Below are 263,977 nucleotides of genomic sequence, written 5' to 3' on the forward strand. Positions count from 1 at the left end.
CTCTATATGAATTGTTGAACAAATTAAAGTTGGATAAACGATCATTTAGTTTTAGAATTAGTTTTCTAAGCTTAAACTACCAGTTTCAAATATTTTTAAACTTACCCTGAAAAACCCGAGCCTCCCCTAAGCCTGTCATTTTTGTTTTAAAAAAATTATAATGTAATAAAAAGTATCGTACGTACATACAGAGACACCAAACTGTCTCTTATAATAAAATACCTTTAATCATTTTCTTGTTTAGGTAATGACGTTCCAGTAATGTGGGCGATGACAATTGACCGTTGACGTGCGAATTTATTGTTGCGTCGTATCATTAAATGTCTGTTTGCATTGCAGTATAACGTTCATATGCTGAAGTTTGACTAACAGTTTCTAGTCAAGCTGTTATAACAAGTTTCGGATAAATTCAGTAAAAATAATTGTGTGTAAAGCTAGTGAGCCGATTGAGCTGAGGCCGAGTTACTTCTGGACAGTGGCTAATGTCGGTGGCAACGAGTCACAAACTGCAAATTCCAGTAAAGTCAGTAATAAGGTGGCGGAGGAATTCGTTAAGCAAAACACGGAGGTTAATGAGGAGGAAGAAGAAGAGGAGGACTGTCTGAGCGAGCTACATTAATTCTGTAAGTTAGGATCCTGAGCTACTTCTGTCTTGTTCTGTGTGCCTCGTGCTAACGCTAGCTACAGCTCGAGGCCAATGCTAGCTAGCAGTAACTTGTTGCTGTTACCATTGTAATGTTAAATGATCTTACGTTCCATCACCAACTCGAGACAGTGCTACAGTGTTTTTGTAAAATGATACCTCACCTACTAAACGTTATTGTGTCACTTTTGAATTGTTCATACCCAATAGCATGCAAATGTACTATGACGAGCCTCCTATTTACAAAGTACCTCCAGCAATTATAAGCAGTTAACATAGATACATACTTGGCTTAATTTGATCAACTTATATATTTCCAACTATAATTGTGGCTGAACTTTAACCTAACTTGAGCTTGACTGAGGAATGACAGCCTTGCATTGGCATCAATGAGCTCATGTTAAACCCGGGACACATTCTCAGGCTTTAATTTTGTAGGCAAATTGTCTGTCTTCCGGTACGGTTCCATCTTTTCGTGGTGAAGTCGATGCAGATCGCAGCATCCAGGCCGTGCGACGGTGTGAATCTCCAATCAGTAGCGCTGAGAGAAGGCTTGGCCGCCTAAACAACCAATTACTGTGGACTTGGGGCGTGTCCAATCAGAGGAGGCTGTACCACTATCAGAGGGAGAGGGTGACATAAAGATAACGGCACAGTGAGGTTAATTAAGATTACTATAATATATTTTGATCGTTATGATAATTTATTTAATGGTCTAGTTTAATAGAATCTTTCAAATGCCCTATTTTGCATGACCCGGCCTTGTTCATTAACAATGATTGTAAAAAGAAATATACAACTCATAAATAATATGAGAATATGGGATAATGGGGAAATGTTAAGTACCAGCCCATAAACTCTGTCTGATAGATGGCTTAATGAAAGCTTTCTCATGGCAGCATGTTAAAATCTTCTCACAGACGAGCTGCAGGGAAACACCCTTATTTTAAGTCTCTAGGTGGTACCAGGTGTCAAGACGTTGAGCCACAAATCCCCTGCTGGAGGGCATGATGGCATGGAGACTGGAGCTGAATATCAATATCCACATCTCATCTATCAGCCCCCTGACAATTAGAAATTCAAACGTAGTCAAGTAAATATTAATCATGATTAGACGTAGGCTATCCAATATTCTAATTATAAGACCATGTGTCAGTGGAAAGCATGCTTTTCCAGAGTGTTCTTATTGTGTATGGGTTTTACTCCCTAAAATACCTTCTTCATTGTGTCATAACTACACGATTTGTCATAAATGTGAGACAGTGATAATTAATTCAGAATTAGTTTCTCATAAAAATGAAAATTATTCTGTGTAATTATCTCTGAATAACTTTAATAGAGCAGAGCCATCCTTAATGTTTTTGTTGTTGTTATAATTTGATTTTTTTAATCAAAAAATTACTATAAAATACACAATTTTGAGAAAGTATCAGATAACATATTTACAAAAAACTTTAATTGTACTACATTTCATATTGCATATTTAATATTATGAGAGAAATTACTGTGATTAGGAGCCAGATTCCCAGGGGCTTTTTTGTAAAAGGTTGTGTAAATTGTGTTTTATATGTATAAAAAAGGAGGAGATGGCAGATTTTTTTTGCACAAAAACAATACATTTATTCAAGTGTTCTCCAGCACAAGTACATACGGAGCCTTTATCTTCTCTCTGGACACTAAACATAAGTATGGGGGCGGGGGAGTTGGGTGGGGGGGGGGGGGGGGGTCAAAGTGGAAAATGACTGCTACATTTGCTGTACGAACTGGTCTTGAGGAAAAGCGTATAGGCCATAAACAGTTATGACAGAAAGAAAGTCACACAGAGTGCCAACAGTATCACCCAATATAGAATCATTGACCTGCCTTGAACAGTAAAAAAAAATCAAATGTTGTTTCTGATAAAAACAATTCAAATTCATCAATTTAAAACAACATTTTGAAAACAGACATGGAGAATAGTACGGCATGGAATGTAGGATTAAGAAGCAATGCGCATTAAGCATACATTATGCTACAGTAAAAGTTATTACCGTTTTTTTTTTTCTCACACGATTTTCCCACAGATAAGCACCAACTACAGCAATCTCTAGTCTAAAACAATATAGGAAACCTTTCATTATTTGTTATTCTTATTTTTTCAAGTACAAAGTTAAAATGCCTTTGTTAATATATTTATATGAGTGAAATAATAGTTCTTTTCCATTACTACGAGGAACTTAAAAACAGTCATTGTCGAGACATGTTTATTTCTCTTCCAATCAAATATATTTTTCTTGATTAGATAAAATGTTTAGCACCATTGGAAACACCTACAATCCCTCTTTTTAAAGTCTTACAAAAGGAAACGGAAGCAAAAAAAACCAAACACCACCGTGTAGGGCTGTGCAGTGAAGTGGAGACCGTTCATCTTAAAGCTGTCCATAGGCCACTATTAAGATCACATGACATTAAATCTGGATTCACTTGACACAAAACAAATCAGTACGATAAAGTCGACTTGGAGTCTCCCTATAGCTAATGCTCAAAGCAAGTTTTGAATCAAATTTGTCACTTGATTTTTTTTCATTTTTTAACCTAAGATTTGTCCTAATTTGATGATATATATTAGCAAAGAATTATATTTGTACATCTCATACGTAATAAAAAATAAAAAAGATGAAAACAGCAACCAGAAACTTTATGTACACAATGTACAAAGGTGAGGGGATGTTACGTATTATAGGAGGAGGGTGGGGGAATAACATCTGGTTAAAATATCACAGAGCACAGGAGCTCATATTGAGCCGTGTGCGCATGGACAAAAAGGATGGCAATAAGGTCACTTAAGAAATTAATTACATTAAGAAATTAAATTTCAAATTTTAATCTTAAATATGATATAGATAAGTAATAACATCTATTTTATTACCCTCTGTAATCTTTGAGTGCTGACGTCTTAGTCGAACACTGTGTCAGTTTTACGTTTTGACAAACCGAAGCCTAAATCCTCCATATTTCGCTCAGAGGTTACAATCAAGAGAATTTAGTTTGTGAATTTAATCCAAATTTGGATCAGCACTTAATTTAGTCAACATGACGACTACTATTTTCAGGGAAATGTCCTTCACAAGGGACAAAATATTATACATGACATAGTTCCCTAACTCTTTACAATCTCAATAGAAATAGACATTCTTTGAATCTGGGAAGCAACATACTGACTCGCTGCTTTAAAACAGAGAACAATATGGATGATGCAGGAAAGGAAAGGGGTTACAAATGTCAATCCATCTACTGTACACTGAAATAACATGGGTTTCACATATCAAAATCCATTCTTTCACTTCTATTGGCACAGCCCTACTGTATACAAAAAGTATTACACGAGGGTAGATCATTTCACATCATAAAACAAAACCGAAAAAATAACAATTCACAAGAAACAATATCTTTTTTTAAAAAATATCAAGAAAAAAAGAAAGTATACATATAAAAGTGCTTTATAATGTTGATAAAACAGCACAAAATTGCTATAAAAAGGTAGAAGAACTTTGTGAAGCCGCACCATATTGTTGAAGATTTGCACCTGACAGTTTTTTTTTTACAGTTTGCAGAGGTGGACGTTTGAGGAGCAGAGTTACCCGGCCTGGTCAACCTCCCTCCCTCCTGCGACCACACTCGCTATAACAGTTGTACAGTAATGTCATTGGTCAGGATGAAACTAGAAAAAAATCAGTTTCACAGAAGTTGATCTATTTTTTTTTTTCTAAACAAATGACAGAAAACATCATTTCCCATGTGGCTAGCTTCACTTCCTGTTTGTGCAGGTCCAGGCTATTAACCTGAACGTAGCAAGGCTGAGCTAGTAAATGAGCACCAGGAGAAAGTGTAAAAAAGCTGTAAAATGCAGAGGATTTTGCAGTCAGTTCCTTTTAAAGTGAACAAAACAGCACAAAACAGATTTTTTTTTCTATCAAGTGTAAAAACATCAAACACAAGTTTATCCAGCAACAGTTTATAGAGTTCCGTATTGTCTAAAGTTGCAGTGCCACATGGGCGATGATGTTTCTAATCATCTAGGAGCACCATGGTATTGTAACCATATTACAGTAGTACCATTATTACCTTCAGTTGTGTATAGAAACTGTAAACAAAGAGGTATATGTGATCTGGTGTTTTGGATTCTTAGAGACACAGCTCTCCTGACACTGAAGAAAAATCGCCCTTCCTCTTCACACCTGTGAGGCTCAGTAGCTGGAAGCTCACACAGCAGAAACATTTCACAGAATTCCAAACTGTTTCCTATCTTTCTGGTCTTTCCCAGCGGGTTTAAATAAACCACAAGTTTAGCACTTTTCCGTTTCAGTGTCTTGAGAAGAAAGCATAGTCTCAAGTATAGCTTGCACAAACAAATCAACAATACTTGATAACACTGCTAAAAGGTAAAATGACATATCAAAATTAAATAGAATAAGAATTACAATTCAAATACAAGAAATAATGTGAAATCTACGTCAATGTTCGCTTGCAAATTATACGAGGTGTATAATTTGAGGATCAAGGCTCTTATTTCTAGTCACAACGTACAGTTGTAGTTCCTAAATGGTTCCGAGTGAGTTTCCTCGCTGCTCAAACACAGGCAAAGTAATCTTTGAGTGGTGCAAACAGGTGGCGGATAACCGGGACGCTCCATGATCGGCCCAGGAGCCTCTGCCTCGCCAGTCGGCTCATATTGGACACATCTGTATAGTGGACTGGGAAGCCAAAGACCCTGACAGGGAAACCAACCAGACCAGCAGGTTCAAAAGGAGGACAGGAAAAAAGACAGGAAGGGAGCAGAACAGGGGAAGAGACAGGAAGATGACTTTGAGATTTTGATGACTGGAAGGGGTCTGATAGTTAGTTATATGTAGGTTTACTTACCTCTCCATCTCAGTGCACCAGAGGATGTCCTCCTTCTCGTTCATGAAGACGGGGAAGTGCTGGTCCTTACCCTGCTTGATGGAATTAGACCTGGTAGTGATGGTCCTCACCTTGTCAAACTGACAGAGAAAAGAAAAATATTATTCCCAGAATATCAGTAGCTTTTTTTTTTCATCCTTTCAGACAAGGTTGTTTTTAAAATTGGCCCTGTTTCATTACAGGTCAGATGGGTCGTTAAACTAAAGGATTCTCTGTGTAAATTGTCAGTGCAAGCTGAGGGACTGTTCCCTCTTTCAGCCACTAGGAGTCGCCTGTGTGCAAAGCTGCTTACTCCTGCTTGGAGCAATCAAATTAAATTTGTTTTTTTTCTTATTTCTTTTATGTTTTTGGCTGTTGTGTTTTTGATTGACTGGTACAATCTACTTTTCCTTTGTCCTGAAGGCATTAGATGACAGAAAACCATCATTTACTTTAGACAAAATGCCTCTATCGAATCAATGAAATGTAAAGTCCACAGTTGCATACTGAATATAAAAAAAATCAGACATATTGTTGACATATAATTTTGTTGATGCATGCATTTCTGTCCTAAAGTAATATATTTGTTCCCTCTAAGTACCTTCGCTGTTCTGCCGTGTTCTAAACAGTCCTGGAGGTCCAGCCTGTCATTGCACATAGCACTCAAAGGCCTGAAAGGAGAAAGAAGAGCAGACACAATTTATATTAAGACTAACTGTATGACTTTGGACACTTTCTTTTTAACAGGGCAAAGAGGGTCTATAAATAGCTGCCAATGGTGCAGTGGTTAGCGCTGTTGCCTCACAGCTAGAAGGTTCCTAGTCAGAACCCCGGTTCAGACGTAGGGGGCCTTTCTGTGTGGAGTTTGCATGTTCTCCACGTACATGTGTGGGTTCCCTCCAGGTACCCCGGCTTCCTCCCACAGTCCAAAAACACGCTCGTTTGGTTCATTGGTGACTCTGAAATTGCCCGTAGGTGTGACTGTGAGCGTGAAAGGTTGTCTGTCTCTGTGTCCGCCCTGTGATTGACTGGCGATCAGTCCAGGGTGTACCCCGCCTCTCGCTTAATGACAGCTGGGATAGGCTCCAGCCCCCCGCGACCCAGGATAAGCGGTATAGATAATGGTTTGATAGAAATATCGTGTTTGTTGATGACGTCATTGTTACATTACGTGTGTTGTTTAGATAATCCAGTCTAAAATTTCTAATTTACAACCCATTATAAAATGTATATTACCTGAAGCGTATACAGATTTTAGGGGTATGAAAAATCTGCAGATACTTTGAAGAAATGACATCACAATAAGCAAACACACCAATGTAGGACATGTATCTCTCAAATCCGAAAGCCTTGCACTTTTGTCATAAAAATAAACCTATCTCTATAACTTACAAAATTAATTTTTGAAGATACTCTTAAAATAGTACCATTGCAGAAACTAAACTGGGGCGATGTCAAACAGCAATTTCCCTTGTTTTTGTCACAGGCTGCTGCTTCCCTCACCATTCACACACCAACCTGTTCATGCCAGGAAGGTTACCCCAGAAGTAGCGGGCACGGTGGGCTGCAGACACCTCCTTGGCATCGATCATCACTGGGTTGCACTGAAATCCAAGTAAAGCAGAGGAGAAAAAGACACCAGTCAGAGAGGAACCAAGGTAAGATGCTGTTGTACACATTCTGGGATTGTATCAAGTCCTTGCATAGCTTTTCTAAAATCACTTCAGGGTCATGTGGAAACATCCAAACTGTACGCTTATATTGAGAAAGGGAGCACAGTAAAGATGTTGCATCAAGATAAAGAGAGGCAGCATTTCCTTCTAATGATCAGTGTCTCAAGATAACAAATTATTGCCACAAGGGGGCATAAATAAACCATCTTGATTTCTTATGTCACTGGCATCTCATCATACTGTATCTACACTACACCCTTACATTTAACAAGTTTAACATTTAACAAGCAGAGGTCATGATTAGCTATGACCTCTAGGATTAGATAAACTACTTATCTAGCATCAATTCCAGCCGACAGAGAGATGCTGACCTCTAAAAAGCGAGATATGTCCCTCTTATCGCTGACACCCATAGCCACCACGTTTTCAAAGAGCCAGAAGAAAGGCCGGTCGTCCCCCTCCTTCGGTCGAGCCTCGTGGAGCAGCCGGTAAAACTCAAAGAACAGGCGACCGGTGCCTTCTGTGGGACAGAAACAGGCATTAAACAGTGCTACAGTACAGCGAGGGACACATACTTAGATTTGTCTATTCAAATAATCAATAGTTTTGCATTTTAATCCAAAACAACACGACAAAGAGAGCCACTTGAGTGAACCTACCAAAGAGACCTTTCCTAGCAGGGTTGACTATAGAGAGGTCATTGCATGGACTTCCACCAATAACTAGGTCAAAGGGACCCCACTCGTGTATCTATACAGAGATAAGATACATAGTTAGAAACGCACACAAAGACAGAGACAATATGTTAAATGATAAAGTGAGCTAGGATTACAGTCCAACTTTCAGCTGTATTGTGCAACACAGAGTCCATTGAAAAATAACAGATTTAGTTCTACATGTGGACTCAGGTGGGCGTTTAAAAATGTCTTTATCGAGTTGTAGTCTCAAGTCTACCTTTTCATGAGCTCTTGCACTTTGTAGTCATGGTAGCAATACTGTTGTTTTCTCTCAACTAGAGGCATGGATTAACGTTATACAATATCAGGAAACTGTACATCTGGCCTACAGAGTTTATGTTGCTCTCTTTGGTTCACCACAGACGAGGATAGATACAATGCTGTTGCAAGAACATGTTTGTATTCTAAGCAGTACATGATGGCATGTAGTTGTAATAGGAGACATGGTCGGGTGATCTGATTGGTCCTGAGCTGGAATAGGGATGATCAGAAGTGTATGGAGATGTTTGAAAGTGCAGCCTACAGTACAGACCTTGTATGTGATAAGCAGTTCTCCGACACGTTCTTTGCTCTTAAGACTGCACTGGCTGTCGCAAATTGCTTGTTTCAGCTTGGTGACCAGCTCACGAGCAGGCATGGGTTGTTAGCATTATCTCCATGCCTAAAACTGCCGTATAAGGCGAGTTAATTCTGTTACTACCTCAAGTTTGATTCACAAAGATGTTGAAATAAGAGGAAAGGGGACTTTACACAGTGTAGCTTTGAGTCGGGTGTCAGACATCAGCAAATAGTGTCAACCCACTCAACAGTTAATCCAAAAATATTAATACTCCAGCTGTCAACAACATGACATCAGACTGATATAAAGAGGGTACTGTTATAAATAAGGTCACAAGCTAAATACCATTTCTCAAAAGCATAGCAGTCCGTGACTAATATGAGAGGCAGTGGCGTGACAGTCACACTGATATCAGATGCCATCGTATTACAGCCCACAGTGGCGATGTTTAACAACACAATGTGTTGTCGTTGTGTTTGCTCATTTACCACGTGCAAGACTAAAACTATTTTTATGTGTGATTTGTAAGTTTTAGCTACTCTGAAGGTCAGCTGGGCACAGAGCCAACTCCTTTTATGAATGTCAAGCATGCTGCAGCAGGAAAAAAAAAACACTCCCACTACCGTCAGCAAAACAAATCAAACTCACATGTTTGCGCGTGACGTTCCTCACATCGCCAACGTACATGATGCGACCCTGATGCCGGACGATGCCCACAGTTATGGAGTCTTCACACACTTCAGAAGCTATATAGCGATCCACTTGTATGCCAAGTTCTCTTAGCACCAGCAACCCTGCAAAGGACAGGGTCAAAGGTCAGACAGAACATGGAAGATGTAAGATTTGTAGCTCTTTAGCTAACCCTTAATAAAAAGAAAATCCTACGCTTGAGGAGAGCTAAACTGACTATTCAATGCATCTGTTTGATACTCATACAGTATCTGAAACATGCTCACATTCAACACTCTACCCCCATCAATATAATGCTTTGATATCAGTCCCATATTGACTGATACACTCTAACAATGACTATGATGGTGATATTAGATTAAGCGTCTGTGTGATTATTGATAGACAGCAATGTAACCACTATATGTGTAAAAAGAATTTTAATTATTCTCATGCTTATTGTCTAATCAGAGTAAACATAATGACATGGAAGTTAAATAATAACCTGTTGCTATTCCGTCAAATAGCGACAGGACACGAATGGGCTTCCTCTTCTCCACCATGACAGGGGGGTAAAGCTTTGGTGTGTCCTGAAACACAACAGAGAGAAGGTAACAACATGAGACACACAGGAAAAAAGGCACCTCAGTGAGACAGTCAGCGGGATTTGTGCCTGAAGGCGTATCAACTCACAAAATCTTGGTCGTGATTATTTGCAAAGAAGTGCTGCAGACGGCAGGGCCAGTCGATGCGACGCAACAAGAGACCGAACGCACTCTTCTGACCGCACATGAAGCAGTTCCACGGGTCCTCTTTGATGGCTGCGTGGGCCGCGCCTTGACCGACGAGGAGGTCGACGCACTCCACGCAGAAGCACCTGTACACGGGCCAAAGAGCTTAATGAGTACAGGTTTGATTTGTTTGAAACACATACTACATGAAATTGCACATTATCCTTACTTTCAAACAATTCCATTAAGAGACCAAAACAGCAAGTTACTGTGTAGCCAAAGCTTAATATCTTGTTTCTCTGTACCCTCGACCTCCACTGTTATAGTAGTAAAAACAAATCAATGTGCCACACTTTTGCGCTGAGTCACATGATCCTTTCATGAAAACAAGCATGGTTACTGTAGTTTGTTTTGAGTCAATCCCATGTTAACAATCCTGCTGCTGTAAATACTCGCTAGTACGCCAAATTAAGTAGCAGCTGATAATATTCCCTAACAAATTTAGCATTTTCTCCTGCCTCTGTTACATTTCCTAGAAATTACAGTGCCCTGCTGTTTCTGGAAATTATCAAATGAAACTGTTTGTGACCCACTTTTAAACATTGTAGTCTTTAGCAGAGTTTGGGGGCTGGGGGGTTCGGGCACATTGCTGGGTTCTGTCTTTTAATGTTTCTGAGCCAATCGGAGGCCAGAAACAGGTCAAATGATTTGCAGTACCAGCCTTTGTTTTCATCTACAAAGCCCCGATTTAACAGTTTTTGGAGTTTTGGTAGTTTTGAAAGGCAGTGAGTTGTCATCAAAATGTCATCCAAATGTCAAACACCATCATCTAAACAGACAGCAGGCTATTGTTCGCTGATTGGTCCTACATGTGACTGACAAGGCTTTATTCTGTTCTCTGGTATTTTTCTACACTTTAATCTCGTATCCTGACTGTGCGAGGATACCGACAATTTCTTTATCGTTGACAGGTCTATTCAACCAACATACAACCACACGTTATGTAATATTTATGATCAGCAGCTCCTCCACTGGACCTCCATGATAGCGCCTGACATCACAGCTGTAAATCAGTGACACTATTACAAAGCCTCTTTTATGTATTCAGTATGTGCAGTGATGAAACAGGCCTGCTGTCTGTGTTGGAAAACAAACTGGGGGCATTCAAACAACCGACTCTTTGGCTTAAGGGTAAAAACATAGCTGGAAATATGACAGAAGTTGAAACAGTCTCTCAGACAATTTATGTGGATTACTAAATGACTTTTGCTAATTTACCAGAAGTTGAGTTCAAATTTAGTACAGTGAACATTTTTTAGGTACCATGACACTGCCATTGCATACATACAGTAGGCTTTATTACTTCTTTGTAGAAACAGTGCTGTCATAATAGCGTTTCAAATGTTAGCGAAGATATTGAGACTACTTTGGTTTCAATTTCATTTGCACGGTCAAACCCAGAAGAAGCCTCACCGACAACAGTTGTTGTTTCCGCACATGAGCACCTCTCGTCCTCCGCAGCAGATAGTGCAGTATGACTGGTAACCATCGTCGTCGTATTGATATGCACATTCTAGGAAGCAGTTCTGTGAAACAGAGGCAAAGCAGAATAAATCAGAAGAGAAATGTTTGAACAAATATGTCAACAGGGTCACAGCGGGTGCTGCTTGAAATATGTTGGTTTATTATTAGCTTTGAAAGCAGCCATGATTTTTTACGACACAGTAGTTGGAGTTGAGTCCCCTGCTTTTAATGACCTCTATCGCAGCTTACCTTACAGCTCTGGCACATTCCTCCGGCAAACAGTGGGTGCTCAAGGCTGACATTCAGACTTCCACAGGAGATACAGATGTCTGCAGAAGGAAGTGCAGTGTGTCAGTATTTAACAGGCGGGGGTCAGAGAGGTGTGAACGCTCTGCAACGCTCTGAACTTCACACTTCAGTGAAATTATTTGAACAGCTGTGATGCAGGTGAAGATCTAATGAGCTTAGCTGGTATGTTTGGAGAGAACTGACAAGGGAGCAAGAAAAGCACCAAGAATTATGGGAATGTTATGCCTTCATCTTTACTCGTATCATTTTATTAACAAAGACGCATATATATTTCTGCTGCTTTGCATGTCAAGATCAAGGGCAAGTGCAGGGCGTGTAGGTGTTCCTCCCCTGAGAGGCCCCCCGGTGCTGCTACAAGCTAGAGCTCACAGAGGACACGTCACTTACCCTCTATGCTGCGGCACTTTTGTCTCACTTCAAGAACAAGTCGCTCTGAAAACACAACACATGATACAACTGATGAGAAATGTAGGTTAACAAAATCGCAACTCGAAAAACACATTTTTGAAGTTCAGATAAATTGTTCTCCTTTTAACCCTCTCTTCCCCTCTACTAGTTTAAGTTTATTAATTCACACAAAACACTATATATACGCATCCAAAACTTCAGCACCTCTATAAATGGTTTGTTATTTGTATTTGCATATTATTATACACATTTTTTATGCTCTCAGAATAGGTTTTATAACTGAATTTGAAATAGAAGTACCTCTGTAAGAACTCAAAACTACCTGTTTACGTGCTTGACGAAAAAAAAGCAACTGATCACTATATGTGTGTTTTGGTGGTTGGAAAAGGTTCAAGGTGTGTTAAATTACCTCAAACACACAGCAGGTTTATTTTAAGGTTTTAAAATAACCGTGTATACACTGCATATTTGCAGAGAAAACATTGTAAAGTTTTGAGAATGTCAGAGCTCATAAAAACTCTATGTTCCCTCTGTGCTCTAAACAAATAGGGAATGTCCTCTTTGAATTGCAACAACCTTAGATTTAGGTTTTTTATGAGACGGAAAGATACTAAAGTCATCAGCAAAAAAAATATTAGATGTAGGTTTAAAATTTTAGGCAGGTAATCTATGCAAACTAGAAACAACAAAGGCTCCAAAATTGATCCCTGTGGCACACCAAATTCTAGGAGCGGTTATTATTTAGGACGTTATGGTCCTGTTTGACCTACTGTTAAAAACAACAGATTTTAACACTAGTTTTACCAACATTAGATACTAGTGTCAACACATGCTTACAGTAATATAAGTTTGTTTGGAAATAAACTCAAAGATAAATCTTTGTATTGTCTCTGGAACAGCCAAACGCTTCCTGCCTCGACACATCACTCACTTTCATCTTAAAGCTGCCACTCTAATGGACCTCTTGACCACACAGTACCTCGTTGACCACTTTACTATGATGTACAACTCTACTGAGTCCCCCCTAAGGGAATGAATATAGAGTTCATGACTCCTATTTAACAAATAAACGAGGCACCTTACCTCTTGTCCTCTCATCAATGACGTCCTTGACCTTGGGTTTCTCTGCTGTGCTTTTGCGAGGTTTTTTGGCTGGAGGAGGCGTATAGGCTGCTGCTTCAGGCTCCACCCACATCTCAGGGTAAACCTGTTTGTATGGGTTACGCTCCTCTGGGGCACAGAGCATATCAGACAATTAATAATACAGGAAACATGATGAATTATTCAATAATATTAACTTAGAGAGGTTCATTAACATCTTTTATCTGTGATAATCAAATGATTAGATACACATGAGAAGTTTCTTTGAAATTTAAAAAAGTCAACACTCCCATGTATGGGCAACAAACTTAGACAAAAGTCCAACAAGTCAAGCTTCAAAGAGTCGACTTCCTCTTACCCTCTGGTGGCTCTAATGCCTTGGGTCCAGTGGGCAGAAATCCTGTCATAGCCCAGTCAATCATCTGCTTGTTCAGCATGTCCACTGATTTGGAGGTTTCTCTCTCATCACTGTCTTTGCAGGCCATGAAGGCTTTGCCTGCCCGGCTGCTAGCCGCCTATAAACATGTAAAAAGCATGAATGTGTTGCGCTTCTTTCACCTCTAAGCTAGTACCTGGCCCAACAATGAGTTAACAAGTCTTAATGATGGTGTAGAGTTAGCCATTTCCTTGAAAACATACAAAAACTGTTTATTACCCATAAGGCACTTGAGGCCAAATTCAAATTTTTAATCGAATAAAATGCTTTCTCAGTTTTTTCTGTATTTGCATGTGCTTATTTCACTGAATTCTTTGTACCACTTTTATGGTTTTATAGATAGGGCACTAACAGCTTCTGGCTATAGATACTAAGGAAAGACTGAGGAATAGTTGGACATGTTGGGATACCCTCTGTATGACTTCTTCTTTCTCTCTTGAAACCACAAGTTTAACAACATGTAAATATTGAGCCTTGGAGGGGCTGGTAGGTGTTGTTTTATAACTTTGGATAGAGCAGGGCTAGCTCATTCCATTAGCTTCTTTATGCTAAGCTAATCATCTATTGATGTGTAGCGCCCAGATATATCAGACTAAGGTATCAATCTTCTCATCTAACTCTTGGCAGGAGGGTTAAAGTGATAATCTCGAAGATTTTCATTTAAATAAATGTTTGTTAAGTCACTATCTGTCGCCGAATGAGGTAGCACAATGGTGATTGAGCCTATGGCCCACTGATGAAAGCCTTTGCATTTGCAGTATATAGTATTAAAAAATCCCAAGCAGCGCCCAGTTAGTGACGCGTTTTCCGTCACCCAGCAGTGGTTGGTCTGCCAGAGCGGGTAGGCGGAGCTAAGAGGCTGCTTTTCTGCTCTCTGCAAGTGTTGCGAGTAAACAGTAATCTACTATGGCTGAACAAACAAAGAAAAGATCGATGATTACAGATACAACTTCAAAAATAAGTGAAAATCCAAAGAAAATGAAACAAATTCAATGCTCAGATGAAGGCAAACAGTCTAAAAAGGAAAGCGGAAGTGAGCAAAGAGCTACAACCACAGCAAAGGGCGCCGACCGTAGACGTCTGGTTAAATCGGAAGTGTCATCCCACAATTACCGTTTATCGCTCAAGGTGCCGCCAAAGAGAACGCAACTGAAATCTTCGAGATTAGACCTTTAATTACACAAAATATTTTACTATTCTTTATAATATCTACAAACTTCTGTTTACTTCTGTCGACCATACAGCCTGTGTGAGTGCGTGTGTGTATAAAAACGTTATCATGAAGAAACAACACATTAGTTCAATGTTTAAGCCCATAAGCTCCGTTTAATATCAGGTTCTCCTCACCTGTAGCACTTCATAGATGGCTTTCTTGTACGTAGGCTGCTTGTTGTAAGTCGGTTGGTGAAAGGCATTATTGAAGGAACTTAAAGGCATGAGTTTCTCTACACAGATCTGTAAAGAATACACAAACAATGACACATTTGGGAATGAGGTAAAAAGTGCCTGGAGACATATTATTTTAATATTTATACTTGAAAAGAGCGATTCGTTAAAAGGTTTAAAAAAATTTAAAGTGTGACAATGAACAGGAGGCTGTTTTGCCTAATATCTGGTGTAAAGAAAAACACCTGACAGCAATATTTATGTTGGCTCTCTGCACTCACCACTGAGAATTTATCTTCTCCAAACCACATGACCCATCTGGTTCCCTCAGCAGCTCTGCTCCGTCCAGTAATCCACCAGGATACGATGCGGCCTGGCCACCACGAGTACCCTCGCAGTTTTCCCCAAACCAGCTCACCGATGCCAAAACCACGACCGTCCTGCAGCCAAAATAGAAGACAAATCATCCGCTCTGTATTAAAGTCTGGGCATAATCGTGAAACCTTTTTATACACTGTCTGTCTCGGTTTGTTTTTCTTTGGAAAAGAAGAAATCCTTAAACAGGAAGAAAAAAATAGAAGAACCCTCGGGGAGAGCAACCGAGAAAGCATCCCTTTCCCGGGACACACATGCTGTAGATGTAGGGACTCGACCAACATAGGAAGATTACCATATAGGTAATGAGGGTTACAATTATTCTTAGGGACTTCCACAAGTTGTTAAACACCTTGTGAACGAATTCCTCAAAGCATCAATGCCAGGTTAATCTGTTACTCGACACTCTAACCCTGATCTCTTTTTCCCACTCTCTCAATCTCTGTTGTAAATTCCTGTCTGTCGAACAGTTACACATTAATCAGGAAGCATCCAGCTCACTATTACCATACCTCATACTCGGGCTCAGTGTCTGCAGACTTGGGGGACGTCTTGTCTCCTCCTCCGAGGGCGACGGGCTCAGGGGTTGTGGCCACAGTGGGGGAGGCGGGGTCAGTAGGCTGCTGCTGCTGCAGCTGAGGAGGCTGCTGATGCAGTTGTTGTTTTTGCTGTTGCTGTTGTTGCAGTGGCAGCGACGGCTGTGATTGCTGTTGATACTGAGGCTGTAATTGAGGCTGTGACTGAGTGTGCATCTGAGGCTGCTGCGGAGGCTGCTGCGGCCTTGAAGGCGATGGGTGCTTGATTATTGAGACTTCTTCTCGCTGAGTTTCTATTTCATTCTCCTCGTGATCCTTCATCGCGTTCATCGCTGACATCAGTTTGGCCTTTTTCTCTGCCTGAAACAAACCCAACACAGGAAGTGATGAGGACTTCTTAGAGGATGTGTCCCGTGTTTAAGTTTTTAGCTGGACACTTTTTATTTATTAATCTTGAAAGAAATACTTTTTAATTTAACAAAAAAACATATTAGCAATTGTTAATACAAATAGCTGTATAAGGACTACACAACTAAAAGTATGGCAGCTTGTGGGAAGAAGACTAAAAGACATAGACAGAAAAGGGCCAAAATGAAAGGCAGACATAACCTACTTAAAAGCAAAGCAACTGTAAAAAGAAAAAGAGAGGTTGACTTTAAGACCATTGGTTGAAATAAAACAAGAAACAAGTCAAAGAATACGGAAAAAACAAGCTTACAATTAGATCTGCTCAAGTCTTTGAGAATTTGACAATGTTCAGGTGCTTTGCTTACAGCTTTTCTAAGTATTGAGGTTGAAGAAAGTCTAGACACATCCTGAAATGTATCTGCATGAGTCTCACGGAGATGAAAGTGACACCAGTTTCTCATCTGACTTGTGGTAAGACGAGACCCTTACCCCCACAACTGCGAGAAGTCTCACTATTAATACACTTGGAGGCAGAAGAACAGGCTGTAAACTCAACATTTACATGTTATCACCTTGTAAGCTGTTCGGCAAAGTGTTGCCTATTTAAACATCTCGCAGACACAGAGCAACTCACATTTGGAGGTGTGTTTCAGGCCGCAAAATGAATGTCCAAGTCGACTTTGGCGGGCTCTTTAGCGGCTAAATGCTCCACTTTGCACACCAGCTAGTCGATAGCTTTGTCTTACTATACAGACTGTGTACAAGAAGTCGATGTAGGCTTGTGCTTTTTGTTTTTGTTTTCACATTTCCTGTTTAACGCCTATTTTCTTGGTAGCCAAAATTAACATACCAAACAATATTACAGTTACTTAGAATTACAAATGCACCCCGCTTACCAAGCTAGGGCTAGCGTTATCTGATAAATTAGCGCTTGCTAACCTCCCCGGCTTCACTTTCTACTCCAAATGCAAACAGCCAAAATTCAAAATTTGAGGCTTAAAGCATGAGAGCACAAACCAAAGGGTGACATCACTGTGGCTGTGTCCTCTTCTTACATACAGTGACATACATGTGTGGGTGGAGTTTTCTCTTTTTTTCCGGCTGCCTTCTCTGGCTGGATAAAAAACGCTGGTGAGAGTGAACCAAAACCATCATGTTGCGGCTTTAAAATCAAAACACAGCTGATGGTTGCTGCAAACAGAGAGACAAGCGCTAATTCTCTATGGCTTTGTAACTATGACCTTTCACACTATAAATAGACGCATTGTTAATTGAAAGATATTGATTAATGCAGCTTTATAAAGAAAAGCATGTAGGAACATACTTGTCTATTACACTAGTGACTGAACTGTAGTCAAATGCATGAAATCATATATTCTGCCTGAAGCCATGCAGCATGCAATATATAATCTTATTACAGTATGCATGGCGACTGAGACATATATAGCCATTAAGCTAAATTGTGCACAATGTCACGGCTGTGTCAGTGCAGAAACTTGATTGTGGGATCCTGACCGCCCTTGTAAACATAGCTTTATCTCTGACTGTGAGGCCCATTCATCAACAGCACGGTATACAGTAACTCTCTCGTGTCCGGCGCTGCTGCTGAGAGTTCACTGGGTTTATGGTACCTGACACTGAACCGCTAGGTCGATCAGAGAGGACGAGACGCAGCCGGGACTAAAGCCTCTCTCAGTAAATCCCCAACAGCTGCGCTCATTCTGATGTCTCTCTCTCTCAAACGCACCAACGGTAGGACTCACATGCACACACATGTTCACTTTCTTCTCCTCCTCTTCAAAACACGCACACACTCACAGAAAACATATCTGCAGTCCCATATGTAAACACGTGTGAGTCATACTATAGGCTCCATGTGAGAGCACTGCTGCACAGCTGTGCTTACTTTCCTCGAGCCTTTCTCAAGTTCTCAGGTCTCTCACACACGCTGTAAATGTCCAGAGGTGGACGGGGTGTGTGGGAAGAGGAGGGAAAAAAGGGCAAGAAGGAGAGAGACTGGGAGAGAGTATAGCACAACCCTCCGTCCTCTCTCCCAGTGTGACTCGTAAACAATAGCGCCTTTAAGGGGAGGTGGTGCCTAGACGGCATGGGGAGGGGTTTCAGCGCTGAAGAGTAGAAACATGTGCTCTTCAATCAAGAGGCTCTGCTGTGGTTTATAAATATCTGCACTGTAGTGCTGGATGGATGGTTCAAAGCCCTCGGCCATATGTGTTAGGCCTCTTGGCTCCGGCGCCGGCACATTGGAGTTAGTGTTCGACAGCCTGCTTGGAAGTGTGGTTCCAGATGGTAAACTGCAAAAACTAACAAATGTCAATTAGACTGCTAAATGAGAACCAATCTATAATCATATAGGAAAATGAGGAGAGCACTTGGGGAGAAAAAGGCTGACTGAGCATAGCTGCAAAGCAAGATTTCAAGTTTGCTCCAGAGTGAGTGGCTTAATCTCTGGTGACCAGTAATCACAGGTATACTGGGAGAGCTGTAAATGGCAATTAAATGGCTGAGCTGCTGTTAGTCTGCTCGTTTGGCTGTGTTTAGGGTCGGTCTGTCGCTGGGTTCCTTCTCCTCTGAGCCAATGAGAAAGTGACGCCGAGAATGCCAGTGGGGGAAGGCGAGAAAGTACAGTGGCTATAAGAACCAGATATTTGTCTCTGGACTTCTTCCCAGTTGTAAATGCCCCCCTTTTGGGGGCCTCACAGTGTGTGTGCAGCTCCGCCAGCAAGACAGGCCCTCTGAGTCTAAAGGGGAAAATAGCAAAAGGAGGTAGCAGAGACACAATGCGGTCTTTATCATTTACGCACGCCTGCCCGTCACTGACAGCTCAGAAATACCACCACTTATATCCGCTGTCACGCCACGCTGAAGACAAATACCAAAAATGACAGCAGACATACTGTAGATGTATAAACACAGGGCAGCAAATGTGTTTAAACAACCTCACAGTGAAAACACTTTCTCTCCATCTTATATATAACATAACATGAGTTGCAGCGCAAACAGTAATCGTATATATTTTACAAGGGTAGAGTGAAAACAGAAGCCCTATCTGGCAGAGCGCAGAGACACTTTGGGTGCACAATAAGGGATAATCTGACTAAGAGGTCCGTGCAGCATGATACCCTGAGGGCTCCAGGGGTGACGGAGTGCATCGCGTAGCAGAAAAAAGAGAAGAGATATTGGTCTCTGGGGTGTGCAGATGATACTTTAGTATCTAATCTGGGCTGCGGTTGTTAACAAAAAGGTCACGTTTACTGCGTAAGCTCCATTTATTTACAAGACAACAACAGCCTATTATAAGGCTGTTAACTTTATGAGGAAAATTTCTCACTCTCCAAGAGTCAAACGTGCAGCCGTAGAGATGTAAAGCGCTGTGCATCCACCCTGAAATCTCACACGGAAAACGGGGACGCAGAGTATCACAAACATGTAAGAAAAAGAGACGCTCAAGCATAATTCAGGGTGCAAACGCATCAAAACAAACAAGCATCCTGCAGAACGTGATTAAAAGTTAGATGAAATAAACTGTCACTGAACATTACTTCTTCACACAACGTGACAGCGAGCCTTTGAAGCAACACAAAAGAGTTTGACCTTTGAATGCAGTAGTCTCTCATGCGCGACAGGCAGGAGAGCCACAGCAGGGACTGTTTTGTATTTGATTGTTTGATGGTTAATACAGTGAGATGTGTCTTCAGTGCACAGATGTAAGCTAATCTTCTTAGCAGGATGCTAAGAAATAGAAATAAAAACTTAAGTCACAACAGGTGTGTTTAAGTTAAGATGCAGAGGCTGCGCTTAAAGGGGTATTAATGTCTGAAAATGCACAGTTCTGTTGTGCATCAATGTGGCTACTGCATTCATTAGCCTGATTTTTCATGAGTGGCCTTGGGCGGGTCACAACAAAATAGGCCATCTGGTTCTCATTGTATTGCGCCCTTTTAGGAGATAATTAGGAATATTACAGAGTCAGCCATGAATACATAAACAGAATTCCTCATGAATCCACAAGTGGAGTTGTTAAAAAAGCTCCCTGAGGAGCCGCTCGTCTGACTCCAAAGCCCTTTAAAATCTTTCAAAGTAATCAAATTACTCTTCTCATAGTAAATCTACGTCCTGAGGAAAACAGATCAAAGTGCACAATGATAGGAAGGAAAGGGATTTGAGGCCTACACAACAACTTCACCTTTTTCCCAGTTGAATGTTATGTAAGGTGATATCATGGTGGCTCCCAAAACACAGCAACATTTTCAAGGTAAATATATCTGACCTAAAAAACATTCTGCTACTGTGACATTTCTAGGCGCTGCCATGAAGCAGGAAATAGTTTCAGCACATATTCACCCCACGGGAGAAACTTTTTTCATGCAAGCAACTTTTTTTCCCCCCAAACACGGCTAAAGCCTGCTCGCTCTTCCTTTTTTTTTAAAGAGACGGTTTCCCTTTAAGCCGTGCAGAGCAGATGGTTTACGACAACTCTCGTGGAAATACCTGAAGTCAGCATATTCCCCTCGCTGTAAGCAGGCTAATCAAACATGCACACAATCCCCCCGTGTTATCAAACAAACAATGCAGTGCACATACCCATACACACCAGCGCGCAACCCTCATAATCCAGTGTGGGGCTTGAGTTTTTTTCACCCCCACTCTCAGGGTAGAAGAGATCGCTTAAAAAAAGAAAGCATGAACATTTCTTTGTCTGGGAATTCAGGGTCAGGTGATTGCCGACAGGAATTCTGGTTGGCTAGAGAGGACTTGCAAAATGTTGGCAGCGAGCCAAGAGGCTGTCTTGCAAGCAGGACTGGAAATTTGCTGCAAACCTCATCTTCACCCTCATATCCATAGCACAGAGTTCATTTCCATAGCTGGGGGGAGGGGTCAGGAGAAAGAATGGGGGAGGGAAACAGAGAGGGAGAGACGGAGAAGTCCACTGTAACACAAGGCACGTGAAAAAAAAAAAAAAGAGATCCAGCAGAAAGTGCAAGACGGCAGTAACCCTTTCAGCCACCATGTCCTCCCTGCTGCAGAAACATGCAACAGCAAGAGGCTCCGTGTCAAGAGCAGGACCATAACTAAAGGCTGTGCATCATATTACTCCTCAGAAAAAGGGCTTTGTTGCCAGAACAAATTACTCTTTGTGCAAATTAGATCAAAGCTTTCAATAAGCCAGATGAGAAAAGAGGGGGAAAACAGGCACGCTCAAAATTTGCATCTCGCAAATCCCCTTAAACCTCAGCCTTGTAGAGCTACTTGTTCAAGAAAATCCACCTCTGTTTTTGAAAACGTGAGCTGCCTACTTGCCATGTATTTTACGACATTTCACTTGCGGGACCCCGGCATGTCCTGCTAATTTGGCAATATTTCCTCCCTGGAGACATTTTTATGGCCGCTCTCCGAGGCTTCTCCAGAGGCGAGCAGAGGAGGGAGGGGGAGGGCGGGGAGGCAGAAGAAATGGAAGACCCCATGTTGATACTACGGAGACTCCTCATTATGTAACAGATGTGGTTGCACTACATCACATTACTACCCTGAGTCATATTTAACATGGCTAAGTAATGAGCAATGTGGGGAACTTCATATTAAGAAGATTGAACATCTTGGTGCATTAGGAGCTTCTGTTAATTCTCAGATGTTGGATCAGTTACCGCGGCGGCTGTTTGACCAATTTAAATCCAGAAAATAATACCAGTTTGTTGACAAAGCGCCGTTCTTAAGCAGCGGTTTTAAGGCTTTTCATTGAATCACATTATCCTCACGGGCAGATGGAGTTTGCTCAGCTGTCGTAGAATTTGAAATGTTTAAATTTTCTCAACAATTTGAGGATTTCTCGTCCATGTTGGCTTTAAAGAAGAAACGAGAAGTTTGTTCTTCACCTTGGAAACAAAACAATCTCAACAATAGGTTCATTTGTGAGATCACATCGAAAGCTCACAACAGTTACCTAATGGAACCTGTGGTGAGAACATGGAAAGTTTTATTTTCTTATTTCCAGCGAAGAAATAGTCCCAATGAATGTATTTCTCCTTAACAGAGCTCAATTGTTACGCACAATGAAATTACTTTCACTATGGTAATTTTTCCGAGGGGCAAAATCCCCGCTCATCCAATTTGAAACCGCTGTGCAATGTTTTGGCATCTGATAAGCCATCAAAGCCATGAAGCACATCAAGCTTCCTGGATTTCATCGTCTCACCAATACCCGAAGCAACACAGGCCTTTGAGTTTTATTCCTTAATACGGGACTGTTCTCAATCTGAATGCCAACAAAAATCTGTGGAATTTGTAAATTAACAGGAACATTTTTTTCCGTAGAGAGACTTCCTTGTTAAGTTTTTCAAATTAAAAGTCTCAAGTTTCTTACACCACTATTTTCATCCAGGAAGCATGAATCATGTAAAGGCATCAAACAGATGTGATCATCGCAGCTGCTTGTGATTTCCGCTCTGCTAATACAATAGACAAGAACAAAGTCAGGAAATGCTGGAGCTGCCCGAGCCAACAGCCCCCGGAAATCCACTGAAATAAATGGTACCGTCATGAGATATCAAATGACCCATCAAATACACTTGGATGTGAACACACCACAAGCCCTATCTTTGACCCTGGCAGCTTTTTGGTCCACGCCTGTCGCTCACCCTGTCATCTACGGAGGCTGGGACAGAGCTGGGGTACTCACCTCCATCTTCCACTTGGTCAGCCACTCCTCTCTGGTCCGCTTGTTAATGTAATAAGGGTCACCAGCCTGGAAGGTTATTCTGGGCACGGGCCTCTGACGAAGGCTGATCTCCCAACCAACTCCCCCTCGCATCCTGCCTCGACCTCCCTGTTTAAGACGTTAAAAAACAAAAAAAAGTTAGCTACTGGTTTCTTTCTTTTAGAGTCTCTGCAGTAAATCTGTGCATCCGATCTGCCACCAGGGCCTGTGAGACAGACTCAAGATAACAAGCGTGTAATTGGCAGTTAACGCGATGGGGTTGTCTACATCTCCAAAGACTCATGTTCGTGTTCTGAATGGTGCTATCAGCTTGTGATTGGTCAGGCAGCAACAAGTAAAAGGCACATCACAACTCCCCCGCAACAGTCTCAAGGTCACCAGAACCAACTGATACAAGGAGCTCCCAAGTGTATTTGATACTTCAAATCTATACACCATTAGGTACCATTTCTTTCACAAGTCTGAAGTCAAGAGAACTTTGATAACTATGCAAACCTTCTAGTGAAGTAAAAGTGCAGGCAGTTAACTTTCAGTGCAAGCTGTGGTCAAAGAGTTGTAGGAGAATAGTTGGAAAAAGAATATTTCTGTCTTGGTGAAAGTTAGAGGAGAAGATCTATAGTAATTTAAAATCTATTTGTTTAATAAGAAGCTGGAGCCAGCAGCTGATTAGCCTAGCTTAGCCTAAAGACTGGAAACAGGGGGAAACAGCTAGCCTGGGCAATGCAAAGATACCAAAATCAGTCCACAAGTAACTCACAAATTATCATGTCATAAACTGTTTGTTTTTTCCATACAAAAACCCCAAAACAGCTACTTACTAAGTTACTGGTCCCAGCCAAGAAACAGTCTAGCATATACTATCACCTCATATGCTAATTTCTCTGTATAAATTGTGGACATATTAAACAAGAGAAATAAAACATTTAATTTTATCATTTGGGTATCGTTTGACAGAGCCAGGCCAGCCGTTTCTTTACATTTCCAGTCTTTATTTTAAGCTAAGCTAACAGGAAGCAGCTACACATACAAGATGCACATATCAAAGATAGAACATAGGAAAGAAAATTCTCTTCATAAAACAAGGAAGTGTATTTTCCCAGAATGTCAAACTACTATTTTTAAGCAGCTCACCGACCTATCTTTGGACTAAACCAAGCTGAGGTTTTCCATGCTTCCAGTCTCTATGCTAAGCTAAGCTAATGGCTGCTGGCTGTAGCTTCACATATACCTATAAATCATTTCATCTGACTCTTAGCAAGAAAACAGCATTGCTTCCTAAAATGTTAAACAATTCTTACCCTGCTACAGTCATGAAAAGCAACAACAACAAATCTCCCAATGTCAAGCACACAACTGTCAAACTGTCCTGTAATCAGGAGTAAGAAATAAAGAAAAAATAGCTGGTTGGAATGATGTTTTCAAAACATACCAGTGTAGGGGTCAGGTGCAGAATCCAGTTCTATTCAGTATTTCTACTAAATCTGCCCTTTTTCAAGTTAAGAAAATAAGCTTCTGTTCGAGCTGCACCACAATCTTCTAAAACGCTGGCAAGCAGAGGAACCAGGGTTTGTGACAGGAAAGGTAATTCACCCCAAAAAAAGGAAGCTAAAGCCCGGGCAAGAGTGAAAGACACCTCAAGAGTTACGTCAGCCTGAGAACAAAGACTCAATGAAGGGGAAATCTTACCTCGGTCTTGACTGCATCAACCCCGTCCTCCTCCTTGTGCTCCACATCTAGAGAGAAGACAGCGACACAATGGATGGCCTGAATCATTAATATGTGACTGGAAATTGACCGCATAGGTTATCTTCATATCTGTGTTAAAATAAGGTGGCCTCGCATTAATCAATAAAACACATGACGCTATTATTAACCTAAAATAAGCTTACCCTTCACATCATCCAATTAACAATGTGTTTGAGCAAATTAATAAAATCATGGAGAGATATTGGATTGAGGAAACTTCCGACGCGTGCTGGTGTTTAAATTCATAGGGGTTCGAAGCAGCGTGTGCGCTCAGGTGCCATATGAGGGACTGATGCTTCCCAGAGAGTTTGGAGCGGCTGCCCAGGTTATGATGAGAGTGGATAGAGGCCAGGTTTACTTTGGCAAATGTCACACTTCTGACCTTATATCCCCCCTTCATGAGACGCACAGCTGGTTGCTATTACCATTGCCCCTCCCACGCCGCTGACACTGAGCCGTGAAGGCAACAACACACCGCCTCACTCGACTGTGGTTCTGAGGTCGTGTATAATCTTCCTGCCAAACTCCAAAACCTCAACTAGATCTAAACATGAGTGTTTTCTCGCTGTTGGTTTTTGTCCGTTGAAAATTGTTAATAAGGGTAAGCAAATTACTCAATGCAAATGTACTCATGTTCTCTATGTAACACAGACCAATAACAAAGGATGTTATGAAGTAGTATGGCATCATTAGGGCCTGTGCCCACCGATGCCGCTTTTTGCACTGGCAGCGGTTACGACCTCAATTTCAGAGCGCTTCCCGCCGGCGCTTACTGTTGCTAGGTTACGAAAGTTTTCTAGCGGCCTTTCCGCTTCCCTTGGTGGTGACCGTTAAGTCCGTTTTTAATTGATCTGTATGCTTAATATTTGCTTTAATTCAATGAAGTTTGACATAGAAACATGAAAACAGTGGAAAGGAATCGTCCTGGTGTTAGCATCAGCTCCTGACCTGCAAATTGTACCCTCGATAAAAAGAAAGGATTAGTTGACAAAGTTGATATCTGAAGTCCCTTCTTCTTCATTTTAATTGGTCGGTGAGGGAGAATTGACAAGATGAGTGCAGCGGGGAACTATTTTTAATTGCGCTGTGAGTGCAGCGACAAAAAAACGTGACAAGGGCGTTTTTTGCGCCAAGGGCCCTGAACTGCAGTGGTTTTGTAAAGAAAATGGAAAAATGCCGTTAGTGGACACAGGCCCTTACAGTTGTTGTATTTAAAATAAAGTGACCATTTCCTGCTGCATTTATACTTTTAGGACATGCAGCATATTTGACAGCTGCTGTTTTATAGTCAGCTCTGTATTTAATTAGCAGATTTGGATTTTATGTGAAAAATTATGATCAGATTGTAAAATATGATGTGATGTTATGGGTGTTTCACCGTGACCTTTTACAGCATTAATATGCTCCACACATGTTAATTTTTTACGTGTTTCTGTATCTTGACATTGCACTATTGCTGCTTTGTAGTACGTATTCCAACACTGATGTATGAATTCAAACCTCTGGATTACCATCAGCAGTTTCTTAGAAAGACAAATACCTTTCAGAGAAAAGAAAAGCTGGTACTTAATATGCAGAGGAAGTTGCAAAACCAGAAGTGAGAGATGCAGCAGCAGGGTAAAGTTGGTCAAGAAAATAGCAGAGAAAATATGTTGTTGAAACAGGCGCTGAAACCGCAGTCTAATAAAAATAACTTAAACACAATAAAAGCTCCAGTTGGGATTTCCCCTTAGCTTGGCCATGATTTAAGATCTGGAGGTCCACAACAACAAGGGCATGTTATTCATTCTTCAACAACATTGTTTTCCTGTGTTCAGCAGAGCAGCGAGGGGTTAGCCAGGGAGCATGGACACCACCCAACTGAAACACTAGGACGGCAGTCAGGATCCGTGATTCCTGAAAGGTTTTTTCTTCACCAGCAGCGGCAGAAAAATAGATAAAGAAGCCAAAATCAGCTTCATCACAGAAGCTTGAACCGGCTCCTCTTGTATTACTATCACAATGATTTCAGTGTGTTTCCAAAAGGGTCCAGGCTTTGCGATGTGACACCAGCGGAGTAAATACATCATTCAGGCAGCTGCTCCCTAAATTAGCACGATGGCACGGCCTGAGTAAACATGGCTATCTGCTGAGTCGCAGCCCAAACACTATCATAACACTTGAGCCCTGAGAGGCTAAGGACAACTTTTGACGGCATGTTTTCTGCACAGCCAACGCTAGCTTGTCAGTGAAGTACCCTAAAGACCTGTCCAAACAATAGTCCGCTCTCTTAGCAGCCTCTTCAAGTTGGTTCCATGTGTAGCAGAGCCCCCTGTCCCTCCCTCCCCCTTTGCTCTTTTTTTTCCATCCGTGTCTCCTGGTGAGGTCTCCTCGTCCTCATCGAGAATAAGTGACTATATAACAAATCGGCGAGGCGCTGCGGACCGCCAAGGTCACTGAGTTTGTGAGGGGAGCTGGCTAATGTTGCCCTCAGAGAGTATATGTTGCCAGTTTGAGCGGGATCCAGCTCTCGTATTGCTAGAGCTCAGTTCCCCTCCAGCCGGAGCTCAAATCCTTCCTGTGCCCTCCAGATGGATAACAGAAACCCTGTTTGGCTGGCTATCGATCCACCACGCTGCCCCACACCAAGGACTCTCCTCTCTGACATGAATATAACAACACTTTCCTAACCAGAGTGCTACATTTATAGTTAAGTCACAGTTAGATTTGCTATTTAAGGTAAATCAGGACACCCTGCAGGGGCAACATTGCACATACCCATTCTTTCTCCTTATCAGTTGCCTTCTCCCACAATCCTTTGCAACAAGCCTGCTCACTAACTTGCATCTGCCTTTTACTTTCTTAATCCTCCTTAAAATATAAGTTTGATTTACTTGTTTCAGTGTGTTTAAGCATCAGATATTACTAACAAACTGACACTAGACGAGTGTGCAGCTTTCACACAACAAACTCTCCGTCCTGCTCCGAGTTCACACATTAAAACGTGACTGCAGTAACCCGCCCGCAGCCTTGAAAGGAGAACAAAGTGTGTCACTAACATCTGCTACAGGTCTTGAGGGGCCTGCGGACCCCGCACAGACCTCTTATCAGAATTTCCGTACGCCTCTTTTCAGTTTGTGGCTAACACTGCTTGTGCTGACTACTTGGTTCCTCTTTCAGTCGAGGCATTCTGCCGTTTGTTGCTTCAATTGAAACTATGAGAACAGTACTTCCTGTTGAGAGGACCTTCTGCACAAAAGGTTTAACCGACACTTTAAAACATCCTTTTTTTAAAAACTAGGTGACAAGTTAAGAGTTATATGTTCTGACTGCCCCTGTGGTTTCTGCTTTAGAGCTGGGAAGGTTAGATTAGCTTGGATGCTGTGAAGCCTGTCAGTCACTCCGTCTGCTTGTGACAGTGATTTGTGTGGGATAGTGGGAGACTGCCAGAGTTAAAGTGCATGTTTCGAAATGTTTTCTCCTAGTTTGTTGAGCTTGTGTTATATATGTGGGAGTCTCAGCAAGAGGCTAGTCGAGGGCCAACTGCACTGCTTATGTCCCACTGTAGACTGTGTGTACTGTTCGCTAACAAATTAGCAGTGAAGCTACGACTCTATCCTCTTACTAAAGGCCCCTTCAATATGTGAACGTGGTCCTGGTCTAACTATTGTGTTCCAGAAATTTTATGAACCTATCTCACCATATGTTTCACTATACACTCATATGACCTCACACGTCTGCAGCTCACATCTTTTTCTACTGCACAGCGTTTATTAAACGAGTTTCAACATACTGCAGAGCAGATGATAAAGTGTCATTTGTGTAATGTCTTCTCTTTATATGGTCATGTTTAAAGGCTAAGTACCCTTTTTAAAATTGGGCCATATTTGTATATATTGATTAGCTATATTGGGGTGTAACTAGGGGTGGGAATCCCTGGGTAACTCATGATACGATGCAAGACGACACACGATGCGTGGCCCGTGATAAAGATAATATCACGATACTGCGATTCTGTGATAATGATATATTGCAAGCAATCATATATACACTATATCTGATTAACTTCTTCAGCTAATTCCTTTCTGTTCACGTGCTCCTTCATGTCCTAAGTGCCACCACAGTTCATGAAGTAGTGACGCGTTGAGTCAAAATCGCACCACTAGGTACAGGAGTGGACAGTTAGAACAGTTACAAACTCTTTTCAGCACATTAGGCCACGTCTAATGTATTTTTCAAAACGGAGTTCATCCTTCCTTTGTTTCCAAAAAAAAACCCCGTCCACACAAGCACGGTTATAAAAACAATCCCTGTCCGTGAAAACGAAAATCGTGGCCAATCAAAAGTCTGAAAAAATCTATTACCGGAAGACAGCGACCTCCGTAGTGCATGCCTGTGTGTACCCCAGTATAGTTGACGAGTAACTTTACATGTATGTGTACACATGATAAGGACGTCACAAGCCAAAAATGCCATTTACCCCGTGTACACGTCTCCGTGGAAACAGAGTTTCTAAAAGTTTTCACCCTGGTCAAAGTTTTACAAAAGATCTGTTTTCAGTGACCTAAAACATTTGTGTGCGGATGAAAGGCCGAAACGCTTTGTATTGTATTATTATTGTGTATTGTAACTATTTTTATTTGCATTGTACCATTTAATTAAAAATAAATACATAAAATTACATATGTTTTGCTTTGGCCCGTAGAAACTTAAATATCATGTAGTCACATTCTCGTGCCTCATCTTGCTTTTATTCTACATCCTGAAATTTAAACAATCTTTCGAACATTTTTTAAAAACCATCACAGACTCTATCATCATCAAGTGAGCACATGATGATCTCTGTGCTCACTGCTGTGTAATACTTCAGCTGAGCAGTCCTGGATGTAATACCAGATAAGGGAGCAGAGCTGCAGACCTGCTTCAAAAAAAATCTGTGTTTTGCTATTAACTCCCAAATCAAACAGTGTGATCCCAGATTCCTGCTTCAAAGTGAGGTAACAGATCCTCGAAGCACGGATCAGGTGAAAGCCGAGTGCAGACTCAGTTTGTAAAGAGTTCTGGGCACGTCGCCATCCACCTGGCACGGCCCCCGACAGGGAGGCGGCCACAACAGAGACCTGCCAGCTCCCAACAGAGGCTGGTTGCCAGGAGACGAGTGGCTCCTCCTCCTGGCTTTATTTACTGCACTCCTCATCAAGGTCATAGCCGGTGTCTCTGTGGCCGAGAGAGGATCGAGACACGTGGCCGGGAGAGAGAGGGAGAGGGAGAGATTGGACTGGAGAGTGTGTGGGGAGGCCGGTGGGGGAGGCTAAGTGATATTGTTAATCTCCATCTTGGCCTAAAAAACTACCTGTCAGCACCACTCTCTCCAAACAAAGCCCTCCTGATTTATATCATCTTTATAGGCTAATGTTATCTGCTGCTGCTCTGTGGCTGCTGCAGGTTCACTTCTGCGGGACCGAAACTCAATTTAAAATAATTTATTAGAATACGATTGTGCACAAATTGTTTTAAAGTGGTTATTTTAAGAAACAAGTAATGTGTTTTTTAATTATACTGCATATATTCTAAAATATTGTGCCCCTATTAACCATATTCACATAATTAATGCCACTAACAAATGTTATATCCGACCCTAACCCTGATGTTTATTTATGTTATTATACTTCTTTTTCAAATCGCTTGTTCTTCCTAACGAAAATCAAAAAATGGTGTACTTCCTGTGTCTTATTTAAACTTGAATTTTTTTATTTATTACTATTTACTTATTATTATTTCACTGCAGCTTCCTTTTTCTTTAAAAATATACATTTTGGTCACATGATGCTTCAATGCTGCAGATTCAAATATCTACTGGTTGTGAATATTTAAAGCATTTGGTAAGCCACACTGCAACATTCAAATCATGTGGATATAGTTCAATACATACAAGAGGAACATTAACACTATAAACATTACTATGAGGTCTTATTATCCCTGCAGCCCTGATATCTATTGTGTGCCTATCCTTCACAGCACTGTGCAGCAGCACTTCAGCCCACTCTCAGTCTGACATCCATTTACACTTCATTACTCAACATCTTGTACTCGTCACATGCACATGACTTTTCCCTGCCGGATCCACAGAAAGCAGATCAAAAGATATCCGAGCAGCGCCGAGTGTGAAGCCAAAAAAAAAACTCACATTTCGTCGGGCGCTCCAGTTTCCGCCTCCCTCGCTTCTTGCGCGGCGGCGTCAGACTCCCGTCCTTGTCTTTCTCCGAGTCCGGCTCGCCGCGGCCTGGCAGGAATCCGTTCTCCTGGGGCAAACTGAGGCTCTGACCGTGTGAGCTGTCCTCAGCCCGGCAGGAGGAAGGGTCTCTGGGGATCCCGTTCTCCACTTCCCTCCTCTCCTGTTTGGGGAAGCAGGCTTCGGACGTCCTGTCTCTGTGCCCGCCCACGTCTCCATTGTGGACCTGTGCCATGGACGGCCTACCCAGCCCTGTGTAGCTGTTGCCCACACTCACACTGCCTTTGAGAGAGCCGCAGCTCCCGACCTGCAGGGGAAAAAGAATGATGTTAACATCCTGGCAATGTATCATCTTTGGAGATTATTATTGCTGCGGCATTATGTTACAGTTTGATGTTCTGAAGGTGTAAAACAGCGTCTTCCCTGTCAGCAGTTATGACATATCTCTGGATATACTGTAGCTGCATGTACGATAAAGAAAACCATTCAACAATTCATCCAGCACGCTTGAAAAAAGGTCATCTCAGTGAGCAACAATAAAACAGCTGGCACTATCAGAGTGAGGATAAGCACTCTTCTGCCTCTGTTGGCTTAATGGGTTATTTAAAAGTACACGTGAATTAAAGCAATCATCCATTTCATGTAAGATAAGCTTAATTTCAGCCCTCAGCTCCATCTGGACCCAATCAAACACGTAGCTCCACTTCTACACTTATTAGTCAGTGAATTATTGCATTTCCCATTCAGCTCTGTAAAACTAGAGTTGTAAACTTCAAAGCCGTGCCAGTAAACCTGCTGTACAGCCATTAACTCGCGAGCGAGGAAAGGATTACACTCGGGTTCATCAGGTACACGGCGGAGCTTCCTGTAGCCGTGCAATCATCATTACAGCAGCACGGAAATATGACAAGAATGTTGGCTGTTTGACAGTGAAGACGTTTTCACTCCGTCCAGCTTGGAACGCCCAGTTAAACTATTTCATTCTTTGCAGAGGAGTGAATTCAAAGAGAGCTGACCCCTTCTAAAGCTACAGCTGCAGACTTTCAGCTCTTAAGGTTTAAGAGCTAAAAAAGCAGCGATCGCTCGGGAAGAACTACAAAAGGAATGTTTCAACTCAAACATTTAAAGAGACGTGATCTATGCGTCTCTGCTTCTGCCTAAAAATAGCCACCAAAAAAAAGACATTTTCTCAGACAATCTCATTACTGGGTCACTGGGAGCAGAAAGTGGAGCATGTCTTGTGAGATCAGACTGTCAACACTGATGAGAGCAGCTTTCATCCCCTGTAGGTATAGGCGCTGCAGTGTGCATTTAAGGCAAGAGACAGCAATGCCTCGGGAGACAGCTGCAGATGATATTTAGCAAACTCAAGATCCTGTGCTAGAAGCTAAAAGGTCAAATGTGATCTTATTCTAGCAGATTGCATCGGAAAGCACAAAGTAAAACTGGCTCCAGTGTGACCCAGAGACCTATAAAACGTCTGAGTAATGAATGCAATGCAAATTATTTGCAACCAAAATGCAAAATAAACTTGCGTAAAAGTGGTACTGTATCGTAAAACAGAGCTGCATCAAGCCAAAGTTGGTTTTAAGCATTCCTCGCAGCCCGCAGAGCTCTGAATGACTTCATGGTTGTAGTAACAGAGAACAAATTAACTGTAAATTCTCAACAGTTGCTCTCACACAAAGAGCTGTGCGCTTGTAAATCTGTTTGACACGATGAATGAACACAACAAGCTCCGGCGTTATTAATATTCTCACTCATTTATAACCAGAAAAAGAGGCTGCAGTGTGAAAGTCAAACACATGCACATACACTCGGCTAATAGGCTCACACACACACATGCACACACACAGAAACAGTAAACACAACTGTCGCTGAAAGAATTACGCAACAGATTAGTGGCCCAGTGAACTACATGTGGCCCCAGCCAGAGGTCAAAGGTCGCGGTGGGTAAACGAGGCAGCTCAGACAGGCAGGCAGAGGTCAAAATAAAACACTGGCGACATCATGCAGCTCTCTGCTGCAGCATTCAGATACACATACATGTAATCCTCCCGTCTGCAGAGCATTTTCTGTCCTGTGTCTGTCGTTCTGGTCTCATCTGCATTATTTCCAACCACATCAGGCAGATATTTTCCAATACATGAGCTCTGCGACAGCTACTGTACTCTACCAGCTTAGACAATGGATATTGTGTGATGTTTTGAGTACAAAGTAGTATATGTGGTGTTTCAGAAGGCTTAAACAACTCTTTCATTTTTATTCAAAGGCATGGGACGCTACGTAATTTCAGTTTCATTGCAACTAAACAGATATTTGCAGAAATTTGGCACTTTTTAACTCCTGTATTTCAAGCGTCTGAATGAGCATTTAGGTCATCATTTGAGACTTAAAGACGGTCTTCGGTTATTCCAAAAGGCCACACTTGATGGTGGACCGAAACGCCTGATGTTATACAGAGGGTGGAGATGTGATTAGGGCTTGTCACCATAGCCACATCGGGCTGATGTTCTCCACAAAATAAGCACTGTGAAAGCCACTGTCCTCGACAAGCTTAGCACCAAACAGCTGGCGACCATTGAGGAGCTTTAAGCAACTAATAAGCTGAAACAAAAGCTGAAATTTGGATTAGTGCTGCTTTCATTTTAGATTTGTAATGAATGAATTCTGTATTTTTAAAATGACAAATTAATATGAATATTTTTAAGCCCCATTAAAGGTGATTTTAGGCAGTGCTTCTCAACTGGTCTAGCCTCAGGACCCACCAGCTCCTCCTTAACGACTAATCGCGACCCAGAATTCTGAAAACTTTCAATCGCTCAAATGTATTTAATGAAAAATGGTGCAGTTTAATACAGTAGTATTAACAGTACAGTAGTATAAACAGTAGTACAAACAAATTAGCAGCCTTTTTTCAACAGACTTAACTCAGAGTGCATAATGAATTCAGCCACTGTAGGGCTCATCAAGCTTCAAGAATGTAAATGTAACTGTAGCTGGGATTACCTAATCAGTGGATACATGGAGTGTGAATAAACTAAACTACTACTGCACGCACGTCATAGGAAGCCCATGTCTTTCAAAATAAAAGCGCAGCATAGACCTTTTCTTTTTTCAAGCACACATCCGCGACTCACTGAAAACAGCTCCGCGACCCACTTTTGGGTCCTGACCCACCAGTTGAGAAACACTGATTTAAGGGATGTCTCAAAAAAGACAAGAGATGCACTTAAAAGAAAATGCTTCAAGCATTTCCTGTTTTATTGACATATATTTTTACTTGTTGTTCAGTAAGTTTCTCAATCAACTCATCAATTACCTCATAGTCTTGAAACAACATATACCCACCAGCATGCAGCCAGTCTGTCTTAGATTAAACAACAGGTTTCACTCGAACGGTCTTTAACGCAACACTTTATTGATCTCAATTAGGTGCAAATGTAATATTATAAATTTAGGACCGATTCAAACAAGCGGAGGATATCTTAACCTCCTTCAGACTATCTGAAAACGCTGAATGTTTCACCCTGGCCCCAAAGCGTAGCAAGGTCAGTTAATAAGTAAAATATAAAACGCTTAGCAGTCTTCAGGACCTTATTTGACCTGCTCCATGGTTACCGTCTGTTTCTACCTGACATTTAATTATTAGCACAAAAACAAAAACCTCTAATCCATGTCAGAATATCTTCATAACTCAACTAAAAACCCAAATAACGCCTCATAGAGAGCATATTAAGATGGCAAGAACATGTGTGTTAGTGTCTCATACACAGAATAATAACAGTGAAACACCTATACGACTGGAGCGTCTGGCACATGTGGTCAGCCCCCCACAGCTGTGAAAACACTCCCCAAGGCACCCTGATCCTGACTATACCTCCTCTTCATCTGTTATTGGTAGTTCCCCTCAGCTGCTTTAAATACACGCCGACACAAACCCCGAGGCATATTGCTCCCTAACATACCTGTCTGTAAATGTTTTTGTAATCCCTGTTTTGGTTTGTTGAATCACACAGTGAGAATTAATTAACACGATTTAAAGCAGAGGCTTATGCAAATGATAACATCTCAGGGAACAAAACACTCAGATACACGAAGGCCCCAGAGTCATTATTAAATCAGCGCTTTAAACTACAAAAACACATCACAAACAGATTGTAAATGGCGCTAGTGCAAGGTCGGTGAGGCGGCTGAGACACATGGTGGAGACTGTGTGATGTTTATGAGTACAAAGAAGCGTATGTGCAGTTTCAGAAGGCTTCAGCAACTCTTTAATTTCTATACAAAGGCATGGGACGCTACGTACTTTCAATTTCATTGCAACTATACATAGATTGCAGAAATTTGACACATATTTCAAGCATCTGAATGAGCATTTAGGTCATAATGTAAGACATAAAGCCGGGTAGTTCAGTTATTCCAAAAGGCCACCCTTGATGGTGGGACGAAAAGCCAGATGTTCCACAGAGGGTGGAGATGTGATTAGAGCTTGGTACCAATACCAATACCAGTACCCTTTATGTGATACGTTTACCAATATAATACCTCAAATTAGCGCCCATTTTCTCAACTTCATTTAATAACCATCATGAAAATAGAAGCATCCAGTGGCCTCAAATTGGCTGCGAGCAAAACCGTACAAGTTTCGTAGATCTAGGTGCAAAAATAATCTAGTTCCGGCAGGTTTTTTCCTGCATTTAAAACTTACGAAGCGGCCGCCTTTGTCAAATTTAGCACCGTCCCCAGCCCAGTCAAAGCCTGATGTGTGTTTTCATGAAAAACGCAGGTTTCCAACAAGGACAGCGCTCAGTGAATTTGTCATTTTTAACTGCAGTTACGGCATTACGTTGATGTGGTGGCAGCACTGTATCCTAATCTATTGATTTTATGTTTTAATTGATTTCATTTTGGGAAGGTACCACCTCCGCCTCATTATGAGCCAGGAACAACCCTGTCAGGTATCATTTGACTACCACAGCTGGGTTATTGCGGTCAATGGTTTCAAAGACCAAGCCCACGTCTACAATGGTTCCAATTGGCACCATGTCATACAGCTTCGGACAGTCTCTCCTCAAAGGCATTATTTGATTAGTTTGAAGATGAGAGCTTCAGACAGAAGTTCAAACCCTACATACTTAATGACCTCCACTCATCTATCAGCCTATCGCTGCATGAAGTTAGGCTGATAGTCTGAAAAGTAAAAGAAATGTTCGACCCAGCCCCCACATTCCTGACATCTAAAAGGTGTGGGGGGAGGCAGCCTGATTCTAAGCCTGTGGATCATTAAACGTATTTCCCGTTTGTTCAGTATATGATTTTCAGGGTAGGGGAGAGGGGTCAAATGCTGCGTGACCAACCGACAAGCTCCAGTGCTTTTTTTGAGGAGGCAGAGCATCTGAAACACCCTCATGTGGTTGATGGCATTGCAATGTCCTATAATATCTGCAATCCGACATTCACTTCATGCAGTGATTGACCAGCAGCCGTGGGAGGTGTGAAGGGAGGTCGCTCTCTTTTTTTTTCATCCTTTGAACAACTACTTCTGTCACTTCTCACATGTACAGCAGGATGGATTTCATCCAAGAGAGACCGTCTGAGATCTTTGACCATTGATCACGTCTTGTTCTCCTCGGTGACAGCAGCATTTTCACCCAAGATTGGACAAGTTTTTTATTTAGCATTCCCCAACCAAAACCAATTTGGACCAGCGTGGGACACAAGGTTAGACTAAACACATTCTTGAAGGGTTTGCAGTCCTTTATGGGCCCACTCTTTCTATCAAAAGCAGAAACTTTGGAACTTAAAAAATGTGACATAAATGCTGCTCTTCTCCTGGACTAGCTAATATCTAATCTCGACTGTGCGCAATATTTAGCGAACATATTGAAAATCTTATAGTTAAAATTTCTGACATGTCCCGTCAACACTTACCGGAAACTGCTTGCGCTTCCTTCCAGGCTTGCCAACTTTAAATGAGGCACTACTTTTAGCTGGCTTCTCCTCCGTCCTCAGGTCCATGTCCAATATTGTGCTTTCACCCTGTTAACATAAAAAACAAACCATAAACAACATGATTTGAACTCAGTAAGGTGTAGTAATCAAAGTAGCACTGCTCAGTTTCTCAGGGAATGCCACATTTACACTTCAGGCCTGCTAAGTGTTTCAGCACAGCCAAAGATGCAGCGGGAGATCTGCAGGACACACTAAACTGCGCCATACTGAAACACTTGAACATTTTGGGGTGGGTGGGGGTACAGCGGCGGGTCCTTGAGTGTCTCTGGCTGAGTGGACAATGAGACAGATAGAAAGTGAATGGCACGTTCCTTTGAACTTCGCGAAGGAAAAAAGCTCCACGGACGCAGCGCTGACCTTCCACAGACAATCCCCTCTTGACACCGTTACAAAGACGTTGACCGGCCCCCGCCTTCCCCTCGCTGCAATTTCCCTTTGATTAATAAAACTGTCTACCCCCATGAACAAAGCCGCATGTCCGCCACCACCAAGTACCCCTGTGGTTGATGGGAGAAAAGATGATCCTAATGTAGATGCTTTGAGTTCCAATATTGACTGAATAGGACCACCAGCACCAGGTCTGAATGTAAATGAGACTGCAAGGCCGTCGCTGACAGCTGCGGTGGGGGGGGGTTGGAGGGCTGGGTCCTTATTAAATTCCTTCAGTATTGAATGTGAGATTCCCCTACAAGATAAATGAGCTCTCCACACTGTAAGGCATTCTGCAGGAGTCACTCTGCTGACTTGTTGTTAAGTACTTGTGTTTTTATCTCGGGCACTGAGGCGCAGGAGGACCTGACAGAAGGTTACTGTAACATGACTTTGTCTTTGTAAAACGGATGGTGTTAAATACAGCGAGAGGATTCAGTGACTTAATTACAGGGGGAAAGTAGGGGAGACCAGGGCCAGGTGCACCACCTTCAATTCCTCAATAAGAAGCAAACTAGAGTGGCAGCATTGCAGACTACACGTGCGGTTGCATCTTAAACATGCTTAAAAACATTACTGATTTTTGGATGTTAGGAACCTTTTCATATTTCAAAGAGCAGTTATGGGACTCCGCCCCCTTTTTATTGTATGTGTGCTGCAAGAATTGGGAATAACTGTAGCTCTTAGGCCCTGTGTCCACTGAGCGCCAGCATCTATTTTCAGTTGTTCCCAATGAGGACATAGCGTATGCGCTCTGAGCGCTTCGAGTTGAAAATCTCGGAACTTTTGAGAAAGACTTTTTTCAGGCAACCAATCAGATGGGGCGCCACTCGTCACCCTGGTTACAACCAAACACAGTATCACAATAGAGACCGAAAAGCCCATTTGTGGGAGCAGATCGGCAGGACACTAAATGTTGCAGATAAGTGTTGTGCTTTTATCACCCTATGCATTGTAAGCTTGTTGTTAGCTGTGTAGTAAGTTAAACTTATTGTTGTCATAGAATCAAAACCTGCGTGCAGCGTTATTTCTCTAACTGCACAAGCACTCCTTAGCGCCCTGCCAGCACTTTTCTGCTAGAACAAGAAGCAATGCGGACACGGGGCCTTAGGCTCTGGAATCTCTTCATCTCCAATTTGCAGACATCTTTGCTATCGTCGTCTTTTAAATGATCATTCTTCAACTTTGGATGTTTTTACTTATCCTGCTGTGTGTCGCTCTTACGGTTTCGCACTGGTTGCATGATATAAACATCAATACCCCGGCTCAGCTCAGCCCGACTTCTTGCGGACATTTTATTGTGAGGCTGATAGGAAAAAGTCTGCATAAAGTCGGGGTGAAAAATCTTCCAGGAGTGCATAAAAGAAGTGAGCATGGCATTACAATGTGTTTTATAAGCTTCCTTTGAATTCCCTTGAATTCAGCATATTGGTAATCACCATCTTGTTTATTGTTACAACAGAGATTACCTTATTTGGATGAGGGGGTTGAGACGCATTGCTTGTCGCAAACACAATGTTAGATGCGAGAAGTTCCATATTTGCACTTGAGTGTGCATGACTCAGTACATCACATAGCTGACTAACTAGAGGGAGATAAACCATTTTTGGTAACAGCCATGAAACACAGCTTTTGACAAGGCAAAAACCTTTGGAATGGTAATAGACACAATCTGACTGATCACAGTATGAGTTCTTATACCGGCCAGGAGCCTCATCGCCCTCTCTCTCTGCTCTCTTTTCCATCAGCTGTCCATTAAGGGCAAATATGCCATAAAAACATTCTCAAGAAAAACTGGACCCGTGCCCGCGCCGAGCCCTTCAGACTCTTCTTGTTAAATAATTTAAAAGATGGAGGATGTTAATAAACACAGGCAGGAATTTCAAAGGTCAGGCCATGTTTCATCCTGAGAGTGTTTGCTGCTGAAATGGAATAAATCCATCAACCATTAGTGTCCCGGGGTGAAAAACTGATTTGCATAAAGAGATGGATGTGATCAGAGGAACTGATGCTGTGATTAATGGGCTCAGGGTTATAATTGATAAAATCTGCTAAAATCATCACAGAATATTCAACAATGAATTCCTGATTAAGACTGCAGAGGTTATAGACGGGGCTTATTTTAAATGTAGATGCTTTAGTGACAGAATGTGTTTTGCAGATGGTGCCCGTTCATTGTGTGATTACTAATAGAAAGCCTGGTGCTTAGTTTTTCCTTACAGGGCGGCACAATTTGCATAGATAATAGCACGTTTTGAGTGCAGCCTGGTGTGCGGGCTCATTTGGGAACCACTTACATGGATGACACAATTCAGTGGTGCCTGCAGAAACAGCGAACGCAACACCATCCAATTCCCAACCCGAGAGCTCAGACACACTGAAGGAGAACAAGACGCCATTTTCACACACAGCTTCACCCTAATATTTTCTGGAAAAAAAAGCACACAGAAAAACCTGAAATATGATTTGTTGTTGCCTGGGGTGAACCCTACTACACTGTCAATATCTCTCCACTATTTCCGTCTGGATAGCCGGTTATTTAAGGCAATGTCTGTTGCCTGGCAACAGGACTAAGGGCAGTACTGTGTAATGGGAACGTAGAGGAAGAGGACAGATATCCCCCCCCCTCCTCCCCTCCCCAGTATAAAAGCTGTAGAGCCATTCCAGCTCCAGCTAAACCTCCACCAGCCAACGCCCACGTCACCAACCACCATCACACCAGCAAATGTCACATAATACGGCTGCATCCCCAGTGATGCTGCTGTGGCATCAGTGATGCTGCAGTTACACGCACACACACACACACGGTGATGATGAGGCTGTCTGCATCATGAAAGGTGACACGGCACTCCACACGCGGTCGGATTCTTCTTTAAAAATCGGACTCTTTCTTCGATAAACTGAAGCAATCAATGCAGGCAGAGTGAATTCCAGGAAGTCTTTGGATTGCAGAGATCAATGAGGCTTACTCTTGACTGATGGATTGACTCCATTCATAAAATTGGGAGAGGTTTTAAGCGGCATTGAGCTGTAGTGACTGTACAAACCACATCCTCTTATTTCAAGACTCCATTAATGTAATATCAAAGTATTTACACCTACAAAGGCCCACACACGCATGCACACGTCCTCTTTATAGATATTTTTCTATAAATACTTAAAAGGGCTCACTGTGCTACCTCACTGCTAGATGAGTGATAAATCTCCTTTTAAATCAGCTGTGGTGGATTTCAGGCCTTTAAACATTTTTAATTTTATAGCACTGCTAGCTTATCAAAGGCAATAAATAACAAAACAAAACATGACTGAATGAACTCTTTGAACCCACTGGCTATAAAATAGAGATAACCAGCGTCATTCACAAACATGCCAATTGTCAGAGGAGGCTCGTGAAAATCTAAAGCGAGCTCCCTGAGGCACCTTTTTTTATATTCTACATTTTACGTGTTTCCTTACCATTCTGCTTCCAGGTGAGTCGGTGTAGTCTGAGCCTTTGTATGTAGCGCTGTTGGTGTTGGTGACAGTGTTGGACGGCATCGTTGCGGGTCTTGTGGGTGATGTGTGATGCTGGGCGATGAAGATGAGGTTAAAATAAACTCAAAGAAACACAAAAAAATGGAATGAGAGATGATCCCTCTTCTCTCTGCTCTCCTGGAAGATAAGACAATCAACATGTTTATTAATCGCACATTATTAGATATCAGTTTTATAGAGTTTTGATGCTTTTTTCTAGAAGTGAGCTCAGTATCATTTGGTTAAATTGCATTTTGTGTCATAAAGAGGCTTTTTCTAAGCATCAGCTTTCCTTTTGTTGAGTGTACGTCATGTATAGGAAGGCTGCTATAGGATACTGTATGGCTTCTATCGCCTATAGGGCCTAGGCCACTTTTTTTTCTTTTTTACACCACATGGATGTATGGCTGTACAGTAGTCGACATTAAACGGCTGCTGGTTCTCGCCAAATAACCAGAAAACGCTGCTAAATAATTCCAACAAGATGATATTGTTTGATACATTACGTACAGTATTAATTTTTAATTTCACCTGACGTGTCTGGGTTAAAGTTACTCCAGCAGTCAGCCACGCGCACACAGCAGAGAAGCAGTTACAGTAATACTCTCGTGGAAATGTGCAAAAAAAATCATACGCCTTTATGTCTTTTATCATATGGGATGTGTTAGATATCCTCCAAGGGTTAAGTCCAGACTGATGACAGCCTGTTCTAATTTATTTTAAAGGTCTCTTCGCTCCTAAAAGATAATTGCAAGCATCAACCAGAACGTGTTATCTTAGAAAATCATTTATTATAAGGCGACACATGCGTCTAATGTCACCGCATATCCACGCACATCAAGCCATAAGCAGGCCACGCGCTTCCCTTTCTGCCATCAGCTCTCATGCATTAATTATTCAATGTGCTATGCGTTAAAATGGTAAAGTTTCAGACGTCTTTCTAGCAAGGGAAGTCTGCAGTGTGACCCAGGGGGATGTGGCTCTTTTACAGGCCACGGACACTGAAGCAGGATAAAGCCCTTTTTTTATATCACTAATATTATGTTTAATGAGGCCGGTGATTTCTGGATCCTGGTTCTGTGCTGTAAATTCGCTCAAGTTCATGTGCACATCGCGATATCCAATCAGCACATCTGCAAAAAAAAGCAAATCGCTATTTCCCCATTTGCCATCGAGCGCCTTCCGCTCTCAGGGCTTTCACGTTTTTTTTTTTGTTCACATAAAGGTTCCCCTTCCTGCTTCAGCTACCAGTGCCGGGTTAAACCGAGTGAAATGCGTGAATCGCTGTGTGTTCGTTACCCGATTTTCCCAAGTCCCAGGCCTGACCCTTTTTGTCTCGCTTGCTCCCGGAGCCTCCTTCCTCTTCTCTCCCCGTCCTCCACCTCCCCAGCCGGCCAGCTCGCTTCCAGATGCACCGCTCTCACTGCAGGAGCCCGCAGACCGTCTGCCGGCTGCCGCGTGGTCCTAAAGACCGCCAGAGTGTGTGGAGGTGTAGAGGGGGGCGGTGTGAGACTTGTGGGTTATTACCATCGACCCCCCTTATTCACAGACGTGTAGAGTTAGCATATAAGGTAACACTTTATATTAGTGAAAGTAGTTGCATATTGACATGTATATTAGTTGCATATTGGCCATAATATATCACTTATTAATGACTTATTTTGCATGACTATATTGTAACTAATTAATGACAATAGCCAAGCGTTTTGCCTCTATAACCCCCGTATTACTGATTATAATAAGTATGGAAGTTGTACTGTATATAAAGACTAATAAAGAGCAAATATGCTGATAATGTGCATACTAATAGGCAATTGCTTAATGATAAACATGTGTTCCTTATTATAAAGACCCTGTATGACATATAAAATTCCCCCTTGGGAGTGGTACTAAGTGGTAAAACAACTGAAAAAAGAACTTTATTTATTTAGGCATTTTGAATTATTTTAACATCTATTTGGTATATGACAGATATAGACAGTAAGGTGATAAACCAAGCTGTGTCACATGCAACAAAGCGGGCACATGTGAATCATACTAGACGCACCTCAGATCACTAGGCCCCATACACGTCTCAACATTTCAATGTAAAATTTTAAACAACATGTGAAGCACTCCCATGCTAAAATTTTTGAGTAATGTTACACATAAGAGGCATTTGAGTGGCCTCGAGACCCCGTAGGTACCACTCTGGTCGTCCTAATTGCCCCTCTGATGGGAGCAAAGAAAACTACCCGGCTCTTATTTTCGGCACTTACCTTTACAGAGGTTTGGTTTATGTGGATTTAATTGCTGAGGTGACACTGTGCAGGCCAAACAGCAACAGTCCAGACCTGTTTGAGGTGATATCTCCCTCCACATACATGTGTATTTCATGGTCGCACAACAGGTCAACACAATATGTGGCATTTAAAATGCACATTGTAACTCAACAGATTTTATGTTTAAGAATGATCTTTATCTTAAGAAATTATTTACCTAAATTTAGTATTTATTAACAGCGTCAACCCTATGTAAAGAACATAAATTATACAACAAACTCATTTTATCGAAATGCTGACTTAATGAACACAGGAACCCAAGGAGACTTTACATTTCTAATTTGCTGAGTTTATTGGCCCCATGGTGGCTGTGGGGCCCTTAGCAGCCATGTGATTAGCTGATGCCTCAGGCCAGCTTTGAGGCCTAGTAAAGTGAAGCATGCTTCCTATACTGCCTGTTCTGATAATACTAAGTTTACGCTACAGTATGAGCTTATTGCCTACATACAATGTTTGAATGCACAGCTGTGTTTGCAATTATGTCTGTGGTTTTTATTTTATCTTCTTTATCTTCAAATGTTTTTATAGTTAATTGTTATCTCGAGATAAAGATTATTTTCTTGTCATAAGTAGTTTATTACCAGTTGTTAGGTATGATTTGTCATTTGTAGATCCGAACATGCATGCAGGAGTATGTAGCTCCTCTCATACAGTCGCTTTTATCCACTGAGGAAATGCTTCATCAAACACCGCATCTTCATTCCATTTCCTAGAGTGCAGCTTGAACAAGATATCAAATCTCTTATCATACTCTTTCCATTAACCCTACAACAGCCAGCCACTGCACCCAGCATTTATCCCGCACACGCCCACTAGACGGAGACACAGCGAGTTCACATACTGCCACATGCAGGAGGGCGAAAGGCTCGCTGAACAGCTCCCTGTGAGGCAGATTGAGAGCCTTTGAGGGGCAACGAGTGAGACAGGAAACAAGTGTGCAGAGGGCGAATGTGCTTCACTGATCTGGAAGCGGCCGCGTCTCCTCTTACTCATGGAGTCAATGGATCTGAGTGGTTCATCTGAGGGCAGCAGCCGCAGACAGGAGCAGCGTGATACCGGGTTGCCTCCCTCTAGAAACCCACAGAGGAGGATGCTGATAGGTCAAAGTGTCTCGACACCATCTCGCTCTTACAGTTATTGTGTCTTAAGAAGTAGGAAAAAGGCCAGGGTATGTTTTTGATTTTGGTCTGTAGGAGAAGCAGGAAGGGGTATTGTGTTGAAGAGAAACAAGGGGCGAGTCCAGCACAAGAAACATAGATTTATTTAAAGGTTTTATTTACCTCAATGCCCATGGGACAAACCACTGAAACCGATACCATGTGCTGCATGAGTAGGTGTACAGGGCCGTTCTGTGGAGTAAGACATAGTGTCAAGGAAAAGGACCATCTGGCGTCAGTGTGAAGCGGTGACAAAAAAATAAAATACAGTGTACACTTAAACTGAAATGTTTGTTTATATGTTGGAAATCATTTAAGTGGCTGTCTGCAGCTGTGCTTCAGCTTCTGTGTAGGAACTCCAGCCAGCTTCTCCTAACAGGGACCGTGCCGACTGTTATCTACTGTACATAGTACACTTACTATTGATAAGTACCTCATACAACCCCACTTCAATCAAACCAAACTATCCCTTTAAGTCTTCTATTTTTGTGGTCATTTTGTGAGGTGCCGTTGACTTACCAACAAAATATAGTTACGTTATGGATCAGCTTTAGCCTAGTCGCCCCCTGACCCCTGTAGGCACGTTCAGTAATGCATGTAATAAAGTAAAAAGTACAATATTTAACACTGGAAAACAGTGAAGAAGTAGTTAAAGAGGGGGTATTATGCTGTTTCACATTTTAAGATATATACATAATGTTACAATGTTGGATGTCCAGACTAAACGTGGGTGAAGTTTCAAAATGTTCAGGTAAAAGTATGTTGGAGTAATTCCCAGGCTTCTCAGTCTGCATGCTGCTGTGAACACCAGGTTTCGCACAGTTTTTTCTACACAGCATGCTTCGGAGAGCTGGCCAATCAGAAGAAAGTGGGCTTGTAGGGGAGGGGTTTCTTAAAGGGACGGAGCTGACTGAGTCATTTCAGGCAGAGGCTGAATGAGGGCCTGCACAGAGCACCAGTGTGAAAAATGAGGTTTGTTTTTTTTACTGTAAATTATGCTAAGCTACTAGAGTGAAGTATGAAGCTTGGAGTTAGCATAATACCCCCCCCTTAAAGAAAATGAAAGATGGACCATCCATCCATCCATTATCTTCCGCTTATCCGGGCCCGGTTCGCGGTGGCAGCCTACTCAGCAAGGTGACCCAAGCGTCCCTTTCCCCAGCAACATTTTCCAGTTCCTCCTGGGGGATTCCGAGGCGTTCCCAGGCCAGACAGGATATATAATCCCTCCAGCGAGCTCTGGGTCTGCCCCGGGGTCTCCTCCCAGTTGGACGTGCCCGGAAAACCTCCAAAGGGAGGCGCCCAGGAGGCATCCTAACCAGATGCCCGAACCACCTCAACTGGCTCCTTTCGACGCGAAGGAGAAGCTGCTCTACTCCGAGCTCCCCCCGGATATCCGAGCTCCTGACCCTCTCTCTAAGGCTGAGCCCAGACACCCTCCAAAGGAAACTCATTTCGGCCGCTTGTATCCGCAATCGCATTCTTTCGGTCACTACCCAAAGCTCGTGACCATAGGTGAGGGTTGGAACGTAGATCGACTGGTAAATCGATTGCTTTGCCTTCAGGCTCAGCTCCCTCTTCACCACCACAGTCTGGTACAACGCCTGCATTACTGCTGATGCTGCACCGATCCGCCTGTCCATCTCACGATCCATTTTACCCTCACTCGTGAACAAGACCCCGAGATACTTCGCTTGAGGCAAAGACTCACTCCCCACCCAGAGGGGGCAATCCACCGGTTTGACAAGATGGACATCAGTCATAATAAGTTTATAAATAAAGCAACTTTCCAACACTAATAATGATGTATGTGTTGAGAGGTCCTTTAGTTTAATGATGATTAATAAAAATAAAACACACACACAAACAATCATGACGTGAGTGCTAAAAGCCATATTTTAAATCTTTTTAATATATCTCACATTTGATTTATTTACAAAAGACAGTGACTTTGTGACATAAAACTATGTTTTGTAAAATCAACATGAGAAACAAATGTGTACCAGAAGCGTAACCGTACAGAACACAGACAGATAAATAACATCAGGGGAGCAGTGTTGTCCAGGTTGTATTCTTTGCACATTGTCTCTCTGCAAACAAAAGAAGGATCACAATGTGTGCACCTCTGTACGACCGACTGTGTTTTATTAGCAAACCCCGAGTTTGGTCTGACAGGGTTTACGGTATTGCCTACACGTTGGCGAGAATGACATCAGTGCCTGTTTATCTGTAGATTTGGAATGTGTTTATAAACTATTAAAAGCAAGTTTTTCCCAGCAGTGAAACATTAACTGTGAACATCTCCAGGCATTCTGTGAATAAACTATGAGCAACGACGACACACTAATGCAGATATACTGTGATATATACCTGTACTGATAATAATGACACACAATGTCTGCAAACAGTTTGGCACAAATGTAAAGGCTGAGCATCAGTTTCCCCTCAGAACACGTTTAATAATAAATAAATAAAATCTCTACAGAGTCACGGACATAAAGGCTGATAGATCGTCTTATTTGCTGAATGGTTACTTTGTACAGCACTTTACAGAACAGCTACAGGCACGAACCGAAAGAACAGAAAGAAAGCTAACTTTTCAAATGCGTGGCCAGGATGACGGGGAAGACGCTTTGAATTTTTGCCTCGGCATTTTAATCATTTCTGGAGCTTTTACTCTGAAACTCTTGGTCAAAATACGTAACTTTTCCTGTATTTGGACGCAAGTGTGAGCGCGCATGTGAATTGACAAATCATTACACAGACTATACTCCACTAATACTATAAACCAGAATAATAACAATAGTGACAACATAGAGCAAAACCCAGAACTGAATGAAAACATCACATTAAGAACGTCGATAACAGAGGAGCCTCTTTTTCTTCTTTTTCTTGACACAGTGTAACAGGCTGTTGAACCTTATAGGATAGACTTACTGTACAACTCTCAAGAAATTCAGGCTTTCAATTTCAAATCTGTTGGATTTTACCCACATGTTCCATTTGACTCCAAAACTGCACCTAGGTTTTTATCACCTTAAGCAAACTGATTCATCTTCATTTTAGAGGGATGGCTACCCCCGAAGGACAAAAAACACTGAACCATAAGACAAAAATGTGAAGGTAACTTAGATCTCTGTTTCAAACCCTCTCTGGCTGGCAGCTTTTTCCCGTGAAAGACACAAATTCACACACAATATCCAACAACATGCTTCACCAAATAGCACTTCAGAAAAACTCCTTCTAGCGATCCACATACTTTACCCAACATTTAATCACTTGCTGTTGTCTTCCTCTCTGTATTTAAAGAGTTTCATCCCAAATGAGACAAAATGACAGCGAAACGAGAGAAAAACGATCTGCTTTGGGAACTCAATTCTTCAACAGAAATCCCAAAAAAAGTTTAAGGACTACTTTGTGAATAAAATTGGATGTATATTTCGGAATGAAAACCTCAATTTTTCAATCATCATTGACCTCTGACCTCTCAGTCTGTGTCCAACAGCATAACAGTTTCAGGACCATATTCCTCCTACAGTAGCTCTGCATTCCCTGAGCACCTTCATTGCACATAAACATTTTCAGTAAACCTTTATTAACTAAATAAAGCTATCAAAGCATTTCCTACTTGCTTACTACGACCTCACATCCTCACATACTGTATAAGTGGTCATTTTGTTACTCACAACTAAAACTCAGTGCCTAATTCTTTATTATTTCAACATCCTGAGGCGCTTCCCTACACTTAAATAATAAATACTGAGGCTACCAGCTAGTCAGGTGTGTTCGGATAATTTTTATACGGGGGAGGATATAACAAGCGCAGCTCATTATTGTGTTTGTAGTAGCCCCATGGTTTCTCTTAATAGCACAGCCCTGTTATTGTTAAGGGTGGCTCACTGAGAGCACAGTAGCAGCAGTAGAGTATGTGACTCAGTGAGTGTGTTTACATGCACCAAGTATTCTGGATAGCTGTTGTTTCTAGTGAAGGTCCGAATGGGGATTTGTTTTTCTGTGTAACAATAGATATCCCTGAATATGTTAATAAAAATAACATTATCATGGAAGGAAAACCGACTTTTTGCCATAAGCAGGACTTGTTTGGTCTCCTGGTGAGAGTTGTAACTAATAATTTCATAATAAAATATTCTGTTGGTCCAAAACTAGTTGATTTCAGCCGTCATGCCAAGGGTTAGATGTAAAGATCAATACGACTTCCATGTCTGTAGGTAAATATGAAGTTTCAGCCAGCTGTTAGCTTAGCTTAGCATAAGATTGGAAACAAGGGATAAAAGCGAGTCTGCTTTTCCTTAATCTGTATTTAAAACAAACGTAAAAGAGAACAATTGTGGTTTCGCAGGGATAGATTTGAAACCTAACTTCGAAAACAAAACTCCACGAGGTCACTGAATAAGGCCAAAACATCGCCCAGCACATTAATCCCGCTAAAACTAATTGTTTTTACGCTAAAGTTTTAATTAGAATCATAAGCCCTTTTTACACTCCAGTTCCGCCTCGCACCGTAAAGCAGCTCCGCCCTCATGCAGCCTTTTGCCATTGTACATTGGACCTAGCGACATGTGTGTTTTTAAATAGCGTTCCAGTGTTGCAGAAGCAAAACAAATACACACACACGGCGCTGAACTGCCCTGCCGGCTCCGCAGTTTGCACGGACGCCGCCTCGTCTCTGTTACGCCTCTGTTACTACCTCCAACGCCGGCTCAGAATGATTTCGCCCCACCATTCTTTTCTGTGTGTTCTACATAGTGTGAAAAAGGCTATACAAACGAGCAATATGGTCGTTTTTAGTGAGCTTTGGTTGGTAGATTTTGTCACCACTGCACTGGGCAAAGCCAACTGTTTCTTCTGTTTCCAATCGTTATGCTAAGCTAAGCTAAATGGCTGCTGGCTTGGCCTTAAATTTAGAGTACGGATATCATTTATCATTTGATAACTTGCAGCTAAGCTAACTCCTGTACGATACATAGATTTGTGAAATGTATGTTTAATATTGAACATGAAAAAATAAAAGGTTTTGCTAACACTGGCATATACCAGGCCAAAAGTATCAGAAAATCTATCAACTACAAGGAGCTCTAAAGCTCATTATTGGATGCATTTTATCTTGTTTGTTCAGTTTGTACAAAACAAACTGGTTTTTACCTGGGTATATGTGCTGCACTATTTCTTGGCCGGATGCAGTGACTTCCTGGACTCTCTGCTGGCTATTTGTCACGTCTGCTTTGACATCGTTTTTTTTCAAAAACTTCAGAACACGTATGTGCAAGTAAACACACTCAGAGGGAATTCTGAGGCAGGACACTTGACACCTCAGCTGTCGTCATAAACCCACAAAGAGCTGGCATAGCATGGTACAGTACCTAAATCCAGACATGAGTGCAACTTCATGCAAAAACAATAACAAAGAAAAAAATATACTAGCGCTAATCATACAAAAGCAATGACGGGGAACATGTTGTGACAGGAGGTCACCTTCATGTGGGGACGTTCCCGTGGTCACGTGTTTACAGTATTTTATATACAGAATGATCTGCTGCAATGGGAGAAAGCACAGCAAGCCATTCCTTAGCAGTCATGAGGGAATCGTCGGGTAATTACAGCAGTTTTTGTTTACAGGACAACATACACACTCGCTAATTAGACACATCTTGCTACCTGCAAGGTGTGAAGAAACGTTTTTTCACATAGTGAAATCCTGTTAGATTACAGCATGCATTACTCTACGTGCTAATGCCAGGGGTTGTTGTTGTTGTTGTTGTTGCTGAGTCTTCCCAGTTGATGACTGTTTGTCCTTACAGGGTGGAATGGTGTTTGCTTTTTCCTCAGTGCTTCGGTACTCTCACTGTGCCTGGAAACACACAGAAGACCAAATAAAGTGCTGCTGACAGCTTGCAGAGCCTAAAAACGGTATAATGGCTTTGTGGCTCTCTGCCACGGTGCCTTGTTACTTCGGATGGAGGGTACAGTGGTAGCTGCAGCCCATTATAAACAAGTATTTTTTTGGCTAAATAAGGTGTCATGCAAATGTTTATCTGTGGCCTTCATGTCCAATCCAACAAATGAAAAAAAAACGCTTTATAACTGGCACCGACTGCTGTTCAGTTGCAGAAAATAAACGTACAACTTGTTTATAGAAAATTATTATTATGGAAGCCAAGAACGGTCGTAATTTTATTGAGATCATGACTAACACTTTATCAGAGTCATTTCCGTGCGATGATGGGTTATTCATCTTGTTAGTTTGATAAAACAAGCTGTTGTTTCCTTGGATATAGCAACAATATGTTCTGTTAATAACTGCTTAAATTTCTCACTGTTTGTGAGATAACGGGATGAAAAACACAATCATCTGTCAAAGATATTTATTAGTTATTTATTTATCCAAACTTGATCTATCTTTTACATTGAGAAACAACAGACTGTTTTCTTAGAATGAAGAGATAATTGACCCATTATCACGAGAATGTCTGAATGAAATAAAATAATTACTTGTGATCTTAATACAACAGAATGAAATGAAGTCATTACAACCACGGCCGCTTTTGTCTTCCTTATAACGTAATATATGCATAATATATTCATTAATTATAATTCCTACTTTTTGTTGTTCATTCTGCTTCAGCTGAAAAAAAAAAAAAGAAAGGAAATGTTGTTTGTTTATGTTTTGGCCAATCTTTACGAACAACAGAGATAATGTATTCTGTTTTAGAGCTGCATACTGTCTCTAGTGTGGCTAATGACTGGTTTATTAGCATGTAGGTAGACTTACCTCTGTCCCCACCGTTCCTCATGTTGGTCTCCTCTTCCTCTATCCCGTCATCGACTTAAAAATTATAATGTAGAAAATCAGTGACAATGATTTGTGTGACGATGTTAGATATAAAATAAAATATAGAGGAAAACTCACAAGACTCAATAACGGCATGTTAAATTCCTAAATAAAGACTCTAAACAAGGAAGCAAATAAGCATTTAACGAATTATAATCCTGATGAAAAAGGTGGACATGGCCATTAGGGGTGGGACAAAATATCGATACGGCAATATATCATCGTCCTGACTCGTGCAATACAATTATCAATAGGCTGGAGCCAAATATCGATATTTTAAGTTACAAATATTTGACGCTCTCAACGAATTCACTGTGATTTTGACTCGCTGCGTCACTACTTCACGACTCCTCGCTGTGGCGCTTATGGCATGCATGAGGTTAACATGAACGGAAATGAATTGGGCAAAGAAGTTCATAAGATATCGTGATGTATCTTTATATGATTGTCTTGCAATATATCAATTATCGCAGAAGAGCTGTATCGTGATGATATTGTCGTTATCGTGGGCCCCATATTGTGAATTGTATCGCCATTATGATGCACCCAGTGGTTTGTGGACTACCGTTCTGAAGCCTCTGGTTTTGCATTTTTGCAGTCGCCATGTTGGTTTCTTAAAACCACAAGCGACCATATTTGGACAGGAGGGTGATTACGCAGTACAACTCTAGTTTTATCCTGCCCTGTTATGGACCTGTCAATCACAGGTAGCCACGCCCTAAAATATATCCCAATTTATCTTTTATTTTACTCTAAAGGGGGCCATGATTTACAATATGAACATCATGCATGACTTGAAACTAGGCCTATAGCTATATGTTGACTAAGGTGATAAATTAAGTGAGAAAAAGGGTCATTTCCTCATAATCTGACTTCTTTTTGCGTCTCCCCCTACTGGCCATTAGAAAGAATGCAGGTTTAAGGCTCCTCTGCATTGGCTTCACTTTTCAGACCCAAAGGCTGCTTCATCTTCTTCTATACGGACTTTGGATAAAACACATTGAAACATGTGGTTCAGACTAACCTGAGTGTAGCTCTTTCACCAGTGACGACATGGTGTTTGTGATTGAGTCAGCAGCAACTAATAGATCATTCCGAAGATTTCTAGGTACACCTGGAAAACACATATTTTCAAATCAAATTCCAAACGCATTCTTTTCCTGCACAGAGGACTTTTACAATGAATGTTTCTTGTTTCAGTTGTCTGTACACACTCACCCTGAGCGAAGGCCTCCAGCACGTCCCCTCCAACCCCTGCCAGGCAGTCCTGCGGTGTGTGAGTTGGGGTGGACCCAGCCGAGGTGGAGCGTATGGGCATGGGCATGGAGCAGCCCGCACCGTGGCTGGGGGAAGAATGAGGGGAGCCTCCAGACTGGGACTGCAACATAAAATGTCAAGGATAGTTAAGGAACAGCATTGCTACATTTTTCCCTCAAAGGGTTTAACATGTAGAAAGAAAACAATACAGGATGGTTTCACCTCGGTTACACTTGAAACACATGTTAAAGAAAATGTTTGAAATTGTATTTGCTTTCTTGCCAGGAGTTAGATGAAATGATTAATACCACTTTTATGTCTAAACGGACACACAACTGGCGGAAAGATTAGACAAAGAGATAAAACTTATGAGCCTTAGCATTACTTGTAGGTACATATTCCCCTTTGGGCTGAGCCAGGGCTAACTGTTTCCCCCTGTTTTCATTCTTTATGCTAAGCTACGGCAATCGACTGCTGCAGGTAGCTTCATATTTACAGAACAGACGTTGAACAGGAGTCGATCTTATCGACTCTCAAATTTACCAAACTGTCCAACTATTGCTGTGAACTATCAAAACTTTAGTTACCTGTAACATATAAGACAAAATACATATATTCACTTTCAATGCGTCTTACAATAGTTTTTGAAAAGTTGATCTTGCAACATATGCGTGAGGTGATATTGATTGGTAACTAAATAGTTTGTCAGCAAAAGAATTGTGAATAAACTTTATTTTTAAAGGTGTTTGGCTGTGACAGGTGCAAAAATTCTACATGACAAACGATACGATATCCATACGATACGAAAACCGTATGATACGATATGGAAACCATACGATACGAAAACCATATGATACGATATGGAAACCATACGATACGAAAACCTTATGATACGATATGGAAACCATACGATACGATACGGAAACCATACGATACGGAAACCATACGATACGAAAACCATACGATACGATACGAAAACCATACGATACGAAAACCTTATGATACGATATGGAAACCATACGATACGGAAACCATACGATACGAAAACCATACGATACGATATGGAAACCATACGATACGAAAACCATATGATACGATATGGAAACCATACGATACGATACGGAAACCATACGATACGAAAACCGTATTATACGATATGGAAACCATACGATACGGAAACCATACGATACGAAAACCATACGATACGATATGGAAACCATACGATACGAAAACCATACGATACGAAAACCATATGATACGATATGGAAACCATACGATACGGAAACCATACGATACAAAAACCATACGATACAAAAACCATACGATTCCAATACGAATACGATACGATACGAAAACCATATGAAACGAATATGATACGATGCGAAAACCATACAATATGAAAACCATACAATATGAATATGATACAATACAAAAACCATAAGATATGAAAACCATAAGAGACGAAAACCATAAGATATGATACGATACGAAAGCCAAACCATACGATACGAAAACCGAACAATACAATACGAAAACCATAAGATATGATACAAAAAACGTACGATAAGATACGATATATTTTACTGTCCTTTGGGGACATTGCGTGGGAAAGATTGTTACATAAAGCTGCAAGGGCCAATATGTTACAAGGCATCTTTTCGCTCATGCATAGTAACATGGCACATTTAGTTATTTAGTTACACACAGCATAGTCTTCCATGTACAAGCCTCTAGTGAATCTGGGATTGTGATCAAGAGAAAATAATCTCTATCCAATTCATCTCTACATCAAAGCACCAATTTTCCAAAGACTGCTTATCAATGTTTGCAGTCCCAGTTTGTAGCTTTGGGGAGAGATGGCCTCTTCACTTCTAAAGATGGTTTTATTAAAACTCCACAGACACAGATGTGACCCAAAGAACTTAATCCTTACAGGGAGAACAAACAAAAACAGGGCAAGAAAAACCCTCTGGAAATCCTATACAGGCCGGCTATTCTGCACGTCTCTATAGTGCACCTTTACTGTGTCGAGGGGGTAATGAGAACCATGTGTGGGTGAGCGACCGCGGCCCGCGCTGAGATGAGAGATATATATCAGGGAGAAAAGGATCACTGTGTGTCTCTGGGACTGGTGCGGGCCCGGGCTGATGGCTCGGAGCCAGGCAGCAGATGGCCGGCCAGACTGCAGTCACATTAGAAGGGAGGTTGTTAGCGCCGATGAAAGGAGCAGGTCCCTGACGCTTGGGCTGTGAGAAACACAGTTCTCTCAACTTGTTTGACCTGAGAAAACTTATTTTGAAGAGTGTGTAGCTTTAGCTCTCATGTCGTGCTCGCAAGGAAGTCGTGGAGTGGGACTAGATTAGTGTAACCCAGTTAAAGACTGTACAATCCTATCACCTTTCCTTACATCCTTCTTAAAATCTATCATAAAAACTTCCTTCAATCCCATCTGTGTAAAAGTGGGAGGATAGTAGCATTAAACTAAGTGCTACGACTACAGCCAGGTATTAAGCCTTGTAAACTGAATTAAGGGCAACTTACAGCCTGCTTCTGCTCCTCATCCTATCAGCCAGCAAAGGAAAGCAGTGAGAGAGAGCAAGGAGAGTGACAGCAACAGAATTAAAGCAGTGAAAGAAGAAGGAGAAGAAGAAAGGGATCGCATGCACTGTTCAGCACATTAACAAAGGATCACTGCAACATCTTGGATCAAACATGCACACTTCTCATTTCATCAAACATGAAACCAAGTGTTAAAAACAAATCACATAAACTAGATTAGGACTAAAAAAACATTAAGAATCTTTAAAAGTACAGCAGATTTAGGACAATGGGTATTTAAGGATGGTCATTCCTAAATCTGCTGGAAACAGGTGATAGCCTCACCTTTAGCAGCCTCATAAGTCCCTCCAGCTGCACCATCAGCTCGCGTCTGCTCTCCTGCAGCGCTGACATGCGCCTCTCCAGCTCGTCCTTCCTGTGTCTGCGGCAGAAAGACAGAGTGTTAAAGAAGAACCCAAGGGAGGAAGAGGACTTTAATGAAATCAAGACATCTCGACAGGGGTTATTTTTTGAAGCGGACTTTCCCGAGGATAATGCGTGTTGAATGCATGTGGTCATATATCATTTACATCCCGCAACTGCACTGCATTAAGCTGCTGTTGCTCTGGCCCAGTGTAATAGTATGTCTGATATTTTTCCCTGCAGCAATGCCAATGCCACAAAAACGTCTGTTGTCATTTTAAGTCTGTGATCAGCTTCTTTAACAGGCGAAAAATGTCACTTACACTATTTACACCAAAGCAGGGGTCTCAGACGTACAGCTATAAGGCCACATTTGGCCTACCAGACACATTTATTAAGACTCCAATAATGTTTTTTAAAGATTATGTTTTTGGCTTTTGCCTTCATCATACAGGACAGCTGAAGAAAGACAGGAAGTATGGGGAGTAGAGAGTGGGGGGTGGCATACACCACATGATCAGCAGACCAGGAGTGTAACCTACAATCAGTGTGTTGGGGACTGTGGTCTCTGTACATGGGGCGCCTGCTCTACCAACTGAGCTGAACATGTTTAATTCACTGTTATTTTTGACTTTTATTTCTTTCCTCTGTGTTTTTCTTCAGTCTTTATTTTGTACTAAATACCTTAATCATCTGCACGATGCACCTAGCTGCACTATTGGTCAACACAATACTTAAACCTCTGACTAAGATATTGGAGTTTCAAGAGAGCTGTACAATCAGAAAGCTGCTATTATCCCCAACCAATCTCATCAGCGTCACTCACTCTTAAGATGCAGGAAGAGACTACTTGTTTCATTGTTGAAGAGAGATAACAACACAGCACCCTAAGGTCAAGGAGGTGCAGTTAATCTCTCGTTATCTCTTCCAGGTGAGGAGTCTGGCTTTTTATCACCCTCCGGTGTTCAAAACGTGTAACTGCATTTTGAAGGAGGGAAAAAAAAAGCCTCAAAATAACTGCAGCAATCCTCTGTCCGTGTGGAGTCATCCTATCAAACGCTCACAAACATCTGCAGACTGTAAACACTTCGGCTCTGGTATTTAACCCCCGGCTGAATAAAGGCCTTATCAGCGCCGGCCAGCACAGTCTGTGATGAAACACTTGATGATATCGAAAATCTAAACCACAAACAGGCTCAGTGAGTTAAAAAAAATGCCTCTAGACATGTTTGGATTAAAATAGGAGGAATAATAAATGTTCCTTTTAGTGTAAAAAAACAATAATTAAACAGTTTAATTAATATTTTCTCAAAAATATGGTTATATTGAAAGATTTGTGTACAAACAATACTTCTACAACATGCTAAAGAGGGACTATCTGGGTGGTAAAACTGAGAAAATATCATTTAAATTAATCTCTCTGCTGTAACTGTGTATTATTAACCAGCATTAAAGGAAGGCTAATAGTCCATGCATAAAATAAGCATGAAACTTAAATCCTTGTAATGGCTCCTGACCATAAACTTCACGGATGATTCATTATTCAGGCCGAGCAAGACAAAGACGGAGTCACTCGGGGCAACAAGTGCTGTAACGCCTCCTCTCAGGTTGAGTCTCTTCCAAGAACCGAACCCAAGGGTCTCAGCGTCCTGCCAGCATGACAAATGCCCACACTGCTGCTGATGAAGCTAATCCAAAAACCCGCCCGCTGCATTAGGAAGACATTATTTCTACTGGAAGAATGGGTCCAGCATGCATAAATACAACCTGAAGTCCTGAAGTGCTTTTACTGCCTTAATATACGACTCTTCTTTTCTCTCATTAGGAAGGAGATGCTCTTATACGTGGTGTGGTGGAGGAGGAAAATACCTGAGGAGCCGCAGTTCGGTCAGCAGCGTGGGGTTCTGCTGGGCTTTTTCTGGGGTCGGCTGAGAGGCCTGCTCGTGCTCCAAACGCAGCCGCTGGATCTCCTGAAGGATCTCCCTGAAAAGTGAGTCAATCATATACAGAGTGAGGTTCCTAATTTGGGAGTTTTAGAGGAGCTTGTTGGTGGATTTTGACATATTTTGATCAAGCCAGGCTAGCTGTTTCCCCCTGTCTTTATGCTAAGCTAAGCTAACCAACTGCTCGCCGTAGCCCTACGTTTACTGGACATATGTGAGAGTGGTATCAATCTCCTCTAACTTTTGGAAAGAAAGAAAATAAGAGTTTTAAACTATTCCATAAAGTGCTGTTTTTTTCTGTCTAAAATCTGAAGTTGCAAAATAAATGGTAATCATAGTTGCAGATAAATGTAGTGAAGTAAAAGGTGCAGAAAAGCAGCAGACTACAAGTACAGAGTGGCATAAAATACTCCTCAACTAATGTTTGACTACCTGGGAACTCTATTCACTTAGAGTACTTAAGTTAATTAAACTAATTATACCTTCCACCAACCAACCACTCAGTGGAAAACACATGCATGGTTTAATTCAAGTTAATATAATCAAGTGTACCTGTTTTTGTTCTCCAGCTCTGCAATCAGCTGTCTCTGTTGCTTATTTGCATCGAAGTTGAAACTCAGATCTGTTGGAGGACATTGTTGCTGAAAAACAAAATTATCATAGAAAGGCATTAACAGCAGTGGAAGAACAAAAGTAAAACAGCAACAGCTTCCTTCTGATCACAGCGGGCGGTAATGGTTCTCCGCTGGAGACTTATTATGCTTCTGCATAAACAGCGAGCCATTTGAGCTCACCGCTGCTTCCCTTTATCCCCCCGTATGAAAGTCAGACAGCAAAGTACAAATCCAACTCAAAAGTGACGAGAAAGATTTTTAGATCTCTTTTTATCAGCGCTCTTCTGACTAGTTTGAAGTAGGCGGGGCTCAGATAGAAAAAGATGATGTTGTGTTCTCCCATCCACCAATCAGATTTGAGAACGTTTGAATCAAAGGGAGGCTAATTCAGAGGTTGTCTCTGGATCTGAAAGTGTTTTTCTTCACTCTGTTCCCATTTCAAGTGTTTCTTCAAATGATGCCTGAGCCTGAGCTGCTGCTGCTTTTGAGAAAAAATCTGAGTGAAATCAAAACGATTGATTCAAAACACCAAAGTGGGTAAATTCACCCAAAGTTTATCCTGAGTTTAAGAGAGGAATTGATTAAAGACGCAGTTTATAAAATCTTTTTCTAAACAGCAAAATCTTGTGATGGAAATTTGAGCTCAGTGATTGGCCATTTCTTGTCACCTTAGGAGTCGTGGCTTTATTGTGTGTTATGAAACGAAATGTTACGACTATAACTTCTGTTCCCTGAAGGAGAGGAACGAGGTGCAACATAGTAAGGCCACATGAGGGCATGATATCCCATACTATAGCTGTGTCCCAATCCACGCGCTGCAGCCTTTGAAGGAGGCGGTCTACAGAGGATGCGCCATTCATAGCCTGCGTAGACCGCTAAACCCGAACTGAAATGAAACGGTCTGGTCTATGGAGGATTTCCTGTTTGCGTCACCACCTGTTTCCGGCCTTACCCTTGCGTCACCAAACTCCACTCCTGTCGCCTAGCAACAGGAAGCTAGCGGGCTAACTAGTTAGCATAACTAACGTCATGTAACTTAACCTATTATTCTAAAGATAACTTGTTTCAAGGGCCCTTTCGTTTTTTCGAACGTGTAATGCTAACTATTCGATTGAGTTGAAACAAAAACTTTTACATTTAAAAGGATGCGCCAGATGGATCTTCTGTGGCGTGGGAAAAGAAGGACGCATCTGAAGGAGCCTTTGAATTGGGACAGCCTTCGATGCACCGCTGTGATGCAATCAGAATTCAAATACGACCTTCGAAGGATGCAGCCCCTGTATTGGGATACAGCTATAATGTGTTGTACCGAGTGAATCGACTGAAATTGAACGAAATGTTATGACTATAACTTTTGTTCTCTGAAGAAGAGGAACAACTGATATCACGCCCTTGCGTGGCCTCACTATATGTGTGGTACCAAGTGAATCAACTGAAAGTGAAACCACACTTGTCGTGCGCACGTTGATGTTGCTAAATCAACCAGGACTGACATCTTAAGAGTTACAAGAATTATTAAGACAGGTGATGACATGGTGTTTCTTATTCTAACATGTTGAAGACAACCCACAGAAAAACAGCAACACTTATCCCTCACTTATCCTCTTGTCTTAAGAAACGATTATTTATAGCTGAGCGTTACACAGTCTGACTTGTAGCTGTTTACACTGCAGCCTCATCATTTAAGCTCCCCGTGTCAAAGCATCACATGTGAAATGCGGGCTGACTGAAGCCCACCCTGCGAGACACTCACTGTGGAGTTTCCCGCCTCGGCTGCCAGGCGGGCGGCGTAGCGAGCGATGAGGCGGTGCTCTTCGTCGAGCCGGCTGGGACTCTCCAAGACACTGTGCAAAGTCAGAGACAGAGAGACACATCACACACAGACACATGCACATATACAGCAACACTGACCCTAATGTAGAAGCTCTCATGGAAGTAGAAGGAAAAGTTTGAACAGTCAAAGTAATTATGTAAAAAAGCTTTATAATGCAGCTGACCTTCATATCTGACACTTGGCGTTGACTGCAGAGCTGATAGACAGTCTGAGATAATTGCTCATAACAATGAACTGAGATGAATGCAGAGAGAGAATGCAGCATGCCAAATGTATCTGTGACTGTGCCAGTGCCCGTTCTGGACACTTCATCACTGCCTGGAAATGTCAAATAAGGCATGAGGCTTTAAACGTTCATGGGTGTGGCATATGGCGCGGACAGACGACGGGACATATGCCGTCGCTTCTCTGCGGCCAGTCGGCGATGAAGAGTGAAGGAGAGCCGAAATGGAAAGTGCTGGACGCTCTTCTAACTCTGACTGGAGAGTGAGCGATGATTAAGACCATTAAACCCAATCTGGCTTCAAACCCGCCGCTTCAACAACCACAGTCCCTGCCGATTTCACTACAAGGACCCGAAAAAACACGCTGAAACCAGCCTTTTAATAGAGATCTGTATTAAAATCTTATCTTTCTCAAAGCAGATAAAAAAGCAGCAAGCGTGATGAGCTAATTTTAGCTCCTCCATCTCTTTCTTTGCTTGTTTCATGGTTTCTCTTAGCTGCAGCGATGATATCTTAAAATAACCGACAGATCATTCGACTTCGTCAAAGATACCGTCACCTGACTTAAAAAATATGCATCCAGTGTGCACGAGATAAAAGAGAAATCACTCCATGTGCACGTCAAATCACTTGTTTAAGAGGACAACTTTCTTGTCTTAAATTGGACACTTTTCTGAATAATTTACATTCTCATCCTCACGCTAAAGCATAGATAGAGCCAATTTCTTCATGCAAGACTGAAGTAATACATGGATGCACATGAGGGAGCTGCTCAGGTTGGCTCAGGAAATGCTGTGACCCTGTGAGGCCTTCTGGAGCCGGGCTGCATGTCTGCATCTTCTCCTGTCTTTCCCTGGCAAAAAGATAACCGCCTTCAGGCTCTCCTGAGCTGGCATCTTTCCCAGGCTATTTATTTTCCCACACAATTTGAAGATGTAGACATTTTTCATCTCAGACACAACTAGTCATACTTTGGTTATAACAGTTGTTTTAAACATTGTGTTCTGATTTACCTGATGGTACATCTAATAATCAGAAAGAGGCCTTAAATCCTAATATGTTGAGAGATTTATCTTGTTCCTGAATAAAACTTAATATTAATAACATTTAGTTTGTCAGAATGTGGTATATAAAACACTGTATCTAATTCCTTTATTTCTATAATGCAAAGTAGATGGACTCTAGTATGAAACACCGATAATCATCAATATTATCTCTTCTGTTAAAATCTCTTCTTTTTAATCTTGTAACTTAAAACAATAATGACTTATGTCTAGATATCCTACAGTACTCATTTGCCAGATTGGTATCATTATAATAACCTTATAAGCAGCATTTAATACACATAGGCTATGATGTGATACGTCTACATTAAGGACAAGTAGTGGTTTGCACTGTCGCATCAAAGCCAGAAGGTTGCTAGTTTGAATCCCTGTTCCAACGTGGTGGGCCTTTCCACCACGTTTCCTTCCTCCAACAGTCAAAAGACATGGCCATTAGGTTAACTGCCTGTAGGTGTGAGAGTGAGCGTGAAAGCTCGTCTGTCTCTGTGGCTGTGTTTGAAATGCCATACTATACTAGCAGTACGTTCTGATTTGGCCAAAACGTACTATGTAGGATACAGTATGCAAACAAAAGCAACATTTAAAATACGCCAAAAATACCAGGATGTCGTACTGATTTGGAAAAAATATCCAGCATGCATCAGACCAGTCTGCGTCGCCTACTGTGTCCTACAAGGCAAAGGGCTGGAACGTCACAACGGCGGCAGCATTCGATCAGAAGGGGGCGCTGTAGCTAAAGAAGCGGCGGTTTGCTTTTGGCGAGCTATCGTTTACTTCCACTTTCCAATACCAGAAAATCTGGCGTTGCATACTGCAAAATACATCGGCAGCTCCGTACTACATGCTACTGCCAAACGCAGTATACAGTATGCCATTTCAAACACAGCCTATGTGTCAGCCCTGTGATTGACTGACGACCAGGCCGGGGTGTACCCCGCCTCTCGCCCAATGACAGCTGGGATAGGCTCCAGCCCCCTGCGACCCTGAACAGGGTAAGCGATATAGATCATGGATGAAAACTGTATTTTCTTTTTGCCCTAAGTGGCATTAATAGACTCATGCCGGGGTGCTAAATAATTAGTTTTACTCAATAAGCTCCATGTGGTGAGTTTCACAGATTCAGAATTAGTGAAAAGATCACTGCTATGGGATTGTTTCCTGATATTTATACACAGTCTGAGCGGAGGTGTCAGATTCAGTATCAGGAGTGGAGCAGTCAGATTAGTGCATCCCTAACACGCTGTGTGCACGCACTGACCTTGGCATGACGCTCCTTTTAAATGGTATTAATTGCAAACAGCTGGCTCATTAACAACCTTAAATCCAGTGTTAACAAACGTATCCAAATTTCAAGTAATTAGATAATCTTTAAAGCAGTGAAAGAACTTCCACGGTCACAGCTGTGTCAGACTAAACTCTTTATAGGTGTACAAAACTTTCAATAACTCACTTGGTTAGTTTTTAATTAAAATCTTCTTGGAGTGATTAATTATGGTGGCAGAGTTTAGTAAAAACAAAATATCACCCTTCCTCTGAAAAGCGTGAGCGATATTTAATTATTGGCCTGTCTGAATAGTTCTATTGGAGCTATTTAGTTTGAATAAATGTTAGAATCTAAACTTTTCTGTTACAAAATGTCAAAGAAACATTTGACGAGATCTTTGTTGTCACATAATGATTCCTCTAATAGAAACACAAACATCGCACTGACTCATATTTTGGTCCATTCTCGCCAAACTCTAAATTTAAACTCATCAAGCTCAAGACACCATTTTCCTTTCTTTTCCTTTTTTTTTTTTTTTTAATGTTATCTCCCGCCGCCACGGTTCTGCATGACTAACAGGTAATAAATTGCGGTTCGCCCTTGGAGGAGCAGCTCGTGGTGAGCGATTGTCTGAGAGCGAGAGCGAGGTGGGAGGGAGCAGATGCCGTGTCAGCAGAGCAGACGGTGTCAGAGAGCAGACTGTGATGGAGGCTGGGAGCTCAAACACGCAGAATATTTGATACAAAATCCTGCAAGTTTTGTTGTGTGTTGCCTCTGATAAACAGTGGAATCTGTTCGGGGCTGTTGAACGCAGCCACGAGGAGCTTTGCATTATTCAGCAGTGGCATCTTTGACTCATGGGCTCTTCTTGTGAGAGCAGGCCGGCTACTTACGACAATAGATTAATATTTAGCGACCAAATGTCCCAGTAAGATTCTGGTAGGAGCTGTTAGTGCAGCCTGCTCCTTCCCTCCTCATTAAGAACCTTATCTACCAGCATCCACTCCGACTCTCAACCCAACATATTCTGGATACGTCACGGTGGCTTTACACGCAATTCTTGCCCTAAATATGGCATCTTTGTGGTTGTATTTTAAAATTATGCCACCCTGAGGCAACAGCATCCTCCGTGCATGACATCTTCCCAAAGCAGCTCTGACTCACGGAGCAAAATGTCAACACAAAGGTTATCAGGCCTCCTCATTACCGCCACGGAGAAACAGACCTGAGTACAGCGTCGCCTTGATGTCGAACACGCTGCAGCACGTGATGTCATTCGCTGACCTCCACGGGTCTGAAAGCAAGGTTTACCGCCTCGGGGGTCCCTCTCTTGTCAGGCTCCTTTAAACCGGGTCTAATGTGGAAACTGTTAGCCTCCGGAGACAGGACTGCACTGTAGAAAATGTTTATCTCGGCAGAAATATCCAAAATCTTAATCCAACTTTTGGATCCAATTTTTCCCAGCCTGGTTAGATTATTACACTTCCACACTGAGAAGTTGGGGAGTTTCTGCAGGTTTATCTCCTTAAAATAAATATTTTAAGATTCAGTCTGGCTGCGATTGACTTTTTTTGCAGTGTGCACGCTGCCCTTCAGCTGCCTGGGTCCTTGCTGTATTGTATGATAAGCCCAGAAGAGCACAAGCCACAGATTCATTCAAGCTCATTCTGATTCCTCTATCGACGTCTTGGTTACAAGCAAACACCTGATCTTTAAACAGGGTCAAGCAGAGCACCCTTTTTTTGCATACCAGACAGTGACCTCACTTCCTGTCTAATGTGCCGTGGGAAGTCCTGAGCAGTCCCATCATGCAAACACAAATGGCCAGAGAGATACAGCACACGGACAAAGGGAAAATTCAGCCAGCCCCGACCTGCAGGACGGAGTGCAGATACATTACGGCTGACGCTGAGTGCCCTCCATTATCGGATTCATAACCACAAATGGTTCATTACCTCTGCGAGTAAATAACAATAATAGAGGTGGCCTTTAACTGAAACGAGAGGCTGCTTTCACAGAAGCCGGCGCCTGCTATCTGCTTACACGACCGGGCTCTAATTCTATCATAATCTATTTGTCAAATCAAGCCTTTAAGTAGGAGCGCTCGCTTAGTCTTCATGACAGCGGAGCAAATTTTCCTCTAAAAATACTCTCATCAGGGCGTGAAGCTCGGAATGCAAAAATATGTGTCAAGTGTTGGCCAACAAATAACATCTGAACGTCTGATTTGTGGCGTTATTCTTCGCTGATGAGAGAGAGAGTCTGTCAGAAGAAATCCTGCGCTCAGAACGAACTCGATAAAAATAACTTATTTTACATGTAAGTAACTCAAGGTGACAGTTTGTCATCTGTGCAGAATACATTAGAGGCAATAATGACAAAAGTGAGGCTCATTCTGAATAATCAGAGTCTTTATGCATTATGCCTGGGGAGGGGGGGAGGGGGGTGCTTACCTTTTGGTGGGAGTAGGTGCCCCGGAGGACATGAGCATTGTGTCGTTCATGTTGTTGGCCGCTGGTTTCGGCTGACTAAAAGACAAGATTAGAGGTCTTTAATGCTACGCTGCAGAGGCCTGTGGTGCGTGTCACCCGGGGAATAGAGGAGAGGGCATTTGCATTTTATTAGTAATCATGAATCAGCGATCCTCACTTCAATTTAATCCAACTGTACAAAGAGGGTAAGAGGGGAAGCAGGGGTTGAGGAGGGGTGGATCATTATAAAGTACAGAGTGTGGAGCACAAAATAGACACAACATGTAACAGTTGAATCATGAAATAGTTGTTTTTGCCTGGAACTGCAATTTAGATGTTTTTGAGCTAATTAACACGAGCTGGAGCAAAACAACAGCAAGACGAGAAATCTAATTAAAGTGGAAGTCTGTGGAAAGCAGGAGAGGTGACATTGTGGGAGGTAATTTGTGTGGGTAAACAAAGCGATGGGGTCCATCTGGCGGCCCGAAGAGCTCGTCTGAGCCCAAACAACCTCCGGACCACAGAGTCTCATTAACGCATCCAAATATCTCTCACACTTAGCGACTGCGCTCCCACGTCTCTGTAGTTACATCTCCTCGTACTGTAGAGTCTGTCTGTCATTATCGGCCGTGATTCTGTTGCTGTTTTATTTAAAGCTCTCGTTATCACAGAAAAAGGCAAAGCACCGAGCAGCATTGTGTGTTATTATGCTTACTTGTCCAATCAGCATTTTTGCTCAAAATCACACTATTTATATCCACATTGTGCAGAATAATGTTATCAGCGTGAGGCACTGGGAGTCTTTTTTTATTTCTGCTACAGTGCCACAAAGTGCCTCAACAGCACACAAACACACACACTTTTCACACGCTTCTCTGCTGCATAATAATAAGAATAAAAGAGGCAGCATAATTTTGGGTCGCTAATTGTGCTCAAATAATTTGCAGGGTTATTTGTTCACAAAGTGTAACACTTGTTCCTTGCATTAATGTGCTTCTTTTTAAAGACACTGCAATTATTTAATACTTTATGCATTTGAGTTTCCCTTCAGGACAAGCTGAACAGATTCAAAAGAAAACCATAAGTAATTAATCAGTCCTAATTTTTACTTTCCACGGCCGTTTGCACAAACAAACACAGTCCTGCTAATTTTTACAAGCAGTACGATAAAAACAGGAAAGGGCAAGCTGCACAACTCAAACCTGCACACGCTGCCCCGTCAGTCTCCTTCACTAGGCAAATGTTTACCTCTCATTATGCTACGATAATCCAGCCTGAAGGTGAGCGCCAGACAGACGACTGAAAAAAACACGAGTCAGCAGACTTACCTCTGTGAGGAGAGCGAGCACCTGTCTGGCTGGCAAAATACATCCAACCGCTGCTGCTGCCAGATGCCTAATCTGCCCTCAACCGAGCGGGCGAGCATCTCAATGTACTACACTGCTGCTGTCTCCAAGGAAACTCGGCGGTCACATGACTTTGTGACGACGTAGATTTCGCTCTCTGTCTCGCACATGCACTCTCTCTCTCTCGCTCTCTCCCTCTGACTTGTCTTTTCACCTCTCTCGAGTCTTCTGCATGCACTGGAAATTAGGGAAATGCCATTTTGCTCTTCTAAAAAAAAGCAACTCTCGTCCCATCAGGACACAAATGTGTAACAACCTGACCCTTATAGTCTATACTATAATTGCATTTACATATCTTTATCCCTCTTACATAATTCCAAGCTCTTCCCAGCTATAAATAATCATCAGTGCTTTCTGGGAACATAAATATAACTCCCGTAGAACAGTAAGGCGCAATAAAAAAAAGGAGCTTCCTCTTATGTAAAAGCTCTACAGAGGAAGTATTTCATTTTCCGCCAACAATTTGGATTAATTCTAACCGGCGTCCGCGTCTGCAGCCGCCTGCTTCGCTGGCTCGAGAAATGTTCATTAAGGCCTCACATCTCGATTCAGCCGCTGCCCCAGAGGTCAAACTGGGAGTGAACTGACACAACATTTAGGAGCTAAAGAGATCAAAGTCTGCATTGCGCTAAGCCTCGTGCTACCTGCGTGCAGCGAATCACAATGTCCCACCCTTTCCTTGTACTTGGCAGTTGGCAGGGGTACAGCGGGAAAATTAAGCCTCCATACACACACATTCACCTTATTCTCTGACAACGACAGATGCATGGCTGCCTTCAATCGCCCTCAGCCCGGCTAAAAATAATACACAAACATGAAGCATCCCTCTCCCCGCTGCTGGCAAAGGTGCTTCTATTTCCCCGGGAGGCTGTCAGTACCTCGGCCATAAAAAACCCAATGGATCGCGCTCACAGAGAAGTGAATTACAGGCCTGTTCTCTCCATTTTAATGACAGTGATGGAGTTTGTATTGACCCGGAGAAAAAGAGAAGATTGAAAACAGAGGAAGGCTTTCTAGAAATGTTGAGGGATTTCTGGGGATTATGTAGGAAACGGGAAATTGGAAATTGCTCAATATCAAACATGGCACTGAGAGTTTGCAGCTTTTTTATGCAAAGTACAGTACGGAGAGATGCCTATTTCCGACTCTTCCTTTCAAATATTTTTGGTGCTTAAAGTCTTTTGGCAGAAGCGCTGCTAAGTCTGAAGGTAGGAAGCAGTTTCATAGATTTAAAGTTCCTGAGACAGACGGTACATCCCAAACCTATAACTCCTCTCCAAAACACAAATCCCCGAGAATCTGGCTGACAGTTTGAGTGGAGGCAGAAATTCACAGCTCAGCTCGGTGTTAGTCTTTGCTTTCAGATGCCGGTAAATATTTCAGAGCGGAATCAGAATAGCTTCACTTTTTCTCAGGGTGGCGAGGAGGGAGCAGGACAACTGGGAGACTCATGTCCGTTCGATTCGGGAGTTTTGATCAAACCTGACGCTTTACCCCGATTCTGCCATTATTACTCACTCACAGGCGCTTCCTCAGCCTCACACACACACACAGACACACACAGAGACGCACCGGTGATGGATGTCTCCTGGTTCACAGCATTAAATAACACCTCCTCACAGACAACATTCATCAGGATTGGCACCCTTGCTGCACTACTTTTAGAAAACCAACTGCACATTACTCTCCCTGTTATGAATCATCAATAAAATCAAGTCAATGCAGAATAATATTGGAGGCTTGGCACTTTTCCTGTAACTAATTATCCGAGGGATCCAGTTTGAGGGAAGATTTTTGTAGCCAGCAGGGAAATCAGCAGGGGAACGCTAGGCAGAAAATTACTGTATTCACCCCTAATTTCTCTGAAATCGACCGTTTAAAAATATGAATTATGCTATTAGTGCCAGCTCTGCCTTATGGCTCACGGCTAGAGAGTTTGTATGATAGATTTTAAGGTACTTTTTTGGAATTATATGCTAATTTGGTTTCATGCCATGAGTAAGATGAGAATTCCCACTCTCAATCAGTTAAAAATTAGGCTACAAGCAAGCTAGCTTAGCATAAAGACTGAAAACAGTTTGGAGGGTAACACACTTCACCTGCCAGCACCTTAAAGTAGATTAATACATGAAGTCACTCAAGTTAATTTGAACACTGGACAGTTTGTGTTTCTATGAACTGTAAAGGTAATGAAACAACTGTTGGCCCACAACCGTTAGCTGTAAGCTAGCTAGCAAGTGACAACGGGGTTATATGTGGGGGAGTATGCTGGACTGTTTTTTGGTCAAGTACACTGACTTGACTAAAAAGGTGTTGCATTTACGTATGTGTGTTTTTTGGATGGATTAAACACACGAGAAAGAAATATCACACTAGTTAGTGACCTTTGTATTTTCAGACAAAGCCAGGCTAGCTGTTTAGCCCTGTTTAAAGCTAAGTCTCCTGGCTTCATCTTCTCATTAAACCCCAGTATGAGCAAAAATATTTTCAATATTTTATAATTTGTTTTTGGTATTACTTAATCAAACAAGAATATTTTAATTAGTAATATTAAGAGGTGCTGGTGGGTGGATTTTGTCACTTTTTTGTCGAGACAACCTGAGGCTACCTGCTTCTAGTCTTTATCTCAAGCTAAGCTAACTGTCTCCCAGCTGTAGTTTGGGATGGAACAGACAGGTAACAGAGTGATGTTGATCTACTCATAGAACGCTTGTTTGAGCACAAATTTGTAATCTTTACACCTTTTTTGAATTCAGTAAACAAACAACCTATAACATGTTAAAAATACCCCTTTCCCACCAAAATTAGCACATTGACTCGCGGGTTTCTCAGACCCGTGATGCCCACTTATAAATGCTGATTGTCTCTTTTCCCATTGCCAAGAGGTATACTGCTTTCGGTGGTTAGGTCATGTATATATTACTCATTCAGTCTGTTTATCAAACTCGGCGCGACAAATTTGGAACGATGTTCGAGCGCTGCTCGGACTGAGCCAGGCAGAATTTGTAGCTGAGATGACAAGGAGTCGCAGAAGTTTCCGACAGAGCATAGCATTGTGCCGGAAAGTGGGCGGAGATTAGTGTGTCGACACAGGTTTTGTGTTCCCATCAATGCCAATCAGAGCCGAGGCGATAATTACCCGGGTCTACTGCCGAGTCATTTGACCCGGTTCTGAATGCCGATTGTAACCTTTTCCCACTAAGCACAAAGGCAGGCCGAGTGTTAGCGGGTTCTTTGACCAGTGAGAAAGTGGCTAAAGTGAGATTAAGGAGTGCTGGTAGGTGGATTTCTTACCTTCGTGTGGAGCCAAGCTAGCTGTTTTCCCATTTCTAGTCTTTATCTCAAGCTAAACTAGCCGTAGGTGTTTATTGGATGGAAAGACATGAGAGTTATCATGTGATAAGAAAAACTATGACGGCTTATTTTCACCACCTGTTCAGACAAGATAGTCACATTTTCTTGGACATGATTTGCCAATAAAATCAGTTCTCAATTCAAAGGAAGCGGGGTCAGACTTGGCAGCATTAAATCTCAACCTGAATAATGAATAGCAGGCGCTGATGAATACACAACAAGCAGCTTTTCATGGCTGATGGCTGATTAAAGCGGCCTTCTTCATCACCACACTGAACTAGCACAACATTACTTCTGAAACCATCAAAGACTTTTAGAGACGACCGTCCCTGCTTCAGATATAACAGTAGAGACAAAGAGACATACCACCAGTCTCAGGGATCAACAGTCACATCCATTACAGTAAAAGTCACTGAACACACATATAGTGCCAGCAGCCTTTAAATGCCATCTGCAACAGCATGAAAATGCACTTTGTACATTTACGTCTCAAAGGAGAACATAAAGACAAAAGAAGTTTTCTGGGTTTCTAACCCAACAGTACAAAGATACTTTCAGCAAAGTCCTCTCCCCCCCCCCCAGAAAAACAGCACCTATTAAACTTTTAAAATCCAAACACTGACGCATCAATTTGCAAGCAGAATTTTAATGTTGTAGCCGGTTCAGCTGCAGCTTTAGTTTTATTACTTTATATAAATCAACCAAACTTTATATGAGGTTTAGTCCCATTGGTTCACACAGGGGTTGGGGCTCCCTCTTAAGAGTCACAAGATAAATAAGCAATAATTATAAATAAGAAATAACTAATGGGAGACGAAGAAGAAAAACAAACTTCTGCTGCATAAATCTGTGGTAATTTTTCTTTTATCTCTTGTTGAAATGTTGGATAATTTGACCTATTTGGGATGTTTAACGTTTGATTAAATGACGCCGTCTGAAAAATTAAGAGACAAAATATCGCTGGTAACAACAAATCATCGACGTCTGAGCCATTTGGCCAATTTCTATATGTTAATTCCTCTATATTTTCCTTCGGAGATGTCGAGGAATGGAAGAATAAAGCAGCAAAAAGTGTCATGAGTTTCATTGTTTAGTTTTGTATTTAGTATATTGTGTTCCTGTCTTGATTTAGTCTTGTTTAGTTGTGTATTCATTTGTATTTGTTTAGAGATTATCGCCTGGAGTTCTGCTGTCACAGTCCTGAGTTTGGTTTTTAGTGTTTCCTGTTTTATTTTGTAGTTCTTGCCCCATGTATGTTTTGTCTTGTTATACTTCCTGCCTTTCTGTGTTTTCCCGCCTGTTGGATTATGTGCCCTGACTTTATTGTTTTCACCTGTTCCCTTGATTGTCTCACCTGTGCCTAATTAGCATCACCTCCCAGGTTTACTTAGTCTTTGTGCTCCCTTGTCTCAGTGTATATGATCTCTATGTTACCAGTGTCCTTCCTTCCCGTGGCTCCTCGTGTTTTTGGATTATTTGTTACCTGTTTTGTTGGACCTCTTTTGTTGGATTTTTGTTACCGGGACTCTTGAAGTAAGCTTTTGTTTGTGGACTGTTTGTTTTAATAAATATCATAGTCTGCATCTGGGTCCTCAACCGTTTGTTTAAAACCTAAACCGTGACAAAAACGTTAATAGACAAAAGAAGTACCTCAAAATTGTATTAATATACACTACTTAAGAAGGTGTACATCACTTTCCACCTTTGCACAACACTTTGACATGTTTCAACAGGACAAAAAAGGCGAAAAATATCAAACATAACAAAAAGCATGGACAAAACATTTTCAGGTCCTTCATCATCTGAAATAATCAGCGTCTTAAAAAATAAGCAACACGGATTACGGCATACTGAGGCGGCCGCAGAGACGTAATCCAAAGTAGTTTAGCCACAAATGTTATTTTAATCAGTATTAATCCACTTGTGTGATATAATTTCATGCTACACAGCCTATACAGCACCGGCTAATCCAATCGCCTCATCTCTCAGCTGGATAAAAACCTCCAAGTCGAACGTCTGATTCTCTGAATTGTAAATGTATGCAAATGCAAACTTCATCTTAAATGCATTAGCTTGGTCACAATGCAGAAAGAGGCCCTCTCGCCAGCGGGCAGAGGACGGATGTGAGAAGTGATTCAGAGATGATGGTAGCTATCGCGCGGCAGAACAGAAAATCATGTTGATGTATTTACGCTGTGTCTATTTTTCTTGGCATTCGCTGAGCTGGTTTCCCCCACCCCCCCACCCCCCCACTATCAATTACTCAGTGACACTTGCCAGCAGCAAAGGCACACACACACACACACACAGCTTAGGTTTATGGTCGTGACTGGGATGTGAAGCAGGATTTTGTTATGAAATGTGCCATGAGGAATGTCAGCGGCTCAAATGAGAAGGTTGAGAGATTTCCAGTGATCCTATTAAGGCCATGAACAAGCAAAAATCATTAATCACTTTCTTAATCTGGAAAATTTGGTCTCGTTTGAGGCCGAAAGCGTCGGAAAATTCGCAGAACTATGATCAGACAAATGAGAAATGACGTTCCCGATGTAGACACTATGGATGTATCTCTGTGGTGGAATTGATTATGGAAATCGTATGGTTTTCAGCTGAAATGTAAATGAGCGTGCAGGGTTTAAGACAGCAGCTGAATATAATATAATGCATTTCCTATAATGACTTCCTGGATGTGAGATTTATACCGTCGTCCCTGTTTCATTGCCAACACACTGATGAGGCCGAACCAGCTCAGTATATCACCATTTCCTGTTAGCAAATAATCATAGCTTTGACGTCTCAGCGTGATGGCGCTCTATCAGTCATGCAGTGACACAGAAATGGAAAGATGGAGGCAGTAACATGACAAGAACAGACCGTAGATCACGAGCACACTGGGCCTTGTGAGGAAAGCATCGGGGGTGGGACTTACACAGTGTGTGTGAGCTCCGGCGGCCTCTCCGCCTGCTCGGGGAACACAGGATGCGGCGGCTCTCCGATGGGGACGCAGCCCAGAGATTTACTGATGGCGTGGCTCAGCTTTTTGGCCGGAGACTTCTGTGAGAAGGGCGGGACAAACAAAGAGTCTGTCACCTTGTGTGTTGTATGTACTTTCAGAGGCAATTTACATAACTAGGTCAAGTTTGTTCACTGAGTCAGACGATGGTTTGTACAGATTTAGTGAGCGCTTGTATCCCCTACTTCACATGCAGTTTCAGTGGCTGACTCATGGTGCAAAATGCAGCCAATGAGTCTTAAATCTGTGTTTATGTAACAGATTGACACCTCAAGACAGATGTATGATTGCAGTGTTTGTAGTGTACGTGAAAAAATACTTTCAAATCAAAAATCTAATTTCGGCATTTCAGGAACTAAAAAAATTAAAAAAGTGCAAAATAAATGCAACTACTGTCGGGCTCATCAAGTTTCAAGATGTAAATGTAACTGTAGCTGGGATTATCCAATCAGTGGATACTTCGACTGTACGCACGTCATAGGAAAGCCATGCCCTTCAAAATACATTTTTTTGCCACACCTTTTTTTTTCAAGCACACATCCCACTGAAAACAGCTCCGTGACCCACTTTTGGGTCCTGACCCACCAGTTGAGAACCATGGCAGTATATGACATCAATGCAATATAAATATGTGCCATAAAAAAGAGTGTTTTCATTAAAGAAAAGGAACAGACTCTTTAGAGTTTAATTCTTGGCAGGGTAATACATTCTCTGTTTTCTCTCATTTCTTTTTTTAATGAAATATAAAGTAAAAAACAATCTAATTATTTAATGTAAGATAAGATGTGAGACCCGTTCATTAAGACAAGATTAACTGCATAGAATTTGCTATAATTTAAAGACCAGCTCCAGTCATGTTTTAAGACATAGAAAATGCTTGAAATAATAAACTGTTTCTGCAAATATGTTTAATTACCTTGTAAAAATCCTCCCAAGGCATCTCCTCCTTCACCCTCATTAGAAATTAAAAATTCCTGAATCTGCATAGTCCCCGCCCACTATGCAAATTACCCCCCCACCCCCCAATCCGTCGCGAAAACAAAACACGAGTGGCAACGTCCTGAAACTTAGCTAGCTTAAAATGTAGTAATTAGTAGTAGTAACGTTAACATTAGTAGTCAGTAGTGAGTTTGCAAAAATCACGATGACGGTTACAGCTGGCTCGAGCATCGCTGAAGTGGTTGCCATAGGTTACACATAATAATATGCATAGCATCACCCCATCCATTAACGGGATTGGCTCCTTGGGTTTGTGACGTCTCAAGCTAGCCAATCTGAAAACGTGTTGTTCAGCCTGTCCTTGGTACACTGCAGTTTAAAAGCAGACAGGCCCAGCCATGGAGATGACTGCTCATGTTGTCCCTGATATGTCTTGTAGCACATGAAGAACACCACATGGAGATGTTTACAAGGTTAAACACTTGATTTTCACTGGAGGGGGTCTTTAAGAAGAAAACAGCAATTAAATAGAGTATTTATCTAAAGTTATGTTTTAATTTGTACAACAGTTTTTAGGGAGAACCTTCTTTATAAAGTTAATCAGAATGCATCTGCATCACTGAGAGGTGTAGTGTAGCAATACTTTTATAATTACATCTTACAAAAACAACATATTGCATTGTTTTAATTTTGAGAAAAAAACCTTGAGAGCCATAAACTTTATTTTCCATCTTATCCTTTGTAGTCTTGTAGGAACTTCGCTCCTGTTCTTTGGAACAACATTGTAATAATCACAGCTATATCACTTCTGTTTAATGTAAATGATTGAGTTTAAAAAAAATCCTTGCCTTTATAAAGTGCTATTTACGCTTCAGACTCATACATAATAAAAGAAGGAAATTAACAGACGCAGCTATGATTTGGCTCCTGTATGAGCAGCCATTATTTTCTGTCACAACAGGGAATAATGGCCAGAAACACAGCCAGTAATCAGAAGAGCAGCAGGCAGAAAATGCTGCCAAACACTAAAATCAAACATAACAAGCACTAGGAACCACAGGAAAATACCTTTAACAATGTCACAGATGTGTTTCACGGACATGCCATTTATGATTCGGGATTCAGCCCTTCTTCCCATTGTATTGATTTATGACATAACGAGCTTCATGGCAAATTCAATCAATACAATTTAATTTACCAAACTGAGTGAAAGCCCATAAAATCCCTCTTGGATGCTCCGAGGGGACGGGAAATGTAGAGATGTAAAATCATTACAGAGGTATTGACTTTTCCAAGAGGGAACAACGGCGTGTAAAAATGCGAGTGATCAGGATTGTGTCTTACCCAGGATGAGTGCTCCTTCATCTGGTGCTGGTTGCTATGGGGACCATTGGCATGACCACGCCAGAAGCAGCTCTGACAGAGCTGGTAGCCGTGGCACTGCTGGCACCGATACCGGAAACCCATCATGCTCTCGCTCCGGCAGTATGAACATTCAACCGGATGGAAGACTGGGCGGTAGGAAAACAACAACAAAGACGACTGTGTTATATCTTTAATTATGGAGTTACTGACAACTTCCACAAGAAGACAGTTTTAAGGCACTTGTTCTAAACTTTCCCAGATAGCCAGGGGTGGAAAGAAACTAGGGAACTGTACTTTGGCTTACTTGCAGTTTAAGTTTATTCATTTTATAATACTTAGGTTTATACTTATACTGTGTTACATTTCAAAGGCACATATTGTTCATTTTGATCTCTGCGATAAGTTGAAAAACATATGCCCATATATTGGTATCATTGCCAACAATTGGGAAAATTTGTTGGAAAATATCTCCATATTAGACATCGGCAAAAATTCTAAATCCTACAATCCTACACAAAATTGTGTGGAGCCGGGCCTCAGGTCCAATGACCTGTTAGCAGCTCTATCAAAGAGACATTTCCTCTTTGAATTTCTCACATGGTTTTATTTAAATAACTGTTCCAAGCAAACATGACCAAATACTTCACCAAAAACCAATGATTAGAAAAAAAGGGTACCTCCCACCGAAAAACAGAGATGTATGTAAGACAACTTAACAAAAACCATCAATCATCTTGTTACCCCTCAGATTTATCTACTGACCCTAAGGAGGGGCCCTCCCCCTCAGCTTGAAACCACTTTTCAAGCCGAGTAGGAGAGTGAATAAAGACAGGAAATGTGGGGAGGAAGGAGTGGGGACGACATGCACCAGAGGGCGGAGAGTAAGAGTCGAGCCCGCGGCCAACCACCGGGCCTTGGGTTGTTTAGTACAGGGCCATGAGAACCCGGTTGGTGCCTGTGACATGTTCCACACATACACGGGAGAGATACACATTCACCCGCACCTGATGGCTCTCATGCAGGATCACCTGCGTGCACTGTTGGCCGAGTTTGAGAGATATTTTCCAAAGGACCCAAGGATCGGGAATGAGCGGATACGCAGTCCTTTTTATTGCCAAACCTTGATCTCTCACACCAATACAAGAGGACGAACTACTGGAGTATAAAAAAAACGATGAGAACTGAAGACCACTTTTGGTATTGAATTTTTCTTTCTTAACACTTGTGCTTTAATTTTGAGTGGCACATTAAATAAACATCAGCATATGTCCCCTGAGGATGACAGAAGTACCTACTTTTTATTTACATATTACTCTTGTTTTAAGTGATATTAATTAATCCAGATAATTAAATCAATTAGTTTCACATTTAGAAAAAGTAAGTGACCATCTCCAGCAGTGATATACAGTAATTATAAATATCTTGGGTGCGGGTTTAGCTCATTGGTCAGAGTCTGCACCCCGTATACAAAGGCCACAGTTGGCAACGTAAAAGCCCTGGCCTCGACCTCGACACTAAGCACTTCGCTGCATGCCATCACCAACTCTCTCCTCCCAGTATTTACTGTCTCTCTCCAGCTGTCCCGTCAGTAAAGGCTAAAATGGAGCAAAAAAAAATCTTACAAAATATGATTTGTCCAGCAGATCTTACCATTTTCAACATTAGCAAGTCGGTGCATGAGCGGGAGCCACACGAGGCATTGAGGAGGAGGATCTGCCATCAACACATCCAAAAACGTGTTCAGCATGATCTTCTTCTAGATACAAACACAAACATATGTATTAAACCGGACAGGTGCATTATAAGAGATTTAAAAGAATTTAAAGAATAATAAGACGATGTGTTTAATATTCTCTTCATACCTGCTGAGGGAAGCACGTCCGCACCGAATGCTCCGTGTATCCAAAGGAAGGGCCCTCGAACACGGCTGTGGGCAGCTTCAGCACCTCCCGCAGGAACTGATCAAACTTTGCAAACATCATGACTCCACTCGAGTCGGAGATCTGTGAGAAAATATCTGAGACAGCAAATGTCAGACTTAATATTCTTAGCAAAAACCGGGTGCAAAGTAGGCTTCTGACATTTCTGTGGCTGCATATTATTGATCCCCAGACAGTCTGTGAGCTCAGCACAAAGTTAAAATATGCATCAAGCTAAATTAACTGTGCAGACGTGTTTCCACAGTGCCCCCGTGTGGCTAACTTAAGCAACTGCATTATGAAAATCTAGCCCAGAAAATGTTGCTGTAGGCCGTGACTTCAGAGTTCATAAAATCAGAGACACGTGATGCAGCTCATTCACATATATATATCTTCTGACGTGATGTGTATGCGGTGCTTTGAAATACACTCACAGCGTAGTTTGTCCACAATCTTCCCTCCACACATTGTTGCTAACATGGCTTTCATTGAGAAAACTGTCAGCTTCCCATGGCTCTCACTGCAAGGAGAAAGAAAGGTGATTAGTTCATGAAAGTAATACTTTGTGACTCTTGAAAGAAACATCTTTGTTAAGAAGAAATAACAAAATCTTAGAAATGAGACGTTTAATTCACAGGCAGTAAAATGCACTTTTGTTCACTTCAACACACTGACTGTTTCTGCTGCTACAGCCTCACTTGGTCTGACAAGTAGCTTTTTGCGTGCTAATGTTAGCTAAATCAGTTAGCTTAACCTTGTGTTACTGACACCCTCTGTTTGGGCAATTAATAGCATTTTGTGTCTATAGTGGCAGCTGTTCATATAAATCTAAATGGACTCACTTTGATAAATGATAATAAGTGTTTGCACAGATATACCACATGTTTATGACAAATCAAATCACATTTTAGGTTGCAATAAAAGGTGAGCACATCTGCAGGAGCCATGACTGAACTTAGAAAGTATATTTTGTTGTCATTTAAACTGACAACCTCAGTTTCATTCTCTTGGGCGCCCCCTAATACCGATATATGATCATTGTGGGAGTACAATTCCCAATTTAACCAGGCATCTACGGCTGACTGTCTTTGTCACGGTTGTAACTCTTGATTTTCTTCGCTGACGGTTGCTTTCCTTTTTAGACTGTGCATCAAATTGCAACATTTATACTGCACATGGTCTCTTTACAAACCAAAATAAATACATTAAAGATATAACCTCGAAGTTCTCAGTTTCGTTCTAATTGGTGGCACATAATTGAGATAAAAGGTAATAATGGGCGCACACATCCCAGATAACCAGACGTCCACAGTTGGCTCGGTTGTAACTCTTGATTTTCCTCTCTGACGGTCGCTTTCCTTTTTAGACTGTTTGCTTCATCTGAGCGTCGGATTTCTTTCTTTTTCTTTGGATTTTCACGTATTTTTGAAGTTGTATCTGTAGTCATCCGTCTTTTCTTTGTTGGTTCAGCCATAGTAGATTACTGTTTACTCGCAACACTTACAGAGAACTCGCCTACCCTCTCTGGCAGACCAACCACTGCTGGCTGATGGAAAACGCGTCACTAACTGGGCGCTGCTTGTGATTTTTTTCCGCAAAAGTCACCACAGACACCCAGTCTGTAATACTGCAGATGCAAAGGCTTTCATCAGTGGGCCATAGGCTCAATCACCATTATGTTACCTCATTCAGCGATAGAAAGTGACTTAAATTAAAATCTGAAAGATTATCACTTTATGGTGGTGTGTTGGTATTTTTGTTTCTATGATTTACTGTATGATCAGATTAGGTGGGGGGATGGTGGGTCACGTGGATATGGGAGGGGATATTGAACTGATATAGTCACCTGTTCAGTTTTTGTGTTCAGTTGGAGAGAGGGGGTGAGCTGGGTCGCCATATTTTTTTGTTAACCGCTATTTTCTTCGATCACTGTGATCACTTTAATTATGAGTTGGTTTTGGAACTCGGTGATTCTTTTGTTAATCGTGTCAGACAAGCACTAGGCCCGACCTCAGCCTCTCAGCGACTTCTTTGTGTTGTGAGGTGGCTACAGCCTCTGCAAAGGAGGTGTCATGTTTTTATTTATCTGTTTGTCGGCAGGAGAACGGCAGATCAACTCGCCTGATTTTCATAAAACTTGGTGGAAGAATGAAGCATGGACTAAGGAAGCATCCATTAAATTTTGGACTGGATCTGACTCAAGAACTGGCAGTCATTTCGGTCAAATTGTGACACTGGTGTCCAAAGTATAGCTACGTTTTTTGTAATAACTCAGTAAGAAGCTACCAGGTTCATGATGGCTGTTGTACATACTTTATGTGCATGATAATAAAGTGTTTTCTGCTTTTGTAAAGTATGTGAAATATTTCTAATTTAGAAGTACCTAATAAATCCCACTCACAGCTTAGCACAGCCATATTTTGACATAATTCTTACAGTTTGACAAATATATCCAGACACATGAACTAGATGTGCTTGCAGATTTGCATATTATTAAAGACTGAACTATTGACCTCGCTGCAGGTCTGTGCAATTCCACTTGTATTCTTTTTAATCAAACCCCAGAAAAGCACACAGAAAGATTCACACCATGATAAACATGAAGCCAAATTACAGCTGAAACATTTTGATGTTGCTGATGATGACTATATTACTGTATAAAACCCTGATCTAATCCTTAAATCGCAGATTAACAGTGTATCCAGGTCATTATGAGGCTGACTCAAGACTCCTTAAATCTTTCTAACTTGCCTACAGAGACCGGCTTTTACTGCACATTCATTTATCTCTTGCTCCTGAGCAGAGGTAACAGAGTACGTGAAAGCTCCTCTGCCTATAATTCAGTACGGACCTCGGGGACAGATAGTGACACTGCTTCCTGTGAGCACAGGCGGGTGGGTCATTTCCACAAAGTTTCCCAGAGATACAGCGGCATGAATAACACCGGAGCGGGACCGGAGTGGCCGTACAGATAAAAGTAAACCAATTGAGCGGGTCAGTGAATGGGCAGAGCGAGCGGCCAATCAATGTGAGCACACAAGGTACAATAATGAGAGAGAGCTTCACGGTCAATAATAAAGCTCTGTACTCCAGGAAGCACAGTGTGAGGGGCCTTGAGCGCAGAGCGGACATTAAGAGGAGCGATAAACAATAAAACATCACTAGGGAAACCTTTCTATCTTCTGTCATATACAGAGAGCAGTATTTGTTTCAAGAGATATCTCAGGCCTACAGGAGGACACTGAATTCATGTGCAGGGTTTTTTAAAGGTAATTCAGGGACACGTGGAAGAGAAGATATAGCTTTGGCTGATTCCAGTATTTAAATCTTTTAGTCCAACACAATAGTTCAGTAATATCCCAACATTTCCCACATTTTTATGTTCTGAAATTTCATAGAAAGACAGACAAGTTTAAAACTCAAATATACTCAATTTACTATTCGTTAAAGCTACTGTGAGGAACTTTTGAGTTGATCTTAGTGACCCCTGTGGAAGCGGTACATCTTATCTCTTTGCTGATCCTGTCCTGTGCATGCATCATCCTGCTTTCTTTGAAGGTATCACTCACAGTGAATCTTTGCGGTGGAAAATGTAAACAAACTCTGTTTCAGCAGCGTGTTTCTTCTGACACGACCCGGTGGCATTAAAAATAACGATAAAGAAACAGTAATTATTGCTGATGGTCTGGTTTTCTTCAGTGTTAATTTCAGTCTATGTTATAACCAGCTAAAAACTCCTCGCAGGAGCTTTAAAGGAGCAGTTTGCCCCTGGAAGAAGCCACTGTCAGTCAAAGCTGGTGTTCACTGTGATCGATAGAAGCAATAATATTTTAAATTGGCGCCATAGCTGTGGAGAAAGTTGTACAAACAGCTCATGCTTTCACCCATTCTACATTCACCCAGCCTGCATTGCGCCCCTCCCCCTCCAGTGAGAGATGCTGGAGTGAAATACTACCGTTTCGCTGCAGGCAATGGCTCAGAGCGGTACAGAATCCGAAATAGGGTGAGAATATACCGGTGGATCGTCTAAAAAATCTTCAGGTCTGCAGTCTACATTTTAAACCTGACGATTTTGAACGAGATTGAGGAAGTGTAGTTTAGCATGCTCCCTGGCTACGTAAAACGCGTCATCTGGCGGAGGTTTTCCAGGGCCCATTGGAGAAGCGGGTAGCGTCCTCCAAAGGCACAGAGCCCAATTGCATTTCTTTAAAAATTGCAGCCATCACAATGTTTAGTATTACAGATGTGCCCTTAATCGTTGCTTCTCCATGTAAAATCTTAAAAAAGGGGTAAATTATTCATATTACTTAAAAACCCCCACAGAACTGTGAGCTGTGTCCCAATTCAGGGGCTGCATCCATTGTAGCTGAACTGAAATGAGATGGTCTGGTCTATGGCGGATTTCCTGTTTGCATCATCAGCTGTTCCCGCCCTTAACCTTGCGTCGCATAGTGCCGCTCCTGCCGCCTAGCAATAGGTAGCCAGCTCTCAAACTACCTAGTATAACTAATGTCACGGAACTTTCAAGGCCCCTTTGTTTTTTTAAACATGTGTAACGCTAGCTATTCGGCTGACTTGAAACCAAAAACTGTTACATTTAAAAGTGTATTCCTCGGCTACCGAGTCCGGCATCTTGTTTGAATTGGCGTGCAATTAATCTTGGGATACTTTGGGCCGCAAAAGATGCACCTGATGGATGCTGTGTGTCCTGGGAAAAGGACGCATTTGTCGGACGCATCTGAAGGAGCCTTTGAAATGGGACAGCTTTCAGCACACCGCTGTGACGCAATCGGCCTACATCCTTCGCTGGTTGCAGCCCCTGATTTGGTACGCAGCTATAATGATGTAGCTTTGATTTAATGGGTAACAGAATAAATACATTTCCAAACCACTCAGATGTGGAATGTGTGTAGCTTGTTTAATTAGCGTCTCAGGCTTATGTTTGATTTGGCTTCTGCAGCAAGGAAACCCAAACAGAAACAGCGATTACAATGATCTCCACCTTCAGACTGTACGCCTCGTCTTCTACACTGAGCACCTGTCTCTCACCTGTCGTAGGTGGCCACCATGAAGTTGAGCAGCAGCCCGATGGACTGGTCCACATTGATCTGGTGTGTGGTGGGCAGCCGCTTGTTGAGCTGGTAGTAGATGGAAGACAAGATCGTCTCCAGCCGCGACACATTGATCTCAGCGTTGTGGTCCAATGTGTTGAGCCCGTTGTCACGAAACGCTTCGATCATGTTCCAGACGTCCACCAGATGAACTGTGAGGGGGAAACAGACAGGAAGTGATCAATTAAGTCTGTATTCATGTTAGAACAAATGTTTCCATTGGTTACAAGTCGTCATAGCTGTCTGAAAGAGAGGGAAAGCTCTTACGGTTGCATCTTTTCTGCACAAACCGAAGTTTGCAGGCAGTCCTGTAAGTCGACAGTCTGATTACATCGAAGTTTTGAGCTCCTGCAAAATAAAAGCATGAAGAAATCAGATCTCAGATTAACACTATTCCTAAAATTAAACTCTTTCCAAAGATAACCAGGCCCACTGAAGGTACATTTTAACACTATCTCTCTCTTTGTGTGGGAGGAATTATTCTGTACGTGTGAGGGACCACGTAACTTGGATTCAGTCAGAGAATAACACGAGCCGCTGCTGACTATGAATAGTGAAGAGATATTCCTCTCAGTCGACTCCACTCACTCATTTCCATGAAGAGCTGTCTCTTCTCCACCATGGCCTTGCCTCGTTTACTGCCTTCCTCGATCATCCTGCGGCACATCACACAGCAGAGCATGCAGCGCTTACTCTTCAGACAGCAGCATGTTCAGAAATGCAACACACAGCTCTTTTCATTGACCAAAGTCAAGCAAATATACCCTGCAAGTGAGGATGACTTCTTTACATATTAATAGTGCTATTGAAGAAAATGTTTAAGACTATTATGCTTATATTTTTGTAAGAAGAATAAACACAAAGAATTAGATTAGGCTCATAAATTAACATCTTTGAAATATAGAGGATCTTTGTGTTTTATTACGTCCTTCACCTGCTATGTGGTCAGCTTAAATACACATGTAAGCTCCTGAATGCTGCTATATCAAAAGGAAACATTATGTTCTGTCTGTATTGTTTACCCTGTACATCAAGGACTGTTATTACTCATCGCACCAGCTATTCACATACTAGTATAATAATACAGATTATATGGATTTGGTTGGCTTTCTAACAGATAGTGAAACCGGTTTATCGAGAGTTCATCCATCTTTTTTTGAGCGGTACACCAAAAAAAATGTAATACATTTGAAAAAAGCATAAAAATCAAACTGAATTGCCAGTTGTTTTGATTAATTTGTTATTTGAATTGCTTAAAATATTATGTATGTTGGATGCATTTGAAGAAAATCAAGAGATAAGAGAGTAACTAACACTTCTCAAATTTAAAGAGTCACTGACATCCCCTATTTTGGCCAATTTATACAGCAGAATGTCACGAGAAGCCACTAGCAATGTGAGTGCTAAATGCTAACATTAAGAATATTTAGTGTTGACAAAAATGTTACTTTTCTTCAAAGGAATGGCTCAACATTTTAGGAAATATGCCATCAGCTTTCTTGCCAAGAGTTAGATAAGAAGATTATAACTCTCATGTCTGTACACTAAACATGAGGCTGAAGCTAGCAGCTGGTTAGCTTAAAGACTGGAGACAGAGGGAAACCGCTAGCAAGCTCTGTTTAACAACATCCTCCAACCAGTACCACTAAAGCTAGTTAATTAAAATGCTAACATCTTGTTTGTTTGATCTGTAACATTACTAAAATGTAAAAATGTAAAGTTGGGGTTTTGTAGGGTGTTATAAGCTGGGTTATTGCCAGGCACATTTTGTGCTAACTAAGCTAACTGGAAATAGCAGTGGGTTACGTCATCTTAGTATTTAGATTGGAAACATTGGGAAACAGCTAGCCAGGCTCTGTTCAACAAAGTCCTCCAACCAGTAACACTAAAGCTAGCTAATGAATACGCTAACATCTGATTTGTTTGATCTACAAGATAACCGAAATGTAACGTTGGGGTTTTTCAGGACGTGATATACTGGATTATTTCTTTGCCAGGAAAATGTTGTGCTAACTAAGCTAACTGGAAAGGAGCACAGTAAAGCAGTGGGTTAGCTCAACTTAGCATGTAGACTGGAAACATTGGGAAACAGCTAGCCAGGCTCTGTTCAATGATAAAAAAAAGAATACTCCAGCCAGTACCGCTAAAGCTAGCTAATTAAAATGCTAACATTTCATTAGTTCGATCTACCAGAAAACCAAGTTGGGGTTTTGCATGGAGTTAAATGCGGGATTATTTGTTGACAAGGCAAATGTTGTGCTAACCAAGCTAACTAGAAAGGAGCGCAGTAAAGCAGTGGGTTAGCTCAACTTAGCATTTAGACTGGAAACATTGGGAAACAGCTGGCCTTGCTCTGTTAAACAAAATCTTTGTTTTGATCCATACAAAGACCCAGACTGTAAAAATCTTTTCAGAGTGAGGATAATTTTGCGCAGTGCTAACATAAGCTAACTGGAAAGGAACTAAATCAGGGCCTTTCCCAAAATGCCTCTTCCTTTATAGTGTGTTACAAATGTGTATTTAACTGCAGAGAGACTTCCAGGCTGCAGCTATCAGAGGCTGTGCGAGGGAACAAAAAGGCATCTCAAAGATTTAACATCTATTGAACAGTTTAAACTTTTGTGCTGACACCTGATTCGACTTCAGCTCTGTTGTGTGTTTTCAAAAAGGATTCATTGTTCCTGTTTGTCTTTTGTTCCCTCATAGTCCTCGAAAGTCTTTGACACAATGCAGGTTCCCTCATTTCATTCATTCCTTCGTTCTACTATTCTTCTTTTGGAGTTTTAATGTGGTCGTAAATGTCATTTCTTCAGAGTATGTGTCTTATTAACAGTAGACTAATATGTTTTAAACTATATATAGCAGCAATAATAGGTCTTTTACCACATTAGATATAACTTTAACCTTGCATATTAGATTTGTTTGCAGAGCTTAAACTATTTACCTGTCGCGGGCTGTGTGTCAAACAAAGTGGATCCCTAAAAGTCGACCCTGTGAAGGAAAAAAAACACATTAAGAGTTAGAGGGGATGCCTTTCTACTTGAGAGAGATAAGGTTTTCCTCGCTGACAAAATGTAGTTGACTTTTAAATAAGTAATTAACACTCCTCCTCTCCTCTCTTTCCTTCAAGGACTTCATTAACTCTCAATTTGTGCTTTTGTTTCCCCTCCCTCTCTTCCTGTAGAGATATCGGTGAGCTGGCTGGGGAAAACACTCCAGCGCCCATGGTCTGTGCAAATGATAATTCTCCATGACATCCCGCTCAGCAGTGACTGCATCCTGTGGGCTAATGACACCGGCCCGAGCTGCAGAGGAACCACTTAATGATGACGGACACGGAGCACGGTGCAGCTTGGCCAATGAGGGAGAAGCTGTGGGTGCACCGTGGACGGCCTCGGACCGAGAGGCCCCAAACATGACGGGATCACATGCATGTTCACAAGGTGCGTTCACTGACTGTGCGTGGGTGGAGGGATCAGCTGACCAGCGGAGCGTGAACAAACAAGCAAAGGTTTTGGTACCTTCAGGAGGTAAAAACACAGGGAGGATTCTTCCTGTTTTTTTGGTCTTTTTGGCACCGATCCTTGTTAAAAAATATAATCTTCTCCTTTTTCCTTCTGGAGTCTTTCTTTCCATTATCCGGCTTCTCAGGCTTTTGTTTACTGCTTCTTATTGTTGGTAAAAAGGCATCAGCAGAGGTCTTTAAAAGGACCCAATCCACTGAGATTCAGTGGTGTCTAATTCAAGCGTTTTTTCATCTATCATTAAAAGCAGAAGGAATATAATTAGATTTATAACCGGGGCTTGAAATAAAGCCATAAAGTTTTTTGTGGCTGTTACTGAATTAACAATCTTGTCAGCTGATTTCAAGACCACTTAATTCGAAGACAGCAAAAAACTACTTTTGTACTACTGTAAAGTAAACAGCTCCTTGTAGCTCGTGTGCCAAATTTTGCAGTCAGGATTGTCAGTGACGACACTTCAACACCTGATCAGCATCATTTCATATGAAACGGACTCCTAAATCAGGCAACACACACTGTATTTTGCATATTTTAGTTATGATGTATCAGAGAAGCTCTGCTCTACTTTGGTGTTCAGAGGGAGACACAACAGACTCAAGTCAGCAAAAATAACACAATGGGTCATTGTAAATATGCAGCCTATGAAGTAACTGCAGAAATTCATGAGTAGGCAACTCAGGCCTTGCATTGGTGAGCAGTGTTCAGACAAATGAAAGCGGTGCATGGCAGGAAATGGCATGAGGTGAATATTTCATAGAGGATAAGGACTCAGATACAAGTTGTTACTGGGTAAATCAGAATCAGTGAGTTGAAGGTCTGAATTCAAGATTTCTAGCCAATTGCATTCACTCATTTGCATATAAATAATAGAAACTTAGGGTAATAGTGATGTCACTCCTTTTGTGGTACAGTTAGAATGTGTAGTTATCATTAAAAGGCCCGTAAAGGTGCATCTTACTGTAACCGCACCTTCAGCTGCGAGGTAATGACAACATCCTTTGACGCGAGTCAACATACGGACTCGGTTGCTGCAGTGCCTCCCTTCCGCTGATATCATTCACTTCTCGGTTTCTACAAGCCTCATTTCTCACACTGAGCCATCCTGCAACACTTTAATATTCACTCCTGGAGCCACGGCAGCGCACAAACGCAGCCATATTGCTGATCTAACTGCCTATTTACCTTATTTCCGCAATGGGAACGCTGTGTCGTGATGCCCATAAAATTTGGGGAAAAGAAACAATGGCAATCCGGCATCTTTTCATTTCTCACTGGTGTGAGAGGCAGAGCAGAGAACTGGCCTCTAACGGAGGAAAATCACGCAGGTTGCGTTTACAGCATCACCATCATCATCGCAGCAGCAGCAGCAGATGAGGAGGATAAGTGGTCCAGGGCGAATAAGGAGGATATTTCCTCTGTGATTCACAGCCGCACTCTCACCTTTGATGAATCCACGCGCGTGTCCGCCGACGTTACAGCTGTCCGAGCGATGAGGAACAGCTCGGACGATCCATCATCATATTTCAACCTCCTCTCCCGTTTCATCCGACTTCAGTCTTGGGAACTGCGGTTGTAGCCGCACACAGAAACGTACGAGCGCCCCGCACCGCGCGGCATCATCAGCGACCCAGCGGCAGAGGACGGGAGAGCAGAGCGCGAGCAGGCACGGAGATGCCATGCGCGAACACCTACTATAGTTTACGCATGTGCGCACGCACGCTGGTTAAAGGCGCACTACTACTATTGCTGCCTTTTCTCTGAATTATGATCCTCTTGAAAGAGAAGATAAGGAACAAGAAAACAAAGAAAATGCATTTTAAAGGGCCATTCAGCAAATTTTAGTAACTCTTTCATACATTGTACTTGCTTACAAGAGACAGGTATAAAAGTGAATGAACCTTAATCACAGCAGCAGAGGCAGAGATATCCTGACTTTATGAGTCAATCTACAAAAACAATGGATACTATATTTCCCATAATGCAATATGCATGCAACTGTGATTGAGCTTTTCCCCGTCTGTGTCCTTATTTCAACTTTTCTTGCAGGGATATTCGACAATGTTACTTAAAATAGAAAAACACAACTGTACCAGATAATGTTATAACCCTAGATGTTATATTATCAACTCAAAGTAATAATGTTTTGTCAGTCTGTTAGCTAATTCGACATGGTGGGCGAACCTAAATACTATGCCCATGAGAGTTAGCCTCCGTTGACATGGAGAAGAAATCAGGCAAAAGTGATAGCGGAGAATCAACCCAAGAAGTGCTTCTAAAATGAGTCACAAAACCCTCAGTCAGATGTGTGGCACAGCTGCTAGGCTAGGTGGCTGGTTCCAGCATGGATTCATTTGGCTTATAATTAAACATAATGTATGATTTAGTAGCCAACACTTAACTTTTGTACATAAGATGAATGTCCGTAAACTTTTGATTACGACACGATAGTTGATTCAGAACATCCTTGTTGCTTAAATCCCCCTACACTGATCAAAAGGTTGTTATTGGCCCAATCTGAAACAGGTTGCAGACACATGAAGGAGCAGATTTGTCTGGTTCCTAACCTTGTGCCAAAAGCCCACGTCTTTCAAATTAATTTCTCCAGTTTGTTGCTCAGGCTTCTGCATTAAACTTCCAAGATTTTCTCAACTTTATAAATCCCTCCCTAGAGCCAGAGTAGACATAATAAAAGTGCTTAGCGCCTGTACATCAAGTGGCCCTGCACCTGTCTGTGTGAGATAAGCACCAGTAAACACACACACAAAATGCTTTTCTTTTCATTATTTATTCATAATAGTCTATAACTTTTGATAAAATACACTTTGTTTACAAGTGCTGATTACTATATTACATTCACCCGGAGTTTAAATGGAGACGAAATGACACAGACATATTAAACAAATCCACCTAGTGATGAACGTGACATTTTTAAAAAGGGTGGTGATCGCCCATGACACTTTCCCCCTCTAGATGAATCGCTCCACTGAATGCACACGCAACAGGTAACTTCAAAAAACAGAGGGGACTGCTGCATGTTTCAGTCATTATTAACAAAGATTTCAGCTGCCTTTGGGTTGATTGAATGTTTTTGTTAATTATTTTTTTTGCAGTGCAGTCCAGTCCCCAAGTCTATACGAGTAAATATTCAAACACATTCAACCAAATAAGACCTAAATATTTACTGGTGGATAAATAAAGTGTGTATTACCAGAATCAGATAATGGTGCACCCGTCTAAGTGAATGACTAAAGTTGTGATTCTAGCGCTATGATCTTAAAACCAACTTTCCACGAGATAAAACCTGCACTTAATAACAAATACATTTAAAAATGGACTTTAATCCACTGACCAAAAACGGTGCTTTAGAAAAATGTCTTTTAGTTTTCATTAGGTAATGACACAAACGTAGACAGCTTAAAAAGAATACACATATTAGACAACATCCCTATGAAAATATAGACCAATGGATCCATTGAAAAACCTGGGCCGTACAGAATATTGAAACCTGGGCAATTTGATTTATAAAAAGTTATTCTCTGCACGCTGGTGTCCAGTCTAAACAAACTTATAGGAAAAAACGGACAGCCAATATATTCTCATAGTAAATACCCTGTTGATTTTCAAAAAACAATTAGCAAATAGATTTTTTTTTATATTAAAATATATTAATTAAAATATATTACTTTGATTAACTAGTCAGACATTAAAAACAAGTTCTGATTATTTAGTTTTCTTTAAGGTGACTTTGGCATGTTACCTTGGAATTAGTTGCTATAAAACAGGCCTACTTTGTGCCCTCAGGAGATTTCAAAATAAAGTTGATGCGTCTTAACTTGCAATCAGCACGAACACATGGAAAACGGGCAGAGGTAACTCTTCACATTGACCTTTCTTTGCACGGAAATATGAATGGTAAATTAAGCTTTAATCTGTGTTATCATCATTGTAATGGACTTAAAATATGCTGGATCATCCCAGCACATGACACATAGTCATTATTTATACATTAAATAATCATGATACAGTATTATTTTGAGTTAGCTCTCACACATCTTAAGAAAAAGGCCATTTTTAAGTGAGGAGTTACACCCGCCTGTTAATCCGTGTCATATTGTACCTCCAAATCATTCTGTAAAACTGAAGCATGCCATGCTCAATCATTCCATGATAAAGCATTTAGCGTTGTAGCATAAATTACTGTTCTTCTCTGTGTTCTTTCCACAGTCAAAAAAAGAAGTATGTGTTAAACAGCTGGATATGCTCAAGCAAGGTGTGCAGCACAAATAAAATACATTTCTACATCTAGGCATATGCCGCAAAAGAGCAAATATTTACAGTGAAAGAACAAAATGTATCTTCATTTTCTCCCCTTTGCCTTGAGTGTTTTTGTGTGTTTGCCACTGCTGATCAATCTGTACAGACATTAAAGTGAGGAAAGCCAAATTAATTGAAATAATATCTACAAACTGGCTTTAAGGGGAGAAAATGTAGGGTCGCACAATAGGAAGTGACTGTAGACCTTCACCTCGAGCAGACAAGATCTCAATTTGCCAAAGGAGCACATTTTATATATTAATGATTCTTCTTTTTCCCTATCTTTGAATGTAAGTGCTGTACACATTCACTACCATATATCCTGGTAGTTTTCAAGTGCCTCGCCCTGTAACTGTTCATAACAAAAAAAACATGTGCAATCCAAAGTTGAAGAAGAATCATTCAAAATTCCTTTTATATTATCTTTCTTAAATGTACTTTCTAGTTCTTAAATCTGAGTGTGTTAAGTTATAAATGTACAGTTTTTATATAAAATAGATACTGTAAGTTGCACTTCCCTGCCATGCGTGCATAAATGCCAAATAGGAGGTACTCTACAACCAATGATTATCATTTACGCCCTTATTTGCCTCTAACCATAACTGATTAGGTCCATAATAAAAAGTGTCAGTCTAAAACACGAAAACAGTCGTTATGTTCTACAAAAATAGCAACATTCATTTTCCCCTCCTTTTTTAAAAACTACACATATATATATATTTTAAAAAATATATCACACTAATCCTAGTCGAGTGCAAACATTGCCAGATTTTGTATTTGTCACACATCTGACAGACTATCTGATTTGATTGAAAACTGACATTTCTACCAAAAACGATTGCACGAAACAACTTTTAAAAGATGTTGGTGAAACAAAAGACCCTCCAGTGTAAATCCTTGTCTTTCCAACTGCGACCGCATACTGTAGCATAGCTACTGTGCTCCACTGCAGCGTTTTTGTATTGATTCTGAACGGCCTGCTTCGTGCACGTCTTCAATACAAATCAAACCACGATATCTTCTAGTTATTAATCATTTCGTATCATCGTACAACTAAACACGACACGCACAGTTTTGAGGGCCCGATGCAGTCATCGTGGCAGAAGGCTCCGCACCCCTTGCACATGATCATCGCCTTCAGTCGGCAGTAGCATTTAGACTGCATGTCATCCATGTTGGAGCCCTCAATGAACGACTGATCAGGTGAGGGCTCGCCCTGGTTGCCATGGTCTAAAGAGTGGCCAGCAGGGATGGTGGTGACAGTCACTGAGAAAGACATGACGCTCCCGTGGACGCCTCCACTGTCGGCCTCCGATGAGGCTGCAGAAGCTGCAGTGCTGTGGTTCAAAGTGTGAGGTACAGACATGCTGATAGTGCCGCCGTAGCACGAAGCTGCCACGGGTTCCTGATTATCGAGCGTTCTCTGGGTTTGAAAGGCAGATTGCCGCTGGTGCGTGGGGTCCACTTGGGTAAGATATGGCTCGGAGTTTCCTTGATTACTATTGCAGAGTTCGAGATGCCTTCGGTGAGGCTGGAAAAAAGCGCTGGTGTCTTTGGATGTCGCCCTGGTGCTGCTGTTTTCTGCACCAGCTGCACTGTCCTCTGATCCAGGCTCAGTCTTAACATTGGAGAAATGCTGAACGCTCCCTGCTTCATCATACTTGCTTATTGAGAATCCCTGCTGCTCTGTTTTGACCCCACAAACAGGAGGGAAAACTTTCCTGGCTGGTTCTTCATCCTTAGCCGCCTCCTCTCCTTCTGTGCTTTCCCTTTTTAAACCGGACGCGGACATGTTTGGTATGGCAGACTGCTGCAGTCTCCTGCTCTCTGGTCCTCGGCCGTACGTGGACACGTTGAGCAGGTAATGTCCTGTCATCGCGGGCCTGGGCGTCCTCTTACGACTGAGAAACCCTACTAAAATCCTGGACTGGTCCTGACTCTCTTCTGCATGCACCAGATGATGGGCTCTGTACTGAGGTTGCTGAGGCCCCATAGCACCATAAGGCTGGCTCTGCTGGCCTTTGCTCTGCATGAAAGCCTGCAGGATCTGCTCCTGAGTCTCTTTATCAGGAAGTTCCCTCTGATGTCTCGTGTATTCAGAGAAAACTCCTGCTCGTCCTGCTGTACTGAACTGGTGGGACATCTGCCTGTCAGTCCTGTGTTCAGCAGAGTGCGATGTCTTCACCTTGGTACTGGGGGGTAAGTTTGACATCTTCACTTCTACCTTGGAGAGCGGTTTTGGGAGGATCTGCTCCAGCGGAACCTCTTTGCCCTGCAGGAGCTGAGTGACCAGCGGGTTGTTAGCAGGGATACAGGAGCTGGTCCTGATCATTGATCCAGCTGGTGATGTGTTCTCCTGTCCCTTCAGGGTGTGCACAGCTGAAGGAATGGGTTGTGTTGGTGTGTTTGAACTCTTTTGGATGCCTGCGCTGACACAACCTGCAGACTGACCTTTGTGTTTTTCGTCAGTGTTGCTTGAGAAACACGTTTGAGACGTGTTTGGGTTTAGCTGGCCGAGAAAGTCCAGTGTGCGAAAAGGAGGTGTAGTGGTCAGGCTGCTGTTACTGCTGCTGTCAGAGGATGATAACCTGGTTGTTGCCTGGGGGGACGTTGGACTGGGGCTTGGCGACGGGTGCTCGCCCCTGCCTCCCCCTGGCCCTGGGCCTGGCACCGCGCCTTTTGATGCTGCTGACACTGCTGCAGCCGCTGCTCGCTGCGCTCGGGCAAGCTGAGCTTTGGCTTTGATGTCAGCCAAAGTGCGAGCACCTGTACGGCCCGGGCTGCTGAGCGGGGCTGGGAGGGGAGTCCTGGGTGAGACTTGGCTCGGTGACACGGGAATGGGAAGAATTCTTGACACTGGGATCTGCAAGGTGAAAAAAAGATTAATTATATTTGAATGCATGTATAAATGAATAAATGAAAAACATCCATAATACAGAGCCCCCTTTTAAGTCTACAAGCGGTGAGTGTTTGCTTCTGAAAGACAGATAGATCAGAGGATATTTCCTACCTTGAGTGGAGGAACCCTCTGATTTGTTGAAGTTGGTGTCGCTGGGCTCGATATGGACGATGCTGGAGGAGATACGGAAGACACTGACGACACTGAGGACACGGAGGACATACGGGGCCTTTTCTCTGGTGTCACTTCTACCCCCATCTCACTGAGAGACTTTCTTTTAAGTGGCTCTGAGGGGCCGCTGGGCTCAGAGATGACCTCTCCGCTCTCCTCAGCAGGCTTAACCACAGCCACCGGCTGATCTTCTCTTAGCTCTGAACTAGCCTTCAGTGGACTGCTCTTCTTCACAGGCGACTGAAGTTCAGTTTTCTCCTCCTTTACTTCCTCTTTAAGCTTCTTGTCAGGCAGAGTACCCACGACTGCATGTTCAGCCTGTCTCTCAACTTCTTTTGTTGCCACTACAGGCGCAGACTGTGCTGCTGTGTTTAACCTTCTCTCTTCAGCGTACTGTGAGCGCCGTGTCTTCATGGGCTCTAAGGTAGTGACTGGTTCTTTTTTAGCAGGTTGTACCTTCAGAGGCTCCTGTGCTGGCTTCAGGTTTTTCGCAGCAGTAACAGCAGCAGGATCAGTCTGGCTGCTGTCCCTGGTGCCCTTGGACTCCTCTTGTGTCTGAGCAGCAGGTCTTGTCTGATGACGGGGGGACTGGGGCCTGGTAGACGACTGATTCAGATCAGCCTTTGTCAGCTCTTTGGATTCCTCACAGCTGAGCCCAGAACTGTACAGAGAGAGAAGAGGGAGGTAGAAGGACAAAGAAATGTAGTAAATTAAGTGCTGTCTTGCTTATAAAGAGCAGAGACATGAATAAAACAATGAGCTTTAAAAGGTTTAAAGGGCCAGTCTGCCGATTTTCAACCTTAGTCATGCTATTATGGGGAGCTAATGCCATTATGGGAGGAAAAATTGCAATTCCGCTCTGTGCCTTTGGAGGACGGTATCCGCTCCTCCAATGGGCCCTGGAAAACCAGGCCAGGGAGCTCGCTAAACTACACGTCCTCAATCTCGGACGCCGCCTCCGATGTCATGTCTTGTTCAAAATCGTCAGGTTTGAAATGTAGACTGTAGACCTGAAGATTTTTTAGACGATCCACCGGTATATTCTCATCGTATTTTGGATTCTGTACCGCTCTGAGCCATTGCCTGCAGCGATCAATGTCCTTGACTGGAAAACGGGAGTATTTCACTCCAGCGTCTCTCTTTGGCCCGTTCCTTTCACAGGTTGGGGCGCAATGCATGCTGGGTGTTGTAGGAATGTAGAATGGGCAAAACCAGGAGCTGTTTGTACAACTTTCTCCACAGCTATGGCGCCAATTTCAAATATTATTGTTTCTATTGATTGCAGAGAAGAGACAGTGGCTTTTTCCAGGGGCAAACTGCATGTATGACCAAACTGTATGACTAAAAACATACAACAAAAGAATGTTTAAGTTGCTAATATTCTTTTATAAACACAGAAAAAAAACTTCTGTATATCTTTGATTTACTTTTTTTAGTTGCTCAGATTTGCCTAAATTTGAGCTAATTTTGTCTCCCTGCATGATAAGAGTATGAAGGTCAAAACTTAAAAATTCACTATATTCATATTATTATGTGCAATATAATATCGATAAGCTCGGTGCTTAGATTATATTTGAAATCTCATAAAACTCATGCTTTCAAACAACACTGTTTCATATCAATACATTTCTTAAATTTCATATGAAATCTTTTTAATGGCGTCAAGAAAAAACGATTCCTTGCGGAAAGTGAGACTGCTGTCCGACTGTTTGTAGGTCCAATAGGTTTAGGGCTTTTTTTTGGCCTTTTGCCAAAAAAGAGAGAGTGGGGATGATCTGCAAAGGGCCAAGGGTCAGAGGGCAGTGCCTCTGTACATGGGGCGCATGCTTTAACCGCTGAGCTAAACCATCACCCTCCCCCAGGTTAAGGGCTTTTGATGTGAAAGGAACTGTTTTCTGCCGTTTGGAAAATATAAAAGAAAAATTCCGTCACACTTCTCCAAAGCTGGATCGGATTACTGAATCATTCAATATTCAAAATCTCCGAGCATAAAAGAGAACCTACTTTTCACCATAATAGTTTTCAAAGAAGGCCTCCTTCCAGAGCTCAACTTTCTTTTCCTTCTCGATTTCTTGCCGCATTCGAAGCTGCAGCTCAGGAGTGAATTCCCCTGCAGAGGACAAAGTTACATAAGAGAGAGAGAAAAAAAAAGAAAGGTTGCATTACACTTGACTCTTTATATTCAAACCTAACCTTGGTGACATAATTCTAACTTTGAGAGTGAGTGTTGGAAAAGAGTTGCACTGACCCTCAGCCAGTCTCTCCTTCCACGACTGTGCTGCTGATGTGAAGAACTCATTGTTTAAGGCAGAACTGGTGACCTTCAGAAGGCCGTCCATGCAGGCCTGGGGAGAGGAGGCGCAATGTTTGACTTACATCATCACCAACACTTCATCAGTGCATGGACATATGTTTTCTATACATGATGTGCAGTTAAAAACGAAGAATCAATGAATGAATGGAGGCTCTACAGAGGTAAGGGATCTGTAAAAGGTCTACGTTGTTAAAATAATTCACAGCTTTTCAATGAGGTTGATACATAATTATATAAATGGCAAGAGGAACTTGCAATAGGAAGCAATAATATCACACAGAGCTAGATAATTCAACTGAAACATAAAAAAGTATATAAAATCTTGTAGCCACCTGCCGGTCGACTTCGGGCAGAAGTTTGAGCAGCCTTTGCTGACAGTCTGGGGGCAGGACCGAGAACGTGTGCTTGTTGATGATCGCCCGCAGGTTGGTGTTAACCAAAATGGAGTCTGGTGTTTCAACATCTATTTTACACTTGGTACGTCTCAGCTGCCCTGCAACACAAAACAGGAAACAGATGTAAGGCGCGGACTGATCCAGCAGTGCATAAAGAGGTCGATCTCGCAACTGACATTTTGAGGACTTTACTCTCATATGTGTTATGTAATTTGTTTTGTTCGGCTAATGACACTTGTTCGATGAAGGAAAGTTGTTACAGCATTTTTTTTACTGTCAACAAACCCTATAAAAAGAAAAAACAACTTTGCATTTGGCCAACTTCTTCACTCAGAAAAACAGCCCCAAACAAATGTATTCCTCCTGAAGATTAATCAGACTATTAATTACACATTAATACAGTATTTTTACACAATACAGTTCAGCTACATCATTTCCTAAAACAGCTTGGCATCGCAGTCATTGATAAAAGTGTATCAAACATTTTTGGGGCATGTGCGTGTATTTTTGACAATCAAGCTAGGATTTCTGCATTCATTGTGATGAAAGAACAGGTCATGCAGAGCACTTGTGTGGTTTGTATGAGTTTGTAGACACAATAGAGGTCTATGGCAAAGAAGAATACGCCACACAGCTTTCACAACACCTGATAGTAAGATAAAAACATTGTTGTTTTTTGTCTTTTAATGGGATTTGTTTACAGTCAGACAGAAAGAGAGCATCGCGAGGCCTTACTCTAAGATTTCCAAACCCTTTCGATTACATTTAAATAGGTGTGTGAGTTACCTGCGCTGAGGCGGCCTGACCTCTGGGACACCTTCCTCGGAACGACAGGGTGGCTTAAGTCTGTTTGTACAGAGTGGAAGGAAAAGCTTTGAGAAAACACAGACCATGGATGCGACTGTTTCCACACTTATGCTGACAATTATATGAGTCATGCTTAGACGCTGATAACACAATGTTTTTTGTTGTCTAGTTATAAACCTGTAAGATCAGGAGAATCCCTAAAACAGCCAAAATATCAGTCATTTATCTTGGAAACAGTTTTTGGGAGTGAAATACCGGTCGAATTCACACCTTATTTCTGTGAGCTATGACTACATCCATTGTGCAACTCTTTCTTTCATTTATAATAGCAGCCACCTACCTGTCTTTGTAGTAATGTTGTCTGCCATATCTTTGATGGTTTTCAGAAGCAGTCTGGGACTGGAGCTGGTTGGCATTCCTCCCTGTCTGCGCTGGTTTCTCTGTTGCTGCTGCTTCAAGGCCTGGAAATGAGCAAAAAAACACAATGAAGGAACAAATAGCCAGCAGCATGAGAAAAAAACAAAAGTGTTAAAGTGCATTTCACTGCTACTACTCCCCCAGGGCCACTTGCCTGGTTAAATAACAGCTAAATAACAGTGCGGCAATGAAGCTCAGGTTGCGTAACAGAAGCATAAATCATCTCTGTGTTGTAAGTCTGTCATGAAGTCTGATCACCTTACAAACACAATGTCAACAGGTTAAAGAAGCAATGCAACTGAGTGTCTTCCTTTGGTTTCAACTGATTTGAAATGAAGGGAAATCACAAAAGAAAAACACACATCAGGTCTCTCCAGTCCAGAGCTCATATTTCAGCCAAATTTCCATCTTATAGTGTTTCCTTCGCCCAATAAATGAATACAAATTGGTCTTTCAGAGCTGAAAAATCCACACCAGCACAGATGGAGTGAATTAGAATCTGTGCAATCAAATGAAATCTAATTAAATGGAACACAACAGGCAGCAAGCAGCCAATAGGAAAATGTGGAGCGGGTGGATTATGAGAACATTAATTCTGTAGAACCAGCTATAGGCATTTTTCCCCAACGCCTCGTTGTTTTAAAATAATCAGCACAAGCTGTTGAACAGACAGACAGTGTATGGATGGATAATTGGTGCCTGCTACGACACAAACGTGGGTTATGTTGATGTTTACTGACATCATGTCGGCTGGAAAGGTTCGACAAATGAAGTGAAATCTGCAGAGAAAGTATTCTGAGATTACGAACTGCCCCATTTACCCCATGTGCTCGACAGGATGTCATATCTATCGACAAGGAAATGTGTACACAGTGTGTGTAGTTTTTTTACTGTTATTTTTCTTACTTTCATTATTTACATTGTCATATTTTTTCTATCCTTTTACTGCCACCTGTACTTTTTGTCTAATTTTCTTACTTGAGTACTTTATTTAATTTGCCTGTTTTGTGAGCTGCTGTAACAAGTAGATTTCCCCTTTGGGGAATCAATAACGCTTATCTTATCTTATCTTATTTGTTCTATTTGTTTGTCCTATTTGTGGTCTATCACACTCACACACCCCCGGTATCATTGTGGTTGCCATTGCTAGTTTTTTTGTTTTGTTTGTTTGTTTCCCGAATAATATACGTCATTGATCCTAAACCGGGAAATTGTGGCGTTACAGCAGCAGGTTATCAAAGCGAATACAGTCCAGGAGAAAATAAATACACAGTAAAAATAACCCTAACACTAGAAAAAGGAATATAGACATCCAGGATTTCTAACAGTAGTAATGAACAATAACCACAACTTTATTCATCTAAAATATAGACTAACATATATCTAACGATAAACATATTTGAAAAGTAAACCTACTCAAGTAAATCTAAAATATAAAACTAACATTTATCTTGAATGTAAACAAACATTACAGGGAGGTAGCGGTGTTCCATATGTACCATACAGTCTTCACAGTTGTTAATGTGCAAATACAGTGATTCAAGGTGTTAACGTGCTATTACTGCTGCAACAGGCTGCCACCTAGCACGGCGCCGGGAAATATATTTTACAATATATTATTTAATAAATAAATATAAAAATTAAAATTTTCTCCTTTTGGTTTGCTGCTTGTTCTGCTGTAATTTCATATGCAAACCTTGTTTATCTTTATGTTTAGAGTGCTGCCATTGTAATGTACACATTACAAAAAATCTAATACAGATTTCAGTAAATAAAAAAATAAGTCACTTTACATTCAACAGATTCAAACATCCTTTCTTTGTAGAAGGAATGTCAACACGTCAGACCTTTTCAACTCAGAAAGACAAAAATATTCACTCATGGTTTTAGCATTAGCAACAAAGACTATTGTAATTTCCCTTTTAGCGGATTAACTAAAAAGTCTGTATTTTTAAAAGCAATAAAAAACGTTTTAATCTGTCTCATAATTTAGAGTAATGTAATAGCCTGAGACCGATTTCTATACCTGGTATTTAATATATGTTGTTTTACTTCATACAGAATTTTATTCATTGATTTATTTTTTTAGTGTTCAAAATTTTTAAATCTGTTAAAATTGTATCTGATTTATTAATTTTAGTTTTTATTTTCCACCTGCATTGTTTTAATTCTTTGCTAGGTAAAACACTTTGGGCTGAATGTTTGTACGAAGGTGCTATATGAATAGAGTTGAGTTGAGATTGACCTTAGTTGTTGAAGGACAGTTGATACAGATTCTGATCAATATTTTTTAAGGTTTTAGAGTAGTAGAGTAGAGTTTCCTTTAAAATCTAACAATGCAAGATAAAGGACATAAAAACATAACCAGTGTGTTACAGAGCTGAATATATATATAGGTGTGTGTGTGTTTGAGTATTAGGGTGTGGCAGGAACTTGTAATCTGAGGCTTCTGTTCATATAGTGGAAACAGTTTTCACTCCACAAAGTAGCTGTTAATAATGCAATAATCGGTAAATAAATAGAGTATACTCGATACCTGTTTCAAAGCTTTCTTGCTGTGTTTCTGCGAGGGAGAGATGAGTTTGCTGGTGGGGACAGAAGGCGACGAGCATCGAGGCTGCGGAGAGGACGGCTGTGACTGCAGCTTGGAGGGAACTATGAAACACAAAAGCACGACACAGATGTTAGAGAAAGACACTTCCTGAGGGTGGTGTACAGACTTTATCACATCATGCTTTTGTTTTCATGAAACTGAAACCAATACACCGCACAAAAGAAGCAGTTTGCATTACCCTGCAAAAATATCGTATTACTCAGAAAAGGCTGAACAGCTCAATAAGAAGATAGTTGAAAAACGACCTCTCCGTTCAACATTTCTGACTACATATCCTTTTCTACACACGGAGCAGATTCCTTTGTTTCTGATGCAATTCAGCTTTTTCATTTGCAGTTGTTTGCATTGATTAATTAAAGAATAAAACAATATTTAGTCCTCCTGCTGTGTTGGTAACCAGATTATTTGCTTCTAACTTGTGCATAATGAGGAAGTGGTCACGGGTCGCACTGAGAAAATTCAGTTTCCTGTTTTAACAGTCACTTAAAATATTCAAGTGGCACCGAGAAACAAGAGTCAGCGAGAGCACAGCCGAAGGAAAACAAAATAATTGGCACTTGAAGGGAAAGCTCTTTCACCAAAGTTGCCCTGCAATCAGGCACAATCAGGTGTGACTCACAATAAAATAATGACTTCACCCCACAGACACAAAAGAGCGTATAACTGCAATGATGATGCAAGTCTCGTGTGCAGCCTGCAGATTCTATGCTGAGAATTAGCAGAAGAAATGATAAAAGATAAAAACCCACCTTTTGCTATCATCATGTTTGCTGCTCAATGTATCCCAGGAATTACTTTGCAATGAGACAATGTAATTTGCGCCACTTTCTCTTAGCTTGTCTCTCCTGCTGCTGCTTCAGCTGGCTTCCTGTGTTTCTGCATCGACTTTTAAAACGGCTGAGAAGGGGCGTTAACTCTCAAAGTTGTTACAGAGCTAAGTAAAGAACCAGCGAAAATCAGCCAATGAACAGATCTACAGTCCGGGGTATCTCTCTTCAACTGATTCTACCTTGTTGAGTAAGAAGTAAGAAACTCTTTGGTCCACCACTTTTAGCTAATATGAAATAGTGATATTTTTTAATTCCTTGCATCGTTTTTATTATAAACTATTGAATTAACATCTTAACATCTACATTGGATATCCATGTAATCAAGCCACTATAAATAATTATTGAAAGACCCCTACAAAAAATTCCCTTCCCACTTAAGGTGTGCAGAGATGTACAAGCTGTTAAAAATGATCCATTGTTTTGTTCACAGTACCTCTTCGCATCCACCTTCCCCTCCTGCCCTCCTGCGTGATGGCACTGCTGCTGTTTTCTGTGCTTTGGGAGTCGGAAAGATTGTCGCTGCTCTCCTCAGAGCCGTCCTCTGACAGCTCCTTCGCCACATCTGAGGTGTCCTTCTACATACAAAATAGAGTACAAAGCGTATATCACCTTTATGTTATGAACACTGAAAAAGAGAAGCTAAGTGAACATTCAAACATCTTAAGGTGTACACTACACACTCACATCATATAAAAGCATTCGTCATATGCAGAGCATAAACACATTAATCTTCTTGCCAACAAACATTTCTGTCACTACAGTAGACTGACAAATGGTTGCAAGCATCCCCATCATGGTTCTGAAATATCTTGTATTTGTTCATGAACTAACCTTTAATGTGTAGACCCCCATTCTGCCAGGAACTTTGTAGAAGATCCCCTCCTCCCCCCGAGAGTTTGTGTGCAGCATTGCATTCAGACATGCCAGCGGCGAGGTTCCACTGGATCACGAGAGAAAAGCACAGATTACACATTTGTTTCCCAATAAATCAGACAGCTGGGAGAAAGGAGCAAGAAGGGTTAAAGCTGGTCTGGTATCTGGGGAGAAAACTGCAATCATGCAACTGGAGGTCACCAGAGGACGTGGGTGAGTTGACATCAGGGAAATTTACAGAAAGTTTTATACAGAATCAGTTGCATAAAACTGGTTCAAAACTAACCTAGCAATCCTAAGATTAAACTTATTTGACATAGCTATGTCTGTTGCATAAAAATCTGTTCTAGTAAAGTCACAATATTGCATCAGCAGTCACACCAGGGAGGAAAGGAGAGGTACAAAGTGAAGCAACAATTTATTTAAGTCAACCTACATTTGTGTAGTTTTACAATGAAATACTCTGCAAACTACTTAAAGGACATTAAGCAAAATGTTTACCACTAATATGCATTGAGAAAAATGCTACATTTGCTTTTCATTTAGAAAGTAGCACTAGTTAGGCTTACAAAAATGATTGGCTAAAATGTGCCAGTTAATTAAACTCGTTCATTTTTCACCCACGCTTAATTTTTCAGTTGATGTCACATAGCTGTGTTTGACACATGTATAACATAGCCATCGATGTAGATGCTCTTATTTTGTTAGAACGTCGAGTATTGTACTGTTCTGATATACAGAATAATGTTTTTATGCAACAGGTGGCTACGGCAAGAAACACTGTATCTTTATGCAACAGAACCGAGGACATGTTATTGTTAATAACATGCAACAAAGTAGCATTGCAGTGAGTTTGTTAAGATAAAAAGGGTGGGGGCTAACTTTTTCTTACCTTCTGGATGAGAACAGTGACAATGAAACAAAAAGAAATGAAAGAAATTATTAATTGACTAAAATAACAGTTACTATGTGAACAAGAAAAAGGAAAGTACGAGATGTGAGAAATAAATAACAGAGTGAGAACGCTGCGGTTCTCTCTCTCTCTTTTATGAAAAGGTCTCCTTTCTGAAGGACATAGTAAAGCCACAATATTTACCTTATTTCCTTAAGCCTTTCTCTTTGGATCACCTGCAGGATCTCTTTATGGCTCATAGGCGTGTTAGGGTACTTCTCCAAAACCTACAATGAAAAACATCATTATCAAAAGAATTCATGATACTGTTGCAAAGCGGAGTTACTCAAGTGAGAGTGGTTATAAAACATGAAGTGTTCTCAAGGCTACAGCCTGAGATTTCACATACTGGAACTTGTTTCCACAAAGCCTCAATTCCCTTGACTGTGTCAGCCCACGGTATGTTGCTCAGAATAATCAAGATCACAAACCTTTTACAAACATTGTTGCTTTTGCCCAATTTTACATGTACTCTCATGCTAATAGTAACTAACAGGTGGTAAACTCATTATTAAGGTACCTACTTAGTTATGATTTCCCACATGGCTGTCATTCTAGGAAACACTGCCTATATTGTAAGATAAACAATGCTGCTTTCATTTACTGTAATGAAACATTAGCTAACAACAGCAAATATTAACAAATATATATTACTGTACAGTAACACATACACTTTCATTCTATCATAATACATTTTAGTGAGGAGTGTTCGTTCATCCCTTCATAGGCCTTTTTACAGCCGTTAGTTATTGCAATGTATTATCTAAGGCTACTTTCTCAGAGCAACACACTAGTTGCTGTAAATAACTCAATAGAGCTTATGTATCACTGGACAGTAGATGTCAACAGAAGCTATGGGCTTTTTTCACAGCGGACATTTTGACTTCTAACAAGAGGAAAAGCACAGGTGTTAATAATAACTTTAACAATGATTCTGTTGTATTCAGGTGTCTGAGAAAGCCATGACAGGCAGTCAGCATGCACACAAGCAGGACCATGAAATTGAAGTAGCTTAATGCAATACATCCGTCATTAATGCTACTATAAACACCTACGCTTTTCATACTGTGATATGCTCAAAAGTCTAATGTAAAAAAGGCATATAACGTGACGTTTGGATTTTGAAGTAGTTGTCGCAAGTGTTGATATTGTAGAGTCATTAGCATGCTAGGCTAGACAGCCAGCTACAATGTTAGCAACATTTATTACTGTACTCTGGCTTCTCTTAAAACGTTGGCATGCAATAAATGAACTTGGCGGTCTACTAGTGTGTTAAGTTATGCAGGGAAATGCGTTTTATGCCGACTTAACAGGTTTTATTATGTTTTATTTGTTATTGATTTCAAACTTGTTTACGAACTCAGTGGCGTTAGCAGGGACTAGAATGCTAACCAGGCTAGCGCGCAGCACTGGCGTGATTACTTCATAGTTACTTTATTCGACTTTAAATCGTGACTGACATGTCACACATACTGTCTGGACATAACACACAGAAAGGTTTTTGAAAGATGCTTGGGTGCACACAGCTGACATTCATTTCGCTGCGTTTGTGTTCAATGTTGACAGTAAAGCGAAGCTAAGCGGCTAATGACAGCAGTCCTCTGAATGTGTAACCGTCAACACAGGCCTCGCGCGGTGTACGCAACATTTCGTCTTCAGCAGCAGGTCATGAACTCATAAACACAGTTGTACAAGTGGGAGCGTTCAAGGAAAACAACCACAACAAACGGCTGATAAAAACACCTAGAGTACCGTTTTAGCGGCTTCCGCCCACGTCCTCCCCTTCTTTTTCTTCTGTCTCTCCCTCATTGTTGGTGTCTTGCTGCAGGGTAGTGTTGAATTTGTCTGCCTCAGTTGAAATGTTGCTTTAGTTACCGCGTAAGATCCACTCCGTCTGCCATGTTGGACTTACTGTAAAGCGTCACGTGATTCCGAAGGGAAACGTCATCTTACTGTACATAGCTGTCATTTCAAAGTCTTCAAGTTTCCCACATATTTATGAAGCTGTCAACTGCAATTATGTGCATGATCAGACGAAGACCGCAACATAACCACAGCCAAAGGGAAAAATAAAGTAGGCAGTTCAAATTCATTTTACTCAGTTTATTTTCATGTGTAAGCAAATGGACTTTGCACGATTTCACAACTATGAAAAATAAGGCAGCTAATCAAGAGAGCATTGCAGGCTTTCTTCACATTTTTGGCTGACATTACATTAGCTTTGAAATTAAAGCAACAGTTCATCAAGCATACAGGCTAAACCAGAGTGGCCCTTTGAAGTGGTTGAGGCCCATAATTCGTCAACATCACCCTCCACTGTTTTGGCAAAGACTGAATGCAATTTACAGACGTTTTATCTTTTAGAAAATAGGCAATAAAGTGTTGCTGTTAAAATGAAATAAAACTATGAACTATAAAGATCCTCCAAATAATTTATAGTATGTCAAACCTGGTTTAAGAAGATTACATTTTTGCTGTGCTATTCTTTGAGACCGACATAAGCCACAAGAAACTACATGGTTTTTAGGCAACAGTGAGCAAAAATGATGTTTGTTCTTCAAGTTAAGTTGAATACATGCTTATTTAATTTATTCTGTCAAATAAATAAATAAGTAAAAGCAATTAAATTATTTTTAAATCAAGGCATAAGACTTCCCCTCATGTGTCCCCTCAGATGCCCCTTAGCTAGTCTGGAGTCCTTCCTGCCACGTTGACCTAAAGTTAGCAATTGTACACTTATGTTGGCACATATATTAGGGGCTTGTCTGAACTGGACTTTCTGTTGGTAAATAGGCAGCAGAGGACGGTCTTTGTCTCTGAGATCCTGATGACAGAGTGGTGGATGATGAGGATGATGTAACGGATGCAGCTTGTGGTGCTAGGTACCTGTTTACCATAAAAAAAAAGATTATTATTAAAGATGCAACACATTTAATTTTAACTGCAATTGTAGAAAAATAGAAATATATAATTTAGTATTTCATCAAGTGCTGAAACTTGATACGTTTCAAAGCGTATATCAGTGGATTTACATCTAAAAAAAATGCTTATTTGGGGAAACAGATGAACAGATTAGGAAATTGTGTTTAGTAGTAAAAGATTAATAAACATGCAAATACATTTTTATAGTACTTTACTTTTTAAAATGACTTTCTATATGATGACGAAGTTGACAAACTGCTTGCCCCACGGTTAAAAAGACAGTGCCATTTAACTAGTACAAGCTTATCTATTACAGACCCTAAAGGAGATGGCATGATTGATAAGTCAATACAGTTTTTCACATACTGCAATGTTCAGTCTTATTATGAGAGAATTCTCATACAAAATGGAACCTAAAGCACAAACTATTTAAGACTTCTGACTTCTCTCACCAGGATTGTGATCTCCTGACCCGAGACGGTGCAGCGCTCCGCTCTCCAGTGGGAACAGTTACCAGGAGATCCCACATCAGCCTGGGAGAAAAGGCTCTCTCCAGGTGAGCGCCATGTAGGTTCAAGGCGAACATGGTTGGTGGTGACATATCTAACTCCAAGAGCATTATATTCTCAGCCTGGAAGAAAATATGCAAATACAATTATAGTTATAATAGCAAATTGTTTTTTCAAAAGTGATCATATGTTATTTTCATTTTTCAATGAGTCTTCCTATCCATTGATTCAGGTACTTAATAAATTCCCTTTTGAAAGCTTGAAAGCTTTTATTGTGAAACATCTGCAGGAAATGTCTTAAGCAGTATCTTAAAAATAATGCGCTGCAATATGAACTTGATCTGGATTACAAACAGAGCAACAGGGTGTGCACTAAAGTAATGTTGCACTGCTGGAAATAATGCTGTTAAAATGAAGATTATGCTCAGTTTTCTAATAGTTATTAAGTTACTACTATGTGTAAAGCAATATGGTTCAGACAGAATCCCTCACTATCATCTTAAATCCAGCTTTCACTTGAGTGCTGGCTGTTATTTGAGACCGTACAGTATTTCAACGTGATACTAAATGGATAGTTCACTTGTGCAAGATGCTACTGTTTAAACTGTGAATGGTTTCCATGGCTACATCCATCTTCACATCCCTAAGCAAAGAAGAAAGCTGTGAAAATGCAAATTAGGGGTGCATAACACCAATATTTCATATCTCTTCCTGCTGTCCTTTTGCCAGCTGTCCCGGCTGATGTCCGTGCAGCACTGACCTTGTATCTGACTGGGGCCCCAGTTGCAGTGGCGACAGCCACCTGTGCATAGTGGCTGATCGGCCTCTTGTATCCCACAGCTGAGAGAGGCCGCCTCTTGACCTGAGTGGGAGCACTGGGATAAAGAAATAAGGATTTAGATTCAGTTTAAGCAGTTAAGACATTTAAGTGCTCCATAGAGACACCAGACAAATCTTTCCTGTTATCTCCCTTGTGCCATCTTCCATTCAGCTTTCCAATGTGAAGACTAATACCGAGGGGGTCTGGTTCTGCTTTCTTTATCTTTATGTAAGATATCTGTTTCTTGGACTGGCAGATTGCATGTAAGTTTAGATCGCTTCAAGGTCTGTCTCTGGCCATAAAAATTCTGACTTTGGCGACTCCTAGTGGTTTTAAGAAACAGACTCTGGGACTGTTATACAAGTTATACAAAAAAAAAGGCCATTATAAGAATATGAAGGATGCTATAATTAAAATTACACAGACGTGGACATTGTTATATGGTTAGGATTTTTAGTGAAGCAGGTTATTTAAGTTTTTGTTTTGCCATCTCCACTTTCCTTCAGCCTGGTTACTAATTTCCCTGAATGTTGACAGAGAAGGAAAGTGCAGGGGAATTCAGGTGTCATATATGGAGGTCAAAAGGAGCAATAAAGCAGTAACAGAGTTAAAGGTATTCCATTTTTTATGACTCAACATTTGAACATTTTACTTAAAGACACAGCATCTAGTTTCGGCATCTAGGAGTCTCGCAATCAAAACAATAACAAAACACTAGTTTGATTACGTCATGAAGCAGCTTGGGATCATGGGAGTTGTTGTCTCCATTATTAGGCAACCACTAGAGATGGTAGATAAGCTATCTCATGTGACCTTGACAGAAATCATGTTCATGAATGATATAAAGTATTAAAGCTTTAGTAACCTTTATTTAAGTCAGGTAACCTAAGCCAACGTAGTGTTTACTTGCTAACTTACAATTAAATGAGTCGACTATGAATACAGCGAGTGTAGTGTAACGTTACAGGTTGAATTCAATTGATGATTAGCATATTGTGGTTATCTGGAGTCAAATCATACTAAAAGTAACTCTATGAGTGTGTTCAACGTTGTTGTAATGATTTGAAGTTACAGTATGCATTAGCTTGTTAGCTGCTATTAGCCACTTGTCCCATGGCAATGTTTAATTGTGCTCCATAATGAGTGAGCAGCGCAAACAACAGTGAACAGCAACTCACCGACTTCCCTCCTAACTCTGTCGTATCTCTGCTGCTACAGTGATGGTTTCTGCAAACTTTGATTCAGTGCCGATTTCCAGTTTGTTTTTTAGCACAGTTCTACATGTCCTGCACCACTTACAGCTGCTTGCACCAGCAAATAATTTCACTGACCTTTCTGACGGAAGGACTGGTTGGAGTCTCCACTGATCCTCCTCACTGTCAAAGTGCAGCCTGTGCATGATCTTGTTCTTTTCCTCAGGAGGTATAAAATTCTCAATCAAGAGATATCTGCAATATGGAAGACAAGTTTGTTAGCTAAGCTTACAGGAAGCAAATTATTAGAAGAGAATTAAATCAAATTGTTAATTACTTTACAGTTTACAATACAAATATATTTTTGAGGAATATCTACAGTATAAAAAACTGTTTTGTAACTGCTTTTCGAATAAAACACCAACACGCATAAATAAGTTATCCAAAAGTACAGTGCCAGCACAAAGCTGTGTCGTCCCTCTGCCCATTAAACAAACTGCTTATCGAGCAACAGAAAGCCTTTGTTTCCAAAGGGAGATACAGTTTACTTTCTAATTAAATTGTCTGCATCCAGGTTTAAATGATTAAAACCCTTTTGTAGCAAGCTGCAACCTCTCAATAATGATACAATTACTTGTCATCCGCAAACACTAGTACATGCATATATTTCACCGTATGTGTACGTTCACTGACGTGGCTACTCACTTGTACTTGAGTTCTCTGGTGAGTTCAGTCTGTGTCTGCTCGAGCTCCTGTCTGGTTGTGACGTGTTCATTAATGACATCTTTCATGTCTGACCTCACCTGCTGTAGTTTGGCATATAACTGGGCAGAACATGAACAGGTTAATTATTGTTCGAACTAAAGCTGTACTGGACGAGGTATTCACAAAGAAAAAAACTAGGAAAGAAAATAAATGTAAGTGTTTGAACAGAAATTTAATTATTCCCGAATACCAGGAAGGAACCTGAACTCAACACTGTTACATCTCCTTGAAACGTCTCTCTTGAAACAAAGTCCATCACAAATAAGATTGACTGATTAAATTATGCTCGATTGCTGTTGTGATAATGTCATTGGGACACATCCGCGATGAGTCATCTTACCCTCTTCAGCTTCTTTGTCTTCAGTTCCACCTCCTGCTGCAGGGAGGAGAAAGTCTCCCTCATCTCTACCGTCTCCTCGTCCTGCAGCATCATCTGCTGCTGGATCTCTCTCTCTCCTCGTATCTGCAGATCAGACACAACATACAGCTCAGATCGCAATCAGCAAATCGTAAAAAATGAAGGTCATTTTCATAAACATGTTCTTACTTAGAGCAGCTATGAGGAACTGTCATTTTTACAGCCTCTGTGGACACGCCTAGTCTCTTTGCGGATGCTTTTCTGCACGTGTTTGTAGCATTCACTAAAGAAAAAGCTCCTCTTGCTTCCTTATAGCTGGCTAACTGACAACCAAACAAAGGCTGCTTAGATCTACATGCTGTAAAATGTTTCGTCAGAAGCAGACCCAGGGGTAGTGGTAACAGGCTTTTAAAATTGAATGAGTTGTCCAGCTTCCAGCTAATGGCCTTGTCTACATTTGTAGTTCATATCGAGGCATCAGCATTTAACTGAGCCTGTTTAAAACACCACATAGTCGGTTTAAAGTAAACCACAATTATACTTCTATTACAAATGGAATGGAAAACTGTTTAACTAATAAGTGACAAGATAAAGTGACAGTTACGGGGTAAAGTGACTTGGTATGCAGGATGAGATACGACAGTATGGTATGAGGTCTGAGGTATACGATGTGGTAATATCAGGTGCAGTATAAAAGTGGCAAATAAATACAGTGCTGTATATTACAGTATGTATATGTATATACTGTAGTAGTAAAAAATGCTATTATATAGTATAATGTAATATAATATAATATACAGTATGGTATGGTAATAAAAACTTAATGTATATTATGAACATATACATATAGAATACTAGAATATAATATACAATACTATATAACAGTGACTAGTAATAATAATATAAAATAGTGCAGTATAATATAGAGGTAAATACAGTACAGTATATGAAGCTATAACAGTATATGGCAGGTATAGTAGCACAAAAGTAGAGCTGCTTTCAGCTGCTGATACTGCTGAAAATGAGGTAATGCACCAGTCTGATACCATAAGCAATTAGCATCCCAAAAAATTAAATGTTTAGAGGTAAATTATAGTGTAACGGCAACAATGTGGTGCTAACAGAGATTATAATGTTAGTCAAAACTAAATGTCAGCAACCACTACTTTTTTATAGCACTATTATCAGAGGGTTACTCTGTACCAGCCACAACTTAAGTCTACATATCAGGAAGGGAAAATGGTATCAGAACATCTCTATAGAAAAAGTAATGTTGGGAAATCCATCACTGAGCTTTACATTAGTCATCATGGTGTTACATACCTGCTCTGCTATTTCCTGCCTCTTCAGCTCCAGCATTTTCTGCTGTTCGTTGGTGTGATCGATTATCGTCTTCCCTCCGACTAACAGTTTGCTCTCCATAGCCTGTGAACAAAGACATACAATAAATTATTTATGCAAATTTCTTTTGTTCCAGCAGCGTCTCATTTCTCAGACACTGTCGGTACCTTATATTTCTCTATGATCTTCTCCAAAGCGTCCTGATCCCACTGCATGTCCTCGATGCTCTTCCTGTTCTCATTCAGGTGCTTTAACTTCTCGTTGCCCCCCTGGCAGGTCAGAACCTTTGGGATGTCGCTCCCCTCTTTCCTGCGATAAATCACCTCTGGTTCGTCCTCCATGGCCTTCCACACATCCCTCTCTTTTAGCATCTCCTCCTCCACACCTGCCAGGCTCTTACTCAGTCTTTTGCTGTTCCTCTTCATCCTCCTCCTCTCCTTTGCCAGCATGCCTCGCTCCTCCAGCTGCGCTTTCAGGCGTGCGATCTCCTCCTGGAACTCCCTCAGCAGGGCGTCTTTAGGATCCTCATTGATCCGAGGTTTGTTCTTGATGTTCTTGGCTCTGCTGGCGTACCTTAAGGTGGCCAGGGATTCGTCAAAGTTCTTGTGCGATGGACCGACTGTTGCAATCATGACTGTCTTTGCGTTGCCGCCCAGTGAGTCCTGGAGCAGGCGGGTCAGTTTGGAGTCTCTGTACGGGACGTGGGTGCTCTTCCCGTCCACCAGAGCTGAGATTACATTCCCAAGTGCAGAAAGGGACAGATTGATCTTAGCTGCTTCCTTCAGGCGCTTCCCTTTGGCTCCGGTCTTGCTCTGACGCTCGCTTCCAGCCAGGTCAACCATGTTCAGCTTCCCAACCCGGATGTGGTCCTCACCATCTGCACCCACTTCACTGCACTCCACGGTTATCACAAAGATCGCATGAGACCGAGAGCTGCGTTCGTTCATGTTGGTGAACCCCACAGATCTGGACTGGTTGCCTAAATTCATGACATGTTCGATCTCAGTGGCGTTCTTCGTCACAACAGAAGACAGACCTTTCACATAAACCCCAAAGTCAGAATTCTCCTTCAGCTCCAGTTTCTTGTTGTTGTCTTTGCACAGCAGATCTCTGATTTCCTCCTGGTAGATCTCCAGGTAGGATGACCTCACCAGGTATTTCTGATTCTGAGTCCGGGATATTTGTGTGAAAATGTGCTGGAATGAGTTCGGTATCACACCCCTCATGTCTGGGTCGTTTGAAACCCCCTGCATGGTGTGCGTTTTACCTGTCCCCGTCTGTCCATAGGCGAATATAGTCCCGTTGAAGCCCTGGAGCACGGACTCCACGAGAGGTCTTACAGCATCGTCATAAATGTCGCCTTGTTTTGACTCCCAGCCGTACACAGAATCAAACGTGAATACTTTCATTGGCTCATCAGGTGGTGCCCTCGGTTTCCGGATGGTGATCTGGCCCAGTTTATCATCAATTTCCAAGATGTTTTCACACACCGATGCCTCCTCTTTTCTGCTCAATGGCCGGCAGCGGACCACCACCTTCACCGCCTCGCAGTGTTTGCTTTTAGACATTTTTGTCAAAGGTAAAACAGCATCCTCACTACGTTAAAAAGCCATTTTTCTCGGGCGGGGTCCCCAGTTTTTCCTCCTCCGCGCAGGTGCAGCTCCAGCCTCAATTTCGTTCAGTAAAAGCAGAGAAGACACACCTCATATGAGCCGCTTTCGTCATGCCCATGTACGCAGCCTCTCCTCCGCCCTGAGCATCTATCATAAGGAGGCGATGTCACGAGATATTTAAAGGATGCTGCTGAGAAAAAACACCCATCCAGCCGGCCCCCGGCCCAGCCCACACAGCCTCCCCTCAGTACACACCCTGCTCCGCTGCGGACAATGGAAATCAATCATGTGACCTGCGCGACGAATTAGATTTCAGCAAATCTTCCCATGGTACACTGATATGATCTAATCGGGATAAATTAGCCTCCAATTTGCAGTTAAAGAGAGAAAAGGCAGGGTTTGATTCAATAACAAAATTTTATTTCAGGCTTCACATTTACATCCGTGTTGTTTTAACCAGGCTCCAAATGTACAAAAAAGAAAGACACTGGTAGACATTCATTAATAATAAAGAATTAATTAGCAAGATGGAAAATATTTTAATTCTTCAGCCTTCTAGAGTATCTTTACATCCGCGATGTGTGAACCATTAGCCTCCATCTGCTCCTTAGTTTATACACCATCAAATAAATCAATAATGTTAAGTACAAAAAAAACACCATTATCCTTTTTTGCTAACGTGACACACTCAGTTGCAAGTTTATAGTTAGATACACCCAGCTACAACTAATGCAGTCAATACAAATCCTGCAGGTAATCCCACCTACATAAAAAGTGTAATGTTTAGTTTTTGTTGGGGCGTTTTTCCCCCACCTAATTTACATCTGGCTAAATTACAGTAACACTTCTATATATGCTCTCTTTGTACACTATAACGCATTACAGCTCAACAGCACCTCAAACATCCTCCTGTCCTCAAACACCTCTTAAACATCTACAATCTTACTGTAGGTCGGATTTGTTGTAGCACTATTAAATCACACTGTCTTAGATGCAGCTAGGTGTACCTAACAAACTGGCAACTCATTGAATTTTCAGTACGTTTGCCCCCACTTGTGATATAAATGCTAGGCACATTTTAGTTTCAGGTCTGGAGTTCTTCTACGGAAAGCTGCTACTGGCACACATGGCAGTTCGGTCACTTGTGAAATTTCTTGCTGGAATCGTTGGCGTGATCCAGTAGGAGTTGGCATGGTGTGAACTGATTGCCGTACACGGCTTCGAACTGCCTCATCTTCTCCACGAGCTTGTCAGCGCCGAAGGTGTCCACGAAACGGAAAGGTCCTGGAAGAGGTAAGATATTTATGTCAGAGATATTATCATGGGATGCATGTTAAATAGACAATAGAGATACAGCTAAAACATTATCTTCGGACTTAGCGATTCCTCTGGATTATCAAGTGTTACGAACAATTTGGTAAGACAAAATAGAGGGATTGACAGTTATTTAAAGGGCCAGTTCACCGATTTTCAACCTCAGTCCTATCATGCTATTACAGGGAGCTAATGTCATGGTGGAAAAAATTGCAGGAGGACACTATCTGCTTCTCCAATGGGCCCTGGAAAACCTCCGCCAGACTACGTAAAACGTGTCATTTGGCGGAGGCCAGGGAGCTCGCTAAACTACACTTCCTCAATCTAGGACGCCCGCCTCCGATGTCATGTCTCCGTCAAAATCGCAGGTTTGAAATGTAGCCTGCAGACCTGAAGATTTTTTTAGACCATCCACCGGTATATTCTCATCGTATTTCCGATTCTATCCTGCTCTGAGCCATTGCCTGCAGTGAAACAGAAGTATTTCACTCTAGCGTCTCTTGCTGGGGCGTTCCTTTCAGAGGGAGGGGCGCAATGCACGCTGGGTGTTGTAGGAATGTAGAATGGGCAAAACCACGAGCTGTTTGTACAACTTTCTCCACAGCTGTGGCGCCAATTTCAAATATTATTGCTTCTATTGATTACAGAGAACACCAGCTTTGACTGACAGTGGCTATTTACAGGGATGAATTGCTCCTTTAAACAGTTCTTCACCTTAAAGCTTTTATCTCACTAAGTAACTGATATGATTCAACATCACTTTTAGATAATACCAAATATTCACCTTCAATGTGGTACTAAGTTCCTTTTTACTTTATTTTCCACACGCTGACAAGTTTTTTTCCCTTTGTTAATTGGAAAGGTCTGTGTTTCAAAGAAATTGGCTTCATGGAACAGTTAGATCCTGGTTCAGACACCCCTAAAGTAAGTTCTGAACCATTAATAAAACCGGATAAGAGCTAAGTTTGTCTTCAGGTCCTCATTTCATCCAAAAATGTTTTTATCAATACATTTCCTGGCCTTTCAGATTTCACATGAAACACAGAACAAAAGGAATCCCCGCAGAGAGGTTAAGCTCTCTTTGTTGACAAGAGGATTCAGACTCCGAGCATGAGCGGCTCAGATGATCACGACTAAGATTGAACTCTGACCTCCGAGGCAGGGAGGGAATCCCAGACCAAACACGGCCCCGATGTCTCCTTCCAGCGGGTTGTTCAAAATGCCTTCCTGCAAACACAGCACGGCCTCGTTGACGAATCGAGAAATGAGCCTGTACTGCACATCGGAGTCGGACGATCTGTGAAAGGATTACAAGAATGAACATCAGTAATTGGTAACTTTACACTGAGGCTCAATGGGTCTCCTTTTGTCTACTAAAAAGTTAAGTTATGGATAATTTTGTCTAAAGTTTCAACTTACACAGCAGGGTTTGGTGTCATCCTGTATTTCTCAAGGATTTCTCCAATGTCTGGGTTGACTTCTTTGACTTTGAGTCCTGGCTGGTAGACGTAGCAACCCTTTCCTGATTTGCGACCTTGAGAATAAAAGAATAACATTCATTTCAATAAAATTTCTAATTGTTTAAAACAAAATATAATGTATTTTATCCCCCTAAAGCAGGGCGTAATCCTTCAATATACACACCCTTGAATCCCATATCCACCATGGTCTTCAGGACCTCCACATTTCCACCACCGAAGCGGGAGCCGAAAGCTTTGCCGAGGTCCTCGGCCACATGGGCGGCAACGTCAATGCCAACTTCATCGGCCAGTGTGGCTGCACCCACAGGGAACCCGAAGCCTGTGGTGAGTGCGTCTAACTTCTTGGGATCAACTCCTTCCTGTAAGTGCAAATAGATACATTCATTATTTCTATGTGGAAAAATTAATCTTCCACCATATTAGGTCCTAAATCCTCCACTAACAACTAGATTACATAACAAATAAAAGACCATATTAAGCAGAGTTCATAGCTGCATTTTTCATTGTAGTAACTCTACTAACCTGAAGTACTCGTACTGCTTCAGCCAACATGGGAGCCAGACACCTTGTCGTGTAGAATCCAGGACCATCCTGCAAAATAATGTGTGAAATTTAATTAAAGCACAAAAAATTGTTTGTCATTTTACAATGTATTCATCGGTCAGTAACCCTGCAGGGAAAGATGAAGCATGCACGATGCTAAACCTTACCCCAACAACGATGATGACTTTTCCCTGCTTCAAGCCGACCGCCACTGCGGAGGCTGTGGTGTCCTTTGACGTCTGTTCAGTGGTTATAATCTCCAGGAGCTGCATCTTGTCCACTGGAGAGAAGTAGTGCATTCCAATCACCTGAGAAATACAGAAGAAAATATTAAATCAAGATAGTTTCCTTTAATTTGAAAGCAGTGTTTTTTAGAAAGCCGACATTCCCAAGAACAAACCTTGTCTGGTCTCTTGCTGGCAGCTGCGATATCCTTGATGGGCAGAGCAGATGTGTTGCTGGCAAATATGCAGTGAGGGGAAACCACCTGCCGAGAAATGTCTGTTAAATCAAAGCTCAGTGGACTGATATTTACCACAAAGTGAGAACATTGTTTTCTTTTCCGTCACACTTACAGCCTCCACCTCCTTCAGGACCGCATGCTTGATGTTGATGTCTTCAAACACGGCCTCGATAACCATGTCGGCCTTCTCAAAGCCGCTGTAGTCCAGCTGCCCGGTCAGGCTGGACAGTATGGAGTCTCTCTGAAAGGACGTGATGTTCTTCTTCTTGGTCTTGTCATTGAGCCTTTATAAGAAAAGTGAGATGTCAAACAATTTAAAGATCTAACTTTAAAGCTGATTTAAAGTTTCAGGTTATTCTGTCATTAGAACAGAAGTGCTTATGAACACGTACCCTTTGTAAACCTGTTGCTCTCCCCTGGCCAGTCCTCCCACTGTGGTGTCCTTCAGGATTGTGTGCACACCTTTGTCCACAGTCACCTGGGCGATACCTGCTCCCATCAGACCTGCTCCCAAGATGGCAAGATTCCTAGAGGTAAACAAAAAAGAAAAAAACATTTATATACTACCTTAATAAAGCAGCAGATAAAGCTATACTCTTATACTTCTTTTAAACCAAAGCAGAGACTCAGGATAGTCTCCTGTTTGCCATCAGTTAAGATGAGTAAACAAGGAGATGCTCCCAAAGTTTTAAAGCAGACAAATGGGTCTGAATGTGCAGTGCAGGTTGAATGTGTTTAAATTGTCCCACATCACACTCTGGCTCTGTACATGAAAGTGCCGTACGCTTACTTCACTTCTTTCTGAGGAACTCCGAAGCGGTTCTTCTTGCACGCAACTTGACCGTGGTAGAGACCAATCAGGGCCGCCGACTCCGTGGTTCTCGCCAACTTACCAAAATTCTGCAACAAATAGTCAAAAAAGTTGGTGTCCACTCATAGAATACACTACTGTTAATATTACATTTATCAATGATTTGGACTGTTAAACTTCACCTGAGACTCAGCTAAGTATCCTGCAGTGGGGCCTTGTTCAACGCCAGTCTTCACACACTGAAAAGGGGAAATAGAAAAAGACATGTTGAATTTGTGACCGACTTTCAGAACTATTCAAATGATTAGCAAAGCAAAAAAGACAAAAAAACAAACCCATTATTCATATTTAATAAGATCTGGCCAGTAATTGTCGGTGGCAGTGAGAGCTAGCATGGAGGGAGGTGGTTCTAGCACGCTAGAGCTAACTGTTGAGCCTCCCCGAGGTGTCGTGGGCCTAACTTGAAACACCGGTGAAGGGAGGTGCCCACTTTATAACCTGTTGATATGCTGCCTCTCGCTGCCCATCTAACTAGAAGTTTCAGTTGCTCTCTCTTCTCTCCTCCCTTCCCTTAAAAAAATGGGGAGGTACAGCACTCACCCCGGCAGCCTGGCAGAGCCAGGGTGAGGTGTCCTGTCTGGGGCACCTCACCCTGGCTCTGCCTTCCCCGTCTTCACGCCGCTCTCTACAGACTCTTCTCTCTATATTTTTTCTCGTGCGTCTAATTTAAATGTCAGGGCCAGTAGAAGCCACGCTGTAGGGTAGGTAGTATCAGCGTGGTCAATACCTGGAGCTTGCATGAACGGAGCCTGGGTCTGTTGAACTCGCAGTCGCGGTGGTAGGTTAGGTTAAGTATAAGTATTGGGATGAGGGCACAAGGGGAGCGGTTTCTTCACTGAGCACTTATCCTTATCATTAGTGCACACGTTTCTTGTGTTTAATTCAAATTTGGGTCATGCTCATTTCCTAATTTTCTCTCGATACCACACAAAGTTAAAAAATTGTTGTACAGAGTTTTTACTTACATCGATGATATTCAGGGGTGCTGGATAAAGCCCCTTGCTCTGCTTCATCACTTTGCCATGGACAGTTTTGTAAATTTGATTCCGTACAAACTCAAATCCCATGACGTAGTCCTGGATTTCTGTGGAGAAAGAATATCAAATCATTAATGTATTACTTTTATTCAAGATAAAACAAGTGACTACAAGTGCAGAATAAATGCAGCACAACTTACTCTGCATCGTGCCTTTCTCTTTGCGGAGGGCGATCTTCTTATTCACGATCCCTTTGGCATATTCGATGGCAACTTCCTCAAGGTAGTCAATCGTTCTTTCCTCTGGACTCTTCAGCCCAGGTCCTGTCATACCAGCAGACAGCCATTAATACACAAAGTACTGTGAGTGGTGACTGACTAACTAAAGATTACAGATTTTCTACAGGAGGTCAAACTTGCACGTTGAAATAACTTACCCAGAGGATCTACGAGTTGATCGACCAGCCCCATCTTTTTGGCTTTATCTGCTCGGATATTTCTTCCTGTCAGCATCATGTCAAAGGCACTGGGAAGTCCGAGCTGAAGGTAACAAAGCATTAAAAAAGAAAGACATTTTAACGTGATTCATTTAATATGTGTTTATTTTGTTGTTCTTAACCATCTGGGCTAAAGGGCGCGGTTGCTTAGAACTAGACATGATGGGAAGCGGACAATAATCTGCTTTCAGGCTCTCAAAGGTGCAAGTGAACATCCTAAACCAATTGTGAGCATTAACCGGATTATTTTGTGTTCAGTCTGATCCTGACAAAGATACTTTGTTGTGACAATTACAGGATGCCTTTGCCTTTCTACATCACCTGCATTTTTACTTCACTTAAGTTTTTCAAACAGTCAGTGACATTAATGGAAATTGAGGGAGAGTAATCCCATTACCAACCATTTTAGGGAGTCTCTGAGTACCACCAGCTCCAGGCAAGAGACCCAGCATCACCTCAGGAGTACCGAGAACTGTTTTCTTGCTCTTTGTTGCAATTCTGTACTGACAGGCAATGGCGAACTGAAATGCAAAAAGAGCGCATTAGATAACACTCAATCATACCTACATTGTCAAGTTTATAGTAGGTCGCTGAATCATCTCTGTTTACCTCTAAGCCTCCTCCTAAGCAAGAGCCATTGATGGCAGCAACGATTGGCTTGGGAGATTTTTCAATCAGTTCGAACATCTTCTGCCCCTCCTGACTGAGTTTGGTGACCTCCTCTGCACTGTTGCAGCCCTGGATCATACTGTGAAAGAAGTATAAATGTCAAAAGAACTTCAGGAAAATGTAAGCAAGGCAATTTTGGCAACTCATTTAAATGATTAGTACTTTTCTTACTTAATATCAGCTCCTGCAATGAAGCATCCGGGCTTTGAGGAGATGAGGACGGCACTTTGAACAGCGTTGTTGGCCCACACTTCATTCATTACTTCCGTCATCTCATTCTGCATTTGGATTGACAGTGTGTTGACCTGGAGAGAACAGTGACATTAGGTTTACGTTACATCTGCATAATTCACAAGTGAAAAACTGTCACATTCATTTTTAAAAAAGGAGCTCACACCTTGGAGTTTGGGTCGTTCATTCGTACCACAGCAACATTGTCCTTGACTTCATAGTTCACGTGGGTTCGGGCTATAAATAGAGAGGGAATATAATGTGCAGTGAGAAAATAATTGTGCCACTGAACCGGCTGATCTATTTTTTACCCTTAATGTATATACATGTGCAAGGATTTTGTAATTACCTAGCATGGCAGGAGCTACTGAGAAGGTGCGAAAGTTACTTCCTGTAAAAAGGGAGATCACAGAAAGCAAAACATTATTACAAAATATGTCCAACAAATTGTATAGGTTATCCAACCTGCTGCTTCAACCTTACTGCCCATCTCAAAACACATTATATTAAAATTTCATGTAATATATGTTTATAAAAAACATACACATGAAACGTATAGACGATGTTCGCATAATATTGTCGTGACCTCAGACTGTCTCGGCCATGGTGTGATATCCAGTGGAAAATGACCCTTCACCTACATTCCCTGTCTGCCATTCAAACAGAGTCAATAGAAACCAACGCAATTGTGATTCAATGGCACAAATCTTTAAATTCCTGTCCATATTGTCTTGACAGGGACATCCTTCTGTCAAATGTTAAGGCCACATTTCGATTAAAAAGTGTAATTTTGAAATAAGAGTCCTGACTTCAAAGCTTCCAGTCACTTAGCTCCCTAGCAAAGATAGCAAGTTTACACACAAGTTTAATCAATGGAACAGGATGTTCAAAAGTTTTAATATCAAGGAATATTGTTGTTAAATTTGATTTCAATATATGTCTGATGAGAAAGCAGAATCATGTTCATGTTGTATGAAACAGTGCCGCATTTCTGCTTAGCGTCCTTCGGAGCTAACAAGCTAATTACCCGTCTGCAGCACCGAGCAAGCCCGTTTTTTCAGTACAATTTGTCGCACTGGTTTTCTATAATGTTCAAGTGCTAGATACATTAAGTATTTACCTGTCAAGACGGCGTATCTCTTTAATGTCAATCTGGAAAGAACACCAAGGGCTCGAACACCAGCCATCTTGGGAGCGGAGGTCAGTGGTGTAAAGTGAAGCTAGCTAACTTAGCTCGCTGTCAAAGTACGCTACTATCATTGGGACTTGTGAAGAAAGCGAGACAGGCGCTGTGTGCCACTTCCTAAAAACCGATTAAATCGGAGCACAAGCTGATTGGCGTTCAGTAAAAATGCCCGCATACCATTGGCTGACACGGAGGAACTCTCAGCTGATTGGACAGCGTTCAATTACTACTATTCTCATCTTCACGTCGCCACTTCCCCATCCAGGTTAAACGTCTGACAACTGGAAATCATTTTTGTTTTATTGTTAAGACATATTTTTTAAATACGAGATTATGTTTTAGTAGACATTGTGTGCAAACAGCAATCTTGCGATGTAAAACAAGATTTCTAGACCAAATGGAAGCAATAGTATATTTCTACCACAAGGCGGAAGCAGAAACCCGTTTGGGAGACTGCAAACTGTTAAGAAAATCAAAGAAACTGTACTGGGAAGCGTAAATAGCCTTTAGGTACATGTTTTGGAAAAAATCTGGTTTCTGTTTCCCTTTGAAATATCTGATTTAGCTCTCAGATATGATATTCGGGAACTGACAACGTCGTCAGAGGAGAGGTTGGTGCAGAAGTGCAATTTTAAATACCTTCGCTCTCTTTCACCGAATACTTTATACATAAATACAATTGAAAATGTATGGCCACCGTTTTAAGCCGTTTTTTAAAAACTAAATGGGTTCTTACATGAAGACCATCTTAACACAAAAAAGGTGCGAGGAAATATGAGCACTGTCGTTCTGTACAAATGAAAATGTTTATATATTTTATCTCCTCGTAATTATGTGTTTATCTCTGTTTGAGATGAAATACCTATTAATAATTATTGAATGTTTTTGTATACAGTTTTTTTCGGTAAAATTGCTTCCTGCTTTAGTTATCGCGACTGCAATCTGTTTCTCACAAAATATATTAATTCTGCAATATCTGCAACGACATACTATGGACTTGGACAAAATGAGCAAAGGTTTTTGAATCACAAAATTATCTGTCTACTTCTGAGTTGGTCACTGCTGGGAGTTAATGTTTCTTTCAATGTCATATATTAAACACAGCACAAAGGTGACACCCCGTGTACAAATTGGTGAACTACATTAACATCTACCTCTCTCTGGAGAAACAATGTCTACTTCACATATTCACAGGGTGCTATGTAGCTGAGGTTTGCTGAGTGCCCGTGAAGTTTTCATTACCAGCAGCAATTTGAAATATGATATATTGTTTTTCTATATCCCATCAAAGGACGACGTGTTAAAAACACATTTCACTGTTACCTCAGAATAAAGAAATCCACTTCAGATTGCAAATAAGTCATGACCTTAATCTCATGATTAACTTAAACTAACAGGAAATCACCATTTCCGAAATATGCTGTCTTTCCTGCCCAATAATTTGCGGTTTCTTACCACTTCCTATCTTACATGTGGTAAACCAAGACATGCCTCTTTAGAAATTTAGAAAATTAAAAAGTATTCCAAAAACATCATTCAATTTCATTACAGCATTGTGTGCCAATGCCATAATAATCAATTTATCCCCCAAACTATAGTGCTAGTTGGTGGAGGAAGTGCTGAGAGCCTTTACCTAAGCAATAGCAGCAAATGTCACGGATATGTTATGGACTATTATTACTGAAAGGCATCCCTTAGATCATCATTTCTGTTAAGACAATTAGTTTTGTTGCAAAATTGCAATCTTAAAAAAAGCAACTATATTTTAAGTGAATGTGGTTTAGTAAAAGGTGTAACATTTGCTTTCAAAATAGACTGGAGTAGAAATTCAAATGAATGGAGGTACACAAAAAAGCCCAAGTCCTACGAAATTGTACCTAAATACAGTTATTGAGTCTTCCCTCACATAGCAGTACAACTATAATAATAATATATTTTTTTATTATTTATATAGCACTTTTAAAAACAGCAGTTTACAAAGTGCTTTGACAAACAAGCAATCATGAACACAGTGGGTAACAAAAGAACCCAAACAACATGGCTGTTACAGCAAGACAATGCAAAGTTAGTCCATCTGAAGGTAAAGCAATAGGACAAAAGGTGTAAACATGTAAAAACATGGAGGAGAGGAAACAGACCATAAATAGTAAAAGGAATTAAAATCAGTAAAAGAAAATAAATTAAATAGGGAGAAATAAAACAGAACTAATAAACACAAAACATCACATCACAAATGATGTCACATAAAAGCAAGTCTATAAAAGTGAGTTTTAGGAAGTGATTTAAAATATGTCACTGATCGTACTTATATAATTTGTAGTGTATTTGCTGCAATAAATAAAAACCCACAAAACTACATTAAGTTACATTTATGATTCCATTGTTAACGTGGATATATTTTTATTGATTGCACTTTAATGTTTACACTTCTGACCTTTGACTTACGCGAGTACGAGGGATATTTGAAGGCAGCACCAATATTTTGAGAAAGGCGGGATCATATGTCGCCATCAGGAAAAGAACCAATCAGATGTTAGAATTTCACATAGCAACCCCAATCAGCGAAGAGGGACTGACTGGTTGCGAAGGTAGTGGTAGTGGTGGTGTTCTCTGTAAGAAGCAAGTGTTTCCTTTGGGCTTGCTTGCTGCTACGTCTAGTAGCATTATTCTGTCATTACATCTGTCAGATTTGGCGCCTTAATATCAGGCGTTTAATCATTTGTTTAATCATTCATTCTCTGCATGTTTAAAGTGCAAACTAGCATGCGAGGTGATCGTAACGTCTTCTGAAAACCGTCTTTGAACATAATTGGAACACGAAATAACGATGCCATCCCCGATGGAGGGATCTTCCAGAGAAGGTGACCTCTTTACTGTGAAACATGAGCTGAAAAATGGTAAGTTAGCTGCGAGCTGCTTAAACTTTTAATACTGTCCGTTTTATTAACCATTTATCGATAGGACGCACGTGCCCTGAAGAAATGTTAGCAGGCTAGCTTGGAAGAGCCAACTGTCACTGTCAGTGTGTGTTTATAATGAGCGCTAACATTCACGCTACTTAAGTCCAAAAATGGGACAGGAAGGCTAACGTTAGCTGGCTGTCATTACCTGTAAGGCTTCTGCTAACTCACGCAAACTAACGTTACCTAACCATTTTACTAATGGTAGCAAACTGCTACTTAATAACCGCGGTCAACCCGGGTAATAACATTAGCTTAAGCTAGTTGTTAACGTGTAACTAGGCTAAATCAGACCATCGACAGAAATCTTCTGCAAGTTTATACGCCTTAACTTAACGTTAATTACTTCACGAGTTGGTTTTCCTGTCACTGGCTGGGTTAGCGGTCACTGCTAACTTCTCCTTAGCCATCAGACACAACTGCAGTGCTGTCAAGGGACAACCCGTTAGCTTCATTCTGCAAACTACACAGGTATGTCACGTTAATGTCACATCAACAGTGACTCTATCCACTTTTGGTTCGTTTATTAATGACAGAAAGGTACTGAATGATACTACTCAACGTTGTAGCGTTGACCTGCAGGATCTTAAAACATGACTCCAAAAGGATCAACAGGAAATGCAGTTACATTGACTGTTACTATTCCAAAACATGTACGATTGAGCATTCAGTGATGTTTGTTTTGATTATAGTTGCAAGACAACTGATTCACTGCAGAGGGCTGCTGAATGAAGTTGCACACTGCCTGCAGCTGCAACTGGTTTATAATGACACAGTGCTGCTGTTCAGGCTGCAACATGACTATGCTGCACCCCCATTTACTGCCCTGCCCTAAATATGCAGTCAGTCTAGTTGTCAGTTGCATTTGTATTTTTTGTTCAACTTTTCTCCACTATGCACCCATGCTAATGCACGTGACAATGGCTGCAACAAACGATTACTTATGTAACAGATTATTCTGCTGATTATTTTTTATGAATAATACATTTTTGCTTGAAATAACACCAAAATCATTAATTATCAAGCTATTTGGCCATTAATTTTCTTTCGATCAATTGCAGCATTAAATTCGACCCAGCGGAAACAATATACTAGAAGAATACAATGATTCATGAAATATACCTTTTAAGTTAATTCGACCATATGAAGCCGGCCAGATATCAATGATTATTTTTTGAAAAAAATGTAGCTTTAATAGGCTGGAAAATATTCTGTAGTTTGAATAATCAGTCATGTTTGTGTTAATACTTAACATTATAATAGGACAGAATATCCACTGTAAAAAAATAACTGTATTTTGAAATGTTGTTGTGATTAATTGTATTTTTAAATTTAATCAACCAGAAAACCAACCAAGTTATAAGCATTTTATTCTGAGTAACATGAGCAGTTCAGGCTGAAGAGACTAAAGACTTTGTCTGTCTTGCAGTAGGGCATCATCTGGTTGGTCACCTCTGTCAGTCTATTTATAAACACTGAAATTAAACTTGGCCTTGGCAGGGCGAGCTTGACAGGGGTGTTATGCAACCTGAACCCCTGACCTCAAATCTAAAGGACAGCAGCCTCGTTGTTTTGAAATGATGCAGCATGTAATCAAAGTGCCTAATAGTTGCGCTATTTCTTCTCGTGTGTAACAGGAGAAATGGCGGAAAGGATTAAATCAGCCGTTTTAATTGCTCAGTCGCCTATTTTCGGAGTGCGAGACAGAAGGAATGCGTTCACTACAACGGACATGCATGTCTCAGAGCGTGCCGTGCTCAGTCAGCTGGGGCACCGTGATTTAGAAAGACACGAGGAGTCACTGAGAGTTTGCGCTGAATTTACTCAAAGATCTTTGATGGGAAATAATGACCCTTCTCTGGTTAAAGTAGCAAGTTTGCTTGCAGCTGCACGAAAGATAAGCTTATACTGTTGCATATTTGAGAAGTGAGGAAGAGTCTTTTTAACACCTTTGTTCACATGAAGGAAATTCACTGATTATGCATGTGTTATATCAGCAGTTATTTAACAAATTCACAATTACAAGGTGCCCAGTGCTCCCAGTCTGCTGCTGTTGGCCTCGTTTAATCACCGCCCAGACTGTCCTAACTGTCCAGTGTTTTGAATTGCTGATGCCCCAGTTTAAAGCCCACTTCTCCGCCCTTTTTGACTTGATTGGCTTCAAAGCATCATGGCTGCAAGTCTCTTTGAACCAAAATGAAATGCAAGCATACATAATTTATTATGTGGGCACCGGTTACAAAACAAAAAGCACAGAGAGGAATGTAAGGGGAGGTAAGGTAAGGTGCCTTCTGGTGGGCATGCAAGGTCCGCAGATTTTGGCAACAACAGCTTAAAACAGCAGTGTTCTTACACCTTGTCTGTAACAGTGTTGAAGAGATGATGAGAATGTCTCTTTTGGTTTTCACAAGAGGCTAGTGCTAAAATATTAGCTTGTTATCTTGACTGTTAATTAACCATTTCTTCCTCTTTTTATAATTAAGCAGCAGAAACACTAATAATTAAGACAACGACTGGGATTTGATGTGTTTTAACAGTTGCAATTAAACCCGGTGTTTACTTTCATACTACAGTCTGTGCCCACAACGTATTCATATCTTCATGTCTTGGTTTTATTACGACATATTTTGCCATTATTAACGAACACTATTTCTCAACTGAGCTGCCTACATGGCACAAGTCATCCAAGGTCGGAGATTTATAATGCAACTGCAAACAGCAGTGGTAGTTTCAAACATTAGGCCTGTCAGTGCTGTGAATATAAATATAAATCTCCCAATGTCCCGGTTAATCCCCAGTGGAAAAATACCTCATGTGGAAAATATTCTTTGTTTTTTTTAAGGTCAAGCTTCTCGGTGATTTTGCAGAAGCATGCTTTCACATATGACCCTTAAGGGAAAACATGTACTGATTACCAGAAACATCTTGGAACATGATGTCTCTGAAGTATTTATCAACGAAGCCACATTTCCTACTGTGTTGTAATATTTTTTGTCTGCTCTGCCTCCAGCCAACCTGACAGGCCATGTAGAGAGGGTGGGCATTGAAAACTTTGAGCTCTTAAAGGTGCTGGGCACAGGAGGTGAGTAAACGTCTCCATCTGTGTTTAACCTAACTTTTACATGCTTGTTTGCATGCCAGTCTGGCATCCTGTATTGTGTGCTGCTGGAATGAAAAGCACTCCTGTCATTTCTGTTGCACCGCACTGAACCTTGCCCTCTTGTCTTGTTTATTTAAACCACCAGCGTACGGCAAGGTGTTCCTGGTGAGGAAAGTGAGTGGTCATGATGCGGGGAAGCTGTATGCCATGAAGGTTTTGAAGAAGGCTACAATCGTACAAAAGGCAAAGACAGCCGAACACACGCGGACGGAGCGGCAAGTGCTGGAGCACATCCGCCAGTCTCCGTTCCTCGTCACACTTCACTACGCCTTCCAGACGGACACCAAGCTGCACCTCATTCTGGGTGAGGATATTTTATAGGGAGCTGCCTCTCATAGGCTGCAGAATGTCTCCTTTGTGTTCTGTTTATTTAAGCAAAATGAAAGGTTAATGATTGCCTTTAAACAAGGAATGGATTTTCACAAGCTGAGTTAATGAGTATAAACAGACATTTAAGTATCTGCCTTCACCAATGTATGTATATTATTTTGGATGAAACATGACATGCACGATATCTTCTGTTCTAGATTATGTAAATGGCGGGGAGCTCTTCACACATTTGGTTCAAAGGGTGCGATTTAAAGAGCAAGAAGTCGCCTTGTACAGTGGAGAGATTGTGTCTGCACTAGAGCATCTACACAAGGTAAGCCCCAGATTGAACACATTAAGGCCTCTCGACTTTTCCTAGTAATCTATTTGTTCTCACATGCTTTGTGTTTCGCTTAAACCTCTGTGCTCTTCCTGTTGCAGCTCGGGATCGTCTATCGGGACCTGAAACTTGAGAATATCCTACTGGATTCCAGTGGTCACATAGTTCTCACAGACTTTGGGCTGAGTAAAGAGTTTGATCAGGTACAGAAAGAATCACAGGGACATTTTGCTACTTTTTCTCTAGAGGCCCTAAAAAAGTCGCTATTTTTCTGTGTCAGTGGGGTCCTGCTGGAACACTCTGTTTTATGCCAAAGTTAGAACAATTTGGGTTATTTAACATGAGAGAAATCGTCCCAGTAGCACTTCCTTCTCTTTGAAGTTGACAGCCTGAGTTAAAAATAGACCCAAAGGATGAAAGAAAAGATGTGCTTCTTGCAGCGATCAGAGTTTACCAACGTTTTGAACTAAATCTGATAACGGTTGTCACCAGCCGACCTTTAATCAAGTCTGATTAGACCACAAAATCCTAATAGCTAACATTATGAGTGTTACATTTCCAATAACATTTCATGACTTTGTAGCCCAGGACTGTTTTTAAACAGACAAAAATCTCTCTATTAAACAATCACAAATAGTTTTTATTTAAAGCTCCACTTTTTCTCTGGTTATGAAACAGACTGAAATTAATTCTGGTTACTCTCTATGACCTACAAAAGCAAACCAGAGCATCAGCGACATGACTGATTATTTATATATAGTTATTTTTAATGCCTGAAACTGCTGGTGGGGGGGAGGGTAGGTGTCAGACGAAGAGATAAACTGCACGCTGCCTTTGTTTACATTTTCCAGGGCAAACATTTAAAGAGTGTGACGTATGACTGGTAAAGATTTTTTGTTAAAAATCACCACTTAAGCATGTACAGGACAAAATCAGTAAAGAGATAAGAGGTACGGTTTAGTCCACAGGGGGCGCCAAAATCGACACAAAACGAAAGTTCCTCACAGGAGCTTTAAAAGTTCAAAATCTGCGTTGTCTTTTTCCTGCCTGTGTTGGCTCTTTACATTTCTATCTGGAAAATATCTAGAAAGACTGCTCCATAGAGCATCTAGAGGTCAGTCAACCACAGAGGAGCTTAAAGGGTTAGTCCGTAAAATGTATCATTTGAAACCAAGTTTGTCGGTGGGTTTAATCTTGACCATTTTTTGTGTATCTTAAAGTGACCACAGCTGTGAGAGGACTAAGATCCACTGTGTTTTCTTTTGTATTTCAACTTTTAATAGTGTCTGTTGATTAATTGTGTTTTTGTTAAACAGATGGAAAGGGCGTTCTCGGTATGTGGCACCATCGAATACATGGCTCCAGAAATTGTGGAAGGAGGAGAGTCCGGACATGACAAGGTCATTTGTACTTTAATGTTTTATGCTGTTGGCTGTTCGTTCAAATAAAGCAGCACAGACTCTCCTCTCTGTATTCCTGTGTGTCTGTGCTTTCCAGTCAGATATGTCTTTTAGTCTGTTAAGCCAAAGTCACGGATGGGTGCTCTCATGTATTCCAGGCGGTGGACTGGTGGAGCCTCGGCGTGTTGATGTACGAGCTTCTGACTGGCGGATCACCCTTCACCGTTGATGGAGATGAGAACTCGCACACAGACATCGCCAAGTATGGATTCTCCCGGATCAGCAGCCAGACTTTTCATCTCTCCTCCAGCTATAATCACTGACCATATCTGTCTCACTCATCACAGGAGGATTTCAAAGAAGGATCCTCCTTTCCCCAAAGACATGGGACCCCTGGCCAAAGACGTCATCCAGAGGCTCCTCATTAAAGACCCAAAGAAGAGACTGGGCTCAGGTCCTAACGGAGCGGAGAATGTAAAGAAACACCCGTTTTACCAGGTGGAGCTCGTTGCCTGTCTCGACTGTTTCACAATATTTAGAGAACCTAAAAGGCAGGGTGGGCTGTTACTGCTCATAAAGGGGCTGCTTTGAGTGAGAGCATTCTGTAAACCGAGTGTTTGTGTGAGCTGATTTAATGAGGATGGGGACCAAAAGAGGAGGGAAATAACAAAGTCTTTACTTAGTTTTTTAGGTATCTGTTTTTTACTTGAGTACTTTTTTTTTCTGTCAACTATTTACTTTTAACCCCGACATTTAAAGACCCCCTCCAGTGAAAACCAAGTGTTTAACCTTGTTAACATCTTCATGTGGTGTTCTTCATGTGCTACAAGACATATCAGGGACAACATCAGCAGTCATCTCCATGGCTGGGCCTGTCTGCTTTTAAACTGCAGTGTACCAAGGACAGGCTGAACAACACGTTTTCAGATTGGCAGGTTTGTGACGTCACAAACCTAAGGAGCCAATCCCGTTAATGGACAGGGTGACGCTATGCGTATCATTATGTGTAACCTATGGCAACTACTTTGGCGATGCGCGAGCCAGCTGTATCCATCAGCATAATTTTTGCAAACTCACTACTGACTACTAACGTTAACGTTACTACTGCTAATTACAACATTTCAAGCTAGCTAAGTTTCAACAAGTTGCCACTAAACGATGGCAGAGACGTGTTTTGTTTTCTCGATGGAGGGGGCGGTTGGTAATTTGCATAGTGGGCGGGGCCTATGCAGATTCAGGAATGTTTAATGAGGGAGAAGGAGGAGACGCCTTGAGAGGATTTTTACAAGGTAATTAAACATATTTTGCAGAAAGAAAACCTCAGACACAATTTATTATTTTAAGCAGAGCATTTTATATGTCTTAAAACATGACTGGAGCTGGACTTTAAAGCCTTTAAGGGGAATTATTGATTGTTTTTATTTTGAATCATTGTGCGCCGCCTTCCTAACTTTTTACCTCGACATTGGGAGTACATTCAAGAGCGTGTTCTTTCACTGAAGTGAATACATTTTTTCAATATTTATTTGTTTTTTTAATATGCACCTCTGCTCCAGTAAAGAAAGTGTGTAATGCTTTTCTATATTTTAAATTGCAGAAAATTAACTGGGAGGACCTGGCAGCAAAGAAGGTGCCGGCCCCGTTCAAGCCCGTGATCCGGGATGAGCTGGACGTCAGCAACTTTGCAGACGAGTTCACAGAGATGGACCCCACCTACTCTCCTGCAGCTCTGCCTCAGAACTGTGACCGCATCTTCCAGGTAGGAGGAGGCAGTTTTTTTTGTGGTTTTATTTTTCCGATGGGAAATCTTCCTTTCTTCTCCTCGCAGGTCATTGCACAGGACATTTTATATCTGCATCTGCTCTGAGCTGATGTTTGTCCTGTCTTTGGTTGCAGGCAGTGTGAAATGTTGACACGCATGAAAAACAGCATTATACATTATCCTCTTTTTGTCTGCGACTATATTTGACATACTCCACGGCAATTCAAGTAATCAAGTGAAGTTGTGAATGTCCTCAAAAGGTTGCTGTAAGTCAACATGAGTCTGTCTGTGTGCACTGGTATTCAGATTGACTAAAGGGTCTTTTATTGAGGTAATTGCTGCCATATGCAGCTCTCATTGAAGTAACAGATGTGAATGACTATTTTTGATGTAGCTTTGAACCGTAATATGGCCCACAGCTCCGTGCCAGCTGATGGCTGTCTGATGTATTGCATGAAATTTCGACTCTGATTGCCTTCTGGATCCTTGAGCTCGGCAGATCAATAGATCCATTAACGGGCTTCTCTCATGGAATAAAAGGTTACACTTCGAGAGCATCACCACGTCTGTCTCGGTTACGCCTTCAGTCTTTGATTGCCAACTTCATCTTGGCTTTTTTCGCTCTCAGCTGCCATTCACACAGTCTGAAATTTTGTGGTCTTTATAATTTGCAAGCCTAGCAATCTCTGAGATAACGACAGCAATCCCAATTTTAAACCGCGCACTTGCTCCCCCACGGTGCCTCACAAAACAAAATTAAAATTGCATTAAGAGCGCCAAGATGTAATTTCACAGCAGAGCAATCAAATATTCAAGCCCGGCAATTTAGGGCATCTCATTCATTCAACATCCATCCTTCCGTCCATCCATGGCTGTCACCACATATCACACAGCTGTGTGTGTGTCGGGGAAAAAAGGGAAAGAGAGATTGACGCCAGCTCAAAGCTTTGGGCTCCCCACAGCTGGAATTAAGCAGGCGGCGCTCCACAATGACAGGTCTAACAATAGGAACAGCTGGACAGCCGCTGTCAATCACAAGCGATCAGAATCGGGTTTATTGTGGAGCTGTCGGGCTGGTTTGACAGAAAACATCTGAAGAAAAATGCTCAACAATTAAAGTTTTAAAGTAAACATATAAATATATAAAATATATTATGTGTTTAGAAATCTCTTCCATAAAAAAAAAAAATCGGGGAGATTTTAATGCTGCATGTTTCCTTTCCCTCTGTCCGTACAGTTCTCAGCACAACGTAAACAGCTAAAGTTCATGTCTTTCTGTGTGCAGGGCTACTCCTTCATGGCCCCCTCCATCCTGTTTAAGAGGAATGTGGTGATGGACGACCCTGTCCAGCTGTGTGGGGGCTCCGAGAGGCCGGGCTCTGCCGCTGTGGCCCGCAGCGCCATGATGAAGGTAAGATGAATTGGCTTGGATGCCCCTGCACAAACACACTTAAGCTAATGGCTGCTGTCACAGACAGATGAGACTTTTCCCCTCCTCTCCAGTCCACCACAACTTCTTTTTCTACTGTACTTGTTTTACTAGACTCGCATTTGGTCCTCTGGCGAGAAACCTATTTGTTTATAATGCTTGTTAATGAATGCATGTTTATATATGAGCAGTGAGAAGCTTTTGGAGAAGCTAGTCGTGCTTTGCCTTTTGTGTGTTTATTGAGTTTTGAGCTTTCTCATGAACAGCCTGAATATCTGCCGGTGGAAAGATTTGTGTTGGTTTAATCAATATCTTTATTTTATGTTTTCAAGATTTGTTATCAGTGTTGAAATGGATTAAAACGAATAATTTTAAAGCTTTTTGGTCGAGGTCTAAAACGTCTTTTGAATAAAAAAAAAATATGAATGAAGGAAACACAGGATTGCTTGCATGCAATTTGGTCTCATCCTACATAAAGTACACACTTTACAGCGAACACACTTTAGAAAGGGGAAGTTTCAGCCAACAGTTAGGCCACTTTTAAGGCTTGGTCACTTCGTGCATTTGTCTTTGTCTTGTTTTTTGTATGCCAAAGATTTTCATTGCACAACAGGGGGCGTTCACTTGTTTCCTCATTCCTCGTTTTCATGGACGGCTGCAGATCGCTGTGTTGTAACACAATCAAACAAAAAACCTTTCAGGCTCACAAAACAACAAGTTTAAGATCTATAATCACAAAGAGTAGAGAGTCACGTAGAATTATTTATGGAGCGTTACAGAGAAAAATAACAACAGCACAGGAGTGATGACATACAAACAGAGACATAAATAAGAGGATTTAAAAACAATTGTGATAAAAAGTCACAACACAAACAGCATTAAACAAAAGAAAAAAGAAAAAATGAACAGAACACTAAAGAATTATATTATTAGATTATAAGCTGACTTTCACGAGGTACGATGAAGGGGCCGACAGCTCAACGTGCTCGCTCACCTTTCATTTCTTAACTTGCGAGGGATTCAATTAAACACATCAGAGGGGTTGTGAGGCAGAATACAGGATGAGCAGCTTTGAGAAGCTCATGGTGTCAGTGCATGCATTGCTTTAAATATATATTTTTTTAATTCGTTATTTTGGGACGACAGGATTAGAGATAGACCGATATGGTTTTTTCAGGGCCGATACCGATACCGATTATTAGTAGTCAAGGAGGCCGATAACCGATATTTGAAGCCGATATTCATTTGCAGTAAAAGTGAAAATATTGGCGTCAAAACTTTGAATAAAACAAACTCCAACACTTAACTTTGTTTAAATGCCTTTAAACATATGCCTAAAAAATATATATATATTTTTTTAAATTTAAAAAAAAAAAAAAAAAAAGTCCGATGCCGATATGCGTCAAAATGCCGAATATCGGCCGATAATCGGTCTATCCCTAGGCAGGATATATATTACAGTACATCAATACAAAGCAGTTTTAGTTTCCCTGCCATCTACACATTTAGGGGAGGTTAAGTGTGCATGTAGAAGCAATAAGTAATGTATCAGGAGGAGACTTGAAGGAAAGAATAAGGGAAAAGACAACATTTAAAAACCATCAAAAATACGATCAGTGAGGCTTTCCAAAAAAAATAAACAAAAACACAATATTACAGAGATATTTATTCAATACCTGCACAAAATCAGGCTGTAAGGGCCTCACATATTTGACCCACTTGGTCCAGCATTTAAGAAACACGTTTCTGGAGACGTAGACAAAAAGTAATCTTATAATTTTATAATATCTTTCCGTAACATAATTTGAAAGATTTTTTAAAACCAATTCTGTGAAGTTAATTGGTAAGCCTACTTAAAATTAAAATAAGAAATAAAGCTAGGAATGGCTTTAAAGAGACTTAGGGAAAGGGCAGAAGGTAGACGCTCAAGTTTGAGGTGAGCTGAAGATTTCAGGCTGTTTATAATTATGGAGGTTTAATGTGGCACATTTAATATAACTGCTGTGTTTATGACTTCTAGATCAGACCTAACTTTGAGAAGACATTAGCTTAATCCTCACATACATTAATCGAGTCCTGCAAAATTGCAGTAGTTACAGTCTTCTCTATATAAATAAGAAAAGCAGGCGTAGAGCTGAGATCAGATTCAAGGAACAAAGGAGTGCATACAATCTTTTACTCAGTCTAAACAAGATACATCACATTGAAGAGTTCAGTTTATTTTTTTGTTGCAGGTGAAGCCTCTCACTTCAGATTTATATTTTAAACAGCTTGTTTTTATGTACTGTTCCCCCCCTGCAGGACTCACCTTTCTACATGACTTATGAGATGGACCTGCGGGACAGCGTTCTGGGAGAGGGAAGCTTCTCCATCTGCAGACGCTGCACAAACAAGAAGACCGGACAGAAATATGCAGTCAAGATAGTCAGCAAGAGGTACAAGCTCTGGGCCCGCTCACCCAGATGTGTTTTTGGCTGTGTGGCTTTTATAGCTCGACTGGATGAACGAGTCGTCTGCCCTCCTTCTCTCCCTGGCAGAAATGGGGCCAGTCTTACTAAAAATATGAGATTGGAATGCATGTTAAACTGATGAATGCATGATTTCACTCGATTTTATTTGCCATATTTCTCTCTTAAAGGCCACATGTTGATTAAATAAATGTAATGCATGTGCTCATAAACCCAGTTGTTTTTGCAGGCAACTGCTACAAAATAAGCCTTAATTAGATGTGTTTGCTGTCACTCTTTTACATGCATGTACTTACAGTTTGGCAGGAAATGTAAATCCTCTAATAAGTGTAAGTCTCACTGGGGCAGTCCTTCTGACACAAACATGTGATTCTGACTTCCATAGAGGCACGTTAAGAACGTAAACCCCACTTTGCTAACAACTAGCGTTTTTCTCACCGTGCAGTAGTTGGAATCTGATCACGTCAGGGGGAAAAGTCTGTGAGGTTGCAGAGGAAAACTCCCCTTAAAATTTGATGCACGTACCCCTGATATTAAAAAGTGAGGGGTTCGAGAAGTGAGCCTTGTGGCACCCCAAAGGTGATTTGTTAAACCACCAATTGTCAAACAAAAATTAGAAATGTAATGAGGATATTCTAATATAGTATACTGTTGTAATGCAAAGCCACATAACCCAATTAAAGTGGCCCTTTTACACCAGTTGAAAACTTGTCAAAGGATCCAAACTCTGCCTTCTGAAATGTCCATTTCTCACCCTGCTGTGTATTTTACGTTGTATCGTGACAGTTGACTGGCTTCCTTCTTGTGTTTGCTGCAGGATGGAGGCACAAACTCAGCGGGAGATAGCAGCTCTGAAGCTCTGCGACGGCCACCCTAACATCGTGAAGTTACATGAAATATACCACGACCAGGTGAGGTTTACTGCCGCCACTGCATTTGGCACCATAAATTCAGTTCTGCATGGCTCTCTGTGGAGCCTGTGAGGACGGCAGCCTTATTAAGTCCTGGAAATGGAACAAGGCAGATTAATGGGGATGCTGTAAGCCCTCAAGGTCTGTCTCTATCTCTTTTTGTATTGTCCCATAAACATCTCTCCACCAGCTCCATATATTTCACACCAAACGTATTTTTAAACTGCAGCTGTACAAACATCCGTTTTTCCGCGCTGAATAGAAACAACCCAGATTTACTTATGGAGACGCACACTCGAGCCAAACTAAGTGTGCATGCGCTCCAAGTGAAGCTTACCTCGGTTATCAGGAAGGTGTGTCCGTGTGGCTGCCTGTGTACAGGTTCATTAGCCGCGCTCCTTCAAGCCCAGGAGCACCACTTTAGTCCTGATGAGCTCAGTGGGGTTATTAGTGTACCTCAGAGGCCTGTGACCCAGATCAAAGCGGCGCTGCCTCGCCTCGCCTCAGCCCGGTCCCGCCTTTGTTCAGCAGAGCCAGCACTAATGAGAAACTCTATCCCGCTGCCCAGACACATTATTCCCTTCCCACTTTGTTTGGCCCCTTTTTACTTTTACTCAGTACCTTTATGGTTTGGTGTTAGCATCATGGGATCAAGGATGGGCTGTTATTAGCTATATTTATCAAAGCTTCAGTCGACCACTTTACACGTTAACATCCTGCTGTTTTTAACTTTAAGCTGTGGAGATTGATTCTTAGAAAATACAAACTTTTAAATATGTATCGTAGTAATAGTTTGTCCTTGTCGCTGTTGGATATCATAATCAGTAAGGAGAGCAACTCTTACCTCGACACACAGCACTGTCAGTGTCCAAAATCTTAAACCCCTTTTTAATCTGTTTCTATGTAAATGTTTTAATGTAGTCTTACCTTGTGTTTTATCTATTTGATTCCATTCTATTGTATTGATTATAAATTTGTTTTATTGCAAAACCAATAGAGGTGTTTGCACTTGCATGTGTATTTCAGGGTATGCTAAAGAATAAAGGTGTAACAGAGTTTAATGAGACGTGTTAATATGATAAATAGTAATATTTGTATAGCAACTCCCTATAGACATGCACATTCAAACCTCTGCAGATGATCCAGAACGCAGCAGCGCGACTGCTCTTCAACCAGCCCAAAACAGCACCTGTCACTCCGCTGCTCATATCCCTCCACTGGCTCTCAGTCGCCGCTCGCATCAAATTTAAAACCCTGTTGCTCGCTTACAAAACAGCAACAAAAACAGCTCCTGCCTACCTGAACGCCCTCATCCAGGTCTGCACTCCCTCCCGCCCACCACGTTCTGCCAATGAAAGGCGCCTGGTGCTCCCATCACAACACGGCCCTAAGACGCTAACTAGACTCTTCTCCTCTGTAGTCCGCCGGTGGTGGAACGAGCTACCAAACTCCATTCGGACCACAGAGTCCCTTTCACCTTTAAGAAAAAGCACCTCTGACCTTAATGATATTGATGATGTAGATAATGTTGAGGATGTTGTTGATGTTGATTAGGATATTCATCATGATGATAATGATATGAAAAAAAAAGTGCTGCTTTACACCCTGTGTACTTCCTGTCAGCACCAGTGTCCGATCGCACTTGAAGCTGTTTGTTGGCTCTTACTGACTTTGTTCCCTCCTGTCTCGATCGTTGCTTGTGTCTTATTAACTCTCAGATGTACGTCGCTTTGGACAAAAGCGTCTGCTAAATGAAATTGCAACATTGTATAGCACCTTTCGTACAAGAAATGTAGCTCAAAGTGCGTTAGAGTAAGGAAACAGGAAAAGTAAATATAAAGATGAAAATAGAATTTATAACATGAGATGGAAAATTAAAATCCACGTTGAAATTATGATAAAAATAATTATGGAAAGCATACTATGAGGAAAATTAAGCTCTAAAAATTATAACAATAAAATTATGAATTTGAGTCTTTAGAATGCATCAATATATTCTGTGTGTGTGTGTGTTTGCTGCAGCTCCACACGTACCTGGTCCTGGAGCTGCTCGGTGGAGGTGAGCTGCTGGAGAGAATTCGCAGAAAGCAACATTTCAGCGAAACAGAGGCGAGCCGCATCATGAGAAAGCTGGTGTCGGCCGTCAGTCACATGCACGACGTAGGAGTGGTGCACAGGGACCTGAAACCGGAGGTATTGAACCAAACTTTTTCTTCTTGGACGACTGCTAGAAATTCTTTTTCTGTGCGAGCACAGTTTGTGTCTCTGTGATGAACACAGTCACTCAGGATCATAAGCTTTAAAAGCAGAATCACTGTGTTTTTCTAAACTTCGTATGATCTGTGCTGTTGTCATTCTGACTGTGCAATCTTCTGCAAAACAAGAGTAAAATTGTCTTGACCCTAACGTGGGTCAAAAGTACCTGGTCAGACAAGTCCTGATGCCCAATTTAGTCAGCTCTCGAGTGGAGCAGTTTTGCACAGCAGAAAGAAATGATTGCTGTCCGTGTCTTGAATTGCTTCGTAGAACCTGCTCTTCACAGACGAGAGCGAGAACTCCGAGATAAAAATCATAGACTTTGGCTTTGCTCGCCTCAAACCACCAGACAATCAGCTCCTGAAGACTCCCTGCTTCACGCTGCAGTACGCCGCGCCAGAGATACTCAAATACGACGGCTACGATGAGTCCTGTGACCTCTGGAGCCTGGGGGTCATTCTGGTGAGTGGGTGTGGGATGATCTGTGCATGGGTTAAAACTAAGTTCTGGTAGTTAGCCGGGCTGAGAATCATTCATTATTCAACCCAGCATTATCCTGAGGGGAAAGAAGAATATATAGAATCAGCCTTTCTCCCTCTGCACTTCTACAAGTACTTTATTTAACAGCTATTTGAAGAGAAATTGTAGACATTATATATAAGACTGGAAATGTGTGTTCAATGTTTTTTTTTTGTTTTAAGAAAAGAAACAACATGTGCTAAACTGGTGGTTACTTAATTGGTTGGTTAAAGGTGGGGTATTATGCTAATTTTAGTAGCTTAGCATAATTTACAGTTAAAAAAAACCCTCCTGAAATGACTCGGTCAGCTCTGTCTCTTTAAGAAACCCCGCCACTACAAGCCTGCTTTCTTCTGACTGGCCAGCTCTCCAAAGCCCGCTGATGTCACAAAGTGCAGCGTGTAGAAAAAACAGTGTGAAACCTGGCGTTCACTGCAGCCTGCAGACTGAGCGGAGAAGCCTGGGGATTACCCCAACATACTTTTACTTGCAGATTTGAAACTTAATCCAACATTGTAACATTATATATATGTCTTAAAATGTGTAACAGCATAGTACCCCCATCTTTAAGCAATTCAAGATCTGTAACTATTTTCACAACATAATAGTTCATCAATAGGCCATATCTTTTGAATGGATATTCTCATATTATGATGGGTTTTACATTTTTGGGTGTTTAGTGTTCACAGTGGAAAAAGGTAAAAACTTTCCCAAATCACATTTTTAGAAAGGTCGCCTCTGAAATGGGCCGTTCAGAACAGCTGCAGGTTTCTACGTAGAACCTTGCTTTCACTGAAATCGACCAATCATTCACCGTCATTCACCTCAGGCTGCCTCCTTGCACTAGCTTGTAGTCAAGTCGTTGTCAAGATTTCAACTTACCATTCCGATAGCTCCTGGAGATTCTGGCTCGTACATATAAGGCCGAATAACCGATCCTAGAGCGGCCATGTTTTCTACAACTTTGGAGTGACAGTGCAGTGCGGCCGCTCCCACACGTGGGGGAGGGGCTACGCGGTCACTCCAAATACTGTCAGCCAATCGTGGCTAAGGTCTGACCTTTGAATGGCAAAACAGCTTGTTTGTTTCAGGAGGAAGGAGATGCTCTGAAAAATAATTCAATTCAAATATGAATACAATTTTTAAAACAAACTGTTTGAAGAAGAGTTTGAAGTTATGACAGGGCTTTAGACTTTAAACTTTAATATGGCATTCTTAGTAAATGTAACATATTTTGACCTTTGAACCGAGCAGATAATAATATTATGCTTTTTAATACTTGATCAGATGAACTTTAAACTGCTCAGACTGCTGCTCCGTAAGTAAATAACTGAATAACACATCATTGATTAGCTCCACTTAGAGGCATCATTATTTGTAACCACACAGACTTAAGCACCGGCCTCACTCTGCACAGCGGCCGGGCAAAGCGCGCTGATTAAATACATTTAGAGTTCAAAGTGTTGTATAAAAACAGACTGTAAAGCTGTTTTCATAATATTGCTTACTGAAGCTTTTCTAAAACCAAATTAATGTTTAATCATGAGCTCGATACACGAGGTGTCGACTTGTTGACGTTAACCAGTGTATGGATTTGCTGCAGGCCATTCTGCTTCAGCAATCAGCTGTTATTTCTGCTGATGTTGGCTGTAGAGGAAGTTTTAGTGTCTAAATGCGCTCATGTATGAATGCATGTGTGTGCATGTTCACTTGATCTGTTTTGCATGATATTCATCTCCCCCTCTGCAACCCTCAGCATCCTGTGGCGACCTGACACAGTTTAGCGCTCACCACGGAGCGAAGAGCAACCAGCCCGCCTCTCAGAGCGGGTTAAGGTTGCGACCACGTGAGACGTTGTTTTCCTGGTAGCGGAAATGTCATCTTAATTTAACCTTTTTCTGCGTTGAGGGGGAAAATTAAAAAGAGAGGAGGAGAGGAGGAGAGGACACACAGAGGGGCAGCGAGTAGAGAGAGAGAGAGAGATTTTTGTACTTGGCCAGTCATCCGTGCAGATTCTGGGCTCTCTGTGCAAATGTTGTTTCGAAGCGCCGCCCCCTGGGGGGGTATGGGAGTAGTGTGCCTCATGATGCTTTGATGAGATGGCTACTGACAAGCAGTGTGCACAATGCCCTGGAAGCAAAGTGAGCCAACACAGCGAGGGAGGGAGGGAGGAGGGATCAGGGCACGGCAGATCCTCCGCTGCCAAAAGCTCTGTTCCCAAACACCGTCATTCTAATGAGAGATGTGAGGGCAGACGTAAGCGGGCCAAGGTGAGCGTATCCTGTTCATTCAGCTGAGCACAGGCCGCTCTCCCGTTAAGTGCTGGTTCAAACGCGGTCAACAACATGCGGCATAGCAATCGAAAAATGTGGACAGTCGTGATCGGTCAAGAGCTCTCCTGAAGCGTGTTTTTGTTTTGTAACAGTTTGAACATTGAAGCCTGTTCGCTCTCCCAGATCAGTGCAGGTAAAAAGGTCTTTAAAGAACAAGCACGTAGCACTTCCTGTTACACGATGACTGTATGAAATGTTGAGATGGTATCAACAGCGCAGGTATTCACGCCTGAAACAATATATCTGAGGTGTTGACAGCATCTTGTGTGTTTCCCCTCTCTGCAGTACACTATGCTGTCTGGCCAGGTGCCTTTTCAGTGCCAGGAGAAGAGCCTGACTCACACCAGTGCTGAGGAGATTATGAAGAAAATCAAGCAGGGGGACTTTTCCTTTGAAGGCGAGGCCTGGAAAAATGTTTCCCAACAGGCCAAGGACCTCATACAAGGTGAGGAAGGAACCGGCGGCTTATTATTACATTTGTTGCCTCAATGTTTTGTCACTGTCGGCATGTTTTTGAGTTTCAGCATCTCCATGAGCACCATCCATTTGTTCACATTTGCATCACAGGTTGAACTTTTAACCCCGCAAAGCAGCTCACAGTGACTGAGCCACCTCAAGAGTAAATCACTTCCTCTCTGCGGTTCAGCTTCTCACTCAAGTATTTTGAGCGATCAACTTAATCATCCGTGTCTTCTTCCTGCAGAGCTGCTGACGGTGGACCCAAACAAGAGGATTAAGATGTGCGGCCTACGTTACAACGCCTGGCTCCAGGACGACAGCCAGCTGTCCTCCAACCCACTCATGACCCCGGACATCCTCGGCTCCTCCACTGCCTCCGTCCACACTTACGTCAAAGCTACCTTTAATGTAAGAGATGACCTGCAGTGCGTGTTTGTTTGAGATGAAGGAACAAGTCCTGTTTCACCCTGCTGCTGCTTATTGACCGTACATCAGACAGTTTTAAACAAGACGGACTGACAGACAGGATTTTATGTGTATAATGAGATTAATTGTCTGAAGTAGGGATGTCCTGATCAGCTTTCATGGCCCTTTTTAATATTTAGTACATGTACTTGTATTTGCCGAGATCATAGAGCTGCACAACGTTTTGTTTTGTTCTTGTTTACAAAAATATCTAAATTAAAAACAAATCACAAATCCACTTACTGCTGTATTATAATAAAAAACAAAACAAGTATCCTCCAATAGAAATCTTAGATCCACTTAAAAGTGGTGTCTGAAATGTAGTGTAGAGACAGCAGGACAAACCGTGGATCCAGAAGACGGCAAAAAAGCCGTTTGTCCAACGCGATGAATTCAACCACCTTCATTGTAATCTTTTTGGCCTTTTCGCTCTCGAGGATATTTATCCTCCATTTTAAAGTCCAGAGTCTGTTGCTTCGGCGCAGCAGCCTTTTCCTCTGTTGCTTTGCTTCCGTTGCATGTTCTAGGTTTTAGATGTTGTTATCAAGTTGGTGGTATTGAACGCAGCTCTACTTCTGCCGCCTCGCGAAGCGATCGGATTGCATATATTGGAAGTGGATGTTCGTTTCGCTTTCTAGTTTAAAATATTTCCACCCCGCTGACATTTTAGCCGTGTGGTTGCTAATGCTAAGTTACTTGCATGTTTGCGCTACTACAGCTGATGTAAATGATCGGGGTGAGATGATCGGCTCAAATCGCTGATTCCAGATGAGTTAAAAAATAATCCGATCGGCTCTGATCCAGTAGTTAAGATCGGGATCGTTACATCCCTCGTCTTAAGTGATGGTAAAATGATCAGTCGATTAATTTATTACAAGATGAACAGAAAATGTCTGGTTGTTTCTCTAATCACTCAGTGTAAAGATTTCAGATGTCCTTTTGTCCTGTCTGATAGCAAATATGTACCCATATAATAAATAATTAAGCTATCTGAAGATAGTAAATCTGTCTTGAAAAGATACTAGGCCTCCAAAAAAGGGTAAATAGTTTTTAAATTCAGGAGAAAAGACAGCAGTCATATAAGATCTGTGCTCGGTAGAAGCAGAAACCAGGAGTTGAGGAGTCGGAATCAGAGGGCAGAGAAAGAGATCAACCTTTGTAAAATTAATAATGTAGCTAAATCTATAAAACTGACCAAATAATTCCCCTTTTTTATCCCAGGCATTTAACAAGTGTAAGCGGGAAGGTTTCCGCCTGCAGACGGTGGACAAGGCGCCACTAGCCAAGAGGAGGAAGATGAAGAAGACGAGCACCAGCACAGAAACCCGCAGCAGTTCCAGCGAGAGCACCCATTCCTCGTCCTCCTCCTCCCAGTCTCAGGGGAAGACCTCCCCGGAGGGCGACACCAACCCGCAACCCTCCAGCACGCCTGTCAACACACCTGTTGCCCTGAACACGGACTCTGAGCATCGACCAGCGCACCCAGCCTTTGACTTCTCAGAAGGACAGTGAGAGAGCGAGCGGAAAAGACCGATTCAGACAGTTTATCGTGACCCGCGGGATGGCTCAGACCAGCGCGGAGACGGCGTTCTTCTCTTACTCTCTGTCCCCGGCAGCTCTCTGCCTCTGGCTCACTTGCATGGACGTCCGCACGTCTCCAAAAACCAAGCATGCAGCAGGAGCAGCAACCGTCACCTCAATATCAATCATCATCACTAGCAATAGCCTATTCTGTTTTCTTCTTCTGTCAATTACACACACAGACTGTATCAATCAGGGACTGGACCAGGAAGAAGTCGCCACCGGTGTCCAACTTAAGAAAGGGCTGCCCTACTGCCCCCGGGTCCAGACAGACAATGGAGAGACACGTTCCGTCTCATCATCGTAACAATCACAGCTCGGCCTCTGTCCGCCCCGTTTACCTGTCTCTGTCCACGCCTCCAGAGGTTTTAAAGGGAAAGTCGTAGTGTTTACATCATGGACGCTTTGTATTTTTCTGTCAGAGGAGAGAAGAAACACTGCAGCAGAACGTAACGTGGGTCCACTTCCTCCTTCTGGAAGTCTCTGCAAGATGGAGCAGGATATTTATATGTGAATTTTACAGACTGAAATTTATTTATGATAAGCTATATTGTTAACTTATTTATGGGTCGGACTGATCTGAAAAGAAATAATGGAGTCTTTAAAAAAAGACATTTTGTGTATGTGTGTGTTTTCCCCCTTGCAGCTTAAAAGACTGTTTCCATGTAGTCTTTGTTGTCACCGTAGACATCAGCGCTTTAAGTAGGTTATTGAGACATTGTAAGATTATTATAGGCAAGAAGAGATTAACACCATTAGCTACTTGTTAATGGCTGTGAACCAGTTTGTCGTATTTATGTAACCAAAATCCTTTCTTTATGGAGGCGGGGGAATTTTGGGGATTTAACTGCAGCTTTATCCAGCGGTTAACAAACAGTAACGTCCTTGTTCATAAGGATTAAAGAAGCAAAATCTTTTTATAGGAACAACCAAATGCGGATGCAGTGTGTTCAGCCAAATCTGCGGTTTTATTGTTGTAGGGGGAGCAGTGCTGCCCGAGGGGACGTGACCCTACAAACAGAGCTAAATTTAGACTCATTTCTGCCTCTCATGTGGGAGCTACTTTCAAGGCTCAGCTTTCGCTGCTGTTCCACATAGTCTGATCCCCCACTCAGTGCTTAGCCCTGCAGATTTGGCTCGTGTGGCGTAGGACTTAATTGTCTCTTTATGTCACTGCGGCCAATTGGATTGAGCAGAAAGTCCCAATTGGAAAATTCAGATCAGCTTAGTGAGGGCGAGTGAGTGCGGGGAGAAGTTTTCAGAGATCCGAGATGCCAAAGGGCGGCTTTAAGTGGCTTCCTTGTACGGTTGAATTATTCAAACATGAAAAGGTTAAAGTGCCAAAAAATTAAATCAGGAGATGGACAGGTTTAGGTAAATGAGTTAAATGTGGTGGTGCATTTAGACACCTTAAGGCAATATAGTGCAAAAAGTTGTGTTTCTACCACAAGTCTTAAAACTACTGCAAAATATCTACCCTTTATGACAACATCAAGTTCCTAAAGACCTCAAACTATCACTCCTTTACTTTCAAAACTCGCCCTATTTACCATGTCGTACTGCATGACTGAAACGGTGATCTGTGCACTGTGTGACATCCTCCCTCTGAGGCTGGTTAGTGTTAGGTCCCAGTGCATGATGTACACTGAAACATCAACTCCTCCTTTTGCTTTGTTTTTATCATTTTTTTGGGGCAGATTCTTACTTGATTTCATGAGTTTTTAAAACTTGCATATTTATGTAATTAAACACCAAAACCCCCTTTTTTTACAATCGCTTAAATATTGTAATGTTTAAATGTTACAATACTGGTGTTAGCCAGGATAGCTAGGCGAGTACATGCAATGCTCTGTGAATTGTTTTTTGCCAGTTTGTGTTAGTCTGTTTCCATGGTAATAGTTGAAATATTGTATTCTGTTGATATGTACAGGGGTATTTGTGTTCAGTGTGTGACTAGAAACAGGAGAGACACTCTTAGTTGGACTAACTGTGTGCATTTGAATACACTCCCTCATCTTCTTCCATTCGAATGCACTCTGAATCTGAACCAAAGCATTTACTTCAAGGTAGCTGCTCTAAGCTGCATGAGATTTTTCCTTTCATGCAAATATGCAAAGAAATGCTTCATATATGACAGTTTCTGTTTCTGTTTTGTCCCACCGGTGAAATATGTTTGATGTTTCTAGCTCAGATGATTTTGTAACAGCGTACGGTGAGATTCTTGAGAACATCTATAATATCCATATCCTGCACATTATCATGCTCAGAACTATGCATCTCTTTTTAGCTGTTGTGTTGCTTTCACCATTTCACTAAGACCTCACTAAATGGGTCCAAAGGTAATGCTTTAAAAGGGCGCAACATATTGTACATACACTGTACTTTTCACTCCCATGCAGCAGCCACAACAGAACTAGCAGAGTAGGATCCACTGGCCGTATGAGCAGCAGGAATCCTTGGAGCTAAACACTACAAAGCTCTTGTCTAGCTGAGTTTTGCATGAGTTCCCCGTTGCTGCCTCATTAAGCCTCTTTTCTTTTGTTTGGGTGTATTAATAGCTCAAGTGGAGGAAGAGGAAAAGTGTCCTATATCGAGCTTCCCTCTGGGAGCCGGGCTCTATTAGCTGATGTGCTGCAGTGCTGTTTGTTCCAAAGAAAATACCGTATTACTCACTGCCTCCGTGGGACCCAGCTCACTTTGCTTTGGAGAGAAGAAAACATGCATGTCAGGGAAGGGTTGCTTCAGTACCGACGTCTCCTGGGGCTGAATTTTAAACTAGTTTCTCCTTCCTTTGATGAACATGAGGAGGAGGAAAGGAGGGCAGTTTTGATGTCCTGTTGTCTTTGGTACATGTTTATCTTGGTTCCTTGTCTGCCTACAGTGCTTCCTCTTTCCTGCTTCTCTCTGAATTAAGGTTAAAAGCAGCTAAACTGCGAAGCTAAACCGTGTACTTCTGGAATTATTATTAGCAAGCTCGTAGTTTGTTCTGTATAAAGCAGTGACTGCTGTTGTGGGATTTAGAGTCGAAGTTGGACTTGGGATGTTCCTAAGTGCTTCTGAGCTTCTGTCAGTGGTGTCATGTTCATGCTGAAGAGATGGTTGTGGTTGCCAAAGCTGAAGCTGACATTGAACGCTTTTGTGCATGAATTCTGGGTAAAAGGGACAATGTGTGGGGCAGATATGGAGGCTTGTGTGGTTCTTTTTTGGTCAGTTTTTGGTGTGGAGTCATATTGGAGCTGTCCAGGGTGCTGAAGTGGCCAAACTTCTGGTGGTGCTGCAAAGACAAGTGGCTTTCCATAATGACCCATAGTAACGGGATGAATCCAAACCAGCAGTGCTTTAACCTGAAAACAACACAATTATATTGGATTACAAACGGGGTGGAGAAGAATCTTAGAGGGGAACTCTACCGATATAAACATGTAGTCACATAACAGGGCTCAAGGAGTTAAACAAAGTTGTATAAGCCTTTTATGGCTGTGCCAAGCCTTATAAATGACTTCAAGTGATGTAACTTGAGTCAGTGTGAGAGGGGGCTGAAGACCTCAAGTTTAAAAATGAAATAAATCTGGATGTGGGTAAATGAGCTTACACCTTTATATGCAAACTAGACCAAATCGAGTGGAACTAAACTTGCTCAATTTCAGAATCGCTTTCTTGTTTGAACAAATTAGAGACGAAAAAATACTTAGCTATAATTAACAGAATTAAAGTGGTAATCTCGAAGATCTCAGTTTCGTTCTCTTTGGCGACACCTGTGGCGATAAACGGTATTTGCAGGAGCACACTTCCCAGATATCCAGACAGTATCGCATGTGTGACGTCCACACGTGTGACGTGTCCATCATTCCGATTTATCTTGACCTATACAGCACTGTTGGGTTTCTTTATAGAAATGGGAGCCACTGCCTTAAAGGGTCAGTTCACTCAGATGACAAAAACAAACAATAACAATGTAAGGGAAGAAAGAGAGGTCAAATCTGTGGATTATATAAGATTCTTGGTCGGTGTTTCTGAAAAGAGAAAGCCTTTCAATATGACTTTTCATAGCTGGAAGCAAATTAGCATTATTTAATTGGGGTCTCAGCAAAGCGTCATAGACCGACTGTGTCACAAACTAGCAACTTAAAATAGAAATAGCACTTATGTAAAAATGATTCTGAATCTTTCTTTTGAATTAAAGTCCCTTTAATGATTCATGTAAGGAGATTTATTTGTCTCTTCCTTCCTCAGATATCAAAGCACATGGGCCGCTACAGAACGGCGCTAGGATACTTACAGCAGGTCGGGCACCTTTTTATTCTTCGCCCAGTGTTGCTTTACTGTTGACAGAGATTACTGCCACATGGATCATTGAGGGAAGCATTGATGCTTACAGGTTGTAGGGGATGTCGTTCAGTGCTCATGTCATCCTCGCCCTCATTCGCGTCATCACCACTTTTATCAGCGTCATGCATGTGCTGCTGCTTAACTCCTGTCAATATTTTCTAGTCTTCACGGATTCCTATCATCTCTCTGTCATATGAAGCGTGTCAAAAAGTACTGTAGCAGTGAATCCCTTTGAGATTGGTCGATATTAAACTGTTTAAAAACACGCAATCAAGCTTTAAGGGCAAAACTTTGCACTTGTATGTTCTTTTAATCATGCAACTTATTTATTTTTTTGTAAAAGAGAAAAACAAACTTTGACTTTGTGCAGGTTCAGATGTTTCAATCCTTCTGTGTGTCCGACATTTCTAAGAAAAGAAACCTCAACACCCGATAGTACTTTTACTGCAGAGATACACCGTGTGCATACCTGCTTTCTAGGCCACTGTGAACATCACCATTCAGGTCTCTACACCGTTTTAAAGTTTGAGGAAAAAAAAAACTTGATTTGCTTCAATAAATGCTTTACTTGCTGGCTGAAAACACCTGTACATTGATTAACCAGTCATTGTGTGTCTTTTAATAGATCCTTGGCTTCACTGTAAGTGTGTTTACATCATTACTGAAGATATTTTGTGATACAAGGATTTGTGTGTACGAGTTGTCAGAAGGTCAATAAATGTACTACTTCCTGTTCATTAATTGATCTTGACCAATAAATTAGGTACAAACCTTTATATTGGAAAAAGGCTTTCTAATTCAAAAGCATTAAGGACGCTGTACTTCAGCAGGCAGCCTCTAGGTGGCAGTGTTTAATAAAGAACCACTAAGAGCAGCTGTGGAGCATGAAATCCTTTCAGCCTTTATGATTCATTCATAAATAAGTTGTTCATCGAGACCAGAGATTTATGTTTATGTACCGGGCCTTTTAATGCATATTATATTACTGTATAATATAATGGCGTCTGTAAATGTCAGGTTACATTATTTTATGTTCTCATTAATCAGCCCTGACTGAGAGTTTCAGGTGATTTTAGGATGAACTGATTATTTAATACAGTACAAAGTATAGTAAGAGATCTCTCTCAGGGGAAGTGCTGAAAGAACTCTTGTATGATGGGAAATAAGGGAATAATTATTGATAAATGTGCATCGTTTGTGTTCTCAGATTCATATCTTAGAACATACTAACGTTAGAAGTTGAGGGTTTTTGGTGTCTTTAAGTCCTCTCAGAAATTACGGAGCTGTTTGGCACTCTTCTTTCGGGGCTGCACCTAATGATTATTGCCGTTATAATAATTAATTTGAATCTATTGATTGAACAATTCATCACAAATGTATCTCAGTTTGTCAAAGCCAAAATTAACGTATTTATTTCCCTTGTTTTCTCCACCCAGGAACCCAAAGAAAGAAGCATATATTCACAGTTGAGAAGCTCAAACCAGTCAATCTCAAAAGATTTACTTTCTTATTTTTCTTTTTAATTGATTAATTGTGTAAAAAGATTGCTGCAACAAGTTGTCTTCACTGTTGTGTACTACCACGTACGAACAGGAGAGGACGCTCTCTGGCTCTCAATCAGCTTTGACTGCTTCTGTCAAATTCAGCTGCTCTTTGGAAAATGTTCGTGAAACTAAGTTTTTGTAGTTCAGTTAGAGAGAACATAAACAAGAGAGTCTGCGCTCGTTTTTTAAGGTGACAAAAATCTGATTTATACAAACCACACGAATCTTCTGCTTTTAAACCTTCGTCAGGAAGAGTCTGGAACAATGCATCAAAGGGTTCAAAGGTCACCTATCTGCACAGTTCAAAGAAAGACCAAGTTTCTGTTGCATTAAAGCTTTTAAACGTTTAAAAAATATGCAAAAGTATTGCTTAAAAAAGCATCCATTTAATTTAAGTAGATGGCTTTCAAGAAAATTAGAGCTTCCCGCTCTCTTTCTCTTTAAATGTATTTATGTATTTGATATTTTATTTAATATTTTTCAGGATTTGGGTTTAGTTTGCAGGCTTTCAAATAATTAATTTCCTTTTATTCTGCTTTTTCCATCATCAAATGTAATGTTACTTTAACACAAGTCAGCTGGCAGGTCATGTTTCCAAGTGTCCTCTGAGGGACACACTCAGATCGGTACTGCTGCTCAATATTTACAAAACAACAGATTTTTTTATGCATGGCTTTCAGTCCACTTATTGTGGTTTCACCCCACTTGCTACTATATGCAACAATACACATGGTGCACTTACAGAGCACTTCTGCCTGGCTAATTTTGCGATGCGGATGTCAATATGGACATTCGGTGGGAGAAACTCATTATACAGAGTGTGTGTGTGTGTGCGCGTGTGTGTGTCTGTGTGCATGATCTCTCTTTTCTTTGAAATCTCTCTGCACTAACATGCTATCCATTACTAAACAATGTGTTGTATACTGTGGTCAAGTATTCAGATGGAGGAACTGCACTCTAAAACCCATCAATGACATTTTTAGAGGCAGACTGGCAGCTAATACATCGAGAAACGCTGAAATACACCAAGAAGGAGCAACATTTTAAAATTCTTTCCTGCAAACTAAAAGGAAAGCCGAAGAATAGAATATTTTTTGTGCATAAACACACAGGCTTGTAGACAATTTAGAAAACCTTTTTTTCATGCAATAGTTGTAAAGTCAAGACAATGTCAACCTTTGTTTGTTGTACGCTGAAGCATAATTCTGCCTATTTATGCACAGCCTTTTTTGTTCACCTTCAAAGCAACAATTTACTTTTGTTCTTGTTTATTTCAACATGAAGTGATTTTTTTGTCAACCTTATTTCCACCATATTCTCCTCATCTGTCAAATTTGTCGATAATTACACTAAAAAAAGTCCTCTTACTTCATGACCGAGTGGTTTGTTCTTGAAACAAGGCTAATTTTGAATATAATATATGTAGCAAGGGCAAAATGTGAAATGGAGAAGATATAAGAGCAACACGTACCCAAACATGTTCAAATAATGTAAAAACAAAGGAAAAAATAATTATTACTTCATTCAAAACTGCTAAAAGGTCTTTTTTTGAGTCATGTAACTGTTTTTCACCGCGTTGTCACTTTGAAACTGAAAAAACAAACAAACAAACACACCTGATTTGAATGATCTGCTCGTTATCAACCAACTGAAGCATCTCAGGGGATTGATAACGAGCAGATCATTCAAATCAGGTGTGTTAGAGTGCGGAGGAACCTAACACATGCAAGGAGGTAGCTCTCCAGGAGGGTTAGGCTCAATTTGGAAGTTGGAAGCTGGGGGTGGGAAGGGCAGGCTCAAGTTGGCAGTTGGAAGAGGTAAGTTAGAAGCTCAAGTTGGAAGCTCAAGTGGGAAGTGAAAAGCTCACTTTGGAAGTTGGAAATTCAATCTGGAAGTTGGAAGTTGGAAGCTTAATCTGAAAGTTGGAAGCTCAATCTGGAAGCTGGAAGTTGGAGGCTCAAGTTGGAAGTTAAAAGCTCAGTTTGGAAGTTGGATCATAAAACCTCAGTTTGGAAGCTGGAAGTGGGAAGCTCAATTCGGAAGTTAGAAGCTAGGGCTACATTTAGTGTTTGACTAGGGTAAGGGTTGGGGTTAGGTTAGGGTAGGTCTGGGATTAGTGTTGGGCAGGGGTTAGGTATGGACAAGGGTTAGGGTTGGCCTGGGGTTAGGGTTGAGGTTAGGCTGGGGTTAGGGTTAGGGTTGGACTAGGATTAGGGTTGGATCAGAATTAGGGTTGGGCTGGGTTAGGGTTAGGGTTTGACTAGGGCTAGGGTTAGGGTTTGACTAGGGCTAGGGTTAGTAGGGTTGGGATGGGATTAGGCTGGGGTTAGGGTTTCACAAGGGTTAGGGTTTGACAACTATATTATTTACACCTAATTACATTAGATACACACATATTTACACTTATAGTACATATTTCTCTTATATTATTGTTTATTACATTTTTATTTTTGTATTTTTAATTGAAGACAATATGATTACTGCTGTATAGTATATTTGTGGTGTTTTTTATTCTTGTTCTGTTTTCAGTGTTCTGCACAAAAACACTAAGACAAATTCCTTGTATGTGTAATCCTACTTGGTAATAAACCTGATTCTAGATCTGATTCTGATCCATCTAAAGTCAGCATCAGTACGTAGATAGATAGATAGATAGATAGATAGATAGATGTCCACACTGTTGTCTTTAACTCCTTCCAGAGGGCATTTTCTCAGTGGGGGAGCTGAGAGATTAATACAAATTGGGACAGGACATGATGGAAGAGTTTCAACTCTGAGCTCGGTTTCAATGTGTGTGTGTGTGTGTGTGCATGCGTGCGTGCATGTGTGTGTGGTGGTCTAGTTTAACTGAACTTTACAGGGCTTACTCCTGTAACCCCACTGGTCCTGTAAAGATATCCTAGCCACGTCTGTCTCATTGGCTAAGATTAGGAATAAGAAGCAGGAAGTGAAAGCTATTGCAATGTTTTCTAAAGTATTCTAAAACCAATGAGTGTGTGTGTGCGTACTTGCTTGTGTGTTTCAGGGGGGCGGAGTTTCGGCTGGTCTGTAGAGGGGTGAAGTGCCTCCAATCCTTGGGAGTGGAACGCATTTCCTTTTGTTGCCCTCCAATTTTTGACTGGTTTCCCCCAGCACATGAGCATGATGGGGCTGTTTCTATTATCCAGCTTCCCAGTCCCACCCCCCCACCCTGCCCTGCTCTGCCTGTTTCCCAAAGCGAGAGGCATTCCTGGGGGCCACCAGTGAAGCAGCTTTAGAAGGAAGGGCCCGCTGGCTCCTGGGTGGCCTCTTGTGCACGGGCTCCGAGGGGAGGAGACAATGTCTTATTAATTGACTGGGCGTCTTGGGCAGAGTTCAGGAATTTGCAGAAGGGGGAGACGGAGAAGTGGGGATGAGGGATGAGCTGAGAGGGATGGAGGAGTGATGACAGGGGAAGATTCACAGTCCACCGATGGAGATTCAATGACCTCTGTCTCAGATTTATATCTGTTTGATTTACACTGCTGCTAGGAGGGAGAGTTGTGGTGATGTGGAGATATAACTGGTCCAATTAGGCCTCTGCTCTAAAGATTTAAAACCAGGCCTCTTTCATTATTTTACATGTTACTGCAGCCTGACGTGATTTCTCAATATATCCTGTCTTTAGCTTCCGGTTCTGTTTTCTTTTCTGTTCTAAGTTTTCATTGTTAAATTTATTATCATCAAACTAAGTCCGTACATTTTTCTCATTTACCGCTAAGTAGTACTCCTTCTTTACTTGTCATCCTACCATATACTTCTACTTACAGTTGTTTCACAGGGAAATTGATCTTGCATTCTTCATTATATTTAGTTTCTGGTGTCTTTTAAGATTAAAAATGTATTTTAAACGCATATTAATATTTTATGAAATACTGCGCATTACCTAGATGTATATAAAGCTCTTTGAATTATAGCTTCACCTTTACCAAAGCGCTATTAGTACAATGTGTTTGTCTATATGATAATATTATATAGATACAAAATGATGTTTCTTTACTTTCTTTTCTTTTAGATGTTAAATTCAGACATTTTACCATTGATGGAGTATTTATAGAGAGCAGTATTGCTACTTTCTGATTTATTGACCTGAAGACTTTTAATTGATTAATAATATTCTATAAGACGGAACATTTTTTTTGTGTATGATTTCCTTAAACTTTTAATCTTTGACCAATTTTGAAAATTTAAAAATAGAATCAATTACAACATTGTTTCAATAATTAAAAAAACACTACTAATCATTTTATTTTCCTTCTGCAGTTTTTAAAAATTATATTTATTGTGCATTTTCAGGAATGACAAACATACATTTAAAGGTGTACACACGTGCATAAACTCAAAGTAAAGAACAAAACAAAAACAACAAACATGTCGTCTGGTTGTTATGCAGCTATGTTATATAATCGTTATGCATTACATCACATTCTCTTCTGCAGGTCAGAAAATGACACACATGACGGCGGGCAGGCGTTCATCCCAACACGTCACACTCCTGGTTTTGTGTAAGTTTGATGGAGTGGGACAGGGAGGGGTTCAAAAGGGGGGTGTATGGGACCAATGGGTGTACCATCTCCCCATGTGGTCCCCCCCCACCCCCAGGTGTCCTCACCCTAATCCTGTTACATGTGTCCCCCATTAGCACTAATGGAGCGGCCATTGTCCCCCCCCTGTTGTGTACTGTTGTGCCCTCGGCCCAGTCACCTTGAGTCAGTAAACTCAGCCTTGTCATGTTTGGACTGCTTCCCACACACTGGGGTCTCCATGACGACGGTGGACAACCTCCCAACACACACACACACACACACACACACACACACACACACCTCCTCCCACCCATTGACACAGCGCTCGGTATGCCGCAGAAAAAGTCATGCAGGACTCTCATCATATCAGTGTGTTCTTGTTTCACACACAAACACAAAACAAGAAAATACACAAGAAAAATTAATCGGATTGTGAATGAAGTTGAATGTGCTTTTGCTTCAGTACTCCAGGAAAGAAAAATCTAATCAGTGCGGTTTGCAAAGAATCATTTAAACCCACTTGTTGTCCTTGTGTTCTCATGTTGATCTGCGGTTCATTTTTCCCGTTTGTTTCTTTTTGTGAAGCGTCTTCAATCCTCTGACCTTTTATTGAAGTCACGTTTAATGAGTGTGATGGTGAAGGTCTTGTGTCTTTGCTGAGAGAATTTCCAAATTACTTCAGACATCTGAATTTTAACTGGAAAAATGACCGATTAATTTGTCATGACTCAATAAAAACATTTCTTCACAGCTGCACTCCAAAAATTTCAGCATTCAAATAATGTTGACGCCAAATTAAACCAACAGTCATCGAGTACCAGCATATTTTAGAGGGCAGCTACAACATGTAGGTGTGTAGCTGACTCCTGAGGTTGCACATTCATATTCTTTGTCCAGTTGCATGTCTAAATAATGCTAACAAATGTATGTATCTTGCTTTAAGTGGTTTCAAATCTTCTGCCTGTTTTCTCCTCTACACATACATTTAGATGCATTCAAGAAGGCTGTGGACAGTAACTATATATCTGTGTGTGTGTGACAGAGAGTGAGAATTGAAGCCGGGGAGCAGAAGATGCTACAGGACCGGGGGGGGCCGCAAAGACAGTGTGCATTTAGCCATCTTGTCTGCTGCGCTCTCAGGTGACCCGGCCCCCTGCGCTGCATCCATCACACAGAGACTGATTGAGCTGACCTTCAGGCCTGCCCCGCCGACCCCCGGGCTTCCTGTTCTTTGTCCGCCTCCCACAATGCCCGCTGGTATCACAGAGACAGGGGAGGTCTGAGAACCGACCAGGGGAGTCCACCCGGGGTACGGTGGGGTGGGGTGGGGGGAGTAGAGAGGGTCTTCGGGGAGGGAGCTGAGGACCCCCTTTTCAATTTCAGCGGAGAGAAAAGGCAGAGAGTGGTGTCCTCTGTCACCCTGCCAAACAGGGACCTTTAAAAAGCAGCCTCAGTGCTTTCTCAAGTGAGGTGTCTCCTCCAGAGACAAAAAAAGAGGAAAAGAATGAGTGGGAGAAGAATTTAATTGTGGTCCTGTGTGAGGGGCTGCTAGTGGGAGGATGGCCACTCTAACATTTGTAAAGGAGCGAGCCGGGTTACTTGTCCTTCCTCTGTGCGTCTCTTTGGCCCCGTGAAATCTGAGGTGGGCTCAAGCAGAGCAGCTCCATCACTGATCTCACTCAGGTAACTCTCAGTAACAGGGCTGGGAGATGAAACAGATGCTTCACTTCGCTAAAATGCCTTTATGGTGCTCTCAAAATATCAGTATACATATATATAAGTAAATATACAACAAGTATGAAATGTAAAAGGAATTGCTCTGCTGAAAAAACAACTTTTATACACACGTTTATAAGGCGTCAGAGCGAAGGAAAAAGTCACTGCTGAAGCTGGTCAACATACACACAGCTCCTTTTAACTGCTGTATATAAAGTTTGGCAGATTAAATTATTGCTTTTCCAAGATGGCGGCGTGTACATACGCAGCGGCTTCGTTTTGTCTGAACCTTCTATGCGCTATTAAATAATTTAAAAAGCCGACCTCCAGCATGTATTTGTGTGTCTTAAGCGGGATACACACTACAAGATAATCGGGCCGACTTTGGGCCCGATCTCCCCCTCTGACAATCGTAAGCAAAGTCAGGATTTTTTGATGGTTCTAAAGATGATCTCTCCAGATGTTCCTGTGGTGCGAGGTCCGTTAAGAGTGATTTTACTTCCCCCGATCTGCTCGGAAGGCCGTCGTGGCTGCACTGATTTTAAATCTTAAAGTCCAGGTGAAATTGAAAATGCAATTTTAATCCTTTTAGAACATCCTCTGTAATATTGTGCATCTATCTGACAATATAGGAAAAAAAAAAAAAAAAAATACAGAAAATCCATGTCTTCGTATTCTTATATCAAAATCTGATCATTTTTTCTTCCTGTAAAACTAAATTTAACGCGTGCTTACGTAAGTTAGCACCAAACAATTTCAACCAATCAATCTGCAACATTTAGCCGCAGAGCACCCAGAACGCTCGCTCAGTTAGCTAGCTACTGCGCTGTGGAGAACGTCTGTCTACGCCCACTTCTCAACGTTCAAATCAAATCCCTCTAATGATATGTCCCGCCTGCGTGTCCTGTTTCACTCGGAAATACGTCACAATACGGAAGCTAGATACTCTCGAAATGCCGTTTCAGCTCGACTTTAAACATTAAACATATTACATTTTTATGATCCGTTATACTGTTGCGTGGGGGGGGAACCCCGATGACAGCCGAGCACACAGTCACGTGGATCATCACGTGGAACGAAACAATAGCCAGTGGGGAAGCAAGCTGACTGAAGCGGGAAGCACAACAACCGCAGCCATGGCGACAAAGCAAAGTTTCAGTAAAAAGTCTAAAACTTATCATCACCAATTCTTCCTGCCCGTCGTCCGCCATGTTTGTTTACTCTAGAGTCGCCTTTGACTGGGAGAGTTTTGGAGTCGGACTCTGGTTGATCTGGCGTAGTCGTTGCTCTCTGAACACTATAGGAACAAAACTCTTAAATCTATGATTATATAACGTCATGTGTGGGGTCTCTCACATTTTCAACATCTGTTAAGATTTGAATAATCTTGTGTGTGCCAAGCTTTACATTACAGTGTTTTAGCAAACCATCAAAAGTCAGAAAGACATTAATGTTAATCTTTGTTAATATTTAAATGGAAAACAAAAAGTAAACCACAGAAGTAAAAGTTGCTTGCTTTGTTTACATGTAGGTTTTTTTTGTTCAAACTTTATTGAATACTACTTCAATATACGAACATTTGTTTACCTTTAGTCAGGGGTTGGACAATCACGTTTGTATACGTCACCTTGCAATGAACTCTGGGTAAGTCCCACAGGAAACACACGGAAAGTCCGCAATTTGGCGTTGAAAAGTCAGCATCAGAGCCCGGGACAGCACTAAGCACTCACACACTTACCGGGAACGCGCCTCAAAGTCTGTCGAGTGTGGAGATTGAGATTTAGCCCAGGTTTTGTGGGAAAGAAGAGGGAGCGACAGGTCTGAGGGGCGGGCTTTATGATGCTAGGGGAGTGGCTTGGTCAGGTGTGAGGATGCATCTTTAAAAGAGGAATGTTGTCTGTTTTCAAAGAGGACTGGAAGGTTTTTGTTGGGGGCGGAGTCAGTGGAACAGACATCTAAAACATGACGGAGAGCTCCGACTCGAAACCTTTTTGCAAGCGATTACAAGCAAAGAAAAAAAAACTAAATCTGTCAAACAGCGAGGAACTATAACTGTATTTAATGTGGGGGTCTAAAAACTTGAATATTCCCCCTGAGATGTGGTGGAGTCTATAAAACAGCATTAACTGTACCTGAAAACTACTCGGCTCAGTGCTCGAGTACGTTAAGAGCATCACAATTAACCAAGAGCGAAGCAGAAGCAACATCCACGCTGAATTATCTCTCATGTAAACTTTCAGTCTTTCATCCTCCCTGACAACACTGCCTTGTCTCGCTCTGAGATGTGTACGCCTGCTCATGCGTTCATCGTGTGTGTGCGTGCCTGTGTGTGTGTGTGTGTCGTCGCCCCTTGAGGAAACATGCAGCTTTGTCTGAAGAGCTCACCAGTTACCATGACAGTACCTCGGTGCAGAGGTTGGGAACAATCGCCTTCCTGTAGACGTGATATTAATAAGATTTCTGTCCTTGGGTTCCAACATACATGACAGTGTGAAGGACGCGGTTTAATACACTGTGTTATTCGATCCTGGTTTTATACAGCTGCATTCATCACATGGCCGGTGCAGCTTCCTTTCACAAGCATGTGATGCTCTTTCAACACAATATGTGCCGAGTCCTTGCTGCGCCGGATTCTTCTGAATACAAATCAATAATCCTGCATTGATTGACCTTTTCCATGAACCTAAAGTGGCTGAATAAATTACAAAGTTCAGGAAAACTTTTCAGCTACATAAGCATTGATGATTTCAACTCAGAATCCATCTGACAGAATAAGATGAAAACATTCTTTAAATAAATCAAACATCTCGTCTTGAATGAAAACTGCTCGCCGAGATAATGAGCCAAACATTCTCGAGCTTCCAGGTTTGCTGTTCCTTAATGTGGCCTTCTGCGTGTTCAAGTCTTATCAGGGTTTCTCCTGCCGGCCCTTTAAATTGGAATTACATCTGGAAATACAGTTTCAAGGCTCTGTAAGAGTTTAACAAGTAAAAAAAAACCCATTATAGATTAAAAAATCAGGAACAAAACAGTAATAAATTGACCCATTTCGAATCTCTTTTGTTTCCTACCAAGACAAGGATTCTTTGTCAGCAGGGGATTCTTTTTCTTGCAGTACCACATGTGGCCACCGGCACCTTTAAAGCAATAATCTTTGTCTGTTCAGTCACTATCTATCGCCGAATGAGGTAACACAATGGTGATTGAGCCTATGGCCCTCTGATGAAGTGGACTGGGTGTCTGTGGCGACATTCGTAGTAGCGCCCAGTTAGTGACACGTTTCCCATCAGCCAGCAGTGGTTGGTCTGCCAGAGAGAGTAGGCGGAGCTAAGCGGCTGCTTTTCCGCTCTCTGCAAGTGTTGCGAGTTAACAGTAATCTACTATGGCTGAACAAACAAAGAAAAGATGGATGACTACAGATACAACTTCAACAATAAGTGAAAATCCAAAGAAAAAGAAACAAACTCGACGCTCAGATGAAGCAAACAGTCTAAAAAGGAAAGCGACCGCCAGCGAGGAAAATCAAGAGTTACAACCGGAGCCAACCATGGACGTCACACATGCAGCACTGTCTGGATATCTGGGAAGTGTGCTCCCGCAATTACCATTCATCGCCATAGGTGCTGCCAAAGAGAACTGAGATCTTTGAGATTATCTCTTTAAAGTTGAACTGAAATCGCATTTAGTCCTGCTTTTTATAATAAACATTATGTCAACATGTTTTTTAAAGATTATGCTGTTAGAAAAGTGAGGACCACACCAGCATCTAATCTAACAGGTACTTGTTCCTGCTGCTGAGCAGCTCATTAGCAACCTAGCCTGGAAACTGACATGAGCAGCGCCTTTCTCTCCTGCTGAATGTTTGCTTGTTTGCTGGTTCAACAAGTTTAGATGCCGGACAAGAAGACGTGTTCTTGTTTATAAATGAGATAAAAATAGAATAAAATACAAACCTGTGCTCCAACAGCTGAGCTAGCTTGGTACCTTTAGGAACCTTTAGTCATCTTTCCACATCACCTACACATGCTATGTGCGTGGTCCATCTTTGTTAGACCTTGCCTGTAAAATGTTGAATACTTTATTTATCACATTTCTTTTAACATTAAAGTCGCAAGTGCCCTTCAGATATCGACCAAAAAAAGAGACTGAATTTACTGTCAATTACAATCATAGAAACTTCCTGTTTGGCCACAGATCACTAAAGAAGTCACCAGGTGATATTAAAAAGATCACATGAGCTTCTTGAAAAGACTGTCCTGTAAGAGCTGCTGTCTCCGTGTCCCACAGTCAGCTGCAGCAGGTCCCACAGCGTCCTGGCAGCCCTCGCTCAGGATGTTGATCCGCTCTCTCCCGGCTCAGACTGCAGGCCTGTGGCTCAGCACACTGGAGCTCCACTTCTTTTTCTTCCATTTCATTTGCAATGCTAATGCACAGGAGACAGCTGTCATCTTACAGCGACCATGATCAATCCAAAGCCAGAGGGGGTGAAGGAGGAGGGAAGGAGGGGGGGGGGGGGGAAGATAAATAAAACTGCTGGGTAAATAGGTCGGCCTATTATCTTCTGGCCTTGCATGGAAGCCGGTCCTTGAGAGCATGAATTTCAATGAAAGTCCTCTTTCAGCGGCAGAGAGAAGAAAGAATAAAATGTGGAAAGATGCTGGCAGAAACAAATGAGAGCAGAACATTTAAAGTGGAACGGAGGAAAGCAAACAAGTTTTTGTTTTCCGCCTTGTTGAAAGTCCTCTTTATCAAACATCGGAGGGTTTTATGAAGAGGAGGAGGCTTCGTCTTCATCCTGTGTGTGTGTGTGTAAGTGCTCTTCATTTAGGATGTAGATGTCGCTCTGCTCGAGAACCCATATATCTGATTACTCAGCTTCTCTGTTTCAAGCAAGTGTTTGCATTGTTTATAACAATCCGACGCAGCAACAATGATCAGATATATGGATTCAATCGTGCACGCTTCCTTCAAGTAAGTGATATGCTCTTACTGCGATGAGACGCTGATTGGAATACAGGCTGTTCAGCTCGCGCGCTGAGGCTCTGCTGCAGCTTACACTGGAGCCACAATGTACAGAGAGAGAGGGAGAGGGAGAGGGAGGGAGAGAGAGAGAGAGAGAGACAGAAAGAGAGACACAGAGGCAGAGAGAGAGAGAGAGAGACAGAGAGAGACAGAGAGAGAGAGAGAGAGAGACAGACAGACAGACAGAGAGACACAGAGAGAGAGAGAGACAGAAAGAGAGACAGAGACAGAGAGAGAGAGACAGAAAGAGAGACAGAGACAGAAAGAGAGACAGAGACAGAAAGAGAGACACAGAGACAGAGAGAGACACGGAGAGAGAGAGAGAGAGAGACAGACAGAGGGAGACAGACAGACAGAGAGAGAGAGAGAGAGAGACAGAGATAGACATAGAGAGAGAGACAGAGCGAGAGAGAGAGAGAGAGAGGGACGGACTTTTATTTTTTCATTCATTCTGCATTTCTGCATAATCTTAAATGTCATAACACTAAATATGCCTCAAAATTATGCATGCAATACTTTCACAACTAAACACTTTACTTTCCTCCAGAGCGATAAATTGTCCGTGCCGATACATCAGCCGATGTTAGCTCATCTCAGCTGTATCGGTGTATGTGTTGGAGAAGTAACAGGAAACTGAAGTACAGGTTTGGGGTTATTTAGACACTGTCTAAGATGCTCTGCTCTGTCATCCTTGGTCACAACTCACAACAAACAAACAAACAAAAACACAGATGAATGGATCCTATAATACGTTTGTTAAAACATTAAAGAGAACATTAAATTATTCAACATGATTTAAAAAAAGTTCTTGGATTAAAAATTATTTTTATTATGTATCAGCATTAATCACATCCCATAATACTTTCAGGTTAGTTTCCCATAGAAACAAATGTTTACAGTGAAACTTTAATGTTTGTTTGAAGATCATGTTACAACTTATATAAAAAGTAAAATTGCTTCACCTCAACACTATAAAAAGGTGCATGCATAGGTGTTAACATATCACTAAAATAATATATTGTATCACATACAGTCATTGTGCATTATTATTAGTTTTATGATGAAGAGTTCAGAATCAGAAAAACTTTATGGCATAAAAAATACAGGAAATATAAACAGAATGTGTGTGCGTTATATCCACTCACCGGCCACTTCATTAGGTACACCTGAAACCTCTAATGCAGTTCAATACAGCAGCACGGCCGTGGATTCTGCTTCTATGAAGTGAGAGTCGGAATTCTGTTTATCACTGAGGCCACAGTTAAAGGTGGTGTCGTACTGCACTACATTATAGTGAGATGTGTCTCCTCCTTATTTACATACATGAGGGGGCCGGAGTATTAGACACACCTCTGAATATAATGCAGCTCAGCACAGCCACACCACCGATTATGACCTTGACGCTGAAACATCATTGAATTAACACGTCTATGACAGCTTAGAAAGAAGCCTGTATATAACCTTTCTCAGCTGTACCTAATGAAGTGGCCGATGAGTGTGTGTAATATAATAAGAAATAAAGATTAAATGCTGAGAAATAAATCTGTGGTGATTTAAATATGAATGTCAAATTTAAATGTGTTTGTTGCCAGAATAAAAGTAAAATACAAACTAAGAGTTACGATGCAAAAAGAGTTATATACAAATAAGAGTTATAACACTTTGTGTGTTTATTTATTATTAAACTTATTAGTGTATCAATCTCAGAATCTGCTGGATATCGACTGACCATGAATCAGCCTTCTGGAGTCTACGGCTAATACTGAAGCGCTTACGGTGTAGTTAGCAGATGTGTGGCTAACAGTTTGTTTAACGTTTACCTAGCAACTTTATTTATTTATTAATTTTTTTAAAGATCTATTTTTTGGCTTTTCTTTGCCTTTATTTATAGGACAGCTGAAGAGAGACAGGAAGTGTGGGGAGTAGAGAGTGGGAGACGACAAATGATCGGCAGACCGGGAGACGAGCCTGCGATCAGTGCGTGGAGGACTGCAGCCTCTGTACGTGGGGCGCCTGCTCTACCGACTGAGCTGAACCAGCGCCCCCCAACTTTAGAAACAAGAATGGACTATCTCTTTAAACAGATATCTGATTATGGCTGCAGTTACTTAAAAAACTAAATTGTCTGTAAATTCTGCTTTACACACGGACGCTTTTCCTCCATGCAGCCAAAGCCCGCTCAAACATGAAAGGTCAATCCTAAATGAACTACAAATTGACTACAAACTGAACCCAGAATGATACCAATCACATAATATTGTCCTTCTCTTACAGATTCTGCATTTACAGAAAAATACAGCTTTATTCCTTTATTTAAATATTCTATTTATACACTATGTTTCTTGTTTTACTGAGTAAAGGAAAAGCTCTAATAATAATCCTACCAGGGGAGAAAAAAACAGACCATCAAACGGTGTAATAACTGGTTATATTCGCACAGAAGCGGCTTCTCTGACGCTGTGAGGCCAAACATGCAGACAGTCGTCTGTAATTTATAAACCATCTGATCACAATGGAGGTCAGTGAAGACACAAGAAGCCATTACTCTCCCTTCACTGCCTTCACTTTCTCCGCTAATAATGTTTGCCTAAGCTGGATTGAGGGAAATGAGGCGGAAAATTCAGAGCGTGTTTGCTGTGTGTGTGTGTTAGTGTGTGTGTGTGTGTGTGTGTGTGTGTGTGTGTGTGTGTGTCAGGGACGCGGGGTGGATCTATTTCGGTGTGGTGGGTGGGTTTGCTGTGAGGGGGGAATCAATTGATTCCTGTTGTTAAGGGTGTAGCGACAATGTTTCATCTTAAGATGTCATCTCTCTCTATCTCACTCTCTTTCTCACCCCCGACCCACACACACACACACACACACACACACACACAGCCTGTTGATGTCACAGGCAGCAGCAGTAATCCCTGTGCTAGGCCGCCCAGATCATTATAGACTCTGATCTGCAGTCCCTGAAAGAGGGAATTAGCTGGGAACACAATCCCAGCGACCTCTGTGACACGGGGACAAAGGCTCAGCTGCCGGGGGTCCACATCTCCTAAACCAGCCCATATGGCTCCGACAAAACTGTTACAATGGCCGCTACAATGGAAACACGGTGGGAGGGTCTGCGGTCGTCCTCTGTGTGTGTGTGTGTCCGCGAGATCAGACAGTTTGTCTGTGTTTGTACACTAATATGTTGGCGTTAGGATGTGGATTGTTAGGCAGCACGGGGCGGAGGGATCTATTTTTTCTTACAGTTTGGAGACATGCTGTACAAACATTTTCTTTATTTCCAGCGCAGGAGTTTGTGGTTACCTGTTCTCAGGTTTCTCTGCTTCTACAGTAAGGATGTGAACGTAAGACAGGAGTTATGGATGTGTGTGTATGTGTGTGTGTGCGCTCCTCCTATACAGCCTGTTTCCTATATGTAAGTCTTTCCCTAAGAGCTGATGTGTTTCCTAAGAGCCCCCCCGGTGTGCTCATGCTGAGCAGCGCTTTGTGTTTTGGGCGATTGGAAGAGACCCCCTGCTTTGAGAATACACACAAGAGATCTCACTGTCTGACTCTCTCTCTCTCTCGCTCTCTCTCTCTCACACACACACACACACACACACACACACACTCTCAGGCGGTCAGCTGACACCTGTTCTTCTTCTTTGTCACATTTCTTTGGACACACAAAGACATAAATCTTACATTTAGGTGCTGATTCTCCAAACTGCATTATATTTCTCCTCACTATGAATACATGATGTTATTTCCAAGAAGTATTATTATTATCCAGCATTATTACTGTCAGAAAATGCCAAATTAATATCTAACATATGTATGGGTTGAGAGACATAGCCCTCTAGCGTCTATAGAATTTATGGTTCTTGTCCTTAATGTAAAATAAATGTTTTCCTGTTTCCTGACTCTAACCCTTATCTATAAAACCTATCCCAAATCACAATCTTTCCCTAAACCTAACCAAGTTGCTTTAGTGTCTATAATTAAAATTTTAGACATGGCTAAGTTTGGGCTCAGACTAGAGAAGTTTTGTCCAATCACTGTAATACTCGAGTCCCCCATCCCAACCATAAGAGGATAAATCTGGTTTTGTCTTTGGTTTGTACTAGAGTTCAGCCGAGGTCTTCTGGTAATGTGCGCTCTTTAACTTTCCAAACAGAGCACAGAGCTGTCCTGATAATATGAAAAATGTTTAATATTGGATAAAATAGTTACCTCCGGACCCAGGTTACAAGTTATAATCTTGTGGGAACAAGTTATAATCTTGTGGGAACAAGTTATAATCTTTTTGGAACAAGTTATATTCTTGTGGGAAAAAGTTATTATCTTTTGGGAACAAGTTATTATCTTTTGGGAACAAGTTATAATCTTGTGTGAACAAGTTGTTATCTTTTGGTTACAAGTAATTATCTAGTGGGAACAAGTTATAATCTTGTGGGAACAAGTAATTATCTAGTGGGAACAAGTTATAATCTTTAAGAAACAAGTTATAATCTTGTGGGAACAAGTTATTATCTTTAAGGAACACGTTTTAATCTTGTGGGAACAAGTTATTATCTTTTTGGAACAAGTTATAATCTTGTGGGAACAAGTTATTATCTAGTGGGAACAAGTTATAATCTTATAATAATCATCATAATAATAATTATATATAATCTTGTACGCACATGATAAAAAGGATCATCTTATGGGACTTCAGGGGCTCCGTAGTGCATGCATCTCCCTCTATTCCACTTTCTCGACCCCTGTGGTCGCAGCGGACGGCTGTCCACCAATGAGTCTGGCTCTGCTCGATGTTTCTGCCTGTTAAAAAGAGCTTTTTGTAAAGTATGTCGGATTAGAAAAGATTGCACCATCAATACTTTCAAGGTCTTTCTGGCAGCAAAACAGAGGAAAACTTTTCATTTTGTACTTTAACTGCACTTGTAACCTGCTTATTGATGTAAAATCTGCTGTTTTGTGTGAATGAAAGAGTTAGAAATGTAAGCTGTTTTGCACATTTCTTTTATTTTGCAGAGTTGTGAAATCTGTGGAGGATTTTGTTTAGTTTGTCTTCTTTTGGGGGCTTTAGTGAAGGCATACAAATGATAATGGGCTCTTATCTTTTAAAGCTGGACAATAGTTGGAGTATCTGTGAAAAAGTTGGACCTTGCTCTCATTTTGTGGATGTTTTGCACACTCTGCTCTGTTCACGCTCCACAAAGGCAACAGCGAGGGGAGATTTTCACCTCTTTTAATCTATTCAGGAATTTAAAGTGTGAATTCATTTCATTCTTGCCTGAACTAGTCGACATTTCTTACTTCAAACTATCTCAGAGCCGCTCCAATGACAAAAAAGGTCATCGATAATAGAGCATCACATGCTGTATCTTGATTTCCGTTAACAATAAAGCAATTCACAGACAGAAAGTGGTTGGTACTCATGCTGCTAAATGGTTCTAAGGCTCCTGTTTGCACCCATCAGGTCCGGTTATTTCTCTAATGGTGCTCGCTGATGTGAAGTGGGTTAGAGAGCAGGCCACTTTTTGCTTCATCAGGTATTAAAAACACAAGAAGGATTAAACTAAAATATACTGAGCTGCTTTCCAAGGTGAGAATATGATCCACGATGAGGCTCCACATGACTTTCCTCGTGTCCTTTTTCACCCGTATTAACGTCTGTCATGATCCTCGGCGAGTCAATAGTGTTACAGCCGAGGTGCATTTTCTCCGGGGGACATATTCTCTCTTTCTCTTTTCTCTGCACTCTCTCTTCCACTCTTCACCCTCTCCAATTAGGGGAGCTCCAGCTGTGCACCCGTCAGGATCAGAGGCTCCTTCTATTAGCCAAATCCATTTGTGTAGCGATTGAATCACTCCCCAATCTTCTCTTTCAGCTCCCCCTGCCTCCCCCCCTCTACAACCCCGAATACACAAACGCATCCATACACACACACACACACACACACGCTTTCACTAGCGCCCTCACACACACACACACACACACACACACACACACACACGCACACACATATGAGTCTTCCTGAGAGCTCCACAAGCCCCAAATAGAAACATAACATAGAAACATATTCATCCTGTGGGGACAAAATCAACTCATTCTAATAAAATAATCTAACTTTGATTGATATTACTCTGAAAACGCTTGACTGCTGAATTTCTAGATGGCGTTTTATTTTGAAGGTCAGTCTTAGTCGAATAATTTCCTTTAAAAAAAATCCTCAAAAAATAACTCACAGTGTAAAAAGAGCTGCCTTTATAGAAGTGCTGCACACATGTAAATACACAGAAATGCACTCCTCTATATGTTTAATTGTTTGACATATTTCACATTTTTAACTGAACAGATGTGCATTAATTAAAAGGCTCTAAAGCAATAATTGGGGTTAATAATAATAAATAATAATTTTATTTATATAGCGCTTTTCACGATACTCAAAGGCACTTTACATTTTAAAACGACTAAAGAAATACGATAAGAGGAAACCAAACAATTTTAAAAAATCTGCATCAGAGATTAAAAGCAGTTCTAAAAAAGGTGGGTCTTGATCAGTGACTTGAATGAGGTCGGGGCGGCACAGTCTTTGATGTGTTTGGGTAGAGAGCTCCAGAGGGAGGGGGCAGCTGTGGAGAAATCGCCCCAGGTTCGACGCTTGGTTCTGAGGAGGTTTGAAGAATTGTAGCACTTATTATTACAGGGAACAAGCAGTCTTGTAATTTCTGTCATTAGTAATTCTAGTGCAGTTCTGGTTTTGTATTTCAGTGTTCAGATATTACTTCCTGTGTCTCTTGTTGTCATGAGTTCTTATTGTTTAGTTTCGTATTTAGTTCCAGTCTTGATTAAGTTTCATTGGTTAGATCATTTCCTGTTTTACTTTGTCACGTTGTTTATCCACTTCCTGCCTTTGTGTGTTTGTGCCCTGCCCTTATTGTTTTCACCTGCCCCTTGATTGTCTCACCTGTGTCTGATTAGCCTCACCTCCAGGTTTATTTAGCCTCTGTGCTCCCCGTCTCATTGTCAGTTTATCTTCGTTCCTTTATCACTTTATCTTCCTCGTGTCTCCCAGTGTTTTTTGACCCTCTGTGGTACTTTTTATTTGGAGTATTTGTTACCTGTTTTGTTGTATATTTTGTTGGACAGAAAGCCTTTGTTTGTTCTCTTTTTCCTTTTTTGGTTTTAAACTTATATCATTGTCTGCATCTGGGTCCACTCTACTTTTTGTTTTAACTACGACTGTGACAATTTATTATAAAACTTCAGAACTGTGAAACTTGTAAAAACTTATATATATGAACTTATTTATATTTACTACTGTCTACTAAATTTAGTTTGTTAAGGAAAAGCCCCAAAGGAATGTTTATGTTCTGATCTCGCTAATTGATTATGCTTTAATTGACAAAGTTGTTTACATTTTTAAAAGCAAGAAAAAAAAAACAAGTTTACAATTATTTGACTTTAAGTTTGTTTTACTTTGACTTGTGTAAATATTTATGTTGTAGACGTTAATTTTTTATTTCATTGTGTCATGCACAAAAAGGTGCGTGGGCTCACAAGACACAACAAACAAGAGCGACGACAGAATGAAAGCAAGAGGACACTGCACCTCACAGTGTGTCCCACAAAGTCAAATAAAGTACGAAGAATGTTCCTTTCCCTGATTCATAACTTCAGCACTACTCACTGTGTGACTGTGTGATGTGATGTCTAATGTGTTTGCATTGTGATGAACTGTGTCACAGTGTATCTTGTATTGTCAGTGTGAAATGTTGCAGACCCCGTGAAGAATAGCTTCTGCTGTGCTGAAGCTAATGGGGATCTAAAACAAACAAACAAACAAACCTTTTTTATATCCTACTTACACTGAACTCTAGCACATTATTTAGATTTAAATACTTTAAAATCCAACAACAACAAGCATACGGTTTTACTCCTTGCAGTCATTTCTACATTTGCACACTATTTATAGCCGGTCACATGGAGTTCATCATTTTATATATTTTTTTTCGCACAAACAGCCGTGAAAATACAGATAACTATGATCATATGTTAAAAAACATTAATGCATGTATTTGCTTGGTAGACTCAAGTAAGAATTTATTATAAAAAAAGATTTTCCAATCAAGTTTTCGGGAGAAATGAGATTAAACTGCTCCTAAAGCACAAGTTTCTATGCATATTTTTTACCCCTATCCTTTGTAAAGTGTCTAAACTAAGAAAGACACTGTATGTACACACATACAAAGATCCTCCTGAGCTGAATCCCTCCCCGCCCTTGAGAGATTTCCCCATTCACTCCAGAAGGTGGCACAATTGTGTAGGAGCTGGTCTCCGGCCAGCATTCACCGCTGCCATTGATGCGATATAAAAAGCCTGTCAAGCGCGGTCCTGCTCCTCAGACACACACATAAAAACACACACACTGTATCGCCATCTTTGTTCACTGTATGCTAAGAGACCTCTTGACCCCTTGGCCTGAAGACAGTGTTAACAAGTTGCCAAAATGTCTTTTTTCTTTTGCAAAATAAAAAAAAAAAATGTTGTGTGAAAAGAGAGTATGCGGCCGCTCCACAGAGTCATATAATTCAAACTCACCAAGGTCAAGTCTTTATAAATCCTCTCTCCATCAAGTGTACTTTCCTGTCTGCCGCTCGCTCTCACACTGTTTTTTATTTCTATCCTCATTCTGTCCGTCACACACACACACACACTTTTTTTCCTTTCTCTCTCTGTCCTTCTCTGCTCTCTTGAGTGACAGCGCCTGGTCCCGGTCACATCTATAAAAAAACCTTCAGAGCAGCAGGAGCTGAATGTAAAGAGATGATTCCCAAACCGCTCTAATGGCTGCCGTGATAAAGAAGCAGAAGAAACAAACTCAGTGTAAATGTGGGAACGAAGATAATTATCAAAATGAGTGAAGAAAAGAGCAGCGCGACCTTGTAGACACGCGTTACTCCGACAATCTTTAAGTCCCTCATTGAGCTTCAGGTTTACTCTCTTACTGGAGGAGATCATTTATGAGCTGAAGTGGAGATTTTACATTCAGCTTTCAGTCAAACATCAGAGAAAACTGTTATAAATTAGAGTTCAGCTGATTATTATTATATTATATAATTACATTCATTGTGTTTGTACTTTAGCTCAAGAAACTTTTAAAGTATGACTGAACTTTGGCATAAAGAGAGCATTGATTTTAGAGTCACCAACGAACCTAACGAGCATGTCTTTGGACTGTGGGAGGAAGCACGCATGCACGCTGGAAGAACATGCAAACTCCACACAGAAAAGCCCACTACATCCGCACCGGGATTCGAACCAGGAACCTTCTAGCCTTCTAGATTAAATACCCATTCTCATAGAGTTATAAATTAGTTTTTTAACAATATTGTATTTAAATATTATAATATTGATATGTTGCTGCATGAGAAAAAGTCAGTTATGGACGATGTAGTTACACTGGCTGCATTCAGTATCGCTGGGAACAATATGTTAAATACTTGTCAAACTAAAGCTAAACTCTCCTCCCAAGTATAATACAGGAGTTTTAAAGAGCTGGTGGCTGAACTGCTAAAGGAAAATTAGTGGGCATATATGGGGCACAGGTACTGGATTACAAGTATGCATATGTGTTTCTGAATGTATGTGTAATTGTTTTTACAGTGTCTATGGCACGTTATCTGTATCTGCAGATTATGGTTTGAAAATGACAAACCGGCATCAGCATATGTCATTTTTCTGCCGATATTTCTGCAGATAAAACGATAAAATGCTACAACATTAATTCGGCACAAGTGTGCGCGCACTACCTGCGCAAAGTTATCAACAATATACACATAAAGGCTAAAAAGTCACTGAAACTCCAGCCAATGAATAGAAGTTAAATAACTTTCACAACTCTTAACTAGTCAACAGTTAGCTCACATTCTCGTCATTTTACCGGACGTAACAACATCAAACAAAGCCTACGCTAACAGAGTGTGACATAAACAACAGTGCAAAACTTACATATTCATGGACGCACACACGATAAAAAGAGTCCGTCGGCGATCACTGACGTCTCCGTAGTACGTGCAGTAAACAAGTCCGGGCATGTCTCCCTCACTGCCATGTTCCTAAGGGGATGCTGCATTCAGGTGCGCTCAGAAACGTGAGCGATCAGACACGTGACGTGTTTTTGTGCAACACCTCTTCCATCAACCATGAAGAAGGGTGCAAGATGTCTGCGGTATGGCAGTTTTTCACCACTACAATAAGATTTGGCGTGGTATCAGTTCTACTACACTAGATGTTCTCTGCAATTAGCAAAAAGGGTTGGAAAATATCGTCATCTTGGATATTGGCAAAAAATCCAATATCCTAATTCCGCCCCTGGAAAATAAGTCTGGGCGTCAGTGGGCCGTCCCTGCCAGAATAAAGGACAAATAAAATAATAAAAACAATTCTATAAAGAGGTCTTTCTAATAATCGTCCCTCCTCATGTATGTAAACATGGAGGACGAAAAAATGATCTCAATGTAATGTAATTCAGCAGAACACCCCTTTAACTATGGTGGCATTATAACATATAGCATACAAATAATTGAATGTACACATTTAAACAAAAAACAAACATGACAAGCTATATAAGTATACACATCATGGCAGAGCTGTTGTATTAGACTGCATGGTACAGGTGTGTCTAATAAAGTGGCCACTGTGCTTAAACATGTTAAATAGTGAATGGACTGCACTTATATAACCCTTCTGTGGTCTTCTGACCGCTCAAAGTACTTCTCTTTTTGTGTCAGTGTCATCCGCTCTGACATGCAGACTCCAGAAGCCTGGCACCAAACCAGAAATTTAATTGGTGGACGACCTGCACTACCTCTGAGCCACAGCCGCCTCAAACATGTCAGCTTTTTCTCCTCTGATGTGTCTCTGCTGGATTTTCTTGTTTTACTTTCGTATTTCGAGTATCTAGTTCCTTTAACAACACAAAAAATATTCTTAAAAATGTAGAGTGACATGAACAAAAGGCTTTCTGGTCATGCTGCAACATAAAGATGGTAAGACATAAAAACATCTTAATGTTGCTACATATAAATCTAATGTCAGAGACGCTGATCTCACAGGGCCGGGAGCTGGACTCAAACTAAACTGGTGGTGTATAAATGTTGATGAAATCCTTGCAGAATCTGTCTCCTCTTCTGAAAACACACTAGAAAGGACTCATTTGGAGGTTGAGGCATTAAATGTATTCACGGGGGAGCTCACCTGATCCGCCTCACACTGATGTACCTTCCTGCCCGGCCGTCGGCCCACTTCACCCCCACAAGTTCAAGCCTGCGCGAAGCCTCCGCTGCTCCCGATGACTGGAGTTTAAGAAAAATAGCTGTGGCTAAAAGGCTTGGCACGGCGTTCTGCATGGGCATCCCAGTGTGTTTGTTTGAGGGGGCACACTTGACCTCGTCCCTCTCGAGGAGCGGTGGAGGAGACAGTGGAGGGCTTCTCAAGGCTGTCAGTCACAGTTTCTCCTCTCTGCTGCTGCTGCCTCGGAGCGGCTCGCGGCTCCACACGTATTAAACAGAGAATATATGGACATGTTAAGTGTTTGACTTTGCACCTTTGTTTCAATGCAGGGATGCATCACCGGGTTTGTGCGCTTTAATATGATAATTGTCTGTGGTTTCTCTGTTTCCTTTTGGCCTTATGACTTATGTAGCTGCAGCAGAATGATGTGAAATGTGTGAGAATGGAAATAAAACAACAGCATGGGTACTTCAGCACAGATAAAGGAGAAGTTAGGGACCAAAGCATGTAACTATTTTAAACAGTTCTGTCCCTTTTTACAGTTTTTACTCTTTTATTTCACATTTTCATGTCATTGCCTTTAACTTGGAAACTTCTTGTCCAACTACAGTTTGTTTATGTAAGTGTAATTCCGAGTGCAGTAATGAGAATGAACATAAAGGCATTAAAAAGATGTATTGTATTCATCTTGGTCCGGGAGAAAACAGAACAAAACGATAAATCTTGGAGGCAAGAATTTGTGGACTTTCTTGTTTTTTTTTTAGATATTGTGGGATGTAACTATGGCAACAAAGACACTGTTCTTGCTTCCATCTCAATCCTTGACCTTTGACCTTTCTTTGGTGTCAAGAAAGCTTGTGACTTGACGTTTAAAATATACTATTTCTGCAAACTAAGCCTATAAATGCAACAACATACAGAATATTTGTGATTTTTTTTGCTTGGAGAAAGAATAAATGTTGATTTTTAGCTTTATTCCTTATAAAAAAAGTTTTTCCAGTTTGCCATTTTGACTTTGATCTATGAAGCATCAATACTCATAAAACCATCAGCGTAAAAACTTATATAAACCTTTAATTTGTCTCTTTTCCTCCTTAGCTTTTAAAGGTTTTTTGGCCAAAATGTCCAATAAATCCGCTAAACACGTCGACAAAACCCGCTAACAAAGGAAAACTATCCACCGCCATCTTTAAACTTCTGATTACTCCTCTAACTTAGTTCTGCTTCCACCCTCTCTCATCACTCTGGAGATGATAGTGCTGATTGTGATTTGTATTTTCAAAGCTGGGGCGGGAAAGCGCGTGGGTGTCGGGTGGGGGTGGGGTGGGGGGTGGGGGGTGTAGGTGTTTGCAGCAGAAAAAGACAATACAATTAAATGATTAATGCACAGCGGGGCCACTGACAATTAAAACTATTATAGAAATTAAAATGGCATTATGTCACAGTGGAAAGCTGATGATACCCGCGCCGTCTTTTTAAAAGCAATTTTCATAATTCCAATAATTGAAATTACGGCATATTCATTCATTTACTGGGTGAGGAGGGCTAAGAGCGGCTACTAATGAAATGCAATCATTAGCATCCAAACAAAGTAATTGGGTAGTCTTTTATCCTTGGAGATAGGTGATAAGGCACAATCACCCCCGTCACCCCCCCTCCATCAAAATGCAAAAGCAAGTAATTAAAGCGCAGACAAAGATGAGCCCAGCGCTGCTGCTGCGCTGTTACACCTCTGAAAACAGCTCTGATTGCCTGATTAGAGACCTTACTGTACCCTCTGATTCTGTTTATGGATACTCTGACATGCTTGGGGAGGAGAGGGGTTGGGGGTAGATGGGTGTGGATTATAAATTTGTTTAAAAAAACTAGAAGGATGGGAAGTTCGCTGGAAATGTTCTGTATATTCTCCACGTTGCAACCTGAGGCCCCCTTTTTTAGCCTGTGACGGAGCCTTAAATCACACCTAAACCCACATTTAGCTCCGTTAGCTATTAGCTCCTTGTACATACTTAAGTTAATGGAAAGTAGTGCTGCTGTGTGTGTGACAATTACCAACCTGCTCCGGAGGACAGAGCAGCGAGAAAAAGAGGGGAGGATGGGCGGAGGTGGGAGAGGTGAGGCGGAGAAGAAGAGAGAGATTGAAGTGAGAGGAAGATGGGCGCATGAAGAGTCTTGAGAAAAAGAGCCTCCTTCTCTCTCGTCTCTCTAGAGGGGACACCATTCTCTCTCTCTCTCCCCTTTTCTTGGCTACCTCCTCTGGGGCGCTTCTTCCTGGTATGTCAGCCCCTCCTCCCCTCGCCTCCTTGGAGAGCGTCATTAGGCCCTCCTGGAGGGGAGTCAAGAATATAATGCGAGAGGGGCCACCTTCTAAAAAAGAGCCCGGTGGAACCTTTTCTCCTCGTGTCGTCCCCTCATTAACACTTTCAGACTTCAATCTCACCTCTTCCTCTCCTACTATGTTACACCGGCGTGAGGTAGCTCGTGCAGGGAGCCCATTTCTAGCTGGTGGGGCAGAGAGTTGTCATAGCCACCTCCTCCCTCGTCCTCGCCTCGTACCTCCACCTCCTCTGAGATGGACTGATGAGAGGATAACAAAAGGACCTGGAGGGGAAAGAAACTCCTCTCCTTGTGGCCTTGGTCCTGAAGCCCACCATTCCATTTTGCAGCCGGTGAAAGTAGGGCTTTTCATCTCAAAAGATCAACACATTTCTCTCCTGCAGGCACCTACACCATTTCTCTCTCCCATTTTCTCCCCCTCCTCCTCCCCTCTGTCTATACGCCTCTCTCTCTTTCTTACTCCTTGGCAAATGGGAAAACTGTCCTTGGTTGGATTCTGTTTTTCAAAGGATTCAATTCTCCTTTGTACACACTTGATCTGACCCTGTGACAGGCATTAAGTGTGTCTTCTGCCTGATACAGAGGGCTCGTGCTCTGTGTGCTGATGGACACGGCCCATTATCACACACAAGTGCAGGGACACACACTCTCTCACACACATACAGAAAGTGCACTCGTTCACACGTTTGCACACGCACGCACACACAAGCATCGACGCACGGACGTACCGCACATTTGTATGCATACACATGATACTTAAATGTATGTGCATGCAAGCAGACACACACACATACTCGCTCAGCCTCGGTCAGCGTGGCCTCTGAGAAGATGTGCAGAGAATAACGGCGATCAAGGTTTCAGAGCGTGAGATATGTGCAGCTGAGCACAAACTAATGACTCTGGCAGCAGCGGTGAGAGGGGTGAAGAGGTCGCAGCAGAGAAACGTTAAAAGCTGAAGACACCTGAAGAGAGGTGAGAGAGGGGTTATTAGACCCTGAACACAACACCAGAGCAAAGCTAAAATCTTTGGGTCATTTAAGGGCAGCAAACAGACCTACAGATAGACGTGGAGTACTTGCATGTCCTGGCTTTGAGTCAGCCATGAGTTATTATTTCATGACTTCAGATCAGGCTTGACAAAAACCCAAAATCTTGCAGCTCTAATAACTTAACTTAGAATTATAAACATGATTTAAAAGGCCTGTTTCCCTCCCTAAAGTGACAGACTATGGCTGCAGGATATTCTGAAAGAATAGTGAACATATCAACTAAAACTTATGTCCAGGATTTTATAGCTTTTATAGAAAAACTGAAACGTAAATTGCTTCAAATGGAGAGCAGTTCATTTTCAATAGATTGCTGGTGTTTCAGTCGCAGAAGAACACATATGAAAGGACTGGGTTATTAGCTATTAGCTTGTTCCACACTAGTAACTGAATATTTTATTGGGTTGCAGCATTGAATGTTTGTTAAACCTACATTGTTTAAAGTGATTCTATGGCAGCAACATTGAAACAACAGTGAGATAAACTGCCGTGACCTTTTGAGCCAATTTCAACCTTTTAATGTCAACTTGTTAGCAAACAGTTGCTTACTATAGGCTGCACATCCGGCAATTACGGAGCAACATTATGAATCATTTTTCATTTGGAGTTGTGTTTCTGACCAGCTGGTGAATCTAAGTCAAATATTCACTCTGTTTTAGCTTTATTTTTTGTCTTTACCAACTCCTGTGAGAGAAGCAGCTAGCAGCTAACTTGTTGCTAACTCTTGTCTGCCTGCTCTTTGTTGCTGAGCAAGTCAGTAGTAGCCAAGCAATTAAGCTAACTGTGTGATTTATGTGAAACATTAAAAATCTTCCCAGTTGACAGCATTATCTCTTGACCTCTTTTGACTGTTAACCAAAAAGCTATCGTTAGCTGTGTAAGCTAGCTACAAAACAGCTACATCCCCATCTTTTTAAATTTATTGATGTGTTACAAAATGTATAGCGCAAAGATATGTTTTTAACATCATGTTTTAGTTGTGTTTACAATAAATTTACTAAAGAATCTTCCCTTACTATTTGCTTATTTCACATCTAAGCCAAGTTTGATCACGCAGCTAACTTGTTGCTAACTCTTGTCTGCCTACTGTTCGTTGCTGAGCAAGTGGTATACAGAAGGCTTAAGAGCTTTTTTAACCAGCCAAGCAATTAAGCTAACTGCGTGATTTTACTGAAACATTAACAATCTTCCCAGTTGACAGCATTATCTCTTTACCTCTTTTGACCCTTCACCAAAAAGCTAATGTTAGCTGTGTAAGTTAGCTACTAAACAGCTACCCCCCATCCTTTTAAATTTATTGATTTGTTACAAAATTGAAAGCACAAAGATGGTTTTAACATCATGTTTTTGTAGTGTTTACAATAAATTGACTCAATACTTTTCAAAATCTCCTCTTACTATTCACTTATTTTACATCTAGGCCAAGTTTGATCATGCAGCTAACTTGTGGCTAACTCTTGTCTGTCTACTGTTTGTTGTTTTAACTGCCAAGTATATGAGTTTTAACCAGCCAAGCAATAATAATCCAAGCATACTGCGTAGTTTTTGTGAACATTAATTATCTTCACAGTTGACAGCATTATTGACTTTTCAACTAAAAGCTAATATTAGCGGTGTAAGTTAGCTGCAAATAAGCTACATCCCCATCTTCACATCATCTTTCATCTCTCATTCATTGGTTCTACTGTACTTTTTGGCTATCAATCAATCAAATGTTATTTGTATAGCGCCAAATCATAACCAGAGTTATCTCGAGACACTTTACAAAAAGAGCAGGTCTAGACCGACTCTTTGTTATGTCATTTAAAGAGAGGCCCAACATGAATCACCATGAGTAGCACTTAGCAATATTCGGCACATTGGCGAGGAAAAACTTCCTTTTAACAGGCAGAAACCTCGAGCAAAACCAGACTCATGTTGAACAGCCGTCTGCCTCGACTGGTTGGGCCGATAGAAGGAGATGCAGGACAGAGAGAGGCAAAGAGAGCAACAACAACATATGTTCTTGTTACATGAACAACAACAGACACATACTTATGGTTACAATGCCAATAATAGTGATACACTAAATTAGCAAAAAAATAAATTAGCACGAGAAGCAGAGTAATGATAAAGGCTGTAGGAGTAATATCTCTGAAGATACTGAACCCTAAAAAAGACGTTTCTTGATGGTGTGAGGATGAAAAAATTACAGGTGGAAAAAAACAACGGAATTCTGCCCAAATTTTTACCAAAAGTTATTTTTTGGTCTCAAATACTTTATACAAAGTCTGAAACTCTAAACAAAACCCTATTTCTGATTTGACTTTCAAACTGATCCCACATTTTCACTGATTGAGAGGTTTTTCTCATTCCCAATCTGGAGTTGTAAAGAAAGAGATGGAAAGCTCAGAGCCGGTAAAGGTTGTATAGCAGGCCATCTGTGTATGCAACTCATGGAGACATCTATGAAAAGGTCAGTTGCATCGGCTATGTGGAAAATTAACAGGATTCTTTTCTTTGCAGTAGATGCACAAGTAAATATATACAGTATGTTTCAGACCATATGTATGTATGTAAAAGGGAAATACAAATCAAAGTCATACTACCAAAAAAATGTCAGTTTGGAAATTACGATTAACTGAGAGTTAAGAAACTGCCCCATCTGCTCTGATTTCCCCCCTCAGACAGATCTCCATCACTTGTTCCTGTCTTTTTTCTCTTCTCTACCTGTCTTTTCTCAATGCGCTTTAATTTCCTGTGATTTCTCCCTTGTTGCTGTGTCTCACAGCTGATACAAAAACCCAAGCGAGTGTTGAAAAGGCAAAAAATGAGGGAAAGGGGAAGACGGAAGAATGCGTTTGATTAGCGCAAGTTTGCTGTTCGTGGCAGACTGTCTGAGAGCCATGGAGCCATTGTGTTTCCTCGTGCATGTGTGAATGTTACAGCGAACAGAGAGGCTATAAAAAGACAGCCATGGGAAACATGCACACTGACATTTCTTAATCAAATATGGCAATCAGGGGGCCAACCGACAGCATGCCATTTGCAATCCCTTTTAATTCATAATCAAAAGCCGAGCAAATGAGGGAGAAATTGAGAAAGAGAGAGAGAGGGGGGAGAGTGAGGGAGAAGGAAAGAGATGCAGGTCATTACATCTCTTTTTACCGGCCCGATGAGAGCCATGGAGAATTAATCAGAGGCCATTAGGCTGTATTTACTTACCACTGCAGGGGCTCGCATCTCTCTCTCCCTCTCTGGATACAAACCCTGATAGGATCCTGCTCGCCTCGACCCTGCAACACAAGATGGAGCGGCTGAGAATAAGGGCATAACGAGAATGATCCCGCGTATGTGTGTGTGTGTGTGCGTGATCTTGTGTGTGTATTCCTGGACATTATGCTGCATCAGGTGGGTGCTGTGTGCTGCAGAGAGGAGCTGGAGAGATGCTCTTAAATCAGAGTGTGTAATCCCCTGTGGGGTCAGCCTGAGGCCTCTGATGTTGACTCACAACTCAGGCTGTCGCGCATCTCTCTGCGTCTCTCTCTCCTAATGCACCGCTGCCATTACTCACACAGGGCCCAACGGTGCCAAAACCTCCAGAATAATGGGCCCCGGTCCCCAAAAGCATCTTGGTACTAAGTTAGGGCCATTTTAAGGAGCATGGAGATAAAACCTCTCTAAAAAGGCTACCTTTTTAGGCTGTAACTGAGGTTTCTTTATGGTTAATTAACATGTTATTAATGCTTTATAGCTCGGTAGTTAGCACAGCATAACTTTTGTTTTGAAAAACCTGCTGGTTTACAATTCAAGTGATAAGTTTCACTAAAATAAAAGTGTCAGTTCAGAGTTCAGAAATATTTTGTTTAAAGACGGGGCATTATGCTGTTTCACATTTTTAGACATATATATATATATATATATAATGTTACAATGTTGGATGTCCAGACTAAACGTGGGTAAAGTTTCAGATCTGTTGGTAAAAGTATGTTGGAGTAATCCCCAGGCTTCTCAGCTCAGTCTGCAGGCTGCTGTGAACGCCAGGTTTCACACAGTTTTTTCTACTCGCTGCACTTTGTGACGTCACCTCTTCAGAGAGCCAGCCAATCAGAAGAAAGTGGGCTTGTAGGGGCAGGGTTTTCTTAAAGGGACAGAGCTGACTGAGTGGTTTCAAGCAGAGGCTCTACGAGGGCCTGCACAGAGCACCTGTGTGAGAAAAATGTTTTTTTAACTGTAAATTATGCTAAGCTACTCCACAGGCATCACAGAGTGAAATCTGAAATTAGCACAATAACCCCCCCTTTAAAATCTACACAAGAAAATGAGCAAAAGTTTTAGCATCAAACAGACTTAAACTACCAGAAGTAAAAGTTGAATGTCCTATTTCAAAATACCATTAAATATATCCTTTGATGCATCAATTTGTTAGCATCACCTTAGCTTTGCCTATAGCCAATGCTCTGTGGCCAAAGATTCAAAAACACAGAACTTTATGCCATATTTAAGTATAGATCACAAAGTGTCCAAATATTTAATATTGTGCAGTTTGTCAGACAACATTTGAAGATTATAACAAGATGATTTTTTACAAGGTGAAAACACTGTATTTTATATCTAAATCCACCCATTGATACAAAACCAATTCATTTACATTTCATGACATTTACAACTCTGCCTGTAACCCTTTATTAATAATTTACCCATTTTTAAGACCATTTAAGATAAATGACATCTTTGTCAAATACTCACAATGATCTATGTTTATGTTTTTCCTCACTAGTGACCTTTTGCAGCCTGCAAATAAAGACTCTTCTGTCTGCAGAGCAAATAAATAGAACAACGTTATGATGACACACCTTCAGGGGCCGATCACAGTGAGTGGTTAGGAGCACAACTTGTTGGAATATTAAAACTCACTTTAACATACTTTATTTTGGCACTAAGTTCTGTGTTCCTCTGCATGATGCGCACTTTATTACACCTTAGATTAGCTGTGTAGGTCAGACAGTGCTGTGGCAGGCTAAACTAAAATCATAGGACAACAAAAGTGCTGACCTGTAACAGTTTGTTGTGCAGTGGTTGATGTACTTTCTTTGTGGCCTAAATCGAGCCTTCAGTTTTCCTGGAGATCACACCTGTTGCAGAAAGAAGAGCATAGTAAAAGCTATAGGATTATGGGGCTTAATCTAAACTCATTTTTCTATTGCTATTACATTGCGTAATCAACATGTACTTTATAATGATCAGCTAAAGCATAAAAACATTTAACAAAGAGAAAAGCAAGTCACTCTCGAGGATCATGCAAACAATATTCAAAGGGATTTTTCTTGTTTAACATTATTTTTCGGGCTGTTTTCGCTTTTATTGACAGGACAGCTACAGAGAGACAGGAAATGTTGGGAGAAGAGAGTTGGGGATGACATGCAGCAAAGGGCCGAAGACGGGAGTCGAACCTGCAACCGCTGCATCGAGGACTGTAGCTTCTATACGTGGGGCGCCTGAGGGGATTTTTCTTATCCTGATATTACATTACATTTTTTTCAAGTCATATATTTTTAGCTTTAAGTATCGTAGCAGTTCAGAAATTGGTTTTCATTATACCTAGTTTTATTATGACTATATGCACGTGTATGCGTGGGTGCACACATTTGTATGCTGCTATGGTGGACTGCTGCCAAATGTCATTTGTATTTGAACTGCAGGGTGTTTCTGCACATTGAAAAAGTATGTACTCACAGGTCTGTAGTTATTTTGCCACGTGATCTCCTCAAACTGCATCTTCTGGGTCAGCGTTCAGTGACCGCAGAGGTTAAATCTCCCGAGTGAAACGACACTTCAAAGCCCCAAACGCTGGCTGACCACGCCATTACAGCACAAACCTCTTTAAACAACTGATAGTGAGACAAAGGAGGCTGAGCATACTTTCTGTGGGCGATATGAGCAAACAGTTAATGGCGTTTACTTAAGATTACCGCCAAAGGAGTCTGTCTCAGAAAGAGAAAGAGCCAGCAGAGAGGAGAAAGAAGGGGAAGAACAAAAGGAAGGCAATTCAACGCTTTAGACATTTAGTCCACATTGTTGTTTGTCTGTTTGTTGGGTGTGCCGGAGGAGTGGAGGAATGCTGTGTTTGGAAGTGAATAATTTGCTCCTTAAATGACGCGTACAGGCTGAGCTCTACCTGCACTCAAAGGCGTGTGAGGAAAACATTTCATGAATAAAAGATGATTTAAGCAGAAGGAAATGTTCTTAAACAGTATCGCTCATCAGGGAATTCAATAAGTTGATTTGAAAACAAAGACGGCTTCTTCAGGTGGATCTGTCGAGTGGATCGAGTTGATTGTGTTCAGTGAATTTTGCTGCATGATATGAACAAATGGAGGGAGAAGTCTTGGACTACAAAGGCGACACGGTGTCAGTTTAAAGAGGCAGGTGACAGTAGAGTCTGATTTATATTAAGGGAAAAGAAACTTGATTTTTTGTTCTAGTTTGGGTGGTCTTGTTTCTGCAGCGTTAGCGCCTCAATGTAGCAATTTTGCTTCAACCCCCTAGCAGAAGGGGTCATTCCTCCCAACAACACACAAAAAAGAGGAAAAAGAGTATCCATACCCCAATGTGAATGGATTTTATATTTCCGTCTTTAAATCTTTGTTTCAGGAACTGTAGTGCAGAAATAAAGATCAAACCCTTTTAGAGGGAAGTTGTAAGCTGTAACACAAACGGTCATGTTATTTTGAAAGTTATTGTTGCTACATTGTTCGCATTTCACATTGCTGCACATCCAGCAGAGACGGTAGAAACATTTGGTGTCATGTTTCTAGCCAAAAATTCTGCTTATTTTTTTAGCTCCTTTTTGGTCTCCACCAATTCCTCTTGGAACAATCAGGTTCTTTAGCTGTGAAATTTTCCATCACGTCCACCAGCTAGTTACTAATTGGTTTCTTTTTTTCATGGTCACTGGCTGCATGCTGCTGCTGGTAACACCACTGATGAGGCAGGTGAGAGTGAACCAAAACAGGAAGTTGGGGGCTATGGAGTCAAAACAGTGTGTTGGAAGATGCTACAGCGTTCTGTAGAGAGCCGGGTGATAATTCTCTGAAACTGTCACGATAAGTGCTCCATTCTACATCACATGAAGTCGTGTGATCCATTGTTTGTTACGCTAAAAATATTCAGTATAGCAGCTTTAAAGCTCCTTTAGGTTTGTGTTGATTTTGGCGCCCCCTGTGGACAAAGCCATACCTCTTATCTCTCTGCTGATTTTGTCCTGTATATGCTGAAGTGGTGGTTTTAAAACAAAAAATCTCATCCTGCTTTCTTTAACAGTCATATGCATCATTCGTCTGACACCTACCCCCAACCCCCCCCCCCCCCCCGCCAGTGATTTCAGGCATTAAAAATAACTATATAGAAATAATCAATCTTGTTGCTGATGGCCTGGTTTGCTTTTGTAAGTCATATACAGTAATCAGAATCAGTGGTGGCTGGCCAGTAGAGGGCGCTAGGGCTCCGCCCATCCTAGTGGAGAGTGTGTTTTTATCTTTATTTATTTTATTTTAAAAAACTAATATTAACAAAATTACTTATTTAAATATGTAATATATATTTATATGTATATATACAAAAAAATATATACATTAATTAATGTTCATTGGAAATGTTGGAAACAAGCTTTAGGCTACTCGTCTCTGCTTAAGGGGCGCTGGAAAAAGCGCCCATAAAGCAGAGACGAGGAGCCAATCAGGGACTGTTGCTGGGGCAAGATACGTGCATATCAACTTGAATTTGGCCAATCAACGTTGTAGAAAATAATTCCCGAAGGGCGATAAATTTGGTTAGTCTCGGTGGTTGAAGTCTGATCAGTCTATGAGTGATGGAAATGACAATGATGGACGTTGACACCGCAAACAACTCTGTACGCTCTCTTCTTCAAAATCGGTTCGAGAGGAGAAGTTTAAGTGAAAAATTACGGATTAAAAAAACTGGACCGGATCAGCCAGATATTAAAATCAACCAACAAGCGAGTGAAGAAGGTAAAACCTACACCAGAGGATTGTCTCGCAACTGGTACACCAGAAAGGCTTCGCTAGCTGGATGTAGCCATGTAAATGCACTACTTCGCTTCCCGTGTTTACTTTTTAAAACTGCTAGTTTGTGTCAAATCGTAAAACTGAGTATGGCACAGCACAGCCCCACCTAGAACATTTTTCACCAGCCGACGCTGATCAGAATTAATTTCAGTCTGTTTCATAACCAGAGAAAAACTCGAAACGTGTGTTTTCTGTGATGTGAGTGAACTTAGCCTTTAAAAGTAACTTTAAACACCATGTGACAAAAAAGGTTAAATTTCAAGATGCATAATGCTTATTATATACAGATATGAACCACTAAAGCTTTCCTCAATTTAGCCCCTATTGCACAGGCAGTGTGTGTATATCTAACAGGTGTGTCTGTGTGTGTGACCTGAAGCTCCCACACTTTTAAACACTTAAAGTTTACCTCCTAACTCTCCTCCCTCCCCCACCAACAAACACAGAGCCAGACGCCCGTCTCCGCCGCGCAGATACGACTGCAGCCCGCGCTGTAAAAAGGCACCTCGACAACTGCAGCTGATTCCTCCCAGAACGTGTAATTTTCTCATTTAGCTCACAAGCGCTCGGCCCGACACCAATTAGCACGGGGCCCTGACCTCGGCTGTCTGTAGCAGGAGACATGGCGGCGAACGATGCACCGCGTGGAGCACCTCAATCAGCCGCCTGCACCCTCTTTTCTATTTTGCAGCCATCAAATCATCGCCATATACATAATTCATACACCTCAGATTTGGAGGTTTATTATAACCCCTCTCTCAGTCTGAGAGTATGATTATATCTTCAACTTTATAAAAATAGGAGGATGGGCTGAGTTTCTGTTCCATCTACATATCAGCTTTCAAGAACCCTTGTTTCCCACAGTCTCAGTACCTGTTAGAAGAGCTTTATATGTTTCTATGAGCGACACCATAGCATCAAGTTAAAAACATTTCACACTAAAATGATTTAAATCTGATCGTAGATGTGTGTGCAGAAATGCAGAAAACACCTACTCTTATTCTTCCTGGCTCTGTTATGCAATACCAACTCTCACCATAGGGGGGTGGGGTCATACCAAAGTGCTGGAGCTGTCACCCATGCCCTCTGAATATGAGAGATGCAGGGATGTCAATGAGGTGGGTGTGCAGCGCTTTGGGGCTGTCTAAATGTAATGGTGAGATAAAATGAAAGTTTGAAAACAGGAGGAATTGGAGGTGGAATCAGAGTTTAATTATTCCGCTTTATAATGGAGGAAAGTGTGTTAGGAAATAATAATGACAGCAGGCAAAATACACTCGTAATTCCAGCTTAAATATGTTGTTTTGTTCTCCATGTAGAGCTGTAGATCCTTACTAATTAATCTGTAATGTGACTGTCGTGACGTGTGACATTAATGGGCTACAATTAGATGAACTACGTCTGTTTTGTCATTAACCTCGTGCGCTCATCTCGTTGTAGAAATTCACATTCAGTGGACTCACATTACACCTGATTAGTTTCCTCGTGCACTTATTTTCATTTGATTTGATGATGTTTGCACTCCAGATGTATACATGTGTGTGTTTACATATGCATATGTATGCATGCGCATGCACGTGCGTGTCTGTCTGCGGGCCCGTTTGCACGCGTGTGTGCGTGCACATGTGTAAGTGTGCAGCATGCACATGTCTCTCCTCCTTGACGTCGTCTGTGCACCCCACCAGGCAGCTCTTGGCCTCCTCCTTTCATTGCTAAGAAACCATCCATTCTGTGTGAGTAATCAGAGCTGTGCCTCCAGGAGCCCAGCCAAGCCTCTCATCCTTGGGCTGCTCAAGAGCTGCTTTAATTAACCATCATACCACAGATGGGATCAATTTTTCCCCCCACCCCCTCTTTCTTTCTCGCTCTCTCTCTCCCTTCTATCTCTGCTGCTTCTTTCCTGCACCCTTCTCTCCCATACACAAGCTCCATAATTGCACTGGAACAGTGCCAGCCGCCAGTCGGGCCCCAGACTGCAGGCCTCTCCTCTCCCTCTGTTCTCCTCCTCAGCCCCTGGCCTCACCTGCTCAATACCTTATTAGTGTCAGGATCTGGAGAGAGCCATTGCGGATTAACTAAAGAGATGTGAGATTGATTTTTGCCCCTGCAGATAGAATTGAAGTTTTCTTCCTGTGTGTGCGCACGCGGACGTGTGTGCGCGCGTGTCAACGAGGGACAGAGACCGAAAAAGAAAAGTATGAAAGATGTTTCAGAAAGACAGAAAAAGTGTCGACTTTTTTAGTCCACAACCTGCAGGAACAAACTGTACGCATGTGCACATGCATGTCGTGTGTGTGTTTGTGCATTGCTCTTCTCTAGTGTGTACGAGGGGGTTTTGAAATGAGGGTTTGCTAATTTGCTATTGGAAGACCCACTTGAGCCTCTGCCTCTCTCACAACAAATTAATCCCCCCTCTTGCTTTACCTTCATTGGTTTTCATGTGGCGCTATGAAGGCTCCAGACAGACCTACATCCCTGTGTGCTACACAAACATATGAAGACACACACATGCACACCCACCTCCACCTACAAATCTGTAAATCCCATCTCAGATTCTAATCTGCCGCAGTAATAGTCACGAGAAATGACCTGTTCTGGGAAATATGTCCGCGAAAATAGCGCCCTATTGATTATTCATGGCTCGGGCACGGCTGCATGCGTGTCAACGAGGTCTCAGAGGCAGCACGTTGGGCGAGAGATTAACATCTATTTCAGAGATAGGTGAATGGTCGTGTAGGAGAGGTTGAGGGGGGTAGTAGAAGGTGGGGGTGGGCGGGTTGTGTGTGTGTGTGTGTGTGTGCGGGGTGGAGGGTTGTCTCCTCAGGATTGTGCTGTAATCACAGGCCTCCGTCTGCATGGCACATCTCAAGAGTGGTGTCAGCTGGGCTCTCCTCTGTTTGCTAATAGCGGGGGGTCAGGCCTCTCTCACAAAGAGGTGCGTTTGATCCCCAGGTACGGGACACGGGGGGAGAGAGGTGACACCGCTGAATACTAACAGGGCGAGGAACACGGCGGCTTATCTTTCATGTGGTGTGTGTGCACGAGTTCCTAATGGTGTTTGTTTGTAGGCTAACTGTTAGCGTCGTGGGTGCTATTGTTGTACTTACTTTTAATACTACTGATACTAATAATTAAGCAGCAGATAAACTGAGACTTTTCTAACCAGCCTTGAACAGCCAAAGAAACTTTAGCACACAAACCCTCCCTGCTCTTGTTGTCGTGTGATGGCAGGTGCGTTGCCTTTGTGCGTTACAGCTGCTGAATTGTAGTGTGCTGTTTGTGCGTTTGTATAACAGCCATTGTGGTGGCGGTTGTGTAGCGGTTCATGGGTCCCAGGGCCCAGCTGCCAGAGTGAGGCAGAAGAGTCAGACATCATTGTGGTGTGATTTCCTCCTCTCCTTGCAGATGGAGTGTTTTTGTCAGAGCGAGGGCCACTGTGATTGCCTCTTCGCCGACGGTGTCAGCCCAGGATAATACTGCAGCCGCCCCCCCCTCACCCCCCTCCCAGGAACAAAACAGGATCAGCGCAATCCATTTTCTTTTTCTCTGCCAAAATGGAATAATTTCAGAGAGACAATCCCTGGTAGTCTCCAAAGCCCAGGCAAAATCAAAAGACAACCATTATGGCGAAAAATCGTGAAAGAGGTGTTCCACCTTTCGCCCCTTGGCTCCACCAAATACTACACCCAGCTCTAACTAACAAGCCGCAGATAGACAATGAAAGTGGATTGAAGCAAAGCTAGCAATCTGACCGAACGGAGCACTGGAGCGACACATGAAAGATGCATGCGCGCGGACTGCAGATGAAGAAGCGGAGCCTCCAGCGTGCCCTCTCGCACACTCAGATCTTTACATTGAAAATATGGTGGCTCTATGAGTCCATACATCTGCAGCAATCCCACTTCTATAGCAACCTGCCCTTTACAATCCTAATGACACTTCAGCAAAGTGTGGCGGCTGAGAGAGGGCGGGAGCAGGGAGGCTTTCCCTCAGAAAGAGCTGAGAGCATCTTATTGGGGAAAAGGGGCTGAGAGTGTTGTTGTGATGCCTGACTCCATATTCTTGGGTCATAGATATTCAGGAACAGCACCTCCCTTTCCGTCTGCTTTTCCTGTCGCTATAGGACTTCAAACGGAACGCGGAGTCCTATAGCGAGACACCTGCGAACGGGCAGAGATCGGGACGTGATAGAGCTTCATGATGTGATGTGTTGTAAAAACGGGGACAGGGAGGAAAACTTTTCACATTAAGGTGTAACAGAACTACAAGTAGAAGCAGGCTGTTATTGTCTCAGTGTCTACAAGTGTTATTTCCAGCTGCAGGCTCGTACATAGCGGTTAAATGTTTAGTTTTTGTGTTACCTAGCCAAGCTTGTCCTCGTCTTAAACGGAGGATTTGCCATCTTTATGTTGTCTGGAAAATGAGTCATACTTGACAGGATTATGAGCTATAGAGAACGCTAAGTATTATTAAACCGCCCATGTGAGTTATAGTAATTGTTATTACAGATGGAGAGGTCAAAAAGTTATGTGTTCACTAGGTGCCTTTTTGAAGAATGTTCCCAAGTACTATTCTTTGTAATGTAGCCATGTCGTGCGCTTTTATTTTGAAAGAATTGCACACTTTTTGTGCTCTATGTGGTGTTTTCAAGGTCCCGAGGGAAACAAATAAAACGAACTGACAGGAGAAATGATCAAAAAGGACTTAACAATACTCACAGGTTGCTTTTTTTGTGCCTTCCAGAGAAATAACTCCTCACACATTTTCTCAAGAACTCGGAGCGGCGCGTCACATGATGTCTGAAGCTCTGCTATGCACAGGTGCTCGACGGACAATGCCGGCAGTAGTTGTCTATTATTGTACAGTGTGAATGAATGAAGAGTGATTGAGTGCAGTACTCCACGGCACCTATATAAAGCACAAGTATTGCAATGTGAGGGCCGGAGAGAGAGAGAGAGAGAGAGAGAGGGGAAGAGAGAGAGAGAGAGAGAGGGGAAGAGAGCTCTAGAGGCCTAAATGAGGTGAGGGGAAGTGGAAGTGTCCGGTAGGGGGTCTGCTGCTGCTGCTGTGGGAAGAGAGAGGGAGAGGAGGAGAGGGGAGGAGGAGGGGGGGAGCGCCTGGGCCAATGCATGAGGGCTTTGGGGCTAAGTGTCTCATCAGCATCCAGCTCAGGTGCTGCCAGGGCCCACGCACTAACTATGCCCTGACTTGATTGTAATTGCCTGAATTCGACTCCCGCTGCTCCCTCCTGGCAATATCACAGGCACATTTAACTCCCGAGAGCCCGGGGGCCGTGCAGCGGGGCCACAGAGAGCAGCTGACTGTTGGAGCCTGTGGGCTGCAGGGGGATCCTCTCCTCGGCTGTCTGCTTTGTTGGGGGGAGGGTCACAGGTGCATGAACCCCCCCCTCCTGCACCCCCCTTTTTCTCTCCTCTGGGTGTTTGTGAACATGAAACAAGCGTCGGGCGTACCGACAGTGATGGCATGAGCACGGCAGAGGTATTTCATGCTTTAATGTCGCCCCACAGCCGTCCCGAGGCCACTTGTTCCAACGAGCTTGAAAGATCTGTGCTGGTGCGACCGAGGAGTCAAGGATCCGAGGATTTAAGGAAGTGAGGTTGTCAGTAGGTGCTCAGGTCACTGTAAAAAACAAAAAAACAGAGGCCATATTAGAAAAATACAACAAGACTAAAAACTACACCTGAGCCTGAGGGGAGAACACTCAAATGCATGCCGTATATTTACAGCAGCCGTCTTAAAAACAGGAAGCAGTATGGATCAGAAACCACATCACCAGCAGAAGTTATTCATGACATGATTCTTTAAACTCCAGCGGCGCATCTGTGTGGCTTTTCAGAGCTATAAAACCGTAAATTATTTCACTTTGTCCTTAAAATCTCCGACACAATCTACCCCGACAAACCCAGCCCTCTTCCCTCCCTCAGCCTGTGTTTATCATGTCCAATCCACAGCCAAAGTATGCACTTGATTGCTTCATATTGCCACCTACAGTATTTTCATTTTACACACAGTTGTGAAAATCATTATCACGCTGTAGTTATGCTAATGTTTTTTGGGGAGGTTGAAAAATGCTCAAATCTGTTTTCAAAAGAAGAAAAAAAAAAACCCCTCCAGAAAACAAATAATCGAATAATAAAAAAAAAAACATGAGGCCACCAGCAACAACTTCTACAGTAAAGTACATTTGGGTTTTTCCTCCAAACAATGCAAATGAATCCGTCTCCAAATGTGTAGTTATAGAACATTCAAGCTGCCACAGTCGAGTCCTTTTGTTTGTGACATTTGTAAGTGACAAGGCCGTGAATGGAGTGCTTCCCTCTTACGCAGACAAAAGCCCTTTTTCAAAAACAAGATGCAAAATTACCAGCAAAAATACATTTTCCAGTTATAATACGTCATTTTGGAGCGTTTTGGAAACTGCAGCGGGGTTAACTTAAAAAAGTTAGCCTGTGGCGCTCCTCATCCTGTGATAATAGGCCTGTCTGTAATGAAGAACAGGCTTGTTGCCAACAGGTGGTCTCTTTAAAAGACCAGAGCAGCAGCACTCAGGATGAGGGAGAAAAAAAAAACTGCCATGGCAAAATGTGTCAGAATCTAATGTTCTGCAGAGTGAAAAGCCTGTTTTCTGCCTTTTGTTCCCAGCTCGAGATTTAGCCTTGTTCCTCATTGTTCGGGGCACAAACGAGCAACAGTCTTTTTTGACACGGAGCCACAGATGAATAAAGACTGGAGCTGACTAGTCACAGGAAAGAGCTTTCTCTTTGGAGGGCCTGGAGCCCATTAAGAGTTTGTGAGATATGAATGGATATGAATCCTCTCCTTCGACCCCACCGAAAAAATACGACCGGACCCAAAGAAGACAAGGAACACCTCTGTGTCTTTTCGAGCGAGGTTCCCAAGGACGTTAGGAGAAATCAGGAGTGATTGACAGGCGGGAATTACATGGAGTCAATGAGGAAGTGGCTCTTTGTTCATTTGAAAGGGTACACGATGCCCACCCAACCTTAGAGCACTAAGCAGTGACACTAATGTTGACATACTGACTTTAGATTCTTTACTTAAGCCCGAGGAAATCAGCCATGCTAATTACAGTGATTTCAAACCACATTATTGTGGAATAAACCTTTAAAATCTCGTCGATTTCGCAGTAAAAGCTGCAGATAGAACATGCTAATTGTAATAAAACAGGCTGGATAAAGATAATGAGATATTTAGTGAGCCACTTCACGCAGACGCTAGCTTCATGCTCGGCTCAATGGGCAGATGATGGGTGGATCCCAACAAAATACAACCTTTTGTCTGCCTCCATAATCCATTTGTTACTCTCAGACCAATTTGTCCTCATTAACCCTCATAAGGGGACTGTGTCTGAGACAAAAGCTCCCGCAGAACAATGAGAGACCCCCCTCCCCTCCAAAACAGCCCTCCTCTTGTCCGTCCACGTCCCTGCAGCTCAAGTGCTCCCCTTCCCAGAGCATTGTGGCCCCCTCGTCGCCCCAGAAGGCTCCAGTCTATGAGCGAGAGACGGGGACAAGCGAGGTACACCTGAAAAAAGGGGGTGAGAAAAGAAAAACCTCCATTTCCGCGTTAAGAATGAAATATCTTCTGAAAAAAAAAAAACCCCACAATGCGAGCGTCTTCCGTTGTATTCAGGTCACTCTGTCAATCAACTCTGAAATACATCCTGACGTGACGCACGAGAAAGAAAAGGAGGGGGAGTTACAGTCATTTACACGGACGTGAGAAAGTTGGTTTTTGTTCCACCTTGTTCTAAACTAATTTTAAAAGTGCTGCATTTTCGCTCTCGTGAAAGCAAAAGAGGAGTTAAATTCTGAAGCACCTTTAAACTCCCCGAGGCTCTAAAAGACAGTCAGCGCTTTCATTCAGTCAGCCCTGACCTGGTCAAGGTACCTGCTTCAAAGCACCTGCTTTGTATGCAGTCAATCAGTTTCTAAGAGTTTCGAGGTTCTAAAAAGGTGGAAATGTCATTGAGGAAGTTGTTGCTTTTGTCTCCTTTAAAACTCAGCTCAAAAAGACAGCCTTGGTCAGCAGGTACATTTACTCAAGTATCGGACTTAGAATAAAATTCTGTGTTGGTTTGTACTTTGCTTTTGTATTTCTTTTAGAAGCTTCGTCTATAGCTCTACTGTTCGCCATTTCAGAGGGAAATGTTGTACTTTTTACGCCGCTTCATGTTTCTGACGGCTGCAGTCTGAAGTTAGTTTTCAGGAGGACAACAGAGACGAGCTACCGGCACCACTTTTTATCAAACTTGGTAGACGGTTGAGGGATGGACCAAGAACACATGACAGTCTTGAGTAGAACAGAATCAAAAACAGGTAATTCTAGCATTGTGGACTAATAGACCCAGACATACACCGATCAGCCATAACATTATGACCACCGCCAGAACAGCCCTGACCCCTCGAGGCATGGACTCCACTCGACCTCTGAAGGTGTGCTGAGGAAACTGGCGCCAAGACATTAGCAGCAGATCCTTTAAGTTCTGTAAGTTGCGAGGTGGGGCCTCCATGGATCGGACTTGTTTGTCCAGCACATCCCACAGACGCTCGATTGGATTGAGATCTGGGGAATTTGGAGGCCAAGTCAACACCTTGAACTTTTGTTCCTCAACTATTTCTGCAGTGTGGCAGGGAGCATTATCCTGCTGAGAGAGGCCACTGCCATTAGGGAATACCAATTCCATGAAGGGGTGTGCATGGTCTGCAACAATGTTTAGGTAGTGGTCAATGTAACATCCACATGAATGGCAGGACCCAGCAGAACATTGTCCAAAGCGTCACACTGCCTCCTCCGGCTCACCTTCTTCCCATAGTGCATCCTGGTCATGTCTTCCTCAGGTAAGCGACACACACACACCCGGCCATCCACATGATGTAAGAGAATACGTGATTCCTCAGATTAGGCCGCCTTCTTCAATTGCTCCGTGGTCCAGTTCTGATGCTCACGTGCCCATTGTAGGCGCTTTCGGCACTGGGCAGGGGTCAGCATGGGCACCCTTACTGGTCTGCAGCTATGCAGCCCCATGCTGCTTTTTCAGCAGTTTGAGCCTCAGTAGCTCTTCCTGTGGATCGGACCACGCGGGCCAGCCTTCGCTCCCCACACATATCAATTTTTCCAGCTTTTAACACATCAACTTCCAGGGAAAAATGTTCACTTGCTGCCTTACGTATCCCGCCCACTGACATATACACTTCACTGTCAGTGATCTTAATGTTATGGCTGATCGGTGTAGTGTGTTTTCACTTGCAGTTTTACCCATCTTATCTAGAAGACTAGTCTAAGGGCCTTGGTAGAGCTCTGCTCTTTGAGTTCTGGTTATTAATTAAAAAAATAAGTATGAACCAATGCCACTTTACACAGCAATGATACTGTCGGTTATTTTGCAATCCAAGTCCCCCTGAAGGCTCTTTGAGATACAACAAAACTAATTAATAAAATAAACTAAATAAAACTCAGTGACCAGATAATTCATGACCCCATGAGTGTTCCCTCTGTAAAACATATTTCAACTTAAGTTTAAAATGATCCCAGGATTGTGGATCAGATTTAGAGACAAAAAGTAGTGCTTACACGGGGCCTCCACATAGACAATGTGGCTAGCAGCTCCATTAAAGGGAAAGGTGTTCATTTCAATAACTGTAAGAGGTAAATATTAAAGATTTAATCTCGAAGATCTGTTTCGTTCTCTTTGGCAGCAACTATGGCGATAAACAGTAATTGCAGGAGCACACTTCCCAGATATCCAGACAGTGTTGCATGTGTCCACCGTCTCCGGTTGTAACTCTTGATTTTCCTCGCTGACGGTCGCTTTCCTTTTTAGACTGTTTGCCTTCATCTGAGCGTCGACTTTGTTTCTTTTTCTTTGGATTTTCACTTCTTTTTGAAGTTGTATCTGTAGTCATCCATTTTTCTTTGTTTGTTCAGCCATAGTAGATTACTGTTTACTCGCAACGCTTGCAGAGACCGGAAAAGCAGCCGCTTAGCTCCGCCTACCCTCTCTGGCAGACCAACCACTGCTGGCTGATGGAAAAGGCGTCACTAACTGGGCGCCGCTTGTGATTTTTTCCACAAATGTCGCCACAGACAGCCAGTCTGTGATACTGCAAATGCAAAGGCTTTCATCAGTGGGCCATCGGCTCAATCAACATTGTTCGGACGATTACATTCGGAAATAAACATTTATTTAAATTAAAATCTTCATTCAAAGCAAAAACGTTTCTCCTTCTTTATCTCATGACCACCCAGATATATCCTGTCACCCTTAGGAAGGGGCCGGACCTCTTGCTTGGGAACCATTGGACTAAAATAACTTATATAAAGTAATTAATTTTAGCATCACTGTCATCTGCTTCAAAGGTTATATGTTGCTTACACACTTTAACTTAAAGAGCTGTATATTATTACCCCTACAAACAGACTCCGTAATAACTGCAAACCTCAAACAATCATTAACTGCAGTTTGAAGATAATACAGTAACAGATTAAAATAAATCAGAGTCATAGCTCGAGCCGCTCGCTCAGTTAAAGCTCTACGTGAAAAGCCTTTTATAAACAAGTCACAGTGTCAAACGCAGCAGCGTCCCATTTAATGCTGGTTTGTTGGGTCTCTGATACGGTTTCCAAACAGAGATGCAGTAATCAGGTCATTTGTTATAATGACAACCATTAGAGGTGATCATCGTCACACAGCAGTCAGGCAGCGAAATCAGGTGCTCTCGCAGACTCATCCCAATTACACACACACACACGCACACACACACACATAATTCTAGCATTTGACTTTACAGATGAATATGATAAATTAAGTTAATCACACGTCGCTTCTGTTATTTTAAGGGTGTATTTCATAGTTTTATTGTCAATTATAGCTGAAAAGATTAGTTGATTTTCAGAAAATTTATTTGCTACAATTGATAACAATTTAGATATCTTTGAGTTTCAGTATTTGCTGATATTTTGAAGACAAAATAATTAGTCAGGAAGAAAAAGGGTTTATTATTTAAAGTTGCAATCTCCAAGATCTCAGTTTCGTTCTCTTTGGCGGCACCTATGGTGATAAAAGGTAATTACAGGAGCACACTTCCCAGATATCCAGACAGTGTTTCATGTGTGACATTGATTTTCCTCGCTGACGGTCGCTTTCCCTTTTCAGAGTGTTTGCCTTCATTTGAGCGTCGAATTTCTTTCTTTGGATTTTCACTTATTTTTGAAGTTGTATCTGTAGTCATCCATCTTTTCTTTGTTTGTTCAGCCATAGTAGATTACTGTTTACTCGCAACACACAGACCAACCACTTCTGGCTGACGGAAAACGCGTCACTAACTGGGCCACAGACACCCAGTCTGTAATACTGCAAATGCAAAGGCTTTCATCAGCGGGCCATAGGCTCAATCACCATTGTGTTACCAAATTCGGTGATAGATAGTGACTTAACAGACATTTATTTACATGAAAATCTTCAAGATTATTACTTTAAAATGAAAAGAACATTTAGTTGTACTTTTTAGATATTGAGGAATTACTAATTACAAATTAGAGTTAATAGCCGACATGTGAAGCTCATGATTAAATGAGGAGTCCAGGTTTTCTTAAAAGAAAAAGTAACTTTATTTACAGAGAAATTTCATCACAGTTAAGTACAAAACTGTTTTGATGAAAAACAGTTTTTCAGTCTTAAATGGAGATGAAACGAAGCTCGTATGTGTTTCTGTTTTTAACGGTCGGGATACAAAAGGAAACCAAAGTTGAATGCATTATTAGACGTGGTGTGTTTAGAGTATTGGTTTGTACACTACAAAGGGCAATCGGTTCCATATCCAGGTCCGAACTCAGTCACTCTCTTCATCAGCGCTGCTTTCACTGCGCTGATCTTCTCATCCAGCTCTGTCAGACTGCACGCCTGAGAGACAAAGTAAGAAACAACTGAAGCAGTCCACCGAGACGGTTCAACCTCTGGTACAAAGTGCAAAAATATACTGACCTGAGCAGGGGATGTCTTCGGGCGCTTGTGCAGGTGACCCTATAATAAAAACAGTAGAAGTAGATGTAAGACCTTTAAGAAGCATACAGGTACTTGTGTGTTCAAAGAGACAGATTATACAGGGGAAGGACATTTAAAGGGGCCAGAGTTTTCACATTTCAGGCTGTTCATTGTTCACAGTGAAAAAGTGAAAACTGCATAATTCCGTGTTTTTCCAGAATGCCATTTTTAAAAAGGTCGCCTCTGAAATGGGCCGTTCAGAACAGCTGCAGGTTTCTATGTAGAACCCTACCTTCACGTCATTCACCTCAGGCTGCCTTCTTGCACTAGCTTGTAGTCAAATCGTTTCGATACCTCCTGCCGATTCTGGCTCGTACATATAAGGCCGAATAACCGATCCTAGAGCGGCCATGTTTTCTACAACTTTGGAGTGACAGCGCAGTGCAGCCACGTGGGATCGCACACGTGGGGGAGGGGCTACGCCGTCACTCCAAATACTGTCAGCCAGTCAACGACTTGTTCGCTTCAGGAGGAAGGAGAAGCTCAGAAAAATAATTCAATTAAAATCCGAATACAATTTTTAAAACGAAACAAACGTGATTAAAAAACACATCAGAATAATAGAGAATTGATTGCACAGCTAAAATATGTCCCCTTTAACAAAACTGTTTTGGTGTACTTACGATTCACTTCACACTTAGTAAAGAGTATGGAGGAAACAGGATACACTCATTTAATTTTGAGGTCATTTTTCATGATATTTTGCTTTTATTATGTTGGAGATAAATTACAAACAGGGGGAAAAAAAGAGTGGTAACACATTGCAAACTTAACACAGAAGGTCTCAGTTACTTTATGCGTACGACTGCGCAGAGAAATGTTTTATCCTCACCTTTCACTAACGGCACAACCTTGCGGAATAGTTTCTTTTCTAGTAGCTGAATAATTTGTTAGGGAGCATCCTCTGCTGTTCGGTGTTAAAATGTTGTTCCTGAAATCGTGGGCCAACTGTGTACGGCTCTTCAGCAAACACCAAACTACAGTATTTTCAGAGATTGCCATAGAAGGGGAAAAAAAGTGGTACTCGGAATATAAAAGACCCCATCAGTTTATTCAAAGACACTCGACATCTCTTGCTCTGCTCAAACAAACATGCAGTGAGTCAAAAGCAGATGGAGAGCAGCATACTCACAGAAGCAGCATGCTGTGCGGAGAAATACCAGCGTGAAGAGACATGCAGCATCTTAAGCACACTCACTCAGATAGCTAAACACGCCGGACAGACTCCTTCAACGTGGGAAATTAGAGTCTGTGTGACTCCGCTGAAGTAGGTGAGGTTGAATATGAAGTCCAATAAATTACCTACAACCATCTTTTGAGACTGCGCTTCTATAAAAAGCAGGTGTAGTGAGAAGTAGTCGCTTCTGAAGTGAGCTTTCCGCAGCGACCTTAAAGTTAAAGTAAATCGAACCGAGCACGTCGCATTTTTGACCCAGATCAACTTAAGTTTAACTCGAGGAGGGAGGAGTGTTGAAGTATCGCTGGCCATCAGGAGGAACTCCATTAGCATCACCCACAAACTCCTCTCGGTATATAGCTTAAACATATTCCGCATCACACACTGTAAATGCACAAACTGAGGGAGAGCGTGTGAAAAGGACAAACTAAAAATACTCAAATTCTCGCAGGTACAGAGCGAATCATTGTCTGAAAAACTGTCAAATCCTTGAGAGGAAAATGAGGGGTTCTTTCAACCAACGCATCTGAAAAACAGGACATACACTACTTGTACAGCCTTGAAGCACACCAAGGTACCGAGGCAAAGAAGGTAAACTGCAGCAAAGGAAAGGAATACACTCCAGTTCCTTCTATTCTTGTTTCATATACGAAATGTATCATCCCTTTTTTCTCTCATGGTTCTTCTCCTTGTTCTTAAGGACTTATTTCTTGTAGTGCAACTTCCGCCTATCATGTGCATACCAGGAAGTAGTGTGTGGTTGTCAACACTTTGACAGCCGAAGAGAAAAGTTGTCGATGGTTCGGCGCCCTGCAGAGTTTTTTTTCAAATCATTGGATATATGGCGACAAGTAACTGACACAACGCACTTGGCGGATATAAAGGGGTGGCGCGCGTAACTCAAACAGCCTCCCATACGTGAGTCTTGCGAGAGCTTTCACAACACGTCAGAGACACGTTACAAATACATGGAGATCAATAAAAAGTGAACTAGGGTGTATTTTAGACTCAGACCAGTTAAAACAGGGAGGAAAACAACACTGCGGCATATTGTAAATAGGAGACATTGTAGCCGCTTCGACCCGGAAACAGTTTAATGCGGAGATATAGGACTGTATCACTGTGTCCACTTATATTCAGGGATACTACTGTGACTGTGCCCGCCCACTCACTGCCAAAACCAAAAACTACTCATGAGCGAGCAGGTGAAAGTTTCGCGAGCGAGGGAGCTGCGACAAAAGTTGTGCGCTCAGAGATAACAGTCACACATGGTTTCACATGGCAGAGATAATCCGAGCGCGAGTGTTGTACAAGCTCTCGCGAAACTCATACGCATGTGTGGCTGCTTGAGTTACGTGCGCGACCCCTTTATAGCCGCACTCTTTTGTCAGTGATGTGACGCCGTACAGAAGCAGTATGGAGTAATGGTTTTAAGAGCTAAACACTTTTTGGCATGAAGGTGCCAATGATTTCACATCATTCTTCTGAACTAAGGCCATGTCCACACGGAGACGGGTTTTAGCCAAATTTTTTTGTCGTATGGTCGTTTCGTCCACACGGAACCGGCATTTCAGGAGCCTGTATACGCTAATTTTTGAAACCGCCACCCAGAGTGGATAAATCCCTAAACGCCACCCTGGCGTTTCCGTGTGCACAGCCTATACGGATCTTTCTTGAATCCCGCCGTCTCCGTACGTCGCGCATGCGCTAACCCCACCACCACCACCGTCTTCTGCTTGTGTTTCTTCTTTGTTGTTACACTTATACGCATGCTCTTTTTCTTCTTCTCCGGTTTGTTGTATTTGTGTGGCTGCGTTACAGCGCCACCCACAGGCCGGTTGTATATATTACAGTGTTTCAGCGGTTTCGTGGGGACGCAAACATTTCCTGAGATGGCGCCGTGTTTACGGAAAACTTTTTCAAAACGAAGTCGGCTCCGTCTCCGTGTGGACATGGCTTAAGTAGAGGGAACACGTCAAGATGTGCATTATGTGCAAGCAAAAGCATAGAAGAAGAAACATTTAAGCAGTAAAATATGGAGGTAAACAGTGCCAGCTTAAAAATATTCAGAAAGTTTGGCTTTACAAGCGTTCAATTAAGGGAGGAAATGCATTCAACGAGATGTTAGACCTCAAGGTAAGTTTAAATAACTTCTGTTTGTTTGCAAGACATCTCCACAGAGCACCTTTAAGATTTCAATGGAGAAAGAAAGAAACAAAGAATTGGCTAAAGGGAGGAGTCAATGCACCATATCATTTAAATAAAAGGTATCATGTGACCAGCTGAAGAGAACAAACAGAAATGTAACTAGTAGGGATGCACGATATTGGATTTTTTGCAGATTACCGATACCGATATTTTTTTTTCTCTTCTGTATTGGAATTAGCGTACAGTAAAATGGTGATACTTATCACATTTGTTACAACGGTCGGGGTGACGGGTCTTGAGATGGTTAATCAAGTTTGTAGTGTTGAAAGACTTTGCCTTGGCTCCTCCTCGCATCACCGAAGCTGAGCAGTCATTGCAAATAGCAGTTTTTGCTTTCTATTTCGGACCCTTTAAAAAAAACTTCCACACCACGGATATTTTGGCTTCTAACTCTCTCATGCTGCAGGCAGACACACGTGACGTCATCACGCTGCGCCGCGCAGGTCGTCTTCGCGCTGGGGACATTGCGCCGAGGTCGGGAGTTTAATCAAGTATGCAGCAGCCCATTATTTTATCGGTTAATTATATCTGCGGATATCGGCGTGTTGGCCGATATCCGATAGTTCATTTTTAAGCCGATATCGGCCGATAACGTGCCGATAACATCGTGCATCCCTAGTAACTAGTTATAGTTTTGATTCAGATATATGTAGTAAAACAGTATAAAGAGTATATGATTATGACCTTTTTTAACCTCATTATATAAAATCTGTGCAGATGATGGAAAAAAAAAACTAAAAAAGCACACTAGTGCAAAATTCCATCGTTGGATTTACATCCATTACTGTATGAACTGTGTATGAAACTTGACTGAACACTGACTAATGATTATTAAGTGCCTTTCATGTATCTACTTCAAAGCCACGAGCCTCACCGTGGACTGAAAGTACTCGGGTGAGAGTCCCTCCAACTCCAGGATACGATCCTCCAGCTTCTTTAGTCTGTGATACACACTCAACGGAACTGGGCCCGCTAAAAGAATAAAAACACTCGTTAAACAGCCTGAACACTGATCATTTTCCATTACTAATTAAACACATGGAGGGTGGAGATTGTGAGTAAGGCATCTGTATAAGTGTTTAAGAGAAGCAGGGTTATAATAAAGGTTGCTTAGCTAATGTCACACAGTTATTATCGGGTAAAAAAACCTCATCAATTGGCTTCATTTATCCGATAATGAACCCTCTCAGGTGTAATACACTTTTCAATGTGTTACCTTTCCTGTCCACTGTAATGGTGAATTGCTATCACTTTAACAAAGCAAATGTATTGAACAAAAGTTTCTAAAAGTATCTGACAATTTTATTTGAATAATTATTGAAAACAACATCAGTAAAAGTGTGTCCTCCTCTGACCTGTCGGGAGTTTGAGGTGATTCTCGATGTTGTGCAGTCGTTCTTCTATGGCTGCATTACCGCAGTCTCTCGCCAGCGGCCCCCTCTGCTGCTCCCCAGCTTCCCCTTGTCCTCCCCGAGTCTGGGGCCCGTACGTGTTTACCACCCGCGTGACTAACCAGCAATGCAACATAACATGTTAGCAGAAGCTGTGACCCATGTGTAAACACGGGACTAGTTAACCATGTTGTTTAACAGAATCTCAAGCATGCAGATGCTGAGAGGGATCCTACAAAACCCTTCACATTTGTTAGACTGATCAATATGTTTCCAATAAAATAGTTCTTTATGATTTCAGGCAGGAAGCTGACCGAAAGAAAATTATACAGTGACTTTTAAATTAATTGTATCGATAAAACCAAAATCTAACATTTCTTGTTAAGTAATTGTAACATGATTTTAAAGGATTATAAAGCTCTGACTTGTATCAAAACGAGGTGTTTAATTTCAAAAATATTGCTCACAGTTCGTAAAATAAAGCTGTTAATAAATATATTTTCTGCATTTGTGGCAAACATGTATTTTCTTACCTTTCACGTGGCTTTTAAAACCAGGATAAGGAGTGAAGACTGCGTCTGTCCTGGCACAGCTGTTTTCTAGAGAGGAAAAATGTCGACTGTTTAGAATGTAAAAGTAATTAGAAATAATAACGTATCTCTTAAATTGCATCTCTAACCATTAGTGTGTCCTGATTTCTATTACTGGTGTCTCACACAGGCTTTGATTTTAAAAAAGGCCCTCTGTCCCGTGTTTTTCTGGACAAAGCTGGTTGTGTTTTGAGGCCGAGTGTGTTAGCTACTTCAGCCCCACTCTTGGAGCAGTTCAGCCTGACCTCTCGCCTGTGGAAATCAGCTCTCTCCCAAACATTGGCAATCTGTGTGCAGGCTCCCTCTCCACCCTGCCCCCAACCTCTTTCCCATTCTCACCCTGATTGCAGTCGATCACGTTGCAAAACTCGCGTACATTGTTTTCATTGATCTCCATCTGCTTGCGTTCCATAAATGCAGATATTCTCCGCTCAATCTGGGGTTAAAACGGAGAGACAGCACAGATAATGAGATGCGATGGATTGATGAGGTATTGATAGGTGTCAAGAATGCAATGAGGTTGTTTTTGCCCACATAAGTATAATGATCAGGGGCAAACAGGGTGCAGCAATTTACATGGAATGAGAGAAGTAGTAAGAAATTATTCCAGGTGGCCAAAAAAAGTTGAATTGCTTGTCATCATCACATGATGGAATATGAATACTGTTTGCTCGGCTACCAAAATAAATGCACAACAGAATGGGGCCTCTTGTCCTTCATCCACATGCAATCTCAGAGTAATGAGCATCCACTTCATAAACCATCAAGGACCTGGCCCTCTCTCAAAGCCCTCCAGCAATGTGGTCTGTTCTGCCCGACCACAGCACTAAAGAACCCCTTATTCTCCGCTGAACTCGGCTTATCAGATCTCCATCGAGCATTTGCTTCACGTCATGTGCACATCCTCTGGAGCAATTACTTATGATTATTCATTTGCTTGACTGAGAGTAAAGAGGGCTCCAAAAATGTCACCGCCAGAACAGCTGACAGATCTGCTGACTGAGACCAACCTCTGACTTCCTGGCTCGGATCTGAACCATGACGTCATCGGGCGCCGTCTTGCTTTCTGCAGCGTCTGAGCCGGGAGGATGCTGCTCAGACAGTGCAGACGTCTGCTCTGTTAGTGACGATGAGGTGACAGCATTGTCTGGTGTGTTGTCTTTTGCGGATGATGCATCAGCATCCACGAGCGCCTTTAGGTTTTCTGAAACATCCTGTAAAATATTGTAGGGGGAAAAAAGTACGGCATCAAACAAGACCCTTACCTACAAGAAAATAATATCTACCTATGTAGCCCTAAAGTGATATTATTTAAGCTTAACAAAATAAAAATGTGACAAAAAATATTTTCTGTAATTTACTTTACCTGTAATTTAATGATATGCTCCTGCAAACAACTGAGCACACGAACATCTGGAGATGATGGGAGATCCAGAGCGTCGACATTGACTTCTATTCTCAGCGCAGCATCGCCTAATTTGAGCTACATTTCAGAAAACACAAACAAAGTGAGGTTTAACTGTGGTGGACATAAGTGCAAAGCAGAGTCGGTGTTTAACATAGATTATCCTTATTGGAGAATAATGTGCATATTTGTCAAGTTTTTGTAAGTAACTTAGTTTATTTGTTGTTGACTTATATAAATAAAATATATTTTGATAATATTGCAGCAGGTAGGAGTCTGGGACTCCAGGGTCTGGGACCTAAGAGAAAAAAATGTATCATAATTCTAAAAACAAAGGAAAAGTATCAGGGAACTAACTTAGACATTTCTAACACTGTTGTTTAAGTCTCGAGAAATAAAAGAGTCTAAGACTCCAGGGTCTGGGACCCATTATAAAATTATAACTGAAGAGTTAAAATTAAGTGGAAGCATATACTGTTGCATTGTTCTGATGGGACTTGTTTTTATATTTTACCACGTTTTGTATTCTGTATTCATGCCTGTCCGTTTTTAACTGTGTTAGCACTTTGAATTGCTCTATGTATGAATGGTGCTTTATAAATAAACTTCCCTTGTCTAGTAAGGAGGGATTCATTATTTTAAAATGAGCTTCCGTCATTTGCAGCAATAAGTATCTTCTGCTTTCTCTATTTGTATTATTTCAAATTGAATATATTTAGATTGAATTAATAGACTTGGGCTTCAGGAACTTTTTAGAAGTATTATGTGACTTATAAGAAACATAATGATTTAAAACAGTGGTGCAAATCCACTATATTGACGCTAATAATATTGCACATGTAGCTCTGGAGTACGATGAAGGAGGGGTAGGTGAAAGAGGACTTGGGCATGTTCGGCAACAACGTAGAAATGCAGTGTAAACACCTTGATTTAGATCACACATGTCCAGATAATGTAAGAAAACTTTAACAATATATGAAAAATAATTTGATAGTTGCGAGTAGCGTGTTACAGGTTGAAAGAAAGAGCTAATACAAAGACAGGGAAGGAATATAAACAGCTGCATACGGTTTAGTGATGAGGGGAAGCCGTAGTGAAATTACAGAGATTTAGTTTGAATTCATGAATCAAAATGGACAGTTAAGCCGTGTCTGAACATAAAGCCAGATAAAAACGAAGACATGAACATAAGAATAAAATAATTGAGCAGAAATCAAAGCATGTTCGCTTTATTGACACTTAGAAAACAGCAGCCCGAATGATGAGTAACAAAGAATGAAGCGAGAGACATCTGAGCAGCACTGCTACACTGGGGATGCTAAAAACATTAGCATGAAGCTGGCTAACAACACGGACCGCAAAACGGAAGCGTCACTCGGGCTTACGGGGCTCAAACAATGTCGACCAACCTCATTCCCGAAGTCTGCTAGCAGCTTCAGTACCGCACACATGCAGTCCCTGTAGCTGGACATTTTGCTGGATTCATTTGGTCGAGTAGGAACTCCACTCAGCTTCATTGTCTCCGCCATTGCAGTACTAAATACTGCCTGCTGATTGGTTAAAATGAGACCGCGTGCGAGCAGAAGATGAGAGCGAGGCTGCACACGCGCACAGGCGCATGCGTGCACTCTCAGGACAGTTAATGCGTGGCTTGTTAATAGAATAGAGGAGAGTACACTTTACTAAAGATTTGATTTAATCTTTATGTTATTTAATAATCATAACACTTTATTATATCTTTATTTAGCGTGGGCCTTTTTCTTTCTATTTGTTTATATATTTGGCTTTAACTGTTGCTGTTTTTTAAATTGTAGTATTCAGATGCTTAATATATTTTATTCTATCTGTAATACGTTTACTATATTTTCTATAATTGCTGCGTCAATACATGCAAATACTATTCCTTTAGAATAATAATGTAGTTAAATAATTAAAATTAAATAATTAAATTAAATTAAATAATAAATAAAATTAATTAAAAATTCTCCATTGATCGATTGGTGGTATATTTATAACAGCTTCATAAACTTTTAGGTAGTTTAATGAATAAAAAAAAATCCTATTTAATATCACCATAAGATTAATAAATTGGTCACTTTATGTGGGTAAGGTCTTCCTCTACAAAGTGACTAGTAATTAGCACTGTATAGAATAACTTTAGAGATTCAAAAGTAAGCTTTGTATTTATTTTCCAATTTTTTTATCTTGATTTTAATTTATATCCTGGTTTAATTTACATTTTTTTCCATAAAGTTTAAATGTAAAACGAATGCAGGATGTTGCAGGCAATGTTGATTATATTAGGAGAGGCTTCAGCAGAGTAAATGCCACTAGGTTCCTATTAAGAGTAAAAGCGGAACAGTGTCAGATTCCACACAATGACACACATGGCTCATAGTTCAGTACACGTTTAGGGCTTTCAGTGATAAATGACATTCATGACGAATGATGTTCAAAGAAGAAATGTACTTTCTGGTTGTACTTGCTGATATAAGCATAATTACACATGTGTATCTACATTAACTGCTTAATAAGCCTAGAAAAAAATTAATTGTATTATAGCTCAGGATTTTCACTCTGAATTAAACCTGCAGTCACCTAAGAGAAAATCGGACATGGCTACCTGCAGACTGAATCGACTGTGAGATTTGTAGCCACATTTAACTGTATTTTCCATCAATTACTTTTCAAACAGGAGAAAGAATGGTCATTCAATTATAGGAACATTGTCCCTCAGAGCCGGCGGACTGTGCAGCAGGGCATTGGGATGGGAACCTGGCGACAATGGCGTATTTTTCTGAGTTGAGTGACTGTGGGAAAATCTCCCTCCTCTATTCAGACATTTTTCCTTCTTTTCATATAATGAGGAGAGAGACTGATGAAGGCAACAACAGAAAAAGAACAATTATAGGCAATGAGAAAGCACAACCACTCAGAGCTGAATAATGCTCTCTAGCAGGGTTAATCATTTTAGGAAGGGGTCTGAAGACAAGCCTTTTTACTTTAATTCATCTCTGGGGTGATATTTTTTCCCCCTGAAACAGGAAGGGAACTGTAACACTTGACATGGTTTGACATGCTGAGCCATGGCTGAATGTTCCCACACACCACGGAGCTCAGAAATTCAAAAACTGCTCATTTAATTTGCCTGGCTGCAGACCAGAGAGCTGTGATTATTAGTCTTTTCTTTAAACCGGCGGTAATGGTGATTAGAGGTGCTATTAGAACTTTTGAATTTTCTTTAAACCAAATTTGAGAAAAGTTTTAAATGTCAGTTCATGCACTGTTTTTTAAAAGAACTTTGTATAGTTAAAAATGCAGTGGGGATAACAGTATCTTTTACATTAAAAAGTACTTGTACTACATTTAAATATATTTAATAACAAGTAGAAATCCAACATAAAGGAGCAGCAAAATGCATTAAAATAACAATAAGTGAAAGTATATTATATACAACTGACCGTGTCTGTACGTTATTTGTGATTTATTATATATGTATTAGTTATTTTTAAAGAATCAGTATCTAAGGTTGTAATTTGTCAGAGGGGGTAAGTTTTTCTAGTTTAATAAATAAAATTTTTTTCAATTCTAATGTTAAATCTTAATCTGAAAATTAAGTGTTAGTATAAGGTAGCACTTACAGTACTGGAAAACACTGAATGCACCTAAATGCACCTTATTATTTTGCTAGCAGAGATAAAAATCCACACTTCAAAAATTTTCTTTTTGCAAACACATCACCCTTTTTTTCTTCAGATGCTATAAAAAATGATAAATACAAATCAGCGATAGCAAAACGACACATTGCAACCTTTAACAGTATAAGTACAGAAGCATTATATCTGCATTGCAATAATTAACCGAAAGAACTGGAAGAGCAGTAAGAGATTTTTCAGGGACCACAAAGTCTGCAAAACTCAAATTTGTCAACTTAAAACATTTATTCATTTATTTGTTAATTAAGTAAAGGATTAAAAATGTTTAATAAGAGCGACACAAAGATACCTTGTTAGGTGGTAAATTCTACTTTGGCTCACAAGAATGCGGGCTTAGCAGAGAGAGGGAGTTTGTGTTGTGGAGGAGACAAGGTTCTGTGGTGGTGGTGGAGGAGGTGGAGGAGGAGGGAGGCGAGTGAAGAGGGATTGTTGCTGCCTCTTGCCATAGTCACATCAGCCACCTGCAGGAAAGTAACAAGGTCTGCTTTTGAGCCTGTCTGCTCCACGGTCGGCAGATGATGTTGACAGAGCATGAGACAGAGTAAAGGCCAGACGGGAGGGTCGGGAGAAAGAGGGAGCACAATGTAGAGAGGCAAGTGGATTGCGGTGGGAAGGTTTTGTCTCGTTTAACTGAGAGGGGAATAATTAAATGTGTTCCTTTCCTGTGGGCTGAAGACTGAGCTCCCCGCGACAGCTGAACATGTAGAAATGTTGCTTTTTATCACCATTAACCAATGTCTTCCACAATCAGCTCTTATTGGGCGAAGAGAACCAGCCTAACCAAAAAAACACTATGGTGGATAAAATCCAAAAATATACTCAAATAACTGGTTATTTCATGATTTATTGTATAACTACAGTCATGCTAGCAGCTCTGTTGGGCTGCACTTGGACAAATCAGGGCTTAGAGCTAAATGCTAACATTGACGCTGCTAACATGCTGGGGTTTAGAAGATATGATGTTTACCTTGGTCACCATCTGAGTTTATTGTGTTAGCATGCTAACATGGATAAGTGGTACTTATAAATAAATGTAGCTGAAGCTGATGCTATTTGCTTTGCAGGTAAGAAACCAAAGTATTGGAGAGATCAAAAGTTTAGAGATGACCAAAGTTATTACAGTTCATCCTGAGGGGGGCAACGAATGTGGTTACCAATTTTCAAGGCTATCTACCAAATACGACTCCAAACATTGAATAAAAAAATCAAAGACAGTCGTCAATGATGTCACTAGAAAAGTCAGGGGGCAATTACATTAGCCCCCCCAAATGAAGACATAGAGAGCACAAGTTAAAGATAAAAACAAAAACATCCCTAGACCACCGACATGATGTGTCCCACAACCAAATGTTATGCCCTTGACCTAATATGACAAATTTCATGGCAATCAATCCAGAAGCTGTTCATTTCACTAATTTCACTTGTTAGCTAACATTAGCTAACTAGCTCTTAGGACAATGTGAAGCTGTAGCTGTAGAGTGTGCTTAGCGTGGTCACAAAACTAAAGGCCTGTAAAAATAAAACAACCGACCTGCTGATGTTTAGGGGAAAAGCTAAGTTATGAGCAAAGTTAGCAAAATTTAATTGCAATTGTTGAGATATTTTGCTAGTTTCACTTGTTGGCATGCTAACAATAGCTTATTGGCACCAAACGCAAAGTAGGGTAATGGGAGTGTCATTAGCTTGGTCACAAAACTTTAGTACCAGACAAAGTAAGCTGGCAGCTCCTATTTTTGGCCCTACACACAGGCCTGTACGTGACTGACTGACTGACTGAGTGACGGTACTTTCAGAGCCGTAGAGAGAGAGTTGTGACATTGCAATGGCGGATCATGGCGCATATTGGACCTCCACTGACGCGACTCGCTGTCTATATGGCTCTGGATACTTTGTTTGGGGAGTAGGCGGAGCTGCTCCTCCGCTGTCCTCGCCTACGTCCGCAGCGTATACGTCCGCTTTTGGAACACCGCCACGCTTGTCAGTGTCACTTCTCCCTCACCAACCAATCAAAATCAAGAAGGGGCAGGACTTATTATATCAACTTTGTCAAAAATGGGGGAGGAGAAGCTAATCCTTTCATTTTTTCAAAGGTACAATTACCAGGTCTAGCTGCTAAAGCCAGGACACGATTCCTTTCCTTGCTTTTTACGTTTTCCTTGTAAAATTTATTTGGATAAAAGCACGAAGCATACAGAGCGATTTAAAAAGACTTCAGTAGTCTTGGTGGTCTTGGTAGCAACAGACAGTCACTACCAAGGGAAGCGGAAGTGCCGCCAGACAACTTTCGTAACCTGTAAGCGTCAGTGAGAAGCACTCTAAAATTGAGGTTGTGGGCGCTGCCAGTGCAAAGAGCGGCATTGCTGGACACAGGCCCTAAAGGTTTATGCTGCTGACAGTTTGGGGAATTTTGAGGGATCTGCAAACTCAATACCAGAGAAGTCAATCACTTGTTGGCACGAGATGAAAATCAGAGGATCATTAAAGTCAGCAAGGGTCATCCTCCAGGGACAGTGAACACCCCGACAGAATTTCACTGATTTTTTGAGATATTTAAAATGCGCAGACTGTTTCATACAGAGGCAAAGCCAGCTGCTCCAAACTATTACAGAGTTAATGTGATGGGGAAAACACCACACTCCTGTTCAATGTCGTCTCCTCTGAAAGTTAGCCATGAGGGTAGGCAGGCAGGTTATTGCTTTAAGCCACTTCTGACGGTGAAGAGCATTAATGATATGGACAAAGCGCTAAGGATCCTCATAAAGTTATTAACTGGCTTTTACCACTGCACGCTGGTTCCGGCTACATTTGCAATCAGCAAGAGTAAAGATGCACTTCAGCCCTTACATGTGCAATCCCTTAATCAGCTTAATACAGGTTCACTTGTACATATGGAGCGACTGAAGAGGTCCCCGGCGCGACCTATGTTCAGATGGTTTTCCATTACATGCCTTTGACTGTCTGTGAATCATGTTTTTTTTTTTAAAGCCATCTCATATCTGACACATCACTAGCCTGGCCAAATTACAAATCTGGTGAGATAACAGAAGTCAGCGCCTTCAGGGACTGAAGAAAAGCTCATTGAAAGGGCCAGTTTGATAGCCTTAGCGAGCTTTCATCAGCAGACGAAGTTGAGCTATTTCAAAGCTTGATGATTCAAAAGCTGAGGTTCAAAGTTAATCTTTGACCTTTGAAACAGTGGTTGAGAAAACAACTCAAATCCTCTCCTAGATTTGACCTAGCTGCACAACAATGTAAACTCACCCAATCCTAGCTCACATTAGCTAACAATCCAAGCTTACATTAACGAATAATGCTAGCTAACATTAGCGAATAATCCTAGCTAACATTAACAAATAATCCTAGCTAACATTAGCGAATAATCCTAGCTAACATTAACAAATAATCCTAGCTAACATTAGTGAACAATCCTAGCTAACCTAGCTAACATTACCAACGTTAACTAGGAATTTTCCACTTTTCCTACGTTTCGTGCATGGCAGCTGTCATGTTAGCTAGATCGGGCTGACTGCTAAGGTTAGCTGTTGTTTAACGGTAGCTAACATTTCCTTTTAGCTTTAAATACGGCTCAAACCTTTCTGGATTTTCACTCTCCATTTACTGATTAATCATACATGACATGACTTTTGAGCCCGAACTTAGCAGTGCAGCTGACGAGATTTTAGCAACTGTTGAGCTTTACCATCCTAAGCATAACAATGCCAAATATTTCCATTAAGAGGTGGTGTAGACCAAAAAGGAGCTCAAAGGAGTGCAGTATTGGACAATTGACCAGAAACATGATTCCAAATGAATGCTAATGTTGTTTTTGCTGGATATGTAAACAGGCAACTGTTAGCACCCTGTCAACGTTGAAGGCACTAATACGTCTACAGTTTTCTGGCCCCTGGTTACCTAAAAACCCACTATGACAAATTTATTAAAGTCTAATTTCAGATAATGTCAACACTGTAAATGAAGACAAAACTAGTATGCAATGGTGGTAATCAAAGAAGTCATACTCTACCTCATGACTTTACACTTCATGGCATGAATCCTGTGGTCTCAATGCTAGCTCTACTTTTTACTAAAACTGTCAAACACATGGAAATAAAAGTGCAATATTGCCTTTTTGATGTGTTGATTTTTAAACCTGCAGGAGTAAAAGTCAAAAGTGTATTTTTTTAAAAACACCACATGTCAGCTCTCAGGAGAGGGCCGACCAAGTTACTGGTGAAGTTAGTCAAGCCTGGGTGCGTTGAGTCACAGCGCTCAGATCACTCAGCAGTCTCTCCCTGAGAGTCTGTATGTTGATCGTCCCCTTGTTATGACATCCTCAGTCAGAACTATAGAGACGCGTCTGAAACATGGCCGACTGCCAGAGAGATTCACCACTCAAAACATGAGGTATTTGTGGTGAAAGGAGAGTGACGTTGTTGGGATGTCATTTTTGGTGCAGTTTTGCAGAAGCATGAAATGTAAATAAAGGGTAGTAATTATTGTTTTAGTTAGATAGACTGTCAGATTTTTTTGCAGGATCAGATATTCAGGTCATTTGCTTAAATTTAAGTACAAATAAAACTATGTTAAACTTTCATTTTTTTAATTAAAATTAGAAATCCTGTGTTTATAACTTACCAAAGTAAAAGTAAAAAAGTATCTGCGTGCACATGTGAGCCTACTTATGTAATTGAGCATCATAGTCCCTGCCTGTGTTATATTATACATTTACATGATTTCCTCTGTTGTTTTACTTTACCATCAGAACTGTAATGTTTAAACTGGATGCGGGGAAGCTTATTTTCTATTTAGTTTTTATGCTGTTACTTTGTCCACACCATGAAGATGCTTCATACTAAATAATAATGTTTAAAAGCTCGATCAACAAAGAAATTACTAACTGCAACTGGTAACATATTCTTTATCCCATCTATTTATAATCACTAAGCAGCATATATACAAAGTAACATGCTTACTACATTAAACAATGTAATTATAAGGACATTTTAAGTGTTTTAAATCCATTTGTTATCTTATATCATGTTTAAATACAGACATCCTGTTAATGTTGTTAAGAACTGCATCAATGAATACTTTGTAATATAGTGTGTTATATTCATTTATTTTACTCTTTTGTGTACTAAGATTATTTTTGCATTTGACATGTTTGTGAAGTACAACAATAAAGTAATGAACAATTAGCTATATGTGTAGATACATCTTTATGAATCCTTAAAGTGAAATGCACACTAATGTTTAAAAAATGTCTCTTGGAATATAAATATGTTCAACTACTCAGTCAGTCCACAGACAACCTGTCTGTAAATCTGTCTCCCTGCGGCCCCGCAAATACATCTCGCTATATTAACCCCCCTCCTCGTTTCATGACACCGTCCCTGCCCCCACCTCCAGCCGGCTGCACCTGTCACCTGCGGGCCTCTGCCTACATTCAGGATCAATTTACATAACCTCATTTAGCAGTTCACAAATCAGAGCCATTAAGAGCTGCTAACAGGAACCAAGGGTTCTAATTTAGCTTGCCTTTCACAGTGGGAAAATTGTTCAGTTCAGGCCTACAAATAAAGATTCAGGTCTTGGCTTTGATTGTTGATTGTGATGGTAAATGTACAGATGATTAGAACAGATTTCCCCCCTCTGTATTGATTTCCTGCCAAAACACAGCAGGCACTGGTCCTACTGGGGAGCCACTGAGAGGTGAGCGTGCATGGAGTTGCTGCAGACACTGAAATGTTCATATATTATATTTAAGTTAAAATTGTAAAACTGCACGGGCTCTTTTAATTAAATGTGGGGTTTTTATCAATGCTTTAAAGTGTATATTATACCAGAAAAAGACATTTTATTATTTTTAATTAAAATATTTAAACGAATATAAGAATTGAATCAATTAGGGGTTACATGAATAATGCAATATTATTTATTTACAGTAACTTTGCACTGTGCAATCTTTGATTTTTCTATGCACACAGACACTATCCCTCAACTGGCAGCCATACAATCATTTGAAGCATATTCTGGAGACTTTTATTTACATTTGTGTGGCACTGTGACAGCAGCAAAACCAATTCAGCGAGCCGTGAATAGCTGAAGTCAAGAGCTGAAAAATTATTTTCAATCTGCATTCAATTTGGCAAAGATGGGGCTCATAGAATAAAGAGGCTGATTCAAATTCCCACTCGTTCACCACTAAACTTGGTGGTGCAGCATTGTGAACGTGTGCTTTTTAGGGGCCATTTTTTTTGGGGGGGGGGAGCATGTTTTAATTAATCAAACAAATCAGCGCTCTTCTCACTGCCGTTCCAGACGCATATGTTTGCACTTCAGCCTGTAGGATGAGGAGGACGCTCTGCATGAGATGCATCCAGCCGCCGCCTACAGATTTTGTCTACTGCTGGTGCAAAAATGTGATTGCATAACATCAGTCATCAGCAGATAAGAGCTGCAGCAACAGAAGGCCCAAAGAGATGGCAAGGTTTATAGAACGACCCAGACGCACGCATGGACTGTATAAAAGCTCTAAGGGTCAAGTCACACAGAAAAATGAAAATGTTTATGCGGTGTGATTCAGTAGAGTGGATCTGTCCAGCTCGGGTCCGGCTCGATTTTTTAGTCGTTTCACTTGAGAATAATTTATTACAAGTGTGCAGAGCAGGTCCATGTGGGGGTTGGGATTTAGCAGAATGGTGCTTGAAAATGCTATAGCAACCAACAAGAGGTTGTGGGCCTTTGGTGAAAGCAACTCTGATTGTGTAAAAAAAAAAAAAAGAGATAAGATAGCATACTGATCATGATGGTGGAGCATGACATTTTAACACAACACTTGGTTAAACAGCAGAGAGTCCGGGGCTTTTATTTTGTTGAATAATTTTGCTTGCTTATTTAAGTTTGAACAAATGGTGACTGTACACGTAAGAGCACAATAAATGATAATACAACGTCAAACAAGCGACAAACAATAAAATGATCCAAATTAAACTACAGTTAGACACACAAATATGCAAACACTACAAAATAAAGTACCTAAACAAAACTGAGAGAAAAAGAGGTCAACTTCTCGCCTCAGGGGTCATACAGATCTCACATCCTCATTACAGTTAGATGAAACAGTGGCAGCATCAATCTGCTGCAATGGGAGGTTTTTTATATTATCCAAAAGGGATTTTTAAAAAATAATAAATAATAATAAAGCAGTCTGAAACAAATGAGGGTGAATATAAGTGAGGTGCAAACTGCTTTTAATGATAAAAAACGTGTTTAAGATGGACTAAAGCAAGCAAGCAAGTAAATTAAGACAGTTTAGCAGATTAAAGCCTTCCGAAAACATATTTTGCTCCAAAAACTCCCAAACAGAGTGAGATTTAATGCTAAAAAAGGGGACTTGGACCCCAGCCAGTGTCTTGTCCATCACTGTTTAAAAAAAAAAAAAAAGCACAGAGGTGGGACAACAGTTGTTGTTGTGTGGCCTAGACGAATTACTTTTAATGAACATGTAATTAATGGAAATAGACTCGACGGTTTCAAAGCAAACAACGATTCTAATTGATTTGCATTTCCCTTTTTTCCGATTCTCTTTGTCCGGCGTCTCTATTGATTACCCTCCTCTGTGTGTATCGCTCCGCATGTGTTTTCCTTCATTAACAGATAACGGGTTCCTGACTACTCCCATCCCCGGGTTTAATGTCGCTTAATGTCTACTTTGTTCCTGTGTCATGTCGGAGGGCAGCGGGGATAATGAGAGAGTGGGTGGGCCGTGATTGGGCCGCAGTAAAGGCAATGGTGTTTAGGACTCCGGCTGCAAAGGGGATCAGTGGAGAGGTTAGAAAAGCAGAACCTTTAGACACAGCATGTGGCCGAGTGAGTCCGATTCACTTTCACTTACACTGCTGCTTTCTGCTAAACTGCCATTTTACTATCAACACGTGACTCCCCTTTATTGAACTGCCTGTCAGTCTTACAACCAGGAGATTTAAAAAAAAAAAAAAATCTTTTATTTAGGGACAGCAGACATCGAGACAAAGACAGCTTTATTGCAGCTGCAGTCCTCTGGTTTTTAAACATTTTTAGAACTAAATACCTCTTTGTATGGAAGCCCGTTTCTGCCACTTGGATTTAAAAAAGGGCCTGTAAGTCAGTATATTGAGATACTAAGTCAAAATATTGAGATACTCAGTCCTTATATTGAGATACTAAGTCATTCTTTTGAGATACTAAGTCAAAATATTAAGAAACTAAGTCATTGTATTGAGATGCAAAGTCATTATATTGAGATACTAAGTCATTATATTGAGTTACTAAGTCAAAATATTGAGATACTAAGTCATTATATTGAAATACTAAGTCATTATATTGAGATACTCAGTCAAAATATTAAGATACTAAGTCATTATATTGAAATACAAAGTCATTATATTGAGATACTAAGTCAAAATATTAAGAAACTAAGTCATTGTATTGAGATGCAAAGTCATTATATTTCGATACTAAGTCATTATATTGAGTTACTATGTCAAAATATTAAGATACTAAGTCATTATATTGAGATACTAAGTCATTATATTGAGATACAAAGTCATTATATTGAGATAGTCAAAATATTAAGATACTAAGTCAAAATATTAAGATACTAAGTCATTATATTGAGATATGAAGTCATTATATTGAGATACTAAGTCATTATATTGAGTTACTAAGTGAAAATATTGAGTATCTCAATAAGTATCCCAATAAAATGACTTACAGGACCTTTTTTTCAAGTGGCAGAAACGGGCTTCCATACCTTGGAGAGATACCTCGAAGTGTGAAATATAATATGTTAGGGAGAGACCAGAGGTAAAATAAAACAGAAATTGATAAGGTTTGCTTGGATAAAATGTCATTACAGGGTCTTTACATCCCTGAGATGATCATGATAAACCGAGCAGTGAACAGAAGTGTGCAGCACATATCTTCTCTATGAGGGATTAGGATTTAAGCCCTTATTCTGTCGATTTCCGTTCATTTAGCCTGTAAATTGACCAAGTAAGAAATCACATATCCTACAGAGCAATTCAGCAACCGGAACACCATACAGTGACAATTGGCCTAAAAAGAGAAACTAGCGCGTTGTGCTCAGAATTGCATGTTAGCTAATTGTTAATTTAAGCGGCTCGCGGTGGCTAATTATGTCGGCACAGCCAAGCCATTTGCATGATGGACCAGCCACCTGCCTGAAGGCGCTGCCAGGGCAAACTATGTAATTACCGAACAGCAGTGGGGCAATTTTTGACTGTCGCCCCTTTTGTGTCACATGAATTCCTCGTAATGACATATTTCATTAGGGGGGCAAATATCACCCCCTCCTCCGCGCTGCCGAACAAAACGCGCGAGTCTCAACAGGTCCTAATATACAGGACCTATTTACATCCACCTCCACCCTGTGTTTGTGTTAACCCGCAGTTATGTTGAGTTAAATGCGCGAGCTGCCTTTTCTCAGCTCGGCTCGTATACGTTTGGCTCGGGTTTAAAATGGACCAGGCCTATTCTGGAAGTGATTGCTGCCTGAACTCATTAAGCTGTCAAATGTCCGCCCTTTGGGATCCTGATTGCTTATTGTAGCAACATTCAAGGAATTTTTTTTTTCAGGCTGCAAAGAGACGGACCCCACTATTCAGGCACACTGAAGACTGGACTGTGTGGGGGCTGCCGGATTTAGGACGTTTTATAAGCCTATAGGGTTTATATTATGTTTTATTATATATATTTATTCAAGCAATAACTCAAATTAAACACCATGTAGAATAAGCCCATAGACGTGCAGGTGCAATTATTTTATTATTTCATTTATGTCATGCACCTTCTGTCTAAAAAGACGTGAAATTTTTATATTATTTATCTATTTTAAATAGTTAACAGTATAGTAGACTATATAATGTTCTTTATTGGTGGTTTTAAAGTGTAAAAAAAAAGACTCCATTATATTTACTGAACAAATTTTACTTAAAGTATTAAAAGTAAAAGTACTCATAATACACAGTAATAATAATTGGATCATAATTGCTGAGGCTACAATATTTACAATGTTTAATATTGTTGTTGGTCAAAGTGGAGCTCATTCATGTAGTTTTGGGTAGTTTGATTCGTAGTGAAACAATATATAAGCTATTATCAGAGAGTTGTGTGCTTAAAGACTTTATATTTATAGATTAACAACTAAAAAAAGCTGCCAAAAAAGTTAAATATGGTAAAGTAAACCAGAAGGATGGAAACAAAGTATAAGTACAAGTAGCCTACTAACAAATAATAAACTTGTCAAGGTCTTTTCCTCTAAAAAAAAAAAAAAAAGAAAAAGTATTATATATTTTCTACATCTGAAGCGTCCTCCTGTGTATACATGCAGATCTATGTAAATCAACTTCCGGCCATGTAAACGCTTAAAGCCTTGGACCATTTAACCCTTCAATGACTGGAGCAGATCCTCCTGCAGGCCCGCAGAGCAGCAGCGGGACCCGGTCTGAGTTAACCGGGTTAGTGCAGGCTCGCTGCCTTCCAAAGGACTCCTGCTGCTACTGTACACACACACACACACACACACACACACATGACAACGCAGCTTCAGTCTGGTCGCCTTTAATTGGCATGTTTAACGGGCGCACACAGACGCGGGCACATTCAAGCACGCGCGCTCACAAACGCACTGGAATCTTGAGTTGCTATCCTTGTGAGGACATTCAGCGTAATCAAGCAGCTGATAAAGTAACGTTTCCAACTGTACTCTACATTTATATTTGAATCACAGCTGACCATCTGTAGAAAGAATTTTAGGAGGATGAATCCAGAAATCCAGCAGAGTAAATAAGTGAGATTCTGCCTCAGTTTGGAGCCAGAAAGTTTGCAAATGAATAGAAAATTATTTGGATAAACACTTAAAGTGTATTTGAACGACAGGAAGTCACTTTGGGACACTCACATATAAACTGCATCCAGACCATGTATGCTCAGAGCTGGCTTGCTGCTGGTTTGTGGTTAAAATAAGCTTTTAAAGGAGCTTAAAACAGATGAAAGTTATTTATGGAGGCGATACTAATGTTTGCTTCCATTAAAGCCATTATGGCTGGTATGAGGTGGAAGCCATTCTGTTTATATGGAGAGAAAGCTAGCATGGAATGGGCTAGTGGGATATATAGAGAAACTAATAGACCACTGGTGATGGTTTGAGCAGAATACGTTTTTGCTTGTGAGTACATTTATGGGAAAATATTCATACAAGAAAAGTTGAAAGAAAATGTGGCTTTTGATGTTTGAACTGAATCAAAACTTGTTGGTGCATGTGTGTGAATCAGCATTATGTTGTCATATACTCTTCATTCACTAGAGCTTTACTGCAAATACAGGATCTGTCTCAGTGTCAGAGTGGAATAACAATTTGTCTGGAGAATTTTGTTGAGGACATTTTTTTTAGTTAACCTGCTAACTTGATGAAACATTCATTTTTACCAGAGCAGATTTCATTTTAAGGACCAATGGGTTCTATTGAACCAATGACTTGCAGGCTCCTGCTGCCTGATTCTTGTCCTAAAACAAGTAACGTAGTAAGAGCTAAAGCTTATAGAGCAACAATAACTGTCACCCTCATTCTACTCTGATTCCAATCCTAATTTTATTTATATATTTTAATTTGTATGATAACCTTAATTTGAAGTGTAAGACATGGGTCATTTAAGGACACAACAGAACAACAACAGCCACAACTGAATGATGACAATGTTAGCACATGTATTAGCTTAGCTTCTATCAATATAATTGAAATCTAAAAATTGAAATAAAAAAGTCTGTTGTCTGTTGAAAAGCAATTGTTCTGTTATTGTTGATGATTTTTGGAAATATCTTAGTAGGGCAAACAGTCCTCTTCAGCATCATATTCTACACAACTCCATATCACGCTATAAGTTCTAAGCCACGCCCACTTTTAGTCATCTATAAAATGTTTAGGCTTTGATTTGAATCCCTCCCCTAACTAATCACCCTTCACATGATCTGTTTTACTCAGAAATATGTCGTACAGTTAAAGGTTTAGACACTCTCTAGCTTCTGTTTCACTGTAACTTCTACTCTATGCAGACGACACTCTCCTTTAACCCTGATTCTCTGCCTGGCCTTCAAAACAGGTGCAAACTACAGCCAGGGGCATTGTTAGCTGAATGACCAGCCTTATATGACTTATGTTGTTCCTCCTATCACGATAAAAGTCACTTGACAATTGTAACTATAACCCCGAAGAGCGCCTGAATTTGTTCTTTTATACACTCTCAAAAGCCAAATGGGGCTACGTTAAAGGACAACCTAAAAGGTTGGAAAAATGTCCTTCAAAGTTGTGAGCGGGGCGCTGGTTTAGCTCAGTGGTTAAAGTGCACGGCCCAGGTACAGAGGCGCAGCTCTCGACGCAGTTGCACCGGGTTCAACTCCAACCCTCGGCCCTTTGCTGCATGTCATCCCCACTCTCTATTCCCTCATTTACGACTCTGTGCTATGTAAACGCTCTCCCATGAGGTCACGAGGGGTTACAAAAATCATGTTTGTTACTTTGGAATAAGGAATATCAATCCATGAAAATTAGGGGTTTACTTAAAAATAATCAAGGGCAGGTACGGTTGTTAGGAACAGTTGAATCATACAATTCACATATAATTAATTAATGTTTTAACATTTCTATACTATGGTGATTATATTAACAATTTTCATTAACAGCTGTATTTACACAACAAAAGTTCTCGGAAGAAAATATTTCCTTTTATTTTCTTGTCAGATGTCTGAGCAGTCGTGTAAATATTTGATTTTGGCAACATTTTATACGGTTAATTCAATATTTTGTTTTTCAGTTTACTTAACTTTTGTTTGACATCAAACAGATGATCGATAAAAGACGAGAAACTTTCTGTAAAATAAGTATAAGTTTGTTTCCTCACAGATTTTAAATGTTATTTTAATTGAACTCTTCACACGTCTCATCTGTGCTCACTTTACAACTTTTTGGCCTCAGCCCTTCTTCAGGTAAAACTGATATAACACCATTTGTTGTTATGTCTCCTAGAATTGAGTTTATTCTGCATGTTTGTTTATCTTTTTATTTTTTACTTTATTATGTAGTTTAAGTTAAGAAGTTTTGGATTTTCCTGCAACCTGCACAGATAAAAAAAAAAAGTTAAAACAGTTAATAATATTTTAGGCAGCAATGATGGTAATATATACAATTCAAGTTTTGGGGGGATTTTGTGCTATTCTATCAAACAAGCATTGTGTCAACATCTATCTGAAAGCTGCAAGTACAACCCCAGCAGCAGTCACTCTTCCTAAAGTGTCCTTGAGCAAGACGTTTAAATCCTGCTCCCCAGCATCATTCAGTGAAAGGCCTGTCATGTCAAACTGACGAACACATCCATTTACAAGTTTTCTGCCTTCTTTGGGGAGCTAAACATGAAGTCCATTGTTAAATGCTGAATTGAGAAATCTTGTGATTTGTGCCGTTTTTTCGCCCCGGCAGTGTTATTAACATGAAGATAAATTGCAGCCAGTCCCAGAGACGTTTTCTTGAAAAGAAACAAAACCAAATGAACACCGAAGATGTATAAAATGTGCTTTGTTCATCAGAGGGAGGGAGAGAGAAAAGGCTCCACTCAGCCCGCTCTGAATGCTGCATTTCATGCCTGCAACAATTATGCTGAAAGGTCAAGTATTACAGCATCTTGTGCTCTGCTTTGCATGCAAAGTATTCCAGTTCACAAATGACCCTCGTTTGCGCTCTTTGAACAATGGCTTGAAGCAGCAGATAAACGCAGGACAATTAAAGATTTTTGCTGCTAGCTGACAATAACATTTACCAAAGGGGGTGATTGCGGTTGCTGTGTAATTGTCCTATTTGTAATGCACATGAATGCTCAGGCCTGCTGCAGGGAAATGTTTAGGAACTTAAGAAAGAGGAGAGAGAGGCTGTGAGGCTTTACAAGAAGAAAAACTATTATTTCTATAATCTCTTAATAACGTTATTAGAAGACTTTAAATGTCTACAGAGTTTCTGCTAATGGTCAAAAATGTGTCACACTCCATATGATCTATAATGTAACACATTTTACTAAACATTAACTTCTTTGAGCGGATTTATATTTACATCTATTTCAGTACCGTGGACAGCACCAAGTCCGCCTCGTGCATCTGCAACAGTCAGCTGTTTTTTTTAGGCTACCTTTGAAATTAACTGCTTTCCTGTTTCATGTTGTTCTTTTGTCTTAATGCGGATGTATAAAAGTTGCTACTCAATGCAATAACATCACATGCTAAACATTTGAAATAAGCGTTCACTTTAAATCAATAAACGACGTCGTTTTTTTTGTTTTATGTAATATTTGACTTTAATTATGTATTTTTTCCTTAATTATTTTTATAGTTTATTCTCTAATGCATCATTTAAGTTTCATTTAAGTTTAGTCATAACGATGTCCTCGAGTTTGAGACGTGTGACTCTTATTGTGGAGGGAGCAAATATTCGAGCGAGTCCATATAAACAGCAGCAGGGCTCTCATGAACGTGACACTGAGCCACTGAGTGAAATATACTGACATGAAAATAAAACCCGGAAACAGACCTAAAGTTTATCTTTGTGTTCATAAAAAATGCACCTTTAAAATGACAGACGATTTAATGTTATTGGTTGAAACTGACGGTTTTTTTAAGTGCATGTTGTAAAATTCGCCAGGTAGAAATTTGATTTCATTTTTAAAAACAGAATAATTTGCTTTGCTTTCACTTGCGGAAGAAACTCTAAAGATTTAAATCGACTCTTACTCGATCATCGTCTCGCGTAACTGAATACAGTCTTAATTTTATCCTCTTAAACTTTAAATCCAATCACGCGCCGCGGACGCGTACAAAACAAGAATCCTGGATGCCACATATCACCATAAAGTGAAAGTGAATTTAAACAGGCGAATAAAATTCAACAGCTAGTCGCTAACTCAAATATGATTACCTTGAGATTAGGGACTAATTGCTTGGGGTTGATGGAGACCAGCCCACCATAAAGCCAGGAGGACTTGGGGAGTTGCTCTGTGGGTTTCTACAAAAGAGAGCGATGAGAGCACACACGCTTCCAACAAGTCATTCTCAACAGCTACAAGCTGCACACAAAGACCACACACCGCGCCAAAGACATGGTAATGTAATCCCAAAGTTCTCACTTCTCTGCCGAACAAAACCAGCGCCGCGAAATACCTAATAGAAGATAGTTTCTGATGCTGCTTAGATTCACTTTAAAGTCTCCAAAGGGGCTTTTCTGGTGGGCTGCCTGGTGGCCTCAAACTGGTGGAATACACAAAGATTAGAGAAAAGGCGAATATGGAGGTTTAGCTTGTGAGAAAAACGGGTTCTCTTAACAATATTTGTGAGCAAAAAAACACTTTTTGAAAGTTAAACTGTGAGTATCGCCTGAAATGATTCACTCGAGCTGCCCATTCGCTGATAAAGTCAACCAAAAAGTGCTGCTGAGTCCGTGACACAGCCATTAGGCTACACCAAACCTCTGAGGATTTTCCATATATTAGGATACCCAAATGCAAAGGTTGCATTAACAATGAAACGAAATGACCAGATAACACAGCAATTAAAATATAATTGGCTGAAAAATGCATGTAAATGTAAATGCCAGCAATCTGACGGGATAATGAGCCAAAGGCTCTGTGAAATTCACTGATCCCATAAAGACGGCCTTCAGCTGGGGAGCAGGAGTCAGGCGCGAGGGCTGCTGCAGCTCTGAGCCATCATACTGTGCCTTTAGTCAGCAAACACTAAATATAAGCTATGTGTAAATACATTTTTTGTATCTTAAAATGGAGGCATTTCGGTAACATATGTGGGGAAATAATCGACCACGTATGATATTGTTAGACGATGACGTAACCGCTAATTTTCCAGCCTGAATCAGAGTTAAAAGCTAAAAAACAAGTGTCTTGTGAAATTTAGAATAAAAAAGGCAGGGTCACTGAGGCCAAAGCAAACAGCTCAAATGTTTACAAAATCTGCTTAAGTATAATATTTATGAATAGCCTAATAAAACAGCAAATAACTATCCAGTAGTCTTTAAAACCATGGCGCATCAATAGGTGAAATTAAGCTAGGTGTAGCCTAGCTAAGCAGAGTTGTATTTAGCCTAGCTATGCCTGTTATAATATAGCATAATAATATAATCAAAAAGGCCTTTTATCAAATAATTTCATTGTCATATAAATTCAGTTAAAAATTAATTGTGTATGATACGGTCCGAAAACATTTTAAATTAGCCTTAAGCTACAGAAACAACACTGCATTGAAAACAACTTATTTCAGCCGTAAACGGAAATCACCTGTCGTTCCCTCCGTCGCTTAGCAACCACAGTTAACCGTTAATACTTGTAGCGGCGCCATTAGGCGGCGGGAGAATAGCTCCTAATGATTATTATAGCTTTTATTTACACTGTCTACACCTGAGGAGAGCCGTTTAAAAAGCATGGCGGAGAATCAAACAGCCTTCGTGTTTAAAATGCAGCTGAATGCTAACGAAATATGTTGACCGAGTCTCGTGCAGGTTTGTTATTGACACCGGGCACATTCAGCCTTTCGCAGCTTCCTTTCACTTCCCTGATTGATTATTGATAAAGCAGCTGATAGCCGCGCGCCCACAGTTCGCCTCGTGAGTTATTTGAGAAGAAAACACGGCGCTGTTTGGTCAGGGATTTCGTCGATAAGCTTTTCTATGCGCAGCGTTTGTGTCTGATGTTTGGAGCAGAGAGACCTCACCTTTCTGACTCACACAGTGAGCATGCAGAAACACTCACACACACACACACCATACACACACACACACACACAAAGAAAAGAACAAACTGCACAGAAAGGCTCTGTTTACTCTGCAGCCTCTAACGATAAGCCTGACCGCTGTGTGATTTGTCACAGTATAAAACAGGAAGAAAAATGGCGTGAACAATTAATTTTAAAATGATTTTCAAATACTCGGGATTTTTTTTTTTTTTCAAAATAAAAGCCCGAGTATTGATTACGTGTTTCGTCCTGTGAGTTGTTCCAAAATAAACCCATTTGGCAACATAGAGACGTTTGTGCAATAATTAATCAGCAATAAAGATTTAACTTCCTTAAAAAAAACAAAAAACTATAGGCCTAAAATAAAACGAGCAAATTGGCGAATAATAATAATACTCATTAAATAATAGTTCTACTCCTACTAGCCTACTACTAATATTAATAACAATAATAAACTAATGTCCATATTATTATTAAATAATAATAATAATAATTTAATGATTTAAAGCCTATATTTCCTCCACTTAACTCCGCATATGTTGAAATATTTCACAATAAAAAGCTTAACTTTCGTGTTTCCATAATTTATTAATAGGACTGTTTTGTAGTAAGTCAAATATCTATATAAGTTACAAAGAAATAAAACGTACAAATACCAATAAAACGACAACAACCCGGCAAATAGCGTCAAAAACTTTGTACAACAGATAGCTAAAATTCAAACCTCTTACAGAAATATACAAGCTAGATCTACGGCTTACATTAAATTCTATTATAAATCAGAGTCAGGTGTTATTTGTGTGTTTGTGGGGGTGTAACAGCACTCATACAGGCCTACAGCAGTTTTTTTTTATGTCTTCACCTTTCCCCCAACTAATCCGGCCTATATGACTGCTGATTCTTCTTTTGTCTCAATATAATTTACATAAATAATCCAAAGACTTTCACATCCGCAGTTTGTTGTCAAAAATGTTTTTCTCTCTCCTTCCAGATTAGTCACACTTCCTCCAAAAAAAAAAGTGAAAATTCAAGCAGAGATGCGCCGGTTTCTCTCGGCTCTTGTTCAAACGCACATTTACAGGAAAACTTCTCGAGTCTCGACAGAAAAAAATGTCTTTTTCTCTTTAAATAGAAGAATTGGTTTTAAATGATACCCGGCGCTTCTTGTCACCACGTCCGGCCGTATAACAGGGCTGAACACTGCAGGGCCGAGCCGTACTCTGCGCCGGGGGAGTTGAGGTGAGACAGGCCGGCCACTTGGCTCTGCAGGGACGGCGGACTGGAGGAGTGCGGCGCCAGATCCGGAGAGTGACCCGTGCTTCCCACCTGCTGGCTCTGATGCTGCGCGAGCCCGGACGCGTTGTTGGACATGATCATGACGTTGCCCGCCTGCTGGTGGTGGCTCTGCGCGGATGATGTGGGCGTGTGGCCGCTGCCCTGGCACGGCTTCCCGTCCTTCACCAGCACCGGCACGGCCACCCTCCGCGGGGACTGCTGTTGCTGCTGCTGCTGCGCGCACGAGCCGCTGTCCTGCATCTGCTGCTGGGACACTTTGTCTTTGGCCTGCCGCTTCATCTTGTACCGGTGATTCTGGAACCAGATCTTCACCTGGGTCGGGGTGAGGTGGATCATACTCGCCAGGTGTTCCCTCTCCGGCGCGGACAGGTATTTCTGCTGCTTGAAGCGTCGCTCCAGCTCGTAGACCTGCGCCTGGGAGAACAGCACGCGCCTCTTTCTCCTCGGGGTGCTGGACAGGGAGCCCATGCCTTTACCCACGTCTGCCAGGGAGCTGAGGCTGCCCATGCTGCCCATGTTCATGCCCGAGGAAGAGCCCATGAAGCGAGAAACTGAGGGGGAAAAAAACATTGAATTAATGCAACGAATTGACTGATTTTACGCACAAAACATGCAGAAATAATTCCTTTTCTGAACATTTGTTTAAAATCTGAAATTAGCCAACTTTTTTTGTGGAGCTAGAATGTAATTGATCTTTACTTTAATGTTATTCCAACCCTGATAATTATTTTTTATAGCTACTTTTTACAGGCAGCAGTAAAAATGCATCACAAAGAGGCCAGAACATGACGCGTTATGAAGTACATTTAAATGTATTAGCAAACTGTCATTATCATCTAAATCTCTGAGCACAGTCTCAGCAATGACTCGGGACTGACGGCACATTTTTTATTTTAATAACGCGATAAAAAAATCAAATGATCTGAAATGAAAGCACAAAGCTAAAATGGGATTTCAGCACGAATGCTTCCTGTGAGACTTTTTCCTGATGTTTGACGCCGTGAATAAAACGCGTGATTTTGGCTTCATCCTTTCCACAACTACTTATAAAATGTACACTTATAGGGGATGAAATCTAAACTGGAGGGCTTTGGAGAGTGCCCACTTTAGCGCACAAACAAGCACAGGTAACAGAAGCGGCACAAACCCACGAGGCATGCCAACGAAACATTTCAGCGCTGCGTGAACTCATAGCTGGACTCGAACAGGTGCATGTTACTCACTGGTGGAGAAGCGCGGGTCCGGGTTGGCTCCGTACCAGCCGGTGGCCGTGGTGCTGCCCCTCATGCCGTCCTGGTAAGACGGCAGGTCGCCCATGTTGCCCAGGTTGCCGTTGCAGTAGCCCCCCATGGCCGTGTGTGACAGCTGGGAGACACCTGCAGCCGTCATGTGGTACGCCGCAGACACAGTCCCGTTATGGCCCATGTGGTGCTGCTGCATCGCCGCCTGAGAGACCTGCGGCTGCCGGTACGAAGTGAGAGGTGCCCCCAAGTTGTTATTCTCCATACTTACTTTCTTATAGCTCTCCTCGAGGGGACTCAAGATATCGGAAACAGAAAAAGGAGTCGTATGCTTAGGGCTCATCGACATTGTTCTGGGACTGGAGAGGGAGAAATTAGAAGGCAAGGCAATCTCTCCTTCTCTTTTTTTTTTTTTTTTTTTTGGCCAAAGCCCCTCTCTGGTTCCTGTTGTCTCAACGTCGATCCTGGTAGATGAACACGTAAGGAGAGCCGCCTCAAGTCCGCCTTAATTGGATTGAGTGGGAGCTGGGTGCTGGCTTTGGTTTGTTTTAGCTGGGTGCCAGGTTTAAGGCTACCATCAGAGGCGGGGCATCCGCAACAATACCAAACAGCTCGAGCCTCCTTTCGCCGCGCGTAATTTCACTTCCAAGACATGCGCTCCCCTCCCACTAACAATAACATAAGCGCTGTACATGATGAGCAGAGATGTGCGTCCCGACTGGCTGCACGCGCTGGTTGGAGTTTGTTGCTGGTGGCTGATAAACACACTGCTGCTGCACCTTGGGACTGCACTGACCACAATGCACTTTATTAACTGTAGTGATGTTTACGAGGGCCTCTTGATGAAAGGAGGCCTATATGGACTTGAGAGTTGGAGAAGCACTCCTCAGTTGAACTACTGACTTTTAATGGCCACGAGAGGCCTCCAGTGATTGCAGGATTGTTTGTGTTATGCCTTATCGTACTCAGACATGCAAAAGTGCACTTGCGGGGAGGGGAATTGACTGATACTGATAAGTAAATAAATACACATCCGCGCGTTAAGTGGCTGCGTAAATCATTAACCCCCCTCGTTTCTTTTCTATTTTTTTCTTTTGATATCATTGGACGAAAGCACCTGAATTCACATGCACACGCTCGTCTTAAAATGGCACACACACAAATAAACACAAAATAGAGTCGGTGGCAGGAGAGGCTCTCATGTGAAGTTAACAAGTACTCTCCTGCAACACGACGCCAGGTAGCCCTCACTCAGTAGCGTCTTGGCTAATGCGCAAGGAGCCACAACAGTTTAACTCAATCATAGCTCATTGCTGAAATTCTACAAAGCAGCAGAAGAATGATTTTAGGTTCCATCCAACCAGCTCTGAAGGCAAGGAAGTATGCCCTGTGCCTTCTTTACGCACCAAAGTCCACTTTTACGCGCGGATTTTTGGTGACTTTTTCTGCGATTTTCAGCCCAAAATATGTTTTTTTTTAACCAAAAGTGTGTAAATCACTTTGAATATGTTGTAAAGCTTTATTTAAAATTTCAATATTAACAGTAGTATTAGTATTGGAATTAATATTATATTGGAAGTACTCCCACCAGTACTTTTTAAAAGATGTGCACAAGCTGATTTAATGTAACATCAAAAGCAGATGATCTCACGTGTTTGTCAATATTTTAAAATAAAGCAACAGTATTTAGAACACGTCATTATGTGGCTACTAATGTATCCTTGCTGCTGCCTGTTAGATAAGAAAAAAAAAGATTTTCAAACGACGTGAAGAATTGAAATGAATACCTTCTAACTGACACAATCTATGGACAGAATCACACCGGGGCTGAAACTGTGACTAGTGTGAAAAACAATAAAGCAGATTGTATTAATAAAGGCTGCTTTTGTTAAGGTCTCGCCGGGAGGTCTAAGTCAGTCTTGTAGCAGCAGAAGGAGAATAAATCTGTACCTGCAGGTTGAGCCGATATTTCCTTTTACAGGAAGTAAAGAAACACAGCGTCTTCTGCTGGCAGACACAATACACATGTCACGTTTCGCTGTGTTTTTCTGGCCTCATTTCTATAATAAAACTGTGGATAACTTTAATAGTTTTGTTTTTTACCCGATGACGCACCCTCAGCAACAAGCTGTCAAAGTCTCTGCAGCTGTGTGAATGTGTGCAGTAATGTGCCATCCCTGCACTGACATGCAGATCACCGTCAGTTTGTCACGGGGATCATCAGCCACAGTTGTGTGTTTTACAGGACTGTGGCTGCAGATTTCACGGCTGTCTGCAGGTTACAGCAAAATTACCACGTGCATTATTTTGCAAAGCTGCATGAAGGTACCCTGGTGCGATTTAAAAACCCCAGACTTTACGCACCACAACAATCCATATCCTCATTGCCTTTCAATAAACTATAATGAACCGATAATATCATATAGTCCAAGCCTAAATATTACAGTTAAATACGTTCTTTGGATGATATTCGAGGCGCAGGCTACATAATCGCAGGCAATTAAAATTACGGCATGTCTCTGCATAAGCTAAAACTTGCGTATGCCTTCCTTAATTATACGAAATTTCACGAGACATTCTTAATCATCTAAATCAGCACCTTCTTACTGTTCTGGCACGCGGCTGTTATGGCCAATTAGCGCTAATTAGTCCAAATGTTCAGACTAATTCGTCAGAATAATGAGGACACTTTGAAGTGGCGGCTATGAGGCTGCCGCGCTTTTGTTCGCAGGCTGCAGGTTTCTGTTTATGAACTGATTGGTCAGTGATCTTATCCAGAGGGAGGGAAAGTAAGCGCCTGCAATCAAAAGTAGAAAGGAAGTTATTTGTTATTATTTCAGATCAATTCCATTTTTTTTCGTGTTATAAACGCAACACATTTCACTGCTCTGATATGCTCCCCCACATGAAAATGTTATGCAGAGAGAGCTACAGAGATGTTTAGGCTTCGTACAAAAGTATCATTAAATAAAAAAGGTATTTTAAAACATCTGAGCATGACGTAAATAAATGTCACGTTAAACACCACAAAGAGTGAAGGTGAGGTAAACAGGTGTAGATGCAAACATCGGCACACTTTCCTCCACTGCACACATCTCCAAGGGTATATAACTTATCTAATTATACATGTAGCTTAATTAATTTACATTTGGGCAAATTACATTAATAAAACAACATAACATTTTTTCCATTTAAAAACAAACCTTATTGAATTTTAATCATCAAATTCTGACAGTAATAATTTCTGCTTCTTGCTCTGACTGTAATGGCTCCCGGAGGATTTTTTTTTCCCTCGAAACTTTTTTTGTTTACCCTTTTATCCAGGATATGGGCTACATGAAAAAAACACACACTCACTAGGCGGTAACATGAGAAAAACACTGATACTGATAAACAAATATCAGCACAAAGTTGAAATAAAATCGGACTAATTAAAGGGCAAGTGACTTCTGCAACTCAACCCAAATACTGACGTATGACGCCACACCAAACATCATTACGTCACTACGCTCGGCCATCTTTCTGCGTCTAATAAGCAGCAGCAGAGCAGAATAGCGGTGGGACATTCAAGGTGGTGTTCTCACCCACCAGTAAAGTGCGACCCCTGGTGGCTCACTGTCTCTCTGCAGCCGCGCGGTGAGGTCACGTTTACTACAGGAGAGGAGAGTGATGATAGCGTGTGTTTGTGCGCCATCTAGTGGAGGCTTGGTAGTAAACGTTACAGACCATTTCACAAACAAGTCATTAGTAATGTGGGAAAGATGTCAGCGTGGTAACACATCTGATTGTGCAGAGTAAGTAAAGCTTTAAGATAAACGTGGTGCTGCTTTAGGTTGAACATTTCCCTCTGAAACATGGCGACATACACGTGTAAAGAAAAGGGAAATACTTGAGTGCAACTTAAGGTCTCTGTATTTATTAAAGTACAGTAGTTTAGTAAATGTATGTAGTTACTCTGCAGCACTGCAGTGACCTACTTCTGAAAGTTTACTATCCTGCTGTCTTCACAATTATGTTTTGTGGCCAGTATGTGAAAAGTTAAACACACATAAAACACCAGTACAAGTACATTCAGGAACTTTAACTTCAGATTTAAACGATTTGGTAGCTTTACGTTCAGTCTGACCTTTGACCTTTTAAAAAAATACATTTAAAACTTTTTTTCTTGGACTTTTGTGCCTGTATTTGAGAGAGAGGACACTGGATAGTGTTGGAGACAGGGGGAGAGAGACTGGGGGATGGCACGCGGCAACGGGCCGAGGGTTCGAGTTGAACCCGGGGCTGCTGCATGGAGGACTGTAGCCTGTGAACCTGAGCCGCATGATTTAACCACTGAGCTTCATAACAAAAGCTCAAGTACCAAAAAACTGTCAGTTAAAATAATTAGAATTAAAGATGTTTGTCCTTTTGATACACGTTTAAAAGTTCCATATAAAGCTTTGATATGTAGCTTTAAAGTTGACTCCTTTTAACCAGGGATCTACTTTTTAAACTTTAAGCCTCATAACACTCAAGATGCTACCCTCATTTATGAGCATCGGTTTAGTATGTCCAAATATGTTTCTACATCCACAAACATGTAAAGTTATTTAAGTAAACTTTACGTAACTTTAATTAAATGTTAAATACAAGCTGACTCCTGCAGCAGAAAGGTGTGTTTCCTGACAGCCAGTTAGAGCCATTGTTTGGTGGCTGATCACATATTTATAGATACTACTACTACTCATGTCTTAATGTAAGTTGTACAATGGCTAACAAAGATGTTAGAGTGATGTCACCAGGCTTTCATCTCTTGGACTTTGAGGCTGAAGTCATTTAAGAGAAGTCCAGTGTTCGATCAGCACAAGGATTTTGTGCAGCAGCTGTTTGTGCAGCAGGAGGGCGACCTGTCCACGGATATGGCTGACCCCTGGGGGGGACGGTTGAGAGGGGCTCCTCCAGTGAAGCACTGAGGCTTCACTCACCTCCACCTGCTGCTCTCAGCAATGTCATCGTTTGGATATCATTATTTGACTTCGGTTTTGATCATGCTGACAAACTGTTGGCTGTCATTCTGTGTGTTATGTTGTAACCAACTCAAAACAACAGGACAGCCTGCTGAGGACAGGCGGAATAAAACTACAAAGGGCAGCAGCGCAAAGAAAGTAGTGCTGTCAAACAGTGCATGGTGAAACCAAACTCTATTTCCTCCGTCCTCTCTGTCTGTGCGGCCTTTTTCTGGTGTGACTGAAAATGCAAAAAGTACATCACAGAGAGGCCGAGGTTAGTTAAGTCCAAACTAGGGGTACTCATACTTTACTTGAGTATCTCAACTCACATCACATTTTATCCACTGGAGAGGCAGTGGAGACTTTGGTGTATATACTGAGAAGTTACAGCAGGCTAACTGCAACATAATAAGTGAGCAGGATGCCTGTTTGGGTTGACATCCCAGCCCCCTAAAGCACCTGGAAGCTGCAGTAGTTCTTCAAATACCAAACAACAGCTGGCTAACGTAACTAGGATTAAAGATGTTTTTGTCCTTTAGATAAACTTTTTTCTAAAACTTTGATGTGCAACAGAAAAGTTGAACTAAATTAATAAAAATATGCAATTTTCAGTTTCCATAAAAACCTGAACCTCTTCACCCCCGGGCCTCGAGCTCAGGCCCATGGTCGACTGAACAGAGTGCTGTACATCTCCTCGACTACAAGGTCGATATGAACAAGCTTGGTATCAATATAAAGATAACTCTTTAGACATTTCTACAGAGTTGTAACAATCACAGTATAGAAGTCACTGGGTCAGAGTTTAAATAATTAAAATATTTTATTTCCGCCTAACAAAACTTTACACTTGTAGAGTGATGATCTCCTTTGACATGATGCAGCTGCTCATACAGACGTATAGAAATCCATAGAACAACATCTGAACAGGTTTGACACCATCTGTGCCATTTGAGATTTCTCAGATACCAAACTGTAACTTATCTAACGAGCTTTACACGAGCTTCTTCTGATTGAAATGGTGTCTATGTGTGAACATATACACACACGCAGGCCGGCCCCCGTGTGTGCGGGGGACCTCGGGATGAAGAGGTTAATCAAGGATAAAAGTTTTACTCAGTCTGAAGTTCTTGAATATTTACTTCTATGACAACTTGTCAGATGTTAAGATTGCACTGTTTGCACAACAGAAACAAGCTTTAAAGAAATCTGTCCAATAAAAAGATTTTAAGGCCGATATTTAGGAAAACTTTTGTGTTTAAAATATCTTAAAGCAGAAATCTTGCTGCATGATCTGAGCTAAAATGACGAGCTAAAATTAAACGTTATCTGTATCAAGTTACTGCAACTCCTCCTGTGGCCTGGTTTATATGGACCTTATAACTTCCCTAACAGGGGCCCCGGGGCCCAGAGAGACAGCGCAGTGAGTAAAACTAAAGGATGGGCCGGCTAATACCAGCCCATCCTTTTCAGACAATTCCTGTGAGCAACTTAAAAAACCAATGGCAACCTCTAAAAGCCTGTCTTTGTCACCCTTAAACCCCGAGATGCTCTAAAACACCATTGTGCAGTTAAAGCTCATAAATTTGTCGCAGGGGCTGATTAAACATCACGGGAATTGAAACACTAAAGATTTTGTCTCGGTCCCCTTTTGGACGCGGGACAATGGTGCATTCAGGGGCAGACACGCAGACAAAAAGGGTGTTTAAGGGGAGAAGCAGCGAGCTGAGGGGTGCGGACAGTCCCCTCCATATGTGATACAAGGTGGCCCCGGCGCGGGGGACAAAGGGCCAGGTGACAGGGACGATGGGCTGCAGGGTCACAGGACGAGCAAACAACATTACAGGGGGCGTGGAGGCCGGAGACCCCCCCCTGTCCCCTTAGGGCTGATGAAATACTGACATGATTTTAAACGCTGAAGCAGATTTGTCATGATATTTAGACGAGGGAGGACATGAGGGGAACACTTTTTGCAGCTTTTTCTCTGAATCTGAGCTTATTAAAGGCGGTTACATTTGGAGGATTGTTTTTAAAAGCTGCCTGAGTGCACAAATTAAACTTAATAAATCAATAAAACTCTTTTTTCCTGCTAATTTCCGGCTCTTAAAGGCATCTCTCCCCTTACAAACACCTGCTCAGTGATGCACCTTTATTTAAACTCCACAAATACCAAATCTACGGCACACAAACCAGGATTTCCACATTAAGCCTGAGCGTCATTTTAGTCGCTCCAGAATGACAAAAGTTAATTGTATAAAAGTGAAAAGCAGCCCAGACGACCGCAGGGAGCCACAGAGAGAGAGAGAGAGAGGGAGAGAGGCTGTAATGTTTACTGGCTATTCTCATGCTTAAGCAAAGCCAGGCCTTTCAGAGGACATGTTTGCTCAGCTTTTCGGTGCATAATTAGTTTTTTAACATTAGAAAAGCCTCCGAGGCCCCCGCCCTGACCCGCTGCAGATTTTAGATTCTACAAATTATATAAAGTCAAAGCAACATGTTAGGATTTTAACACAAATGGACCTAGAGTCTGTTTTTATGCATTTAGAAGAAACTTCTAAGCGTCAAGATTTGTTTGATTTCACAAAGTTTTAAACTTTTTTTGGGCTTCATTTGAACACAAAAACACACCATGTTATCATCCAAAATATGAGAAACTTTTATTAATAATTTCGTTCACAAAAAGAAACATTTTAAACAGTTAAAACCTTCAAAGAAAGTCTCCTTAAAGACAACAAATAACATTCCTTCAGTCACTCAGGCTCTGCTGCTGCCTCTTCTATCTCCACCTAATGCCTACAGTACCTTCTTCATTTATACAAACATGTTGCTTAAACAGCGTCACGTGCAAACACGTTATCTCACAGGATAATTCAAAGTCTACAGGCTGCAGCAGTGAGCCCAGAAACACGATCAGCATCTTAAAAAAGTCCAAAATACACGCAATAATTTCAAAATAAAATGTGCAAAATATAGAAACTCTAAATGTTTAAGTTGCTCGGAACATTCAGAAAACATTTGATGTAGTTCTAAATGAGTTTGTGCACAGGCACGAGGCCTTCACTTGTAAGAGTTAAAGTGGACCGAGTCGCTCCAAAAGTCTCTCCACGCGAGCCTGGGGGCTGACGCGGAGGGAAAGTGCTGCTGGTACCGGGGAGGAAGAGGGACGGCCGCCTGGTGATGCTGCAGGGCCGGGTAGGCTAAAGGGAACGGAACCGCGTGTGAAGGAGCCAACGGTTTCTCTGTGTCCAGTAAGCAGGTGTGAAAAGGTTTCCCATCCCGGACCAGGATCGGGACCACGACACGGCGCAGCAAAGGAGGAGGCTGCGGGATCTCCAGGTCCTCCGCCCTGCCTCTCTTCATCTTGTAGCGGTGGTTCTGGAACCAGATCTTGACCTGGGTCGGGGTCAGGCTGAGGAGCCGGGCCAGCTGCTCCCTCTCCGGGCCGGACAGGTAGCGCTGCTGCCGGAAGCGCCGCTCCAGCTCCAGAGTCTGCGCCTTGGAGAAGAGGACCCGGCGCTTCTTGCTCTTCTTGTTCCGGTCCGGGTCCGAGTCCGGGGGCGAGTCATCCGGTTTGGTGGAGTCCGGGGAGGCCTCGAGACTGCCTTCATCGGAAGCTGCAGGAATAAAGATGGAGGGTGGTCAATATTCAGATAGAAATAATGTGATGTTATCATTTTATTTTGCTCTAAAATAATTTCAAAATAAAGCTTTCAGAAAATATTCTTCGCTTATATCTCGATAAATAAACACATTAACTTTTTTTTGCGTAATTCTAGAATATACAAAGTATTATATTTTGTCAATTTAAAGTCTATTACATGTTTTTACACATTTAGATCATACTGTTAAAAAATAAAAGGTTAAAGAAAAAGGTTTCAATAAATAAATAAAGGTCAAATAAACGTTAGATCAAAAATGTTTTTTAAAGTTTCAAAATAAAAGTACAAGCTACAAAAATAAAAGTACTTCTAGGATACAGCAGATGGTTTAGTGACACATTCATGCATTTCATTCATCAAATTCAGCATCATCAGCATGTATACTCACATGTGCACGCAGGGCTCCGCTCGTAGCAGTCCATCCAGGAGGTGTAGGGCGAGCTGGCGGAGCAGGAGGAGGAGGAGGAGTAGACCGGGGAGGACCGCGGCGCTGCCTCCGCATCCTGCTCCGGCAGGTCCAGGATGCTCCGGACGGAAAAACTGAACTTGGTCGGTGCAGCCATCGCAATCCGCGCGCGTGCAATCCGGGTTTGTTTAGCGTAAATAAAAAAACACACAAACAAGTAAATCTCTCCAAAGAGCAGGAACATCCACTTTACGCGCAGTCCAAACAGCGATGTGTGCGCTCAGTGTTTACACAAACAGCACTCCAAACACAAACGCTGCTCCGCTTTTTAAAGCCTCCTTCTCCGCGGAGCACCTGAAAGGATGGAGTGCTGTCACCCAATGACGGTAGGTGAGGAGTGAGAGAGAGCGAGAGGGAGAGAGAGAGCACGTCAACAAAGAGCGAAGGAAACACTCGTCATCATTACAGATTCGTCCCGTATCGTCGGACTGAGGAGCAGATAATAGTGATTGTTGGAGCTGAATCACGTCTTGGGTGGCAACTGACAACACAGCCCGTCCCATCATCAGCCCCCCACCTCCCTCCCCCTTCTCCCTCCAACTCCCCCCTCCTCCAGCCCAAACAACGTGTCCAACATTTGCATACAAAGTGAGCAATTAGCGTGATGCCACCGCGAGTTGGTTTAACTAATGCGTCCATTAGAGGCGCATTAATTGCGGGCGTGAGAAGTTTTGACGTTTATGAGGCTGCAGGACTCAGATGCGCATCTCCTGCGACATATCCGCGCAATGTGCGACAGGAAGTGCTTTCTCTGGATGATTTATGATACTTCACGTCATGACAAATGTTAGAAACGGTGAACTTAACGTGAACAAAATATCTCATCTTTTTTGTTTGTTTTCTTGCTGCTGTGATATTTTTCATGTTTAAAAAGTTTTAAAAGAAAATCTGCAAATAAGCAAAATGTCATCTTTCTTTTTCAGTGTAGTGGTTTATGGTCATGTTTCACTTCATGGTAAATAAAATATTATATATATATAATTTTCTGTCTGACTTATAGTAAAGAAGTAGATACTTTCAAATGCACTATGATGTTATAAGCTGATGTTCCAGTTTGTTAATGTATGTAACAGTATTCATGTTTTTATGTCTGTCTCTGCTTTACATGTTTTAGTAACATTATAACAATGCAGCACAACGTGGTATCATTCAGTCCATATATTTATTCACATCATTATCTTATGTTTTGTTGCATTTCGTGTATTGTGATCCTCTGTGTTGCACGATATTATCGGCATGTTATGGGTATCTGCAGATTGCGTGAAAATGACATATCAGCATCGACAGATGTGTCATTTTTCTGCCGATATTTTCCGCCGATAAAACACTTTAATTCTGCTTAACTCGATGATTCCCTAAAAAAGTTTGTTGAATATTACAGTTTTGTTTGAAAGAAAATGTTACATACAAAATAAATATGGCATTTTGTACATAACCTAAATTTTTAAGACGTTTTCTTATCTTGCACAGTGAATGTGTCTATTTTAAAAAGCACTGTATGATGTTATTTCTGCATCTGCCAGTGGGCTGCTACAATAAGAATAGGCATGATATCAGTTCCACTACAGGGGAGACTTGATGTTCTCTGCAATGAGGTAGGAAAAACATGTGCCAAGATATCGGCATCAAAAAGGGTTGGAAAATATCGGCATATCAGATATTGGTAAAAAAAAATCCTATATCGTGCATCCCTAACTTTGTTATTTAAATTTTAGGCTTTGGTTTGTAAGTTTGTTTGGATGACTGGAAACATGTGTGTAGGCACATTCACATCATGTTCCTGAACGCAAACTGTCCCTGTGAAATAAACTAAAAATCTGTTTAACACTTTAACTCCTCAAGAGATCCATAAGTGGAGGCTGGTGTATAAATAAAAAAAGATAATAAAACACGACAATCATAAATGACATTAAAGTAAAACCCAGTTGAAATTATACCAAATAAAAACTCATTTTTCTTTTCCTCCTGTTTAGTGTTTGTTTTTAATTGTCTCGCACTTATTGTTACCACACTTTTACACATCTTCATGGTAAAAGTTACAATTGTACTTCTACTTGTACTGAATTGTAATATTTTGTGTCTGTAAATGTTAAATAAAAAGGTTAAAATGTTACAAAAATAATAAAAAGTGATTTCGTCGGCAGATTAATCGCGCAGTAAAGACTTTTTCATGCCTTCACTTCACCTCCACACATGAAGAATTGGAGCAGTGACTGATGACTGCTGACAAGATATTATTAATTGGTGATCAAGATAAATTATTGATCATTCATCAAGCTTCACGCACAGAAGATAGAAGGACACGGCGTCTTCTTCCTTATTAACTTTATTAGAATAAAATCCTGGTGCTCAGATGTTCCGGTGACTCTCAGTTTAAATTGACGCCTGCAGCCTGATGCCCGTTCCTCCTCCTCACATATAAAACGCATTAAATGCAAAGCGTGAATCCCGCCTTATGTGGAGCCTATTTGATATTGATACCAGCCCTCATCCACTTCAGCGCGGGGCCCGAGGCCGCGCTCAGAGTGCTGCTGCCGCTGCTGCTGCTGCTGCTGGAGGCGGCGGTGGACTTTCCTCCCCGCGTCCTGGGTGGTCGGACGAGAGCGAACACAAATACATGCCAACCAGAGGAGGGGAACAAAAGGGGAAAATGTAGCCCCGCGTCCGAGACCCGTTGGAAGCATTTGTTCCAGTCAAGATTTTGCATTTGTTCAGTCCCGCAATAATGCCTGATTGACGCCCCGGCACAATGTGCTTTAAGTTAGCAGGATAAATCCGAGCTTGTTCCGTGTTGTCATGGTTTTGAATGGAGCTGAATGGGATCTGGGACACTATCTACTGCTGCGCGTCTACTGCCGCCAAGTCTATAGTCCCAGGCAATATTACATGTGTGATTCAGGACGCATTAAAGTCCATTTAGATTTACAGAGTTCAACAAATCAGTGACCTGTTGTAGTCGCTCCAACATTCTTCAGCTTTTTCTCTCGTTTTCTTCCAATTAAAAACACTTTTACGCACATTACGCACACGCGTTTTTAACAGAAATCAAACACTTTTTTTTGTTGTCACCAAAATCTGAGAGGTCTGACCTCCCCTTCTGTGTACACACGAGCCTCCCAGCGGTGCTCAAACAGCAGAGGATTACAGTAGCGCAGGTTTGCTGGAGTGGATAGTTTGCAGAGGCCACTCCACTGGAGAGCAAAAACACGCAAAGGCAAAGAGAAGTCATGTCCAAAGAGCGGGAATTTCTCTGTCCACAATGACCCAGCAGACACTTAATCTATTTAACACCCTGCAGGCTTCAGCCGGAGAGGGTCCTCCGCTGCTCCCAAGAGCTCTCCACGGCCAAATATTTACTCTGGTGTTCAGCTCTTCATTCCCAATCCTTTCCTCTTTCTCTCACGGATCCTGATCCAGCAGCTGAACTCATTTCAGCCCCGAGCGGAAGCTTAGGGAGGATTCTGCAGACCAGCGAGCAGGCAGTGATCAAACACTGATTTACTCTTACGCTTTCAAATAGACAATATTACATTCTGGATAATAAATATGTTTTTGTCACGTAAGTTGGAGCTTCAGTGCGCAGAATGATAAATGTTAATTTTGTGACATAAAAGCAGTTTAGAAGACCTGAGAAAGTTTTGCGTACATTTGAGGCCTCTGGTGCGCGCGCACTGAGAGCTGACCCTCCAGAAACTCGCAGGAGACACCATGAGTCCGGAGGTTATACTTTTGATATCAACACAACACGTGCATGTTTGTAGATTTTTGTTCAGACGCCATCTGAAGAATAAAACTGTTTTATTTTGAAAATCTAAATAATTACCATTTCACCAGATCATCCATCTCAATTGTAATGCGTTTTAAACAACTGCACTTATATCCACTTGTTGAGGATATTTTAAGATTATTTTTGTACTTTTATAATTATTTTACACTTTTTAAAATTTGTGCAGCATTTTTCAAAGAAAAAGCAAAAACGTCGTTTAAACTGCAGGATAAATTAGCCTCAAAATAATTGTATTAATTAACAATTAACCATTGAATAAAAAAATAAGTATAATATGAACTAACATGAATCATGGTGGCAAGTTGCCAAAGCTACATGAACATGTTCAGACAAGATTTAAAAGCTGTGACTGTTCCTCAGCCGAGGTGGCTGCAGGATTTGAAGGCCTTTAAGGAGTTAAAGGCTCTGTGTGTAAATCTGTGAGCAGGATGTTCAAATGTAATTGTATAAGTGGACTTGATAACTGACTGCAGGTTTCTAAAACACAGTCGCCTGTGATTCAGCTGTGCTATGCTCGTAGTGGCTAGTGTAGCCTCGAGCTTCTCGCCTGAAGCCGAGATGAGGAGCAGCTACAGAGGTCTAATAATCACCCTGACTTCTAACTCAGCTAACTGTTAATACAATGCACACTGACCAGGAGCCAGAGACATGTTTCTGTTAGCTTACATTACTCGAGCTGTTTCATCAGAATGAAAACACATCACTATGAATAACACTTACATACACCACCGTGTGCATGTATATGAGCCATGTCATATTTTTAAAGATAAAAGTGCTTGTTTAACAATAAAGACATCATCTCCCATGAATCAACGCTACTTCAGGACATCATCAAACTGTGTCTTTTGTTTGTGGTCTGACTGAGGGAGCCAGAGCAGCAGGATGATATTCTTCAGGCACTATAAAAAGTAAAAGCAGTCATTATGCAGCATGTCAGAATAATGCATTTTATATTAGTGAATTATAGTTTTTGAGGCATTAATGTGGCAGCTGCACTTTAGCTAATATTTTTTTTGATGACTGTATTTATTTAAAGGTTTTGCCTCTGCAGTGAAGTCGATTAGAAGGGTAAAGCAGTGGGGAAGTAAACAGGAAGTACCAGAAATACAATCACAGGGAGTTAATGTACTAAGTTACTTTTAACGCCTGAAACAATGAACAGATATTTAAAAAGAACCTGTGTGATCTCGTTTATAAGTCAGCTAAGATCAGGCCTGACTGATTATCTGATCTCACACTGACTGAGGACGCATCTCCCACAATGCCCCTCTGTGTCTCCTCAGTGCAGTGGGATGCTCCAGCAGCTGCACCTGCCTCTCTCTCTCTCTCTCTCCCCTGCATGTCCTGTAAATACCATTAGCATGTGGGCGAGGGACTGCGGGGGACAAAGACTCTGCAGCCTCGTCTCTCTCCGTGCAGTAAGCGGGGTCTTGTGAGGCGGCTCGATACTGAGGCAGCTGTGTGCGGAGTCAGGTCTGCTCGTGCGCTGCTTTAAAAGACACATGTAGTGTGTACCAAAGGGATTTACATGTAGGAGGTGCACAACAGCAGAGGAGTGGGATACATGGAGTTTGTTTAAGAGTACTTGTTTAAAGCAAACACTCTGAAAGCAACATGTCACACACTGCGAGGAGATGAAGATGATCAGATATTAGGAGGTCTTGTCAAAAGTGTTAGAGCACAGAAGCTCATTTCAGGTCACTTGAACAAGAATAAATCACACTTTCTAAATGTTGTAGGATTGAAGAAGAGGGGTGTATAAAGAAGAAGTAAAAGCTCACAATGTTTCCTCTGAGTTTTGTTCATGCAACACGATGAGTTGTGGATATTTTAAGCTTGATCACCAAATAATGAGAAGTGGAAGAAGCACTCGGCTCTTCTGCTTAGTCGCAACTATAAGTAGGAACCCCACAGTGTGCTGCAACAAGGGAAAGTACAGGTGAAAAAAGTGTTGGGATCTGAATGTTGGAGACACTTTCAGACACCTCACACTGGGTGGAGCCTCAGTTCATGTGCATAGAGCCGGGGCGTCAGGTGTCAGCGTGTCGGCGTGTGTGTCAGCGTGTCGGAGTGTGTTTCAGCTCACTTTATCTGCTCGATGTTTCTGTTGTGGACTGAACAATAGATGCCTTGTTTTGTAAGATTCAAAGAGATACTGAATAAATGCATCGCAGCATCCGGAATGGAAACACGCACGAGGACAGTGGCGTGCTCGGGCTGTTTGAGGGGCGGGGGCAAAAAAAAAAAAGTGGCACCAGCGTGCAGAAAGTGAAACCACAACGTGAGCATTCTGAACTGTAAAGGCAGCCCATGAGGGTAAATTGTCTCATGTAGGAGTTTAATTAGTAATTTTCCAACATGTATAATTGATCCACTGGAGGGGCACCCAGAGGGAGCTTTTTGATCTACAACAGGAGCATCCATGAGGGCACTGTCGGTGTGTTTTTCAGACATGGGAGCAACTGTCTTGTCTCAGAGTATCTTTTAAGATAAAAATGAGCTTTGTTTAAATTTAGGCATTACAATTAAATTCAGTAAAAGTGGCAAAAAGGTGTGAAACTCCATGTAGATGGTGCTAACTTAAGCTTTACAGACTGTACCCACTGAGGAGCTTTTAAATCCCCCCTCAGGACTAATAGTGAATGTGGTGGAGTCGAGTAAAAAGCAGCACTAAATAAGTTTAAAACAGGACCTTTTCATTTTCCATCACTGCACATAATGACGTCAGCAGTCATCACTGATCTGGTTACACACAGAGACAGTGAAGAACATGAACATGAATGAAACACGACTTACTTCTGACTTGTTTCCACATCTGCCATCGTCACAGCTCTTTAGTTGATGGGTGTTGCATTGTGGGTAAAGTAGATGTTGAAGTTGATGACATCAGATGGATCTACGTGGAGCAAAAACAAAGCTGAATAAAAACGATTAAAGATGGCTGCTAGATTTCTATAACTCTGTTTATTATTGTGTCTTCTGCTGGAGAAACATTCACTCAGATCTCGAGCTACGGTCAGTCTCCACACTGTTGATATGGTTTCTGCTAACAGGTTATCATACTGTATTTTGCATGTCTATAATATCAACATAAAGCTTAGAAACAAAGAAATGGAACTTTACTTACATGCATCAGAGCAGCATCTGCACGTCTGTACGTCTGCAGCTCCTGATGGCGACAAAAACAATCATTTTCTGTCTGAATAAGTTTGATGAATAAAATCCAGGGCTATATTTGTTTCCATGTGCATTAAGAGATCATACGTATGCATCTTGAGGCACTGCAGGAAGTGATTGAAATGTTGTTATCAAACCTTCCATCCAAAACAGATTCAGCTCTCTTCCTCTCTCAGTCTCACTGTGACAGAGAGAGGAAGCAGAGCTGCCCCTCTTACCTCTGCCTCGTCGTCCATGTGTGATGCTTGGTTGCCCTCTGCAGGACACACCATCACACTGACAGACAGACTCCTCATGCTGCACCTCCTTCAACCCTCTCCAACCAACCACGACCTGTGGGTGGAGATCAGTTCATCATTAATCCACTGACTGTTTTATCATTTGTGGAATATCAGGGATTTATGAGGAAGTCTTAAAGTGATGCTTTCATGTTTGTTTAGAGCAGCCACACGCCCAAACCTCAGCGTGATCTGAAACTAAAGGATTCATAGAAGAAGCAGGAAACGGTTACAGTTGTGAGGCTGGAAACATTCAATATTTTGACATGAATAAAGTCTCAAATGATCAAAGTAGCTGCCACTACACTGTCTGTCAATATTCTAACTCTGTAAGGTGTACTTATATCATAACAAACATCATGTTTTATCAGCTCTATGTCCTGTGTTTTGTTTGCAAAACAAATACGTCTTATTTCTACTTTAATAACTCTAATTAGTTACACTCCATCATTAAACAGCAGAGATGTGGACTTGGTGACTTGGACTGGAGTCGACTCGAGTCTCTTGATGACTTGAGACTTGAGGCCTGATGACTCGGATGACTTGCGTGTGCTCATAAGTTTGAATGTTGTCACGTTATCAAGCATGTACGCAGCGCAGACTGGGAATCATGATTGGACGACTCAAAAAGTATGCGATTGTCATGACTGGATAACTCCTCGCTATGGCAACGCGCAACATCAAAGCCCCCAGCTACCATGTTTTATCCCCCATCAGTCGTACTCTTTACTCTTCAGTACGGTCTCAGAGCAGAGCGTCATCATGGCTGTGTCTGTGCCAAGTTTATACAGATACAATTCACTGTCATACTTTTTGAACAGGTTATAAATTGGCCAATAATATCATTATTAGACGATCTGCTTACACCTTGTCTTTTCTCTTTATAAAGAGCGGATACTACAGGTAAGAGTGCTGTGTCTTGGGTGGAAAGAAAGTGACTTGACTTGCCTTAACTGAGGACTCGACTCGACATAACCTGTGACTTGACTTGACCTGACTCGCCCAAGAAAAAATGACTTGAGACTTGAGCAAAGATGACCTGGTCCCAACACTGTTAAATAGTCCTGGAAACAATAATTGATATTTAATGAAGGCCTTGTGTTTGAGTGTCCACCAGATGGCGCCACAGTTCTTTTAACAAACAGGCTGTTTGCCCACCGTGACCCACTGAGGACAGCCTGACCAGCAAGGACCCACAAGGACTCAAGGAGATTAAACAAGCTAATATCTGTGACATTCTGACTGCCAGGAAACAGGCAGGAGGACAGATGTGTGCCCACATGTCTGATATCAGGAACATCTGTCCTCCAACAAGAACTCAATGTTCCCCCTCTTTTTATAAGCACCCAGCTCACCTCACTGTACCTGATCCAGCTGCCAGAATCCGCGCGCAGGTTGTCATTAAGCTCTGCGATGAAACGCTTCAGCCCCACCTCGAGTCTCGTGCATGCTGGGGGAGTCAGCGCGTTGCATGCTGGTCGGATTATGGAGGCCTCATCGAGCAGAGAGAATTACTGCGCAAAACTCACGAGCTGCTAAAGAAGGAAAAAAAACAGATGAAAGTTATTTTAAATTCAATAAATCCTAACTTCCGTTTGTTCTCCCTGCAGGCTCCATGTCGGCTCATTAAACAACACACATATCTTGTGACGACATTAAACATCTCTCTGTGTTTGTTTATCATTGAACACTCAGTGCACGCGGTAATCTAATAACCCCGTAACAATCTGACGCTCGTGCGCCCAAATCTGACTAATTGCAGGAATGTTTCTGCGCTTCCTGCGGGATCTTAATGGATGGAGAAACACGATACGAGTCCAGTCCAGGTATGACTCAACGGTTCCTCGGCTCGCGCGCAGAACGCGGCGGTGTGGTCTGCATCAACACCCCATTTGCACTTTTCTGCACAAAGAAAACGCTGCGTAAAAAAAAAGCGCTCTGAAGGTACAACTCTCCATCTTTCCCCCCTCCTTTAAGTGTCCTTGGTCCGGGACAAAGAGCGCTCCAAATTAGGACGGAATGAAATATTTAATAGTAATGCGTGCCAGGTGCCAGACGAACAGATGTCAAAGTGATGTATGCGTAAAAGTGTCGTAAATATTGTTTCTTTGTGTCCCTCTCCGCTGAAGCCCAGGCCTGGCCTCTGAAACACGGCTACATACGTCGTTAACCCGCGTTCGTCCTCATTAAGGCCGCACTAAAGTTACCGGGCCACTTTAACCCGGGATAAGTGCTAACCTGCAGAAAGACTTTAATGGTGTCACTAACGTTTGGGCTGCAGAGGTTAGAGGCATCAATGCGGGTTATTTTAAAATGCGCACGAGCGATGCATTCCCCTGAAGAAGCTGCAGCCTCGCGTGCGTTAAAGCGCCACACATTCTTATCTGTTCCGTATCAAACAGTTGCTTTAATAACCCGGATTAGTGCCGCTTTTTGGGTGCCAAGCTGCAGGGCCTTGTTTCTTAAAGCAACACACACACACGTACACACAACAACCCTGCGCACGTGTGTATCATACAGCACATGTCAGTCAGTTTTGGGACAGTGAGTATGAGATGACAGACCTCCAACCTCTCCGTGAAACAAGAAATCACTCCGCGTCCCCCAGAAGAAACCATTAGTGGTGACTTGGATTTCCCGCAGGATCTTACTGGGAACAGAAAACCGGGAACAGAAAACCGGGAACTGGGAACTTTTTTTTCCTGCCTCCACCAGTTGTTCTCTGCAGCGTGCCTCCTGTGGCCTTCATCATGCGTGTATCGCAGATTACATCAAATCTGTTTTTTTTTTCTTGTGGACCACAGAGAAGAATTAGTTGACGGATTACAGTCAAAGCGTGTTAATTCATTTCCGGTTACTCTTTGTTTAATGCTCAGGCCGCTGATAGACAGCCATGCAGTGGATGATGATGTCACGCGAATGGATCTGATTATGACCAAAACATAATCTGCATCTGCGCCGCTGTGGGCCTTCCAATGATAGAATCATGCTTATAATAATAATAATAATAAAATAATAATAATAATAATAATAATAATAATAATAATAAAATAATAATAATACCTTCTGTAATTAGTGACCCTTTGGATATGTGAAAGTCCAAAAATAAGCGCTCTTATTTTTGGACTTTCCGCTTGCCTTGTTATAATTGTTTCCTGCATCGAACATGTTATTTGCCATAAAGTTGCAGCTTAGAGACACTTTTTTTTCACTCCTAAACAATACTGTTTTTTTCCTTACTTTAAAGTGACGTACATTTTAACATCTGAAATTGTGTTTTTTTATTATTTATAATTTCTTCTGCACGTTTTGCGCATGTGTAGGATGATGGAGATACAGCTCGGAGATGTAACTGATTTTCATGTCAAGTTTCACTTTACATTTTAATGTATTCGACTTCCGCAAAGCCTTTTTTATAGACCCCCATCCATCGTTTTAGATCGCTCCGTCCATCATTGAGCTGTGTATTATTATACTACAATATATAATTATCGTTTCTTATTCATTTGTATTTTTCGTGTGAAAGCGTGGTGCACTTTGTAACTGTGTGTTGTCAAAGTACTTTAGAAATAAAGCTTTACGCACTTTGGACCAAACTACCTTTAAACACAACGCGAGAGGCGGAGTGGTGTTTGTGGGGAGCTTCTGTAAATCGCGTCGCAGGAGTGTCAGACTGTGAAACATGAGGACGGCTGATGGAGGAACCATCATCATCATCATCATCTTTCACAGAGAATAAACGCACGTGACAGGTGCTGAGTGTGAATCCAAGCCATCAGAACAATAAATCCAGAATTATTTTCACGGTTTTAAGTTTTGATGTCTCTCATATAAAACTGGATATGACTCATTGTAACTTTATATATAACTAGATAGAGCTACACTGGACCTGAAATAACTTTATATTAATTTTTCATAAAACTATATTTTGAATATTCCTGCAAAAACTTCATTTAATATCAGTCATATCGAACAAATTGCTCTTGAATATTTCTTCTGTATTTGATTATCGTCTTGCAGCATGCTGTTTATTGTCATCATATTATATATTTAAATATAAATATGTTGGATGTGAAAACCTACCTTACCTGACATTATAACCGATTTTTATTCATATCTTTCAGGCGTGAAATAATTTCAGTTTCACAAACAGGACGCAGAGGATCTGTGTTTATTTATGGTGCAGAGTTATTTACAGGTTTGCATTATATTCTGTTTCCCATAAATCAGTTCAACGTTTATCTTTAGGATAGAATAAAGCTCGTCACGATTATGAGACAGAGTTTGGTTGAGATTTAAAAACAGGCCACGAACAAGGACAACTATTTTAGTTGGATACAAGTGACGCATGATTTTAGTTGTTTCAAGTCTTTGGCCTCTTTCTGTTCATCCCCAAATCACAAGTAATCTCCACTGAAGAGGAATGAAACAATGAGCCCGTCGTTACAAGAGACCTGTTTGGGTGTAAACACGCTGTCCTTAATGCTATTTTTTTTAAATCAGACTTCATCGAAATCCTGAAACAAACCGCGTCTCTTTGAAGTGACGCGAGAAGAAGTCCTGACAGGTAACATCCAGAGCTGCTCTTCATCCGCTCTTTGTGGTGACAAGACAAAAAAAAAAAGTCTTCACTTGTTGGAAATATGAAAATAAAAAAAAGTGGCTGTTGTTTTGCTCACACCTGAAGGAGATAGCTGAGGTGGGAGAGGCTGTCACCTTGAACGCTGTGAGGATGTAAACAAACCCGTTTGGATGTTTTTTGGCACTCGAGTTTTCTCTCCGCGTGAGAGAAATCCAGGAGCTGCTGCTGCTGATTCATATGCGGATATTTGGCGTTAAGATCTGTTTATATTTAAAAAGCTTCATCCTTTTGTTTCTGAAGGGGTGTTTCTTTATTTTAGGGAAGTTTCTCCGGGATAAATGTATTGTTTTAGTCTTTATCTACACTTTGATGTATACACATTTACACATGTACCTGATGACGTAATGTGACAGTCCTTCATCCTGTTATTGGATTTCTTCTCCAACTCTTCCTTTGGGACCAGCAGCTCCTTAAACACAGAACAAAGGCGCAGCGCAAACATATATTTGTGTCTCCATGTTTCCTCCATCATCTTGACTCAATGAGGACCTGCTCCGCCTGTGAAATCAATTATGAGCAAAACAAACACTTTCACATGAAACAAAGCTGCGATGTAAACAGGTACAAGATCAGCGGGGTCACGGAGCAGGCCCGCCATGCAGCTGTTTGCTGAATGTAATCCTCTCAGAGGTAAATATGGAAACAAATCTGCAAACAGAAAAAGACCAACAACAAAATTAATCGCAGTTATTGAACAGATTTTTTTTTTAAGAATCACAATAATTCTGATTATCCCGAGAGGTGCACCCACACCTCGTTTCTCAAAGACTTCATTTACATAAATCACAAGTTAATATTTTACAATGTTACGTTAATATTCGAGCACATTTATAAAATGCAAAACGACTCTTAGAAAAGAAAAAACATTTTTTGCTGATGTAAAAAGATGGATTACAGACGGCTTTTCAGAGGCTTCAACTGCGCATGTGTCAGAATATGTTATTATTTACAAAACGTCCCTTCAAGCATTAAATGATAGATTATGAGAGCGCAGAGAGGCCGCGTGATGGAAGCCCTGCGTTGCACCTTTTTGCACTTACACAGTGAAGGCAGCGGACACAGAGCAGAGCTATAATAGTAATAACACACACTCTACGATCTGCCTGCAGCATATTAAGAACATCCATAACACACACTGCAGGCCAAAACACACACACACATGAAAAAAAAGAATCAAATTGAGCGTAATTATTTTCTGCTTATTAAGGCGCTTTTATTTTGAAACGTCTGCAGCAGATTATGATGTAAAGGCTGTCACAGCGCAGCGTATGCGCAGACATGTCAGAGGCGCAGAGTCAGTGTGAGATCAGATGAGGGCATCCGTCAGCCTGCTGCTGTCTCCTGCAGAGAGCTGCAGCCGGAGCTGCAGACTCCATCGTTACACAATTTGTCTGACAAGTGATGCGTTGCCTTCACGGCCGGTTTGAACAATTCAATTCGACACGGACGAGTCTGGGCTCGCGAGCTCAACAGGCATGTGACAGCCGTGCAGTCTGGAAATCATTATTATGAACATACAGGGCTATACACTGCACATTTTAGCGCTTATTGTTATTATTATTATTATTATTATTATTATTTAATCAAGTGCAATTATTTCTAATAATCACATCATGTGTCTGGCTGCATGGGGACTGTAAACAATTAGTTAAATAAGCAGATTATTAAGGTCATATTAAGGAGTTTTTTTGTTTACATCAACCAGCGATTATTTTTTTATTTTCCAGTTGTTTCATGATGTCATTGGTCAGATACACACGCTGATGTGGCTGCATCGTCACGAGGACATCTATTACAATCCAGACACACAGGGAGGAAGGTGTCCGTTCAGTGCCAAAGCGCTAAAGACGGAGCAGCCTGCGGAGACCTCTGATCCCCCCCCAACACTGACCTTTTGTTATTTCAGCCACCGGAGGAACCTCAATAGAAACAAGTTGAGCACGTTTCCCCACGGTAAACATTATCCTTGACGCATTAGTGGCCTGGGAGCAGAGCAGGGAGGGCAGGTGGGGGCACGAGCGGCGACGAGGAGGTACATTTGAAAAAATGTGAAAAATCCGCCATGCAAACAGAGATATCTCCAGATAAAAGGTGATGTATGTCTCCCTAAGAGGCTTGTGTACTGGTGGCATTAATGCGCGCGCTGTGATGTGTAATTTCAGAGATTTGCGCCATCCTGAAAAGGTGGGAAAACTAAACAACAAAAATATAGGAACAGTTCGTTTCCCCTCCAGTCTCCAGCCCGCAGAGCTGCGCGTGCTGCAACAAACACTGAGCAATACTTTGTGTACATTTTGGCCCCTTTGGTGTTTCAATGTCAGCAGAGGGTTTTCAACAATATTTCCTAATTGCACGGCTGTGCACGAGCGCCGTTTGATGTTTACATGCACCCTGATCCCTTCAGGTTGCACGGAGATGAAGGTCAGTCATGCGCCGTGGCCTTTTTAAAATATGACACGAGAAAACCCAAAGCATGTGTCAAACCGGGGAGAGAGAGAGAGAGAGCGACGGCGCAAAGTTATGGCGTGTGTTTGTTTCTCGTGTCGGGGAGCAACAAATCTTTCTTATTGCTTTTGCAAGTGTAGCGCGTGCAGGTATGCAAATGTACTACCGTTAAAAAGAATCCATTCATAAGATATTAGCGTGCAAGCTTTTAGCATGGCAGGTAATTATGCAAAGGTTATTTCTTTATCATATCAGAGTTCTGATTGTTTTTACGCGTGCTGAGCGTAATTGGCAAACAAAGGCAATCGTTTGGCCTGTTGAGTGCAAAGCCTGGATGCAAATTAACAGGGGTAACCGGTTAAATAGTAAAGGTGAAAATTATCAGGTTATAAAAGCGTCCTGACGTGTATAAATCCCCACACACACGTCTTAAGAAATAACTAAATATTTAATTTAAAATTGGCACAAGGGATAAATCTGCCGGGTGTTGCGATTTATTTTCAACCTGCAGAACCAGACAGATTCTCTCTAAAAGATTCAACATGTTCACCTTTTGGTCACTTCTTTTTCGGCACAACATCATCCCCGTGAAGGATTTATTTTTTGGCGTTTTTGCACAAAGTGTGGGAGTCGATACTTGATGCGTAAAGCAGAGCAAAAGCAGGGCGACAACTGAAAAATAACGTGATAATCTTCAAGCGCGCTGAGATACAATTTACAAAAACATCAGCCTGCCAATTACATTACTCAAAACCAATCATTCATTTCCTCCCATTTCCTTAATGATGCCATTTAAAAGGCTGAGATGAAGGCTGGTGAAGTGGAGCGTGAAGCCACCTAAACTCAGGGTTTCCACCTTTTTGTTTTCATAACAGAATTGGGAGGTTATTTTATTTTGAAAGGCTTCATCTGTGTTATAAAAAAAATCTACAAACACAGAATAAATTAGAATTACTTTGTTTTAATTGTAGATGTTTGAGCGTTTTATTGAGAATATTAATATTTGTCAGGTTTCATGTTTTCCTGTGATTCTATCTCACCGGAAGTTTTTACGCATTTTGTTTTCCATCACATTTGGAAAGATGCAGATCTGATCCACATCCTGATTCTGCATCATACTCACCATATCTGTGTGAATAACAAACGCATTCATGGTGGTATATCCCCAGCTTTCCTTTCTGATGGGAGACAGCAGGACGAGGAGGAGGACTGGGGGATCTCTGCGGACTTGTCATGTCAAACTTTTGGACCAATAGCAACGCAGCTCTGAGCATTCTCGAACGAGCTGAGCCAATCAGCGCGGGAGAAGCGCTGGAAGTCCAGCCTCTCGATTTCAACAGATTGAAATGTAAGCCTGTCTCCAGCGCCGTCAGGAAACAGATCGAGAATTTTGTCCCTCTTGTTCCTTATCGCACAGGAAGATTTCCTTGGACGCGGTTTTGGACGGTGGACACGCTGGACGCGGAGCAGGACCCACGCAGGAGGCACAAACCGGACACCGTATTCTTCGTTTGCGGCTTTAACACGATGGGTGAGTCCAGGGTTTGGATCTTGTTTTTATTTTCCTGTCAGGATGCAGCAGCGAGGGGTCCTACAGCCAAGGTGGGAAAAGTTTCGCGAGATATTGTCAGTGTGAGATGTTTTGACGGCGATGATTTACCGCTGATCCGATGGGAAGAAACCGGCAGAGTTATTCCATGTGTCTGTTAAGCACAAGTTTTGGCGTTGACCACTTCACATCCGCGTGAAGTTCAGCCCGTGTGTACGACAGCTTTCAGTCAGCTATTGGTTGGTACTTTTAAGTCAAACATTATATTTAACTCAGTGTGATAATTTGGTGTTTTAGAGTTTACTCTTTCATGGTCATACACTTGAAGCTAAAACAGACGCGCTGTGCGTAAAGATGGATTTATAATAATCAACTTTTATGCCACATTAAAGAGTTTAGATCACAAAATGCTCTTATGAATTTTAAAAACTTGGAATAATTATATTAAAAATGTGGTCTAACACTTTAAATATTGCCTCATTTGGTTGTGTAGCTGTGTGTGTTTAGGTAATTTCAGGCCTACATAGTAGATGTGTGGTTTAACCCGGGTTAGAGCAGTCCTTGAAGGGCCCTGGTTTGGTTACCTAATCGCTGTCTCATTGTTCTTCCCGTGTGTGTGTTTGTTTTTGACACCAGAGCCGGCCTTCGGTGAGGTGAACCAACTCGGCGGGGTTTTCGTGAACGGCAGGCCGCTCCCCAACGCCATCCGGCTCCGGATCGTGGAGCTGGCCCAGCTCGGGATTCGACCGTGTGACATCAGCCGGCAGCTGCGCGTCTCCCACGGCTGCGTCAGCAAGATCTTGGCCCGATACAACGAGACCGGCTCCATCCTCCCGGGGGCCATCGGAGGCAGCAAGCCGCGGGTCACCACACCCACTGTGGTCAAGCACATACGGACATACAAGCAGAGAGACCCGGGGATTTTTGCCTGGGAGATCCGGGACAGGCTACTCGCAGACGGGGTTTGCGACAAGTTCAACCTGCCCTCAGTGAGCTCCATCAGCCGGATCCTCCGCAACAAGATCGGGAATCTGTCCCAGCAGAGCCAGTACGAGTCCGGCAAGCAGGCGCCTCATCCACCGCCCCAACCAACGATACCCTACAACCACTTATACTCATACCCGAGCTCCAAAGTGCCCACTCCCCCCGGCATGCCCACCCTCCCCGGACACATGGCCATGCACAGGATATGGCCCTCGTCGCACTCCGTAACAGATATTCTGGGGATACGGTCTATTACAGAGCAACAAAGTAAGCATGGCTGCACGGAGGGCGGTGGCGTTTGTTTATTGCACTACATTTAAACAACTTTTTGAAGGGCGAGAGTGCGAATGTGTGCGTGTGTTTGGAGAGAAAGTGGATTTATTTTCTCTTTTGACTTTCTAAAAGTGTTTTACAGGCCTCCTAAAGTAGCTTTTTTAGCAGTGTAAACTCACAGGCCTCTGTGGAGTGAGAGCTGTAATGCAGCCTGACCTGCCTGCTGATATTGATTTGAAAAAGGAGGCAGGTTAGGTCAGAACCAGATGGTCCGGCTTGCAGTAATAATTAAGCGGCGGATGTGGAATATTAGAGGGACAGCGGAGGGGAAAGGCGGTGAGATGAAGTGCATCACAATGAGGTGTGCTGAATGTTTGCCATGAGCTGCAGCCAGACATTTTGTGCAGCGGGTTACGAAACTTTTAGATGCGTTTTTAAGCTGCATGCGATATGTTTGTCGTTCACATGCAGGTATATGAGGCCCACATAGCTTTGGCTCGCACTCAACGAAACCACAACTGTTTTGGAAACAGTGAAACAGGATCCGGCATAAATCAGTGTTAATGGTCGGCTCGGTGTTGTGAAAGGGATTTTCTGAGAGCTTGTTTTCCAGTGGCAGGAGGGGAAGCGCTGTCAGTTCTTCAGCAAAAACGGCCCTTGCTGTCAGGATTCATGGCAGGAACACAAAAAAACACACGGCCCGGCTCCTTTTCACTTCCACAGCCACGAGAAAACCTGAACTCTAAACAATATAAATGTGAGGCAGGAATCCACGAGAGTCCGGAGGTTTGAAAGACTGCTTTATAAACTATTTAGATTTTAGAAGATGTTCGTGGCGGGGTTTTAAATATACATTTAGTAAAGTGAGAGCTCATTTGCACCAAAGTGAAAATTTTAAATAAATATTGTTTCTGGAATTTGTGGAAAATGACGGTAAAAGCAAGACACGTGCAGGATCAATATCTCAAACTACTTTAATTCTACGCGCATGCGGACAAAGTAAATGTACATGAGTAAAACAAATTTACAAAATAAGAAAATCTCTTTATTATTATTTATATCTTTGCAGGGCTGTTGTCAGTATAAACGTTGGGGACTGAGCATCATATCATATCCATCACTCTAAAAAAAAAAAAGGAGGCAGACGTGGAGCGTAAATCTAATTTGTCCCGCACAGGGAGACGTTATGGCGGGTTAAAAACGTCCCTGACCCACCTGAGAGTCGTGCCATCTCCAACTGCGCCTCAATCTCAGCTTCTACATGTCAGTCTAAACGCGTTTACTTTAAAGCACGTGAACATATCTGATCGATCATTTCGCACTTATTAGTTAGAATCCTTGAGGCCTTGTCACGCTTATGGATGAACTGATCAAGACAGGTATCTAAAGCTTAGATTTTATAAAGATGTGCTCGTGCTTTTTTACTATCACATTATGTAAACACACTTTTGGATTATTAAAAATGACATATTTGTTAAACTGAACAGGAATGGAAACGTTTTTTACAAACTTTACGCACAAGAAAGCGCACTGATTTGAGAGCATCTGTGCGTAAAAATGGGAACATAATCGTGCTTTATTGTACAATGTCACCGGGTTAACTGTCTCGTGCAGCCGGGCTAACCTTGGCCTAATGGGTGCACGAGGAGCAGCGGCCTGTGCTGTGCTGTGCTGTGCGGGTCTATTTTTTCCCCTCCCCCTGATCTTAATTTCTCCCCTCTGACTTTCCTCTCTTCTCTTCTGTTCTCTCTTTTGCCCACCAGTTAGTGACAGTCCATCCTTTCCCAGCGCCAAACTAGAAGAATGGAGCGCTATAAACAGGACTAGTTTCCCACCAGCAAGCTCTGCACTAGTCAATGGCGTGGATAAACCGCATTTAGAACCTGACGCAAAATACACACAGGTAATAAGAATAATAATTAACTTATTTTTTTGTAACTTCAACTAAAGTGAGAGTCAAATTTTGACAATCTGGCTAAAGTGGAGTCTTTTATAATATTTGAATAATTGTGTGGTTTGGAAACGTCCCCTTTCACAGCACTGACGCGCTCCTGCTGTTGGCCAAACTGGACATTTTGAATTCTATAATTCTTTCTTATTTTAATATGTTGGCTGTACAAGGTGCACTTCCTGCAGGTCCTGCTGCATGGTCAGTGCTTTTATGAATCATTGGAGTGTAAATTATTTCATAATTAGCAGGTTAAAGAGTTTTGGATAGCCATGCTCCTCTCTTGATTCTCGTTTTCCAGCTTGGTATGATGGCTTTTTAAATTCATTGTAGCGTTTTTTAACGCTCACAAACTGTCTGGAGACATAAAAAGAGTTAGCAAACTAGTGTTGAGTCTGTTTCCAGTTTCCTGCTGGATTATTGCAGCAGCAAAGGCCTTCAGTATTTTAATGGTTGGATTTCAGGGCTATAGCGCGTGCAGGTTTGGAGCCAACATATAGAACCGAGCACAAGAAACAGGGACTACTGTATAATTAGCCTTATGCAGGATTATTGCGATATAATACTGTAGCTTATGTATAAATATTTTGCGTACAACAACTGTCGTGCAGGCCTAAATTTTTATTAGGCTTTTATTTTGAAACGCTCGGTCGATAAAAAGACGTGAAATATCCAAAATAAAGCCGGATAATTATTTTCATCGACGCCGAATTTCACTCATCATGTTGCAAATTCATAATAATCAAACATATTCTTAAATATCCTACTTTACTACACGCCAATTAATTATGTTAGATTTTTACTTATTTTAATGTCTCGATTTTTCATTAGAAAAATAATCTGAACGGTTTTTATTGGACTTTATTTTCAAGGGACTACGGTGACGCCATATTTGCGCGCGCCTGTACTTATTTCTCTTATTTTGACAGGGCGTGTGATTGTCGCTACAAACAAAAGGAGATTTCATGCCGCGTATTTTATGTTGCCTTTTCATCACAGGGCAAGTTTTTTTTTTAATGCTCATTACCGGAGCTGTAAGATTAGCAGAAGTTCCTGCACAAAGTGGACACGCTGAACTGTGTGAGCCAAACAACTCGAAAAAGACACAAGAGGGCCATTAAACGTAGAAAATAACAACTCTATAAATTATAGTTTACTGCAGGAAAAACAAAGAGTGGCGAAGCGGGGACTCTGACGCTCTGACTTTAAACAGGCAGCTTCTGCAGCCTGCTGAGATCTCATGTTGAATGCATCTGCATTTGTGTTTGTGACACACAGACAGTAAAACAGACATGTCATGCAAGGGTCGAGTTAAACTTTCAAACTAAAACTTCTTCCGGCGTGTTTTCTCTTACAGCAGTAAGCCATATTTTTTATATTTTCCTTTCCGGTGACTGTCAGGACAAAGTTAACTTAAACGTGACTACCAAAATAAAACGTCTAAATGTCATTTTATTTTTGTAAAGTCTGAGTCGTTTCCGTTTAGGGCCAGAGGCAGCAGTTATGCGGCCTGTATGTGCTGTATCAGAGGGCAGGAGCACCCATGGGACTCTCAGGTTTTTCTCCGGAAGCCGAAGAAGAAGAAGAAGAGTATCATTAAAAAAGATTTAAGGTTAAATCGCGAGCTCGCTGTGCGCGCGACTGCTCGGAGGTGATTAAGGTCCTGTTTCGACTGAAACGTCCAGTTAAACGTACTTTTCCAAACAGTTCTATTCAATTATTTTTTATATTTATTTAATTTAATTTGTTCTCGCTGCATTGACGCGATTTCAAACATTCAAACGGTTTTAATTAATTATTTGAAATAGAAACAAAAGCGTAACAAAGCGAATGCGCGTGAGATGGAATTATTTGGACGAATGACGTCAATGCTTTTATCTTTTTTGTATTCAAATCCGGTTTTACTCGTGCTAGATAATTTTAAAAGGCGTCCATGCAGGTAATTAATACATTTTAATTTTCAAAATGTACCTAAACTATTTTATTCTTTTGTAATTAGCAGGTCAATTTAAATGCAACTTTTTACTTTGTATTTAAGGTTAGTATAACATACATATGTATTACATATAATAATCTATATGCTCTATGTAGGATAATGTATTTAAACTAAGATAAAGACTTAGATATCCATCCTTCATATAGTTTTAAAGTATTGACTTTAAATCTGAGGTGCAGGCTCGGACAATATAACCGTTACATGGAAGCAAAAGTGACATCTGATTCACTCGCTCTGCCATAAATACATCATCCTTTTGTAAACCTTTAAATTGTGTTGACTTTGTGTCAGACAGCTCTGTGGCCATTTATGAGCCTGTAGTTAGTGGTGTTCGAGTAGTGGAGCGCTTTATTTTGAAAGGTTATTTTGTATTTGTACTGTAAGTGTGTGTGAATAGATTTATGCACAGTGAACATCACTGTACCTGTGGACATGTACTGCAGCTGTGTGCGTGTGTGTTACAGATGCTGCTCTGCGTTCGAGTAAGACGTGATAATCTTTGTTTAGATGAAGATGTGGCTTCAATGCAGAAATAGTTTTTTTACAGAGCGGCCCAGAGACTGTTTGGCTGTAAACTAAACTCTAGCATCTCTTTTACCCGAGTGACACCCAGAAACACAGACAGACACCCACAGTGACCCGACGCAGACCATCAGACACCCACAGACAACTCTCCCTCTATGCTTATGTTTTATAAGCACCACAAATGTCAGCTTGGAGGACATTGTTTTCATATCTCGTCAGCGACTCTGCAGCCAAACGGGTGAATGAAAGCGAGTCGCAGAACCAGAGAGGATCCCACTTTTAGAAATAACCCTCAGTAGTCGCAGACCACCCAGGAACACAAATTCGGCCTCCCTGCTCAAATGCTTTGGTGAATTCCTCAAGTTAAGCCCTGTCGCTGTGCCAGAACAGCAAAAGCCCATTCATGCTCTGAACGCAGCTCGCCTCCTTCTCTATCATATTTCTCCTCTTCCTGCGCTTTCACTCTCAATCTCTCATGACATCTGTTTTGTGGCGCCCCCCCCACCCCCGCCTCCACCCAAACCGCCCTGTCTCCCATCGTCTGACGTGGTGCATCAACGCCCGACCGAGAGCAGCGTCCTTATTCTGGGGGTAGAAAACAAATCCCATAGACAGGCGGGCGATCCTGCATGCATGGTTTTTATATGCTTAATATGTTCCAGGGGCACGAGAGCGCATAATTGATCAGCCCAACTTTCATCAGAATTGGGAAAATGGGTTTTTTATGTGGTGGCTGTGAGGGGAGGGTTTCAGTTTCTGCTGCGTGTAATTCATCCCACTGCACTTTGAGCTTTATGCTCTCACATCTCAGCTGCTTGGTCACCTAATAATGTACATTAATAATGTTTCTGCAAAAAAATGTCACTGCTGGAGGAAAAAGGCAGAATTTAAATGTTGAAAACGATGATTTTTGAAGCAGAAAAAGAAGTTTAAGATGCTTAGAGCAGATTTTCACCTGCTAATATCCTGTTGTTTATCTTCCAACCATCACCTTTGCTTCACTTTCAGCTTATTTCCCCTCTTTACTCGGCTGCTTGCGTGCAGGATCACGAAATAAAAAAGCCTTAATAATGTTTCTGCAGCAAATGATTTCCTTATTTGAACTCTCAAGGAACGTGACAGAATAAAAGGTTACATGTGAAGTTTTAAACATCTACTGCAGACTTTCAGCTGCTAATATCCCCTATTTTTATTTGTACTCTTTTGTTCCCAGACTCTGATTTGGTTGCCCACAGTGAAACACAGCGTGTTCATGCTGTTTTTAATTCAGCCAACGTCACTGCTGCTTCACGTTTAAGCTTTTTTCCTCTCATAGCTCGGCTGCTTACGTGCAGGATCACCCAATAATGTTGATCTAAAAATGTTTCTTAGGCAAATAATTTAATTCTTGCGAAAGACGACGGTTAAAAATGCTAAAAACTACAATCAAACGTGTAGTTTTAGACGTCAAATGCACATTTTTACCTGCTTATATCCCCGTTCTTTTACTCCTTTGTGCCGAGACACCAAACAGATTACCTACAGTGCTTTCACTTTCAGCTTTTCCCCCTCAAAACTCAGCAGCATCACCAAATAATGTAGATTAAATAATGTTTCTGAGGCAAATAATTTCTCTTTTTTTCAACCCCGGAGGAAAAACTGAAACTAAAACGGCTGAAAACGATGATTTCTAAAGCAGGAAGTGGTTGAAATAGAAGTTAAAGTGAAGTTTTAGACACATTTTCACCAGCTATATTCCCTTTTTTAAACTCTTGGGTCCCTGTTTCTGTAGCAAATAGTTTCCAGTTTTCATCGAGAAGAAAAAAAAAAAGGATGAAAATGCGGAAAACTATGATTTCTAAAGCAGGAAGTACTCAAAAAAAGAAGTTTTAGACATCTAATGCAGAGTTTCACCTGCTAATATCCCCATGTTTTTACTCTTTTGTGCCCAGACGCCAAACAGATCACCTGCAGTGCTTTCACTGTCAGCTTTCCCCCTCAAAACTCAGCAGGATCACCAAATAATGTCGATTAAATAATGTTTCTGTGGAAAATAATTTATCTTTTTTCAATCCTGGAGGAAAAAGTGAAACTTAAACGGCTGAAAATGCTGTTTTCTAAAGCAGGAAGTGGTCGAAAACAGAAGTTAAATGTGAAGGTTTAGACAGATTCTGTTTCCTTTTTCATCTGGATGATGAAGAAACTATGACTACTAAAGCAGGAGCTCATGTAACGCAGATTTTCACCTGCTTTTTTTCTTCCTGTTCCCAGACGCCGAATGGATTGCCCACAGTGAACAGCTATGTCACAGCGCCCAGCATCCCTCCCTACCACCCTCCCACCCGAGTGTCACCCTACATGGGGTACAGCGCCACCACCTCGGCCTATGCGACCGGACCCACGTGGCGGCCAGCCAGTGGCAGTGCTCTATCTCCCCACAGCTGTGACATCGCCGCCCCTCTGGCCTTCAAGAGCACGACAGCCGGCCGCGACGGCGTCCACCCCGTCACCGCGGCGGCGCTGTGAAGACTGATGATGAAGGAGGAGGGGACGGCGAAGACAGGAGACGCCAAGTCTGTCCCCTGTGGCTTCTCTCGGCCTCCTTTCTGTGAAGGACTCGGCCCCAGGACCCATATTTGTGCCCCCCACCACCTCCTCCTCCTCCGCCGCCTCCTCCTCGTCCCTGCGACACACGAGGAATAAACACTCCATCAATTTTTACTACAAACTTGTTGTGTGAAAGAACTTGCAGGACAGGTGTAAACTGAAGGACTGATGTATGACTGCTCCTCCATCCATCAACACACCTCCTCTCAGATTCTTTACTGCACACATGTCTTTGGGCAAAACGGGGTAACGTATAACTTCATAAAGGAAAAGCAATCAGAGAAGAGGGGGGAACTTTGCATTAGTGTTTCAGGGTGCTTCATAACTGCTCTTGTTTTTATATGTTTGTACGCTTTGTGTTACTGTGTACGTTTTTGATAACTGTCTTACGGAGCATTGTTTTCCCACTTCTCGGTACACGCAGCCCCCGCGCAGGAGCTCCACAGAGAAGTCTTATTTATTAGATGTAAGGTACGTTGAATGAAGTGCAATTAGCCGTTCAGACAGCATGGGGATCTCCACGCACAGTTAGACTAAATTGGCATCGGTCTTGTGTTGGAGTCGAGAGCATTAACAATTGACAAATGTTGCACAATGAAATTGAATGTATCTAATTAAATTGTTTGGCTGTTATTGGTCTGTTTGCAGTTTGCAGCTTATTTTTGGGAATCCTCAGCTTTTATTCTGAAATCACAAAAGCCATGAGAGCTAAACACATCCTTCCTCTGCACTTTCTGTTAGTGTAGCAATGCTCAAAGTCGGGGGATTGTAGCGTTAATGCCTGTTTTACATGAGCAGGAAACTGCTTTCCATAAAAAAAGATGTGCGTGCTTGTACGAGGCCTGAATGTTCTACTAGCAGGCGTCACGGCTCACTAGGAAACTTCATTAGAAATGATTCGAGCACACAAAGAGTTTGTCGCCACAGACAGGCATCCTTTATAACTCCTGTGGCTGTTAAAACAAGCTCACGTCATCACACTTAATAAGGCCTGTTCTGGACTCATTGTGATGTATCCCTGCAGATTAGCTCAATTACAAGTTAAATTATAATTTAAATAAATGTATATAATTAAATTTTAAATTCAGGTATAAATCATGAATATAGAAAAGTAAGTAAAAGCAGTCTTACAAATATTTTGCACCATTTTCTAAGACATAGTTTAAATCAAATATTTAAAGGAGAAACTATAAAATACATTTTATTTTCTATTTATTCTTTTTTAAGTCCTAATAAATATCTAGAGAGTGGTTTCAAAATAAAAGCCCTGATATCTCTTTTTAAACAGCGATGAGTTACAAAGAGTTTTCGGCGTCTGTAAAACTCAGTAAATCACATCATCGCTGTTCCGTTAAAACATAAGAGCCGTGTTTTCGGGGGGACTCCCAGACTCCCGCGGTGAGGTGGAGTCCGCCGTGTGCATCCAGAGCGCCACAAATAGGCTCATCGGCCTGCGGTCTGCAAGGTCATCAGACATGTGACCCAAACACGAACCACCAGCCGCCGCAAGAAGGCCCAAATAGGGCCTGTCAGGGCCAAGTCAACATGTTCATTACAAAAGAAAAGCACACAGCCCGGAAGACAAATGACATGTTTGCAAAATGATGCAAAAATACTCTGGAAGTTATGAGGGGGGGGAATGTTGAGTAATAAATTATGAATGCGTCTGGCATGTCCTGTCTAGCCCTGCAGAGCAAACCAGAGGTTTAAACAAACTGGGCTGCAGAAGTTGAGATTAATACATTGATAGAAGAGCTCACCTGCTCTCTCACACAGCTCTACCTGCTGCTGAGGGCTCACAGGCTGCTTTGCTTCACATACACGGCCCCGTGTTTCCACTCCTGCAGCATAAACACTCCCTGCATGAGACAGTGTCAACAGTCCTCCCCATGCAGGGCCTGATTTGACTTGGAAAGCACTCTTCCCCGCATCCAGTGGTCACGGACCGTTGCTCAGGGATCGTAGTGTTTCTTTGACCGTATGTGAACCACATCACAGGGACGTGATGATCATACACTCTGAAACCAGCCAGCCAGCCCCCTTTACCCTCCACCATCCATCACGTACAGTAAATGATGGTGAACTCTCTGAGTGGCATTAAAAAGAGTCGTTACATGCTCTGTTTTTTACCTCAGCCCTGCACACAACAAGGACAAACAACTTTTCCTTTCAACTAAACCGAGCACAGTCTTGTTAGCCTCCTCTGACTCACGCTAAGAATTAAAATGTGGTCGTCTTAATGACACAAGCACTTAAAAAATAAGAACATTGTGTTTTCTCGACAGGAGACACAACTCCTCCTGCTCTCGCAGCCTGACGCGGGTCAGCCTCATGGAGGCGAGGGTCTGAAAGGCGCACTTTTAAGAATAAGGGCAGACACGTGTTTATAATTAATGATGCCGAGTCTGACTTCAGTGTCATATGGTTATCTTTACTTCTCCACATGCAATCAGAAACAAGACAGCCATTTGCAGAGTAACACAGAGCAGAGCATGTAGCGCGGGGTGAACGCAGCGCTCCGTGCGTGTTCCTGCTCAATGAGCATTTTTAAAAACGAGGCTGAGAACAGCCAGAGTGTTTTCTTAATGCCTTAAAACAGCAACGGCGAGCAGGTGAGTAAAACCTCTCGACGAGAAAAGAAATCACAATCACGACATGTCTGGTTCTGGGCTTTTGGTATGTACGCGTGAGCAGGGGCGTAGGACCGGGGGGGAAAGGGGGGCCTGAGCATACAGGGCCCTGCTCACGTGAAACAGTATAATGAAGAGCTTTGGACCAACATAACTGCTTTATTTTCACATGCAGTGTAAACTCAGTTAATCAATTTACTATACACTCATCAGTTACCTCATGCACTGAGTAAAACTAGAGTAGCTCCGATAGCGATAGCAGGAATGCCTCTGATATAGCCTCAATGCAGGATGGGGTATCTGCGAGTACGCAAGTCTTCACACCGATCCGATAACATTATTTATTAACCCCACAACTTCTTTCTTCTTCTCCAAAATAGCAACCTACACAGCAACAATTTATATTACGGCTGCAACTAGCAACCACTGTTTTAGAGCGCCGAAGACGGTTACATTGTAAACAGACAGAAGGCCCGCCTCTACATCCATCCAATTGGACAATGAGAAAAAACGCCCATGACGTCGGAGCGCTTTTCTGCTTTGAGTTGAAGTTTTTTCAACTCGAGGTGCTCAGAGCGTTTCCTCAAATATGTGAGGCGCTCTGCAACGCAAAAGCAGAGCGCAAAAAACGTCCCTCTCATTGAAAACAATGACAAAAAAGCCCCAGCTGCTAAAACACGCTCTGTCTGATCGGGCCCTTAGAGCGTAACATAAGTTAAACCTTGCTTAATGTCAGATATCAGTTTTCCCATCAGACGTTTGCAGCTCCAGTCATGTTTAAAATCATATAAAATGCTCTGCTTAAAATAATAAATGTTTTTTATGCAAAATATGTTTAATTACCTTAAAAATCCCCCCAAGGCATCTCCTCCTTCTCCCTCATTAAAAATTCCTGAATCTGCATATACCCAACCACCCCTCCGTCGTGAAAACAAAACAAGTCTCTGCCATCGTTTAGTGGCAACTTGTTGAAACTTAGCCAGCTTGAAATTTAGTAATTAGTGGTAGTAACGTTAACGTTGCAGAAATTATGAAGTGGTTGCCATAGGTTACACATAATGAAACGCATAGCGTCACCCCGTCCACTAACGTGATTGGCTCCTTAGGTTTGTGATGTCTCAAACCTGCCAGTCTGAAAACGTGTTGTTCAGCCTGTCCTTGGTACACTGCAGTTTAAAAGCAGACAGGCCCAGCCATGGAGATGACTGCTCATGTTGTCCCTGATATGTCTTGTAGCACATGAAGAACACCACATGGAGATGTTTACAAGGTTAAACACTTGATTTTCACTGCAGGGGGGCTTTAAATTAAAAGTTAAGATGATCATCAAAGCATTCATGTTCATTCAGTCGTGTTGAAAATCAGGCTTCTCTGACGCTCGTCACCGAGCTGCGGCTAACGTGAGCTCAGCTTGTTTTTAGTTGGGATGCCTTTAGATTACTGAGCCAGCCCGTACAACAAAGATTGCAGTTATATCACAGCCATGGTTAGTTGTTAGTTGTAAACACTGTTTTTTAAATCTTGAATATCTCAGTGGTGTCTGATCAGAGCTCTGTATCATAATTAGTAAGGGGAAGGACAAAATGGCATCGGAACATCATCAGATCTGTTTCCCAATCGCTTTCAGGCTTGTCAGAGTCGAGCCACTGAATTGAAACGTTACGGGCTGAAGGTGTGGAACATACATGGACAGGGTGTGAAGAAAATGAGGAAGAGGGGGGCTTTTCTGCTGAAGATTTATGATGAGTGCGGTGTGCGGGGAATTCAGGTGAAGGGTGGCTCTGTTGCCTCAGCTACCGGCAATACACGCGGCACATGTTGCGAGCTGTCACGTCTGAAACAAACACGCGCATTCAGCACTCCATTACAGAAAGGACACGTTAAACGCTTACAATTCCATCAGTCTGCAGGCTGCAGTTGTTAGTCTATCACCACAGACCCCCCTCCGGGCACAAAACCAGGAGCCGTTCCATTTTGGCAGAGAGAAACTCCCACATTAATGATGACTGTCGAATGCCAACGTGGCTCCGTATAAGCGGCTACCAGATGAGGTTAAGATGATCTTACAGAGCAGCCACTACCCCTAAGGCTGCGCAACAGGTGTGTGTGTGTTTGCATGATGTGTGTGAATATTTGTGTAAGAGATAGACGGGCAGAGGGAGAGAACGTGTGCGGTAACCCCCCCTCCCCTTCCATTCCTGCAGCCACATTTGCATTTCTTGAGCTTGTTGTTTTAGCTTGCACTAAAGCAATGTTGGAGCACCGACTCCCCCCTTGCACACCGAGGGAGAACAGAGACACTCGAACGCAACGTATTCTGCTGACAGGTTCTTTAACAACAAAGCCTGCGGAAGACGAAGAGGAGGGGGAAGAAGGTAAAGTGACGGAAGGTGATACGCCTTAGTCGACGCTAAGCTCTAACGCTCCTCGAGAGAAGAACACTCGATAACACAAACGGGCAGTTTCATGACGAGGCTTAGGAGGATATGAAAGTCTCATGTTACCGAAATAATCCCCTTAATAGCCAGATTAAAATCTAAATATGCTTTCAACTCTTAAAGGGGCCGTATCTTTTCCCAGTGAAAAAGTGAAAAATGCATAACACCGTGTTTTTCCAGAATCACATGTTTAAAAAGGTCGCCTCTGAAATGGGCCGTTCAGAACAGCTGCAGGTTTCTATGTAGAACCTCGCTCGACCAATCATCATTCAGCGTCATTCACCTCAGGCTGCCTTCTTGCTCTAGCTTGTAGTCAAGTCATTGTCAAGAGTTCAGCTTACCATTCCGATACCTCCTGGTGATTCTGGCTCGTACATATAAGGCCGAATAACCGATACTTGAGCGGCCATGTTTTCTACAACTTTGGAGGGACTGCGGGCCGCTCCCGGAGGGGCTACGTGGTCACAAAGACTGTCAGCCAATGGTGGCTAAGGTCTGACCTTTGAACGGCCAAACGGCTTGTTCGTTTCAGGAGGAAGGAGAGGCTCTGAAAAATAATTAAATTAAAATTTTTTAAAAACAAAACAAACTTTACCAACGTGATTCAAAAACACAGAATAAGAGAAAATACGTCCCCTTTAAAAGGGCAGTAAAACATCACAACATACCCGATAGGACCAAGATGTTATTTTAGTGTATTATTCGATGAAAAACAAGATATAAGGTAACCATGAATCATAAAGTCCCTCTGCATAAATAAAAGCATGCATGTCAAAGGAATGCATGTCTGCAGTATTGTTCGTTTGATGACACCCATGTGAGGATATTAACGATTATCCCGAGTATGTGAAATGACCACAATAAATCAACCCTCAATGTTTATCACTGTGTGCAAAAAAATCTGATATCGTCCCATTACTGTACAAAACAGTTGCCTAACACACCCCCATTATACGACACACGGACACCCATACACACACACACACACCCAGTGAGGACCCAAGTGAGGAGTTTAATTTGATTCCTTTTTATTTGTTACCAACACATGAAAGTCATTTTACAAAATCTCATAATACCAATAATTGAAAAATAGATTTGATAACAGTCCAATCTAAAATAAGGCGCCTAAAAAATCAGTCATGCAAAAAGATTTCCATTAAAAACGAGGTCTTAATAACATCATCGTGTAAGACAGTCATGCTGCGGCTGTTTGGTATACACTGTAAAGCTCAATACTACGGTTTTAATCACAGTATATGTTTGCGACCAAGTATGAGTTCCTGTAAATGAAGTAAATGTGTGCGTGTGCACTGTAGTTGCTCTTCCATGAACCGTTCATATCTACTGATAAAAGTGATGTTTAATGGTAACAGCGGATCCACTGAGAGCATCAGCGCTCCGGGCAGGCTGCTTAAAGGATGTGAGACTCATGAACGCAG

The 263,977-nt window shown here is 41.5% G+C and overlaps 10 protein-coding genes across 16 annotated transcripts; 2 read left to right on the top strand and 8 right to left on the bottom strand.

The window, feature by feature from the left end:
* Positions 1-2,252: 2,252 nt before the first annotated feature.
* On the bottom strand, positions 2,253-42,443 carry dnmt3ab (DNA (cytosine-5-)-methyltransferase 3 alpha b). Of its 2 annotated transcripts, XM_069661186.1 has the most exons (23): positions 42,362-42,443; positions 41,006-41,200; positions 37,040-37,147; positions 31,061-31,412; positions 24,835-24,881; positions 23,110-23,256; positions 15,984-16,367; positions 15,378-15,536; positions 15,058-15,165; positions 13,633-13,789; positions 13,257-13,403; positions 12,153-12,197; positions 11,706-11,785; positions 11,406-11,518; positions 9,895-10,078; positions 9,707-9,791; positions 9,181-9,326; positions 7,896-7,986; positions 7,608-7,756; positions 7,082-7,167; positions 6,165-6,234; positions 5,546-5,664; positions 2,253-5,393 (listed from the first exon to the last, which is right to left on the bottom strand). In XM_069661186.1, the coding sequence occupies exons 2-23, from the start codon at positions 41,084-41,086 to the stop codon at positions 5,252-5,254; spliced, it is 3,000 nt and encodes a 999-aa protein (XP_069517287.1). In that variant the 5' UTR covers positions 41,087-41,200; positions 42,362-42,443; the 3' UTR covers positions 2,253-5,251. The 2 variants fall into 2 exon arrangements, with proteins under 2 accessions (XP_069517287.1, XP_069517288.1); XM_069661187.1 differs by lacking the exon at positions 23,110-23,256.
* Positions 42,444-46,437: 3,994 nt separating this feature from the next.
* On the bottom strand, positions 46,438-87,207 carry dtnbb (dystrobrevin, beta b). 4 transcript variants are annotated; one of them, XM_069661242.1, is made up of 20 exons: positions 87,094-87,207; positions 85,074-85,120; positions 82,718-82,785; positions 82,397-82,477; positions 82,068-82,281; positions 77,453-77,538; positions 76,962-77,116; positions 76,750-76,855; positions 75,079-75,245; positions 72,712-72,836; positions 65,005-65,079; positions 59,919-60,009; positions 58,104-58,192; positions 57,478-57,591; positions 55,531-55,627; positions 55,189-55,209; positions 52,609-52,768; positions 52,415-52,504; positions 51,331-51,384; positions 46,438-50,409 (listed from the first exon to the last, which is right to left on the bottom strand). In XM_069661242.1, the coding sequence occupies exons 3-20, from the start codon at positions 82,782-82,784 to the stop codon at positions 50,384-50,386; spliced, it is 1,818 nt and encodes a 605-aa protein (XP_069517343.1). In that variant the 5' UTR covers position 82,785; positions 85,074-85,120; positions 87,094-87,207; the 3' UTR covers positions 46,438-50,383. The 4 variants fall into 4 exon arrangements, with proteins under 4 accessions (XP_069517343.1, XP_069517340.1, XP_069517342.1 ...); XM_069661239.1 differs by lacking the exon at positions 65,005-65,079; XM_069661240.1 differs by lacking the exons at positions 46,438-50,409; positions 65,005-65,079 and adding an exon at positions 51,159-51,183.
* Positions 87,208-88,429: 1,222 nt separating this feature from the next.
* On the bottom strand, positions 88,430-104,152 carry asxl2 (ASXL transcriptional regulator 2). 2 transcript variants are annotated; one of them, XM_069662331.1, is made up of 12 exons: positions 103,992-104,152; positions 102,384-102,466; positions 101,246-101,354; positions 100,848-100,989; positions 99,507-99,625; positions 96,894-97,014; positions 96,533-96,592; positions 95,684-95,844; positions 95,286-95,382; positions 95,042-95,147; positions 92,978-93,698; positions 88,430-92,830 (listed from the first exon to the last, which is right to left on the bottom strand). In XM_069662331.1, the coding sequence occupies exons 1-12, from the start codon at positions 104,046-104,048 to the stop codon at positions 91,010-91,012; spliced, it is 3,597 nt and encodes a 1,198-aa protein (XP_069518432.1). In that variant the 5' UTR covers positions 104,049-104,152; the 3' UTR covers positions 88,430-91,009. The 2 variants fall into 2 exon arrangements, with proteins under 2 accessions (XP_069518432.1, XP_069518433.1); XM_069662332.1 differs by lacking the exons at positions 100,848-100,989; positions 101,246-101,354; positions 102,384-102,466; positions 103,992-104,152 and adding an exon at positions 100,334-100,415.
* A 190-nt stretch (positions 104,153-104,342) lies between these two features.
* Positions 104,343-111,983, bottom strand: kif3cb (kinesin family member 3Cb). The gene is made up of 8 exons (XM_069662345.1): positions 110,315-111,983; positions 110,130-110,231; positions 108,789-108,911; positions 108,389-108,507; positions 107,822-107,938; positions 106,431-106,545; positions 105,614-105,792; positions 104,343-105,125 (listed from the first exon to the last, which is right to left on the bottom strand). Exons 1-8 carry the CDS (start codon positions 111,713-111,715, stop codon positions 104,993-104,995), a joined length of 2,289 nt encoding a protein of 762 aa, XP_069518446.1. The 5' UTR covers positions 111,716-111,983; the 3' UTR covers positions 104,343-104,992.
* Positions 111,984-112,158: 175 nt separating this feature from the next.
* Positions 112,159-120,038, bottom strand: hadhab (hydroxyacyl-CoA dehydrogenase trifunctional multienzyme complex subunit alpha b). The gene is made up of 20 exons (XM_069661476.1): positions 119,926-120,038; positions 119,155-119,196; positions 118,972-119,042; positions 118,746-118,879; positions 118,515-118,653; positions 118,307-118,426; positions 117,846-117,948; positions 117,610-117,732; positions 117,398-117,516; positions 116,555-116,611; positions 116,352-116,461; positions 115,954-116,088; positions 115,674-115,845; positions 115,499-115,585; positions 115,266-115,406; positions 115,078-115,146; positions 114,719-114,914; positions 114,494-114,608; positions 114,226-114,371; positions 112,159-113,044 (listed from the first exon to the last, which is right to left on the bottom strand). The coding sequence occupies exons 1-20, from the start codon at positions 119,990-119,992 to the stop codon at positions 112,899-112,901; spliced, it is 2,292 nt and encodes a 763-aa protein (XP_069517577.1). The 5' UTR covers positions 119,993-120,038; the 3' UTR covers positions 112,159-112,898.
* A 2,673-nt stretch (positions 120,039-122,711) lies between these two features.
* rps6ka5 (ribosomal protein S6 kinase, polypeptide 5) lies at positions 122,712-147,441 on the top strand. Its single transcript, XM_069661427.1, has 17 exons — positions 122,712-122,888; positions 125,962-126,033; positions 126,197-126,415; positions 126,639-126,754; positions 126,862-126,963; positions 128,077-128,160; positions 128,319-128,422; positions 128,508-128,658; positions 129,758-129,919; positions 131,208-131,333; positions 133,653-133,786; positions 134,637-134,730; positions 136,753-136,923; positions 137,257-137,448; positions 140,124-140,283; positions 140,542-140,705; positions 141,984-147,441. Exons 1-17 carry the CDS (start codon positions 122,819-122,821, stop codon positions 142,272-142,274), a joined length of 2,412 nt encoding a protein of 803 aa, XP_069517528.1. The 5' UTR covers positions 122,712-122,818; the 3' UTR covers positions 142,275-147,441.
* A 46,450-nt stretch (positions 147,442-193,891) lies between these two features.
* mbip (MAP3K12 binding inhibitory protein 1) lies at positions 193,892-202,607 on the bottom strand. Its single transcript, XM_069662119.1, has 9 exons — positions 202,488-202,607; positions 201,040-201,156; positions 200,684-200,887; positions 200,013-200,109; positions 199,617-199,682; positions 199,048-199,200; positions 198,567-198,664; positions 194,248-194,286; positions 193,892-194,166 (listed from the first exon to the last, which is right to left on the bottom strand). The coding sequence occupies exons 1-9, from the start codon at positions 202,605-202,607 to the stop codon at positions 194,059-194,061; spliced, it is 1,002 nt and encodes a 333-aa protein (XP_069518220.1). The 3' UTR covers positions 193,892-194,058.
* A 19,617-nt stretch (positions 202,608-222,224) lies between these two features.
* Positions 222,225-224,789, bottom strand: nkx2.1 (NK2 homeobox 1). Its single transcript, XM_069661951.1, has 2 exons — positions 224,153-224,789; positions 222,225-223,480 (listed from the first exon to the last, which is right to left on the bottom strand). The coding sequence occupies exons 1-2, from the start codon at positions 224,517-224,519 to the stop codon at positions 222,801-222,803; spliced, it is 1,047 nt and encodes a 348-aa protein (XP_069518052.1). The 5' UTR covers positions 224,520-224,789; the 3' UTR covers positions 222,225-222,800.
* A 7,423-nt stretch (positions 224,790-232,212) lies between these two features.
* nkx2.9 (NK2 transcription factor related, locus 9 (Drosophila)) lies at positions 232,213-233,377 on the bottom strand. The gene is made up of 2 exons (XM_069662499.1): positions 233,203-233,377; positions 232,213-232,769 (listed from the first exon to the last, which is right to left on the bottom strand). Exons 1-2 carry the CDS (start codon positions 233,375-233,377, stop codon positions 232,213-232,215), a joined length of 732 nt encoding a protein of 243 aa, XP_069518600.1.
* A 15,679-nt stretch (positions 233,378-249,056) lies between these two features.
* On the top strand, positions 249,057-258,103 carry pax9 (paired box 9). 2 transcript variants are annotated; one of them, XM_069662518.1, is made up of 4 exons: positions 249,057-249,140; positions 249,795-250,409; positions 252,179-252,318; positions 257,135-258,103. In XM_069662518.1, exons 1-4 carry the CDS (start codon positions 249,137-249,139, stop codon positions 257,387-257,389), a joined length of 1,014 nt encoding a protein of 337 aa, XP_069518619.1. In that variant the 5' UTR covers positions 249,057-249,136; the 3' UTR covers positions 257,390-258,103. The 2 variants fall into 2 exon arrangements, with proteins under 2 accessions (XP_069518619.1, XP_069518620.1); XM_069662519.1 differs by lacking the exon at positions 252,179-252,318.
* Positions 258,104-263,977: the final 5,874 nt, after the last annotated feature.

Source organism: Semicossyphus pulcher, unplaced genomic scaffold (genome assembly GCF_022749685.1).
Source record: "Semicossyphus pulcher isolate SPU_LCO1_2020_fin unplaced genomic scaffold, fSemPul1.0.p SCAF_14, whole genome shotgun sequence".
Lineage (NCBI taxonomy): Eukaryota > Metazoa > Chordata > Actinopteri > Labriformes > Labridae > Semicossyphus > Semicossyphus pulcher.

Excerpts from the sequence above, each read along its gene's own strand:
- dnmt3ab (XM_069661186.1), bottom strand. The coding sequence starts at position 41,086 with ATGCCGTCCAACACTGTCACCAACACCAACAGCGCTACATACAAAGGC. Across the intron at positions 11,786-12,152 it reads AAAGTGCCGCAGCATAGAGG|ACATCTGTATCTCCTGTGGA; the intron begins GTAAGTGACGTG and ends TTCCTTCTGCAG. Across the intron at positions 5,665-6,164 it reads AACACGGCAGAACAGCGAAG|TTTGACAAGGTGAGGACCAT; the intron begins GTACTTAGAGGG and ends TTTCTCTGTCAG.
- rps6ka5 (XM_069661427.1), top strand. The coding sequence starts at position 122,819 with ATGCCATCCCCGATGGAGGGATCTTCCAGAGAAGGTGACCTCTTTACT. Across the intron at positions 128,659-129,757 it reads AGAAACACCCGTTTTACCAG|AAAATTAACTGGGAGGACCT; the intron begins GTGGAGCTCGTT and ends TTTAAATTGCAG. Across the intron at positions 131,334-133,652 it reads CCCGCAGCGCCATGATGAAG|GACTCACCTTTCTACATGAC; the intron begins GTAAGATGAATT and ends CCCCCCCTGCAG.
- mbip (XM_069662119.1), bottom strand. The coding sequence starts at position 202,607 with ATGGCGGAGACAATGAAGCTGAGTGGAGTTCCTACTCGACCAAATGAA. Across the intron at positions 199,201-199,616 it reads TTTTAAAAGCCACGTGAAAG|TCACGCGGGTGGTAAACACG; the intron begins GTAAGAAAATAC and ends ATTGCTGGTTAG. Across the intron at positions 198,665-199,047 it reads TCACCTCAAACTCCCGACAG|CGGGCCCAGTTCCGTTGAGT; the intron begins GTCAGAGGAGGA and ends TTATTCTTTTAG.
- nkx2.9 (XM_069662499.1), bottom strand. The coding sequence starts at position 233,377 with ATGGCTGCACCGACCAAGTTCAGTTTTTCCGTCCGGAGCATCCTGGAC. Across the intron at positions 232,770-233,202 it reads GCGGAGCCCTGCGTGCACAT|CTTCCGATGAAGGCAGTCTC; the intron begins GTGAGTATACAT and ends TTATTCCTGCAG.
- kif3cb (XM_069662345.1), bottom strand. The coding sequence starts at position 111,715 with ATGTCTAAAAGCAAACACTGCGAGGCGGTGAAGGTGGTGGTCCGCTGC. Across the intron at positions 108,912-110,129 it reads GGCAGGAAATAGCAGAGCAG|ATACGAGGAGAGAGAGAGAT; the intron begins GTATGTAACACC and ends TCTGATCTGCAG. Across the intron at positions 106,546-107,821 it reads CCAGTCCTTCCGTCAGAAAG|TGCTCCCACTCAGGTCAAGA; the intron begins GTCAGTGAAATT and ends TCTTTATCCCAG.
- asxl2 (XM_069662331.1), bottom strand. The coding sequence starts at position 104,048 with ATGAGGGAGAGACAGAAGAAAAAGAAGGGGAGGACGTGGGCGGAAGCC. Across the intron at positions 93,699-95,041 it reads GAAAACTATTATGGTGAAAA|TTCTGGGCTCAGCTGTGAGG; the intron begins GTAGGTTCTCTT and ends CTCTCTGTACAG. Across the intron at positions 92,831-92,977 it reads AGAGGGTTCCTCCACTCAAG|ATCCCAGTGTCAAGAATTCT; the intron begins GTAGGAAATATC and ends TTCACCTTGCAG.
- dtnbb (XM_069661242.1), bottom strand. The coding sequence starts at position 82,784 with ATGATCGAGGAAGGCAGTAAACGAGGCAAGGCCATGGTGGAGAAGAGA. Across the intron at positions 77,539-82,067 it reads ATGGTGGCCACCTACGACAG|TGAGAGCCATGGGAAGCTGA; the intron begins GTGAGAGACAGG and ends TTCTCCTTGCAG. Across the intron at positions 60,010-65,004 it reads GCACCTACTCCCACCAAAAG|TGTCTTGGAGAGTCCCAGCC; the intron begins GTAAGCACCCCC and ends GACTTTGCACAG.
- nkx2.1 (XM_069661951.1), bottom strand. The coding sequence starts at position 224,519 with ATGTCGATGAGCCCTAAGCATACGACTCCTTTTTCTGTTTCCGATATC. Across the intron at positions 223,481-224,152 it reads GGACCCGCGCTTCTCCACCA|TTTCTCGCTTCATGGGCTCT; the intron begins GTGAGTAACATG and ends TTTCCCCCTCAG.
- hadhab (XM_069661476.1), bottom strand. The coding sequence starts at position 119,992 with ATGGCTGGTGTTCGAGCCCTTGGTGTTCTTTCCAGATTGACATTAAAG. Across the intron at positions 118,654-118,745 it reads ATTGCAGGAGCTGATATTAA|TATGATCCAGGGCTGCAACA; the intron begins GTAAGAAAAGTA and ends CTTCTTTCACAG. Across the intron at positions 117,733-117,845 it reads TCAACTCGTAGATCCTCTGG|GACCTGGGCTGAAGAGTCCA; the intron begins GTAAGTTATTTC and ends CTGGTATGACAG.
- pax9 (XM_069662518.1), top strand. Across the intron at positions 250,410-252,178 it reads GTCTATTACAGAGCAACAAA|TTAGTGACAGTCCATCCTTT; the intron begins GTAAGCATGGCT and ends TTTGCCCACCAG. Across the intron at positions 252,319-257,134 it reads CTGACGCAAAATACACACAG|ACGCCGAATGGATTGCCCAC; the intron begins GTAATAAGAATA and ends TCCTGTTCCCAG.